The 277,506-nt window shown below is 40.4% G+C and overlaps 13 protein-coding genes and 2 long non-coding RNA genes across 26 annotated transcripts; 11 read left to right on the top strand and 4 right to left on the bottom strand.

Annotated features, from left to right (window-relative positions):
- Nucleotides 1-4,359: 4,359 nt before the first annotated feature.
- LOC145451622 (uncharacterized) lies at nucleotides 4,360-30,734 on the top strand. Of its 2 annotated transcripts, none has more exons than XM_080329829.1 (12): nucleotides 4,360-5,385; nucleotides 8,450-8,633; nucleotides 9,349-9,444; nucleotides 10,867-10,918; nucleotides 17,309-18,705; nucleotides 21,416-21,589; nucleotides 22,832-22,993; nucleotides 23,624-23,719; nucleotides 23,859-23,934; nucleotides 24,047-24,445; nucleotides 27,684-27,899; nucleotides 28,889-30,734. In XM_080329829.1, exons 2-12 carry the CDS (start codon nucleotides 8,496-8,498, stop codon nucleotides 29,011-29,013), a joined length of 2,931 nt encoding a protein of 976 aa, XP_080185955.1. In that variant the 5' UTR covers nucleotides 4,360-5,385; nucleotides 8,450-8,495; the 3' UTR covers nucleotides 29,014-30,734. The 2 variants fall into 2 exon arrangements, with proteins under 2 accessions (XP_080185955.1, XP_080185954.1); XM_080329828.1 differs by lacking the exon at nucleotides 4,360-5,385 and adding an exon at nucleotides 5,415-6,614.
- A 3,864-nt stretch (nucleotides 30,735-34,598) lies between these two features.
- Nucleotides 34,599-42,704, bottom strand: LOC145451634 (UDP-glucose 4-epimerase-like). The gene is made up of 7 exons (XM_080329845.1): nucleotides 42,391-42,704; nucleotides 41,697-41,871; nucleotides 40,566-40,716; nucleotides 40,158-40,323; nucleotides 39,136-39,261; nucleotides 38,556-38,671; nucleotides 34,599-36,591 (listed from the first exon to the last, which is right to left on the bottom strand). Exons 1-7 carry the CDS (start codon nucleotides 42,568-42,570, stop codon nucleotides 36,435-36,437), a joined length of 1,071 nt encoding a protein of 356 aa, XP_080185971.1. The 5' UTR covers nucleotides 42,571-42,704; the 3' UTR covers nucleotides 34,599-36,434.
- Nucleotides 42,705-51,506: 8,802 nt separating this feature from the next.
- LOC145451621 (uncharacterized) lies at nucleotides 51,507-95,850 on the top strand. The gene is made up of 26 exons (XM_080329827.1): nucleotides 51,507-52,786; nucleotides 53,556-53,719; nucleotides 56,256-56,461; nucleotides 57,624-57,711; nucleotides 57,810-57,880; nucleotides 58,679-58,812; nucleotides 61,144-61,226; nucleotides 62,875-63,017; nucleotides 63,663-63,884; nucleotides 65,752-66,120; nucleotides 67,241-67,339; nucleotides 67,764-67,919; nucleotides 68,653-68,820; nucleotides 71,361-71,594; nucleotides 72,013-72,108; nucleotides 73,049-73,159; nucleotides 74,363-74,889; nucleotides 76,175-76,247; nucleotides 86,943-86,988; nucleotides 88,021-88,062; nucleotides 88,129-88,168; nucleotides 88,653-88,770; nucleotides 89,594-89,676; nucleotides 90,759-90,923; nucleotides 92,467-92,884; nucleotides 95,715-95,850. The coding sequence occupies exons 1-26, from the start codon at nucleotides 52,726-52,728 to the stop codon at nucleotides 95,833-95,835; spliced, it is 4,038 nt and encodes a 1,345-aa protein (XP_080185953.1). The 5' UTR covers nucleotides 51,507-52,725; the 3' UTR covers nucleotides 95,836-95,850.
- On the top strand, nucleotides 76,255-78,708 carry LOC145451639 (uncharacterized). The gene is made up of 2 exons (XR_013918974.1): nucleotides 76,255-76,666; nucleotides 77,670-78,708. It is a non-coding gene; the product is annotated as an uncharacterized LOC145451639 (long non-coding RNA).
- A 1,150-nt stretch (nucleotides 95,851-97,000) lies between the features above and the next one.
- On the top strand, nucleotides 97,001-103,744 carry LOC145451635 (uncharacterized). Its single transcript, XM_080329846.1, has 4 exons — nucleotides 97,001-97,151; nucleotides 98,273-98,558; nucleotides 99,824-99,945; nucleotides 103,215-103,744. Exons 1-4 carry the CDS (start codon nucleotides 97,117-97,119, stop codon nucleotides 103,576-103,578), a joined length of 807 nt encoding a protein of 268 aa, XP_080185972.1. The 5' UTR covers nucleotides 97,001-97,116; the 3' UTR covers nucleotides 103,579-103,744.
- Nucleotides 103,745-105,153: 1,409 nt separating this feature from the next.
- LOC145451629 (uncharacterized) lies at nucleotides 105,154-123,459 on the top strand. 3 transcript variants are annotated; one of them, XM_080329839.1, is made up of 10 exons: nucleotides 105,154-105,298; nucleotides 105,371-105,535; nucleotides 105,605-105,717; nucleotides 108,842-109,229; nucleotides 112,258-112,335; nucleotides 114,028-114,173; nucleotides 115,303-115,506; nucleotides 117,003-117,086; nucleotides 118,683-118,860; nucleotides 123,227-123,459. In XM_080329839.1, exons 1-10 carry the CDS (start codon nucleotides 105,154-105,156, stop codon nucleotides 123,355-123,357), a joined length of 1,632 nt encoding a protein of 543 aa, XP_080185965.1. In that variant the 3' UTR covers nucleotides 123,358-123,459. The 3 variants fall into 3 exon arrangements, with proteins under 3 accessions (XP_080185965.1, XP_080185966.1, XP_080185967.1); XM_080329840.1 differs by lacking the exon at nucleotides 112,258-112,335; XM_080329841.1 differs by lacking the exon at nucleotides 115,303-115,506.
- Nucleotides 105,826-228,741, top strand: LOC145451633 (isocitrate dehydrogenase [NAD] subunit alpha, mitochondrial-like). Its single transcript, XM_080329844.1, has 2 exons — nucleotides 105,826-105,830; nucleotides 227,453-228,741. The coding sequence occupies exon 2, from the start codon at nucleotides 227,490-227,492 to the stop codon at nucleotides 228,585-228,587; it is 1,098 nt and encodes a 365-aa protein (XP_080185970.1). The 5' UTR covers nucleotides 105,826-105,830; nucleotides 227,453-227,489; the 3' UTR covers nucleotides 228,588-228,741.
- On the top strand, nucleotides 130,221-146,346 carry LOC145451638 (uncharacterized). 3 transcript variants are annotated; one of them, XR_013918971.1, is made up of 6 exons: nucleotides 130,221-130,544; nucleotides 138,482-138,558; nucleotides 140,671-140,772; nucleotides 140,834-140,887; nucleotides 141,357-141,459; nucleotides 146,300-146,346. It is a non-coding gene; the product is annotated as an uncharacterized LOC145451638 (long non-coding RNA). The 3 variants fall into 3 exon arrangements; XR_013918972.1 differs by having other exon boundaries at nucleotides 130,258-138,558; nucleotides 139,249-140,772; XR_013918970.1 differs by lacking the exons at nucleotides 140,834-140,887; nucleotides 141,357-141,459; nucleotides 146,300-146,346 and having other exon boundaries at nucleotides 139,249-140,673.
- LOC145451632 (glucocorticoid-induced transcript 1 protein-like) lies at nucleotides 146,295-162,614 on the top strand. The gene is made up of 10 exons (XM_080329843.1): nucleotides 146,295-146,426; nucleotides 147,327-147,486; nucleotides 151,045-151,205; nucleotides 153,598-153,699; nucleotides 155,326-155,418; nucleotides 155,487-155,618; nucleotides 157,165-157,339; nucleotides 158,055-158,176; nucleotides 158,889-158,972; nucleotides 161,137-162,614. Exons 1-10 carry the CDS (start codon nucleotides 146,343-146,345, stop codon nucleotides 161,251-161,253), a joined length of 1,230 nt encoding a protein of 409 aa, XP_080185969.1. The 5' UTR covers nucleotides 146,295-146,342; the 3' UTR covers nucleotides 161,254-162,614.
- LOC145451626 (uncharacterized) lies at nucleotides 164,755-181,530 on the bottom strand. Of its 3 annotated transcripts, none has more exons than XM_080329834.1 (16): nucleotides 181,346-181,530; nucleotides 180,254-180,470; nucleotides 179,117-179,384; nucleotides 177,717-177,872; nucleotides 177,063-177,304; nucleotides 176,316-176,444; nucleotides 175,617-175,754; nucleotides 175,067-175,185; nucleotides 173,751-173,875; nucleotides 171,953-172,052; nucleotides 171,800-171,895; nucleotides 169,593-169,676; nucleotides 168,221-168,319; nucleotides 167,996-168,152; nucleotides 166,574-166,782; nucleotides 164,755-166,498 (listed from the first exon to the last, which is right to left on the bottom strand). In XM_080329834.1, exons 1-16 carry the CDS (start codon nucleotides 181,462-181,464, stop codon nucleotides 166,357-166,359), a joined length of 2,400 nt encoding a protein of 799 aa, XP_080185960.1. In that variant the 5' UTR covers nucleotides 181,465-181,530; the 3' UTR covers nucleotides 164,755-166,356. The 3 variants fall into 3 exon arrangements, with proteins under 3 accessions (XP_080185960.1, XP_080185962.1, XP_080185961.1); XM_080329836.1 differs by lacking the exon at nucleotides 181,346-181,530 and adding an exon at nucleotides 181,183-181,319; XM_080329835.1 differs by lacking the exon at nucleotides 181,346-181,530 and adding an exon at nucleotides 180,921-181,167.
- On the bottom strand, nucleotides 183,900-211,478 carry LOC145451624 (uncharacterized). Of its 3 annotated transcripts, XM_080329831.1 has the most exons (22): nucleotides 211,304-211,476; nucleotides 209,437-209,515; nucleotides 208,943-209,058; nucleotides 208,755-208,877; nucleotides 207,645-207,800; nucleotides 207,221-207,299; nucleotides 206,965-207,017; nucleotides 206,827-206,880; nucleotides 203,102-203,210; nucleotides 202,533-202,661; nucleotides 200,211-200,277; nucleotides 199,634-199,681; nucleotides 199,489-199,563; nucleotides 199,008-199,134; nucleotides 198,268-198,413; nucleotides 196,519-196,703; nucleotides 196,276-196,401; nucleotides 196,073-196,183; nucleotides 194,943-195,164; nucleotides 190,125-190,267; nucleotides 189,845-190,060; nucleotides 183,900-184,170 (listed from the first exon to the last, which is right to left on the bottom strand). In XM_080329831.1, exons 1-22 carry the CDS (start codon nucleotides 211,398-211,400, stop codon nucleotides 184,091-184,093), a joined length of 2,541 nt encoding a protein of 846 aa, XP_080185957.1. In that variant the 5' UTR covers nucleotides 211,401-211,476; the 3' UTR covers nucleotides 183,900-184,090. The 3 variants fall into 3 exon arrangements, with proteins under 3 accessions (XP_080185957.1, XP_080185958.1, XP_080185959.1); XM_080329832.1 differs by lacking the exon at nucleotides 209,437-209,515 and having other exon boundaries at nucleotides 211,304-211,442; XM_080329833.1 differs by lacking the exon at nucleotides 183,900-184,170 and having other exon boundaries at nucleotides 189,852-190,060; nucleotides 190,114-190,267; nucleotides 211,304-211,478.
- LOC145451628 (uncharacterized) lies at nucleotides 215,858-225,354 on the top strand. The gene is made up of 11 exons (XM_080329838.1): nucleotides 215,858-216,704; nucleotides 217,058-217,147; nucleotides 217,225-217,305; nucleotides 218,612-218,697; nucleotides 219,515-220,011; nucleotides 221,764-221,919; nucleotides 221,982-222,040; nucleotides 222,495-222,562; nucleotides 223,118-223,239; nucleotides 223,901-223,973; nucleotides 224,887-225,354. The coding sequence occupies exons 1-11, from the start codon at nucleotides 216,351-216,353 to the stop codon at nucleotides 224,963-224,965; spliced, it is 1,665 nt and encodes a 554-aa protein (XP_080185964.1). The 5' UTR covers nucleotides 215,858-216,350; the 3' UTR covers nucleotides 224,966-225,354.
- Nucleotides 228,742-229,542: 801 nt separating the features above from the next.
- Nucleotides 229,543-231,779, bottom strand: LOC145451631 (alanine aminotransferase 2-like). The gene has a single exon (XM_080329842.1). The coding sequence runs from the start codon at nucleotides 231,424-231,426 to the stop codon at nucleotides 229,900-229,902; it is 1,527 nt and encodes a 508-aa protein (XP_080185968.1). The 5' UTR covers nucleotides 231,427-231,779; the 3' UTR covers nucleotides 229,543-229,899.
- Nucleotides 231,780-235,659: 3,880 nt separating this feature from the next.
- Nucleotides 235,660-241,661, top strand: LOC145452778 (uncharacterized). 2 transcript variants are annotated; one of them, XM_080330925.1, is made up of 6 exons: nucleotides 235,660-235,864; nucleotides 235,996-236,090; nucleotides 236,777-236,920; nucleotides 239,593-239,720; nucleotides 241,194-241,304; nucleotides 241,497-241,661. In XM_080330925.1, the coding sequence occupies exons 2-6, from the start codon at nucleotides 236,076-236,078 to the stop codon at nucleotides 241,579-241,581; spliced, it is 483 nt and encodes a 160-aa protein (XP_080187051.1). In that variant the 5' UTR covers nucleotides 235,660-235,864; nucleotides 235,996-236,075; the 3' UTR covers nucleotides 241,582-241,661. The 2 variants fall into 2 exon arrangements, with proteins under 2 accessions (XP_080187051.1, XP_080187050.1); XM_080330924.1 differs by having other exon boundaries at nucleotides 235,945-236,090.
- An 8,273-nt stretch (nucleotides 241,662-249,934) lies between these two features.
- Nucleotides 249,935-276,960, top strand: LOC145452777 (uncharacterized). Of its 2 annotated transcripts, none has more exons than XM_080330922.1 (13): nucleotides 249,935-251,651; nucleotides 258,021-258,259; nucleotides 258,939-259,100; nucleotides 262,522-262,784; nucleotides 266,012-266,656; nucleotides 268,109-268,135; nucleotides 268,207-268,380; nucleotides 270,298-270,420; nucleotides 270,963-271,160; nucleotides 273,993-274,161; nucleotides 274,719-274,825; nucleotides 274,891-274,961; nucleotides 275,648-276,960. In XM_080330922.1, the coding sequence occupies exons 1-13, from the start codon at nucleotides 251,406-251,408 to the stop codon at nucleotides 275,951-275,953; spliced, it is 2,730 nt and encodes a 909-aa protein (XP_080187048.1). In that variant the 5' UTR covers nucleotides 249,935-251,405; the 3' UTR covers nucleotides 275,954-276,960. The 2 variants fall into 2 exon arrangements, with proteins under 2 accessions (XP_080187048.1, XP_080187049.1); XM_080330923.1 differs by having other exon boundaries at nucleotides 251,490-251,651; nucleotides 262,513-262,784.
- Nucleotides 276,961-277,506: the final 546 nt, after the last annotated feature.

Genomic DNA, 277,506 nt, shown 5'->3' with positions numbered 1-277,506 from the left:
TGAAGAAGCCGCTGAATTTTTAGGTTAGACAATTGCCGCAATTGACCAAATTTCGGGTGACTTTTGAGTGGCCCGCGAGGTAAATCGAAATTTGTAATATTTTATGAAATAATTAATGTAATTTAATATGAGCTAGCAAGGTCTACTAAAACTTTGCCTAGCCTGACGTCGAAATGTGGGATGTTGATGACTAAAAAGGCAACAGGTATACGACGCATTTTTGTAGTCAGGGGCGGCGAAAGGGACCAAGGGTTGGCCATGATATTTCGGCCCAAAAGTATCGACCATTGATGGCCGAAAGCTGTCCAGGCGCCGAATTTTCCTATCATTGCAATATGATCTGAGCCCCGCGGTGAAATGGAACCCGCAATACATGCGGCATATGCAAGTACCGATATTATTGACCGAATTCAATATTTAACTTTGAAATATTTTCGCCACCCCTGTGATCAGTGACATGCGGTGATAGTTTCATGACTGGTGAGGTATTTGCCCCCTTCGAGTCAGATTTACAGATACATTGGGCCGAGATGGTAGCTGACTCGGCTGGCGACTTGTTTCTGATCTCATTAGCACTCTTCACATGCAGGCTATACGTAAAAATCTATAATATACACATCCACAATTAAAGGCATACCTATGGATCGAAAAAAACATCTATAGGCTACGTCAGTAATCGAAGGAATTTACTCTGCGCTACATAATGGCCGTCGCCGCTACACGACTCATGCTATACCGTCGGTTCGCGAAGTGGATATACCACATTGTACTGCACTGAGATCGTCAGATTATTGTTAGATAACAGTGAGTGAGGCAAATCGATCTGTGCCTCACCTAATCATTGTTTCTTTGCACTGTCAGTTTACGTGGGCTTACCATATTTTGGAAATGTAAAAAGAGGACACTTTTTCAGAAATTTCAGACATGCAAAACTGGAGAAGAATTCTTTAAAACCGGTCAATTTTTCCCACTTCGTGATCGGTTGACTAAAAAAAAAAAAAAAAAAAGGTCTTCTTTTCGCTCAGAGCTAAAATCACCGCTTTTCCCTCCGAAATACCCGCCGGAGCTTCACTTCTGCGCTAATTTGCGGCATATCACTCGGAATTTCCTCTGAATCTGACCTAAATCTCAAAAATGAGGACAAAAGGGCGTCCTCCGAGGACACTTTTAAAAAAGTCAAAAAAAGGACAAATCCTCTTAAAAGAGGACGTATGGTAAGCCTAAGTTTACGTAACAATGACGAATCTCTCATTTCTTGGCGATTTTGAGGGGGTTATGGTGCTCTGACGGTAATATTGTTTCGATTTTCGGAATCAGTGCGACAATAGCATTTGAATAATAACAGTTATTATAAATTCCGTTTATGATGAATTGCGCTATCACAGGTGAGGCCTGGCCCGTTTGCGCCTCACCTTTCCTTTCGCGTTATATTTTTGAACAATATATATGCAAATTCCAAATTTTTTATTTTAAAATGTTTAATATTGAGTCATTGATGAATATCGATAGAAAATGCTCATAAATATAGGTGTTATATTCATTGATGGTTTCGCAATTTTATTTCACTCATTCTGACGACAGGTGAGGCACCGGCTTACTTGCCTCCGCTGAACGCGCGTCACTGCCTGTGATAGATGAACCTCGTCTCATCCTCCTGTCCCTCGTTATCGACAGGAATGTTATTGCAATGCTGAATAAGTAGGCCTACATCATAGTAGGCTATACGATCGCCAGACAAGGAAGTTGGGCATGAATTACATGAAATCGTACAGAGACTTCAGCAAAATTCTTGAAAATCATCCACGATATAATACCAATAACTGTCGCAGAGACATTATCGAAACACCCGGCAGCGGAAGCCGCACACAAAATGACAAAAAAAAGAAGTTAATAACGAGAAAAATATAATATAACTGCCATAGGGGGCGGTACAGAGCAAGGTACCTAGCCTCTAACACGTTTGTCAAATTTTTGTCGGAGGATCCCATCAATTACATCAAATTAGTTAAGTGATCGTTTTCAGAACGATTCTTGCATTCACATCCGCCAGATGTAGAATGTTTCAAACAGCTAGGCACACAGCTGAGATACAAGCCGAATTACTCGGCTATTCGATTTGGCCCGACCCTTGTTTTTTGTTGTTTTTTGTGGTATTCATGGTGTTCGTCGACTACTATGGTCATTTACACCAGGCCAATGTGCTTCATTTTAATTCCGTAGCTGTAGTAGTTCGTGTAGACTTGTAGTTCGGCCCACTTCTAGGCTTTTTGTAAGATACCGCTTACTACACTGATGAGATGGCGAGGAGCCTAGACAAACCTCCAACACTTCCGGAGTCGATCTCGTTCGGACTCGAACCTGCAACCCATTGGTATTGCAGCAGTGGATTATACCACTTACGCTATCTCGCCACTTGCCTAACCCTTCTTGTAATTCTGATATGAAATGCGAGCCCAGTCAAATGCACATTACACACCACCCGCCAGTGGTTCTCAACCGACGGCCCGCGGCCACTGTCCTACCGGCCCGCCTGATATATTACAGTTTTATATCTCAATTGCATAATGAAAGGTGTCGAATGAAGGCTTTTGCATTGATTCAAGAAATGAATCATCAGATTTTACCTGATTTAGAACTTCGTCAAGTTCCATAATTTGCTAATTGGCTAATCAATAGCAATGCCATGGAGGCTTGATTTCAAAGTTGTGTCCAAATTGTAATATTTCAGATGCAAGCAAGCATCATTAATAAATCATACTTATTGCTTACCTCCAACGTCATAAAAGAAATATTTCTGTAGACATCTTAATTAAATATACAAATCCAACTTTCCGTGTTGAATTTACAAAATACAAATCACTGATCTTCACCTCTCGTATTTTAGATTGTGTTGAACATCCAATTAGGGATGAGTTTTACCCCACCACACATATCGTGAGCGAATATACCCACCACTGACACCAATATCTTGCTTTGACGTTAATTTTCAATCTAGAATCTCATCGTGAAGCGAGGTCGGAAATTTTCGTTTTCGTGTGTATTGGGATTGTTTAGTATTCGACGAAGTATCAGTATCAGTTAATTAATAATTTCATCAGGTCAAAACACCATAACATTGCGATGTAATGAAAATGATGAGAAGGTGTCGAAACGACGTGGACTAGTCCTTGACATCAGACAACCGCCTGGGCCTAGACCAAAGGTTCCCAACATTTTATCTTCATTACCCACCTCCAATATATTTGAGTCTTCATCCCCCATAACCTGAAATCCCGATCCACCCCTTGGGCAAGCCTTTTTACTTAAAGACTTGCTATTTGTGGAAGTTAAGACTCCCAGAATTGATAGTGACGACTCGCGTAAAGAAAACCAATGGCATTCAACAAATAAACCATTTCAACAAAAGATAAGAACACAAACACACCAGAGTTTACATCACAATCAATGTCTATGAACCTTTCACCTATGTGAAAGATGTTGCTTCGATCGATGTGGCCGCATTGATGCAATTGAAGCATTCAAGAGGATCAAAAAGCGCATCGCGGCAGTTGCTCATAATTTTTCTCCACAAACGCAAATCCGAGATCGAGATAAGTATGGTCGTACCTTCTTCAACTTTTGTCATTGCGTTTTATCAAATTTCGAAGTTTGCTAGTATGATAAGAAAGGTCTCACTGACCAGTGACCACTGAATGACCATAGCTATATTTTGAGCGCAAGCCACATAATGAATCACTGCAATTACAGACTATGCGTTGTTTTAAACAATATGAACAATATTAAGTAAGTTTAACCATTTCGTAATTGTAATTCGATTTCCACGCAATTTTATCAGTATTTATATTGTTTCTTGAATCTTTCACGGACCGCACCAAAAGTCGTCGTGGGTCGTAGTTTGCCCAACTTCGAATCCAAATCAAGACTTCCGAGTTACTTATGTTTATTTATATTCACTACCGGAGTTTTTAATAATGAAGTGGCCCGCGAGAATTGTCGTACGCAAAAATTATCCTGGGCTCTTCTCATGGTCGGATTTGTATCTATAGAGTCGCATGAATTCAGAGTAAGCCCATCATAGGCACGTATAACTCCGTATTTGAGAAGTGTAACAATAAAAAAACCTATCAATTAAAGTGTCAAGTGTTTTTATGACACCATATCTAAAGAACCGTTGCAATTTACCTAGATAGGTGTCCTACAAGCGAGAGTCATAGCCGAAAAATATTGCTTATCTCGGGAAGAAGGCCATAAACAAACACACTGAACAAAACGAACGCATTCGGGTTATCGATAGCCAATTGTCTTGAGCAAACCATCACGGCAGTTTGTTGTCTTGAGCAGACTCGATACCTCATTGAAAATGTCTCCGATTTGAATGGCTGGCTGTCCATATAAAACTTATGAAATATGAGATGTGTATGGATTTGTGAAAGGGGTGTTCCTGTTCTCAGTGCGAGGTTTAACAGGAATTTCTTCTCACCTTTTCGAGATAATTAGGCGAGAACCAAAAGCAAAACAGGATTCACGAGTAGTGAGTTTAATCGTACAGAAAGCTACAATAACCGATGGGTATGGGGAGAGCTTTGAATGGATGTTTTTATAACCTGATACGTAGACTGTTTCGGCATTGACTTACGAGGTGAATGATGTTGAATCGTTGGTTTAAGGTAGGATAAGCGGTAGGATCTTATGAATCACACAATGAACTATAAATCAGTACAGGAGAAAGGATTTGTTGCATGGCGTCTCCCGAAGTGTTCGATCGCAATCAATATACTAGTATGTTAGTATTCCCAATAATTTTGCCATGGCAAATATGGGTCTCCTTCCGTATGTCACTAACATAGGATTTGTGACATGGCAGCGCTATAGAATGGATGTTGTAGGCCAGAACGAATCGAAAGTAACATAAACTTCCGATAAACAATGCCGAGCGGCCTGGTATCATCATTACTGTACGTAGGCCTACAGTGTACGGCACGTACAGTACAAAATCCCATCAGAGCTTCATTAATATCAAATATTGTCGCCCTTTTCTCACCGTAAATCAGAAATTTGAGAGTAAAACGAGGAATTGCCTCCCGTCTGCTGGCAATTAAATCATTGGTATGCTGGTTGATATTTTTCATTAGTTACTTAGGGCTGTATAACAGGGTCAGGTATATTAGCTCTCGATTTGCCCCACAGAATCAAATATACACGACGCCGCGACTTCATATCGAATTTTGTTTAGGGACATTATATATTCAGATAAGAATTCTACATATTCTTGCAACGGACCAGTTTTTGATCACTTATTGTAAGAGACCCTTGCAACGGCGGAAAGCAGAGTGCTAATATGTTTGGAACGCAGAAGATTTGGTAGCGCCTGGAGAAAGTTCACATGTAACACATCAAACGCTGTGAAACACGGCTCCATATTTATTTTGCGCATGTCGTAAATAGCGGAACATTCAGTCAGAGTTATGAATAGGAATGATGGTATGCGGTAATCGACGGACATATTGAATTCACTGGTTGAAGTCTCTTGTATTTGCTATATGCCTGGTGAATGTATTCAGGAATAATATGGAATTGTCTTAGCCATGTTCGAATGTGTCCAGATGAAACCAGACACGTTTAAAGATAAATACAGCTGTCCGAATCATAGTTGAGGATCTTAAGGTTGACTATAGAAGGCTATTCCTTACATGTAGGCCTAAGTTGACGAATACCTAGCACTTGTGCCGTTTGTTTTACTGTTATTGAATCTAACAGCTTGTATTTATTGCATTGCTGTATGCGGTCCGTTAGTGCAATCTTAGCGAAACGATGCAAAAAAATTCGACGCAATTCCAACACGCAGAAGGGAAGTTACTTCAGTTCTTCATCAAAAATTCTGGGATTACCCACCATCAATGCTATTTTTGCAAATCCAAAACTTTCAAATGCAATAACTTCGCTTCTACATGTAGGAAGTTAGCAAAAATTGTCGTTAATCGTTTCTTTAGGAAACTCAACAATTTCACGGGGTTGACAGTAAAACTTGATTTTTTCAATAACTTTAAAATCTTCAATTGCCTCCGCCGCGTCTTCAGCTGGTTAGAATCGAGCGAAATTTGAGAATTTTTTAGGCAACCTAACTATTTAATCAGTGAATCCACGGAATCAAAAATAAATGTTATTTTTGAATAACCCTACTGTAAACACACCGTACGTACACAATTGCCATAGAATAAGCAGTGGCTTTAAGCGTTACCCATTCCTTATTCAGGATAATGCATTTACTTACATAGAAACGCCTCATCAAATTCACTGTGAATGACAGCTTCATTGCTATCTGCTATTGCTGATGCCGACATGAACCCCGACAACAGCGCACACTACGTATCGGATAAATCTGAAGTAGCTTTCTTGGACTATAATACTGATACGGGAGATCCGTCCCGATCTTCAGCGGACTCCGGTATCAACTCTTCTTACGATTTTCAACAAACATATCAGCCGTCCGCGGAGCACGTCATGCAAAGCGGCTACTCGCATATTCCTGAGCATACTATGGCATCACATGATAATGACATGTGCGACATAGATGGTCAAGGCTTCGTAGGTTATCACCAACGGAATGAGTGTAGGTAAGGATTATTCAGGATGCTCGACTCTATTGCATGATGCATACTCGGTATTGATGGTAGTAATGGTCATTTTACACGTTAAAATTCTCGTGATAATAACACGTGAATCTCTTATAGGGATTGTAGTAGTTATGGTTCTTCGCAAAGCTGGGTTAGGCTTTTTGCGATTAACGTGTTCGGCAAACTTAGCGCTCTTGTCCATCATTACGCATTCCAGTTTATCAGATTGTTTACTCTTAGGCAAGATGCGAAGTGAAAGGTATTTATCGAAAATGCAAACAATACTTATCAATGTGAAGGAGCGGTGCATACGACAAGCTATTCTCAATGCCTAATGTAATGATCCGATGATCCATGTATTAAAATCAATAAGACAGCCTCTCGAAGTTCGCCTAAATTCCAGTATGGCGTCAGTGGCCAATTGGTTAGAGAATCCCCACTTAACATCCTGAGTATAGTTTCAGTCTGCCACATTTGTGACTATACCTGTGACTATAGGAACACTTTTTTCAAATGCCTCTCTGCTAAATAAAAAATATTGGTCACTGATATTGAGAAGACCTGGAATTTAAAATATTTAAATGATGGGAGGCGTGTGTGGACTTCGTGAATACCAACCAGCACAATTGGGATCGCGGCGCGGATTCGATCGTTTTGATCGCTTGCGGGACGGACCGGTGAAATGATACCTATAAATTTTCGTTATTCAGTAGAATGCTTCATTATGAACCCTAAACATAATATTATATCATATTGTGGATCGTAGGGGCTCTGTTCTAGCAACATATTGATTGGCAAACAAAGGAATCGGCAAAAATAAGATGATTAACCGATTGAATACAGTTATAAACAGTGGTCGACGGTCGTATTCAAATCAATGGTAACCAATAATGCTAACCGGTTCCCAGATCTCATAAAATTTCGTGAGACGGATCTATACTCAGCTGAATCCGATCACTGGTTATAAAACACTAACACAGTGGCCCTAACCTGTGGTGTGGGTCACGGCGATATGTCTTTGCATATTTCTATGCTCACTTTGTATTAATCGCAATGCCGGTTTGGCACTGTGTTGTTGTTGCCAAAGATTTTCCTGTAACTCATTTCTTCGACGTGGTTTATGCTGTTTTCTGAATAGCATGGATAAAATTTGTTTAGCCAAAGTACGTCGGTATTACACCAGGCCGACTATACCGCATGAAACGGGCTTTCGTTCGAGGCTTTGAGGGAACGTAAATATCTCAATTTCATGCCGCCCTGCTGTCACGCCGTGGCAAGTGATCGATCGGCCAGCCCAACTGTGTATTGCATGATACGACAAGGTTAATCGAAAATACGGTACCACAAAGATGCGACACGATGTTTTGTAATACCGTGATAGTACTTTAAAAAAAATCCTGATTCGATTTACGATAAATCTTACCATATCTTAACGAATCCCTTTACTGGCACTTGCACGGGATGGTTATGGTTAGGTTTAGTCTATAGCCGGTTGTTGCAAGTTGTGGTATGACTGTGTCTTCAAGATTTTTCGCATCAAAATTAGGAACACTACTCGCGTAGTAAAATACGTAGCTCTCTGGAATAAAGGACAATATAGCAACGAATCGTTTGGTGTTGATTAACTTTGTTTATTTCGGTGTAGGGCAGCTTGCCTTCACATTGTGTGTTGGTGGAAGGATTATTCGTAGTCGTTCTTGACGTATAGCTGCGCAAACAGAGTTAATAACGTTCTTTGATGAAAAAACTTCGTAAGCAATATCAGCTTATGATTAATGCTCAACATGATATTCCATTTTCGTACTCCTCAAATTGAATATAAATTCTCTTCGCAGTTCGACGTGTACGACGAATGATAGTCCCGGCCAAACTCTGTTTGTGATGAGCCCGATGATGCAACAGCAGGGACAGTGCACGTTTGTGGCACCCAGCATTAGAGTTTTACCCGAAACACCGTGCCCGTCCTCTCAGGGTCCGACGCCTGTACCACCATGCTGCGCCAAATCGCCATTTGCATCCGTGAGTATATTTATTCAGAAAATTAATTTTTCCCACAAACATTTTCTTTGTTGGATGTTCTATCGACTCCACTTCAATTCAAGTCAGCATGCCGCAGTGTTATCGATTTCCACCATGTGATTTGTGATTTCTCTGCAGCATTGGTGAAGAATTGGGGCCAACATTCAGAAGATTTACAATCTATATTATATAGGCTTCATTGTTGCAACTGAAACGTCTGTCAATTGACATACATTAATTTAACTATGTATCAAGTGATTTAAATTATGGAAAACCAGGCCAATATATAGTCGAGTCATTTGTTAGTATTGAAATGTGGATGCTATATGTTGTTTGGTGTGAAACACGTGATTATTCTGGCCTCAAACCGTTCGCTATATTCGTCCAGGGTCCGCACGATGATCCATAGCGCATCGTGAATTGTATCCACGAATTCCCGATACTGCTTACGCAAATTGACTCGAAAATCTTACTCCAAACCCTGTCTATTTGTGTACTGTATAGCAATCGTTTGGGAGTAAATCGAAAAGTGACCGCATGTATAGTTATAATTTAGCCATATAACGAATCAGGTTGCTCAAAATTAGTACATCAGCATCGAAAACACTGTGTATAGGTGTACTACACTGACGCAACGCAAACATACAACGAATGAATGAGATGGTTGTTCCGCTATAATTAGATTCTCAGCGTGTTTTTACATTTTCTTTTCAAGGTCGCGTCGCCCCGAAATCAGCTTCAAGAGAGATTCTCAAAACTCCGCATGGAACAGAATCAAACGCCGAACGCCAATACTAACACACAGTACAAGGTGACTGTGAACTTTATGTTGAATTGTCTCGGGCAATTGCAACAAAACCATACTGTCCAACGACACGATTTATGACTTCAATTATGAGCTTACATATGTGCAAAGCAAACTGTTTGGCCAAACACCGTACTAGATGTACACTTTAAATTTTCAAAGTCATAGTAATATTTGTTTGGTCCGACAGGACGTTGTGGATATTAAAATAACATCTATTAATTCGTTCTGACAACTCCTGACATAAGTTTTGATGAACGGTCCGAATTCCATGGGTTAGATTATATCCATATGTAGATTCCTTCAATCGAAAATAGAATCCGAGGAATTACGGGGGATAATCTCCATTCGAATAATGCCAGGGACAACAGACGCCGACAATAAAAAGACATATTTTTCAAATGTGAAGGAGACAGAATTGCTCTTAACGAAGTGCTTAGGGTGCACAATCGAATGAAAACCCGAAATCTGGCTATTTGTGATGACAACAACGCAAACAGGAACGTGAATAGAAATTAATGAGCCAAAATGCAGTTTGCTGAACAATGAACACATTACCGACCAGAGTTCATCGGTCACAGGAGACTTGGACATCTAGTTCTATTCCTCTAATTATAGGAATTAGAGCTAAACGCCGGTAATCTAATTCTAATCTAATCCGTGAAACGTTTCTATGCTATAATTTTAATTCTAATCTAATTTCTGGTTTACCTGACAATGCTAGAGGAGAACTGCACAGTACAAAACGAGCCAAGCTTGCTGCGCAGACATTTACCATTGTCATACTCACGAGAATGATCTCTGATTGATTATGATTAAATTTTTAATTAAATTCATAATTCTAATATCGGATTAATTCTCTAACATGACCACTAACCAGCATACTTGGACAATAAGGTAATTCTAGTTGTGTAATTGACTAATTATAGCGAAATGACAGCAATCTAATTCTAATCTAATTGGTGACATGTTTCTTAGCTCTAATTCCAATCTAATTATTGGTTCTCCTGAAAATGCTACACAGGAGAAGTATATCGTGCGAAACGAGCAAAGCTTGCTGGTACAGATAATCGCCATTCTTATGCTTTTGAGAATCAACTCTACTAACTGAACTTGGTTCAATCTCCAAGTTTTCGTGAAATCAGTAATCTAATTCTAATCCTATTTGAAAAAACTGTGTAGCTATAATTCTAATTCTAATAGAATCTGGAAATATGTGTATCTACAATTCTTATTCTATTAAATCTGGGAAAAGGTGAGTTGCTATAATTCTAATTCTAATATAATTTGGAAAAATGTGTAGGTCCAATTCTAATTCTATTCTAATATGGGAAAAGCTGTGTAGCTATAATTCTAATTCTAATCTAATTGTGAAAGGCGGAGAATTTTTTAGTCTTCCTTCTCTGGGTCAAAGTATATTTTTTGCAGGCGAGCACATCTGAACAGCAAAACGAAGCTTCTCATATTGGAAATATACAAGGTATGCCTTACACTCGTTCTTCGTGTTTCAATATTTACAGAGTACAAGTAGTACATTGTATGATTCATGGACTCTCAACCGAATACTTGTCAAGCAGTTGACGAACCGCTAAAAGCATCGTACGGGTGCTCTCAACAGCCACATCTATTATTTGCGTAATATACAAGAGGTCTTTAGCAAAGTATTGTTGCAAAGAAGTTATTCAACCGGTAATTGAAACGCAAGACTGTGTCCCCAATAACGGGGTACGAGCGCGTATTTGTGGAGCGGAGAAACGGTGACGCTTAAAATATCCGCCGATAATGAAGCGCTTTCGGATGTGCGATTCGTTGAATTGCGTCACGAAAGAATGTGTCTAATTAATTATTGTTGGGATACGGTGACGCAATACATATCGTTTTGTGCCTTTGAGACTTTTCATCCGCAGACGCGACTTATTGGGTTATCAAATGACGGTGACATTTTAACAATTAATCGAAGAAACGCATTTACGAAAACGCCTGCATTGTGCATAATGATGTTGCTTTGATTTTGGTAAAGTAGCATGTATGGCAAGATGAGTTAATTACACGTATCTGAGCTATGGTATGATCGTATGAACTAATTTAATATACATGGTCGGTCAAAGTAGCCGTTACGCAAGTCTATAAATCCAGTACTCCTAAAACCACTGGTAATCTACTGTGAACTATACATCCTCCTTCACAAAACAACAACGAAATTAGAATAACTTCAAAGGCTTTTCAATGTTCATGTACAAGTGGGAGTAGATTAAAATTCGAAAAGAAAACCGCATGGTAATCTATTCAAAAATGCAGGAAACAGTTACAATATCTCTCCAACTATGGTCAAGGGATCAATTTTTCCACATCTTATTGACCGGAAGGCCACCTATCCTATTCATCGAAAATTGATACTATTTAATTTCGTTGCACCCGGTTCACGTAACAGGACCAGCAACATGATCCTCTGATATCCTCCGGCATTGTCCGAAACCAGATGATTACATTTATAGCCGTTAAATGACACAAGAACAATACACGGAAACATAACGATGCAATATGTCATTGTGTGGCTATTGATTGACTGACAATCGAGTATTTCTCTGCATTGGATATACGTGGCACGCACCCATTGTTTTCAATGTCCGCATCATACCCGCCTACTCGTGTGACTTCGTCCGTAAGGTTAGGGATCTTCTTACCCTTTTCTTGAAGCAATGTACATGATGTTTTAGCTATTGAACATATCGAAATGTGGGTGTGTGACTATATATCATTGAGAACTTATTTTCGGGTTATCCGTTCAGCTAGCTGTCGGCTGTGGTACATGTGTTCGATTATCATAACAGGAGTAGAAAATACTAGCTATGGACGTATACCTGCAATATGCATTGAAGTAGCTATGGCTTGAAGTGCTGCTGAAGCTATTTTCAAACCTGATAGACTCGTGAAAAGGACAACTTTTCAAACATTCAGGTTGAAGCAGTCGATACTTACACTTTGATAAAACATGCCTCGATGCAGCCTAGAGCCTATACCAGCTGCGCGCCGGTCAGTTCCGATGGCGACCGAATACCTTATGTTCAAATATACCAATGTACGTCAATTGCTCGTAGTTCAAGGCTGCAACCCACCTGCTCAAACATAAATCTATAGTGAATAAACTAAAATTTCTGAATTAATGAGCTTTATAAACACTCACGGCATCCTCTTGCAACTTCGTTAACTATACGAATCAATGGATTCAACACGACTTGTTTCCACGAGCCTTCGCTTGGAAATGTATGAGGACAAACATTTGAGGCTTCGATGAATGTAATGACATTGGTGAATGGGATTGTGACTTACATAGGGATGATGCAAACGTTCTGTTCACGTTTGTGTTCGGTACGCGAACTTATTTATTTCGGACGGCTCGCACCATCCCTAAACCGCCTCGTAAACGACCAAATCACATTTGAATCGGCAAATCTTACCGTTACTGATCATAGGGTGTATGAATATCTGAAATGTACCTCCAAATGTCACGGACTATATCGTGGTATTGGTCACATTTAGACATGTCATATGTTTTGGAATTAGGAAGCGGTATTAATATTAAATTTCGGAAAATAAACAGCCCATAGTCAGTGTTATAGGGAAATGCAATACCTACTGCTACTGCTCTTGTGCATCTTATGAACATTACACATTGCAAAATGCACATGTGCCCCCAATTTAACCCCAATATAAATTGCAGTCAGATAGATATGATCATTTTCGATGTTTCTGAAGTAAGCTTGAATATCACACATTTATATTTTCGAGAATAGATATTCTCTGGCAATATTCAACTTCAACTTGAGTTTAAAGAATTGGAATTCGTCTCGTACGGCACGTGCCACTGAAATGAATCCAGGATATCTTACTAATGCAATGGATGCACTGAATCTGTTTAACATTGTGTATAAAATGTACTTTACCGCGTTAGACAACTGTATCAAACTCTCATCAGACAGTAACTCTCACGTTGGATTACCATTGTGAAAGAAATCATCTGCGGTGTCTATTGCCGGCGACCTTCTGAAGTCCGCTAGATCTGGTAGTGTCAGAAGCGAAATTAAATATTTGCACACCGACTTGTGTATATTTTCAATTTAAATACCGCGCGATAACGAAACCGCACTGACATCGCTGCCTTTTGTAATCAGAAAGGGTAAACGACAGTACGGATTATACTGTATGATGGCTTGAATTCGTCTGAACTTGTCCACCGTGTCGTCGCCTATGACGCCACAAACGATACGAAACGCGATGAATATATGCGGTCGTCAAAGAATTTGTGGCACGACGATTATATCAACTCCCTTCGCATATTAAGCATACGTGAATGGAGCATTTGCATAGTAACTCGATTCTGAAACTGTACCGCGGGATCATAGATATTACCGATGCGCTGTATATGCCTCTCACTCCCCGTGAGTGTGGCGCTTTGTTTATAACGTTTCTTTGTCAATATACTCCGCCCAGTATCACAGAGAGTATACTTGGACAACGAGGTAATTCTAGTTATCTAATTAGAGCAACATGCCAGTAATGTAATTCTACCCTAATTTCTGAAATGTTTTCGTACTCTAATTCTAATTTTAATTTAGTTTGTGAAATGTCGTTACGCTCTAATTTTGTTTCAAATCCAATTACTGGTTTCCTGAAAATGCTACAAAACTGCATGGTGCGAAACGAGTCAAGCTTGCTGTACAATGCATTTGCAATCCTCACGTTTAAGAGAATTAACTCTGGTTTGACATGAACTGATAGATATTCAATTTTAAAGTTTCCGCGAATTCAGTAATTTTAATTCTAATATAATTTAAAAAAAACGGTGTAGCTATAATTTTAATCAAGCTCGAAAAAGATGAAAATTTTTGTAGTTGTTCAACTCTGACAGAGGGCATTACAATAAATCGATACTGTATATCTTGCAATTATTTTTTAAATCCAACCCCATCATTACTCGTTTTTGAGCGGTATTCTGAACCAAACACTATTTTATCAGAATCCACAGGAAACAAATTGTCATTACGTTACGTCACAGCCATAATTTAATAACTCAGATGCTCCATGAATCACGCGGTATCTTTGTGACAAATACACGTTGTCGCGGTTATTTTCGAAATATGAAACCAGCGTCTTTGTAGAAGGCGGAATTGGTTTGTTGATATCACTCTGGTTCCCTTATTTCCCGTCGATTAATCGATTTTAGATGTTAGGTAGCTTTCTATTAAATATTATAGATTCGCTTTATTTCGTAATGATGCGCAGAACAGTAAATGTTTATCTGCGACAATATCCTTTCTATTATGTTAATTGTTGCATTTTGGCAGAATAAAAACCAGCCATCTGTCACGCTGACACACAGAGTGATTTATTGCCCTCATACACACAATAGCTTGAATCAGAAAACACGAATAGAACGTTTGCCTTCGTGGATCAGGTCAAATTGAATTGTTGTCCGAGATTTTGTGAGAATTTTTATATAACATATAAAGTGCTCAGTGCAATCCGCGTATTTTTCTGATACTACCCCAACAAAACATCATCTCTTGGAGATCGTTCTGTCCGGCGCAGCGTGGTGTGAAGCGAGCGGCAAGAAAGTGTCCGAATTAGGCGGAGTCGAATGTATCGTCAAAATAAAACCAACGGTCTAATAATTTAAAGGCTTTTCAAATCATTACGTCATCCTTGTCTTTATATGACGTCGCGCTGTATAGTGGCGGGGTGTATGACGCGACAATGGTTGGTGAGATTAATCCATTGTTCCACGTTTCCAAGCATGCTGAGACGCAAAATAGTAATGAGGTCACGGCTGCCATTCTATATTGTACATGTCAAGATATACAATGAGCTTAATGCGAGGTAGGAAAACACACTGTAAGTCTTGAAAAAAATTCCATTCTCAAAAGAGATTTTACATTGTAAGAATGATTTTCAAAAATTATCATTATGAGGTTGTTAACGTTATTACAATCCCCATGGTAACCATTCAGCAAGGATTTATTTTCATAATCTGAAGATACTGCTCATGGAGGGTTATCTGACATATTTGCGTTTGATCAAACGTGATGTTGCAACATATCTTTACGTTTCAAGTACGAGATGACTTGCTCAAACGCGTGTCGCGACTTGCCTTACTATGTAAAGTGCTGTGTATCCATATTATTGACGAATCTTGACGCCTTTTAAAGTGCCCCGATACAATCTAGTCAAGTGATATATACTTTTCAGGTGCACAGTGTAATTCGATTCCGCATAAACACATCGAAAATCTGGAAATCAATCATTCTCAATTGATAAATCAGTGTTTAACGTAGGCGCACTTAATATTGAAGCTTTCTACAATATTGTCATACCACTTGAATATGTCTACACATCAAGAAGGGCGTGGTGTTAAACAGTCGATAGGAGCACGGGACTCTTAATAAGCAATTAAATTTCGATGGCTTATGTTCTGCAAGTAAACGATTCTCAAGTAGGAAGTGCGAATCCAATCTATCTAGTAGCGTCGAACCCTTGTTAACACGAAGGTGAAACAATGATAGCATAGCAGCAAAATAAAGTAGACTCTTTACATCCCTATTGCGTTAAAAGAATTCGTCGAGGGCTCTGACTATATAGTCCGTACGGCGTTTATGTATGTTTTAATACCCTTTTAGTTCACTGAGTAGGCTATATATGTCGCTGTAATGCAAATCGAATATACTTCAATGCTTCTAAACATTTCAATTCTTTGGTGAAGTTCAACTTCAATCGGCGAGTCGCCATACTTATTTATAGTTATAGTTCCCGACAAGGCCTATCTTCGAAATATACAATGCAGATCAAAGGCCACCTTTGAGACGCGTTTGCGTATTGCTATAAATATCGCAGTGACCTTTGGCACTATGCTCCATGATCTTACCAATCTGCATGTGAAGTTTACTCTTGCGAAGATTTCAAATGCTATTTCAGCTGAAGTAGAGGTTCTATCCCAATTTCTGATTCAGTTCACAGTCTTCACACTGTGAACCAGCAATTCCCTTTTACCCATACAATGTCTTTTTCTGAGTTGTTTTATTAATGATTTCATCTTTCCAAACAACTACAAACGATTGCGATAGAATGAAAAGATTGAATGGTGTCCATACGACTTGGAGTAATCTGTCGAACGGACACCCACATTGTCCCCACATGTACATTGTACACTGCATGAAAAGGAACAGAAGCTAACATAAAATGACATCGAGTGGCATTTATGTCTCGGTGAAGTAAACGTCTCAGACCAGCGTCCGGCAATCTTAAGTGCTGATGGCAATTGCGCAATATACAGCTTGAAGTCGAAAGGGTTGGTTTACGATATGTACGGGAGTTTTCATGCATTCGTATTTGCGCTTAACCAGGCGGGTGCAATTGTAATTAAATCATGTCAAATTCGCCAGCGATGATAAAATTGTATTATATATTCATAATGAATATTTTCGAATCTCTTCGGCTCACACTCCTCAGGGGTAATCGTCAGCAAGTAGCCTATAGAGAATCGAATAGGACATTGTGCATGATTTAATCTTACGTGCAGACTTGGACATCTAGAATTTTTTCAGCTTCTGTAAATGAGATTATAATTAGAATTATAGCTAAAAATGTTTTTCTCAATTAGATTATAATCAGAATTACTGAATTCGAGAAGACTTGGAAACTGGATCAAGTTCAGTTAATATCAAATCATTCTCATAAACACGAGATTGGCAAATGTCTGCACAGTAAGCTTGACTCGTTTCGCACTGTACAATTCTCCTGTGGCATTTTCAGGGAACTAGAAATAAGAATATATATCCGCGATACAAACAGCAGTTGAAACGAGTTCGCTTTTCAGAGGACTCAAAAGACGCCGGTATCGACTACAACACCGTCGACCCTCGCACCGCGACAGATCGCAACGGCGGCAACACGGTGTCGGTAAAATCGGAACACGCCGACCCATACCCGTTTCACCAGTCTGGAATGCGGCAACATCATTCCACCGATTTTACGCAACAAGACTACATTCCTGCGCCGACCGACAAGACGCCATCTTATTCCCGCACTAACTCTTGTAACAGCCTGTTCAGTCATCAATCGACATACGTACTGGGCGTGCCGCCTGCTTATTCCGCCCAGTCGAATTCTTTGAACCCGTACAGAGTACTCCCGCCTGTGACGCCACAGCAATCTTCAGACGACCATTTTCAGCCGCCCGGCAGCGCTATGTCCACGTTCAGTAACTTGAGCGGGTTGCTAAGCGGATATTCGCCGGGCGGGTCGGATTTCGCAGGCAGCCCGCGTAATTCGGGTAAATCCCGTGGACTCACGTCACAAGCAAGAAAAAGGACTTTGTCTGTGTCGCCATTTTCGATAGACGGCATCGAGATCACGACTCTGATACGAAATTCGCCGACATCGCTATTTTTAACATCGCGAGGTCCGTCCCCTGCAAACGGCGATTCATTGCCTTCATACGGCGGCACGTACGGGCATTTATCAGCGCGTAAAAGCATAAGTCCGTCGGCGGCTAGCACTTTTTCACAAAGATTGCTGTTAGCCACCCCCGTCAGCCCGAATATAACACAAAATACGAAACAGAACGATTCTTCAGGCAGGCATTATTTAAGCGTACACGAACTACATTCAAGGACGCATAATCCTTTCGTGGCGTCCACCGACGATTATTTATCAAACGCGTACGTGAATGTACCGCAACACCACGGGCATCGTAATCAGTACAGTCGGACTAATCGGTACGGCCCGCCAGAAACTCAGCAAACACACATCGTGTCGCAATCCCCGTCTATGCTGGTGGTGGCCAGTCATGAAGACAATATCGCGCACGAGAATTCCTTTTACGAGGAACAGTACCCCACTAATTATAATCCTAACATGGTAAAAACTGAGGTGAATACCTCAGGATATAACGAATTCCCAGTCCATTCTCACACAGTACCGCCGAGCTTCTTGCCGCGTCATCAACATTCACAGAGAGATTACAATTACCAAGCGAACTACCCCCCGACTAGCAACCCGCCTCCGTTTCCTTACAGTCCAGGCAAAATGGAACACACAGCAGTACAATTGTCAACGTCTCAACCGCACCAGATGACTCACATAACGATCCCTCACAATTCCGACGCGAGCGGGAGTTACCATGACGAGAAAGACGCACAGCACACGTCAGCGCTACTTAGCGAGACAGGAATACCGATATGTCGATGGGTGAATTGCAATCAAGCTTTCAAGGTACGTCGACGTCGTTATACCTTAAATACAATAAAGTACCGTAATAGGTGCTATGTGAGTGAGCATGAGCACTGGGCAGTGAGCAGTCATTGTTGGTACTTACGTAGAAGTAGAATTAGAAGTATAATGTCGAAAAGTTTTACTCAAGTACAAACAGCAGCAGTATCGATGCGAATATACTTATACACCCGTGTTACACGAAACCAGAACCTACCTCGGACTTACACCACGGTATAAATCAAACACAGCATTGTAATCCAAATTATACTTGCACGTAGGAAGGTATTCACGTATACGCACGTAGGATTTATAACCAATATATAGGCCGAACTCTGACTTAGGTTCAGTTTTCATGTGGAACACCTCTTTGGTATGAATACGCAATATTTTCGATTAAAGTGTAGTGCAACTAGTTACTCGAGTACTCTGGAAATGTAGAAGTTAGTTCATTACTGACCGCCTCTGAGTAAATATAGAACCTGCTCCAGCCATGTTGCGTCATCACATCCATTACGTAAAAGTAGAGAGTATAGCGTTTCAAGATTCAAGATTCAATTTATTGCTAACAACTTCATCATTTCAAAACAACACAAGACTACGATACGAGTAAAGATAGGAAGGTGTCGAAGCGACTTGGAGAACCTGAGCACCTGGCCTAGGCGCTGTAAAAAGAGAGTCATGTACAAGTACACTGAATGAAAAGTAAAAGAAGATGATATAAAATGACAGGTGACAAAAAGGGGTGGCATGTGTCGGAAGTCGAGATCGATATGTCACACCGTGGTCTGGTAAACTAGAAGGTTAATTAGTATTGATTCAATAGAATTGGTTTGTATTTTGACTTGAATGTGGACATGCTGGATGACTGTCGGATAGCCGGCGAGATAGGCCTACTGTTTCACAAATCAGGTCCAGCATATTTGATAGAGTGAAGATCACGTCACTTCATTACAAGGATAAAGTACAGAAATAATGCTGTGTAATTGACGGCTCTACCTGGATTCCTACTTGAATATTTTTCATGCAAATTCTCTATATTTTACTCTTTCGATTTGGAAAATTATTGAGTAATTTTGGGATCAGCTTACGTCATGCATTTTTATGATTGAAATTGTCTTAAGAACGGCGTGAAATAGTCCCTGCATCAAGATAACGGGATATGTTTTCGTGCATAGTGTCATCAGTCCCTTTTCATTAGTCCAGAAGATACATCCTCCAATTAAGCACTAAAAGTATGCGACCCCTCGACTGAATCTATCTACTGAAACAACATAGCCTACTTGAGTGCTTTTCAAGCTTTGATTTTAAGCATCCGCTTGAAGTAATTTGACTTGTCCTGCGAATCGCTACTTTCACATTGCGGGGTTATAGATATTCCCGGAGTAGAAGTAGAGCTAATTATTAAGATTAGCTGAATGGCTACATAACCTGGAAGTCCTCTGCTGTAATAATCGAGGATGTAATAATCGATTGCCAGACAACGGCATGATAGGCTACACGAGATATAAAAGCTTCATAGTTGAACGATCAGGTATCACTGCGACATGTAATCGGGTAGAAACTTATGGCGTTACTATTATACTTCTACTTGGGCAGCAGTGTTGACTATACTTTGACAATTTCTGATATTATCGAAGACATCTTAAGTTTCACCAAGCTCTCGTAGTTGTTGTTGTATGTGGGGTTGATAGCGCTAACTACTATGGTCTGTTCATCAAACGAAATCGAGCTTGACTACCAGCTAAATCAGATCAGTTTGGTGACTAATACGAATTCAATAATATTCCGAATAGTGTGTAGCCTACTCAGTAATAAGGTCTGTACGGTAGGGCTCTTCAAAAATGACTTTTTTTCTCAAATCATACTGGCTACTTGATAAAATTGTTAGGTTACCTAATTTAAGCCTACACACAAAATTTGGTTCAATTCCAACCAGTAGCCGCCATGCTACAGGAGACAAAAGTTTCTAGTTAATATATAAAAATAAATAATAAAAAATTTGAAAATTTTCAGTTCACCCCATGAAAGTGTTAGGCTGTCTATATAAACGATCCTCACCAAATTTGGTTCAATTCCAACAAGTGGAAGTGGAGTTATTTCCGTCGAAAAATTTTGATTTGAATAAAATAGTATTTACGGTGACCGATTCTTTGTTCATTTATTATAGTTGTGCTCACCGTAAATACTATTTTATTCAAATCAAAATTTTTCGACGGCAATAACTCCGCTTCCACTGGTTGGAATTGAACCAAATTTGGCGAGGATCGTTTATATAGACAGCCTAACACTTTCATGGCGTGAACAGAAAATTTTCAAATTTTTTATTATTTATTTTTATATAATAAATAGAAACTTTCTTCTCCTGTAGCAAAGCGGTTACTTGCTGGAATTGAACCAGATTTTGTGTGTAGGCTTAAATTAGGTAACCTAACAATTTTATCAAGTAGCCAGTACGATTTGAGAAAAAAAGTCATTTTTGAAGAGCCCTACTGTACGGGCATACCGACATAGTTCCGCCTGGTTACATTTTCCAAATACCTTCTGGAGGTGGATACTAGCCACACTATTAGGAAGTGTTCGATCATGTATACATGCGGAACAGATTATCTTCGTGGCACGTTATTCGATAAAGATTCATTAAGTGTTACATTGCGTAATCAGCCCTTCGTGCTTACACCGCGGCCTAATTCGCATCTCTGCACATGCGCAGACATTGGGAGATCTAGTGAAACACATCGAGAAGAATCACATCGACCAACGCAAGGGCGAAGAATTCATCTGCTACTGGAACGGATGCCCGCGGAAGTGCAAGCCGTTCAACGCGCGATACAAGCTCGTCATACATATGCGAGTTCATTCGGGTGAAAGGCCGAACAAGTGTTCGGTATGTTATTAGCATGTTTTCATTTCGTCAGCGATAAAATCGCTATTTTCATCCTCGTCTTTCAGCGGTATTAAATTTGTGATTTAGCTTATTCGAATATCGTGACGTATATCGTGGACGGGAGAAGTGTCGGCAGTCTGAAATGCGTAGTTGATTTCACTCCTTGTTAAATATGAATCAGGATGCGGTCGTTATCGTCATTCGTATACGTCACAGGGCCGACAGCACCTGTCGGCATATGCGGTCCCCGTAAAATCGTAACGAGATAATAAAAAACGATATTGGCATACTGTGGCAAAGATCGGTGTTGGAGTTGACACTGTCGAATTGGTTAAAATTCCATCACGACTGAAATTCGCTCCCATCCGACCTAGTGAACCTGCATGGTCTTTATACACATTTTCTGAGTATAATCTCCTTTGCGAGTATTCAAAAGTAGCTTCCTCAATATTATCGCTACCGTGAATTACAATTTGAACTGGGCGAAATCGAGTACCGCGGTAATTCGATTTCTAGTCAAGCATTCGAGTATATCATCTGCTATGACGTCAACAGTCACAATGACGTTAGGGCAATGGTCCTCAAACGCCGGTCCGCCAAATATACTTGAATGCAATATCTCAATTAAAAAATGCGAAAAGTTAGACGCTGAACCATTAATTGGAGAAATTGCTGTTTAGAAATTTAGAAATTAGGAACGTATTTTCTGCACAGCATTACTTGAAAAAACGAACAATCAAAATCAAGTTAGCGGTTTTCAGCTTGACTTCGCCTTGCAGAAATTTCAATTGAGCCAAGTATAACATCGTCTAATATCAGCACGGCAGCATCAAATGAAGTCTCCAGCATTGAGTTTTGAGTTGCATACATTTGTCGTAATTACATTTTGGGTTAAATTTTGTAGGTCCCTCGGTCCGCAACATTTATATTGAAGTTTACCAGTCCGCAAATTCAATAAGGTTGAGGATGACTGCATCAGGGTAAAAATACTCTCATCTATTGCGGAAAAAGGAATACAATTTCTGTATACCATGAATATTTCGTGCTAAATTTTTAGTTGATAAAATATTACTCTTGACGTGAAAGCGTATATTTTGCTACTCGTAAAAATCGACTCGACTTTATTCATTATAATTGATAAAACCACATGATTTCCACTCATAAAAATACAATTAATGATTGAAGCAAATTGAACCGATTTATCCGCCACTCAATCTCAATCGGGAAAATTGTATTTCTCAGTTCGAAGGATGTACAAAAGCTTTCTCGCGCCTGGAGAACCTGAAAATCCACATGAGGTCGCACACCGGCGAGAGGCCGTACGTTTGCGGCAAGGACGGATGCGAAAAGGCTTTCAGCAACTCTTCCGACCGGGCAAAGCATCAGCGCACCCATCAGGATCGAGTATGTTAAAAAATATATATGCAAGATGCGCCACATGTTATAGCCGCAATGCACAGAGAACTTCATAAAAATTGAATCGCAAAATGACAATTCCCCATACGCGGTTATTGTGTCCATATTGGATGACACGCGGCCTACGATGACATCATGACACTCGGGTTCTATCCGAGTTAGTCAAAGTATAGTCAGCGTTTCTGCAGGTCTGACAAACTCAAGTATGTAGTTCAAAATAGTATATTTGGTCGAGGGATCGCGTGATTTTTCCGGTTGATCATATATGTGGCTACTTACCATCAGCTTATGCTAGAATTACACTTTCAACTATTCAAAATCCATATTGTGAAAAGTAATTAGTTTCAAGTAGAAATATTTTAAAATGCCACTTGATTCAGTTGTGCATGTGCATGTGCATTGTGCATACTGTTCAAGTAGGCAAAAGCTACAAGAGGAATACGAAAAAGTAGAAGTAGTAACTATAAGAGTTCATATATATTTACGACGACGTCTATGGACTGTGACGCCACGTAAAGACGTCAACATATACTTGAGAATTGAGAATTTTTTCTCCACTCCGACTCATTTACATATTACATAAAATATAGCCTACGTAACAGAGTGTTGTATTTTTAGAAACCATACGCATGCGAAATTCCAGGCTGTAACAAACGCTACACCGATCCTTCATCGCTTCGGAAGCATATCAAGTCACACGCTCACATGAAAAAGGTTTGGATTACGATTTGTTGCATTTACGCTGCAGCTTTTGTTACTTATCAATGTTGGGTTATATTCATAATATGAACACACTACCGTATTCTACAATATAGGCTGATTCTATTGACAGTAACTGGGATGCATTTTTCAGAGAAAAAATGAACCGGATCTTGTATCTTGCATGACTATTCATCCGTTAACGGTACGTCAAGACGCCTATTCAACGGGTGAGTTTTTAAAATTAGCAAAGTATAATACGCTAAGAGTTAATATATTCGTGCATGACATTACGCTTTTAAACGCTTTGTAAATAAATAAAACGAACTTCTCCTCGCGCAGACCGCCACGTGAAGATGGAAAAATCCACGCTACCGCCCGCGCCGCAAAGCAACCACCTCACGCAACACCTAGGCGCTATGCCGCAAGCGATCCACAGATCCGCGCACGGTAACCACAACTCAGAACTGTCTCGCAATTACGACGCAGAGCAACACAGCAATCGTCACATGATGGAAACCAACAGGCAGGAACAGACGCTTCAACAGTTGATGCCGCCACCGACTGGTCCGCCGTTGGTGCGGAGACAAGTGAACGCGCGGTCGGGAATGCACCCGACCAGCGCTGGGAGGAGTGTGTCGTCGCAATCGCCTATGATGGTCGACTCCCGGATGGACTTGGGCTCGAGGCCTGAGTACTATTCCTTGTCCAGAGCTTCTAATAACAGAGACATGGTCGGAGGTGAGTCGAAATTGGAGGGTAGCGATAATATTGAACAGAAATAGCATTTGTATCTCGTATTTTAAGCTATATTTACAAAGCAATGTACATTCCCTGTGAATATTATTACTGGGGCTGGGAAGGATAGCGTTCCACACACATTAGATTCTGAATCAAGTATTAGGCTTCGAGTCGAATATTCGAGTATCACTGATTATGACGTGACAAGATTACGGGTGATATGGTAGGATTACCATATTTTTAGATCCTAAAATAAGGACAATTTTCATAACTTCTGAAAGCTCCAACACCAGGCAACAAAACTGATGATTTTGAAAATTTTTCGACCAATGTTACTGTCTTAACTAATAAAAGGGTCATCACTTTGACTCGACTCCCGATTTACCCGATATTTTACGAGCCTATGACGTTCGCTGCGTCGGAGTAGCAATTTTCGTGGTATTTTAATCTTTTTCAGAGTTGAAGTGGACAAATTCCCCAAAAAGAGGGCAGGGTTGTAACCAAGTCACAATGTTCCGAGTTACAAGTCATCTCACTTTTAGAGTTTATACTCGAGTCAAGTCGAGTCATTTTCGAGTCAATTCATCCACCGAGTCAAGCCAGTGAGTAGAGGGTCGAGTCCGAGTCATAGTGTTGTGACTCGGGTCCGAGTCCAAGTCATTGAGTTCACTGTTCAGTTTTGACTTCAATCAAGTTCAATCAACTTTTTTCAAGTCTGCTCGAGTGATATAGAATGCCTTGCATTCATAATATCGTAATTTGCCTCAGTCATAACAGTTTCGGGCCCTATTTTCCAATTATCAGGACTGATAGACGAAATACCAATATTGTGGTGACTTTACTATTCTTCGAAGTTACAATGAAATGTCTGTCTTCGTCGTCCTAGTCTCGAGTCGTATGACTTATTGGTTCGAGTCATGCACAATGACTCGAGCACAAGTTGAGTCAATACACAAATTTTACGCATTTGAGAAAATTATTCGAGTCAAGTCGAGTCACCAAAAATCGTGACTCGAGTCATTACAACCCTGAAAAGGACATTTAGGCGCCCTCCGAGGACACTTTCAATTTATTGAAAAAAGAGGACAAATCCTCTTAAAAGAGAACGTATGGTAACCCTATGGAAAGTTAAAACATCGACGTTTTATGCGACTACAAAGACAATCATGCCGGTTCTACATCAAAATGATCACATAAATATTATCGCTGTGATACGACCGATTCAGGTTGCAAGGGACAAGGACAAAGCATCGAAACTATAATTTTCATCAAAAATAAACACTTCGTGTATAATTTCAGTACTCGGAAATAACCTCTCTCGCTACCCGGTTCGAATTACAATTAACCAACTTTTTGACATGACTTGACTTGACTCGTGTCACTTCGCAAAAATGACTTGACTCGATGGTTCCGTGACTCGAAGGGAAATTTTGGAGTCAATTTCAAGTCATGTTCTAATCGGATTCATGTCGACTACATCCCTGCACCTGTACAATGTGTATGTAGCAGGGTTGTAACCAAGTCACAAGGCTCCGAGTCACAAGTCAATCTCAGTTTTATAGTTTTGACTCGAGTCAAGTCGAGTCATTTTCAATTCGCCACCGAGTCAAGTCCGAGTCCAAGTCACCAAGTAGGGGGTCGAGTCCGAGTCATGGTATTATGACTCGAGTCGAGTCCAAGTCATTGTGTTGACTACCCAGTTTCCAGTTAAAGGCTTGTTAAATCCACTTTTTATAACTTTGTTTGGTGATATGGAATGGTTCGCATTTATAATATACTAATTTTCGTCATTTTTAGCAGTTTCTGGACGCGTTTTCAAGTACCAGTACCAATAGACGAAATCTCAATAGTGTGATTATTTTACTATTCCTCGAAATTACAATGAAACGTCGGTCTTGGCCGTATCAGTCTCGAGTCATATGACTTGGTTCGAGTCATGCGCAATGACTCGAGTCCAAGTCGAGTCAATACACAAATTGACTCGAGTCGAGTCATTTCCGTATTTTGAGAAAATGACTCGAGTCAAGTCGAGTCATCTGAAAAACGTGACTCGAGTCAGACTCGAGTCGAGTCATGACTCGAGTCATTACAACCCTGGTATGTAGGTATACACTGTACAGTGGACATGTTCTCGACACACTGGACTGAACTGCGAGAGCGTCCAATCACTCAGCAATTGTGAAAACTGGTTTTACTGTTTTGTCGCAGATAGATTGAACGTAAATGAAGTGGATTGTAGCTTACGTGGTCGGTCGTAGACCATAGATCCGAAAAATTGGACACATTTTACAAATCACAAAAGATGAATTAAGCATTCATTAATATGCGGATTTGGTAATTTTACTAATTCTTTTCCGTTTCCACTCCCGAATGACCCGCCCACATATATTTATTTATTGATTTAGTCAACCTATGCCGTCCTAATCCAATTCCACGTGTATTATGGCGATTGTTTAATTTTCTCTTTGCGATCGCCTGGCTCTCAAGCTATAAAGAATGACAAATTGCGTAAGGCGGGCATCTGGGGGTCGTCGGAGGACATCTTAGGTTTCTTGAAAAAGGCGGACAAATCCTCCTAAAGGAAGACATATGGTAACCCGACCAGCATTAATCAGAGGTGGTCAAGTAGTCACCGTCGCTACTCAAGTAGAAGTAGAAGTAACGCCGTAATTTTTACTCAGGTAGAAGTAGTAGGGGTGGTTCACAAGTAAGTAAATAGAATAGGTATTCTACACCTATTTTTGCCTAAAACACTGAAAACTGTCAAGTAGAAGTAGAAGTAGTCTAAAATCATAACTACTTAATAAGTAGTGCAAGTGGGCAAAATCTACTTCAAGTACTTCAAAAAGTGGAAGTACTCCGTTACTGACCACCCGTAGTATTAATCTAGATATGACAATGTACTTCTATTCTATAGACTACTTAGAGCTCCCCATAACGCACCTCTTTTATGATTTGAATCCAGCGGATATACGTTACAGTATATTTAATCATCTTGCATAAGTCTTGAATCATGCGTCGTTTATTGAAAATTCGACTTGACTCGAATTAGACATGACTCGAGTCACCTCGAAAAATCGAGTGACTTAATTTGACGCAGTCGGAATGTGCAATGACTCGATATAAATCGTGACGTGAAGGCAGTGGCTTGCTCCCAACACTGCTTCCGCGATCAATCGGAACATGTTAGGGGATAGCTAATGCTAACCTATGCATTATTTACCCCGTTTCGTTACAGGTTTCGGGCAGGCGCCGATGGAGGGATTCCAGCCCCAACCCCCTCCAAGACCGCCAACTAGCGGAAGTTACAGGTACGAAAGAAACGCATCGATCACCCCCAATCGGCTCCTGCATCCCAACTATCAGATTGGACACAGTCATCTCGGCGGACATTACCAGCAGTCATACACCCCGAGGGCGTTGTCAGCGCGAAGCGACATGAGCGTTGATGCAGGTAAATACGCTGAGCGTTGTTTTCCCAACGTTATTCGGATTGTGGCACACTAGAAAAATTATAAAACTCTCGCGGCACACTTGGGCTGAGAAAAGATGCTTAATACATGAACAGAACATATAGGCTACAATACAAAGGAGGTTGAATTGTTCACAAACTTAGCCGCATTCCCAGCAGTGCCTTTCGTTTACAGCTTATAATTTCACTCAAATAAGGAAATGCCACGTCCACCTAGCAATGAAGATGCAAATTATAACACAATATTGATTGTTTTTGCACCAATTGTGGAATAGGATTCGCTAGCAGACAGCTAAAAATCATCCAATTTCTTTTGAAGAAATAGCTATAAATTTTAAATGGGCATTTTCGTAAATCATTCAGCTTCTCTTCTGAGATTGCTAGATTTATTATGATGCCATACCTGATTTTATTGGCACTTGTGCTAATATATCAGCTGTTGAAGAAGTCAAAGCGTCTGTAAGTCGCATTACACAGTCCCTTTCCAAAAGTCCAAAAATGTTCGCCGCACATCTGAAAATCTGTGGTGGGACACTAATGTGCCGCGGCACACCGTTTGAAAATCACTGCTCTAAGTATAAAAATCATCCGGAACGCTAAGGTAGGGTTGTAATGACTCGAGTCATGACTTTACTTGAGTCGCGATTTTTGGTGACTCGACTTGACTCGAGTCAATTTCTTGAAATACGGAAAATGACTCGACTCGAATCAATCTGTATATTGACTTCACTTGTACTCGAGTCATTGAACATGACCGGTAGAAGTACGTAGCGATTTCCATGCCATTCCATCGTGGTCAGCGGTACAGGTGCTACCTATCGGTATCGGCTCAAAAATCCGATATCGGTCAGGCTCTATTTACAATACCATAAACGATACTGCACTACGCAATTCAATATCCAAATCCAAAAGCGCTTTTCACGCGCCCGCCTAGGCCAGTACTGGATTAAAATGGCCTTATTGTATCGCAGTCAGCGACCACATGCTGCCAGGAACGCCGTACAGCATGACGCTGGATGTCGACAGGAAGGCTTACAACGTTGTTGACCGCAGTCCCAGTCAAATGTCTCTCATCTACGCCGACGGTCCGAGATGAAACTATCGATACCTGCAATCCTGCTGGACGGGCTTGGAAAAGGCATTCATGAGAAGAAAACGTTCCACGCATTGGGATTTTAGATCTTGACGACCAGCGTGTTTGTTACACGGTCGGCCATCCATGCTAATTCACTATTCGGTGCCGGGATAACTAGAGTCGTGTATCGTACACAGACGCACGATCATGTTGATCATTGATCAGTTATATCTGCCAAACTTTCATTGCGTCTGTACGCTATTATGACGATGACTTGAAGATCATTTTCGTCGGTAACAAAATATCGTAACTTGGGTCAACACGATATAAATGACGCACAGTCGCACACTTCGTGCACAGTCGCACAATGCACACCTCACCCTATAACAAGTTTCTATGATCCATGTATCGACGTAGTTTCATGAAAAGTAAAAATCATAGGTCTACTTTAGGACACATTTAGGGACACGCAATTCTAGTGTGAAGTCATAATATTCGATATTGGCATCGTGCCAAGGAATGATGCCGTTTAAGCCGAAACGGGTTTATTGCACCCGTTCCAAAATTCGTATCAATCCTTTTCGTAACGGTACCAGTTCATTCTAGCACATGTCATTCCTCAACAGTTCACATACCGCTTTTCTTGCAATCTGCTCGTGTTTTTTGCGTGCTTAGACGCTCGTTAGCGAGCTGTTTGTGTAAATATGTTTGCTATGAGCAACTCAGCGCGATTGTGTCCAAACAGGACGATCTTCTACCACGATAGGACCGCGAGGTATGTCTGCGCTTTCCTTTCCCCGTTGATTTCTAACTTTGAAGTATTTCTGGTAGAAGACTTACCATTTTCCGATTCGAAGAAATCGCTAACAGCATATTCCGTCACACAAACACTATCAATATAATCCCGCGGGAAAGTTTAGAAAATAGAAATTATATACGATCGAAAATGTTCAATGCCAACAGATACCACAAATTCAATGCTTTAATCTGTATTAATCAGTTTATTTTTTTCCGATTCTCAAAGAAAATGGTCGATGTCATCATGATGGCTCCAAGCCTTATATTTATCCGCCACTCGCTTTTCAAGCCTGGCCAACGCCGTTACCTATCCGAACGCCTTGCCTACATTTTCATAGCGACAGTATTACAAGGTCAACTGCTTGGTTGGGACTCACGGGAAGTGTAGTCCCATCCTTTGCAGTTATATGGTCCAAAGCAATTTTAGATGCAGTTTAAGTCTTGTAGGAATAGTGCTACGACCACTTACTCACTTTTAAGGATGGTGCGAACATTTTGTTCTCGTGCGTCAAAGATTATTGGCGTTTCTACACTGCTAATTTTTTTTGTAAAATACCAGAATTTTGCAGTTGTCGTTATATCGTGGCTCCAACTCGGCGTACCAGTACGTGTTCGTGTTTCAGACCATCCATATATACTCACTTTATGTAAAACGCCGATCAGCACATACTCCACGCTGTATACAATTATTTATTATCCGCCTCTTAATCGCCATGACATAAGTTTCACAACTCGAGTTCCAACACCTTCTAATTTAAGCTTATATGTATTCAAGTTTTCACTATTCGTACATTCCAATGTAGGTCTATCCACGTTTGAAGCATTCGTTTCCACATCATGATTGACGCACAAACCCTGTATATTTATTTATTGTAATTCTACACAAAAGCTTTCTGATAGGACTCGGACATTCAGTATTAAACTTTTCGAAAATTTTGTACATATTTACGCGTGTTACATGTTCAGACCAGGGTGATTTGCAGCAGATGTAGATTTAGAGCGGCCAAGAAACGAAGTAGGTTACAGCCTTCATGCAGCGTGACGTTTTGAGTTTTATGCCTTGCGCGATAGAGAGAGAGTCCGCGATATCACAACTCACTACAGATTTAAGCCGCATTTGATGAGTATCGTTGGCTGCGACTTATTTTCGCGGCAGACGAAACTCAACGTAAAATTTACCGCAGCGACAGCCGACCTACTAGAAGCAGTGGTACAGTACTGGCCTAGCGTATAATAGGCTGTCTCCACTCTCCATGAATGATGCGATCGGGCGTCAACCGTTGCCTGGATCCACGACAATCACAAGGCGATTTGTTTTACCTAAAAATCGTAAGATTTTGACCTAGAATTAAATTTTTGACATTTGTTTACCTTAAAAATTTAATTTTGACCTAACGTATGCAAATTAGGTGTTTCCCCACATAATGTTAGAATTGTACTACTTATCTTCATCTCTGGTTCGAACTGTCTATCCTTACGAAGTAGTTTGGCCTGAATGAACATTTTTGACTCAAAAACTGACAATTTTTATATGAAAAAACTTGATGTTAACGAAATCTGGCCCTATGAAGAATTCCAATAGTTACATCCCGTATCATGGTAGAAATAATTAAAATTTGTTGTAGTACAACGAAAGATACTTTCCTAAATTCACGGGTAGAAAGTGTCTGTCCTTACTAAGTAGCTTGCTAAGAATGGGGAAAGAACGTTCAACCAGTGTTGGGATCAAGTCACTACCTTCGAGTCACGAGTCATTGCACACTTTGAGTCAAGTCAAGTCAAGTCAATCGATTTTCGAAGGTGACTCGAGTCAAGTCAAGTCAGTCGATTTTTGGAGGTGACTCGAGTCAAGTTGCCTTTTCGAAGCATGAGGCATGATTACGTCATTGCATCTTGCTAGCTGTCTGAAATACAGATTGAGTGGTCATTGATTCCGAACAGATGGACGAAATTAGAGTAAACTATTCACGCAAGAAGGCGCTGTATTGCTCGCATGTAGGTTACGTAGAACTGTTATACTACGTAAGTAATTGCATAGCCTCAGTTTGTTGTTACCAGCCAAAATAGAGAATAGAGGAACGAAGTGATAAGATGCAATACATTACCCATTTACAAATTGAAATGATGCAATTCGAGCCTTCGCCATAATGGTTGAGAGCTATATAAACTATATTAGAATTCAATTTCAATAAAACATAATAGGTTCGGTTAGAACAGAGAACAGAAATACACATTTTGCAATTTTATTACTTTACTACTAGTTTACGACAACGTAAGCTGTTAAGCATGGATCACTTCGTACGCGGTCAATTTATTTGCGAGAGAACAATGGAGGCTCAGTGAAACTGCCGATCATTGATTGATTGGTCGCTCTCACGGGTTACATCGGCATTTCGTGAACAATCCGAACATATGCAAGATAAAGTGATTTTTATCGACACCGATTACTTGATGACTGGAAATTGACTCGTGAATTTTTCTCCGAGTCACGATTCAATTCACATTTCCGATACGCCGAGTCAGCCATTTTAGCAAGTGACTCGAGTCATCCCATCAACACTGCGTTCAACAGTAGCAGTTGTTGGTTGACGAAACTGAATTTGCACGACTGCACGTGCGTGCACTACTTGTGACACACCGAGTTGTTTCATTCTGACAATTACAATTTTTCATAATGCGCTTATTGATATAAGAACCATGCAATGCCCACGCAGTCTTGCTTCATTTAGGATATTGCGGCACGTTGAGCATAACACCATGTCAACCTATTTGTTTCATCTGATTCACAATGAGCAGACAATAGGCCGTCTACAACAGTAGGCTACAACCTGTAAATGTGGAACGACAAGTTCACCGACAGTACAAAATCTACGATACAAACGAAATGCAGGTTGCAAAATTTTTTTTGACTTTGTAAACAATTTTGACATTTTTTGACCTAACGCTACAATTTTGAATACACACGAGATTTTTCAGGGGACCGACATGCCTCTTATTAGATCACTTATACTCAATTCGCAAAAACTTGGAAATTGAACACATAGTTCCGAATCAGACAACTCATAAAAAAAATCAGTATCAGTACACATGGCGCGTTAAAACGGCTTATTGGAGTCAACTCGGAAAATCAACCTTTTTTTACTCAACTCACGAAAATTCGGCTGTATGTAATTTCGAGGTCGAGCCGAAAAGTTGACCTTTTTTTAGACAACTCACCGGTGATTACAGATTGTATGCCCATTTTTCGGTTCCCAGTATTTGTGGGGCGATGATCGGCGTGGAGCTTGGAAAGGGGGCGATGAGTCGAAGAAGGTTGGAAACCACTGGATTAGACAAAGTAGAATTATATGGATGTCCTAGTCGACAGTCAAGGGCTTCCGTTCGAATAGGCGACGCACAATTGGCGCCAGGACCGTAAGTGCCGCACCCCAAACCCCCCAATTGGGGGGGCCCGAGCTCGAAGGGGGCCCAAAATTATGTCATGAATTGACATAAATTATTTTTTGAAAAGTTGTGCAACTTTTTCAAAAAGTTTTCGCGCTTCGCGCGATTTCAAGTTGCAAAATTTCTTTATTATTGGGTACTCTTCCCCCCCAAAAAATACGCAACATTTATAGAAATGGGCATATCAGCGTTGGCCATCACCGCGCCACGACGAACCAAGACGTATAAAGTCTTAGACCATGCAATATGCGACTCCAAGTAGTGTGCCAGAACGATCGGCAGCGAGAAAGCCTTGGCCGTAAAGGACTGCTTTTATGCTGACCAAAAACTTCGAAATACCAAAAACTTCGTTATATATACGAAATACATATCGGTTAATTGTCCATATAGGCGCCTAAATGACTGGCGCCGAATGTTCTTGTCTTGGCAATCTGAACCTCACAAGACAAATACCATCCCGCAGAGAAAAATTATATGGCAATGAAGAAATGCCAATTTGAAATCGTGTGATCTTTTAGTTTAGTACGTTTGGGCGATTCTATATTTTTTGATATAGCAGACAGGTGGTCACGAAATAACATCATGTAACGAAGTCATACCAACGGGTACGCCGCCCGAATATGTTTAATTATTATTTACGGGCTCTACAGTTTCGAAGACACCTCGCTAAGCTATACCGGTAAATATGAGTAGAGTGGGCAAGAAATTCATAACAATATATATGCTATTCCCGATCTTATTGACCGATTTATCATGAAATATCGAAAATTTTCGCGCATGGCGCTGGCTCACGAAACGGTACCACTATAACTTCGTGGTAAAAGTGAACAACGTGATGGAGGACGGTTTATCACCTAATGGAAGCCCATGACTCAAGTTTTTTTGGGGCCTGACGAAGTGCTGTTTCGTTCCTGTCAACGGGCATACACCCGGAGATGTTTAACTATTATTGAGGGTTCGTACCTTTTCAAACTCACCTCACTCAGCTCTACGGGTAAATCAGATTACGTGAGCAGAGAGAGGGTAAAAATTAATAGCAATATATATGCATTTCCCGATCATATTGCCCGATTCAGTCATGAAGTATAAAAATTTCTTCGCGCTTCGCGCGTTCAGCCGAGAAAAGCTGACTCACTAAACGAAGCCCCCCAGAAGTTAGGTTAATCACCCTATGGGGGGCCCAAGACCAACGTTTTGGGGGGGGGGCCTGACGAAGTGCTGTTACGGCTCTGATTGGCGCCTATGCGATATAACCAAGCAGTGCCCGAAGACTTCTATTTCTTTCTTGCGCTAGCCTTTGAAATGTCATCAGAGTACAATTTAAACTTACACCTCAACCCACGCGGCACACAGCAAGACAAACATCCCAGCCTTCATTTAATTGCGTACAAACATACCAACGTAATCGAATGAATTGGATCTGATCAATTCGTCACATTGCGATAACACTCAAACGGAATGGATATAATGGAACCAATCCAAATTAGAAACAGCGAGAGCGGGTAATACAATTGAAGAACTTTTGTACCGTATGTGGGAGCAACTGGGCAAGACCGCGGACCATATTTCCCAAATACCCCCGAATTACGATAAATACTCAATACCCTCAACAGACATTTTTGCACAAATCACCATTCACCATGATTACAGTGGAGTGCACACTAGTCAGAGGTAAAACTGTTCTATGCTCTATATATCCGCCAACCGCATTTGTATTCCAGAATTAGTATCAAAACGCGCTTGATCTGACATTGGCTTATCTAAGTCGTAAGAAAGAGATGGATAAAATGAAAGTATCACGAAATATAAATCGATTTAACGATAAATATCAAGGCACTTAGCAGCATAACAGTTAATGAAACCCACATTTTGTTCTTTTAAACAGGCGACAGAAAATTATGCATCTGTATTCTACAGCACAGAAGCACATTATATAGGATGAATTCGAAAGACATGTCGCGAAAATACACGATCTTCGCGCACAGTGAAGGGTTGGAAAAGCCCGATATAGTTTACTGATTATTGCATGGTAGGGTAGTTGGGTATACCCGATTCCGTTTCATATGTGGCTTTTAGCTGTTGTGTGGACTGTGGATTGAGTTCTCTTTGTGCCTAATGATCGTCTTCTGCTATTTTTCCTATTTCAGAGATTCGTACTTCGGAATAACTGCCCGTTTTCAAAGATGGCCGATCGATCTTTGAAAACGGCCGGTTTTTCTGAAGTACGAATCTCCGAAATGGTAAAGACGGGCACTAAGGCACAAAGAGGAATCAATCCACAGTCCACTCAACAGCTAAAAGCCCCATATGAAACGGAATTGGGTACACAACTACCCTACCAAACATTAATCAGTAAACTATATCCGGCTTTTCCAACCCTTCACTGTGTACGAAGATCGTGTATTTTGTCGATTTCCGCCATAGCGCGAGGTGCAAATCGTATAAACCTGACTCTCTGGCACAAAATTTTGCTTCCACGTCCATTCCAGCGGGTAAAATCGAGTCAAACACACAAAATCTCATGGAGATATGTCCCACTGGGTTGGGTTGGTTCCGTTTTTCGGGCACCGCCGCCAAAAAGAATCACAAAAGCGCGGTACACAGAACCAACTACACCCCTAGGGATACAAATCTATAAGGATTGGTGTGTTTAATTCGTTCCTATTCATTGTAATGGATGTCGAAGCAAACTCTGGTAAAAGGGGTTCTACGCCATGGCAGCAATCTGGTAAACACACCTATTTTCCACCCATGTATTTATAATGTACAATGTTGAAAGGTAGTCTATATGGAAATTCTCAAAATTACGAAAACCGCGTCGTATAACAGCGACAACTAAAGGTGACACGTACATAAGTGACATTTGAAGAATCTAGAGAATTACGAAATGAAGCGACCGAGGTATCGCCAAATAACGCACGACAATACGCGTTTGAAGAAATCCGGGCAAACCAAGCATGGAACAGCATACAGCGTAATAACATATAAATTTCATGGAACAACACAAAGTTTGGAAGATTACAAAGCTTATAAAGTTGATAAAAGCGGATGATATTGAAGCCGTCGTAAGATGAAGAAATCGGGTGAAACAAAGCGATAAAACTCATGATTTTTATCACAAACAAATGCGCGATAATATCAAGATAATAAAATTCGACTAAATCTTTTTCATGCCTACGTATTGCGGGTTGGCGCGCGTTCTAACTGGCGTACCCGTTTGGATTCTTGGATTGAAAAGACCACAGGTCGCGGCACATGTCCGCGACGGTTTTAGTGGCTCGCCAATTCAGCTCTTTAGCCGCTAGAGACGGGTCGCAGTAGACCTCCGCCACGTCGCCCGGTCTACGGTCGCACATTCTAAACAATACGAAGCACTGCATGAAAGATAGTAAGCGGGTCTTACAGGATAGACAGAGCGGTACCTACTAAGTAAAAACTAGGTACTCTAGGTCTAGTTTGCCTAAAAGCAAAACGTTCAAGCAATCAGCGCCTCTGACACAGAGCTTGTGAAATACGGTGTGCCTGCTCTATTGTCCAACAATCAGATCCGTAACGTTCCAGGTAAGGTAGGGAACCAGCATAGGCGATCAATAATTGTCAGCATTGCTACTCGAATAGAAAGAGAAGTAATGACATAACGTTCAAAGTACAAAGTAGAAGCAGTTATTTCCAAGACAAGGAAAATGAAAGATCTGACAAGTTGTTGTTTGTAGTATTCCTGGTGTTAGTCGACCACTATAGTCATGTACACAGGGCCCAATTTAATCATTATCATTCTGGAACTGACGACTTGTAGCACGGCCCACTTCTAGGCATTTCATAAGACACCGCTTACACGGCGAGGAGGAGCCTAGATAAACCTCCAACACTTAGGCAGAATTTCTGTAGTCGACCGACTCGAACCCGCAATCCATTGGTGTTGCAGCTGTGGATTATACCACTCAAATAGTTGTGGCCGAGGGGTCGTATCATATTAGCAATTTATCGGAGGCACCACTTTTGAAATTCCAAGATGTATGCAAAACGACTAACACTGCATATAGATTCAATCTTCAAAAGTATATTAGTCATGGTGATAGAGGAGGCTATTTCGAGCGGTATGTGATGCAAACTTGTGCTAAAAGTACTTTCCAAATGCTTTTGAAAATCCGAATTGTAAATATTACGTAGTTTTTGTTAGTTCAAGTGAAAGTAGTTTGGAAACAATTGGGCAGTGGGTGAATTTGACCATTAGAACTGTAAAAATTATTAACACGATGAAAGCGCTTCATCAAGGTTGCAATAATCAATTCGAAAATGAATGAGTACGTGAATTGTGATATGTGACATTTGTTGTGTACGTGTTAATGTATTCGGGTTAAGGCGCTGGTATGATCAGGGGTCGCCGAGTGCCGAATTCAACATGCCAGATTCACTTGTAACCATTGGCATCACCAAGCTCAGTCGTATCAGCCCCAGACCGGCGAACGCCACAGCGCAGCTTGTTTGAACTGAGGGCGTCAAAATGTCAAAAACGCGCTTGCCTACAAGGCGTGGTAATTCAACTCTAAACAAATCGCGATTTCAGCATAACCGCGTCAAACGGACATCGTCTTGTTTAAATGTTAAGCGGCAGTATAAGGGCTCTATCGCGTTACCTATTCAACCCGTGACCAGAAAAGTATGGGCGTATAATTATACTGTAACGCGCAACCACATGACAGGCAGCAGCTAATGGCCGAATCTTAATTGGTAATGGCTACTATTCTCTGTTTCAACCGCCGTGAATTGAACAAGAAACAAACGCGGCTTAATGTAACGAAGTGCTACACGCCAATAAAAACAACGATCCTTACTCGAGAATGTAACACATAAAAGGAATTGTCTTACCCGCTACCGACATGCGATGAGTCGCTAAATTTACATCCGGGCAAATTCTACTTCGATTGTCACGCCGTAACGTAACAATAACGGCCCACTAGAGCGCAACACCAGTTATTGCTTCTTTACAGCTACGATCAACATAATTACGATACGATGACATGTTACCGTCCTATTGAATTCCAGTTTCAAACTGTGACGAAAATAACACGGCCCATACATATTACGATAATGTATTCCAAAGCCGCGCATAGGATGGCATACATAGTGTCAACACTTCGATTGATTCCAGACATGAGTAATTAAAAAATCAAGTATGCAGCGTAGCTGTTACAGAGCTTGGTAGTGCTTTCGTGTACAAAACGCTCTTCGAAAATAACACATAGTGAAGTTGACACATATATATAAAATATATTATTTGGGGTTTTCTTATTTTTACACGGCTAAAAAGACATACGTACTTGAAAGGCAACTCTCTGCCTACCGCCTCGCTGAAACATTTCAACATTTCTAACACTGAAGTGCCAACTCCCGTCCCGAGGTTATACGCCACGAAGCCTTTCTTTTGATCCAAAACCTACCAGAACACATTCACACATTGCGGAATAAAATTGGAGTAACATACTCATAGATTTCAAATTACATTTTCACATTTAACGAACCTACAGAAAATGCGACGGATATTAGATACTTTAAGAAAACTGCGTTATGCAGATATCAAAGGAAACCAGAACGTGACAATGAGACCTGAATTACCATATAATTATTGTTGCGCACGTCTAGACCCGTCAAGATTAGCATGAGAAACCTCTAAATTAGTAGCTAAGGAGGTTATGCTGTTACGTGTGTCGAAAGATACGCAGTGACTCACTCGGAGAAATAATTGACAGCATGAATAGAGTTTATGACACACAAATTTGATTATAAATTGTATTTCCATTCATAATCTAAAGAACGACGTTCTTCAAAACTTTGTTGAGCGATTTGAATTTGATTTGTAGCAACAGTCAAACAACTTCCTATATGTATAAGCGCACTTACGTCTAATGCTGCTGTGTGTCCTTTGGCGAGGTCTACGATATGCACATAGTCACGCACACCAGTGCCATCCTTAGTCGGGTAGTCGTTACCAAAAATATCAAGGTGTGACCTTCTTTTGACAGCAACCTGTTAAAATGAATGGTTCCGTTCCAGTGCAAAAGTTATAATAGTATAATTACATTGCCCGCATCTGAACAGAAGAGATATGCCACAGCAAGCAGCTATTGTACAGGCAAGTGACTTTAAGTGGGGAGAATGCCCCTGGAATTGGAAAATCAGTGAAACACAGTAAGTTAAAACTAATGTAGGATTGTGAAATTTGGATTCAAGGTGCTTCGGTGGACGTCCCAAATTCGATAAAAATGTGGTTGTAAATGACCAAGGTTTTTTCGAGTTCAGTTGGATTTTTCAAACTAATTTTTGGCAAAAATTTCCTTGATGCTCATTACACATTCAAATCATTCTGAAGAACAAAATGAAATGTTTGTAATCGCTACAAATGTTATCATGTGAAGGAAATTAATTTTTCTCTCAGGAAATTGGAAGAATTGTTCATGTTTGAATTTGACGAACCAATAGGGGTGAACCTCTTACCTATACGAAACAAAAACTTTTCATCTTGTTCACCACCTCAAGATATATGTTAACCTACAAATTTGCCGAGTTGATCGGACGATTTTTCCATCCCCAAAAATGATTGAGGAATGAAATATGACAATTCTGAGAAAACGTCACTTTGATTTCGTAACATATAAATGTAATAACAGTTGAGCTTAGAAAACTTCAATTCAAACACAGTTTGTAGCGAGTAATATTGTTAAAATTCATTTACAATCACACATTCTTTCTTGCGATCGTCAACTTGCGGAAATAAATTAATTTGATCGCGATGGGTCTGATAATTCAGTCTTAAATTGAACGTAGATATGTGCTACAAGTGTTGATTATATTCATTCCAGAATATGTCATTAACAAAGATACATGTCACCATGAAATGCCTCTAACACACGCCTCTTGTTTACCTGAGCAATATAGGGCATCAGATTATTTGGGATTCCCTTCGGGTCCTCCCCAATACTCCCGGATGGGTGCGCGCCGACAGGGTTGAAATAACGAAGCGATATAACTGTCCAGCTCGGGTCGGCGTGGCACAAATCCTTCAACATGTTTTCGATGAAGTACTTTGTACTGTAAATCAAACGCGACACCACCGATGCAGAGCATGCAAGAATGAAGTGCGCCGAGTCAACAATATTTGTGTTCTTAACAAGGTCATAAGAGTGAATTTGAACAGCGATAGCATTCAAGTAAATATTAAAGTGTGTTAAAAACTTCATGTATGAGAGATATTGTATTTCAAATTAATATTTACAGCACTTTCTAACACCAGCTAACACCTCATTCGTCATAACAGTCGGAAACCCATTTACCTGGCATACGGACACGTACAGTTTCCGGTCGGGCATTTTTCAGTCAGGGGCAGGTCCTCGGGTCCAGGTTCGGAGTATACGGTCGCGGAGCTGCTGAAAATCATCTTGGTCACTCCATGCTTTTGCATAACTTGAATGAGCTTCATGGAGCCTTGAAACGTGGAATAGTCTAGTTACCGTACTGGATATGACACCACTGTATTAGGCCACAATACGTAAATACTGCATACCAGTAGGATTATCTTTACCAGTAACTTCTAATAGGAATATATCATATTAATTCATGAAATGCTGATAATTTCGTAAGACGCAGTGTATGTCAACCTGTGGAATGGTACCCACTTGTGCGGATGGAAAATTACAATGCTGACGGGGTTTACGTTTTTTTTTTTTGCTTTTTCTGAGGTGTAGTAAATAATTCAAATAAACTTGATAGGTTATTAAGTACAGTTGCTCTCTAACTGTTGTCGTAGTGACGCATTTATATAATTTAAATAATTTTGTCTTGCACCAGCCGGAGTGAATCAATATTTATGCACTAATATTATGACACAATCAAAAGTCTAGTTCGAAAGCCGATATAAAGACCTGGTCAGTGGTTATCCAAACACGACACGTTCTTGTGAAATTTCCATAACTTATTAGGCCAAAAACGGTTTAAGTGAACTAGCTTACATCAAAACGAGAATAAGGGGTTATCTTGTTAATGAGACACTCGATGGCTTTATGTGGGGAGCTTTGGAGAAAGAATTTACACCTAAATGGTCTGAAATTGCCAGAAACTTTTATAAACGACCGTTTCAATGGTAAACCGGTAGTCTACATGCTGGAAATTTGAATAAAAAAGTGTTAACTCTCATTCATTTTCTTTCTGTGTAACAATTTTTGATCGGTTTGTGCTGAAGAAGTTTTCGCAGAATTGCAAGTCTAAAGTAAAACTGATTTGGTCATCCACAATAGTAATTTAGGAAATGCACTTCCACAACTCTCTTTACAAAACATCAGTTCATGAAAGTTTGATCATTGTCCTGACTTCAAGACTTCATTACCGATACTTCTAATGTGCAACAATATTTAAATGTCATGATACCACATAAAATAAAGATGTGTATGTTACTGCTTTTAAATTACCTCCAAGATTATTGCTGTAGTACATCATTGGAAGTTTTTTAGATTCGCCGACTGCTTTAAAGCCACCAAAATGCATGACGGAAGACACTTTGTACTTGGTGAATATTTTAGCGAGGATTTCTTCATCTCCGTAACTCCCTTTTATAAATACCATACGTTGGCTCTTTTCTGGGGGCTGTAGAATGAAGAGATTTAAAAAGCAAGGCATATATTTCACTGTTTCAAGCAACTAGACTCCAACAGATGTATAGAATTAGATTATAGCTACACAGTTTTTTCCAAATTAAATTAGAATTATAGCTACACATTTATTTCCAACTTATATTACATTTACAATTACTGAATTTGCGAAAATCAAAAAAATGGCATCAAGTTCAGATCAAATCCATGCAGCGATTTCATGAAAACCAGAAACAAGATTGGAATTAAAATTACAGCATAAAAAGTATTTCCAAAATTAGATTATCGTATCATCATTTCGCTCTAATTAGCTAGTTGTCCAAGTCTGCAAAATAGGTGTGTAGGCTAGTAGCCTATTTCAATTATCTTTTAACCTTACTAATTTCAATACTACGGAAATATCTTTATCAAAAATTATCATCTATGAGAAAATTAGGTACTTCATTCGCCTCATAATTGCAGATTAGATATTTATGGATTCAGATCTTAGATCTTCAATCGACGGAATCCTCACCACGATTGATTTAATCCGTTGCAGTACAGGCGGCAGCTCATCATCTTCCTTGCCACCAACTGCATTTGTCATATTATCCACCACAATTACGGGGATATCCTTTTCAAGTAATTCCACGATTGTGTGACTTCCAATAAAACCTGCTCCCCCCGTAACAAGAACATATTCCTCGGCAACCATACCGTAATTTCTATAAAACCAGCTCTGTAAACACAGATCATGATCATCAATGCTCTATACACACTCAAGAGGATGGAGGTTGCAACCAACTAGAATTGCAACCAACAATTGGTCATCAAGCTGATCCAATTCATACAGTTTTAAGCAGCAACAGAGACAAAATACCAATCAATCAGACTTGTAGAAACCATACAGGATTTTCAAGAAGCGCAACTAGAATTAGAAATACTCAATTTTCTAAATCTGCTACTATCACTAGAACTACTCCAAAAAGCGTTAGTTAGTTGCCCGTTAACTAGCTAAATAAGTATAGTTTGTATACTGTTGTCGTTATCAATATTTACCCAGTATGACTAATTAGTTCATGGTCCATGGATTGTTTTTCATGTGCTCTTTTCGAAATCATTCAAGCATTTCTCAGTATGGACTTGTACATGTACACTGTCCAGCAATATGCCTGCCTGGTCAGCGTGGAATAGTACAAAATTACCGATTGCTATAATACCTGGCCCTCTGGCTGGCCGGGACTGTTCAAGTCCAATGCCTTACTAGAGTCTCGGCACGTTTTGCCTGATATATCAGGTGAGCAGCGATGATTCTCCAAGTTGATGTGATTTAATAAAATAAAATAAAACGTATAGTGTGAGGTGTCAGCACAGGACACCGAGACCCAATGCTTGGTTTTACAGGAGTGAACGTACGTAAGACATAGAACACATGCTAATATGCTCTTTAATGTCCAACTGAATAACATCCGACTCTGCAAGGACATCCCTGAAACGCAGAAATGCGAAAAAACTCACCGTAAACGCGGAGACAACAGAAACGGCGAAAGTCTGCAATTGCGAACTAAACTAAACTAAACTAAACTAAACCGCTAAACGCGGAAGACGCAAATAGCAATGCACAACGTTCGGTCATTGACCTTTATAGGCAGCACAACGTAAGCAAGTCTAAAACGCGGAAACAGCGGAAAATAAACACTTGCGAAATACGAACCTAGGCGAAAACGATTTGTCGTCAATATTTCGGTGGAAAACTCTTCTTCTGTGAAAGGTGCGGATTAGAATAAATATCTGAATTATTGGGAAGTGAAACGCCGCCAAAAACGAGCTTGAAATGAAGAAATGGCGGAAAAGTCGACAAGTAGTTTTGATTCATTCCTATCGGGGCCCCAATCCTATTTTTTTCATGATATCGCATTGTTGTGGTGTTTTAAATCGATGAAAATAATAGCAAAACGAACGAACGAATGAAAAGTCATAGGTCTGTCTTCATTTTAGAGCATTCTTGTGGTGTTTTGAACTGAAAAAATTTATAAAAAGAAACGAACTATAGATTACAGCTATCGCTGTCCCATTCAGATACATTGATCGGATAAGCTACTTCAATAGCGTAGTAGGTAGAATGAGTCTCATCAGAGGCAGGGCCGTAACTGCCGCACCCCAAACCCCCCAATTGGGGGGACCCGAGCTCGAAGCAGGCCCCAATTTTTTTGGTGAATTAGCATAAATTATAAAGTATTTTTTGAGACTTTATGCAACTTTTTCAAAAATTTATCGCGCTGCGCGCGATTTTAAGTTGCTAAATTTTATTATTATTCGGTACTCTTCCCCTAAGAAAAATAGGTAAGATTTTTAAAAATGGGCATATCGGCGTTGGCCATTACCACGCCACGACGCACCAGACATATACAGTTTCAGGCCATGTAACACGCGACTCCAAGAAGTGTGCCAGAACGATCGGCAACGAGAAGCCTTGGCTGAAAAGGACTCCCCTTATGGTGACCGAAAGCTTCGTTGTATATACGAAATACACATAGGTTTATTCGTCCATAGGCGCCTAAATGACTGCCGCCGAATGTTTTCTGTCTTGGTAGTCTGAACCTCACCAGACAAATACCATCCCGAAGGGAATAATTAGATGCCAGTGAAGAAATACTAATTTGAAATCGTGTGATCTTTTATAGTTTATTACGGGTTTGGGCGATTCTATATTCTTTGATATAGCAGACAGGAGGTCACGAAATAACATCATGTAACGATGTCATACCAACGAGTCCGCCCGTAAGAAGATGTTTAATTATTATTTACGGACTCTACAGTTTCAAAGACACCTCACTCAGCTCTACCGGTAAATTTGACTACGTGAGTAGAGAGGACAAGACATTGATAGCAATATATATGCAATTCCCGATCTTATTGACCGATTGTATCAAGAATTATCAACAATTTTCGCGCTTAGCGCTGGCTAACTGAACAGTACAACAAGTAATTTCGTGGCAAAAGCGAACAACGTGATTGGGAGGCGGGGGTCGGTTTATCACCCTATGGGAGCCAAAGACTCAAGTTTTTTTGGGGGGCCTGACGAAGTGCTGTTTCGTTCCTGCCAACGGGTATACACCCGGAGATCTTCAATTATTATTGAGGGATCCTACCTTTTCAAGCACACCTTACTCAGCTCTACCGATAAATCAAATTACGGGTGCAGAGAGAGGATAAAAATTAGCAATATATAAGCAATACCGATCATATTGACCGATTCAGTCATGAATTATACAAATTTCTCGCGCTCCGCACGATTAGGCCAGCAAAGCAGAATCACTAAACGGACACCCAATAAAGAAACAGCGTGTACCGAATGTAAACAGCATATAGTAGGAGTGGGGTCTGGGGGGAAAAACCCCCAGAAGTTCGGTTTACCACCCTATGGGGGGCCCAAGACCAACGTTTTTTTTGGGGGGGGCTGACGAAGTGCTGTTACGGCTCTGATCAGAGGTAGGCTACAACTTTTGATAGTAATACGCTGTCCTTGTACTCCAATTGGGCCTACTCATGTAAGTCATGAGCGGATCTATCTGGACCGGTGTCGCAAAACCAAAGTCACAGGGTTTCGAGTCACAAGTAAATTTTAATTTTATAGTTATGACTCAAGTCAAGTGACCGACTAACCATCTTTCGTTGTATCGCAGTTTTTGTGATTTTTAAAATGATGAAATTTTATTAACAAACTTGAACTGGAACTCGAGTCAAGTCGAGTCATTTTCAATTCACCACCGAGTCAAGTCCGAGTCCAGTTTATATAGCCCAGTGGAGTCCAGTCTAGGGGTGCCATACGTCCGGAATTTCCCGGAAATGTCCGGAATTTCACTGTTCAGACTGGCGTCCGGGAGGAAATTCTAAAATATGCCAAAATGTCCGGAATTTTGAAGGCTTGAAATAGGATTAATTTTTTTCGTAAATCAGCATAAACAATATTGTTTTTTGGCAGATTTACGCGCGCGCGATTTAGTGTCACATTCGTCGATTTCAATACGTATACCACCCCCCTCGCAAAGCATGCAATCAAAAATTATTAAAAGTAACCCTCATTTACCGAAATAAGTCTAGTTGTAATCGCATTTATAGGAGGACGGTATATTCTTAGAGTCGGAAGGCCGTTTAGATGCTTTAGTCAAAGATAGAGGCTCTAAACCTTGGGGTCGTTTGCCTTTATTCTGGATTTCGCAAAGATATTGAACGTAATCAGTTTCCAAAATAGATCGTGATTCGTGAGTAAGTCTGGGCAAAGGTCTAGATATCCATGTCCGAAAGCTGCGGGTGCTATTTGTATGATAAACGACGAATGACATGTCATCAAGTTCGCTATATCCACACAATACGACCAGCTAACAGCAAATGACGAAAATAAATTTTAGCGACGGACTCCAGTAAAGCGATATATATATAATGTGGCACCAGCGCCGTAACAACACTTCGTCACCTCCCGCGCAAAAAAAATCGTTGGTCTTGGGCTCCCATATGATGATAAACCGAACTTCTGGGGGGGGGGGCGAAGCCTCCCAGACCCCCCTCAGGCTATACGCTGTTTACCGCTACTTATCAACTACATTAAGGCCCGTTTACCCAGTCAGTTTTTCTCGCCTAAACGCAGGAACGAAACAGAACTTCGTCAGCTCTACCCCCCCAAAAAAAAAAAAATGGCGCGAAAATTTTTGATAATTCATGATAAAATCGGTCAATAAGATCGGGAATTGCATATATATTGCCAGGGCCGTAACAGCACTTCGTCAGCCCCCCCCCCCCGCCAAAAAAAACGTTGGCCATGGGCCCCACATAGGGTGATAAAACGAACTTTGGCTATCCGCCTTTTGCCACTTTTTGACATCTGCATTGGGTGTCCGTTTAATGAGTCAGCTATAGACCTAGCCTAGTCGCGCCATGCGCGAAAAATTTCAGTAAAACATGATTCAATCGGTCAATATGATCGGAAATTGCATGTATATTGCTATCAATTTTGATCCTCTCTCTGCTCACGTAATCAGATTAACCGGTAGAGCTGAGCGAGGTGTGTTTGAAAACGTAGGACTGCCCGATAATAATTAAACATCGTCGGGCGTATATTCGTTGGCAGAAACGAAACAGCACTTCGTTAGCCCCGCCACCCCCACCACATAAACTTGGGGTTTGGGTTCTCATAGGATGATAAACCGACCCCCTCATCACAATGTTCGCTTTCGCCACGAAATTAGCTGCACCGTTTAGCTTTTCGCGCTCCCGATAGTTCTGGCACACTATACTTGGAGTCGCATGAAATATGTCCTAAATCGTTATATATCTTGATGCGTAGTGGCATGGTAATGGCCAACGCCGATATATCCATTTCTATAAATTTTTCGTGTTTTTTCTTGGGGGAAGAGTACCAAACAACCAAGATATTTGGCAACATTAAATCGCGCAAAGCGCGAAAAATTTTTGAAAAAGTTGAATAAATTTTTAAAAGACAATCTATAATTTATGCTAATATTCACGAAATAATTTTGGGCCCACTTCGACCTCGCCCCCCCCCCCCAATTGGGGGGTTTGGGGTGCTGCAGTTACGGTCCTGTATATTGCTATCAATTTTTTGTCCTCTCTGCTCACGTAATCAAATTTACCGGTAGAGCTGAGTGAGCTGGTGTCTTGGAAACTGTAGGCTCCGTTGGTATGACTCCGTAACATGATATTATTTCGTGACCTCCTGTCTGCTATATCAAAAAATATAGAATCGCCCAAACGTAGGCCATAGGCTACTAAACCAAAAGACGCACACGATTTCAAATTGGTATTTCTTCACTGGCATATATTTTTTCACTGATGGATTGTATTTAATTGTCTTGTGAGGTTCCGATTGCGAAGACAGGAACATTCGGCGCCAGTCATTTAAGCACATATGGACATTGGACAACGAAGTTTTCGGTCAGCATAAGGGCAGTCCTTTTCGCCCAAGGTTCTCTCGCTGCCGGTCGTTCTGGCACACTTCTTGGAGTCGCATGTTACATGACCTAAAACTTTATATGTCTTGGTGCATCATGGTGCGGTAATAGCCAACGCCGATATGCCCATTTCTATAAATCTTGCGTGTTTTTTCTTGGGGGAGGAGTACCCAAATATCAAAATATTTCGCCACTTGAAATCGCGACTAGCGCGAAAAAAATTTGAAAAAGTTGCATAAATTTTCAAAATATTATTCTACAATTTATGCTAATTTACAAAATATTTTGGGCCCCCTTCGAGTTCGCCTCCCACCAATTCGGGGGTTTGGGGTGCGGCAGTTACGGTTCTGTATGGCACTATAGTTACATAAGACACGAAAACCAAATCATTCCTTACCATTTGCTTAAACCACGAAGTCGGTGACATATCATGCCCACGAGAAAAGCTGCCCCGTACGAAATTGAAAAGAAAATCCCCAGCTTTTGAACACCAACTGTGCAAGACACAAAAGCTCTATTAAATTCAGACCGCACAAAACCTACAACCAATCCATCTTGGATATGTTTGGGATCATTAATATTCTATGATTCGAAGTTATGTGACGGATTATTTGATAAAAATGATATTCGGAATTTCGCTACAGCTTTTTTTGCCTACGTTTTTTGCCAACAATCGTTCATTTTCCGAACCGGGACTTCCCGGCAACAGTTTTTGTCATTCGGAAGAACAACCATGTGCACAAGAATCCCGATAATTTGAGCGACGCAGAACACTTCCAATAGAGTAGCCTATAAGAAAAAATTCAGTGGGAATCAACTTCCTGTACTGGTTCTTATTGTAAGCAAATGCGCCTTTTTTTCTCCCCGTCTGATGATCCGCACGAGGATATATTGGCAAAGAAATGATTCATGGATATATTTCCGATCTTGAACTTTATTTCGCTGTCTTTTAGATTCAACGTCGATATTACGCTGATTATTGCCTGTGCAAGAGCGCATATATGGATATAACCGTCGCAACTGCAGATGACTTGCTCATATTTCCCCTGTTTACGTTCACGTTTTAATACATAGAATTTGCTATTGATCCTATTGCACCCCTACGATACTCTCTCCAACTCCAATCAGCATCCTGGCCGTGTAACTGACTACAGACGCGGATAGAGCAGAGTCATATAGTGAAAATAGCTGACGTAATTTCGCCAACTATGACACACAGCTTACGGCCCAGTATACAGACCAGGGGAACATAGACCAGTATTGTTGCGACGCATAGTATTTCGTACGACAATACACCCGCGGTGGCAGTCCATGTTTCACGCCAATGCTCGTTTGTGTATTCAGTAAAATATTTTGCGTGCCGATTCTAATGCATATCCAACAGACAAAACATACAGTCTCCATTTCACATCCATCTCGACGTTGCCTCATTGTAAACACAGCTTTTGGTGTAAAATGTGATACCCACATCCTCATAGGCAACATACACCGGAACAATGTAATAGGCCTACTCGATCATATTCGGAAGACATCTGACAAGCGGTTTCCGATTCTTTAATTATTCTGTACCAATCGTGCCACTAAACTGCGTCAGCATAGCAATTAACAGATTATCTCTGTATATCTACGCTGCAAATTGCTATGAAAGATCCCAGGCAGACATTGGAAATATGACTATTTCGTATGTTGGTCGAAGCAAAAGAGATTTATGATATACGAAATGAAGATAGTTGATTACGGAGGACAGAAATGACGATGACAAAGTTCACAAAGCAAATTAATTTCACATGTCTATGTCCATGTCAAATGCCCAAGTTCATTGTTGATGCTCGCAGCACGCTGACACACAGTGCCTATTCCGTTTCTCTCGCCAACCAATTAATCAGATGCTCCGTCCAGTGGCAATTACGAATTCCACTATAGTTTCCGATATAATTTAGCAAGATAGCAAGATGCTAGTACAAAGCATAATCCGATTGATATCGGTGGCTCTGTGAGAAGTTGGCAATAATAGATGCGTACGGGGGACTGGGGGCGGATCCCCCAGAAGCTGCGACTACATACTTATGGGGGCCCCGGAAGTCTCGCCCAGGGTCCCCCAATCGTAGGGCCACCACTGGGTGCAGGGTCCGTTGAGTGTTCGATATGACCTGTCTAGAATCTGAATAGAGCAACGCAATGTCGCTCATCCATCTTATTCATTTCCTTGCTAACTATCATGGTAGAGGCTACCTTAATAAGGACAATACACATTACACATTTGTTGAAGGTGTTAAGTCAGGAACCAACGCGGAATCTTGTGTCTGATTACTGCCGAAATATAAGTTAGCCTGCATTATCAATTTAAAATGGATAAAAGGATTCGCGCACTAATATGGACAGGTCGCCCTCCGAAAAACATACGAGATTTTGGTTATGAAATACACAACACATCTAACAATTAATGGGAATTGTAACATGGACCTAAAAAGGTAGGATAGCGCTATATGGTTATATCATACGTCCTCCTTTTGAAAGATATCGAAAATATCCCCCGAGGACGTCCAAATGTCCTCTTTTTTGGCAATTCGTCCTCCTTTATAACTTTAAGAATCAGGCGATTGTAGAGGCACAACTTAGAAACGTCATAAATGTCGCGAAATCTGAATTTCAACGGCAGTGACCGCAAGGATGGCGAAACATTACATGTCTTACAAGAGTCGAGTTGGAAAAATGACCTTTTTATTTCGTCAACACAACATTATTTCTGGTAATTTTATTTAAAGTCAACGTTTTCTCGTCTGATTTTACAAGTTTTGTGATTTGTAAATGTGTCCTCTCTTGTCTCCTCCGAATCTCAAAATATGGTGATCCTACATAACTAGGGTTACCAGACGTTCTCCTTTAGGAGGATTTGTCCTCCTTTGTCAGGTTTTTGAAAATGTCCTACGAGGACGCCTAAATGTCCTCTTTTTTGAGATTTTGTCCTCTTTTTTGAGAAATGTAGGGCAAATTCGACTAATATACAGTAAATCAGCACTGAAGTAACGCTCCGACGGCTATTTCGGGAGTTGAGCCGCGAAAGTTTACCTAGTCAACCACCTAATAATGTAAAATAAAAACTGTAATTTGGCACTGCGCGAGAAAGTTGATTTTTTTAGTCAATCGGACACGAAGTGGGAAAAATTTATCATTTTTTCAAGATTATCCTCCGGTATTTTCAGTTTGAAAATTTTGAAAAAGTGTACTCCTTTCCCGATTCCAAAATATGGTAACCCTAACTATAATGAATACTTGACACCGTTTAGGAAATTACTCCAGTAATCAAAAATGATATTGAAACTTGGGACAATGCTAGATAGCATAATCAAGATATACCAACGAAAATCTACTCGTCCATTTCGGAATAGACCGCAATCCGGTTCCAACACGCTGGTTGCTAAATGTGGCGACGGGACGTCGATCGCTTTGTCGCAGACAGACACTCAGACAGGTACGATTCTCTCGTTTCGCGGTTGCCTGTGTGTATCGCGTTTTAGTCTGGTTTAGTCTTGTTGGGTATTGAAATGATGAAATTTTTAGCCATAAATTGTTTTGAATTGAACTATATTGTGGACGCGGTAGGAGACTTTAATAAAATGGTGGTATCAGTATGTGTTGTGTGATGGATATTTTCCGTGTAGGAAATTTGTTGCAACTGACTGCAAAATATGCTGGCAGTGTTTTGGTGTGCCGTTTTGAGGCTTGCAATCACTAACCACGGAGCGACTATTCCTATTGTGCCAGCCGGCGGAGGTATTTTTATTCAACTTGTACGTCTACCAGTGTTGGGATGACTCGAGTCAACTTTATCGTATGACTTGACTTGACTCACTTTGCAAAAATGACTTAGCTTGACCCCTCAGAAATGTGGAATGACTCGAGACTCGAAGCAAAATGTATACGAGTCAATTTCAAGTCATCAACTAATCGGTGTCGACTAAATCAATGTTTCTGGAATAAGTTCGGATTGTTAGCTACACGCTAATGTACTGTAACCTGTGATATTATCGAATCATCTAATGATTGGACGTTTCACTGCAAGACATGAGACTCCATTGTTACTTTGTTAGCCTATATCACAAATAGATTGGTCGCAAACGCAGCTTACGTTACGTTTTCGAACACTAGTAAAATAATCTAATCGCAATGTATCGCTTGTCTATAAACTGGGTACATTGTCGTGTGATCATATAAATAACCAGCCCACTTGAATAGGCCTATATGATTTGAATCGAACGAATATCGTATATTTTATACGATTATACCTATACGTTTATATTACCCGTCAACAATTACTGCAGGCTGAAATTGTACAGGTTTCGTTTTTACCCTCTATTTCGGGCTTGACTGATAAATTGATAAATATGGACTGGGGGCTCAGGCTATACTTACATAATTTAGGAGTTCTATGTATGATCTATATCGCAATGCAACGCCTTTTTGTGTGTTTATTCAACTCTGTATTCGTTCCTCGATTCAGAATATAAGGGGACTCAATCTGTATTTGAAACAGCTAGCAAATGCAATGACTCTAAATCATGTCTTGTACATCAAAATTCAAGTTGACTTGACTCGAGTCACCTCCAAAAATCGAGTGACTAAATGTGACTCGAGTCACCCTCGAAAATCGATTGAATCGACTTGACACGAGTCAAAATGTGCAATGACTCGAGATGATGAATGATTTTATCTGGGCAAAGCTGCTAACCCCATTAGCTATTGCTTTGGGATGTGTCACTTGACGCTTTTACTGTAGCATTTTATATCAGCAGTAATGCAGTATACTATCACTCAACTTTTGTCTCTTGCAACAGTAGATTACTTCCTAGTATTCACGTATTATCATAATTCGGGAATGAGTATTACGATTGTACGGTACAATGGCGGATATTGATGATGTAGTAAATTGGTGTCCTAGTCAGGTAATCGACTGGTTTCGAGGTGAGTATTTGTTATTACTAGGGCAAGTTTTTGCAACTTTCGCAACTTTGTTTGCAGCTTCCGAAAGCTTTCTAGATACTCGGAAGTTATGTAACATGATGTTTTAAGCTGCGTGTAGTAATTTCGTATTGCAGCTTTCTTCATTTTTCGTGAAAATTTTATCAAATATTGCGCAAAATGTAAAGGATTGATTTAGAGAACACACTACAAACTATTTCTAATAGGCCTATGGCTCCATCCTCTTTGATTTGCATAGCAAAGAGTTATCTGATGGATTAGGTGCATCTCAATGTTATCTATGACTCAACAAGCGCAACAACCCCACCTCAGCACGACCTTGTCTGAACTATAATATGTAAATAGATCGTTTGAATACTTCTCTGTCAGGTATAGTTTCCCATTTCACGGATACAAATCTTAAACTGTGAGGTTATACAACCAAACATTTCGAGCATCCTACCCTAATAACCCTAATATTCCTCTCCCACAACCCTAATACTAATATCCCCCTTCGCCAACCCTAATATCCCCCACCTCCAAACCTAATAGGCCTATCCCCCCACCTTAATAGCGCCCACCCAAACCCAACCCTAATATCCGTGTCTGCCAAGGCAAAAAAACAATTTATTTTGATGTGTTCATGGGAAACATTTACTGGTGTCATATGGGAACACTGGCTTGGTATGATCGTAAAACATAGAAGCCCCTAAATGTCTAATGATCTTTATTGTCATGTGAATTGCTTTCTAAAAAGATATCACTTGTTCAGGATTGGATGATAGTCTGCAACCCTATATTCCAAACTTCGAGGAAGCTAATATTACCGGAGCCCAGCTACTGACACTGAATTATGAAGATCTGGAAAATTTAGGAGTCGTAGCGATAGGACATCAAGTGCTTATACTGGACGCTGCTGACCTTCTGAAACAAATGGTAAGCATTTTTCTGCCGCATGAAATCTCATCTGTTGCCATCACAGTCAATATATTGAGCAAAAGGTACCTTAATTGCACACTGACATTCTGCCGAGATAGCATATACGGCATATAAATCCGTGGCCAAATACTTCAACAAAAAATTTGAAATTGGAATTGGAATTGAACCAAATTTGGTGAACATCGTTTCTATAGACAACCTAACACTTTCATGGGGTGTACAGAAAATTTTCAAAGTTTGTGGTATTTATTTTTATATAATAGATAGAAACTTTCTTCTGTAGCAATGCGGCTACTGGTTGGAATTGAACCAAATTTGGTGTGTAGGCTTAAATTAGGTAACCTAACAATTTTATCACGTAGCCAGCACGATTTGAGGAAAAAAGTAATTTTTGAAGACCCCTATTGTACAACTGGTATCGGCGGTTTCCCCGCTAGTTGCTCAGCATACCGTCATTAGTGGGAAAATGGTGGCACTGCTGACTCGATAACGCTCCGGTTTCTTCCTTCTGGACTTCTTGCAAGCTGTGTATGGTAAATGTCCATATGCAGATGGCACATATACTTTTATGCAGATTTGAGTTCCTATAAAGAGATGTAAGTTTCCATTTCAATTCACCTCATATTAAACTATTGTGTTCTGTAAACCCTTTGATTTTGTCACGTAGGCCTATATTGTAACACCCAGCCTGTGTCTAGTACGTGGTAGCATGTACAGGAGTAAACACTGGTGCTACCTTGTAAATATATGGTTCCATTTCTGTCCTATTTGAATGTCACTTAAGCGAAAAACTAGTTATTGACCTACTTTATTGATCATGCATTTTCACACTACAGTACAAAAAGTTGACATGCTGTGTGTTTCTGAATTTATCAATAATGATATTGACATGTCGTGATTGTATTGTATTGCGTTGCATTGCATAAATGACTGTGTCATTGTCATCTTCGATATTCCAATGGAGACGAGGAACAATATACAGTTAACTTTGTAGTAAGTATGGAAGTGTTTATTTTGCTGGATTAGCCGACATTATTTCATGAAATGGAAAGGGGTTTTGAGACCACTTCTGGTGTTACATCATCTAATATTTACTTTCTTACTTACTTACTTTCTTACTTACTTACTTTTCACAGTGTTGACTTTCTTTTCGATTAATACTATTTCGCTGTACTATATGTACATCCCGTTGAGATGACCCCAAATAGGGCACAGGGTGTCACTTCAATGTCATGTATGCTTCGGGCGGAAGTTTATACTTTCCGGTGACGCTGTGCTGATTGTATAGGAAATTGACTCGTTGGAAATTGCTACATGTTATTCTTTTGTGTGTGTGTGTATAGATCAAGAGTTCAAATGACTGGAAAGCTAGTTGTTAAAATTTGAGATTAAAGTAATCTTCATCAGGTTCAAGTTTATACAAGAAAATATTAAGCTTAATTTAGTTGTTTCGACGCCACTATATTGAGTCTGTATTTCTGTATCTCGATAACAATTTTGTCCCTCTCAAGGCAAATGATTGAGTGTGGCTTAGCTGGGTAGTGGGTAGTTGTTGGAATATGCAGTGTGGCATTGATAATGGTGCAGCAAATACTACAGAAAGGTTTTTCCTCGGTCACTCTGGGCTAGGATTGTTCAAACATTTTTTTCCTTCAAATTTTACTGGCCATTCCATGAAATGGTTGGGTTAGCTAAAAATGGTTAGGTTGGCTAAAAAATCGCTGCACACGCTGTAGATTTGGATTTGAAAAAATTGTGTGCACGGCGGCAAATTCTATAGTTATCAGTTGAATACTATTGTTTCAAATCCAAAATTCTGAACACAACTGAACTGTATAAATACTTTGAAAAAGGCCTGAAGACTAGTATACCCGACTTACAGACGCTTCAATCTTATCAACAGCTGATAAATAAGCACAATTGACGATGAAATCAGTCTAGGTATCCTAATAAATCGACCAATCTTTCCGCAAAATAGCAGCTACTTAAATTTAAAGCTATTTCTTCAGAAGAACTTCGGCGATCTTTAGCTGTCTGCTAGCAAAGGCTATTCCATAATCGGTGCAAAAACAATCAATATTGTGTTAAAATTTGTATCTTCCAGGATAGGTATACATGGCTTTTCGTTATTGAGTTGAATCAAAAGCAGCTTGGAATTAACGGCAAAACGCGGGTTGTTATTGTTGATTACGGTATGTTTGTCTGACGATTACAACGCAAGTGATTTCATTCGCCATATCCAAAAATGCTTTTAATATCTAGGGATGTGCATTACAAAATGCGGGTAAGTTTGTGAACAATACAACCTCCTTTCTATTGTATATGTTATGTTCATGTAATAAAAAGAACATCAATATTTTTTAAATCATTTTTTCTCGGCCCAAGTTTGCCGCGAGAGTTTTATAACTTTGCTAGTGTGCCACAAGCCGGAAAAGTTTGGGGACACTGATTTACATTCATGATCTACTGTGTTTAATTGCGAAGGTCTCGGTTCACTAACTAAAGTACAAATCAGTTTTTCTATCCTGTGCAGCACTACGATCTGGAAAGTGAGAATCTTCAATCGCGAGGTCTTGATTTGAATTGTCGATGTCGCGCTTTGCGGTCACACATATCGACGAGAGGACGCTCGGACACCACCGGGACGGAAGCATTTCGCCAGGGACCGAGCATATCTCTCCTGAAACTGTCATGCGACGTACTCGATAGCTCGAAGCTCCTAGTCATGTGGCTAGACAGGTTTGCATACCTTATACGGTTTCAATATATTAAATGAAATGATATTAATATTACAAACCAAGATTTTAAGTCACGCCAAAGTGGGGATTGGGTTCGAGGCACTACAAGTTATATAATATTCATTTGAATAATAAAATTCATAGAACGATTACCCTACCCCAAACGAATGTCTGTCGAAAATATTTGAGTTTATTTCAATATGAATATCATGTAACTGGTAGTACCAAATTTGTTCACATTGTTTTGTTGATATACAATGTTCTTGCCAATTCTCTGCTAGTTGCTGAGGGTTACCCCTGACGAGTGTCAGCCGGAAATATTCATTTAACGTTAATATATTGTTCAATAGTATATATTGAAGTTCTGTACCTCCGAGAAGCTCTTTATAATATCGATGGAAAGTATATACTATTTATTTATATTACCATTTTCATATTAGCTTAGCTTTATTGCGCTCATTGCGATTTGCGGAGGCAGTCGAAATATAATGGGATAAAGACTGAGTATATAGCAGATTACGTTGGTTATCTTATCGATACATCCTTCTTATGTGTATTTGGCACATCAATGAAATATCGATATTAGGAGGGCGGGTTTTGATGGTGGTCCTATTAATTTGATTGAGATCAGATTAGGTATGGCATGCTTGACTGACTGCTATTAGCAATGTGCAAGATCCTAAAGGCCATATATATACAATTAATATGCTTCACTGAATCAGGTTTCCATACTTCAAGGCATGTCAAAAGCCCAAATTACTTGACAGAGGTAATAAACATTAGAGGTACAGAACTTCAAGATACAATTGAATATTATATTCATATTGAAATATTCGGGTTTATTTCATTGTGAATGTATTTACGTAAGTAGTCAATTCCTGAAGGTATGCAGTGAATTCCTGCCAGGAACCTTCATTAGCTTTTATGATGCCGAATGGTTAATGTTGCTGCATAATGATGCAATTCGCACTCTTTCCCATGCTATACTGTCACTGCCAATATAGCTATGCAGAAATCTCATTAAGCAGATGTGGCATGCTATTAATGCTAAATTACGTTACTAATAACGGGTGCAGGTCAAGGCAAGATCATTCATACTAGCATTCGAGACACTCAATTACCGGTAGTGACAACCTCGGCTCAACCTATTCCATCTTTTTCAGACCACCGTTCTTCAGCAATACCGAATTAAGGAAGGTCCGTGCCGATATTGTGAGATTAAGTCATGAGCTTAGCACTACCGTACAGCAGGTTGGTATTATTCTGGATTCAATATGTTAGCCAAACGTTACATTGCGTGTGCACTTTTGCGTTTGTCTTTTAATTTCATGCTGTGATATTTTGTTCAGCCGATTTTTGCATGTGCCATTGAGGATGCAGTTTTGGCGATTTGCGCTGATATGGAAACCTTGTCTAATCAGTGAGTTGAATTATTATTTTGCTGTTTTTGCTCCACATGGAACTGCATATACTGGATTCTGTGTTACATTGTATACGATTTATAGCATGATTGGCTGTGTTGCATTTACAGTGAAGCGACGTGGTTTAGGAATTTGTATCGTAGTGACATTTCCTTGTAGCATATGTTTATACTGACGGTCATACTGTTATCCTTGCATTGCAGTATTGCACAGGGCACATTGGTGGGATTGCCTTATTTTTGCAATGTATCTAGTGTAATATGCTATTAATACTATACAGATACAGAATGGATATATGTTGCCATATGTTGCTATAAAAGTTAGCCTAACATGCGTTCAGGCTATTATGTACACTGTACAGTTGACTTGCATATTTCTGACGTTCTGATCCTTGAATTTTCCAAAATAACTCATTCAGAGTTATGTTCGACAACCCCAAACTATGTTTAGAAACAAAAAAATCATAATCTTCGCAGAAGGACATTCATGGATGTATTATCAAACCTTTTTCTGTGAGGATACCGTGTTTGAATTTGGTGAATGGCAAAACTTGGTTATGGGAGATGCGTTTAACTTACCATGGTGATAGTGAGTGGCCATAGAATGCAAATTATTAGTGCAAATGCCATTGTCCTACTTTTGTGATTCTCCTTGATGATTCACTGAGAAACTTTTTTCTGTTTTGCGGCTTGCGGTGGTCTGCCGATGCAGCTTTTGATACTTTCAATCACATAGACACCCACTCCATTTCAGCAATATGATGATATTGTTTCATGTATCCTTATCCTGGTTTATAGGATGATTGGCTCGAATGACGTGATGACAATACAGCCTGCGTTCTTGGAAGTGACGCATCTCGTCAACAGAGACCCTTCGTCGGGTCTGGGGCTTTTCATTAAAGCGACCTTCGAAGGACATCATGTTATTACCGGTGGGTGCCGCGATTTCAATAGGAAAATGTAAATTTGTCAACAATACCATAATACAGTGATTTTCAACCAATTTGAGGACCATCCGCACTTTAATTTTTGCAAAAATTTCATCCGCACAATCTAATCTATAACTATTACACCAGGGGCGGGCAACTTCTCCAAGTCGGCGGGCCGGATATAGGAAATTAAGTACTTGGCGGGCCGGATTGCTGAATTGATACATTATTCGCCCATTTATCGACGTATACAAGGAATAAATCGTATTTAATGAATGTATTTTAACGACAGCAATGCAACTTCAAAGCCATTTCTCGCCAATAAGGACGAAAACAATGTGGATTTAAGAACAGCACTGTCATACAGCAGGGGTGGCCAATCTTTTTGCTAGTCACGGCCGCATTTCGACTACTCATGTAGCCTACGACCGCATTCCAGGGAATAGTCGTAATGAACTAGCAGGACGCCAAATACTCATGTTGAAGTGTCTATGTCCATTTCCGGCGAACTCCGTACTAATCTATTAAATAATGTAGGCTGTTCAAGTGTTCATAGTCGCGCCAAGCGTGAAATATTTTTCAGATTCATTCATGAATTTCGTCATTAAAATTAGTAGTTCTACATATTATTTCTCATCCCATGTGATCAGATTCACCGGTAGAGTTGGTGGAGGGTCGGTCAGGGCAGGCCAGGCCAATTATTATTAGTCACTTTGTTGCATGCTGTTCTTTGCATGTCTTGACCTCCCGTCAGGATTGTCGATATAGTGAGGAGAACACGATTCCGAGTTGGTATTTCTATATCTGTCGCATCTGTTCGCAACTGTACGGTGGGGCTCTGATTACAAAGTGCGCAACTATATTAAAGTCGAAAAATAATGTTGCATTGAATCGCGCGCTGCGCGAAGAAACTTTCAAGAATAATTAATATCTTTCAAGAAATCGGGAGTCAATTCGTAAATTCAAATTATACGTCGACGGCCGCCAACACCTACTAATTAAATTACGTGTCCACGGCCGCACAAATTTGCTCCTACGGCCGCAGGTTGGCCACCCCTGTCATACAGGTACCACCATGTCTGCTTCTCTCTGATCAATCAACACACGGTGCAATCCTTCATTAAGATATCAAGGCGTTCAATAAGCCCGGTACCCCGAATTTACCAAGATATCAGTGCATTAGGGTTAAGTAGGTGACGAGATAGCGTGGTTGTTAAACTGTGTGGCCTGTCTATCTCGATATTCGATTCATGCGGGTCGCGGCCTCGAAATTTGAAATTGACCCGCGACCCGTTTTCAGTTGGCGACACCTGGCATAATCGGTGTCTTACAAAAGCGTAGAAGTGTGCGCCGTGCTACAAGTCGGCGGTTACCGAATCAAAAATAAGAAATATCGGCCTGGTGAAAATGACCATTGTCGTCGACAAACACCATTATTACCACAAATGACATTAGGGTTCAGTACATCGTAAATGCCGATAATGCAAGTCGTCTCGCTCTACGCGTAAGCTCCACCCTCGCTCGCTGTACATATGTATAAAAACATACAATCACTAAAATGTATGTGAGCAAGTAGTGGGGACTCTTGGAAGACTGGGGCCGGCGGGCCACATTATCATGTAAGACGAAAAACTGTCTGCGGGCTGGACAAAATCCCATCCGGCCCGCGGGCCGTATGTTGCCCACCCCTGTATTACACCAAAAGAAAATATTTCAGAACAGTTACGCGCAACTTCTTGCTCCAAGCCTCTCAGCGTTAGGCCATCTAGTATCTCGTCAATAAAAGCAGCGCATTTGCCTTGGTTTGATGTGAACTGGTGCACTAAAGCCCTTTTCGACCAAATAATTGTGGGGTTTTGTACGAGGACTTGCAGTTCCTGGATTACCAGGTCATTTTACACGCTTCGAAAAATGATTTTGTATGCGTAATAATAATGGGGCATGAATATTAATTGACTCCAGTTGGTTGGTGTGAGAGAAAATTGTTTCAAAAGCGTCGACTAGCGGTACATCGCAAATCCGACAAGTTCTTACAAATGCGTTGTAACGACAAAAGTTAGGGAACCAATGTATTTGACATCCTATACAGTTTATTTGATCTGTTTCATGTAAGAAAATGTAAGAAGTATGTACAATTTTGGTCCACACTGCTATTATTTTCATCTGCACAAAATGCGTACCATCCCACAGGTTGAAAAGCACTGCTATAAAAAAATGTAAACTTAATGTACCGGTATGCTTCTTTTATTATGGCCAATTAAAAGTTGTGAAGGTTTTAGGGCCTGTGCCGTGCATGATTGTATGCTGGCGCCTGAGGTTGTGCATCTCGTTCAGGCACAAAAGAAGGCTCGATTAGCTCCAGAATAAGGAGGATTACGTCGGGAGACGAAGTTGTGGCTGTCGGAAGCCGTAATGTCGTAAGTTGATTTGGTCTCGCCCTCGCGTATGATGGTAATAGAAGGCCTGTTATTGTGGTTGTTGAATGTGGATGACAGTATTTAGTTGGGGCCTTGAGGGTTACTCGCATATCCTTTAACGAATGTGATTCTTGCATATGTTGGCTCAGTTATAGGCGGTTTTGGGAGAGTCGATCTCATGAGTCATGATTTTGACTTAATTTTTGGGTTTGGACTAATGCTATTTTTCACATATTGGCCCGATGGTATATTTACAGAGTACAGACTAACTGAATCAACTTGCCCATCCTCCATTCACTTTTTTTCTGCTATCGAGTGTAAATGTGACCACCGACCGTGCATCTAATAGTGAGTGTGTAAAAGCGTGAGAAAAGCATGAAATTCAGCAAGCCTTATCTGCAAGTGACTTCAGTTTATGATTCGATGTCCTTATGAGACAGTTGCCTCGTCAAAACGCGTGTACTGTACTGTATCGCATGGGTACTTGGGACGTACGGGCAACTGCTCTCATAGTTATTAACTCTGTCCAAATAAGACTCATTTGAGCGGAATTGTAGACACTGCAGTGAAAAGACATGCAAAAACGGCCTTGGACACAATGATTCCAAATATATGTGGTAGGCTAAAAACTGTTTGACATGGGGTGGGCCTTGGATATATCTATTTTCTCTCCTGACCAATCCAGTCATATCGAAAACGTACCATGACTATCTTGTCACTTTACTCTGTATCATTTCAAATAATTGATAATAATTAAGTATGTCCTTTGTTGATGACTTTCCTCAATATTCCTCCTTCGGCTGGCCTGTCTGTGTGTGAAAATGCATCGTTACATTTTGTAGATTTTGAAATGTAATCAATACCACTCCTTAGCTGACATTCACGGCCATTAATGTCACAGTGTTGCCTTGGGAATGCAGCTGACAGGCTTCTCTCTTGGGAATTTTGAAGCGAATTTCTTCGTAATCCCTGGTATTCTTCTGCATTTCATACCGTGGATGTCAGGCAAATTATGCAGATTTAAACAGATCCACTCATATATTATAGATTGTATTATTTTTTGATCAATAGAATGAGATGTCTTTTTCATTTTGCCCCCTGTCACTATTTATGCTATGTTCAATGTCTATGGATATTAGGCCAAGATTGAATTCTTTTTATCAATCACTTCTGGTGATGTAGTTTACTGCAGCTTACAGTGCTCACATTGTCGGTTATTTTGTATCCGTTTTCTCATAGAATGTCACACTGAAGTGACTTGACACATTATAAGATTCAACAATTTGGTCGTGCTTGCAATGCAACATGTAACAAAAACTCAAATTAGCTCACTTTGTTGGCAACAAATGAATGTAGGCTATGTAATCAATGGTTCTTCGACACATGTAAATTAAATTCTTGTTTTGGCTGTATACTGTGATTACTGGCACCATAAGATTGGGCGCAGCTCAATTGCGACCCGGAATATTAACTAAGACTATGCAAATCTATAAAGAACTGTATTGTAATATTTGTTACGAGTGGAATGACATCGAAATTGAAAATTAACTGTTATTTACCGTTACTGCGTATAAAACATTATTCTTTTATGGGAATGAAGTTGATTATACAGTTATAGATGAAAAACTCGGTTTGTAATTGATGGCAGGTTGGATGGCAACTGGCAAAGCTTGTCGCCGCTCTCAAGGAATCCCAAAACGACATCAGCATCACGCTGAAAAAACGTCCGCAGTTGACTACAAATTCAAACTCTCTGGGCCCGTTATCTCGGAGAACTCCAAAGCAGGATAGGTATGGATCTGGCTTATGTCTCGTAACTCCGCACTTACGAGTGCTTTGTGGATTACCTGTCGTGAGTTGATCCTAGGCACGTGGTGTGCGACTAGTTTGTGGAATTTGAACTTAACAATGTGAACTTTTGCCGCCTGATGTTACCGGTTGAGGCAAATTCCGTTGCCCGTGGACGGTAATTGTGCAACATGTACCGATGTTTGTAGGTTAGGGCTCTTCAAAAATGACTTTTTTTTCTCAAATCGTACTGGCTACTTGATGAAATTGTTGGGTTACCTAATTTAAGTCTACACACCAAATTTGGTTCAATTCCAACCAGTAGCCGCATTGCTACAGGAGAAGAAAGTTTTTATTTATTATGTAAAAATAAATAGAAAAAAATTTAAATATTTTCTGTTCACCCCATGAAAGTGTTAGGTTGTGTATAGAAACGATGTTCACCAAATTTGGTTCAATTCCAACCAGTGGAAGCGGAGTTATTGTCGTCGAAAAATTTGGATTCGAATAAAATAGTATTTACGGTGGGCACACTTATAATAAATGATTAAAGAATTGGTCACTGTAAATACTATTTTACTGAATACACTATTCGATTTCTTAAATTTGTTCGAGATCTCGTCAATATTCTTCCATTTCGATTTGAAGAACGCTGACTGCCCCGCCGGTCGTCCAACCGATCCAGAAGGTGGTCGAGTCGCGGAAAAACAGCGAGGAGGGCTCGATCGACTCCAACCTGGACAAGACCCATTCGTCGAAGGAGAGTTTGAACTCGCTGAAAAAGGAATCCAAGAAAAAGAAGAAGCTCAAAAAGGCCAAGGCGCAATCGTCCAGCAACATTCTTGCCAACGCCGGCGACGGACTGAAAAAGTAAGAGCCTGATTTTTGAATTATGTAGAGATTGATCCGCGATTTTTCGCGTCGTTACCCATAGCTTTGTGAGCGAATCTGATGTCGAATATGCAAAATAGGGTTGTTCAGGAGTCCGGGGATTCACTGATTACATTGTTAGGTTCCCTAAAATACGATGCACACCAAATTTGGCTCAATTCCAGCCCGTAGAAGCCGACACCAGTTTAAAACGACTGATGATGACTCCATCAACTAGACGCAGTTTTCGGAAATAAAGTCAGTTACAGTGATGTAGGAACTGATTTCCATTGACGTGCGTAGCACTCTACATCAATTTTCATCGATAAATTAACTCTTAGGGTGGAGATAACAAAGTTGGATTGATTAAAGAGTGGATTATCTCGTAAACTAGGTTATGGCTTCACTCAGCAATCGGGCAATCGACGAATTATGCATGCGCCATTGCAGAGCAGAGCAATGTGCCTTATCTATATTTTATAATCGCCGCGTCGCTGAGCCGTACTAATTGGATTCATTTCGGGATGAGGATAGTTCTACCTGTTACAATCGCAGTGTCCTTTTACCAGCAGCCGCCCGTTTTGTTAAACAACATTACGACTGACAGCTCACAACTCGTTTTAGAAGAATAACATCGCACACACAACTTGTCGACAACTGGGGAAACCTAGGGTAATCATCGCGCATAACCTTAACCGACTTTATGCGTCCCGATTTACAGTTTTTAATCGGACGATTAGCGTTATCACGGACCAGCTAACTTGGTGATCTCTGCCCAAAATGCGCCACGATTAGCAGTTTTTAATCGGGGAATTAGCATTCTTCTGGATCAGTTAACTGTATCATCTCCGCTCCTAGTGGCGAGAAGTGTCTAATTTCAGCACTTGTAAAAATCATGTCGTTCTGCTGGTAGGCTACAAATTAATACTCGATTCAAATTTTGGATTAAGAAATAATCTGACATTACTCTATTTTACTACTTTTTAATAGGGCGATTTTCTTTTGACCTAAACACGGAAGATTTTGACTTCTTTCGACCTTGAAAAACTTAATTTTGACAAATTACGACCTCATGTATGCAAATCACGTGTTTTCGGTCATAATGTTAGAATTGTACTACTTATCTTCATTTCTGGTTGGAACTATCTGTCATTACGAAGTGGCTTGGCCTGAAAAAACATTTTTGACTTATAAACTGACAAATTTTTACATCAAAAAACTTCATGTTAACGAAATATGGACCTATGAAGAATTCCAGTAGTTGCATCACGCGTTTTGGTGGAAATGGTTAAAATTTGTTGTAGTACAACAAGCGATACTTTCCTACATTCTCGGGTAGAAAGTGTCTGTCCTTACTGAGTAGCTTGCCAAGAATGGAGAAAGAACGTTCAACAGCAGCAGTTGTTGGCTGGCAACACTGAAATTGTGCGTACACTTCTGGTGACAAACCATGTTGCTTCATTCTGACAATGTTGTCTACGTCACAATTTTTAATCATGCGCTTCTTGATATAAGAACCAATGCCCATGCAGTCTTGCTGCAGTTAGGATATTGCGGTTCGTTGAGCATAGCACCATGTCAACGTATTTGTTTCATTTGACCGTTTATGGTTCACAATGAGTAGACAATGGGCCGCCTACAACGGTAGGCCTATAAAGTAGGCTACAAGCTGTAAAATATCAAATGATTGTGCAAACATCTGTGATGCAAACGAAATGCAGGCTGCCAAGAAATTATGACATTGTAAACAATTTTGACAACTTTTTGACCTAACGCAGATATTTTGACAAAATTTTGACATATTTTAACATGTCATTAAAGGATTCATCTTGCCCGACCTTAATTAAAACCATGACCCGTACGGCAGGTATCCGCCTCACCACCGAGGTTCGCTGTCGCAAGAGTTTCCGCGCGACAAAAACAAACTCCGGGCCGCCTCGTCCACGGAAGCCATCCTCTCCTCCTCGACCACGAACCTGACGAAAAACTTTGACCTGCGGCGCAGCCTGGAGAAAGTCTGGAAGAGAGACCGGTACGAAGTGAACCCCAAGGCCGCCAAAAATAGCGAGACGCAATCGTCGAGACGCACAAAATCCGACGCGCACTCACACGCGAGAAAGGGGAAGGTGCCGCCCGAGAATATGATGCCGAACGTTAACGACGTCTTGGAGGAGTTGCGCATGAGACGCTTGAAGCAGTCCGAAGCACGGAACTCGGAGACGAAAAAATCACACTGGTATCGGTGCAGTCTTTTTTTGTTATGTTTACGGAAACGTGTCACCACAAGACTTATTTGATTTTTGCGAAGCAGATCAAGGGGTTGTTCAAAAATGAGATTTTTTCCCAGATTCCTGGGATTCACTGATTAAATTGTTAGGTTGCCTAAAAAAACGCCGCACAGCAAATTTGGCTCGATTTCAACTGGTAGATGTGAACGCACATGAGTTTGAAAATTTTGCATTTATTATAGAAAAAAAATTTAAAATAAGTTTTTTTAATTTTACTGTCAACCCCATGAAATTGTTGAGTTGTCTACAAAAACGATATAAGAAAAATCTGCCGCAGTTCCAATCCGTGGAAGCGCAGTTTTTTGAGTTTTTCATCAATAATTCTGGGATTACCCACAGTTCTGGCTATTTCTGCGAATCCAAATTTTTCAACTGCAATAATTTCGCGTCTACCGTTTGGAAGCGTGCAAAAATTGTTAAACATCATTATTTTACACAATTTCACAATCTCATGGGGTTAACAGTAAAATTTGAAAAAAAGTTCAAAACTTTGAAACCCCGATTGGAATCGAGCCGAATTTGGCGTGCAGCGTTTTTTAGGCAACCTGACAATTTAATCAGTGAATCCCCGGGATTGGGAAAAACAGATATTTTTGTACAACCCTACCGATCATGAGTGCTGCGTTTTCGGGCCGTCACTTTTCTGTAGGAAAATGAATAACCATTAATCTTATTAACTGATTTTAGCGAAATAGATCATCAGTAGCCGACTATGCAGGGCTGTAACCAAGCCGCAAGGTTCCCAGTCGCAAATTAATGTTGTTTTATAGTTTTGACTCGAGTCGAGTCATTTTCGAATCACTACGGAGTCAGGGAGCAGAATGGGCGAGACTCGAGTCGAGTCATAATCGTGGAGTTCACCGTTCATTATTGAGATCAAGACGGGTTCAACTCACTTCCGTGAAACTCTTGGTGATAATAAGGCCTCGCATTCATATTATACTTATTTTTGTCACTCTCGTCGTGTTTCTTGAATAGTTAAAATAGGGTTTATGCGCCTATTATTCCAGTATTTTGTTTCTTAGGAGACCGTCACTCTCACCCAGCTAAATTTTTTTTCGATTTTAGCAAAGCCGATCATCAGCGCTACGCTTCCGAGCCGTCGCAGGCTTCGCCGTTGGAATTCTTGGTGATTCCACCACCTCCAAGCGCGCCGTACCTGCCGAGGTAGGATATTGCAACCATCATTTTGTACTTGAATATATATTTACGGTATAACGTCTACTTCTGGAGTAGCGACGATAACTACTTTGTTCATATCTGGTGAATTACACATTGCATTTTACCAATAACTGCAGATTCTGTATGAGTGAAGTTCGGATTTTGAGCCCCGTTTTAAATAGAGACCAGGGTATTCGAATATATGCTAAGAGCTGACTACTTGATGATGTTCCACGTGTGTTTTAGCACTGCGGATAGGGGTATTGTGTTTTCCGGTTGTGCCTCGCAAATGTTATGGTATAAGGATTCCATTGAGTTGCATATCAAGCTCATCACTTTTAGTCGATCAAGAGGATGTCGATGATTAACCTTCGTAGCTGTTTTGGTATCGGTTCTGAAATGTATTTTCCTATTTCACACACAATTCCAGGGTGGAAAACGTCCTTCAGGAACTGGTCGACGAGGATATGGAGCCGGTCCGCGAGCGGAAACAAGAGAAACCCCCGGAATCGCCCAATTCTCTACTCGACATCGAGCACAGGAGACGATTCACCATCATCGGAAGCGAACAGATGGACGAAAAATGGTGAGGGATGATAGAATTCACTAAACAATCTACCATTAATTAGCATATTCATATTGAAATATGCCAGAATATTTTCGGCTGACACTCGTCAGGAATAATCGTCGGAAACTAGTAAAGAATTCTGTATCAACCTTGGTTTGTAATGACTCGAGTCAATTTATGTGTTGACTTGACCTGTACTTTGTACATTGTGCATGACTCGAACCAAGTCACATGACTCGACAGACATTTCATTGTAACTTCGAAGAATAGTAAAATCACCACCTTATTGGTATTTCGTCTATCAGTCCTGATACTTGGAAAATAGGGCCAGAAACTGTTAAGACTGAGGAAAATTACAACATTATGAATGCGAGCACTTGAGTAGAGTTGAAAACTCGACCCTCTACTTACTGACTTGGACTCGGACTTGACTCGGTGATGAATTGAAAATGACTCGATTTGACTCGAGTCAAAACTATCGTGACTTGGTTACAACCCTGATATCAACAATTGTGTCTGTGCCAGTAGAAGGAGTTGGTACATTGAACTTAAGCGATCTCTTCGCCCCTATTATTCGAGATTTCATGCCTGCGATGCTATATTTAATGATACGATTGCTCTACAATGTAGAAATTTAGAATTGAAACTTGTGCTGGAGTACCAAGGAACGCTCGTGACATTAGCCACCTCAATGTGTCCGCTAACTTTATGCCCCCCATCGTGTTGCATAAATTGATTTTTATTGTCCTAGGTACAACTCACTCTTGTCGGAAGTGAACTCGAAACGTGCCCAGATGATGTCGTCCGTGGCGTCGTCTAAAAAGCTCTTGGGTAGACTGGACGAAACCACAACCGCGTCGGAAGATAGCGTGTTTGCGAGCCAGAGTCTCGTTGGCGAGGAGATAACTGTCGTCAGAAGGTAAAGCGATGCTTCCATAATTTTTTTCTGTTCGTTTTAAAGGGGCACTGCGCTCTAAAAATGATGTGGTCTCAATTTGAAGGTAAAAACAAACAAAATTTTTTGGCCGCGGCCATTTCCTTCAGAACGCCACCGTGATGGAGCTGCAATTTATTGAAATTTCTACAAGACCAGCTGCCGCGGCTGCTTAACCCGTTACGTGGCACGATATCTTCACCGTCGCACTTGCTCGACGCGATTAGGCAGTCACGCAGGGAACGAATTTTAGATAGTTGTCAGCCGATGTTATGAAAGAAATGTGTCTAAGTTTTTCTTTCTCTGCGTGACTGCCTTATCGCGTCCAGCAAGTGCGACGATGAAGACATCGTGCCATGTAACGGGTTAAGCAGCCGCGGCAGCTGGTCTTGTAGAAATTTTAATAAATTGCAGCTCCATTACGGTGGCGTTCTGAAGGAAATGGCTGCGGCCAAAAAATTTTGTTTGTTTTTACCTTTAAATTGAGACCACATCATTTTTAGAGCGCAGTGCCCCTTTAAGACAAGTTCTATGGAATTGAGTTACATGTTACTTCTGTATCTTTAAGCGCAAAACTAGCTTTCTAGCGTGAGCACTGGGCAGTGATCAAGATATGGCAAAATTAGCTCTTTCGGTAAATTCCCATGTCCACTAGATGGTGCACAAACCCAAAATCGTGATGGAAGGATTTTATTTGATATTTGGCAGCAAATATCAAGACCACTTTTTGAAATTTTTTCCAAGTTACAAATTGCTGCTCCATCGCTATCTCGTTTTGCGAACCTGGGCATTTTACGGCCTAGCTAGGCTCTGACCGGATCAAGGAAAATTCCTTAGAATTATAAAATAAAACCTCATTTACTGTTAACTGTTTTGTGTTCATTCAATTATGCTGTGCACTGTGCAGTGTGCACATATCCTGCGTATTCAAAATACATCTGATATAGCAGAGCGTACCGTCACAAATAAAGTCACTGGCCATGTAATTTGCTATCTAACAATGGCAACAAATAAGGTTTGGATTATGCTACGCGAAAACTGTTACGCCAAAGACTCTGGGAGGTACTGAAGTTCAATATGCGATTGAATAATATATCCGTGTCAAGCTAAATCCAGGCATGCGATATTTTTCAGTTACCGGTACGCAAAAGATGAATGCATACAATACTGATGTCAAATTTGCAAGTTTTAGAGAAATTGTCGTAGTCTGCATAAATTTGAATTAGTCAACTTGAATAAACGTTGATGCCAACTACAGTACTACACCATTACTGTTTTCGTTAAACGTAGTTCGGACCTTGTTTGTTTCCATTGTTAGATTACAAATTGTATGGCCTGTGATTTTAAGTGCGATTTCAATTTCTTTTTTGTAAATAAACCCCTGCTTTCACGTTACCTTATATTCACACATGCACTTGGCAGCCTAGGTAGGAACAATATCGTTCGCTGCTTTCGATCTAGTATTAAAGTTCATGCGCCGCAGAATATAGTTCAAACTTTTGGTCTGGCCCGTCATAGTATTTTCTACTTCTAGTTTGGCCCCTTGGTAAAGTATAATTTCAGTCTTACGGTAATTAACAAGATCACATGTTTTGTTTGTGCGGGCTTGTCGGTAGTTTTTAGTACATTGAACGCTCTCGTATTTGACATTTGGTGACGTCATATTTTGTGATACGATTGTTGACACACAATGATTTTTTCCATTCTCTACTAGTTGCTGACGATTACCCCTGACGAGTGTCAGCCGAAAATATCCGGGTTCATTTCAATATGAATATTAGGGCTCTTCAAAAATGACTTTTTTTGTCAAATCGTTCTGGCTACTTGATAAAATTGTTAGGTTACCTAATTTAAGCCTACGCACAAAATTTGGTTCAATTCCAGCCAGTAACTGCTTTGCTACAGGAGAAGAAAGTTTCTATTTATTATATGAAAATGAATAATAAAAAATTAGAAAATTTTCTGTTCACCCCATGAAAGTGTTAGGCTGTCTATAGAAACGATGCTCACCAAATTTGGTTCAATTCCAACCAGTGGAAGCGGAGTTATTGCCGTCGAAAAATTTTGATTTGAATAAAATAGTATTTACGGTGACCGATTCTTTGTTTATTTATTATAGTTGTGCTCACCGTAAATTTTATTTTATTCAAATCAAAATTTTCGACGGCAATAACTCCGCTTCCACTGGTTGGAATTGAACCAAATTTGGTGAGCATCGTTTCTATAGACAGCCTAACACTTTCATGGGGTGAACAGAAAATTTTCTAATTTTTTATTATTCATTTTCATATAATAAATAGAAACTTTCTTCTCCTGTAGCAAAGCGGTTACTGGCTGGAATTGAACCAAATTTTGTGTGTAGGCTTAAATTAGGTAACCTAACAATTTTATGAAGTAGCCAGTACGATTTGACAAAAAAGGTCATTTTTGAAGAGCCCTAATGAATACACTGTTTAATTGCATATTAAAGTTCTGTACCTCCAAGAAGCTCTTCAAATAATAGTTTTTCTGTCAATTTTAAACAGGACACCGAGACCGATGGCGCGACACCGTCCGATGTCGATGCCGCCAAATTATTACAGCGCGGCTCAGCTGAATCAATACAGGACCGGGCAGGCCTCGGTAGACTCGGGACAGAAGGGCAGTCTGACAGAAGCGTCGGATAGATCTTCGCCTTTTATGGGTAACGTGGCGCCGATCGCGCATCAAGTGGACGCAAATGGAGTCAAGAAATTAGCGCCGTTGAATTGTTCGATAGAGTGAGTATGTAGGCCATTATGTTCACTGTTCACTGTTCAGTCGAGTCATTTTACGCATTTGAAAAAATGACTCGAGTCAGGTCGAGACACCAAAAAAATCGCGACTCTAGTCGTTACAAACCTGCTTTCATGTGAGCCACGTTTGCAGCCGAGACGGCTTATGAATCATGGCCCGTGATCCATTTCCTGAGCTGACCAGCGATAGTTGGCTTGGTATTCCCAGATTGCATACGCAGTATGTGCTGTCTGATCTGGAGTGCACTAACCTTTATGCGAGTACGCAATTGAGGGAATCGTGTTATATATTTTAACGTCAAGATAGATGGGTTAGAACAGATTATTATGTTACGCATCCAAGTATTGTGACGGTTTTATTGTATACCTTTTGAGGTGTTAATTTCGTCTTATATATTTGCAGAAATGTTAATCAGAGTAAAAGCGCGGATAACTCGTTGGACAACAGAGGATCGCAGCGCGTCAACTTGAATAATAACAACAGATCTTTGTCCGAGAGGTCAGTTTTCTTCACTGCACCCTTCTGGACATGCATGTTACGGGATATGAAGCTCTCTAGTTTATTGGAATTGGGATCTTCCGGTTTCTCTGATTATATTGTTTATACTTTGCAATCTTTGAGTCATTAATTCAGACCCGAATTTTTGAGAAGGCTAAAATGTTGAGAGGATATGTGTAACGTTTAGTGAAAATATGCCAATGTAGTTGTCATTATTAGGGCGCAGTGATTTGAGTATTCGAATTCGAAAAGAGCAGTAATTGTAATGATTCGAGTCTGGTAGTGTGAGACGGTATTTTTGAGTACTGAAATTATCGTTTCTTAAGTTTTTTCACACCGTGGAAACCTTGAAACCCTGATCAAACGTATTATACCATCCAAAGCATGCAGCTCAAAGTATAAATGATATCACTATAAATTAGCGACCAACCCGCAGCATTGCCTCAAAGGGCGTATTATGTCATCATGAGAGAAACTCGAATACTGTATTTGGAACCGAGTCACTTAACCGGCGGGTTTTTCCAAAAAATTTTGCTTCACTTTTCAAAACTGTAAAACACGACCTCGATGGCATGCGAAACCAACAAGTGATATACCGTTGGATTCAGCATTTCAACGCCTGAGAGGGTCCGACTGCATACGCATATCTATGGTGAAACGCTCTACCTTGTATTGATAGTATCGATCGAATTAGTTGAGCAAAAGCGGTCACTCATGGCTTGTTTGAAAGAAGACAGCTCTGTCGCAGTGAATAGCACAAAGTGTACTTATTCACACTAGGTATACGTTGTGGACTCTATAAGGAAGCAACCAAAACATGTACATTTTTACAACAAGGTTATTTCATCTCCTTGATCATATACAGAATCTGTCGCAACGCCGGTTCTAGTTATTATCAGTGAGTGATGTTTGAAGAAGAGTTGAATTAATCATGTTACAGGAAAATCTACCGGACACCGCCCAGGCCAGTACCGCGCGTCACCCCACCTTCTACAATGAATGACGGTTACGGACATAAAGAGAAATACTCATCACAGTCCAGGCAGGACGCGTAAGTGATTTCTAGTTGTTCAGGCGCCGTGGGTTGAGAGACTCCACGGCGGTTCCAATCTCAGCAGTGACGATTGAAATGCCAAATTTGCGTTTCCTTCGGGCCCGTGCACAGGGTTGGGCACAATCGAGTAGTAGGCTCACTTAGTATCACTCATTATGACTAGGGCTGGGCATAATGATTCGAGTACTCGAATCTGAATCGAGTATTAATTTTAATGATTCGAGTCGAGTAGTAATAGACGATTTTTTCGAGTACTGCAATTATACGCTTCTCGCCACTGAAAGGTAACGTATAAACGATATTTATAGTTTCGATACTAATTTTCACTGTTGATGCCTTGAAACCTTGATTGGCGGTATCGTAGGTTCGTAGCATGCGAAACATATAGTACAAAGCTACGAAGGTTAATGGGCAATGGACATAGCACATTTCTTTTCCGAAGTCATGATTATCTCAAGTCGAATGAAATCGGTATGGTCGGGGAAATACCATAACTATAATTTATGAGATGGATAAAAGGCATTATATTCTTTGTGGTGACATAAACGGTACATATTTGAGCTTTGACTATCACATTCCGTTATGACGTCATAATTGGCGATACTCGATTACTCGACTCGACTCGAAGCATATTACGTGATTCAGAATCGAATCACCCAGGTACTCGATTTTGCCCAGCCCTAATTATGACGTTATAAGCGTATGAATGATGTGGGGATTTGTACTGCACATTTTGTATGCTGGATCACGACCAATCGAGGTTTACAGCCTTTCACATTGAAAAATAGTATCGAAACTATAATTTTCAATGATTTATTAACTGCTAGTGATAAGGAACATGTAATTTGGCTACTGGAAGAAATCGTCTCACTACTCGACTCAAATCATTTGAATTAATACTACATTAGGGCTGTTCAAAAATAATTATTTTTCAAATTTTTGCGACTACTTGATAAAAATGTTAGGTTGGCCACAAAAACGTTGCACACCAAATTTGGCTCAATTCCAACTATAGCAGATGCAAGCGACTGGAGTTTGAAAATTTTGGATTTATTATAAATATAAAAAAATTTGCCAAAATTTGGTGCTGTGACACGACGAATTGAGGTGTAGAGGCTATGACGGTTGTTGACTGTGGAAAGGGGTGCATAATTTCAGAACTTGAAAAAAATCGTTTTCATTCCTGTGTTGTGTGTTCAGAAAATACGCCGCGCCGAAATCGCCGCAACCACACAGCAGAGCCAGATCGCCAAACAGTCCCGCCCCGGATCAAGCCGTGCCGCCATACGTCGAAAAGCAACGATTTGTAAAAGGCCGGGGCGCCCAAAATACGCGAGGAGCGAAAAACGAAACCCAACACTTTTTCGGAGAACCGGCGCCTTCCAAAGTGTTTTCTCCGTCTTGCGACTGTGACAATTTGGTGCCGCGGTCTGCCGGCATGCTACATCAGCGACAAACACCTGCCGCGGTCACCCCGCCAGTCGCGAAGCCCCGGCATAAAATCAAATCTGTGGACACGGTGCCCACGCATAGCCAAGGTCGGCAGAACAGAGTGAATTCGGTAGATACGTCGGTGCTATTGAAGTCGACCGCTAAGCCCGATCAAACGCGAAGAAGAAAAAGCGAAAGCGCGTCTGGCGATAAGAAGATGGCAGAGAAGATGTCGCTGTTGGGGCTCGCACACGCTCCTCCCGCTTCGAGGGGGTCTTACGTAGCCGCCATTAACGGTGAGTTTTTACATCATAGTTTTCATTGCGTCGCATAAGGGTTGATGTGGATGCCACTTCTCCAGTCGGCGGGCCTGATTTGGAATAATGGAATAATTGGCGGGCCGAATTCCTGAATCGCTACTTTAATCACATATTTATCCACCTATACCAGGAATAAAACATATTTAATGTAAGCTTTTTGAGTTGAAAGCATAGGGACTAAAAACAGTATTTAATGAAGATGTTAACGTGATGTACTTCAACGGCTGTTGAAATCAATGAGACATCTGTGTTCGATCAAAGTTGTCAGCAAGGTCTTTACACTCTGGCTGCATGTCCGACGTAGAAACCATTGGTAGAGACTGCACGTAAACATCAGTTAGATTGGAACTCAGCCTTGTCTTGCGATCGGTTGCAGACGTAGCCGGAATAAAAACTCCGGCTCTGCATAGCACTTGGTTAGCCGCTTTTCATGTTGGCTCGTTAGACGTGTTGATTCGTACTAGCGCCTCACCGCCTTTCTTGTATATTGTACCCTTGTTCATTATTTTGTAACTAGACGCACAAAACTTGTCAGATTGCCGCTTATATTTGTAAGTTATTGCCGTTTCCGAATGCATAACTATCGATTAGCATTCTTTTTGGTTTAATTTCTTGAAGGATAACGATCTTGTCACGGAATCTAAATCATGTGGAAAACGGCTATGCATGTTTTACGAAGTATTGATCAAGCAGTGCTCGCTGCGTGCAAAAGTTGTAAGAGTATTGGCGCTTGGATTGCCATTTATGCATAACTACCGATTAGCATCCTTTTTCGTTAATGTCTTCCATGATTATGATTTGTACCGATGATTCTTTCCCGTCACGGAATCCAAAACCTGCGGAAAAGGGCCACGCATGTTTATATATACGGCATTTCCTACAAGTATTGATCAACCAGCGGCATTGTCTCAGCACACGGTGTCATTATTATGGCAGACAGATACGGATAGATTAGTCGGACTGACAATGTCTTCTTTGTGGTTGAATGAAAGCTATGTATTTCAGCTTTTTAAATTTCACCGGAGTGTATAACCTTATAACGAATGATGTTTGAACACTACTCTTGAAATTGAGTCACGTGGCGCTCGATTTTGACCAGCTGTAGTCTTGGGACATGATCCATCGACAAGAAAATCTGGATATTTTTCCATATCTTTCCGACCTTCTTCACCATTAGTATATTTTCTTCACGAACGACTCTATGTTAATTTATAGTCGCTGATTCTGTCTCTTGTTATCATCGTTAATGCATCTCTTTCAGGCGGGTATTCGCTGAACGATCTCATCAAGGAAAGCTCGAGCAAAGGAAAGAGGACGGAAACCGATTCTGAAGGGTAAGAGTAGTGATATATTATACCGTGATCGAGCGCAATCCAATTGACCAGCGTGAGATATAAGAGAGGAGGATACAATTGTTGAATTGATACATGTTTTGGTATGCAGCAGTATCAAAATACTCAGGTTCTATTAGAAGTTTTTCCGTATATTTCCACTCGATCGCAAGTTGAAATAGCGATTTCAAAGATATGTCAAAACTACTTGGTAGAAAGTGAAGGTATGGAAAGTACTCCAAGTAGGTAGATTCAAAAAGCAGGCTTGGTTTGTTTGTCATACTTTCAGATGTTTATTGAGTGGGCTAAAATTGCAGGGAGAGTCGTCGCGACTAATACATAATATCTAAGGCCACTATAAATGGATGCAATTTTCGAAATTATATTCAGTGGCCGTGATATGCGGGCTATTTCGCCCAGCCGTTGTGACATTCACTCGTGAAAGTGACACAAGCATCCAGTGTTGGGATCAAGTCACTACCTTCGAGTCACGAGTCATTTCGAGTCATTGCACATTTTGACTCGAGTCAAGTCAAGTCAATCGATTTTCGAAGGTGACTCGAGTCAAGTCAAGTCACTCGATTTTTGGAGGTGACTCGAGTCAAGTCGAGTCAAGTCAAGTCAAGTCACGAGTCAAGTCACAATTCCAGTCAAGTTGCCTTTTCGAAGTATGAGGCATGATTACCTAATTGCGTTTTGCTGGCTGTCTGAAATACAGATTGAGTGATCATTGATTCTGAGCGAACGAACAAATATAGAGTTAAATATACACGCAAGAAGGCGCTGTATTGTTCACATATACGTAGAAATGCGAAGCTGCGTAAGTAATTACATAGTCTTAGTTTATAGTTACCAGCCAATATACAGAATAGAAAAACGAATTGATAAGATGCAATACATTACCCACTTACAAATTGACATGATACAATTCGAGCCTGCGCCAATGGTTGATGACTATAAACTATATTCGAATTCAATTTCAATAACACAAGAGGTTTGGTTAAGGTAAGAACAGAGGACAGAAATATGCATTTTGCTACTTTACTATACTAGTTTGCGACATCGTAAGCTATAAGCGTCGACCACTTCGTTTGCGGTCAATTTATTTGTGAAGGAACAATAGGGGCACAGTGAAACGCGCATTCGCGCAATCATTGGATGATTAGTAGCTCTCACGGGTTACACGAGCGTTGCGCGACCAATCCGACCATATGTAAGATACAATGATTTTTATCGACACCGATTACTTGATGACTTGAAATTGACTCGTGAATTTTGCTCCGAGTCACGAGTCAATCCACATTTTTGATACGCCAAGTCAAGTCATTTTAGCAAAGTGACTTGAGTCAAGTCAAGTCATACGAAAAAGGTGACTCGAGTCTGACTCGAATCAAGTAATGACTAGAGTCATCCCAACACTGCAAGCATCTCCCAAAGCGACTTCATGGAAATCCGAAACAGGAAGAAGTGCATGGACCCTTTAGGGGTCTGCGAACTAGTTTTAGTGGGTTTGTGAAACTTGGGCTTACCACACTGCCACCATCAGAAGGATTTGTCCTATTTTTCAACAAATGTTCTTCTGACGATTTGACCTCATTTTTAGCATAAATTGCCAAAATATTACACAAAATGGGAGCCGAATTGATGGGAGAGAGGTATTTCGGTAGTCAAGTTGGATAAATTACCTCTTTTTTTTCTAGTCATCCTAATGAAATTAGATGTATAAATTTAAGTATCACCCGTTTTCTCGTATACGCTATAGTAACTTTTGCAGCCTGTGAAAATTGTACTCCTTCCCCGATCTCAAAATATCGTAACCCTAGTGACAACGCAGTATGTCATCGGAAAACATTGTATCCCTTGAGAATTAGGCCGATCTGATCTCTCAAATATCGTGACAACGCAATATGTCATCAAAAATCATTGTATCCCATGAGAATTGTGCCGTGAGGGGGGCTGTGACTACCTAGTCTACTCGTAACTTATCTTATTTTAGGCATGGTATAGCCTAAACTGAGTTGAGATTGATGTGATGACCTTCCGATCGTTAGCTTCCAAAATTTTAAGGGTACCACTTGAGAAGTAGTGAAGTACGCAAGTCCATACTCTGGGAGGTAGAAGTACATCGTTACTGGCCACCTATGCTGGTATGTCATATTTGTCAGGTCTTGGAAGAAAAAGTATGGGACTTGTCCGCTTTGGAGGCGTAGGCGGTGAGGAGAATCTTCTAAAGTCAGAAACAAAGAGATGGTCCGAAATCAGAAGCCAGATTCTAGCACGCTGCTGGTGAAACCGAGCAGTAGTTTGAGCGGAAAAAAGTGCAGAAGATGATAGCTCGAGTTAGATACGCACTGTGTTTTTGCTGTGAACCAATTTGCTATCATGAAACGGTTTTATCACGTTAATTGAAAAGTGTTACGATCATGGTATATTCTATTTCTCAAAGAACTCAATGTACATTGCACACTCTTCATTGCCAGTGACTTAGCCAAGGGGGTGAGGAGGCAGTGGGTTATTCATTTTCCCAGAAATTTGGGTCAAGGTTTCAAGTTAATCTCTTTCCTCAGGCTATGAATATGTGTAGTCACTTAGCGACTGAGATTCTTTTGCCTTGTCACATTTCTCTTCTGGCTGCACTCCCGTCAATGGCTGCCAACATGGTGACAGTTTCAGCATTCCATATTATTTTGCGTTGCTAAAGGAAATTGGAGCGTTCGTGACTCGAAGACTATTGTATTACCTTCATCCAATGCTTTATTAGACTTGGAGGTAGAATTGAATATTCCTCACAATTCTTGGCTCAGATACGAGTGAAGCAGAGAGGAAACTATACTTTTTTTTCATTTACTTTGATTATGTTTGTTATATGTGCTACACTCACTTTATTCACGACACTATCAGTCTCAACTTCCTGGTAATTATCATGCATGCTCTGCTGGTCATTCCCTGTCACTCTTGATAGCTTGATTCTGTTCTTATCTTTAACACCACACTGAACTGTTGGAATTAGTGAAGTCTGTTTTGCTTCATGCCTCTGCAAGAATATGACAAGCAATTTCATTTTCAGTCCCCAAAAGGTTGTTTAGGTTTGAGAATTTCGACACACATTTGTGCAAGCTGTCTTGATAAAAACTGTTCTCGAAAGTACTGGCCGGCATTCGTCAACTAGAAGGATTTGGTAATGCACTGCGCTACGATTTTCCTGCGGAGTTGCTCAGAAATTATCATCAACATTGTCTGCAATATCAGTCATAATTACCCCGATTCGAGGACATGCGGTCGTCAGGAGACCTGAATGAAAGTAAAGAAAACGTTCTAAAATTTTTGGTGGCTGTCTCGTGATCTTCATGAATGACTAATTTCAATCGCCGTTCACAAATACGGCAACAGTGTTGTGACTATCCAAACTTCGCCCGTGATTGCGCAACGCATCAAACAAAGCTGATGCGACAGAGGAATGTCCCTGCTGCCGATATGTTTTCGGAATTCAGATGCGCTAGTGTCCCCGCTCAAAATCGAAAAATATGTGGAAATCGACTGTTACTTTCACGTACAATGGTAAGGCAGTGAATCAATTCGAGGGCAGGCACAAGGTAATTTGTAGGGATGGTGTGAACGCGAGGTTCACGTTCGCGTTCTGTGTGTGAACCTCGGAAATTTAGAGGTTCACGTTCACAACAGAACCTTGGTAGGTTCTGCACTGTGAACCTTTCGCGTATATTATAATTTTCACTTCATAATGACATTTTTGCATTGTTGCATGGCGCTGGCAGTATAAAAATCAACAGTAAACGACCAAACGACCATGCACCTTGACAATTTCAAAAGTTTTACTTGCTTAGTTACAAATGTTTGCTCGAAATATCCAGCTTTATTACCCTTTGTGAACATTTAGTGACTCTCTGCTGTGAGCTTGACCCGCAATCACACAACATCACGAGCGAAATGCGTAGTCAGCAATGATGCTTACTCCACCAATCAATGAGATTAATATCATTTTCTGATGTAAAAATTCTAGCAGGGGTTCAGGGTCAATCTTGACTGCATAGGTTCACTGTATCATTAAATTCAAATCCGTACGGTTGAGGTGTTGGCTACTGCTGTATAACTTGTTAATTGAGTAAAATCGGTAGCAAGTATGGAAACCACTTTTACACTCTGCTCGATATCAATGTAGCAATACTCAGACTCCGAATTGTCCGGTCTGGGCTAGACCGTTAAGGCGTAAGCTTTTATTCCCTGGTAAGTCGTCGTCGAAATTGTTGGCTAAGCGACGGAAAATATTGACTTATGGGATATTATATCATTTGATTGCCTCAGTTGATACATTCAGCGACGTTTAAAACGCCAATATGTACCTCAGCATTGTGGCATTATGTGGCCCGAGTCGTCGCTAGGTATTGTGTACAGTGTACACTGTACGATATAGGCTATCACTTCACTGAAAGATAGGATTGGAATTAGCAATATGACGTCACCTGACGTCATGAGGTTCACGTTCGTGTTCACACAGAACCTTTCAAAAAGGTTCGCGTTCACACGAACCTGAACCTTTCAGAGGTTCGCACCATCCCTAGTAATTTGCCGCACTAATTTTGGCCTAACAATCAGTACGATTGCAGCGCAGCGAAACAATACGAAGTAAAGCAATGCACTGTGGACTTCGCGTGCCGACGGCGTGGTATGAATTGTGAGCATATGCGACGGCCAGCAGACATGTAGTGCAGTGTAGGACACGATGTTACTGATGAAGCTGAATAGCTGATTTAGCTACGCCACCTTCAATAGTGCGTGAAGAGTACTAGTGTAAAAACGAGCCGTCAAGTGTAGAACCGACTCTATCACGAAGTGTGCCTCCACAATCACGAATCTCGCCGCCAATTTATTTTTGCATAAATAGTGATCGTAAGGCTGATGCGAAAACGGAGCAAAATTACTAGATTTGTTAATGCCAAAAGATGATGGTGATTCAGGCAAATTTACAATCAGTTGTGTATTTCAAGATACGTCTGAAATTTGCGAAGATATCAGACGCCACAGAGATTAGGCTCAAGAAAACCGCCTAGTACTTACGTGGATCGAAGGATGCGCGCTGCACAAATTAAGTGAAAGCAATCGACAAATCTCGACTGTTAGTGCGTTTATGCCCCGATCAATCTAACTCTGTTTGATGTTAACTTGATCAACGCGGCGTCAATGTTGGGTCAACTTCTGAATACTGTAGTGATAGTTGTGTCGATGACTAAGTTGATCACCTGCTACTTCTTAGCATCCTGTTATGCAAATCATGTAACTACGAAGCCGTCAGTAGACTATAAATACGCCTACCTACATGCCGCAAGTGGTATCGAAGCAACCTTGGCGCGATATGTTGATCGGTCTCTGTAGGACGAATCGGCTTCATTGCAGTTGCATATGCCACCGTAACGATTGGACAGGACAATGGACACGCTCGTTTTGAACGATATCGGGAAATGCCCATCGATTTCTGTTTTAGATTATGTTGGAAATTCCTTTAATAAACGCTGCTTTGCTATTGGGATCGATGCGTCACGATGTTTCCAAATTCCTGTAATGCGAGGTAGAAACGATCTTGCATAGGTTAAGTTCGTTAGCAATCGAAAAATAGCCAGTTCGTAACGCTTGTCATATCACGCATGTTTGCGAGTTCTATGCAGTAGGTCGATTGGTGATGCCGCTAAACGTGAAACGGGAAGACGTATGAGTAAATAGCGATCGAAGTTCTTTTTACAGCCGCGTCAGGTGCGAGTAGTCGAATAGACGAATACGCGTCGCGGTGCTGCTGGTTAGCCATTCTTCGAATATTTACTCGGACTGCTCGGGCGTGGAAAGACGAGACTGCCTCAGGCGAACTTACTAAACCACCACTCGCGCTTTGTATGGGGAATTCGTTAGTTTTCGGCTCAAAGTCAGTTGTAGCCGTTGTAGGTAGTTTGCGCTGTCGTCGTATTTAACGATGTAGCTTGGGAGTGTTGGAGTGTATTAAATATTAATGAGATTAGTATTATTCAGTTTCGGTGGGCGGTAGCATCATATAGTCTCTGGTATCACAACCAGTAACACAGTAATTACCAATGTCCTTAAAGATTTCGCCATTATTAGCCGCGGAAGATTCAATTTAATAGACACTCGATAAGTAGGTCCTCGATCACCGAATGCAACGCTCAAGTTGCTCTGGCACAGCCTACTTATTTACTGAAAAGATCAGTCTACGAGATTAGCAGTAGGACTTTATAGAAAGACCATTGAAATGACTAGAGATAGACTATTGCCATATAAGCCTATTGCGTACGTGGAGTACTTAAAATTCATGGTATTAAATGAATTCCCCAGTGTCTAGGTTACTGTGGAATCAGGTATCACTATCACACTGTGCTATTGGTACTATTGTTCCTTCAACAGCTTTAGTCAGTTGAAAGCCGGTGTGGATAGGTAGGGTTTGCTTTAAAACAGTTGGTTGGTTTATTAGCAATTTTATCAGTTCAATACACCACAAAAATGCGATAAAATGAAAAGATAGGAAAGTGCCGAAGCGACTTGAAGTAGTCTTTGGAATCAGACACCCACCTTGGCCTAGGCGACGTAAAAAGGAGGCATGCACACTGAATGAAAAGTAAACGATAGTATGGAAAAAAGCATGTCATGGAAGGCAAGATCGATAGGTCAGGTCATGGTCCGGTAATCTTGAGGATGGACTAGTATTTATTTAGTAGTAATTGCTTGTATTTCGACTTGAATGTGGGCATGCTCGTTGGATGGCAGGCGGTATACTGTTCCACAACGTCAGGTCTGGCATATTTGACAGCGGTAATCTTTTCGGTCGGTCATATGGTATTTGAACGACGTGGACGCACGTGTGTTGTACTTGTGCGCTTTTGATTACGAGGAAAAAAAGTCAATGAAATATTCGGAGAAATGACTGCAGTGGAATTGATACATAAACTTGGCTATTTCTAGTTTCCGCATATCTTCTATGTCTTCATAGGCATACTGTCATCTTTTCTTGTGTTAACACTGTGGATAAGTCTCATGAATAATGCAAAAACGTAATTCCAATGATCATTAGTATGTTAGAGAAATTTCTTTGTTGTCCCAAGGGAGCACATGCATGTTCTACGTCTTTGAAATTATTTGTCAATTGAGGGGGAGTCGCTATCAATCCTGTCACTAGGCTATGCTTAGGGTGTTGAAATCATTTCGGAGCATATGCTACGTAATTTACCAAATTTGGAGAAATTATAATATTCGCCATTATGTCAATTGAATGCAGTGAAATTAGCAACTGAGATGACATTGTTTGTTTAACAATGACATTGTCTCTTTTGGGGTTTTCAAGCAGGTTATTACTGTACTTTATTCATTAGTTGTTATATTTCTTTGTTTGGAGTGTGGTATTTGTGTGCCTCGAGAATCTTGCTCAGAACGGTTGTTTAGCAATTTCTGAAGTGCTCAATTGCTGTGCCGATTTGTGACATTGTTGAAAATAATCACTAGTGCTCTGTACTGTTGATTTTGATATGATCAATATCAAGCATATGCAGTGTGGAGAATCAGAGTTTTCTCAACTGTTTATTTTATGTTACTGTATACATCGTTACTCTCATGAGTGACACCGACATTAGCAAGAAGAGGCTAAGTGTAATATCCTGTATTTTGCATTTGTATAACATATACACCATCAAAACTTTGGCCAGTGCTGTGAAGATGTTTTATGGAGGCTTGGTAATATTGTGAATTGATGCTCATGTGAGTGGTATAGGCCTTTATATCAACAACTCGCAATGTGTTTGAAATCATGAATATGCAGATGATATTTACCCTGACAATCATCTAATGATTACAACATTTAGGGTTCGATATAATTTGAAATCATTTTCTCATGTTCACAGCTCCTGCTCATTGAAATATAAATATTTTGGGACAACATGACTAATTTTGACGGTGATGCACTGCACTATCAAGCTATTATCATGCGCTGATTTTGTGTAATGAGACGTTAATTGGTGACTTGGTATGTTAAGCCTTTAAAATGATTTTTGAACCCAAATTTATTGAATATCATCTGTATAACTCAGTGACATCAAGTGTTGTACCGTACCACCACACAACACAACTCTGTTATGTGTGGTAAGTCCTAAACTTTGAATCAGCATATTTTGGCCTAGGATCGAGAATGTTGTTTATGTGATTGAAGTGTTTTCCAGACTCCTCATATAGTGTCCAGTTTCGCCTGTTGTGTTCTTTCAGGTGTGACATGTTTCTTTGTTTATGGGATTGTAGTGAGAAAGTAATCTTGAGTGTGAATTCTAGCAGCTACAGGCTGTATGAAGTGTATGAGCCTTGTTCAGGGTTTTTGTTGGGCTTGACAGGGTTCATGGTATATTAACCGTTTGGCGCCGGCGTGGGTATTTTTACCCATTGCCGTTAGAGGGAAGAGTACTGTATCAGAGTCACTATATATCCCGTTCTAATCGTGCTAGGTCGTTGCTGTTTATTTCTACGGATAGATATTGTTTGTGCAAGTTCATTGATACCATAATATTTGATATATATTATATCTAAACGTCGAAATCGGATATCAAATACCGTAGATAAATATTTTGCAAAATACACTCTTTCGGCAACGCGCGCGTCATTGACCACTCTCACATAACGTACTGTATGTTTTGTTCTAGCCGTCTTAGAGCATAGTTGTTTCTTTCTGTGAAAAGCTAGTGTCCATACAAGTTCACACATATCTTCGTATCTGATATTAGTTACATATAAGGTGTTCAAAATCTATGTGATAGGCGCGTGACAAAGATATCCGCCGACCGCATCATTTCGCGGAAACGTGCGTTCCCGATACCCGTCATATACCCTGTCGTATATTTGGTTTTATTCGTCATAGCCAATTGTTGTAGTTTGTTTCTATGAATAGTGCTTGTCAGCTTCTGATTTTCTTGCTAAAACAACGATACTAGTTATGTCTGCATCGCTCAAGGTTGCATTTGAAAACCGGGAAGAGAATTCTCGCAGCCTACCGTACCAGCGTCAAGCAGATGGATGAATACTGGTCACATAACGGGATATGTATCGAGTTCTAATAGTGATATACCTTCATAGATTGTGTCTGTGAATAGTTGTTGCCTATACGATTCTAAATAATGTCTTATAGTCAAGTATAATTCGGGCTAAATACAATATTACTCAGCGCATATACCTACGCAAAAGTGTTCATCTGGATATACAAAGAGCTGTCGTGTAACGATATATATCTTTCGTTGTAGTAATGAAAGGCATTTACGGATTGTCTCTTGCAATAGAACTAGCCAATCTCCACCTTCAAGGCTAAAATAAACAACATTAGTTATGCCTATGTCACCCCAAGGCCGCTTCTAAAAATCGTGAAGAGAATTCCTGCAGACTAGCACACTAGTGTCAAACGCAGGGACGAATATCCGTAACATAATGTGTTATATCCTGAATTTTATCGGTAGTAGACATTCTTAGATTGTTTCTGTGGAGAGTACATGCCCATAACATTATATCTACATCAGACTAACAGCTAATAGTAATGTATATATCGCAACAAGACCAATTCTACACGCTGTGTATTCCCCGCAAACGTGTGTATCATGTTTGTATGAAGTGCTACCAACTAACGTCATAAACCTTACGTAGTAGTAAGATATGCGTTTGTGGTTTGTCCTTATGGTTAGGTCTTGACAATCTCCGTTTATCAATACTAAAGTGACCCATTTACGTGCTCTATAAGCTTTGTAAATGCCCCGGAAGGCTACGCTACCTAATAAATACATGCGCGTCACTCGCTCACTCGCCGATGACTCATTCACTCTGCGGTCTGGCGCGTGTTTATTGTGCAAACCCTCAGAACTGTATCTATTGGATAATGGCGATATTAGGGCGTATTAGATCGACTGAGCCATCTCCATGATCATGATTTCCTCGCCTATATGATTCACAAGAAGCCTATGTCACCAGATATCCATGTTAAGGTTTATAAACAGTACAGTAAATGTAATACGTTTCTCATCAACGAATTCTCGGCTTGCTCTGGATATAAGTGGCCAGACACAGTGCTCGAAATGATTTGAGTGGCGCAATCGGATCCGCGTTGAAGTTCTGAATCCAACGACACCTTGTTCAAGGTGTTCGAATCCCATTAAGGCACAGTTTTTCGATTTTGAAACTTGAAGTAAAATTTTTCGGAAATTGCAGCCGGCGCCAATCGGTTAAACAGGCTGGTATTGTATCCTTTTAGTTCTGTATACTTTATATTCTGTGTGGGTTTACGACCATTGAGCATCTTCGACCTGCTGTACCTATTCACATTGACATCAATGTAGACCTAATCCTTTTGTTAACAAGGCTCTCATAGTGTGAAATGAAAGAAAGTTCAATATGAGTTTACTTACAATATGCATCAGTTCCAAGAGGATGGATTTGTAGTCGTAAAGGGAAATCTGGTGTTGTTTTAATACAGGGATGAGAAATAGTGGTTAGCAAATAAACAGTGTTATTGGGCACTTTTATATTGAACTTTTCATTATTGATTTGTAACTGTAGCAAATATATTTATTAATCTCTTTACAGAAATGCTATTTAAGTGACCATAATCAAATTGATCATTGTATTCAAGCTGAATAATACTTCAGTCAATTATTTTCTTAACAGGAATGTTATAAAAGTGGTTGATGGAGTGAAAGTTAAATTACGAAAGGTAAGTCAATTTGGAAAGTTATCAGCAACCTACCTTAACAGATCTAATTGATATATATACTATTCCACAGACAAAGTTTATTGCCAATGTATTAATAGTCGGTTAGTCACCCATGTTACTGACACTGACCTGTGTCAAAAGAGATGCGATTTTGCACTGCAGTGAAGATATAATTATTAACTTCTGCAAATACTGCAGAGGTCATATTTGCTAAAACAACTATTAGCTGATCATGAGAGATTTTTGGAAATGGTAGGCCTAACTTACAATAAAATATACTTCAGGAATAGTCCAGAGTTACCTTGGCATTTTCGGTTTTGATACCCTGTAAGATAAATACTATTAAAAAGGAGTGAAGCTTTTCTTGCCTGATAAGTCTCACTACCACTGAAATGCAATTTCTATAAGGAGGCATATATTGTTTCCATGCTGACCAATGTATAAGCTCAATAACGGTTTGCTGGGGCGTGAAAATTTCTTGCTTACGTAGTCCTAAATAAGATTTTTTGAATTCACATGATTTCAATTGATGTAATCAGTATTCAATTTATTAGACAAATACCATTGTTCGGATGGGTTGGTGTCACATATTAATCAATATGTATAGTATGGACAGTTGGACACACTCATAGCTCACGCAGTTTACAATGGGCAGGCTAAATGCTAATATTTGAGTGAGATTAAACATGAATGAATAATTACATTATGTAGGGGAATCATCTTTGCCTGATCGTATATAGATTTTTAAAACTATTCGTTGATAAATATTAAAACACTATTAAAATTTGAGAAATTTCAATTGCATCTTCTGATGACACATTTTGGAGTCCTTGAATATGATTGGTTTATTCTTGACACGAGCACTGATAATGCTGTGACATATTTATTCTGCTAGATATTGACACAAGATTACAGTGTGTTTTGTGATGTTGATGAATTACGTACGGTATGTATTTTCTGATGTGCCATGTGCGTTACTATTTCGGCTTTGAAGTGCTGCCGTATTTTTGACGTGGGCATGTTTTTTTTCAGAGTCCAGCAATTGCAAGATCTAACAGCAGCAGCAGCAAAAAGGTACATGAGACTTGGATTCAAATCAAAATTGAGTGATATTTACAACCTATTTTCATTCATGTTCAGGCTCGTTTGAAAATTGTCGATCAACTGCGTGGTAGTCCAGGTGTGTATTGCTGACAGAATGTGTAAAAATTGCTACAATACTACTGTATACGCTTCGCACAAGACATGCTTTTTGTGGCAACTCCATTGATCCCAATGTGACGACTCATCTTATATCGAAACAATTAAATTGACCTATGTAAATTGATTTTAATTTACTCTAACTAGTATCAAAATATTTATGTCCACAGACAATGCCCTTGTATCTGAAATTTGGTGAGAAAAATCAAATGGTGATTATGTGATTATTCTTCAACTAATATTTAGTTATTTGTGTGGCCTTGGAAAATGCATTCCTGTTTGATTATAATCATCAATCAACCATATTCTTTGCTTGATAAGATATCAACGTGCTGATTGCTGATTTAATTATTATTATCTCATTGAATTTGACAACATTGAACAGTTGGTTAATAATCAGCAATAGCTTGCTTACCTCTTAATTCTCGCACATTTCCGTATTGCATCACACATTGTCTGTTCAGATATGAGGAGCCACCGGAGAGTTTCCTGTCGAGATTTGGGAGCTGGGGAATGTGACGGGTGGCTATGGAAGAAAAAAACAAATGCCACGTCACCTTTGTCTTCAAAATGGAGCAAAAGGTATGGTGGCGAGATCAGCTAATTTCGTGTCGTGAGATTAATTAGCTCTTGAAGGTTTGGAGGGTATATAGTGTTGACAATTAGATATATCCCATATATAGACAATGTAATGAATATGCACTGTAAAGTTTTGATCATTGCAGTGGCATCCCGTGTCACCATTGAACACACCTTAATTATTTCCCAGTAAGGTTTGATCTTAACAGCTGAAAATAGCTTGTCCACATTGTAGGAATAAAACCTTGTACTACGATAAATCGCTACCATGTTTGCCGGACTTGGTTCCGCATATTTGTGACCTGTAGATTTCAGTTGCAAGTTAAGATTTTCTATGTCCATAATAGGCTTGTTTAAAGACTCTAATCACGTCAGCCTGCTACTTAATTATGACCGTATTGCAGTCTTGTGTTCTGTCAAGTGTGACACTTCTCTTCCAATCATGTATGTTCTATGACTAAGAAGTGTCAAGTACATAATTAATGATGGTCTAAGTACTTTTAATTGTCGGTTATTATTCGAAATGTATCAAAGGTATTGGAGGTTGACTTCATGCGTTTTAGTTACCTTTTTATGGTATTGTTTTGGTTAGAGAGCTGGTTCTTTCACATTTGTGAACTCCTAGTGCTATCATTCAACCATGACTATTCAAAGCCATCATTTACGATGCCCAATATCTAAAATCATAGCTTGTGTATGTGTTGGGACCGATCTGCTTGGTTGCTCTCTTGGTAGGCAAGATCCCGAATAAAATAAACATTGTCACAAACACAACTTCGCTCCTGCAATGTTGCTCCCAATAGTTCATAAGTCTTTCCTTGTTTAGATGGGTGGTGCTGAAGGAGAATGCCTTATACACCTACCATACGGAGGAGGATGAAAAGGCAGAGAGCTACATATATTTGCCAGGTATGCTGAAGGTTTGATACTGTTTATATTGCTTCATACCATAGATAAACAAAATTTTGAATGGATTCATACCAGTTCTCATGCTACATGCAAGGAAATGTGTGTGATCTATAATTTTTCGTAATCCCTAATACAAGCATTGGATTGGAGTTAGTCACTTTCAGAATGCCCAGGAATTCCCCTGGGGCTGATAGGATGGTTTATATTTATCTGCTTTGAGGACGGAGATACCAAGACAGCATAAGGTCAGCAGGCAAGGTCATGTCTGCTCTGCCATTTTTTCTCTCCCAGCAGTAGCACCTGGTGGGCTAGCTGCACTACTATGTCAGTGGTGATAAGGCAACTTAAAATTTTCAAAACTGGATGTGATTCCGAGCTCTAGTTGCAATCTAGTTGCAATTCTTTGAAAGAATTCCTGCCATGCTCCTTGAAATTTCTGCCTTCAATGCAGATCTTGCCATTATAAAGGCTTTGATTTGTGTCGGATACTTGAGGAACTCGCGTTATGACATCATAAAGATTACGGATGACGTGAAAAGCTTGAATATTAGGGCTGTTCGACAATAACTTTTTTTCACGATTCCGGGGGATTCACTGTTGAAATTGCTAGTTTCCATAAAAAATAACGCTTCACACCAAATTTGGTTCAATTCCAACCAGTAGAAGCCGATGCAGAGCCATTTGATATTTCCGAATTTATTATTAAAAATTTTTTTTATCAAATTTTACTGTCAACCCCTCAAAATTGTTCAGCTGTCTAAAAAATAAAACGACGCGAAACAAATTCGACGCAATTCCAACCAGTAGAAGGGAATTTATTTGAGTTTTTCAAGTATAATTCTGGGATTTTCCACCGTCAATGTCATTCTTTCAAATCCTCAACCTTCAACTGTAATAACTCCGCTTCTACTGGTTGTAACTTGGCAAAGATTGTTACGTATCGTTCTTTTGGGCAACTTGAACAATTTCATGAGCCTGACAGCAAAATTTGAAACTGTGGAACCGTGGTATGGTGTTTTGTGTAAAATGCAGCTCCTTCTTTTGAATTTCAATCTCACCGTTTGTCTGTGTCTGACTTTTAGGATATAAAGTTACTCCGACAGTGGAGAGTAAAAAGAAGTTCGCCTTCCGTGTGGCACATCCCGAGCGGAAAACTTTCTATTTTGCATCCGACCGACAAATGGACATGACGAGATGGATGAATAAGTTGGGACTTGCTGCCATCGAATACACTTTTACAGAAACAGGTATTTTGTTATGAAAATATTATTGAATTGTACCTCCAACAGTCTCTTCAAAAACAGGTTTGTTCTATGAGACTCAATTCATTGAATAGCCTGCTATTCTGAAAACTGCCATTCATGTCGTATTCACAACCAGTCTATAGCAATTGTAAGATGTGGGCTCTGTATACAAAGCAAATGTGGTGGTGTCTTCATATTATCATTGAAGGGTAAACTGTTGCAACCTTAATATGTATCATGCGAGTGCACAGTCCACCTATGAATGATTTTGTGTATACCAACAAGTTCCTGATGACTCAATGCTAATTTATGTGAGTGTACTGCAAACTGATTCAGTTTTATGCTTGCCATGTTTTTAACAAGAAAAGATGATGTAGTGCCTCTTGCTGTCGCCATTACACCAAAACAACTTTACCATCCTATATAAACACCCTAGAATTATGGCGTCTATGCCTTCTTGTTAACAAAGCGTTCAACAGTGAGGTTAATTATCACTGCAGGATGCGAGAATTTCGTTTTGGCAGTAACTGGAGTGCTTTCATTGCTGGAAAGTATTGAAGAAAGTGTAGCTAATTGATAAAACGGATTGCTAGCACAGGCTGGGAGTAGCATTTTTGTCAATTACCGGCATACTCATGTGCTCTGATCAGAGCACAGTTTGTCTAATCATAGATATTTGAATTATAAATCAAGAACAGGATTTAGCGGGGTTGTGACCAAGTCGCAAGGCTCCGAGTCGCAAGTCAATCTCACTTGTATAGTTTTGACTCGAGTCAAGTCAAGTCATTTTCAATTCACCGCTGAGTCAAGTCCGAGTCATGATATTATTGTTGAGTCCAAGTTTGACTGCTCAGTTTTCAGTTTGAGTCTTGTTAAACCCACTTTTTATAACTCTGTTTGGTGGTATCGAATGGTTCGCATTCATAATATAGTGATTTTACTCGCACAGCCTCCGGTCGCATTTTCAAGTACCAGTACCACTAGACGAAATCCCAATAGTGTGGTTACTTTACTATTCTTTAAAATTACAATGAAATGTCGGTCTTGGCCGTCTGAGACTCGAGTTATATGACTTGGTTAGAGTTAAAGCATCACTAACAAGGCAAGATTTGATGTGATGGCTGCAATTGTTTCTTCTCCACAAGCTTATCTAGGCAGGGTGGAACTGAGTCGAATGACAAAAGAAGTACTTCCAGTTAAAGTCTTGTTAAACCCACTTTTTATAACCCTGTTTGGTGATATCGAATGGTTCGCATTTATAATATACCAATGTTCCTCACTTTTAGCAGTTTCTGGTGAAAATGCGCGATGACTCGAGTCCAAGTCGAGTCAATACACCGTTTGACTCGAGTCAAGTCATTTACGTATTTTGAGAAAATGACTCGAGTCAAGTCATTAGAAAATCGTGACTTGAATCGAGTCACGACTCGAGTCATTACAACCCTGGGATTTAGATTCGTAAATATCAGATTTGATCATCTCTCGTGGATATATCCGTCTTAGAGTCCCGTTCTAGTCAATTACGGTACTTTTTTCAATTTCGCAGTCAATCATACCCCGAAAGAGGAGAACTTTGTCAGCGAGAGCGATTCGGAAGACACGTCGGGCGCGGAATCGGCCAACAGCTCCCCGGAAAAGCCCCTGAAACCCCACGCGGACAACCTGGCCACTTCGACGCCGCCCAGAAGCCGCGGTCAGAGACACATGTCCACACTGCCGGATTTAAACCGCAGTGCCCGATATCCTAAGAATAAAGCAGAGCAGCTGAAATCGTCTGCGGCGACGCAAGTCGCTGACACGACGCCGGAGAAGGCTAGGAACCGGTCGAAGTCTGAGTCTAACCGTCCACGGTCATCAGCTGTGCATGAGTACCAGGGTGGTGGGGTCGATCCTAAGTTGGATGTTTCGCGGAATACGCCGACGCATGTTAAGAATGGAAGACAATGGAACGATGACATGAAACGGTATGTATTTTTTGATGGAGTTAAAGCAGTCAGTGGTGCTTCTTGTATGGAAGCAGAAAGAGATGATGGAAACTGTAGAAGTCAGAGCACAAGCCAAGTCAAGGTTCCGAGTCGGAAGTCAATCTCACTTATATAGTTTTGACTCGAGTCAAGTCCAGTCGAGTCATTTCTATTCACCACCAAGTCGAGTCCAAGTCACCGAGTAGATTGTCGAGTCCGAGTCATAGTGATTTGACTCGAGTCAAGAGTCCAAGTCATTGTGTTGACTGTTCAGTTCCGAGTTGATGTCATGTGAAACCTACTTTTTACAACTTTGCTCGGGGATATCGAATGCTTCGCATTCATAATATGCTAATTTTCCTCTCTTGAACAGTTTTTGGTCGCTTTTCTAAGTACCAGTACTGATAGACGAAATAAATACAGTGTGATAACTTCACTATTCTTTGAAACTGCAATGAAATGCCTGTCTTGGTAAACCCAGTCTCGAGTCGTATGACTTGGTCCGAGTCATGCACAATGACTAGAGCACAAGTCTAGTCAAGTCATTTTTTGTTTTCAAGAAAATGGCTCGAGTCTAGCCGAGTCACTAAAAATCACGACTTGTGTCGTGACTCGAGTCATTACAACCCTGGTAGAAGTAGCCATTTTCAAGACTTTTCAAAACGACGTCAAATTTAAGGAAAAATATTCAGGCGGCGTAGATTCGGTCGCATGCTTTTTATGACTATGTACATTTCATGTAGGCGTGATTTTCGCAAGAGATATGGAGTTGCCATTGTACGGGACATGTTTTGACAATTTCACTCAAGCATATCCGGAAACTACTTTTCTACCTCACCTAGAATCCAAATCACAAAACTAAGTAGTTATGCCTAAAAACTTTTTGAGTAAAAGTTCAGGTACGGTATCTAAAATCGTACATGTATAAGTTGTGCAAGTATGCAAAACGTGCCCGAGTGCCCTGAAAAAGTAAAAGTGCTCCTTATTGTGACCGCCTCTGCACTCGGAGTCACAGACTTGTAATCCTGTAGTTTCCGAGTCCAAGTGGAACGCGAACGGGTTAACTAAGAAATTCGTTATTACCAGAATGTATCCAAAGCATTGCATATACCATGATAATAATGATGTTAATTTAGCGTGGGCCTAGTAGATGCTGCATTGTTGAACTCAAAAGCCTGAAACGCCAGTATGTAATCAGATGCGGTTTGATTGTGACCTCCAGTGAATCGACCTATATTGTCACAAGTCCGGTAGGGTTTATCTGCTAGGCCTAGCTACGAAAATATCAAACATTGCTAGACACAGCGAAATTTAATCGTCAATATCGATATCATGTTGCATGTAAATCAGGCTCCACCCAAAGCCAAGATCGATATAAAAGTTGATTCACTTCACATTAAGGGGACCCCGTTTTTATAAAAGATTACTAAAGCTAGGAATAGCTCTGTAGCAATTGGTCACTGCGATACTCATACTGATCGTACGGAACTAAGTCCATGCCTCCATGACTCATGGTTTCGTGACAGCATAATCCTACACCGTTAAATGCTTGTTTAGTATTGACAGTACATTGAAAAAAACCAAGCGGTGCAAAATTTCACCGCATAATCCTACACCGTTAAATGCTTGTTTAGTATTGACAGTACATTGAAAAAAACCAAGCGGTGCAAAATTTCACCATGTCACAATCTCTCTTCAGGTTCTGAATTTAACTCAACTTTTCTGTATACTGCGCGGCAGCGGTACTCCGCCTTTTTAGTTTGGGGACTGGTCAAATTTCAAAACCAAATTTGGAGACAGGCGAACCATTCAGAAATCAAAATTGACTCCAAAATGTAATTACGATAATTGAATGCAACATCAAGCACTTCAATTCAAGAATTTTCTGTTGTCCTCTTGATAATATAATTTATAGACTACACTTCTTATGCGTGGTGCTATTTAGTTTCTGCGTGCACGGCCATGATTTTCATTCATCGATTTCTTTGAGAACTGCAACTTTGCTGTTGCTAGCCTCTATGTATAAATGTCGCTTAATTTAACGAATTTTGTTGAAAAACTCTACGTAGCTTCCCCGTGTAGCTGGTCTCAATAGGTTGTAGGCTACTTTTCGGTTGCTTGGTTTGGTGCAGCATTGCGACTTTAGGTAAGTCCCCAGCAGAACATAACTCACGATGTAGAAAAACACTTTCCAAATTTCCCAATCAGTTAAAGTTCACTGTTTCATTTCTCCAAGTAATGGATATTGGACAAGTGCCATACATCTTGCATTTACCCCCCCGACGAGTGTCAGCTGAAAATATTCAAGTTTATTTCAATATGATCATGAATATCCGCTCAAGATTGATGCGCAACAATCAAAGGCCATAAATTGTCAACAAAAAGAGTTTGTGTGTCATTTAAAAATAGTACACTGAATGCACTCGTATTCGACATTTCGTGCTGGTGACGTCATATTTTGTGATGCGATCATTGATATACGATGTTCTTTTTAATTCTCTACTAGTTGCTGATGATTACCCCTGACAAGTGTTAGCCGGGTTTATTTCAACACTATTTGTGAAAGCTAGTAACTTGAAGCTCTCTGTGCTTGCGATTTCAATTTCAACCAATTTCAAAATACTTCATATATATGCTGTGTGTTGTTGCAGGCTGTCTTCGTGTATTGTGACAAAACAAAAATACGTTGCTCGTACATAGTGCTTGTTTTTTTGATGCTTTGATTTGTTTTCCTTTCGCTTGCCTGCCTATTGTGATTGTCCGCAGAAATCACTGACTCAGGAAGATCAACGCTTCCTCCATCGTTTAATTCAATGGTGTTGCATTGCAGGAAGCAGCCTGTAAACGGCAGTTCGGATCCGAATGAGTTAGTGGCTGGTCGCACCGGGCCGGGGGACGTGATGGCAGCAGTGAAGCCTCAAGCCAACAAGGTTAGTTATTATTGGATTTGACGATGGTATATTTTGTTGCAGTGTTTCTCTGTATTTGGAAAATATGCTCTTTCAATGTAACTATTGCATCTATCTCGTTATTTCACATATCTTTTGGAATTTATCGACAATAGAGTAGTTTGATTAAGCGTTCCTGTATTCTGCAGTCTATATATCATTATTAGAAAAGCTTCTTGGAGGTACAGAACTTCAATATACAATTGAATACCGGTAGTATATTCATATTGAAATAACCTGGATATTTTCGGGTGACACTCGTCGAGGTAAAAGAACATCGTATATCAACAATCGTATAACAAAATATGCCGTCACCAGCATGAAAGTTCGAATATGAGAGCGTTCAATGTACTATTTTTAGACGGTACACGAACTCTTTTTGTTGACACAGCCTAGGCTGGTGTATTTTGATAAAAGTCGACTCCTTGTACCATCTTAAGTACATTTGAACGCTCTCGTATTCGAAATTTCATGCAGGAGACGTCATATTTTGTGCTACGATTGTTGATGTACTCTGTTCTTTTCCATTCTCTACTAGTTGCTGACGATTACCCCTGACGGGTGTCAGCCGAAAATATTCGGGCTCATTTCAATATGAATATACTATCCAATATCATTATTAGAATGCAAAATATTTGAACATTGGCCCTAAAACTCTAACTGCGGCAGTTGTACGTATTTTGAAGGGAAGTGTGATGTAGATATTGAACGTGTGCCAACCTTACACAACTGTATATGAACAGTCAATTTCACCAGGGCTGTATTGACTCTATATGACTTACTCAAGTTTCGTATATTAGGACTGGTTATTGAAAAATAGGCGCCGAAACCGTCTTTTATGTTTGAATAAACATGTTTAAAGACGTGAAAAACGAGTAGCCTACCGTATTATATGAATTCGAAACCTTCGATATCACCCAAGAGTTTCACATAAGTGCGTTGAACTCGATATTGAACAATAAACACCATGACTTGTACTCGAGTCTTAACACCATCACTTGGACTCGACTCATTGCAATTGCAAATGACTCGAGTGAAAACTATAAAAGTCAACTTGACTTGTGACTCGGAACCTTGTTACTTGGCTACAACCCTGCCATTTCATGACCAATGTAGTTTTCTGCAAAAGTTCGAATTTTGTAATGCTAGGAAGCCTTGCATTAATGGCGTGTTACTCTGCCTTATCAGGATGTAGATGAGCGTCAATCTACCACTGAACCTGAAACGTTATCGACAAATCGTAGACAGGAATCAAAGTCCATCACGGTATCGCCTGGCAAGGAAATGGAAAATTATGCCAAAAGCACTTCGCGACTACGGTATGGTTTACTTTGTATTACTATGATTAATCGTTGCAACCTACTATGCTGGATTAAAAGTCCCACCATGCAACTCAGTATAATCCTTGCCCGAAATCTAATCCAACTTTAAGCGCCAGGATTAACAGTTTTGATCAGGCGATTAGCCCTCTTCCGGATAAGCTAACTTTACGATCTCCGCCCTAATTGAAAAATAGGCAATTGTACTACAATTAGATGCAATTCAAAATTTATTATATCACTGCGGGTCATTGCGACCTACTCATGGATCAGGCCAGTAGGCCTAATCATCAATAGAATGCATAGCTCGTCGCGGAGAAATCAAAGTAGCTTTTTTCTAATTTGTTTATTTTTCTGGTCAAGTTATGGCCGAAAGAGAATGAAAACTTTGCATAAAGTTAATTTTCTCAAAGTGTGTAAATGATTCCACATTTTATTACTTGTTTTGCTTTTTCAAATGACATTAGAACCTGTATCGTCTAAATAAGTGGTTCTCAACCTGTGGTACGCGAAGTTATTTCAGGTGGTACGCAGTAAATGCGTTTCTATTTTAGTATTCTTATCTACTGTAAGAAATGTCTTCGTAGTTTGCACAGTGAAATACTTTTCGCGTCATTCGACTCAGTTTCACCCCGCCTAGATAAGCTTGTGGAGAAGAAACAGTTGTCCACCCCGGGAGGGACCGTTCACACTTTCATATGTGTGCCCTGGAGTAGACTTCTATCGAAATACTCCAGCCTATGCTGTGTCAACAAAAGGAGTTCGTGTACCATCTAAAATTAGTACATTGAACTCACGTTTGAAATTTCATGCTGGTGACGTCACATTTTGTGGTACGATTGTTGATTTGTATACAATGTTCTTTCCAATTCTCTACTAGTTGCTGACGATTACCACTGACAAGTGTCAGCCTAAAATATTTGAGCTCATTTCAATAACTAGTTTATTCCACCCATGTTAATAATCCTATACCTTTATACATTTGAAGTTTTAGTTTGTCGTAAATTTGATAGTGCACAACCATATCATAGAGACTTGAAGTAGAAAAAGGTTGAAAACCACTGATTTAAATGCACACATTTTCTTGTAAATCATTAATTTTTCTGTTGTTCCTTTGTTAGCGATTCAAACGACGGCCAATCGGTCGCTGCAACTGTGCGCCAAGACATCATCGTGCGACCCAAGGCAAAATCGGAGGCTGCGCAGCGCCCTCTGGTGGAGAAACCCATGTCTGCCAAGAAGGGAAGCTCGATCGGCGACCTGTACAAGGAATTGCAACACGCCGACGTGGACTTCCGCGGGGTTAATAGGAGAACGACGTTACGCCGGAAAATGACGATACTGTCGAGAGACCCAAAGAAGAACGATTTGATGCTCAGGAAGAGGGCGCTGCAGCGACAGATAAAGGTGAATTTATCTTGATTTCTCGTCCGACTTGATTTCACAAGATTTCACAATTTTTGGTAACTCGAGTCAATCTGAGTATTGACTCGACTTGTACTCAAATCATTGCGCGTGATTGGAACCAATTCACATGACTCGAGACTGGTATGGCCCAGACATACATTTCGTTATAACTTCGAATCATAGTAAAGTTACCACGTTATTTGGATTTCGTCTATCAGCCCTGATACTTGTAAATCTGGCCGGAAAGTGTTAAAACTGAGAAAATTCACTATATTATGAATGTTAGCCATTCTATATCACTCGAGCCGAGTTCAAAAAGTGGGTTGTCAAAAAGTGGGTTGAACTGAAAACTGAACAGTGAACATAGTGACTTGGACTCGAGTCAAAATACTTGACCTGGCGGTGACTTGAAAATGACTCGACTTGACTCGAGTCAAAACTATAAAAGTAAGATGGACTTGTGACTCGGAACCTTGTGACTTGGCTACAACCCTGGTAACAATGTATTCATTAGTCGAATTTGCTCGACTCGGGCGCACGTAGCTTTTCGACTGAATCTCATCAGGAGATAATTCAGTAATTGTGGTTAACCAAATTCGAATGAACTATAAAAAGAATTTGGCTAACTGCAATTACTGACGTACGCTCCTGATGAGAGTCAACGGAAAACATTTGTCAATATGATTACATTGTCTGTTGCGATTTCGAAGATCTGTACTTCTGAAATCCTATATAATTTGTAACGTCGATAGTGCCACACTCTCACACTTCTTGGATGTCCGAAATTTGAACTTAAAGAATCTTCGCAGCAGCGCCTCTGAGATCATTTGTCAAACGGTACATTTGCAGACTTGTGATGATTGCTCAATAGCTTAAATCCGGCGTCATGTACTTGATTAAGCAAGAATGAGTGCGCATTATTCTCCCATCACTAATTGCCTGACGCATTGAGCTGCGTGAAGGCTCCAAAAGAGTACTTTTGTCGGTTGCTTTGCTACGTAGGCTTTCTCCAGCTGCTAAGGTAAAACGATAAAAGCGTTCTTTTGGAACATTACCACAGCTCACTGTGACACGCAAGGATATTGGCAATAGTAAAAATTATGCAGAGTATATCTGTATGGAAACTGCTGAAGGTGTAATAATGACGTCCAATGTGTTTGTCGCGTTCACGTTACGTTGGTGTTGAATTGGGAACTCAGCAATTTATAACCACCGATTGTTCAGTATGTAGACTTTGTGTTTTTAATTCTGGTAAACTGTTCCAGGCCAAGGAAGGTGAATTGGAATATTTCAAACAGCTCGACGACAAGGTGATTACTTCCGACGTGATTCACGACTGGATCAACCAACATCAATCATATTTCACGGAACTCGGCACTATTCGAAGGTGTGTTATGCGCCATGACATCCGGTGTTCATATTGCGTAGTCATAGCTATATATCCACTCAAAACAAAGTACGCCACACGGGCTTTGTAGTTATTTGACATTTCATTTGAATACTTTTCATACACGCTGATCAGTAGGGCGGGTTTTTTTTTTCTGAAAAAAAGAAAATTTTGAACTAAAAAATCAAAATTTTGACTTTTTTTGACCTAAAAAAACTGAAGTTTGACCAAATTTTGACCTAACGTATGCAAATTAGGTGTTTTCCCACATAATGTTAAAATTGCACCACTTATCTTCATTTCTGGTTTGAACTGACTGTCCTGGTTTGAACTGACTGTCCTAACGAAGTAGTTTGGCCTGAAAAAAACGTTTTTGGATTAGAAACGGGCATGTTTTTACTGGAAAAAAACAATATTTTAACGAAATCTGGCCCTATGAAGAATTCCAGTGGTTACAATATGTATTATGGTAGAAATAATTGAAATATTTTGTAGTACGACGAGAGATGCCTTTCTACATTCTTGGGTAGAAAGTGTCTGTCCTTACTAAGAAGCTTGTCAAGGACGTTCGACAGCAGCAGTTGTTGGCCGACAACACTCAAGCTGTGCGTACACTGCTGGTGACACACCTTGTTGCTTGATTCTGACAACGTTGTCTACATCACAATTTTTTATCATGTGCTTCTTAATATAAGAATGATGCAATGCACAAGAAGTCTTTCTTCAGTTAGAATATTGCGGTACGTTCACCATAACACCATGTCTACCTATTATTTTTTTTTTACCGTTTATGATTCACAATGAGCAGACGATTAGCCGTTTACAACGGTAGGCCTATAAAATAGGCTAAAAGCGGTAAAATATCAAATTATAAGTTCACCAACAGTGCTAAATCTACGATACAAACAAAATGCAGACGTCAAAATTTTTTAAATTTTATGAATAATTTTGACAAATTTTGACCTAACGCTACAATTTTGTCAAAATTTTGACATGTCAAAAAAAAACCCGCCCTACTGATCAGTAATAATAATATGTAATTGTGTGTGTCGGCCGTGGATCTTGTTCTGTGGAAAATGATTCTTTCTATTTGAATAGATATTAATAGATTTTGGCGTTCGGGTAATCTTTTGTAAACCGTTTCATCACAGTTGGTATTGAATTTTCAGCTCGTCCAAATTAGAGCAGAATTCGAATTACAGCTACACAGTTTTTTCCAAATTAGATTTAGAATAAGAGTTACTGAATCCTCAAACTGGTTCATTGAAACAAATCATTGTTCGTTCCTATGAGCATGAGAATGGGAAATGTCTTTTCGCACTGTACAGGGAAGTCAGAAATTAGCAGTGTTGGGATCAAGTCACTGCCTTCGAGTCACGAGTCATTTTCGAGTCATTCCACATTTTGATTCAAGTCAAGTCAATCGATTTTTAAAGGTGACTCGAGTCAAGTCAAGTCACTCGATTTTCGGAGGTGACTCGAGTCAAGTCAAGTCACGAGTCAAGTCACAATTCAAGTCAAGTTGTATTTTCGAAGTATGAGGCATGATAACGTCATTGAATTTTGCTAGCTGTCTGAAATACAGACTGAGGGGTCATTGATTTTGAACCGATGAACGAATATAGAGTTAAATATAAACGCAAGAAGGCGCTGTATCGCTTTCATATAGGCCTACGTATAACTGCTAAACCTTAGTTTATATTTACCAGCCAAGATAGAGAATAGATACGAATCGATAAAATGCAATACCTTACGCATTTACAAATCGATATGATACAATTCAAGCCTGCGCCAATGGTTGAGGACTGTATAAACTATATTCGAATTCAATTTCAATAAAACAAGAAGTTTGGTTAAGGTGAAAACAGAGAACGGAAATTACTTTACTATACTAGTTTACGACAACTTAAGCTGTAAGCTTCGATCACTTCGTTTGCTGTAAATTTATATGTGAGAGAACAATGGAGGCTCAGTAAAACGCACGATTATTGAATGATCGGTTGCTCTCACGGGTTACAGGAGCGTTTCGCGAACAATCCGAACATATGCAAGATACAATGATTTTGATGGACACCGATTACTTGTGACTTGAAATTGACTCGTGAATTTTGCTCCGAGTCACGAGTCAATCCACATTTCTGATACGTCGAGTCAAGTCAAGTCATTTTAGCAAAGTGACTCGAGTCAAGTCAAGTCATACCAAAAAGGTGACTCGAGTCTAACTCGAGTCAAGTCATGACTCGAGTCATCCCAACACTGGAAATTAGAGTTGGATTAATATTAATTAGAGCATAGAAACATTTCACAAATTCTATTAGATTAGAATTAGAATCACTGAGTTCGCCAAAACTCATATATTCAATCAAGTTCTGCTTATGTGCATGAGAATAGCTAATGTATGTACATTAGGGCTGCTCAAAAATAACTTTTTTTTCCCGATTCAAGCCGGTCGCCTCTTAAATCGTCAGGTTGCAGTAGAAAACCTTGCTCACCAAATTTCACTCGATTCCAACCAGTAAAGGCCTCCGCAGATCCAATTAAAATTTTTAATTTATTATGGAAAATTAAAAAAAAAAAAATTCCAAATTTTTCTGCCAACCCCATGAAATTGTTGAGCTGTCTTCAAAGACGTTGCAAAACAAATTTGAGTTAATTCCGACCAGTAGAAGCGGAGTTATGTGAGTTTTTCGTTGATAAATCCCGGATTACCCACCGATCAAGGATAATCCCAGGAATATCATCGAAAAACTCACATAACTCCGCTTCTGCTGGTCGGAATTGACTCAAATTTGTTTTGCAACGTCTTTGAAGATAGCTCAACAATTTCATGGGGTTGGCAGAAAAATTTGGAAATTTTGTTTTTCAATTTTCCGTAATAAATTAATTTTAATTGGGTCTGCGGAGGCCTTTACTGGTTGGAATCGAGTGAAATTTGGTGAGCAAGGTTTTCTACTGCAACCTGACGATTTAAGAGGTGACCGGCTTGAATCGGGAAAAAAAGTTATTTTTGAACAGCCCTAATGTACATTGTACATGTACTGCAAGCTTGGCTCGTTTCACACTAGGCTATACAGTTGTCTGTAGATTTTACAGGAAAACCAGGTATTAGAATTGGAGCAAAGAAACATTTCACAAATTGAATTAGAATTAGATTACCTAGACTTACCTTATTGTCCAAGTCTGGTCGTGAGACGTTAATAATGTTCAGACTTCAGACCACTGTCCTAAAGAGAACGTTGATAAACATTGTGTTTTTCTCTCACTTTCAGGTTATCACAGAAAAGAAAAAACGCAAACAAACCGGCCAAGGTCGAAATGGAGTCGGAAGAGAATCGGAGTTGTGAAGAAGTGTTCACTCCAAGCACAACTACCAATGCCTCAATTGTAACCCCGCCGGTGCCGGCAAAGCGGACTTCATTATTATTAAGCGAATCGCCTCACGAAAACGAACTATCGCCGATCGATTCCTTACACAAGGAAGCAAGGGTACGCCCCAGGTCTTGGGCGATATCTGCTTCGGACAGCGACGCGGTGAAAGCGAGGTCGGCGCGGTCCACTTCTCCTCGTCCGCGGTCGTCGGCACAGAACGCACATTCAGAGTTAGATAAATCGTATTTAGAGACGGATCTATAGCCGTGAATTTCTGTAACTATATCTATGCAAGTTGATGTAACGGTATGGAAACGTTTGGTGTTTACCGAACAGTTTAGGCTTCCTGGATTTCTGTATCTTGCGCTTAACAAATTTTTTCTAATGGTACCTGTTTTTCGATAATAAATGCACTAAATCTAACCGTGAACGTAATGCGATTTGCTCTGCGGCTTTGGGTGTGGACCTACCCTTTAGAAGGCAAGTTAGTCAGCAATGTCAAGACAGTTTTATTGAAGAAAAACGATCATCAGGGTGTGTTGCAGATGTTTTAGTCGACTACATTGGTAGAATTCAAATGAAAGTTTTTGAGTGCAAGGCAAATGTATTTTGCTAATCAGCTGTAGTTATTCGCTTTTTATTATATTTTATGGAATATATGGATATAAGTTAAATGAGTAATGGACGATTTGCTCGTGTGGTTGCTTTGCCACTGTATCCTGTTTTTCGAAGTATGCCCTAGGTTTTGCCCAATTTTACCACCAAGTAGTTATCTTTTCAGTTTACTTCTACTTGAATGGAAATATTGCGTGCTTGACCAAGACCACCTTAGGCTACACACAGATGAGGTGAGGCTGATACAGACAGGCAATATTTCATCAGTAGGTGCTGGATGTCGCTGAGGCTTAACCTTAACCCTGTTCTCATAGGGTTTCGGAGTGGAGACGCACTAAATTAATTTAGTTGATTGCGTTTACAGACCAAACTCTATATGGGTACAGGGCATACTCTTTACAATATTATTCTTGTCGGCAATAACGTCATTACCGAAACCAGGTGTTATGAGCCGTGTAAAACATCATCCCCTGCCGGTTATATGTTTCCTTTCCTTGATATCTATAGATGCCAGACACCGACAGGTCGAATATAAATCAATGAATTTCCTTCTGAAGTCAGTAGCGAGCAACTTCTTAATCTCCTTGTAAAAGCATACACTCAATATTCGGGATGAGAGCGTTAGACGCATCTTTATTCTACCTCTCGTCAATTCCTCTGCGATCCAACCCTTCCGGAAGGATGCCGTAGAAATGTAGGTACCACGATATTGCGATATAGTTAAAAAATAGGTTGGTGCGAAACGAACAATGAAAGTCATTTAATCAGATTACCTAGCTAGAGCATGAGAGCTAGAACAAATTATCGACATCATGCACACAGGATGAAACTAATAGAAGGTAACAGAAATCGATCTAGTTCCAAATCTTCTTGTAGCCGTCATCGCCATGTTAAATGTTGGTTGTCCGCAACTACTGCCTGTTGTACCGTAAACGGAAGTATGTGAAGGGTACAGAACTTCCAATATACATTTAAATAATATACTCATAGCAAAATATATTAAAACCAGATGATTTTCGAGCCGACACATTCTCCAGCTTCAATCGTCAACAAATAAGGAGTAGGATACGTTGCATACAAACCAATTATGACGTGGACCAATCGGATTGCATGCTCATCCTTGACCCCCTGTATTGATAGAAATATCAGCAAGTTTCATGCTGTGCGCATTTCGTTGTAACATCCACAGGTCTTGTTTTACATTCTTTGGGTTGTGTTAACGCCATGCCGAAGAAGAAGAAGCTAAAGAAAGACGATGAAGAACTCCCTGACCCAAGACTGGCGGCACTTTCAAAGTTGATAAAATTCGAAGCATCGAGACGCGAAGAAAATGAAAAGATGGCGAAACAAACATTGCGTCCCCTGAAAAGTAAGCTGCAAGTGGTCGAGTGTCGTCATTATGCCTTCATGTGTACACCGATGGTGGTTTATTTTTTAACAGGGGTGAATAGCAATCCATATATTTATGAGTTCACTCCAATGACGAGGAACGTCTTCCCAGACTCGAAAAGTGTAGATTTCGGATTTGACGGTACTGTCGATATTCCTAACCAGATGGTATTTATGGAAGACGTGGAAGACGATGAGTTGAACCAGAATCTGCCTGGTTTGATAAGTTTTTTTATGGTTCGAAAACTGCATTCATCCTAAGCAAACTAAATGTTGACTGTTACAGACGACATGCCAAGTGTTCATTCGATGGGATTTCTGGACTTTGATGAAATTGAGGCAGAGGAACTTGAAAAGCTGGAGGATATGAAGAACCATGATGCTTGGCATTTTCTGAAAGTATGATCTACTAAGATATTTGTCTTAGGTGGCCGGAGTAATCTCTGATGCTACTCTCAACTCAAGTATTGATGTACCGGTAGGCTAATGAAATTTACCCAAGTTGTATTAATGTCACTTGCTTGCTACGCACAAGCTATAGACCTACTGTCTAGTTCAGAGGTCTCAAACTCAAATGTGCTCGCGGGCCAGTTTTCCCGTTTTGACGACGCCGCGGGCCGCATCACTAATAGGGGTGTTCTATGTCTTTCCAAATAAGCCTTATTTGGCGGGAATGAATTGTCGTATTGGAAGTGAGCCGATCCAGCAGACTGACAGTAAGCACACATCGTCAAAATGTGATTTACTCTTGTATCAATTTAGGCCTGGCACGAGAAGAATCATCACATTTATAACTATTTGAATAGAATTCTTGTTGTACTTGATATATAATAATTATAAAATATAGACACAATATGGGTGGACAAATGTATGATGCCATCATAAAAACTATCGGGTTATAATTTTTCAGCTACTATGAATATTTTGAATTCAACAGATTGATAATAGAGACTGATCTGATATCAAAACATTTTTAGGTTGAGCATTGTAATTCCAATCCAAGATTCGGGTGTACGTCTGATATGTAGGCTATTAATCACATGGCCAAATATCTTCAAATACAGGAGCAGAAAAGATATAAATATAATATAAATATATTAATGAAAGTGTCTGAGTGATTGCAATGTCGGAACGCCGAACGGCCAATGTTGTTACATCGTTGGAGCGTACCACTACGGTACTCGGTACCTTGAAGTGGCCTTAATAACATGGTTTAGCGACCAAAGATGTAACTAACAGATTGCCCATGGTTGCCATTAGGGATGGTGTGAACGTGAGGTTCACGTTCGCGTTCTGTGTGTGAACCTCGGAAAATTTGAGGTTCGCGTTCACAACAGAACCTTGGTAGGTTCTGCACTGTGAACCTTTTTCATATATTGCAATTTTCACTTCATTATAACATTCTTTGGTTCAAATTTATTGACTTTCAACTGCGGGCCACTCTATGCATGGAGCTGGCAGCATAAACATTCAACACTAAACGAGCATGCCCTTGACAATCTCAAATATTTACTTGTATTGTTACAAAAGTTTGCTCGAAATATCCAGCTTTCCGTTTGTGCATTTAGTGTCTCTGCTGTGAGCTTGACCCGCAATCACATGATATCAAGAGCGAAATACACGGTATTTTGTCAGCAAATGATCCTTATTCAACCAATCAATGAGATTGATATCGTCTTCTGATGTAAAAATCTAGCAGGCGTACGGGGTCAATCTTGACTTCATATGTATACTGTATCATAAAAACCAAATCCGTTCGACTGGGGTGTTGGCTATACTGCTGTATAACTTGTTAATCGGTAGCAAGTACAGAAACCGGTTTTACACTCTGCTCAATATCCATGTGGCAATACTCAGACGCCGAATACATTGTCCGATCAGGTCGAAATTGTTGGCAAAGCGACGCAAGATGCTGATTTTGTGGGATTATTATATCATTTGGATGCCCCAGTTGATACATTTGGCGACGTTTCAAACGTCAATATGTACTTAAGTACTGAGCTATTATGTGGCCCCGAGTCGTCGCTCGGTATCGTGTACAGTAGATTAATATGGGCAATCACCTCATTGAAATATGGGGTTGAAATTATCAATATGACGTCACGTGACGTCATGAGGTTCACGTTCGTGTTCACACAGAACCTCTCAAAAAGGTTCACGTTCACATGAACCTGAACCTTTCAGAGGTTCACACCATCCCTAGTTGCCATAACTATAGTTGCTTAGTTAGCGAAATAGCAAGCTCCGACCTTCTGATCTATTACTATTGCTCTGATACGCGATTAGTTTGTTGCGTCCATGGTTCTAACAAACTCACGGCATTCCGAGTCACTCCGAGTCAACTCGGGTCATTTTCACTTTGCCATCGAGTTAGCACGAGTCTGGGTAATTCTGAGAAAGGTCGCTTCCAATTCCAACTCACAAATTTCAGTCACGAATCGTCTAAGGGTCAGGTTTTGTCATCATGAATTGGAAATGTGGTGAAATAGTGAATCTTCCCCTGAATGGTAGCGTTTGCAATTGATGTGATGGTGAAGTTTGATGAAAATAGTTTCAGGCTTTCGGAGCAATTTAAGAGGGAATTTTGACTTCATAACCTGAAAAGATATATTTAACACTTATATATTGTCAAATTATTAAAAATCTAAAATGTCGTCGCGGGCCGCACAAAATGCTCTGGCGGGCCGCGTGTTTGAGACCTCTGGTCTAGTTGATGGAAATTTTGATCGCAAATTTATCAGTAACTGACTTGAACAATTTGCTTCTTGGAAAAATTTGTCATTTTCGAAAGTTGGCTCTTCGGCTATCAATATCTTCCAACATAGAGTTTTAACCAGACTGGAAACATCGGTCGTTTTTGGCAATAACTTGCACGTGACTGAATGGTTTCTTGCATAGAATAATTAAGATAATAAACGGAAAGTTGCATATGACGCTGCCACTAATTTCACTACCTGTAAGGGTTTTTAGCAGTCAAAAACTAGGGTTACCATACGTCCTCAAGGAGAATTTGTCGGCCTTTTTCAAGACATCGAAAATGTTCTCCATTTTGACAATTCGTTCTCCTTTATAGCTTTGACAGCTAGGCTATTGTAGGCCTATGAGCACAATAAAACTTTACTTCGTCGGCAAGGATGAACAAAATCTGCTGTTAGATCAGGTGTCCCGGGAGTCGATTTGAAAAAATGACCTTTTTTTAATGAACCAGTAAAACCTTTTTTCTCGATTTGTTATTTGTAAAAAGTGTCCTTTTCTGCATCTCGAAATATGGTAATCCTACTAAAACAAAGTGTCAAACAAAGAAATCGGTACTTGAGTAAATAACATGCCGTTTTAAATGTGTAAACGTGCATTATCCTTTATTGGTAGGCTCTTGTAACGCCTGATCCAGATGAGTAAATTTTAAGAGTTGAGTTCTAGCTTCAGTGAAAGTACGGTAGCCTACTTCGTTACGTGTCACTTCTGAATACTCTTCAGGAAATGAGCACAGTGTTTTAAGTTACCATTGTCAATCTCCATTTAGTCGAGAAGTGGGAAAAAAGAGGCTGAAGAATTGGATCAAGGCCAGCAATATCAGGCACTGCTCGGTGTGACGCCTGACGCAGATAAAGACATACAGGAAGATTCGTTCAATGACACTTTGAAAAACTTTTGGGACGGCCTCCGCCACCGTATGTACATCCCAAGTCTCTGGCGCGCCAACGCACGTCGTTTGTCAAATTCAACGAGTGAAGCGTTATCTGTTGACTCCGTTGAACAATTTGAAAGTGACGTTGATTGCATACCTGAGAAGGGTGGTGAAAAAATCGACGTTGAATCTCCGATCAAGATAGACGATGGGGTTGATGATACAGAAGCGAAACATGTCCCATCTATTCGAGTGTTTGGCTTTGGATCGTCCAGGCGTAGAAGTGAGTCACAGATCACAACTTTATTTAAACATTGAAAATCAGTATTCATTATCTCCTGACTTGAACTGACTTTTATCCGTTTGAATATATATATATTTGGAGTGAGAATAACGAGTATAACATGAATGTGAATCCTTTGTTATCATTAGGGCAAGTTTTTGCAACATTTTTTGACAGCTTCCCAAATACTCGAAAGTTATGTAGAATGCTGTTTTAAGCTGTTTGAAGGAATCTTATAGTGCAACTTTTCTCCAGTTGACCTTTTTTTTTCAGTCAACCAATGGAGAATGTGGTGCAACTTTCCACGGATTTAACTGCAACAAAAACTTGCCCTAGTTATCATTCAAGAGTTCAACAGCTAAGAGCAGTGGTTCCCAACCTTTTTCGATGGCAGGGCCAAATTTGGAATTTCAGAGTACGGTCGGGGCCGCACGAATACCAGGGCAATGAAAGGAACCCAAGATAGTCACCAAAATATGAAAATTGGCATTGTTCCGATCATTCGCTTGACGCCATTGGCCATTGTGTTGCCGCGCTCCCGTTGTTCAGAACAATCAACCTTTGCTGGCTATTTCGGAGTAGTTTTAATGCCCTGGCGAGATTTCAATTCGTATTTTTGCAATCAGTGCGACACTTGCTTTCGATAAACACCGACATATCAATAAATTATTCGGACGCTTGGGTCGCGAGCTATAGGACTACCAATTATGCTTCTTTTTGCCGGCTAATCAGTACGTATCTAGGCGTATTCAATCGTAAGTCACTTGTTGAACATCTATCCGTAAATTAGTTATCAATACCCAGAGCCGTAACAGCACTTCGTCAGCCCCCCCCCCCAAACGTTGCTCTTGGGCCCCCCCATTGGGCGATAAACCGAACTTCGAAGCCCCCCAGCCCCCCTCAGGCTAGATGGCTGTTTACCGCTATTTATCATCTAAATCGGGTGTCCGTTTTAGGCAGCTTCTCTCGACTGTTCGCGCAAAGCGCGAAATTTTTTTATAATTCATGATTGAATCGGTCAATATAATCGGCAATTGCATATATATTGGTATCAATTTTATCCTCTCTCTGCTCACGTAATCAGATTGACCGGTTGAGCCGAGTGAGTTGTGTTTGAATAGGTAAGACCACTCAATAATAATTAAACATCTTCGGGCGTATACCTGTTGTCAGGAACGAAACAGCACTTCGTCAGGCCCCCCAAAACACTTAGGTCTTGAGCTCCCATAGGGTGATAAACCGACCCCCCGTCCCGTTGTTCGCTTCTGCCACGAAATCAGGATCACCGTTTAGTGAGCCAGCGTGGAGTGCGAAAATTTTCGATAATTCAAAATAAAATAGGTCAATAAGATCGGGAATTACATATATATTGCTATCAATTACTTGTCCTCTCTGCTCACGTAATCAGATTTACCGGCAGAGCTGAGTGAGGTGTCTTGGAAACTGTAGGGCCCGTAAATAATAATTAAAGATATTCGGACGGGCGGACCCGTTGGTACGACTTCGTTACATGATGTTATTTCGTGACCTCCAGTCTGCTATATCAAAAAATATAGAATGGCCCAAACGTACTAAACTAAAAGATGCACACGATTTCAAATTGGTAGTTCTTCACGGGCATATAATTCTTCCTGCGGGATGGATCCTATTTGTCTCGTGAGGTTCAGATTGCCAAGACAGGAACATTCGGCGCCAGACATTTAGGTGCCTATGGTCAATTATAGGCCACCTATATGTATTTTGTATATACATAACGAAGTTTTCGGTCAGCGTAAGGGCAGCCCAATGTTTTCTCGCTGCCGATCGTTCTGGCACACTTCTTGGAGTCGCATGTTAGATGGCGTAAAACTTTATATGTCTTAGTACGTCGTGGCGCGGTAATGGCCGACGCCGATATGCCCACTTCTATAGATCTTGCGTATTTTATCTTGCTGGAAGAGTAGCCAATAATTAAGGTATTTTGAGATTTGAAATCGCGCGACAGGAAAGTTAGCGCACATTACATTGAAACAGCAGTGACGTAATCTTAGCAGTCTACTCACAACTTTCCTGCAATCCTAATTGAAAACTCCAGACTCCAAGCCAAGCAAAAGTCGATTTCTCAATATTTTTGTGGGGGCCGCAAGAAGGCTAGCTGGGGGCCGCATGCGGCCCTCATGGCCGCGGTTGGGAATCACTGGCTAAGAGAGTTGAACCTGACTTGAACTCGATAATGGACAGTTAACACTAAGACTTGGACTTGGACTCAAGTCTCTGCACTATAACTTGGACTCCGCCAGGGATATCTAGAACTCTAGATGTCCCTGACGCGGACTTGACCCGACGGTGAATTGAACATGACGCAAGTCAGGGTTCTCACCGAGTCACCAGGTTACGAGTCGCAAGTCAATCTCACTTTGATAGTTTTGACTCGAGTCATTTTCAATTCACCACCGAGTCAAGTCAAGAGGATATAGTGTTTTGACTCTAGTTCAAGTCAGTCCTTTCAGTTTGCAGTTCAATCCACGTTTTTCTACTCTGCACGGGTGATATGGAATGGCTCACATTCATAATATCGTAATTTTCCTCAGTCTTAACAGTTTCTGACCCTCTTTTCCAAGTATCAGGACTGATAGACGAAATACCAATAATTACTATTCTTCGAAGCTACAATAAAATGTCTGTCTTATCCGTCGTAGTCTCGAGTCATATAACTTGGTTAGAGTCATGGACAAATTGCACAATGACTGAAGTACAAGTCTAGTCGATACAAAAATTGACTCGAATCTAGTCATTTCTACCCTGACTCAAGTCTAAACTATAAGAGTAAAATTGGCTTGCGACTAGGAATTTACGACTTGGTTACAACCCTGCTTCAACAGAACAATATAGCAAAATGATTAACACTGTCTACACTTTTTGTACTAGATAGAGGACAATGGCATATTTTATGAACTTGAAGCAGCATTCTTCTGGGTTAGGCTGCACGAGCAGTCACTGCCGATATGTTTTTCTCTGAAAGTCACAACGAGTCCATTTTGTTTTTCAGGTTATCGACTTTTAATACTTGTACTTATTGTTATTTTATTGCTGGGCGTGCTCGGTGTGGTCGTAGCTGCGTTCCAAGGTTAGTGGCTCCGTAGAATAGATTTATTATTATCGATTACCTCGGATATTTATTTCCATGGTCATATGTCTTTGTTATTGTACTACCAAGCAGGGCTTTGGAGCAGCCGTAAATTTAAACTGCTCCAGCTCAGGCTCCGGAGCTTTCTTCTATCATACATTAGCTCCGGCTCCAGCTCCGGAGCCGCATTATTACCACTGCTCCGGCTCGGAAATTATCGAATGGGCCTGTCAATTTAAGGGTGGCCAACCCGCGGGCCAAATGTGGCCCGCGAGAGGGTTTTATGTAGCCCGCGAGGTAATTTCCTATTATATTATCGAAAATGAATTGCTCAGATTGTGAACTTGCAATGCCAACCAAAAATTACAAGTCTGGCTGCGACACTTGGGATGTTGATAACTAAAATGTCAGTTCCAACGCATTGGCAGATCCAGGGTCCAGTCACATTTTCAGTAAATCGTCGTACATCACAATAAACTAAAATAGTAGTGAAATTTTTCTTCACGCTTCGCGTGTTTAATTGTCTCACGATTTCTTGCTTCGTAGCCTACCGCCTACTGAAAATGAAAAAAACGCCTGGTTTAGCGGATTGAGTCTAACTGTATTCGCAATTATTGGAGAAAGTCTTTTCGCGTTTGCGCTCGCATAAAGATCGTCGACGGTGAAATGTAGGCACAAAATGATTGTCGCATATTATCGGAGACCTTCGATATCGATGTGACCAGGCGCCGAATAGTCGTGTCCTTGCAAACTGAGCCTAGCGGGCGGCATACAGTAGACCCGCAATATACTCATGTAATAATATTAGTGAACTAGTTTACTTATAAACTTTGAAAATTTTACCCGCTTGGCGCGCCTAGTGGACCGCGCACTCGTTCGTCACTTGCATGTGCCCCTTTAACCGAAAAGGTTGGCCATTCCTGGTCTATATAGATTACTAATCTACCCATAGGTTAGTTATCTATAGTAATCTAGAGTCGGTCAGCCGTCAGTGACATCCGATGTAGCAACGAAGACATAGGTGCCGCCGTGCCGGCTTGTGATGTCATAATGAATACTTGTCAATTGTCGATAACATCATAGTTGCACTAGAACGCACTTTACTCTATGCCATTGCTGTGCAGTGTGCACAGCATTAAAATTCAGGCCTGCTGTTCAATTATGATAAATCAGCAGATGTGGTTGTTGCATATATAATAGCATCTTATGAAATACGTCGGAGCCGGAGCTACTCCTCAAATAACAGGCTCCAGCTCCGGCTCCGGCTGAATTTTATGTAGAGCTCCGGTGAAAATACACGGCTCCGGGGCTCCGGCTCCAAAGCCCTGCTACCAGGTTTATGTGTTTCAGCAATAGTTTATACCGTGAAATTGTGCAACTTATCAGGAGGTTAAAATCAGAGCTCACTTATATCTTAATTATTCCGCACAGTCCAAGCGGAATTGAACTCGGAGTTATCATTACGGCTTTTATATTTATTCCCAGTTCCCAGACTTGACATTCGATTCGTACATTCATTTCTGCAGTTATCATTAATGACTTGCTGAAAGTCTCTTAAACGAACGACCATTTTACAAAGCATAAATCAATTTGATGTTATATTTCGTATCTAATACAATGAAGTTGATCATAATTCAGTATAGTGTAACATGGGCCAATAGTCGCTTAATTCCGTATACGTCACCTTTACAGGAATTCACATACCAATACTGTCCGATGCGATCAATCCCCAAACAGGAGATGAGGCTGACTCTGCAGTTTCCCAAAGTATCAACACGACTGCGTCAATCCTTTCAAACAACAACACAATATCTGTGACTGCAGCACCTTCTTTAGAGGTGAGCCCCCTACATATTGCTTATCGTACAATATGATATTCCAAAATTGGATAATATCATGTTTTCGGACGGCACAGATACAAAAAGTATAATATTGTTGGCTCTGATTGTAGTTGCGAATTTTGAAAAGCTGCTAGTCTGTACAAGTCAGAAGTAGGCAGAAAGACCAAAATGACTTGCTAAGGCTGAACCTGTTACGCCGAATACAATAAAAAATTATAGTTGTTGGACTAAATAAAATTGTTCTATTCTTTAGCACAGGGGTTTTGAAATTTTAAGTAGGAAGGTGGTGAAAATAACGATGGGTGAATTGTGTGGCGAAAATGTCGGAATGTTCAGTCAATTTTCAAAGCTTGACTCTTTCCAGCACGGGAATTGTGAAAATGAAGGATATGAACCAGTGATGAGCATCGGAGCGGAGTCGGAGAGGATTCGGAGCGGAGTTTTACCGATTTTGTGACAGTCGGAGTTGAGTCGGAGTTTACTACAGATATTTTTTCGGAGAATTTCGGAGTATTGTAACTTTTGTCTCCGATATCTCAGGATAGCTCTGACCAGAATACACGATTGATTATGATTACAAACCAAAACACAGACAGTTGACACCTTGTAAAGTTGTAATATTACGGGTAACGTGCAAAAATGATTGCCAAGTGCATATAAATCAGCCATCTGCACTGCAATTGGGGATTGGAGAGTAGACAATAGTATGTGGCCAACTCTATCATCACATTTATTTAGTAAAACACATTACCAAGTGTACCATGCTTGTCACTCTAATGATATGGTTAAAATGGTATGATTGGCCACGAGCTATCTTAACCTAGCAAGGCATTCGTAGAACATTGTCTGTGGTTAATTATGTTTCGGATACTTGACGAGATTCAACGGAGTATCTCGGAGTTTGGGATTGAGCTCTTCGGAGTCGGAGGGAGTTTTCCTCAGACACTAAAGTTGTCGGAGGGATTCGGAGTCTCGAAAAGAACTATCCGCTCATCACTGAATTATGAACCACTGTTTTGGCATTCCAATTGTCCGGTGGGTCAGACCCAGCGGATTGAGTATTTGACTTGCTCGATTGAAACGTTTTCAGTCACGGAGTGCAAACTTTCCGATTCCGTCTTTATAGTATGGAGATGAAGGGATAACAAGCTTGGATGACATTGTGTCTGAGCCTGGACTGGGACCAATGGAGTTTGTGAATTTTTATCCGACTCTCTTTGCCACGCTGGCCGGCGATTTGATGCGAGTCAACGGCGTCCCGTTCGATGTGGAGAATTACAATGACTCAACGGCACCACCGAAACATATAAAAGATGCAGTCGGTCTTGGAGTAGGTATATGCTAGTAATTTTTTGATTAAAGCGCATTTCAAGGGACTAGCAACCTCCAATCTTTTTATTATATGGTACTAAATTTTTGTCGTGAATTACTCTCTTGTGATTTTTCGAAAAACCGTTATCCAGATCTATGTTTTGCTAATAGTTGTTTGGCCTAGGTCGGGGGTGGCCAACCTGCGGCTGTCTTCATGCAATTCAATTAGTGTGTGTAAGCGGCAATCGACATGCAAATTGAATTGACGGATTGACTCCCATATTTTTGAGAGATTTTTATTTAATTGTGAAATTTTCTCTCCGCTGCGCTCGAAGTAGCGCCCTTTGCAATCTGTGCTGTACTGACGCTTGGGTTTGATCCCCAGCTGAGTCAGACCGAAGAGCTTATTAGTAACACTGGCATCCATGACTTCCCCGCTTGACGCTCAGCATTACTAGGATAGCATGGACAGTTGATGCAATGCTTAAAACGTCTATTTCTGCACCTTCCTTGTCCAGCTACATATGCACATTAGGGATGGACGTATTATGGACATCAGGGATTTCATTCAGTGTCCATGCCTCTTCTTTACTTCGCCTAGGCTAAGGTGGGTGTCTGATCTTAAAGGCTACTCCGAGTTGTTTCGCCACCTTCCTACCTTTTCATTGTATCGCAGTCTTGTGATGTTTTGAAACGATGAAAATATTAATAAACCTGATCGATTGATTGATGTTCAAAAATGATTTTTTTTCTCAAATTGTACTGGCTACTTGATAAAATTGTTAGGTTACCTAATTTAAGCCTACACACCAGTTCCAGCCAGTAACTGCATTGCTACCGGAGAAGAAAGTTTCTATTTAATATATAAAAATAAATTACCAAAAATTTCAAAATTTTCTGTTCACCCCATGAAGGCGTTAGGTTGTCTATGGAAACGATGTTCACCAAATTCGGCTCAATTCCAACCAGTGGAAGCGGAGTTATTGCCGTCGAAAAATTTGAATTTGAATAAAATAGTATTTACGGTGGGCACACCTATAACATATATAATTAAAGAATTGGTCACCGTAAATACTATTTTATTGATAATCCAAATTTTTCAACGCCAATAACTCCGCTTCTACTGGCTGGAATTGAGCTAAATTTGGTGAACATCGTTTCCATAGACAGACAACCTAACACTCTCATGAGGTGAACAGAAAATTTTGAAATTTTTGTTCATCATTTTTGTATAATAAATAGAAACTTTCTTCTCATGTAGCAATGTGGCTACTGGCTGGAATTGAACCAAATTTGGTGTGTAGGGTTAAATTTGTTAACCTAACAATTTTATCAAGTAGCCAGTACAATTTGATGAGAAAAAAAGTCATTTTTGAACACCCCTAATGCACATCATGCACCCATGTTATGCATTGCAGTATGCGTTGATCGTGTGTATGTATATATGGCCGGTGTATATGCTGCAAAAAAACATCAAGGACAAAAATATACAACGTCCTATTCCTGACTTTGCAGTTCTATGAAGCGTTGCAGTTCCTCGGGTTCAAGGTTGGTGCGGTTGTGGTCACTGATATCGTCAAACTTCAAAATGTTGCTCATGTGAGTGCCTTGGCATTGTGCTAAAAAGTTGAAAAAGTTCCGACGAATCATGCAATGCAATTTGTCTGATTTTGTAAAGGGTCCAGCAGGGTTGTAACCAAGTCACACGGTTCCGAGTCACGAGTCGATCTCACTTTTATAGTTCTGACTCGAGTCATTTTCAATTCACCACCGATTCAAGTCCAAGTCAGCGAATAGAAGGTTGAGTCTGAGTCATAGTGTTGTGACACGAGTCCAAGTCATTGTGTTCAGTTTTGAGCTCAATCCAGTTCAATCAGCCTTTACAGCCCTGCTCGAGTGATATCGAATGGCCCGCATTCATAATATCGTAATTTTCCTCAGTTTCAACAGTTTCTGGCCCTATTTTCCAAGTATCAGGAGCAGGACTGATAGACGAAATACCAGTAATGTGGTGACTTCACTATTCTACGAAGTTAAAATGAAATATCTGTCTTTGCCGTCCTAGTCTCGAGTCATATGACTTGGTTCGAGTCATGCTCAATGACTCGAATACAAGCCGAGTCGATACACAAATTGACTCGAGTCATTTTACGAATTTGAATAAATAGCTCGAGTCAAGCCGAGTCACCAAAAAACTGTGAGTCGAGTCATCACAACCTTGGAGTCCAGCCACGTATCGTACAGTTATCACGGAATTAATCCAACCCAAGACCTGTTCAAAAGACTCGGAAATTGAAACCTGATTTGGTTGTTGAATGACATCTTTCAAAAAGTACCACGGTATGATGAAACAAGCATTTTGTAGGCTGGTTGTAGACATATATGGATCATAGTAACCGTGTAGCCAAAGGACGAAAGCTGTACCATTAAATATGAGGCTTAGACTTTGTCACCTCATTGATGTTAGTTATGTGCTGTATTCGTGATGTCCCATTGAAATTTTAAGTATGGAATGAGGTAAGTATAAACATGTGTGAATCCATGCACTATTCTGATCAACATAAGTATTTTGAATCCAATTACAGCCATGTGTCTTCAAAACCTCAATATTCACGTCTATCTGATCCAGGATTGTAATGACTCAATTCGCAATTTTTTGTTGACTCGAGTCATTTTCTTGAAAATTTCTCGACTCGATTTGTGTATTGACCAGTGTTGAGATGACTCGAGTCACCTTTTTCGTATGACTTGACTCGAGGTATCAGAAATATGAATTGACTCGAGTCAATTTTTCAAATGTGTTCAATGACTCGACTCGAGTCAATTTTTGTATTGACTCGACATGTACTCGAGTCATTGTGCATGACTCGAACCAAGTCATACGACTTGAGACCAGGACGGCCAAGACAGACATTTCAGTGTAACTTCGAAGAATAGCGAGCGAGCCATTCAATATCACTCGAGCATGGGCTGAACTCAAAACGGAACAGTGAAAGCAATGACTTGCATTCAGGTCACAACACTATGACTCGGACTCAACCTTCTATTCACTGACTTGGACTTGACTCGGTGGTAAAGTGAAAATGACTCGAGTCAAAACTATAAAAGTAAAATTGACTTGTGACTTGGTTACAGCCCTGGTCTGATCAAGTGTTGGTTCAAGCCTGGTGACCGTCATTCTAATATTTGTTGCAGGTAAACATATGGGCGTATGGCCGTCCCGAAAAGAACCTCGGTGTGATGAAGTGGTACGGTTACACTAAGGCTGGCGCTCTTAAATACGAATGTGCTTTCACCAGAAGACTGGACATACTGATGCCAAGGGTTTTGCTGGAACGCCGTAACACCGTGATTGAGAGGTTTAAACTACGTGGTAATAAATTGATGCAGTATACTGCAGTTTTTCCCAACCTTCTACTAGTCACAGACCCCTTTCATTGTAGTCTGGCTTTCGGACACCTAGATTTTTTTCACGAGAATATTAAGAATACATGTATTAATACTCTATTTCAGTGGTTCTCAAGTGGGTTCCGCGAAACCTCCAAATTTGCAGTATGGTTGACAATCTAATTTGTTGTATTTTTGGTAACCAAGGAAATGAAGAGTTTCGCTTCATGACTGATCATCTAGGCAGAGGTCTCAAACACGTGGCCCGCCAGACATTCTGTGCGGCCCGCGAAAACATTTTAGATTGTCAAGTGACAGATATGTATCTTTTTATGTTTAAAAGTTATAATTCCTTCTCAAATTGCTCCGAGAGCCTGAAACTATTCATGAAACTTCACTATCACATCAATTGCAAACGCTACCATGCTGTAAAAGATTCACTATTTCGCCACATTTCCAATTCATGATGATAAATCCTGACCCTTAGATGATTCATGACTGAAATTTGTATGTTATTGTGACTTGGACGTGAACTTTCGTAGAATTACTCGGCCTCGGGCAGACTCGATGACAAAATTAGAATGACTCAAGCGGACTCGGAACGCCGTAACTTGGTCACAATTATATGGACGCAACAAACTATTCACGTGTCATGGGGAATAGTAATAGATCAGAAGGTAGTAACTTGGTATTCCGCTATCTAAGCAAGTTGTTATGGCAACAATTGGCAATCTGTTAGTTACATCTTGGGTCCCTATATCCATGTTATTAAGGCCACTTAAAGGTACCGACTACTGAATACCGCAGTGGTACGCTCCAACGATGTTCGGCGTTCCGACATTTTTGTTACTTTGACACATTCATTAATCAGAGGTGGTCGAAGTAGTCAAGAAAGCTACTCAAGTAGAAGTAGAAGTAGCGACGAACAATTCTACTCAAGTACGAGTAGAAGTACTTCCTCCATAACCAACCTAAAACTACTTGAAGTAGAAGTAGAATTGGCTGACTTTAAAAGTACTCAAGTAAGTAAGTAGTTGTGAAAACGATCCTAATTCGTTCACATGGATTGTAAAAAGGTGTGAATTGAGGTAGGCGCAAGGTGACGAGCTTGATTCATATTGATGCATACCAGCAGGTATCCAATTTTCGATAGCATAAACATTCGTCCCCATCATGGGATGAAAATGATAGTATTGATATGACAATGCGATACTAATCCCCTTTTTTCTCGAACATCGCGTTTTAGAAAATAGCATGGTATGGCGTCATTCCCCATATTATAAGGCCCGTAGTTTAGTCGAAGAGCAATACAGAGAAGTTGTATAGCATACGGTGTAGACACTTTGCACGAATAGTAAACATTAATAAAAAATATGGTGGACCGTAAAAAGGCCATATTGTGTAGCTTTATTTCCTGAAATTAAACGCATTACTACACTTGCGTTTATACTTCAACATGTATGTTATGTAGACAAATGAACTGACATTAATTATAACTCGAAAGTATACGATACTGGGAATTGAAAGTGAAACACAAATACTACTTCTAAAAGCGGAACATGTATTTCATGCCTTTAATCCAGAAAGTTTCAATGGTGGCATGCTAAAACAGCTCTAAAATTAACGAAAAAAGTTAGAGTCCACTTTTCCGGGTTAGGACACGCCATGGACATGCTAGATTACGATATGACAAGTAAATGCTAGATTGCGAAACATCAGATTCAAACGTTATGATGAGTCATATATACTGTGATGAATTATTTCATAAGGGCGAAGGGCGACAATGTGATGTGAACGGAACCACGCCTACCCGCTACCTAAATTATATTCATCGATACTTACGTGAAATCATACTGAACACGCCGTATCCACTGCGCACGAAGCGCGACGAAAATTCTGGGCTTTACCCAACTTTTATGAAAATTAAATGTTTATACTTCGTGAAAATAGCCCCGAAATTCCTAAGGCTATCATCCTGATTAGAATATTGAACTACTTCTACTTGACAAACTGAAAATAGCGAAAAGTAAGTAAGTAGATCACAAAATATTACGAAGTAGAAGTACCAAAAATCATATCTACTTGAGTAAGTACCACAAGTAGAGGGAAGCTACTTGAGTACTTCGAAAAAGTAGAAGTACTTCGTTACTGGCCACCTCTGTCATTAATATATTTATATTGTTGTTTATGTGCCCCAATATTCCACGGTAATTGACCAAGGACAATCATGAGATTAATAGCCCAGTTATCAGAAGTGTACCATTGGGCTACACTGCTCAACCCTAAATGCTGTGATATCAGATCAATATCTTTTATCAATCTGTTCAATTCAAAATATTCATAGTAGCTTCAAAATTATAACGCGATAGCTTTTATGATGACATCATGCATTTGTCCATCCGCATGGTGTCTATATCTTATAATTATTATCTATCGAGTACAACGGCAATCCTATTCCAATAGTTATGAATGCGATTATCTTTTTCGCGCCAGGTCCAAATTGCTACAAAAGTAAATCACATTTTTGCGATGTGTGTTGAATGTCAGTCTGTTAGGTCAACTGCTTTTGAATAGGACAATTTCATCACGTCAAATAAGGCCTACTTGGAAAGACATAGAATACCCCCATTGATGCTGCGGCCCGCGGCGTCGTGAAAAACTGGAAAATTGGCCCGCGAGCACATTTGAGTTAAAGACCTCTGATCTAGGGTGATTTTTGACATGTCAAAAAAAGTAAAAATTGTAGCGTCAGGTCAAAAAATGTTGAAATTTTTTGCAAAGTTGAAACTTTTGCAACCTGCATTTCGTTTGTATCGTAGATTTTGCACTGGGTTACCATATTTTGGAAATCTGAAAATAGGACACTTTTCAGACTTGCAAAACCGGCGGAAAATCCTGAAAAAATGGTAAATTTTTCTCGCTTCGCGCTCGGCGCCCAAAATACAGTTTTTCCCTTCACATTTTCAGATGGTTGACTGTATCTCAGTCCAATTTCCACGTACATTTAACCAAAATTCTCAAAAAATTGGACATTTATAGTCCTCCGAGGACTCTTTCAAAATAGTCCAAAAAGAGGACAACAACAACAATCATTGGGTTATAATTTTCATCTGAACAAGTTACACACAATGTACAATGCGATGTAATGAACAGATAGGAGGATGTCGAACGACACGCATCAGTAGTGATCCTTTATTCTAACATCCACCTCGGCCTAGAGTGCCCCGATGTCACAGTTCTTTTCAATGTTGATCTTTTTTTTGAAGCCGTGGTCCTTTCTTACTAGTTCTTTCCATTCCTTGTGAGTGCTTTCTTTCTTCGGGTATTTTTTCTGGGCTTTTTTGTCGCCGTAAGAACGGCGACAGCGGGGGAAGAGGAGCCCAGATGAACCTCCAATGGGAATCGAACCCGGTCCACCGTCTTAGTAGGCACTTATCGTTACCACTACGCTATCTCCCCCGCAAATCCTCTTAAAGACGATTTATGGTCACCAGGGCTCTTCAAAAATGACTTTTTTTCTCAAATCGCACTGGCTACTTGATAAAATTGTTGGGTTACCTAGCTTAAGCCTACACACCAAATTTGTATTTGAATAAAATAGTAGCCTATTTACGGTGGGCAGTGGGCACCACTATAATAAATAATTGAAGAATTGGTCACTGTAAATACTATTTTATTCATAATCCGAATTTTCCGACGGCAATAACTCCGTTTCCACTGGTTGGAATTGAACCAAATTTGGTGAACGTCATTTCTATAGACAACCTAACGCTTTCATGGGGTGATCAGAAAATTTTCAAATTTTTGGTAATTTATTTCTATATAATAAATAGAAACTTCTCCTGTAGCAATGCGGCTACTGGTTGGAATTGAACCAAATTTGGTGTGTAGGCTTGAATTAGGTAACCTAACAATTTTATCATGTAGCCAGTACAATTTGGGGGAAAAAGTCATTTTTGAAGACCCCTAGTGGTCACCCTAGTTTATGCTGATATTACCATGCGTACTGGGCGTAAGAGCTGCTTTATGACGGCAATCGAATATAATTTTGTAAAATTGCACCAATTAGCAATGTCATTGACCATTTCACTTCCACGTCTAAGTGATGCAAGGTGGAAAAAGGCACTTTTGTACTACATCGATACAGCTGACTGGGTGATCGGTAGGAGTCCCGAAGGATCGTATTGCTGCGGCATGTATTTTATTTTTGAATGCAATTCTCAATAAAACTGTCTTTCTCTCTACTCCGAGAAAGTAGAACTTTGTTTGCTTTCGTTACATTCGAACTATGTCAATGGTTCATTGTTGCACTTATATGACTTCTGAAACCTATTCAAAGACTCTTTATTCAGTTGGTTATGGGTTTGGTCACATGTCTGCTGAAACGATCGACTCGACACGGATCAGGAGAGCCCCGCTACGTGTTCCCGACAAGTGGGGGAATTGTGATGGGATCTCGTTGTGCGAATTGACGGCGTTGTAACTTCCGAGGCAAAAGAAACGTCTACACTTCTCTTCCTATCCTTTATAACAAATTATATTTTGTTGATATTTCTGTTGAATACATGATACTTTTACATTTTGATATGTGTGCGTAATTCATCCGCGCAGGATGTAGAATTCTCGTGCGAAAGAGTTTGTCGCGAGTGAAAAATGCCTGCTGGCAGAAATCGTGTTTGAGAGCTGACACAAAGGTCCCGGAGGCTCCAGTTTGTCGAAAAAGTTAAAAACCCACATGTTTGTTTTGGGGCTTTTGCCTTATGTCTTGGAACATAAGATGCAAAAACGATCAAGGAGAGTAGGCACAGTGGAGCAACGGATCATAAGGTATAGCGAGCTCTAACTTTTGTCTCGCGATTATATGAGACGAGCAAATCACGATACTGTGTGTTCTGCTCTTTAGCTCAATCTAACTTGAGAATTCATAACAGTTTAACAACAGTAAAGCAGCTTTTAGACTACCACCAAAATCTGAGTTTTTGTGGCATCTTGCGACCCGAGCCTCACCCATGAAAAGGAATTCATTTTGAATATTACAGTTGTAAGCTACGATTTTGAGGACATGTATGACATACAGAACGCGCACACCACAATTCTACCCACCACAGCTCTACAAAACATGTCTGACGCACGCGATTTCAAATTAGAGCAAATTAAATTCCTCTGCGTGTCGCAGTTGCACTACTTGTCTACTCCGATTGCAAGAACGGGACTATTCCGTGCCGACAACGGAGCATATCCATATCGAAAAGTTTAGCCATCCAGCCCTCGGTTATTTTTAGACCAAGGTTTGTGTCGCCGCTTATGATTTTGGCACCGCATCATCTCAGCGGTTTGTTGGCCAAAACTTTACGTCTTCATGTGCCCCTACGCAGAAGGGATTGGCTCGAAATAAATGAGTCTCATAGGCCTGAACTCGCTCGTTGTTTTCCAGAAAAATTAGTCGGACAGATCTTATCGAGAATTCTCACGATGTAGCCGTATTTTCTGCATGTCTAGCTGATTGGCTACAGTACCCAACGCAGTGCCTTGGATATGTAGAAACTATTGCAGGATTTTTTGCAATAAATTCAACAAATATTACATACATATTAACAGATAGCTCTGGAACCGTGTCGACCCAAAATTATATACCCATTGCGGTCCATACTTCAATACCTTGAAGGGATAAAAAATTGCGTTACAGTAACTTGCAAATGCGAGTCTGTAATGATGGTATGTAGGGGAGATGTGGTACCGATGGATCACTGGGACCGAAAATACTTTGAAAATTCTCAATGATAATTCCATGATTACACTCCGTGAACTTGTCTACAGTTGCATGCTGCCAGAATCTTTCCTCACATACAAAAAAATCGACGTGCGCGAGCTATGGGGTCTCTCACAGATGTTTTTTGTTTTGGGGGGTGTAAACTAAATTTAACTCGACATAAACATTTTTCTTTGTAACCTTCAACAGGAACAAACCAGCAATCATTTTTATTGTGAAGTGTAGGGCCTGTATCAGGCTATATAATGGCACCTATGATTTTTTTCGGTACCTTCCTTGGGTGGAATTTTTTCGCTTCATGTATAAAATTCGTAGGGTGGGGACCGATGATACAATAGCCAAATCAAGCAAAATAATCAAGCATACTAATCATGAAACAAGTGAAACATGCCTACGTACAGAAAATCTTTATGTAATAATTGCATATGACGTTTTATCGCTATAACGAGGTATTTGGAAGTCACACTGTCGATTTTCGGGCAATATGTATGTACCCTCAAATTTATAAGTTCGAGCCTAAATCGAAACGTGATTTTATGACAAGATTTGAGTTAATATTCATTCTATTTTTTGACGGTTGCGACCAAACATTCTTCTTTGACTTGCTGTAGCTTAGATTATAATACTGAGCAAGAAAAGTTGTCAAGTTTGAGTTTTTTAGGGTATATGTGTCATAGGTCCCCGGGTCGTGTGCCATTGGACCCACCGGGTGGGGACCGATGATACGTTCGAGCATCAAATTTTGAACGTCCATAAATATTTTTTGAAAAGACGGATATTCATGTATATGTGCGCGATAGTTAGAGCTTGTATCAAAGTGCTGAGCCAGCAAAAGATCTGATGTTTTCGGCTGAACATTTTGGGGCCAGCGATCATTTTCCAATTTTTGATCCATCGGTACCACATCTCCCCTACTACTATCCTCTTGCCTCGCGCTAGTCGAACAGTTATTACGAAAATATGATGATTGTTTAGCGAAAGAAAACAGAAAGTCAACTTGATGTCATTCACTACAGCTTGTGCATGAGAGCTACGATTAGCGGTGCGTCGTAAGTTGAACAAGTTTTTACAATTGCGTCTCCACTACAAAAGTTACACTAACCTTAAATTTCTTATTAGGTTTATTTGAATTATTCCAAGTCAGAAAAATGAACAATTATTCACGATTTTCATTCGCACTTGATCCGGATTTTCATTCGCACTGTTCGCACCACCTTCGCCATTCGCACTGCAAATTTTTTCATTCGCACAAGTGCGAACCGTCACACAGGTTGAAAAGCACTGGTCTAGAGCAATGGTTCTCAACCGCCGGTCCGCGACGACTTTTCTGCCGGTCCGCCAGATATTTTTAAATTTTATACCTTAATCTCAAGATGCAAAATGTTGATGGCTTGCCAATTGATGCCATAAATAAAACATCAACATCAGTATATTCAGAACTTCGTAGGGTATTATTTTGTCTAGAAGCATATTCGATTTGACATGAAGTTCGAGTCGTCACCTTTAACGACATGCGAGCGATAAGTACGAGCTGACTTGCTAAACCGCGCGGCTTGCACGATCATTCGTTTTCGATTCATTCATTTTGTGGATAAACTCGTATCGCTGTTGCCTGGTGTTTTCGTGTTGCGTATTGCCTTCATACTACGTCTGGTGGCAATTGAAAATGAGCAAGGTAGCACGACAATGTGCTTGTTCCAGTGTTGGGATCAAGTCACTATACATTCGAGTCACAAATCAATTCGAGTCCAGTCACAAAGTCATGTCGAATTTTCGAGGTTCGAGGCATGATTCATGCCATTGCATTTCACAAGATGATTAAACAATAATACATCGGTCCTATTCAAATTATGCAATAGGCAGAAAGACACTGCCACGACAACATTAGCTTTAATCACTACGTTTGCGGTCAATTTATTTGTGACTTGCCGACGGAGGTGGAGTAAAACCAGGTTGGGCAATCGTTGAACGATTTGTTGCTCACATGCAGTGGTGGCTTTTGGGGTGGGCGAGGTGGGCGGTCGCCCAGCCCCCCCCCCCCCTGGTCGAAGGGCCCACCTCTTTGGTTTAGCGTTTTTATTTTTCAAGGATTTTAATGAATAGAAGTGGAAATCCGTGTACCAATCAAGAAGATGATTCCGTACATATCGGTATATTATCAAATCTCTGCACTTGTTAGAAAAGTCCCATATCCCGACAATCATCAATGTCTCTGCATGCGATAGAGGTACTTTAGTTAGGTATATTTGGTCTGTCCTTGCAACCATGCAATATTAGATATGATCTGATCCAGCGCCTGGCTCAAACCTTGACGTGGTGTGCTGGCTTATTTACTAATGTCAGCCGATAGATTTTCAGATTACTGTGGTCTGTTTAGCCTGCACCTGCAGCAGTTGTATCGCTATTCTATTTAGGCCTGAGTCAAAGCAGTGTTTCAGTGTCATATACACATCACGTAATTCCGTTCCATATGGCTCACTGATATTTAGTTAGCAATAACAGATGCGAAAGGGGGGTCTGGGGGCCGAGCCCCCGCAAGCTCACGCGACTACATACTTATAGACCCCCCTCCCCCGGAAGTTTCGCCCGTAGGGCCACCACTGCTCACATATCATATCAGTGTGACAAGAGCATGTAGCCTACGTACAGGTACAGCGAGTTATAGTGGCGACCGAATATTTGATGACTTGAATTTGACTTGAAGAATTTTGCTTCGAGTTACGAGTAAATCCGCATTTCCGAGACGCCGAGTCAAGTCAAGTCATCCGAACACTAGCCTGGTCCGATTTCGGAACGCTTTTTCTATTGATATTGTCGAGCAGGAAATATTTTTCGAGTTGGTGAGGTCGGTTAATCCACGGTCTTCATCGTGAAAGACTGTGATCGACTTTCGGCGCTAGCACGTTTATCTGGGCAAAAGAATTTTACCTCGACTCAGTAGACTATAACTACAGACTATAACAGTTATAACCACCGTAAAATCACATGAATAGTACTATGAACAAAACTCTCTGTAGTATCATACGCGAAAAAAACGATTGCATACTTTACATTTTGGGTTAATTTCAATTTTTAAAGGTTTACCGGTCCGCCAAAGATTTTTTGAACTTTTACCGGTCCGCGAGGTGAAAAATGTTGAGAACCACTTGTCTAGAGGACCGTTTGCAAGGTGAAAATGTGATGTTAATTGCTACAGAGCGTGGACATCTCTTGCCTTGTAATCAAGATATACTGCCCCCCGAAGGGTAGTATAGTGCATTGGCCCGAAGAAAGGGGGTCGTTGGTGTTGCAACTCTGCACTGATTACGAAAATATGAATTTTATTCCGCTCGTGGCCCTGGAACTCCCACAATCAGCCTCGAATTTTTCACTGTATTGGAGATTGGCATTGGGACGCAACAATGCTGTCTGGCGAAACGAGAGAGTAACTCGGAGCAAAAGAGCTTGACAGCATTGTTGCGCCCCAATGCCAATCTCCATAACGATGAAAAATTCGGGGCTGATTGTGGGAGTTCCAGGGCCGCGAGCGGAACGAAATTTATATTTTCGTAATCAGTGCAGAGTTCCAACACCGATTGCCTCAATTTCCGATTTACCAGATTCCTGCGGAACTCTGACGTTAGCTGCGTCGGAGTTGCATTTTTCATCATCATCATCATTGGTTTATTAGCAATTTTATCAGTTCAATACACCACAAAAATGCGATACAATGAATAGACAGGAAGATGTCGAAGCGACTTGGATTTGTCAATGGAATCGGACACCCACCTTGGCCTAGGCGTAGTAAAGAGGAGGCATGCACACTGAATGAAAGTAAAGAATACAGTATAGAAAAAGAAAGCGACAAGAAATAGGGCGGCATGTCATTGGAAGCGAGATCGATAGGTCAGTCGTGGTCCGGTAATCTTGAGGATGGACTGTATTTATTTAGTAGTAATTGCTTGTATTTCGACTTGAATGTGGACATGCTCGTCGACTGTCGGATGGCCGGCGGGATACTGTTCATGGCATTTTATTTCTTTTCATTGAAAAAGAGGACAAATTCCCAAAAAAGAGGACATTTAGCCTAGGTGTTTTCCGAGGACACTATCTTCCAATTTATTGAAAAAAGATGACGTATGGTAACCCTAGATTTGTAGGGAATAATGTCTAACTGGATGATGTCTAATTGCGACAAGGGTTTATTGCAACCAAAAAGGTGATTCTCCAGTCCTGCTCCCGAAATGCCCCGCCCGAACAACCGCATTGCTGATTTTGCGTCAATTATGGCGTTTTTTAGATCTGCCTGTCTATTAGCCTGGCTGTCAAAGCTATAAAGGAGGACGTATTCCCGAAAAGGATGCGTCCTCGGAGGACATTCTCGATTTCCCGAAAAAGAAGGGCAAATCGTCCTAAAGGAGCTAGGACTCATAGGCTATGGTAACCACAGGTTCAAGTAGGCCTACTTCGAAAGTACCTGGGCCTAGGCGATGAAATAATGCACAGTGTGCAATGTTGAATTGGACACTGTATGGAAATATATTTAAGGGGTAACATAAAAGAGACGGTCTATGTCCTCTTTTTTTACTTTCTTGAAAGTGTCCTGGGAGGACGCCTAAATTTCCTCTTCAAAAAAATTTGGTTAAATTTACGTGGAGATTAGACTCAGATAGCCTATTCTATAGGAAATCAGTTCTAAAATAACGGGCTCGCGGGTTTTTCGGGACTTTGGCCGGAAAAAAAGATTTAGAATACCGGAGGTAAATTTTTCCCAGTTCGTGGTCGCTTGACTAAAAAAAAAGATAAAATGGTCAACTTTCCGGCGCAGCTCCCGAAATAGCCGCCGGGGCGTTACTTCAGTGCTGTTTTACTGTATCTCAGTCGAACTTGGCACTACATTTAACAGGCCTCTGATGTGCTTTGATAACGACCACGAGTGCCTTCAAGAACCAGGCTAGCGAGACGAATCTTGATGTATAGTGAGTTCGGTTATCGTGGCGTTCGATATTTCCTGTAAGTAACCCGATGACGGTAAACCTCGCTTGGTAATAGATATCGACCGTTATCTACATTCGAAAGTTTAATGACTAACTAAGAGGTCGTTTAAGTAGACCAATCTCATAATGTCCCGATGGATCGACTTGGTAGATCGACTTGATAGATCGACCACACAATCAGTTATAGGTGAGTATTTGATTTAAAACTTGACCATCACCGGATTAGATTTTACCCTAGCTAATATGCCTTATGCCTATTGATTTAGTACGGAACTTCAAATTTGCAGCAAACGATATTGTTTTAGGAAGCGACTAGGGTAAGGCAATGTGAATGAAATTCTATATTATAGGAAATTTTATGTCTTTGTGATTGAATCGGGTCTTTCTCTTGTAAACAATGCACAATACGGAGCTTCTCGTATATCATTCATTACATCATACGTTTCCGTCACACTACTACCATAGAAATTTACAACGTAGCTACACTGTAAATTGCTATGCTACTATATTATGGTCATTGGTCACAAGGTCGCCTTTCAATTCTCGTCCGTGTGGTGGCAGTATGGGATCTCAAATCTACTGGCAACTCCACAGCAAGACCCTTCGGTGCGGGACCTAGGTCGTACCCCAAGGGGTTCAAGTGTATTCATGTTAAAATGCTTGGTATCATCAGTTGTAATCTCGTTGCTCGAATGGTATTTGCGCGAGGAACCTCTGTTTTTAAATGTCCACCAAAACATTGCATAAGGTAGCGTATGTAATATTTATAAACATTGGAATCGGTTCACTGGTTTCATATATAGAAGAAAGTAACAGTTTTGTGACGTTTGGCTGTAGTATTATTATAGTTGTTCGCGATGTCGCTCGCTCAGTGCCCCGGTGTGAGTCCTGGAGGAGGGATACTGCGCTACAGATGGCGACTGGGTGAGTTAATAAAGAAATTAGCGCCCGTGTACCGCGCACGAGTAATACATCAATCCCCAAAGATACGAACGTAGCAATAATAATGGAATTTTTCACATTGGAAAACGCTCCATGAATAATGTTGTTTTGGTTCTGTCCGGCGGGGATGCGGTCTCCCAATCAATTTATGCAATCGTACATGTCCTCTGTGATGTGGTGGATCGTAACTTTCCAGGTAATCTTGGCGTCTGCTTGCACCTTACAATATTTATGCTGAGGAACCCATTACAATCACATAGTTATCTATGCAAGTTGACTGTATACTTATACTCCTGAACCAGGATCGTGTACTGTACAATAGGAGTAAGTTACGTTCCAAATTTATTATTAGAGTTGATAACTGGCTCCTTTTTCCGTAGTACCCTGACTGGAAACGGTGTTTTTTTCGGCAATAAGTTACGCGTGACAAAAGCTTCTTGTATAGAATAATTAGGTATTGAACGGAAATTTGCGAGTGATGATGCCACCAATTCCACTCTGGCATCGTACCTTAGTAGTTACAATATCTGAATGGTTCACCCTACCTGTTCGTGTATGTCTGGAAATGATCAGGAGGAGATAGTACAAAGCTGACTTGAAGTTGAAAACCTAGGACCTAAGCCTTGCCGCTTGTTATATTGTCACATGCTATTATGTTGCATGCTCATACTGCCCACGGGCCATCTGAATATGCCCATTGCATAGCATAGATACTACGTTTTTGACTGTTAGGTGAGATTGTGTCGAATCTGCAGTTGATCAAAACTGAAACAAGGAGATCCAACACATCAATTACTGTCGTTCAATTCGTTGAGATGGATGATCAAATTTCAGGACTGGTTACAAACTTGGGTGATGGTAATCTTATGTCATCTTGAAGATACTTCAGTGTACAATTGAATAGTACACTCGTATTGAAATGAACTAGAATATTTTTGGCTGACACTCGTCAGGGGTAATTGTCAGCAACTAGTAGAGAATTCAGAAGAACTCTATGTATCAACAGTTGTATATTGTGATCTTACATAGTTGAATCTTGGTACATTTTCAATCCCAGCAAAGGCCATCGTCCAGTTTTTGTGATATATATCATTCCTCCATCAAATGGCATTGCTCAAGGATTTTGTTTGTTCAAGTTTACGCATTCCAAATTCGATCATTTTGTAACATTTGTGTTGATTTCTTTTTATTTAATCGAAATGTTTTACTGTCGCAAACAGTCGTTGTCTAATTATTGATTCTTACAGCTTGTTCAAGCATTTGCACCAGGGTTGCGTTGGTAATTGATTTGTTGAAATTGATTGTCTTTCTTTGTGTCCTTTCTATTGTCATCAATAGCAAGGAACGGATGTGCACATGGAATTTTACTTAACATAATTCCCGAAGAGATTCACAGATGACTGTTCAGTGTTCACTGTGTTCATTACAGTTAGTTGCAATGTATTTACAGAATGTCACGACATACTTACAGTTAACAGTTTGCAACGCTACATGTTCTACATCATTTTCTCATCAGTTTATGAACAGACACAGACACAGAAACGCTTTTCTCCTGGGAGCGGTATGAATCGTCATAACTGTATCTTTGAGTTGTGTAATTATTGATAACTTTCTGTGGTGTAGCAATTATTTCATTTATGTGCCTCTATTCTCCAAGGGATGGTGGGAAATCGGTGTCTCATACTTGTAACGATGTTAATTTACCTTGGAACTGATCTATATTGCCATGTTATATTGTGAAGGATAAAGTAGTTGTTTGGTAGTAAATCACCAAACTAAATGTTTTGGCTCCGAAATAGAATTCGGAAGTAGTACTGGTGTACTTAAAATCATTTTCAAATAGAAGTAGCCTACGTAACTTATCAATTTGGGAGATGTATGTTGGGTGGAATATTCAGATTCAATCCTATATCATAACCATAAAATGATAGACAATATAATATTCATTGATATAGTAATTTTAAAAGCTGATTTGTAATAATTTTTTCACTGAAGCACTCTTAAATCTTTTACTTTCACATATATTTGCACTTTGAGAAAGGTGTTCCATATCCTCACCTCCCGTCTTATGTTATTTGAAGTCCTGGTGATATTTAATAGTATTACATGTGCACGAAGCCTCATGGCATTATTTGATCGTGTTGAGCGTAAATCAAACAATGTTTGCCGATATCTTGTCCTTTGATCCCGTGTCAAGATAACTTGCTAATCGCCACTCTTGCTCATTGCTGGAGGAATATTGGGCGCCGTGAATATGAGATTTTGGTGTTTGTACACAAGTTTTGACAAGGCTTCATGCCACATTGAGTTGTAGAGGACTTTGATATTGGTGTTTTCACTGGATTGCCTGGGTACCTTTATTTGTCGTGTAGTAGTTGAGGAGATGTCCGGAATAGAACTCTTGTTTGTATATTTATGACGGGCGCTGTATGTCATGCCGAAAATTATCTGCAGTTCAAGACTTGAATGTACTTGATGAACAGTTGTTTTATCGGGTGTGCTTATGACTAGGGGTGAGCACAATGATTTGAGTACTATAATCTGAATCGTATATTATTTCTAATGATGTGAGTCGATGATAGATGATTTTTTTGAGTATTGAAATTATATACGCATTCACACTAAAAAAGCTTCTTGGAGGTACAGAGCTTCAATGTACAATTGAATAGTATATTCATATTGAAATAAACCCAAACATTTTAGGCTGACACTCGTCAGGGGTAATCGTCTACTAGTTGCTGACGATTACCCCTGACGAGTGTCAGTCGAAAATATTCGGGTTTATTTCAATATGAATATACTATTCAAATCACACTAGAAGGTAATGAAGGTAATTTATTAGAGAGAATTATTGTGTCGATACTACATTGATCGTGGAAGGCTGTAAACCTTGAATTGTAGTATCGCAGCATACGAAACAGTTAGCAAATAGTGCATCTGTGAAGTAGTAATCAACCCATAGCACTGTCACAGAGTGCAATGAAATAGGTATGGTCGAGAGTAGTCCTACTTGCGACGTTAAAGACATGGAACTAATTATCACCTACCGAGACTTGATTGGGTCTGTTGTGACTGAGCGGTCTTCACTGTTCATTTACTTGGTGTGGTTATTAAGATTCTTTGAATAATTCCTGTATGCTCAATCAGACTTTCATCTCTTATCTTACGTATGCTAAAATTTCCACTGCAGACTTATTGTTCAAAATCCAATTCGGCAACGTTTCATCGACATAAAAATCATGTCACGTTAGTTTCCTTGCAGTATTTTTCATGGACAACGCAAAGACGCACAAAGCCAGAGTAATAGCATACAGGAAGTCTAGCATTTAAAATTGATTGTGTAAATTGTCCGCTGTCGGGAGATGTCTCCCATGCACGCTACTATCAGAAAAACCAAGACTGTTGGCCAGTCAAACTCGTGAAACGGGCCCATGGTTAGAATGCCTTGATGAAACTACGACATTATGGCGAGTCTGATGGCTGTAGGGTTTTTAGAGCAAACCCGGACAATTCTCATAAGGTCTCCTGGTTCAGATTTACTCATTTAGACAGTTAGTCAAAGTAATCGTCACTTGTACTCAAGTTGAAGTAACGTCATCAGAAGTATAAGTAGCGATTCCCAAGTAAGTATTCTAGGCTTGACTTCGCCAATCAAACTGAAAAGTAGAAGTGGAAAAATGCGACACACCAAATTTGTCTCGGTTCTAACTTGTCAATGTGAACGAACAGGTGTTTGAAAATTCTGAATTTATTGTGAAACAATTTGAAATTTTTTTACTGTCAACGGCATGAAATTGTTGAGTTCTCCACAAAAACGATGCAATACAAATTTGACGCGATTCCAACCCGTAGAAGCGAAGTTATTTGAGTTTATCGTTGATAATTTTGGGATTACCCACCGTCCAGGCTATTTCTGCGAATCCAAAATTTTCAACTGCAATAATTGTTAAGCATCCTTCTTTCAGACAACATAACATGAAACAGTAAAATTCAAATGCCGAATTTTCAAACTCCTGTGCGTTCACATCTACCAGCTGTAATCGAGCCTGATTTGCTGTGCAGCGTTTTTTAGGCAATCTAACAATTTAATCAGTGAAAAGTTATTTTTGAACAACCCTAATGACCACTTCTGGATGCAGATAGTTGGTCCATGACTGAGCAGGCCAACATTGTGCGCTAGAATATTTTCGCTGGCATACCATGACTTCTTATTGCCCTTCAGCTTGCGATGATTAAGGTGTCCAACATGGGTCTCTACCTACGGGCTGGCTGTATGCATCTGCAACAACCAAATGATGCAAATTGTTGGTATATTACCTTGACGTTTTAGTTTGCCCAGTGATTAGCATCTAATTGAGACTTCATGATGACGTGCGGGACATGTGGTCTTGGGCAATAGACACTGGGACACCAATGAACAAACATCTCTATTAATAATAATACTGCCGTATATATTCATTGAATGTCTTTCAATGGATACAATAGAATTTCTGCTTTCAAAAATACAGTGATGTTAATGATACTCTTTCACATCTCCTTCCTGTAAGCTACTTGCGAGCATTGTTATGGGATTGTAATGATATATTACATCCAACGCTGTTCATTCATGGTCGGTGTAGGAGCTTTGTACGTAATTACTCTGAGACAACTCCTTCGCCGCAGCTAGCATATCTGGAAGGGGGACTACTTGTCTTATGGTTTGGAATAGTCCTGCGAATCAACTTCTGTACAGCCTATGCTAGGAACTAAGTAGGGTTGTAGTGATATAAAATACCTTATGTTTTTTAATATTTAGACGCTACTGTATGATGTTGCATAGTGATAATCAATTAGGCTATTTCTTGCATGCGTTGTGGATGTGTGTGTCCATTTTGCATTTTGATTTTTGTGTACAGGGTTACACGATCTACTGGTACCTATACTACCGATTAGTGTGTCCAAGTGTCCATCCAGCAATGGTGGATTTGATTCATAAATTTATGACTGTACCGCTGAAACCTTTGTTACCATAATCCAAAAGAAGCTCGTGTTAACCAGCAATGCTGATTTGGCATATTTATATAGTAAAGTCATTTGTTATGTTTATGGTTCTGCTTGGAAAGAATAGTTCATTGAAGCTTGTGACAACTATACTGCGTCCTTCTTATTTTTTAAATGACTTTATGATTGCAGATTCTGATATTTTTGTGCAGACCGGATGTTCCTTTTTCCATGTCCAATTGTCCGTGAATCAATGAAGCAGAATTCTGAACCGACTTCAGTTATTATTTTATTGTTGGATATATTTTTTTTTACCCTTATGATTATTTGCAACATAACAATCGTAAATGATAATTTCAGTGGGCCTACTATACTATCAGTAAATTGTGATGCAATCCAATTTGAAGTTGCAGTGTCAATATATATGACTGTGTGATAGATAACACAGGCTCAATGTAGGTACATTACTACTGGTCATTAATCAATGGAATGGGTGAATGACAGCTATATAACTTCTTGTGCTAACATACTCATGCTCATTGAAATATAACCTTTCAGTACTTATCAGACAGCCCTCGTGTGTTAACTTTTGTGGCGTAATTTTCGATAAATTTGCACCGATGGCACTTGCTAATTTCTATCGAGATCAGCCAAGTTCATTTACCTTTGAGTTTCACGTAATATTGTACATATGCAGTTTATGGTAGATCTTCTGAAATTTGTGTTGTAAAATTGGAGGCTTTGTGATAAAGATCTTGTGTCAGTTGACTGTTTTCTTAATGTGATGTGACTTCCTCGGCTGTTATATCTGTCAGTGTGAGGCGTTTTTTGACCTAATGTGACCTGTTTCTGTTGTGCGTTTTTGCTATTTTTGTACCATGGATTTTACACCTGAAAGCGATGGGTTGAGTGCTCAAGGTTTGGGTGTTATTTTACCTTTAGCTCCAATTTATCTGTCGGGAATATCTTCTTGAAATGCAAAACCTGTAGGTGTGGCCAAGTTTGAATAACCACGTTTGAACTGAATTGGCAATTTTGATGTCCTAGCATGATTTCCCTGTGTATATCTAAGTAATTTCGATATTCCCAAAATCACAAGGCAGTGAAGGCACTGGGTCAAAAGGGAGTGAAAATTATGCTGTTGGAGATCAGCAGGATACTTTCTGAAAAGGGCAAGGGATTTTGCAGCTAGAGCCATAATATCTTAATACATTTTGGCTATAACTCTTTGCTCCTATTAGTCCAGTTTGCTAATGCTGTCAAGCTGGATAAGGGGGGGGGGGGGGGGATCTTTTCATACTAACCAATCAATGCCACCCCATCATAAAGCACACTAAATTGCTCTCAAATAATATCCTTTGCAAGTCTTCTCCAAACATGCCTATCAAATTTGTTCTCTCGTCGAATCTGTTACCTGTCTTCTAAATCAAACTTGCATGCAAATATCCATTCCCATGGCACTAACTATCAAGGGGCCTGTGAGCATATTTACTTTTTGTGTTATAATGCCATGTCGCACATTTGGATTAAAGATTACCCCAATATTGTGTTGTTTCTAGTTCTCCGTTTTACATAAGAAATGTGCTGCTATCGTGTTCCTGTTACCTGTTCATGAAAATTTATGTCACTGTCCACACAATTTACCACTCTATTAGAGGTACATGTAATAATGCTTGTTGTTCTCCACGTTCTCTTTTTCAAATATTGAAATGCTATGAGAACAGTAGTACTAGTGCTTTGCATAACATCTTCGAAGACCAAGTTGCTAGTCCATCACTATTAAGCTGCTCAATGCACATCATTATTATGTGCGTGGTGAGTATATCTGAAAATACCGCTCACTGTACTGAGGTCGAGCGGGCTCTGATGCGTTTATTTACTTACTGATAACTGAAGCTTATTATGGCAAAATGCTCTTTATCTTGATATAATTTGCATGGGCGTCTGAAGCTCAAAGAGGTTATGTTAAAATTATTTGATAATAATCAAATTTATTTTCAATTTTACCCTTGATACCTCTCTTCTTAATGCCAACCCTTCGGATGTAGGTATGTTCACTGTTCAGCTTAGTTTGCATTGATAAAGTCTCAAGATAATACATCAATGAATAATTATAGTTTGCAACTTGCGTTATAGTAACGCCAATCAAAGTGAGAGTTCCCATTATGTCCTAAAATCCAGCTAATTCTCTGTACGCTTTATTGGATTTATAACATTTGAGCAATTCAGCAAGTCAATAGCCAACTGTTCCTCTGTCATATTGGAGTTTATTTTGTGGGGCTGTCATGCAGTAACTCATGCAGCGCCATTTTAGTATTAACTAGACCATTGCATTGTTGATAACTTTTGGGTAACAGGCAATAACCGTTAAATTGTAAATTCTATGCATGTGTAATTTAATATAATTTGCATAACATGATGGGTTGGTACTTACTACTTATGTGTTAGCAAGCATTAGCAGATTATCATTCTAAACCGATGTACTTGTATGTCTTATATATAGATTCGCTCTTGTGAAAGCATGGGAATCAGAATTTATTCATATAGAAATACTTGATATAACGGATTTATAATGACATGAGGACCTTGCTTATATATCTCATAGGTCATAGCACTTGATGATTTTATAATTGTTGCAATTTCACCAAAAAGTAGTGAACATTCCAAATTACTGGGTCTTATCAACTAGCTGTACATTATGCTGTGAAGGAGAAAGGGAAAATGGCATATGTCCTTTGATTATGTTGTCCGCATTGGTCACAATGTGCTGATATTGAAGCTAGTTCGAAAGATACACTATTCGTAATAACAAATATCAGCGAGTCAATGGTGCAAAGGTTCAAGCTATGTTGCGGGGCTCGCTATTTTTAGTTGCAGCTACCTCATCGATTTAGAACCTTGAATAATTGGCCCTTTTAACACTGTCTTGTACGTTGCAGATCCAGAGCTGTGGCAGCATAATCGTGTGATGATTGAATGCGTCCTGTTATGGAGAGGAAGGAAGGCACTGATGCAAGTATGATTTTTCTATCAGCCGTTTAGTGAATGCAAATCGAACATGATCACCGACTTAGCGGCATCATCGAATAACTGCGGTGATAAAAGGCTCATTACCCGATACTTAAAAAATTATTTTACGCCGTCGACTTCCCGATTGCAGAGATTTCGGCTGTATCTTGTACTAAGTTCTACATGGTTGTGCGTTTCCTCCGGCGGATCAATTTTCAAATGGAACTGTAGGAGTAATTGATAGCACTATCAATGTGCAGTGCTTAAGAATCATTGAGATATCCTTCATTATTATCAAATCAGATTCTAAACTTATAATCCTGATATTCTGTGCTGATAATTATGTTTCTGTTACTTGTATTGGTGTGAAACTTAGAAACCAAAAATGGACATTGAAGTGCCCTATGTATCAACAGTGCGGAGCCATTTTCTGAATTGCCACACTGCATTTCCGGCATTGCAATCCCCATAAAGGAGGATATTGGCGATAATTTCTATTCAACTGTAAAGCACTTAACATACCTTGAGTTCTGACACTCGACAAATAATGTAATAATACACCGAGCGATGGAATTATGCTGCGTCGATTGCGTTTATACACGGCTATGACTTGGCGCGTTGAGCCTTCCGACCTTTCATTTATCTTTTCCTATAGTTATAATCTGAGGTATCTGATGGTGTGTGAGTGTGACCTTAGGTTTCATCCGGGTTGACTACGTGTTGCGTTGGCAACATTTTTGTTGGAGATTATGGTCTTACGAAATGTGAGTAACTTGTTGATATGTTTCTTTTTTTGTTTATTCCCAAGTTGCAATCCAAATTAACTGGCTCTCATTTGGACTGTCTTGGTTTCAATTCTTGAAATTTACAATCAAGGTACGAGATTGTAGGCCGTCTTAATCTTTGCTAGAACTGTTAACTTTCCCATAGACTTTTTTGTTATTGAAACTGGTTTCCAGGGGAAGCGATCCATTTGTTGTGTGGTGAAACTCATTATGCATGAAATGATGGACTCGTTTGCACCGTTGTGGGTGCTACAGTGAAAGAGCACTTTATATTTCCGTTAATGGGTGTATTGCCTTGGTAAGAATAGCTCTAGCGTCAGCGATTCAAGCCTTGTTCAAATAAATAGTAATAAGAATGATTGATATGTTATGATGGAATTTCAAGGAGCTTCCTTACCTTGTATGTATGTTCGATCTTGATTTTTTGGCTCTCAACCTAACTTTAGTATTGGATTGTCAAGCCATGTGATGTGTTTAATAATATAAAAATCTTCCCTGCCACATACACATCTGTAAATGTTAATTTCTTGTTATGACTCAAGAACCAGTGAAGATACACCCTCATTGACCTTTGAAATAAGATTATTTTATTCCGGAAAGATTTCATCCCCATTGGTATTCTTTGAGACTTGTGTATTCATGTATGAATTTTTTATTTCTGAAATTTAATATTGAAGCTTGTGAAAATACAACTGTCTGTACATTTCTTTTGTTCCGCGAGGGCAAAATGGTTCCCTCCTACAGAGAGAAATCCTAGTTAATGGACATTATTCATGACTGGTGTGTTTTCAAAGATTTTTTCCCCTTTTCAAGTGTGAAGTTATTGTTTTTCTAACTACAGGATTTAAAGAGGAATCTGCCAACAATGAAATCCGTACTCATCCTTTCAATGCTCTCGCATACTGCTGATTAGTGCCATTGCACCAACCTTAATGGTGAAGGTCTATTTATTGTTAATACGCTTGGCATCCCTGGAAGTCATGAATTTTGATGTTGATAACTTTTATCAATAAATACATTTATTCTAGGATTATGTATTATGGCAATATTACTGATTCATCTCTTAATATACCAGTTGAGATGAATGGGACCTTGCTAGAAATAACTTAAGTGCCTGATAAATAGCTATACTTTGGCAATAGTGTTCCTTCTCTTAGTTTATGCATCTTTTGCGATTAGAAGGCCTGCTTGAGTTACAATCTCTTTTTTGTAATTATGGCACACCAACTATCACATTAATCTGTATGGCACAATATTCAAGTCTGCTTAGTATTTAGGATTGTTGCATAAGCTTAGTGCTAAGATTTCATATTCACATTCATATATTCATCAAGATATGCATCCAAACGATTTGTTTGTGTATACTTATGCAAGATCATTTCGTAAAATATGCAGAGAATCTGTGAAATAGAATGGACCTGAATGGTAATAGCCAGGTAATATAATTGTGCTATAATTATTTCAACATTTTAAAATCTTTGTTTGTCTTGATCTCAGCCACAAGGACAAGGGCACAACGCCTATCCATTTTGCTGTGTTCCCCTGCGAAAGGTATTTATGCATCCATTTGTCCATCGTTACGGCAGATTTGCTCTAACGGTGGATATTTGATCAACATATGTTTTTAATGATTAGACAAAAGTGCATGGTATGAATTTTTTTATCTTGATTAAACCATCGTGGTTGTAAGTAGATAAGTTGGTATTCAATATACAGAGTGCAAAGACCTATACTTGTGAACACACTTGTCACCCATCACCTCGTTTTTGTCAATATGGTAACAAAATGGGTTGTCACTGTGCAAAACGCATGGAATTTTGTGACGTATGTCATGCATTTGGAATGTGATAGGCATATACTACATAGTAAATAGTACAATACTGTACTATGAAATGATGCAAAAAATGGCATGCTGCCATACTTGGTTTCGTAAATGCTACAGCAAGACTGAATTGATTTAACGTTTGATGTTGTCTCAACACACTTTTTATGTAGTAATGATGCAATTTGGTATTTACAGGAAGGCAAGTCACGACGTGGCCTTTCAGAAATTTACAGTATCAATCGGTCTTTGCCAAGTGATGGACTTTCTGCTGTTGATAGTATGGCATTTGTTGTCGACGGTAACTAATAGGATTTCGTTTACTGGGCTGTGAATATGTCGATTACTTACAGAAGAGAAAATAACCTTAGTCCCTTGGGCCTACTGTATACTGTGGTAGTGAATATTAGGTGTTTGATGCCCTTTTCTGATCTATGGAAAGATACAATTTCTTAGTCAACCTTTTTTTGAGTTGTACGTCTTAATTTAAACATTTGTGCAGGTCTGGGTGGTTGCTTTTGCTTCCATCCCAACTGAAAAATTTATAGATTCCTACCGCAAATTTATAGAATTCTTTGCTGGCGCTCCAGAAATGTATAATTATTCCAATGTGTTATTAGGCACCGCCCCGATTAAAGACTTAGTGAAAACCCTCGCAGGATCAGTGCCTTTTGACAAAACCCTTTGAAAAGCAACTTTGACTAGGAGTGGCTCTTTACTGTTTGACTCCGCTGTGTTAGCTCTTGTGTGTTTTTGAAAGTGATTTAACTCGCATACATCATGCCCTGAATGAGACTTGAGCAGCCATTCATACCCAGGGTTCAATAATTGGTTTTCTCTGTTGCCACTCGCGATAACAAGTTTGCTCAAGCCGAATTGTAGTCGGTGAGTGATTTCTTGACTACATCTTTGAGATTACTGGGCTACTTGAATTTATGTTGCTTGCGAGCTCCTGATATTAAGTCAAAATTCAGGTTGGGTAGATTGCAACACCCGAGCCCATGTCAGATGCTAGCAATACCGAAAAGCGAGGCAACTTTGCATGATGTGTTTATTGATTTATCCAAGTATTCATATTTTAGCTCATTTACTAACTTAACAATCTTTATTCCCGTCAATGTTTTTCATCTAAACGTCATCCAATCAATCATGCCATTTCATCTTGCATGGTTCAAAAGATTTTCGAGCAGGCTTGGTTTTGTTTCCGACCCCGATAGCACCAGTGGTGTCTTGGTCTGTTGAGAGTCGATTGTAAATTTTGCCTTTGCTTTGCATTCGAGTATGTTAGGTCCTGCTGCTAGACGTTATCATAATCCATTAAGGTCTCCACGGATTTGATTATGTGCAGGGGACAAAATTCCACACGTTCAGACCTGTAAAATTTCAGCTCTACTTAATATCCTCCGTACACATGCACAGAGAGTTGGTTGTCGACATATAATGTTCTTTTACAATTCTCTACTAGTTGCTGATGATTACCCCCAGACGAGTTTCACCCAAAAATATTCGGGTTCCTTTCAGCAACAATATATAATTCAATTGTATATTGAAGAAGCTCTAAAGAGAGTAAAAAATATCATCAGTAGTAGGGCTGTTCAAAAATAACTTTTTTTCCTGAATCTTGTTGGCTACTTGATTAAATCGTTAGGTTGCCTTAAAAAAACGACGCACACCAAAGCAGTAGTGCTGCCTTTTACTATCAATTCAAACATGCTTCGTAATATGTGAACTAAATCTACTCGTGTAATTTATTAAGGTATGTATCTTTTGAAACACTCATTTATGACTTCACTTGATATTCGTATGCCTTTTCTTTTCAAACACATCTCATTTATATTGATGAGTGCAGCTGTTTTAAACGAAGCATCTATGACTTGATGTAATTTTCACTGTTCCCATGATGCCTAACAAAACAATTTGCTGTTAGAAATTCCTGAGTGTTAGGGACAGAAACTGGCATCCACGGTATATTGCTGAATTCTTCATTATGAGTGTATTTCACCGCTACACTGTTATTTATGTCTTGAAACTGCAGCATGATTTCTGATATCACGCTACCGATGTAAGGTGACATATGTGTCATGACGAATCGATGATTTTGAAGGGTTTGCCGTTACATAATCTTGCTAGGAATTTCTCACACGCCCGCTTCTGCTGAGATTTTATCACAAATTGTGTTTGCCATGTGATTACCCAAAGTCTGTCACGGTGGTATATTGTTACGCCGAACAGCTCCCCCTCGAGTTACTATTATGTTTGCTTTGTCTGTTCAGAAAATGTGCTCGCAGTGTGTGTAGCAGCTGGTGAATAGATCTTCCTTTAAACAGTTTTGTGTGCAGTAACCTCCATCCACCTTTCTGTGCAAACCGATGAGCGTGACATGTCTACAGATTTTAACTTATTGTGATCCTAACTGTTGTGTTGAAGCGCTACAATGTCATCACATATTCATTTTATTGCCCCACTAATGGCGGGTGACAGCGACAACGCCCCATGCATTGATGAAGGGGTAATATTTTGCAACATGTCTAATGTCCGTTGGGAATTTGAATTCAACAACAATACGGCATGATCTATCCTAGTAAAGGTATCGGAGATGTGTGGAAATATAACTTGATTCTGGTTTCAAACCAGTTTTTATGTTCTTGTCACCAAGGCTGTGAGGTCGGAGTCGTAGTTTCCTTAAATTTCTTCTTGATCGAGTCGGAGAAATAATTTTTTGATTTACAGGAGTTTTGAGTCGGAATTCTGTGAAGAAAATATCAGGAGTCAGAGTTGGAGTCGGTAGTAAAGTGAACTGAGTCCACTCCACAACCCTGTTCGTCACGCCGATACAAGATCTTTTTCGATACATCCCTTTACAAGCTCTTTCTTGCATCCTTGGGGAGTTGTCTAGAGCAGTGGTTCTCAACCTTTTTCGCCTCGCGGACCGGTAAAATTTCAAAAAATGTCTGGCGGACCGGTGAACTGTCAAAATTGAAATGAAGCCAAAATGTAAAGAATGCAACCGTTTTTGGCAATTATATGATGCTAGAGAGTGACATTTGGAGGGTTTTTATCATATATAATAATATTCATGATGGCATCCATGTGATTTTATGGTAGTGAGTCTGCCAAGTCGACGTAAAATTGCCTTGTCCAGATAAACGTGCTACCGCTGAGAGTCGTTTACAGTCTTTCGCGCCAAAGGCCGTGGGTTTAAACGGCCACGCCAACTCAATACCGACCGACAATATCAAGAGAAGAAGCGTATCGGAGTTGAACCAAGCACCTTGTCGTGCTACCTTGCTCATTGCCCACTGCCACCAGACGCAGGCTACTCCGGCAACTGCGAATACAGTGCGTGCCGCAAGAAAACACATTACAGCAGCTATACCGGCCATCCGCAAATCCGGGCCGAAAAAGCACTTCGTCAGCCCACCCCCAAAGACGTTGATCTTGGGGCCCCACAGGGCGATAAGCCTAACTTTCGGGGGCTTCGCCCCAAGTCCCTACACTTGGGTGGATGTTTTCACCTGCACTTGTAATCACATCCATTCTACTCAGCGTAAGCAGAGAGTTAACGTAGCTTATCGCGACAATGTTCGATCATTCACGCCTGAAGCGCTTTTCTCGCGGTCGAATTTTAGGCCCAAATTTCGGAGTCCCATATGTTAACCTAAACTTCAGTATGTGTGGATACGTCGTGGTGCGGCAATGGCTGACGCCGAAATGCCTATAAATCATGCGTATTTCTCGGAGAAGGGCACCTAATAAGCAAGACATTTAGGGACACTAAATCGTGCAAAGCCCGAAAAGAAATTGAAAAATGTTGGAAAAAGTTTCAAATAAAACGCTATGATTTATATTCATTTGCGAAATAATTTTGGGCCCTTTTCAAGCTCGGCCCCTCTCCAAATGGGCGGTTTGGGGTGCCCCAGTTACGGTCCTGCACAAAATAAATGAATCGAAAACCAATGATCAAACTGCGCTGTTTAGCGATGAGTGAACGTATCTGTTCTGTATTTGTCGCTCGCATGTCGTCAATGAAACTTCTTGTACTTCAAGTCAAATCGAACATGTTTCTAGGCCTAATGTAACCTCACGAAGTTTTAAATCAGTTTAAAATTAGATGTTTTATTTATTTTATCAAAGGATAAGCCTTCAACATTGCATCTTGAAATTAAAGTATAAAATTGTAATATTCCTCGCGAACCGGCAGGAATGTCGTCGCGGACCGGCGGTTGAGAACCACTGGTCTAGAGTGTCTACTGTCTATACTTGCTTCCACTCATTCAATAGACTACTCGCTACTGTAATTTTACTGAAGCTCAGCAGCATCCGGTAAACCCCAATGCCATTGGAATTACTTTATTTATTCAGGACATTTTTGTCATGTAGGATAAAGATAAACAACCAGCAATTTTAGTTCACACGAAACCTTGAGTGCTCTTGATATCTGGCCCATTTCCGTTTCTGAAAATTTGTTATTTGTGTTCCCTCCACACTTCTCCAAAGCTCCCAACCAGACTTCGACAACTGGATAATTCTAATTGTCCAATTAAAGCGAAATATCGGTGGTCTAATTCTAATCTGATTTGTGTAACGCTTCTATACCCTGATTTTAATTGTAATCTAATTTATGCTTTTCCTGACAATGATACAGAACTGTATAGTGCGAAATGGGCCGAGCTTGGTGCACAGACATTTGTCATTCTCATTCTTATGAGTATGAAGTCTGATTTAATAGGAACTGAACTTTATTCAATTATAAGCTTTCATGAATTCAGTAATTTTAGTTTTAACCTAGTTGTGGGAAAATACTGTATGGTTATAATTCTAATTCTAGTCTAATTTTGAAAGAAATGTGTACTGGTTGGTGGCTCTAACTCTCTATTTTGGAGAACTGAAATTTTTTGAGTTGTCCAACTCTGCTCCCAACCATCATACAGAGACTGTGCTGTCACAGATCAGATTAGATTAGGTAGTTGAGCAGTTGAGACTATACGGCAAGTTGCGGTTTGATGACCAGTTTTATTTGCTCCAAATTTTCTGGAGCATAATCATTGTCTTGAGACTAGGTAGGTCGAGGGCAGAATGATATCTAGTATCACAAGGTAGACCCGTACTTATATTCGTCTAAAATCTATATTGTTTTCCAGATTTCTCTGTGTATGTAGTCGTAGGTTAGTCATATGAATCAAAATGTCAAGCAAGCCAAAGCCCACGTTGAAAGCAAGCGTTTCTACTCCAAGGCTGCAACCGATCAGAGCCACAAAACCGTTTCAGGTATGAATTTTCTTTCTGGCTGGCTCTGTCGAGTTACAGCAGTGGTTCTTAACTTTTTATCCTGCAACGCCCCTTTTGTAAAATTGCTCAGGTCTGGTGCGGGTGCCCTACCCCCCCCCCATATTTTAGGGACCGTAGTAAATAACAAAAGGTAAGAGTTCCGAAGTGCGGTCGGCCTTTTCGGGTTGGGACTTCACCATTGGAAATAGTTTGAATCGCGCCCAACGACCACTCGACTAATTAATGCAATTATAATTGTAAGTGCTATAATCACGATCAAATCAAGGTTGTTATATAATATATTATTATGTAACGTTCATTTGAGGTGGCTGGTCACAACAATAAACAGTATTATACTATGAAGAAATGCTCTGAAGATTTTATTTTTATAGCTCTGAAGTACAAATATAATTATGGTAGTAAATCATTTTGACGAAAAAATTCAAAGCAAATTTAATGTACCACTCAAGTCTCAAAAGTGGTACAGTGCCTCTTTCTTCAACATGCTGTGTGCTGTGGTATAAAATACCTAGCTCGAAGCATTTTGTTTAAAATATCCCGAGCTAGCGTGAAAGGTGTATTTTAACGGGGAATTAGCGATCTAAAAGTATTCACAATTAATTTTAAATGAATTATAATAAACCACTGCATTCAAGGAAACATGTTGCAAACATTGACGGCATATAAAAATTTCGAGATTGGACACATTTTGTCGAATGGTTATTTGAAATGAGAACTCGTGGATACATAGAACTGTTGTTCTACTATATAATCATGTATCCTTACTGCACCCTCTACGGCGACGCCATTTTTCTTCACCGTCCCCCTGAGTGTTTCCGCCCCCATCAAAATCCAGGTTAAGAAACACTGGGCTGCAGCCATACCATTCTATTCTTTCAGCTGCGGCAGGGGAGCCCCGCCAGGAAGTCTCCTTCGTCGTCTCCGACCTCAATGCTACCGAGACCCGGGTCGGATCCACGTCGCAACAAATGGTCGTCAGATCACAGGAATTCTCCGGACCGGGCCGAAAGGAAAAGTCCCAGCTCGCCTGGAATCAAAGGTTTGATGTTTGTTGAGACTTGAAACTAATATAAGATTGTTATAAGACTAAAATTTTATGGTGTCGTATAATACATATACGCAGCATGCTGTTGAGAGTAATACTACTGTAAATTATCAGCAGTTAGTACCAGTCTGCTAATCTGCCACTGTATTCGTGGTATTAGAAAAATGAAATCTATATTGCAATTCGCATTCACATCTTGCTTGAAAAACACAGCCTGCACAACTAGTTCAAATCTATTTCTTGAATTGATCAAATCCTTCTCATGAGTTGTGCTAGCTAGCATTTCCTCTTTTAAACCTGGTAAGGCAAAACTTTGTGATTGACTGATTGTCTCACTGTGTTCTAATGTCACAAGGCAGAATAGATCCAAGATTAGTTCCATGCACCCGTCCAATGTTACAATTTCCGCTCTACACACTTCATATTGGACAGAATTACTCCCAGCTTTTATAAGGTCAAACCTCACCCTTGGAATTAAATTTCTCACTGATATTACTCATCCCACTTTTCCCCATTTCACACCATGTGTGTAATAGCTCGGTAGGTTAATAGCAGGAAAGAAAATCTGTCAGTCGTTTACTAGCGAAATGTAATTGACCGTGACTTTGTGGATTACTCTGCGTGGCATGACTAGCTACAATACTGGGAATTTATTGATGTCGCAGCATGCAAAGTCTAGCATGCAAGAATTTTCTTTCCCTATCGAGCTCTTTGCACCTTTCTGGAAAATTAGGTATGTTTGTAATGTCTCAGCTGCCGTATTCCATTCCGATGTACCGCACATTGTGTATTGTTAACAATGATGGGGTCATTTCACTTACAAGTAGAATTTTAAGCCCCTACTCTAGTTGATTTTTGAAGCTAATCAATAACACTTACTCCATGACATGATTGCATGCTTATTCCTGGGAAGCAATTTCAACCTCACTCTATTGAAATGACACGTTCATTCTCGTTTCTGCAGTTTGGCTGTGCAACTTTGTTCTCTTTCTTTGATAATTTCCTAATGTAGCCAATGCACAGCATGTTTTGGAAGAATCTGTGTCTATAATCAACTGCACACTATGCTTCCTTGTCTCAAAATAAAAGCTTTACTTCTCCCATGATATGGTATTTTCTACGTAATTGTGATTCTTGAAAGAACGTGACCTTCTATTATCTCAGTACTTTACTTCAAAGGGATTTCTGTACTCCTCATAAATATTGTAATTCTGTGAAGTACGGTGAATTTTCAATAAGGGGATGCGCCAAATATACTATATCGCTCCACAACTTAAAGTCTAAAGCACAAGGATTCACATCTGGGACAGCCCAATTTTGCAAGGTTATCATATTGGCCCGTCCTATAATGCTGTGTATCAGATGAACGGTATTTTGTTTGGCTCAATTCTTTGGTCAAACCCTGTGTTTTATAGGGCGCTAAGTTTGGGAATTCAAATATATCTTTCGTGCCATCTATACATTTTCAATTTACCACCCTCGTGTTTTCTGAAAAATACATAGTCTCAAAAGTGCTTGTGTAAAGTATTTTGGACCCATTAGAATCAGTTGATAGAACATGTCCCCATTTAATCCAACTTTCAAATGATGTGTTGATTCCAATTTGGGCATAGACAATTATGATAGGAATATTTGAACTGTTATGCATGGCTGATTTTGAAAACTATTCAGACGACTCCATTTGTGTCTTGTCCTGATATAGAAAGTCAATATCGATTGACAAAAATCAGAAATTTATTCGAAGCCTTCAAAGTAAACAACCAGTTGTAGAGTTGGAAATTTAGAATCTTGTGATGATACAAATGTAGCATTTTTGGAAAAAATCTTAGTCTGAGATCCAATCCTGTTTCCGAGAATCTCGCATATGTATAATGCCACAACCACACCACTCCTACTCTATATTGACATTAGAAATGGCAGGGTGCTTCATAGCATTTTGGTTGTTTAGTTAGCCTTTTGTTTTGTGGTTTCCACTAAATCTAAACATAGCCTATGACGCTCCTGGATTATTATTATACAGTCTACATGTAGTTGATAAACATTCTCGTAAAGTATTGCCCGTAACCATCGCAAAAATCGAATCTCTGAAATCAGGATAAGGTTTCAGTAACCAGACTCTGCCGAGAAATCCAATCTCGTGAGTGTAGGCCTTTCTGGAATGTGTTTCTGTCTTGTGAGATATTGTCTGCTGTTGATAATGCGGCCACACGCGCTTTATGTCTGTTTTTAATTGATAGTGTTGTGTAATAGAGGACCTATCAACGGAGTTTGTTATTTTCATTGGGTATCGCCATTGTGGGTGATTGAATACAGGTCCACAGTTCTATTAAGGCTTTTTGTTCTATTGTTCAAATGGTGGACCTTGATTATTCATCCAATCTGGACAACTAACTAACCTTGACTACTGACATACAGTTTCCAGTTACTGAATTTTCACACACACAATCAGCCTGTTTCTTCCTCAAGTTTATTGTGTTTGAAACAGTAAGCTGTCTGACACCTGTTGTATTACTGAGTGTTATAGGTGCAAATAGTCATTTTGTAGTGGCTGAATCTTAACCTATGTTCGGCAATGCGCAAATCAACCTCGCACTTCCAGTTTCAAGCAGTGCCTGGGATTTCATTCAGTTGGCACATTTATAACCCAGCTAATCTATGAACTGCGTGGCGCCAGTAAAATGGTAATAGAAAAAGGGACATATTGATTCCCAACAGCTTACAAAATCCTGTTAATATCAGCTTCCCTGGATTAGAAAAAGAGCACTTGTGTTGGCAACACTTCTACTGCTGTGTAAACTCTGTGGTGACGCCAGGTTATGCGCTCTCAAATTGAAGCATTTTCACTTTTGTTTCATGTGTATGAAGTACTATGTACTTAGAGCAGCACTTCTCAGCCTTATAACAGAATTAAGTGATAATCACGGCATTTTTCTGCTTCTTATAATCTACTTGTTCATAAATTTCTTATCTCTACCCCTGGTTAGTTTTCGTACAAACACAGTGTGTGGGAGACTGGTTTGTATCTGTTCTCGGGTAGCTTGCGTGAATTCTTGTAACCTCGTTTGACTTGAGCTTTCAAAATTTGTCGTCGTGCACAGATCATGACTTCTTGGAACGTGTGTTATGCCCCGTTGCACGGGGTTATGAAATCTTGCAATAATACCGGTGGGAAGTCGATGCAAACGTTTTCTTGGTAATATGATTCTCGCGGTTCCATTTCGCGAGCCTATAGCCTGCTGATACTGTACAGTTGCTTGGCGAGCGTAATTTCATGGTGTATCGCTCGTGTGAATCGGCTACTATGCCATGGTTTTGTTATCAATACTAATGACATGGTTTCCATTGGATCCTATGGTGACCATGGCACATACAATACTATATATATTACAGGTATACAATACATTACTGTATTCTGTTCTCAACAACCATTCATCCACACCATTTCAATAATTACCTGCTTTTTATCCAAATCTTCAAACTTTTCCTTCATTTATGCCAATAATATCAAAATCCCAAACAATTGCATTCAAATTTGAATTTTTTTTAAAGTAGCCAATCGAAGAAGCCCTTCGCCGCGAGTATGTCGCAGCTCTTCGCACGATCCATCCCCGGCGCTGACCGGTTCCTACCTCACTGGACAATGGCCTAGAGATATTACTTCAAGCACGTTTTTTCCACTTGGTAACTCAGGAACGAGCAACAAGTCAACCCAGGTAAGGTTATGCATACATTTTCGATGGAGATGACTTTCCATTGCTGGTATCGTTGCTGTTTTCCTTCCATGTATTTGTAGAATTCGATTGCGGACAGAAAAGCGGTCATAAAATGGGCCTATCAAATCCCATAAACTATAACACTAATCAAGTCATGGATTGGTTGTGACCAATGAAGTCGTGAAGTGCTCTTGCAAGTTTTTGTCAAGGTTATCAAATTATCGATAGTCCTATTGCTTGTACCCCACGGTGGTACATATAGAAGTTGTAAACTGTTTAACATTAGTCTTTTAATGGTATGTGGAATAGTATTCTCCTATTGAAATAAGCCCGAATATTTTCGGCTGACGATCGTAAGGGTTTATTATCAGCAATTAGAAGAGAATGTATGTATGATTGTTGATATACAATGTTCTTTCAAATTCTCTACGAGTTGGTGATGATTGCCCCTGACCAGCGTTGTATCTACAAATGGTGTGTTGATATGGCTCAGTCTAGCACAATAAACTTAACTAGGCTTTGAAAACGGATTTGGTAGTCACACAAAACTTTTCTAGTCACACAAAACTGAGATATAACCGTCAACACTGTGGCTCAGGGCATTACAGGTTATTGGCAATAAAGCATGATCTAAAACTTGAGAATTATTGCAATATTCCCCTTGATTCAACCCACCCTTTGTAAGGTTGAACTAATCCGACTGGGTGGCATGAACGCATAATTAACATCCCGAGTGTTTGTGTCGTTCTTCCGAGCCTTGTCACTTGAATTCGCGAAACTTATCTCGGTAATAAAATTTCACTGAAGGGTTTGTAAATAATTCAATTCTGTCTGCTTGAATTAAAACCTTCAAGACAGACTGCGCATAGTTAATGAAGCTTCGTTATCTAAGAAAAGTCGCTCGAACCTCGCCAATTGATTTCTGTTGGAAATGAAGCAGATCCGCTCCCAAGCCAATAGTGATTTTTAATCCCGGTGAATATATTTTTGCGAATACAATCAAATATACGGTATATGATCAGAGTTGTTAATTAATGCTGAACTTTTCGTAAATATGTAGGCTATCTGTTATATGAAATTCATAAGTCTGAGGTGTAAAATACACCTGTATGAAACCGATATACCATCAATGTAAGCTAGCAAAAGTATGGAGATATCATGGCTGCAAGTTTTCCCACAGGCTGCATTTTTATTACAGTCGTAAAATATTTTTAATGGAAAGATATCAATCATTGAATTCTTATCGAGACTTCGCCAACCCACCATACTGTTCCTTACTCCGTTCAGTAAACATTTCCATGTTTAAACGTATGCAGATTATGTTTTAGGCTTTGAAGGGTTAGCACGTTGAGTCATGCCGTTTTCATGTCACACCCATTTTTATTCCAGTAATATAGCTCTTCTGAGAGCTGTGGTATGCTTTTAACGGAATGTAATAACAAGCTCCATATGTGCGCCAGGCGTGAGTAGTTGGTTGGTCAAATTGTCATCGCCAATCTCAATGACCATTCAATGGAGTTATGGTGTTGATAATGCCTTTCAATACGGGCTTAATGAATTGTTGAATTGAATGTATCGGAAGTTCATTTCATGACGGCACTTGACTTGACCACGCTGTAAATTTTTAACAGCATAATTATACCGGCCTCCTAAAATATTTATTTAGATTCAGCGCGACTAAGCTTATGAAAAATCAGACATCACATTCTCCCTGTATACCAGGGCGACCAAATAGGCCACACTGTTTAGCAACCACATTTTTAAGACTTCACATCAGTAAAACACTGCTCCTTAGCATGGGCAGAAGGCATAGGTACCACAGAATAAATGATAATTTATTGTGGAAATACAATACAAATACAACAAAAAGTTTGTTTTTTTTCAACTTGAGCTGCACACGATACCTGACAAGTGACAAAGCCTTTCAGCATCGAACGAATCAATATTTTGGCTAGCGAGACACTGTACTTGCTGAATGCCTATCACCTCGCAATGCTTGATCTTGTCGGGAAGCTTCAAGCCGTTTTCTAAGCGTCTCGGTCTTGGCAGTGTCTGGGCCATTGCACGTCAAGGCAATATGCTCATTCAAATCAGCGAGTTAGGAATACCAATGTTGGACACGAAAGAATAACTTATTTTGAATCTGAAATTAATTTTATCACTATAAAATACTTTACTAATCGTTTTTTTGAAAACTCAAATCAGATCGCGGGCCGTGTGTTGGTGACCCCGACTATGTACGAATTGCTCATGTTCATTTAATGAAATTGAGCCGCAGCTACTACATACTACGTTCTGTAATAAAGCGACATTGTTGTACATGTGCAATCTGCGATGATGGCGAAAATTTTTGGCGTCATTTTTGTTCATTGTTGAATTTCAACACCTTCAGACCCCGGACTGGAACTCCGAGTCACTGAACACGCAAGCAAAAAGCAACAAGATCCTTTCAAACAGAACTGTCGGTTATCAAGATCATGTGGAGTTTAAACAGGTGCAACGCTGCAGTGTTCGGATTTATGTAATATAGGCTACTTCACATCACTCAATAGGATCGTTAAATAGGTCTTCCATGCGAATTTCCCAGCATTTAAGTCAAAGTTATTCAACTTATAATTGATGACGTAATGTGTACTTTAGCTCGTCAAGTTCAGGGTTATTGAATGCATGCGAAGTGTACCATAAAAACAGCGTTGATACATTGGCTTCTGTGGTGGCTTCTGTGGATTTGTGTCGCAATGAAGCGTACATTTCCGTGAAATATCTGGAATCGGATTCCCAAAATGCGATCGACTCCTCTTGTTGGAGTTACGAAGTCTGACGCTGACAGTGGGATTGTGTGTGCGGAATCATGCACCTGAAATAAGAAATTTGCATTGATCGCATTTGTAAATTTGCATTGATCGCATTTGTAATTAGAAGCCTTGTTATACTAACAAACTGAAAATGACTACGTATGCATAATCCTTTCATGAATCATTAGTTCTTAAGTGAAGTTGAAAATTCAACAAGGCTGGTTATTAATGGAACGATGTATTCATATTGAAATAAACCCGAGTATGAATAGGTTATTCAATTGTATTTTGATGTTCTGTACATCCAAGATCTGAATTTTACTACATCGATTGCCAGCCTTTTGACAGGCCCCTGACATAGAGACGAAACCATGAAGATAGTTGATTTAGCAGAATTTCACATCATTCCATCAATACTATTACTATTACTATTACTGGCATCAGGGAAAATGGAACATCTTTCTCAGATCTTAACCTTAAGAATATCCAAGATCTCCGTGTTACAACCTTGTGCAGTGCCTATGCTACGTTGTTGTCGCACGGTGATGTTCCACCAAATTTTCCAGGCGTTGGTTTGGGTAGGGCAAAATGGAGTACCTTAGTGATTCGGCTCTGAAATGAGTATTAGACTTTAGTCTAGTATCATGCAGCATGGCGGCATAAAGAGTATGAATGATATGGAAAGCAGGGTTGTGTAAACAAGTCGCAAGATTCCGAGTCACAAGTCAATTTCACTTTGAGTTTTGACTCGAGTCGTGTCGAGTCATTTTCAATTCACCACCGAGTCAAGTCCTAGTCGGCTAGTAGAGGGTCGAGTCCGAGTTCAATCCACTCTTTTCAACTCTGCTCGAGTGCTATAGATTATAGAAATGCCGTAGTTTTCGTCAGTCTTACTCAGTTTTCTGGCCCTATTTACCAAGTATCAGGACTGATAGACGAAATACCAATAATGTTGTGACTTTACTATATTCTTCAAAGTGTCTGTCTTGGCCGTCCTAGTCTCGAGGCATATGACATGGTTCGAGTCATGCAGAACGACTCGAGTTCAAATCGAGTCAATACAAAAATTGACTCAAGTCAAGTCATTTTACTCATTTGAAAAAATCACTCGAGTCACGACTCGAGGCATTACAATTACAACCCTGATAAAAAGTTAAGAAATATTTATGTACCTTTTGGGCGACCACAAATAAAATGATGCCGGCCGTGAAACGCGTGAAGAGAAAAGCTTTGTAGCCTACTATATTTTTTAATGCTATGATACGATTAATAGAGGTTTCAATGCTTTCTCGTTGCGAATAATTCCCTCACTCACAAATTTTCAGATGCGACAGCAAATGAGACGTCTCGCGAAAAGCTCTCGGCAGGAGAAGAAATCGCCGGTTCACGCAAATCATTCCGCACTACCTCAGTCACAGGTGAGGAACCGGGGTTGCGGATTCTAGCAGGGCCGGGCGTGTTTACAGTGCCCCGTCGTGCCTTACAGACTACTCAACAGCGTTCCATTTCGAACCCCGTGCCTATCTACGGAAGAATACCGCGCCGGCAGAACAGCTGGGAAGGGCTCAATAAGGAAATCGAGAATATCACGATCATAGATTCCAACGAGTCGAACAAGGTGAGTCCAGGCGGGTATTTTTAGTCCATTTTGCACAGTCACGAAATTTTTTACTGCGAGTTGCTAAAAATCTGCGTTTTTACGGTGAAAGAATTTGTTTTCCAAATTATACTTATACTTGAGGTTGAGTTGAAAAGTTCGGACGTTGCGTGAACTAATATGGTGCTTAGAGTTCTTCTAAAATAAATTTTTTTACGGATTCCGGGGATTCACTGATCATGTTGTTGAAATTTTTGAATTTCGCGGTTAACCCCATAAATTTGTTCGGTTGTCTACAAAAGACGGTGCGGAACAAATTTGACGCAATTCGAACCCGTAGAGGCGAAGTTATTTGAGTTTTTCATTAAGATGGGTTTTTCCCGCTGTCGACGCTATTTTTTCAAATCCAAAACTTTCAGCTTGAATAACTACGCCTCTACCTGTTGGAATTTAGCCAAATTTTTTGTGCACAGTTTATTTGGACAACTTAACAATGTCATGGGGTGGCCAGTTAAATTTGAGAAAACATTTTTAGGTGTTTTGTAATAAATTCAAAATTTCCAAACTGTAGAAGCTTTCGCGATTACTGGTTGGTTGGAATGTATTCAAATTTGGTGCTCAGCGTTTTTTCAGGCAACCTGACAGTTTAATCGCCTAGCAAGCAAGATTTTGGAAAATAAATTTCTTGAAGCCCTACTGCACAGTCATCAAATATTTTACTGCGATCTGCTGAAAATCCGCGTTTTACGGTGAACGAATCTATCTTCACCAAATTATGTTACGTTGATCATGTTAGGCCGTAAGCCTGATCCCGGAGCGTAAGAGCCATCATAATCGAATTCTCTGTGGAATATCACTGGGAACGGTTTGTAAGCCGACACTTCTCCCCCGGCTTGGTATTTGCGCTGAAACCGCTAATTCTCCGTATTGCCGGTAATTTCTCAATTTCTTTCATGGACCGCTCGCTTCCTGTCGCCTAAGCCATCTACGAGCAGTGTGCCGTGCAATTGATTTCCTTGTGTCATATAGTGTGTTGCCATAGTGGCAACGATCGATATTAACGGAGGTTGTCGCGATGGTAGAGTCTAGAGCTGCATCCTGACAAGTGTTGTCGCATATTGCGTCGAGATGACTGGGTTTTTCAAAAATAACTTTATTTCCTGATTCTGTGGATTGATTCACTGATTAAATTGTTACGTTGCCTAAAAAAATGCCGCGCACCAAATTTGGCTCAACTCAGACTGGTAGATGTGAACGCATGACAGGAGTTTGAAAATTTTAAATTTATGATAAAAATTTTGAAAAAAAATTGAAAATTTTACCGTCAACCCCATGAAATTGTTGAGCTGTCTACAAAAACGGTGCAAAACAAATTTGGCGCTATTCCAACCAGTAGAAGCGAAGTTATTTGCGTTTTTCATAGATATTTCTGGGATTACCCACCGTCCAGGCGATTTTCGACTGAAATAATTGCGAATCGTCCTCGAATTCCTTGGGACTCGGTTTTGCACAGCCCGACTCTGATATTCCGGACGAGTCGGATTACCCACGCGCGTCTTTGTTTCAGTTTACAACTCACGGCGTGACACCGCCTGACGGTCGCCGAGCACCATTGCCGAGGAGCGCGACACGCAGTATGGAGACGCAAACTCCGCAGGGCTTCGCGCGGGACAACACGCCCGCCAGCGCCGAGAGTCACACGCCCTCTCCCAGCTACGACCACACTCTTCATATCGGCAAGAGTGAGTGCGGCTGCTCCTTTGCGTTGTAACTTAGCATTAGGGATTGCCATTTGTGTCGAAGCTAGTAGGCCGTAAGAAATACAGCTGTTGTTATAATGAATTGTGATACACGAAACTTGATATAAGTGACATTTGAAATGTAATAACTATTATTAATAATATTATGGAAGTGATGCATCAATATTGTATTATCAAATTGGAAAATGAATGTTTCACTGAGTACGAGCTTGAATTGTGATGTACGGCACTTCGTGGATTTGGTATTAGAAATGCAAGAGAAGAGCTATTATTATTGTTTAAGCAATGCGTCAATATTGTATTAATAGATTAGAAACTGAGGGTTTCACTGGGTATCACCGTGAATTGTGATATATAGCATTTGACATGTATGTTTTTAATATGTTAGCGTTAGATTAGGGTTAGGGGCCGTCACTAGTCAATAGTCATATAGGCTACATTCCGTGTAAGTCTCGTTCGTATGTCAATTACCAGGACTGATATTTCAAAACCCTCGATTGATAGCGAGAGTATGTCGTCGACTTTGATGTTTCAAATGAAAATAACCGCCATCCCTTAACTATGTATATGTTTCTGAATGATTTTGCTCAGGTAGTAGGCAAGGCATGAATACTCTCACCCCCCCCCCCCCCCCCTACTCCCGCTATAATAGTAGTTTTCCTTTTTCAGTTTCAATAATGCCAGTGTTTGTATTTAGTGAGCGAACCAGGCCATAGCCCGTACCCAAAGTATGCATCAAGCCCGCGACCAAATAACAGCTATATGTTCAAACGCGAGCCGCCAGAGGGAGCCGAGAGCGTCAAGCCTTTCAAGGAACAGGTGAGCTGTAATGAAATATCGGCGTTACATGGTATTTATGGGCTATAGCTTGCTTTTTACGACATTGGGTACTATTGATTTCATTGCTGTAGCGAAAGTAACTTTTAACGCGCGCTTAAAGACAAATGTAGTTGGTGAACCAATGCAAAGTAAATCAGTCAATCTCTATGATTGTCCTCCGCAATACAGCTCCATACAATGAGCTTGAGCTGTGGATGAATAAGCAACTGTGTTTTAGTTGCTGAATGCCGGGTCTTTGGAGACTTCAATTCCGCTTAGATACTATTTCTATGGGTCTGACTTACTCAATACTGGTTCATAATTCATAGTCCATTTATGTCGGTAATCCATTCATGTTACGCTATTCTTGTGTTATGATGCATTGAATACTTGTTCAGTGTAAATACTGCTTAGTATATGTGGTCATCGTTTTAGGATATTCTATTCAGCGAGCATTGTGGGATAGCGTTGAATTACCTTGAATTTTCATGCGATGATTTGAGAGGCGGAATTTAAGTGTGCGCAACGAGGATGTTCTAAAAGCGAGTAATGCGCGTATGCTTCGCGTTTACTGAGAAAAATAGCGCCGCCATCTTGTTTACGTTGGTGTATTGAATATGTCAGCGAAACTTAAATTGTCGACTGCAAACGATTCTTGACCTAGCCGTCCGTTCATTGTGTTTGTAAGCTTCACGGGGCAATTTTGTTGCAGGACACGCAGAATCCTATCGGACCCAGTTGCCCGGACAAGCAGAAAATAAATTTTCAAATATCTCAAAATGGTAGCTTTAAAAAGGTAAGTGCTCTGCGTTTGACGGAATTTTTAAAACGGATTTCTGATGATAGGCCGTAACCTGCTCTGGGTCGTGTAGTTGCCTTTTTGTGACCAGTTTACAACGGTAATTAAATAGGAAGACATGTTCAAAATCAAAGCGATACACACAATTGAATAATATATTCATATTGAAATGTACCCGAATATTTCCGGCTGACACTCGTCAGGGGTAATCGTCAGCAACTAGTAGAGAATTGGAAGGAACATTGTATATCAACAATCGTATCGCAAAGTATGGCGTCACCGGCTTGAAATTTTCGATTAATCGAAGTTGTCGGTCAAGGTCATTGAATTTTGAGAACTTGATCTGAAGTTGATTCATGGAGAGATTTTCGTTCAGGAAGCTGTGACTTGCTGCTTTCTGTTCTATTGTTTCGTTTGTCGACGAGAAATTGTATGGTTGTATGGCGGTTTTGTGTTGGCCTGCAATTCAATATAGGCGGTACTAGCTGTTCCTGTATAACGTGGGCATGCCGTTAACGTTAGTCGCGTAAATTTTGCAGATATCAAAATGTCGGATTTCTGAATGTGGCTAATAATAATAAAAATAATAAAAAACATTGTAGCGGTAAGGCCGATGCTATAATCTACTCTGATAAGATTTTGCGACACTGTTGTCCGATCTTGAAGAAATTAGTCTATTTGCTGGAATATTGACGTTTAAGGCATGCGAAAAATTGTCACTTATCGCTAGGCGTTGTGGGGATGAGTTGTTCGTACTAAGACGGTAAAGGTAGCATGTAGCAAAGGTCTCAGACTTAACTTTGCTCGCAGGCCAATTTCGTGCTTTTTGATGACGCCGTGGGCCCGCAATTCAATGTCTTTCCAAGTAGGCCTTATTTCAAGGAACCTTTCAGAATGACGTTACACCCCCCATGGGGTGTGATTTATCATGCAGCAATTCACTGGTGGCACGAAAAAAATCGCATCTGTAAATATACAAATGTATAGTATATTCATATCGAAATGAACCCGAACAGTCTCGGCTGACACTCGACAGAGGTAATCGTCAGCAACTAGTAGAGAATTGAAAAGAACATCGTATATCAACAATCGTGTCACAAAATATGACGTCACCAGCGAGAAATTTCGATTACGAGAGCGTTCGATGTACTATTTTTAGATGGTACACGAACTCTTTTTGTTGGCACTGCCTTGGCCGGTGTATTTTGATAAAAGTCGACTCTGAGGCACGCAAAGGAAAAGTGTGAACATGCCCTCCCAACAACACGAAATCTGTCGTCTCGATAATTTTTCACACAATCGGGATTATCCGACAGATGTTTGCCAACGGCAGAATTTACGGCCTTTGATTGCTGAGCATCATGCTCGAGCCTGTAAATATTTGAATAAAATTTCTACTTTGTTTCAGACTTATAACTTATAGCCTCGATGTAGAATTTTTAGAAAATGCATGGGCTGTACAAAGTTTTTCTGAAATCCATGCTATTGGATATAATATATTCATATTGAAGTAAATCCGAATATTTTTGGCTGACACTCGTCAGGGGTAATCGCCGGTAACTAGTAGAGATATTTCAGGAGAACTTTGTATAACAACAGCCGTATCAGCAAATATGGCGTCCAACGCATTCGAAATTCCTAAGTACCGAGACGAACAGATGTAGCATTTTGAGATCATACACAAACTGCTAAGTTCTACTGAAATCTCTACTATTGAATAATACATTCATATTGAGATGAAGCCGAATATTATCGGCCGACACTGTCAGGGGTAATTTTCACTGCCTAGTAGAGAATTGTAAAAAAACTTCGTGCACCAACAGTCATATCATGTGTATGATATTAAGTACAAACCTATCTGGTCACGAATACCCCTGACCAGGGACTGATGAGTGTCAACCAGAAAGATTAGTTTATATTTGAATATGAATAAATTATTGATATATATTGATAATATATTGACGTTCTGTGCCTTAAGAGAGTCTCTTTAAATATCTCCTAGTTGCTGACGATTACCCCTGACCGGTCTCAAATATGATAGCATTGCTTTATTTCAAACGTAGACGTACTTTGTCAGTGACGCTGACCGCCTCCACATACCCATACCCGAGTAGTCAAGATTGCAAACTCGTAAAGCTAACATGTCGCAATTTCTTCACAGTGGAGCAGACAAGGCTGCGTCGACGAGGGCAAAAACTGCGACGCACTGATACCGTTGATCCCGACGATGTCCATCAAGTCCGACGGCGACGGTTCGTGCGCGCCCGCTCGTATTTAGAGACGCGGCCGGCGAACGACCGCCCCGCGAAGGGCAACGGCGTTGAATGTGTTCCAATTTCTTATCGCACCACTCGAGACTTCAAGCGAACACCTTTAGTACACAGTAAGGGACGGGTCGGTTGCGGGAGGCGTGTGGCGACTCCGACACAGCTTTTTACGTTCATTTTTTTCCAACTCCCTAAAAGCTTCATTTTGTTCTTGCACACAGACCCGTTGCCAGGCGTTTTTTTTCTCTCTCGCAGGCCTTACCCGTTTCCTCAGTCATGATTTTTACAGGGATCCGAGCACTAAACAAGGTCCGGTGTCGTTATACGTTTCGATTTTGTGTTATTATTGATATCCCGGCGAATCTTTGTGCTTTTTATCTTTTTATTGTCCGGATTTAGTACGTAGAAGGTGTTGCTAATCTGTCAAGAATGCCATGTGCCCCCCCCCCCCCCCCGGTCAAGTGTTTTGCACAGTAACGGATGTGTGATTGTGTATTGATTCTAATCAGGCGTTTACTGTCTTTGTCGTGTTGAGATTATAAAAGCCTGGTTCAACTTACGCGCTAGCAGTGAACTCTAAAGAAGACGATTCTGACTGAATTTTCATCAGTTTTCTCATTTAAGTTACTCGTAGACTATGGTATCACTAGATTGTAGTCTTTGTAGGCCCTCTTTTGCCGTGAGCTTAACGTAGCTTGCTAGTTGAATATCGTTATGTTGATCATTGATGTCTTGTACCAGGGGTTGGTGTCGTTGGTTACCGGCATTCATCAGCCTAATTTGGCTAGTAGTCTACTTCATTCTTGATCATAAATGAGCTATGCTGGTAATAGTACTCATCCCGATTTTATATGACATTCTGCCAGTGAGCACTTGTTGAATTGTAAGTATGGAGGGTTGAAAGTTAATGACGCTGATGTCGATTGAATATTACGAGTTCTTATTGAGTAGATTATATGAAAGGAATCCCTCACAAATACCCGTTCGGTCATAGTCCCGTAAAGGTTATCTGCGTGTCCAATTTAGGAGTTTTGAAATCCTTGATTTTGCGCGATGATTATTGAAGCGATATCACTTTGAAGTTAATTAGCCTTCTGTGGACAGCGCTCACCCTTTCCGACTTGCTAATCATCCGCTTATGCCCAGCTTAGGCCAAAACATGAAAGTTTCCGATTCCGATCAGAACTAGTGGGATGTCTCCGTTATTGAGGTGTTGAATTGACCCTCGCTCGTTGCGTTACGTTTATTTTCTACTCTTCGATTCGTGTTTTTGTGTTTTCTCACTTTATTTTTCCAAGTTGATTTTGCTACATCACTATGTGGTAAAATATTTTCTCCACATTCCTTTGCATTACATGTAGTATTAGCGAAATCTTTGTGGTCGTTTGTGTGTTGGTCTTGGGTACGGCGGGGTATGTTGCGAGGCGATTACGGCTGTTGTAGAGTTTCAACTGAAATGATTTTCAAGTCATGTAGTTGAAGGCTTTTCCGGTAGGGATATGATATGCATTTTACACCGATTATTCGGTCGACGAGGAATATAGTTTCGATAATGCCTTGCCTACATCGGAGCCTTGAAACTTCGGTTGTAACTAGGGCTGGGCAAAATCGAGTACCCGAGTGATTCGATTCTGAATCACGTAATATGCTTCGAGTCGAGTCGAGTAATCGAGTATCACACATTATGACGTCATAACAAAATGTAATATGACAAAGTTCAAATATGTACCTTTTATGCGACCACAAATAATAGAATGCCTGTTTTCCATCGAATTAAAGATACTTTAGTATTTTTTCGACCATACTGATTTCATTGCACTTGGTGAGAATAATGTGGGATGATCATGTCTTCGGAAATGTGCTATTTCCAGTAATGTTCGTAGCTTTGTACTATACGTTTCGTATGCTATGATACGGCCAATCAACGTTTCAAGGCTTCAACAGGGATAATTAGTATCGAAACTATAATTGTCGTTGATAAATTATAACTTTCAGAGGCGAGGAGCATATAATTTCAGTACTCGAAAAAATCATCTTTTACTACTCGACTCGAATCATTAAAATTAATACTCGATTCTGATTCGAGTACTCGAATCATTGTGCCCAGCCCTAGTTGTAACACGGCACTCATGATGTTGCACGAGGCTAGAAAAATTCTGAGAAGCGACAGTACTATGAACTAGTCATAGGCACGCCACAAGACAGCAGAAAGATCAAGATCAAACTCTTACAGTGGGCATTATATCGATGAAGAACTAATTATGAACATTATGGAGTCCGGAAATGCGCAAAGTTACTTTTGCCGACGTGTAACTATAGATTACTAACCTACGGGTTAGTAGTATGTTAGATAACTAATCTGTAGTGAAACAGATGAGATTAATGAAGATTAGGTGGTAAAGTGAATCGATCGTGCTAAAAGTGCTTCATCATTTCAGGGGAAAAAATCAGAAATTTCGGGTTTTGGGTCGTCGACAGTTGAGCAAATTATTATACAATATACAATTCCTGTAGCAAGCAATATCCAACAGCTCCTCGCGATGTCTTTGTGTATTACCCATATTTAGCATAGCCTAGGCGGCTGAGTATCGCAAGTGAAATTGATTGCTTTGGTCTACCTGTTGATTAGAGTATAGGCCAGGGGTTCTCAACCCGCATGCGGCCCGCAGACGTTTATGTTGCGGCCCCCGACACCTTTCATTACGGAAGCAATTACTAGCCTACAGTCACAGATTTGTTACATTTTAATTTAGCTACTTAGCTTTCTTATCGCACTGTCTCTGTTTCGTTTGATTACTCATTTTTTGATGTGTTCTGGTTTCTTGATATAGACCTATGCTGAAGTTTAGATTGTTATTGTTTTGAATCGGGATTCGGCTGCACTCTGCTTCAAGAGAATCCCGCTGCGTAGAACACTTTTAAAAAGTGTTTCTCACACCGTGAATGGTTTGAGCAGAAACAAGGAAACGAGAACGTCGAAAGCTGGGTTTGAAACTCTGCGTCGAGCAATGAATTTGCTTTCCCAGATATAAATGGAAAACCGATGTGTCATATTTGTCAAAGAACAATGTCGTAACGAAGCGTCGAAGCTCAAAATGATACCACGCCTGTTTCTTGGAGCTTCACATATCGCCTGATCTTAGAAAAACGATGCTAGCTTGGTGGCAAGCCCAGCAATCCATATTTCGGGCATTGTTAAAATTAGAAGCGACGTTACAGACGCATCGTTCAAAATTGCTTAGAATATCGCTAAACCCAAGAAATCTGCTAGAGAAGGTGTGATTTCAATAAGACATCAACATACTGTGCGAATATTTGCTGTTTCCAAAGCTTAGCAGCGAGGCCAACATGACCTGACAAGTTTCGAAGCTACAGTTGTCTGATTCAGCAGTGACCAGAAGAGTAACAGCAATGCCTGTCGATCTATCGCATTTTCTGAACCACGTAGCCGCGTAGACTACTTTAGCCTATTGCATTGGATGAATCCACCGATTCCACATACATGGCATGGCTAATTATCTGGGTGCATTTTATTAGAGCAGACATATTTGCAGAGGAAATGAGAAAAACAACAAATTTACAAAGCTGACTCCTGTAACTATTGGTGCAGGGCTCAATCAGCCATGGAAGGAAAAAAGAAGGGTTGATTGGTTTGCTCAGAAATGACCCCGAACACCAGACTTCTCATATCACTGAGAGCTGAGAGTCTTGATAATGGCCTCTGTAACGAAAGCGTGACCGTAATTTCATACTTGCTCACTCACGCATTGAAACAGGTTGAGCAAGTGAGTTCAGTTCTCTGTTGGAAGGGTTTGGGGTGCATACTGCACTGCATATACCTACTTGGAAACGAATGCAACGCAGGCTCCATATGGGGATTTAGCCTACTTGCGCCGCTGGAAGATACATATTCTCACCCAAAAAACAGCCACTGTAAACTTACGAACGCTGTCCATTAATGCTCTAGAATGCATGAAAATGTAGTAAATGCCAGTATACAACTGGTAAATAGGCTATAGTAGCCCACAATTTAATAGTAGCCCACAAATACATGATAATAATATGCGGCCCGCAGCGTCTTTATTTGTAAAAATGCGGCCCGTTATACAAGGGAAGTTGAGAACCCCTGGTTTAGGCTGATGTACGTGTACAATTGGCCGGCAGAACGCTTGTGACAGAGGAGAGGGAGGTCGACTTTTGTTGTGCCCTTGTTGTTTTAATCATTGTAATAAACTTCGCATATCCGCGGCTGGTTTATTGACTCATGCGCGAAGGATTTCAAGTCAAGCTAGTGAGGCCGAGAGAGACAGGAAAACGGAAAGTGCTGCTAGTGGGCGATAACTAGTGTATTCGTGTTGAAAGTAAGCAGTCCTGGTCCTGACTGATGAGTGACCTTTTTCGGTAAACAAATGTATTCGTAGGACGGAAAATTGATCTCTCTGCAGCAATATCGTCGGGGTCACAGAAAGGTGGCTCGCTGCGGAAATTCGCCTGAAACACCAAGGCTAAAAGTTTCCGCGAAGTAAATAATGTCTTCTTTCTCTTTTATTACAAAACATATGCATTTTAACAGTCTTTTATCATCACAACTTCCGCAAATGATTTTTCCACTTTCTAGTAGGCATTGTCGATCGTTGACCAGCAGCAACCAACAATGTGGCATTGTGGCCACATTACGCCGTGCCACGTGTCAGCAACGGGCTAATGATCTTCGCATTCAACCGGAACGCGTTACGTCGCAGCCGCCTGGCTTCCAATCCACCACAGAGATGGCCACAGTCCGGTTCAGGAGCCGGAGCCGGAGCAGGATTTCATTGATTTTTTACCTGGCCGGACTGGATCCGGATTTTGAATTTGCGGTGATGGTCGGATTTTAGCCGGATTTTTTTGCTGCAATATGATTAATTAGCATTGTTCTGGTAGGATTTTTTCGGATTCCGAACTGGACCTTCACCAGCCGGATTTTTTCGGACTCTGAATTTCCAATTGCAAGCCGAATCCGGATAGATTCGGATCCCGAAATTTGGGAATCCGCCCATCTCTGATCCACCATCACATAATAGAAAAAATACCTGCAAAGAAATTAAGTTGTTGAATGCAAGCTAGCAAGAGGCCTACGCACGCGTCTTGCCTAGTCCCCAGAACAGTGCCAGAACCACCAATGTCGATATCACAGCTGTCGGCACGAATGTCAGCACGACACTGCTCCATAATGATTTGGTCTCACAGAAAAATATTGAGCAGCATTTCGGGCAGCTGTTAACAAATAGAATTATGATTCTCTTATGCTGTTTCTGTATAATTTTTTTTACAAAGCAATTGTATACGTACCAGTCACAATAGCATAATGGTGGTAAAATATGGTGTCCTGTTGTCACCTCGTGTCTTAATTGCGACTTCGTCTTGGTTTTCTTCATTTTCATGCGAGGGCGTTTTTTCCGCTTAAATTTCCTCCCGAATCGTTTCAAAATTCCCGGTTTTCTGAATCTCTTTCGTTGCTCCACTTGTTTACGCCTTCCCGCGTTCGCCGTTGCAAAAAACTAAACAGAGAATGCAAATTTGCGTTCAATGGTATCAGATGCGTGGCGAATAAATACATGACAATATGAAGCCAATATAATAATATTTTCGCGCAGATGAAAATTTCGCGACTGGTGCTTCTATATTGCCGCGGTCGAATCAAAAGTCTTATCTCCATTTTTTAAATATTGAGATCCATTTACAAATTTAGAGAAAATCAAGTTTTTGTAAAATTGTCATTTTTTCGGCCGTATCATCATCATTGGTATATTAGCAATTTTTATCAGTTCATTACATCACATATAAAAGCGATCCAATGAAAAGGTAGGAAGGTGTCGAAGCGACTTGGAGTCGTCTATGGAATCAGGCACCCACCTTGGCCTAGGCGATGTAATGAGGAGGCATGCACAGTTGCACACTGAATGAAAAGTAAATAAGATAGTATAGAAAAGGCAAGCGACAAGAAAGAGGGTGCCATATCATGGAAGGCGATATCGATAGGTCAGGTCGTGGTCTGGTAATCTTGACGAGGATGAACTAGTATCTTGACCTGGTGTCTGCTTATCACATTGTTTAATGTTGATCATGGCCAAGATATCGCCGAAAGAAGATGAATACTTAGCAGAAAATTAATTTTCTCAAATTGTGTAAAATGGACATATGCTATTTATGATTCCACAGCACCGATCTTTTTGTTTTCTTGTTTTTATTCACAACATTGGCGCTTATCGCCTATATGGTTATTTGCGCCCAGCACATTAATTGCATTAATACAAGGTCTCTTGCGTTCTTGCTTCGCTTTTCTGGTCTTTAGCTGCCATCTTTCCAGAGTTCGGCTCTCTCTTCTTTTGAGCTTTTCAAGACGCTGTATTTACAGCGGGATCGGCGATGAGGAGCCCAGATAAACCTCCGACACATATAATCATGGCAGAGCCGAGACTCGAACCAGCAACCATTGGTGTCGTGACTGCAGTGTTTAATGAACTGCGCCACTCGCTTCCCCACAGCACCGATATAATCCACGCCGAACGTGTGACCTTATTTCAATTACGAATTACCAGTCACACTAAACACGCACCGCCAGTGTAGTAGAGATGAGTAGAGATTTGGATTAAAAAAAGTATTTTACGACTTTCATCGAATTTGGTTCAAACAGTATCTGGATCCAGGATTTATCCCAAAATCGCATATTTCAAATGATTTTCAATTGATATTCAACGCATTTGTATGTACCTTTTGCGCTCTGTCAACCCACTCTTTTTCCGAAATTCTTCCCGCCACATCATCGTCGTGCGGTAGAGGGACTAGATTTGGTCCGAAAGCAACGGCCCCGTTTGGAAAAGGATTTCGTTGACTCTGCCTACTGTCATTATTGCTGCGCCTGCTTTCTCTGAAAGTAATATGGTTATTGGTGGTTACTTGGGAGTATGGCAACCTAACTTGACCATCGGATATTACCGGGATGGCAGCCTTTTCTCTCGGCTGCTGGTTTGTCTTTTTAATTTCCTCGCGCTGTCTCGCGATGCTCCCCTCGGTTTCGCAGTCTCGTTGGCGTACCTGGTATAGTTACGTCACAGGGTATAATTGCTACATTGGCTTATACTATAGATAACTAACCTACGGATAGATATACAACACCGTCGTCACGCTTGCTTGCCCGGAGCAAAATACTGCTCAACAATCTGAACGCAACGTAATTGCCAATCCCATTGCTGACGACCCGAGCGCTCAAATTAAATAAAGTTGGTCTTATTTGAAAGCTACTGTCGCACTGATTCTGAATATGTACATTACAGTCTCATCAGGACGATGGAACCGCCTCAAAATACACCGCAAAGTTTGAAAATCGGCATTGTTCTGAACAATCGCAACCATGCAAGGGGCATTGTTATGACCATTGTGGTGCGTCGCTGCGATTGTTTAGAACAATGCCGATTTTCAGACTTTGCGGTGTATTTCGAGGCGGTTCCATCGTCCTGATCTGATTTTAATGTATATTTTCAGAATCAGTACGACAGTAGCTTTCAAATAAGACCAACTTTATTTGATTTGAGCGCTCGGGTCGTCAGCTGTAGGATTGGCAATTACGTTGCGTTCAGATTGTTGAGCAGTATTTTCCTCCGAGCAAGCAAGCGTGACGACAGGTGTTGTATATCTATCCGTAGGTTAGTTATCTATACTTATACATAACTAACTATAGATAACTAACCTACGGATAGATATACAACACCTGTCGTCACGCTTGCTTGCTCGGAGGAAAATACTGCTCAACAATCTGAACGCAACGTAATTGCCAATCCTACAGCTGACGACCCGAGCGCTCAAATCAAATAAAGTTGGTCTTATTTGAAAGCTACTGTCGTACTGATTCTGAAAATATACATTAAAATCAGATCAGGACGATGGAACCGCCTCGAAATACACCGCAAAGTCTGAAAATCGGCATTGTTCTAAACAATCGCAGCGACGCACCACAATGGTCATAACAATGCCCCTTGCATGGTTGCGATTGTTCAGAACAATGCCGATTTTCAAACTTTGCGGTGTATTTTGAGGCGGTTCCATCGTCCTGATGAGACTGTAATGTACATATTCAGAATCAGTGCGACAGTAGCTTTCAAATAAGACCAACTTTATTTAATTTGAGCGCTCGGGTCGTCAGCAATGGGATTGGCAATTACGTTGCGTTCAGATTGTTGAGCAGTATTTTGCTCCGGGCAAGCAAGCGTGACGACGGTGTTGTATATCTATCCGTAGGTTAGTTATCTATAAACTAACCTACCGAGGTTAGTAATCTATAATCGGCGAGTTAGCAACTAAGGGTATTCACCTCATAGCGTCGAACAACTGAAGTGGTTTGTCCTCGTACGCGCGAACTGCTGAGTTTCTCCGTGATGGCCTTTGACTTTGGCGACTGTTGGTAAGTGAAGTTTTACTGATAGTACATTTCTACGGTTTTCTTGCTGATAAAATCGTTGTGGGGCAGAGCTTTGAGGTATTCACAGAATGGGATGCAAATAAATGGAAGTGCCTATTGGCGCTGTAGTAGCCTATAGTGCAGGGTGCGCCAACCCGTGGCCCGCGAGAAGGTTTTGAGTGGCCCGCGAGGTAATTTCCGAAATTAGTAATATTATCAAAAATGGATTGCACAGATTGCGAACTTGCAGGGCCAACCAAAAATTCGATTAGTCCGGCCGCAACACTTGAGATGTGATGACTAAAATATCAGTTCCGACGCATTAGCATACGTCGACAGTATCCTAAAAGTGGGACGCGGATCACTGCTGTATTGCATAATGCATATCATGTTTGCGTAATGCGCATCATATGGGAATAGGACCAGGGCCGTAACAGCACTTCGTCAGGCCCCCCAAAAAAACTTTGGTCTTGGGCCCCCCATAGGGTTAAAGACCGAACTTCTGGGGGGCTTCGCCCCCCACACCCCCCCTCCGGTCATACACTTTTACCGCTATTCATCATATTCATTGGAAGTTTGTTTAGTGAACCAGCTTTTGTCGTCTAAACGCGCGAAGCGCGGAGGAATTTCTAGAATTCATGATTTCATCAATCAGTATGATCGGGATATATTGCTTATATTGTTATCAATTTTTATCTTCTCTCCGCTCACGTAATCAAATTTGCCGGTAGAGCTGAGTGAGGTGTGTTTGAAAAGGTAGGACCACTCAATAATAATTGAACATCTTCGGACGTATACCCGTTGGCAGGAACGAAACAGCACCTCGTCAGGCTCGAAAAAACGTGGGTCTTGGGCTCCCATAGGGTGATAAAACGACCCCCCCCATCACGTTGTTCGTGTTTGTCACGAAATTATCTGTACTGTATCGTGAGCCAGCGCGAAGCGCGAAAATTTTCGACAATTTATGATAAAATCGGTCAATCAGATAGGCGATTGCATATATATTATGCTATCAATTTATTGTCCTCTCTACTCACGTAATTAGTTTTACCGGTAGAGCTGAGTCAAGTGTCTTGAAAACGGGTGGGCCCGTAAATAATGATTAAACATCTTCGGGCGGGCGGACCCGTTGATATGACTTCGTTACATGATGTTATTTCGTGACTTCCAGTCTGCTATATCAAAAAATATAGAATCGTCCAAACGTAGGCTTCTAAACTAAGAGACGCACACGATTTCAAATTGGTATTTCTTCACTGGCATGAAATTTTTCCCAGCGGGATGGTATTTGTCTTGTGAGGTTCAGGTTGCAAAGACAGGAACATTCGGCGTCAGTCATTTAGGCGCCTATGGACAATTAAACCTATATGTATTTTGTATAAAACGAAGTCTTCGGTCTGCATAAGGGCATAGACCTTTTCGGCCAAGCCTTTCTCGCTGCCGATCGTTCTGGCACACTTCTTGGAGTCGCATGTTATATGGCCTAAAACTTGATTGTATGTCTTGGTGGGTCGTGGTGCGGTAACGGCCCAATACCCAATGATATAGGTAAATGGCAACTTGAATTCGCGCGCAGCGCGAAAAAATTTTGAAAAAATTGCATAAATTTTCAAAAAATTCTTCATGATTGATGTTAATTCACGAAATAATTTTGGGCCCTCTTCGAGCTCGGGCCCCCCCAATTGGGGGGTTTGGGGTGCGGCAGTTACGGTGCTGAATAGGACGCAGTATATATTCGTCCTTGGAGTTTTTGCGAGATATGCACCCACTTATGATATGTACAATATACATACACGTGATCTCTGCATATGCATACCATGAGTGTCTGAGTTGCAAGTAGGGAAGTCATGGACACCAATGTTACTAATCAGGTCTTCGGCCTAACAATGACACTGCACCATTACGCTATCTTGTCGGCATATATCAGCACTTCAGCAGTCAATGACCCTTGCGGGCCGAGCAAGTAGCAATATGATAACTAAGCGTCTGAAATTTCGCTTACGGTTAACTATCGGTTTTGCTCGCCGAGAGGATAGAGCCTAATCCATGGCATTAGCCCTAATTCATTATGAGTGGTGCTGCTGGTTGAATCGACCGCTATATACTAAACGCAAATCCACCTGGTGCCTCTCAGTATGTGAAGGCTTGACCTGTCGACGTACGAGTTGTCAGCTGAAGCAACGCGGCGGTTTTCGTATACATCAGTCGAAGAAAACCTGAAAATTGCGCTCGTACACTGAATTGCGCCACAAGTGCCAGTTGACAAGTCTTACCGGACATTCGTCAATCTAGACGGGTTGAGACGATCGATGTCGTCGTAGATATCGTGCACAGTTCTGCCCTGAACGGATGATCTGTAGAATGCGTCTTCGTCTGAACATAGTTACGGAGGTGTTTGTGATCAAAGACACTAAGCACAGTATGCTGTGAATCAGAAGTTGTGTAATCGCCATTTTGTAAGTCGTGGGATAATAGTCATGCGTCATGAATATTTTGAAGTTCTACGCAAATGCGTTGCTGCTATCATACAAAAATTTCAAGACCGAAGATGTTTAGTATTACTACTAGGGATGGTGTGAACGCGAGGTTCACGTTCGCGTTCTGTGTGTGAACCTCGGGAATTTGGAGGTTCGCGTTCACAACAGAACCTTGGTAGGATCTGCGCTGTGAACCTTTATCATAACAATTTTCACTTCATAATGACATCTTTGGTTCGAATTTATTGCATTTCAACTGCAGGCCACTCTATGAATGACGCCGGCAGCATATAAAAAAACTCAAAACGAGCATGCACTTTGACAATCTCAAAGATTTTACTTGCTTTGTTACAAAAATTCTGCTCTAAATATCCAACTTTCCGTTTGTGAATATATAGTGACTCTCTGCTGTGAGCTGACCCGCAATCACATAACATCACGAGCGACATACATAACATGTAGAGAGCGATTCAACCAATCAATGAGATTGATATCGTTTTTTGATGTAACAAATCTAGCTAGCGTACGGGGTCCATCTTCACTTCATATGTTTACTGTATCATTAAAACCAAATCCGTGCGATTGAGGTGTTGGTTACAGCTGTATTACTTTTGGGGCAGCCTAATATCGTTAGCAAGTATGAAAACCTGTATTACACTCTGCCCAATACCAATGTAGCAATACTCACACACCGAATACATTGCCCGGTCTGGTCAAGATCGTTAAGGCGTAAGCTTATATTCCCTGGCAACACCTCTTCGAAATTATTGGCAAAACGACGGATGATATTGATTTTATGGGAGTAATATATCATATGATTGCCCCAGTTGATACATTTAGTGACGTTTAAATCGCCAAAATGTACTTCAGCATTATGGCATTATGTGGCCCGAGTCGTCGCTAGGTATCGTGTGCATTAATATAGGCTATCACTTCATTGAAAGATAGGGTTGGAATTAACAATATGACGTCACGTGACGTCACGAGGTTCACGTTCGTGTTCACACAGAACCTTTCAAAAAGGTTCGCGTTCACACGAACCTGAACCTTTCAGAGGTTCACACCATCCCTAATTACTACCCAATTTAATGCATAGATGTATGCTATATGTTTGCCGCAGGTGTCTCAGTGTACTAGTTTCCTAACTCAAGTCATGAAGCAATGAATTTAACAGTTTTAGTGTCTCAAAATGAAAAATGTACAATGGACTGGATATCTTTACTCTTGCCACTTCTATGATACCAGCTGCTCCCATGTATATTTGTATGAAACGCTAATACACACTCCATTCATAGGCGTAGCAAAAGTGAATATTTTGGAGGGACATGACGAATTTTGGGGACGCGAACTTATTTAGCAACAGTGCAACGTCAAACATCCATTTTGTCGTCGCGTTGTCCGTGTCGAGATTTTTTGTGAGAAGCAAAGAGCCCGGTCGCCTGCCCCCGGGTACTCCGTGAAACATACTTTGTGACTACACAGGGGATGGAAATCATCAACATATCAACTTCGTTATATGACATGGAGCGTTATTCTTATACTGATCGCTAAACATTGTTGGTTTGCCTTATTCGCTTGTATTCAAACACCTCACCATCTAAATCCTGCATCGCTTCCGAATCGAGACTTCCATCATCGGCGAATGAGATCGAACTTTCGCTGGACAATGAAGTTTCGCTGTTCGGCCGGTATCCGAATACCGACGAGGATTGACTGATGCTGTGAGCAGTGTCAATTTGTCACATCTCCGGCATCAAATAGGCAAGTATATACAGATGAACACCACATTTTCGAATTCAAATGCTGCTCCGGATATTGATTAATATTGTGATCCACGTCCAGAATATATTTCTTATGATTTGCAAGTCGCCCTCGCGCTATAGGCCCTATGTCATTTTGCAAATATGGAGACAATTTTTACATATTATACCGGCTTTCAATAAATAAAAAATACTTATCTAAGGCTTAGTTTAAAACTATGTTTAAAACATATTTTAAAATCCGTCTTGTTTCAAAATTCAAGCCTATGGATATATCGAAATTACGGTCGAATCGTATTAATTTGGACATCGTATAACCCAGACAAGCGCCTTATTCGGCCAAAAGGCTCGGGAACCGAACAAAAGTAAAAACTGCTCGAAAAACTCCAGTTAACTCGGACAATTCGTCGCCTAATTCAGACACAGGTTCGCAATTCCTATCGTTACGTTATGCCACAATAAACATTACTAGTTAGTTTTACCCCAAGATGAATGAAGATGGTGAGAGAATGACGTTCCATGCAGCATCGACAATGAACACATACAAAGCCGTGCCAACTTCGGGTATAGTCGCTTTTACTTCGGTGCAATTGCGTCTCGTGACGCCTTCGTTCAGCCACGGCCGTATAAGCGCAGGCGTATGGGCCCACCTGAGCATTGCATTTTGTCGATTTAGCCTTCAGTTAGCGTAAATGATTTTATTACCTCAAAAAGCTTTTTGCGCTTACTTCCTACTGCTATGTGGTGTGCTAGTGAAAATAGAGTTTCAGTCCTTGCTACGTGACTTAGTACCGTATTCGAAGAATTACTGTACTATTTTAACCCTACATTTGTGTGTTACAAAGCATACAGTATTTGCAGTTTAGTATCGAAATACTGTTCAATGCAACTGACCCGATGGTATAATTCTCGATCAGTGTAAATTACCGCAGTATAGCGCTGCTACAATTCATTTATTACGCAAGAGTAGGCCTAATAATGCGTCGTCTGCCTATACGTATGACCAATGACCATAAAACAAATGATGGATTTTCGCTTCATTCGGACATATCCGTTTCTCTCCTTAATTCGGCCAAGAGTGAGAGGAACCAAAGTGTCCGTAGTAAGCGGACACGACTGATTAGAATTTGAATTATCACTGCTTACATACATGCTATCGGTTGATTCTTCACTATCAGCTGCTGAATAGACATTGTAATCGCCATATCCCGGCTCACGAATTCGTACAGTGGCACTTTTTCGTTTTTCGTTCTGCTTCTTCTTCCATTCCTGCCCAACACATTCGGTTGGTTATAGTGATAACATGAATCTCAAAAGTTGATGTCACTATGAACGAGGGGAGAAATATATTTAAGTATGGCCGCACCATGTTGATTCTATACTAACTCTTGCTGTGAAGTCAAACTTCAATTTACTTGAGGTATAATTCACTTTCTCCGCTGATTTCGCATAAAAAACTACTCTCTCCCCTTCGTCTCACCTTCGGGGAACGGTTTCATGTATAAACCAATTAAACCATTCTCGAGCTCAACAATGATTATTAGCGGCCAGATTTGACAGTATTACCATAGCATATGCGGTGATGAACGTCCCAGTGGCACTCATCGAAATATTATATAGTAGTAAGATGTAGTAAGTAGTAAGATGTTTTTTCCCCAAATTTCATGAAAAATAATTTTTCAAAATTTTGTCTTTCTCACCCTTGAACCTTCGCTCGTTCTTGGCTTTAGAATGCTCTTTGGCTTTTTCCGAATCCAGTTCTTCCTGTGTTCGTCATATCTGGTATCGGTCTCCTCATTTTTGACCACTCCCGCAGCTGCTTTAATGCCCCTCAAAAACTATGGCAAGTGTTGATAAAATGACTCTGACAAACTTGTACAATGTGGAATGGTATATGTTAGTACGATCGTAAACTCACAATTAGCGCCCCATGATAATGGCTACTATATACCATAAGTCGGAGCAAAATGATTCAAAGTTAACTCCTCTTCGGTATATCGAGATTCAACATTATAATTTCAAGAACTTTTGGCATACCATCGCTTATAACTCACCATATATAGGGTTTCTATGCACCCGCCTGCAGCACATCCGCCACCTTAACAGTTATTCAGTGCTATACTTCGATACATCATACACGCTTTCACTTTATATATTGAGCGTATTTCCTATCGTAATCTTGTTGCGCCATAAATCATATTAGACAACCTGATTATTATATCGCATCATCAGAAATATTGATTTTGCACGGCATCCAATATTGACACACGAATAATTGATAGGAATTTCTGAAATATGTCCGGATTCCGCTGCAGTTCACACCGCTGCGATACGTGCTATTACTTTTGCAAGGATTGAATTATAAATTAGATGTTTCTAACATTACTCTTTCTATTTACCTTGGGTTTCGAGAATATGGATCCCTTGTCTTCCCGTTCTCTTTCGGCTTTGGCCTGCAGTCGCCGAATTTCGAATGATTTATTGGTCTTAAATCCGTCCCTCACATCTTCTTTCGTTTTATCTTCGTCCTGACGCATAACAGAAGACTGACTGAATGAAGCATAGCTTGTGTCGCATGAAAATCACGTGAATTTAAACTGTCCCACCCATTATTGGCAGATACTATAGTTAAGTCATCGCAAAATTTCATTGACAGTTAACCAGCAGTCGCGATCAAGTCGTTTCGAAACCTTCCTATATGTTTGCATTAACATCCAAGAAGGCATGGCTGGTAGGGAAATTTATTAGAACACTCTTTTATAACCGGTAATTCTGCATGCTTCATGGCTACAGTAGCTTTTTTTGTTGAAATAAATACCACGTATATCGCCTAAAAGTCTGGTTGAAAGTGCGAAAAAGAGGATGTTTGGCCATTTTGAGCTTCCTCGACGTACCATTCACTTTTCTTGGGAAAAAGAGGTTATACCCTCCTAAATGAGGACATTTTGGCAAGCCTATTATGATAGAGATATCTTTAAATTGTGACTTCTCCCAGTCTTTATTGTAGACTATACATTAATGGCCAGAAAGCTAATATATTTAATGAAAGACAGTTGGATTTGAAGTCGTAATCGTAAACGCAATTTCCCCACCATAGTCTTGTGATGGTGCCTTTTTTGCGTTTAATAATGCGGAGCTATGGTCACCTGGATTTCATCACTGCCATTTTTCTCAGTCTGCTGCTCAGTCGGGGTGTCTTTCGTCACTGGCTCGGCCACGTCAAGGTCAGGTTTCGACACATCGGCGGCGTCAGCATTTTGCGGGTCGGATATATCGACGTCTTCGTAGTTTCGAATGATTCCTTTCCTAGCCAATTCGCGCCTGAGGTTGACGATCGCATCCGGGTGTAAAACGTCCGGCCCTTCTTCGACAGGCGTGCCCATATTTTCTACACGTCAATAATACCGCTGTAATAGGATCCTATAATCACATATTACAGCATGCGTGGATTTGATTATACGATTCTCGCGAAAGGCATGCGAACTTATACATGGGACTTAGAAAGATTCTTGATTTTGGTTGTTGCTCATTTATACGAGTATATCGCCGCTGCATGAGGATAGGACAAGATGATGTTCAAGTCGAGGATTTTGTATTAGTATTTGAAAACCATGTCAGAAATGGAATGGAAATTTGGAAATGTTTAACCTCACCATCCCCGTGTCATGCAGATATGCAGTTGGAAGCAAATATGCCCATTTCACTGCGATGGAAACTGGATTTGTGCTACTTTTACTAACATATACTTTGAACTTAGAGAAGTATTTATATATGAATAGCAACGGTAATGGTATGCTCACGCTCTGCAGATTTAGTGGACTTGATAGTTTTGATGATGACCGGTTTCTTAACATTTGTGACCTTCTTCTTGGCATCTTCGGATTCGCTCTCTGACATATCTTCGTCCGCTTCCTCAACAACAGTTTCCAGCAATTTACGAGACGGCTCTTCAGAATCTGTTCAATTGTTGACGGTGATTAATTTCGTATTTCAACGTATTTCATGTTCCAACGATCACGGGCATAGGTTTACCGATATCTCCAAGTCGATGATGTCTTAAAAGTTTTTACGTTATGACATCTGCAGCAGTGTTTCCTCACGTTCAACAGCCCGGGGAACCATTACGCTAATCTGCAAGCATTCGGGGAGTTCCACATTTTCGCCGAGTCACAAAAACGAAAATCTACCGCATTACACATATCTAATACATATATTATAGATCAGGGGTGGCCAACCTTTTTTGCTATTCTCGGCCGCATTTCGAGTAATCATGTAGCCTACGGCTGGATTCCAGGATATAGTTCGTAATGAACAAACTGGACGCCAAGGCCAAATACCCATTTTGAACTGTCCAGTGTCCATTTTCGGTGAGCTCCGGACTAACTTATTTATTCATATCGGCTTGAAATCGAGTGGTCATGTTATGAATATATACTTGTATTCGACATGGTCGGGCGAAGCGCGAAAATTTTTCAGATTAACGAATGAATTTTGTCATTAATATTCATAGTTTCCCATATTGCCATCAAACATTTATCCTTTCTCAGCCAATGTGATCAGATTCCCCGGTACAGTTGATAAAGGAAAATTTGGGTAAAGTTGTAAATGATGATGTATCTTCGGGTGGACCAATTGCAATAAGTCATTTTGTTGCATGCTGTTATTTCTTGACCTCCCACCAGGATTGGCGGTATATTGGAAAGGTATCGAAGTCATCCAAACGCACCATAGAAACAAATTTCTTCCGTGAGGTGGACACGATTCCAAGTTGGTATTTGTATATAGGGCGCATCATTTTTCGTTGCTGTATACATCTGTACTGTGGTGCTCAGGTTACATTAAAATCGAAAAATTAAGTCGCGTTAAATCGCGCGCAGCGCGAAGAAAATTTCGAAGCCAATCAAAATTTCCTAAAATTTGGGAGTAAATTCGTAAATTCAATTTTCATGTCGACGGCCGCACACACATACTAATTGAAATACGTGTCCACGGCCGCAGGTCGGCCACCCCTGCTATAGACAGATCACTGGTAGGCCTACACAAAATGAACTGTGTACCAGCAGAAATAAACCACCAAAGTATGAGTTTTACACAAAAGAAAACATTATATGAAGAATATATATTGCAAATCGGTGTGACTTCTCGTATTCCCTTCCAGAGACCAGCTCATCATATATTTATTGAGCTTTGTTCATCTCACCGGTTACGTCAAGCGACGTATCTTCCGCGTCCGACTCGTCCCCAGATTTATCGCCGGACAACTCCTCATTATGTTTCCTCTCTGTATGATATTCGTCCACCTTTTTCGCGACTTCATCTTTTGTGTCTTTCGCTGTAGTCTTCACAGGCCCCTTTGTCCCGGTTCGTACCGACTGGTTCTTGACGGGATACGAAATTCTCGCCCTGTGGGGTTGTGGCGGTGGCTTTCGTTTCGTTCTCTTGTCGGCAGATTCAGCGGCCGATGATTCCTTTAAAAGTTAATAAGGTTCCCGCAAATACATATCATATTCCACTGCCTCGGACCCTAGCGATAATTAAATTATTGTAGTAAGATTTCATTGATACGGAGTCATTCGACATGCACTCGTTATTTCGCAATCGATATCTTGGTGTTAAATGTCGGTGTCAGGAATGGGCAAATGTAATATTCCCGAAAACTGATGATCGGACTGCTGAATGAGCAATTTTCAGCAGGCTATGTTTTACAGTTATTCGGGATCATGCTGATTTTCACAATTGGGCGACTACTTCAGGGTGATTCCATCGTTCTGACCAGATTATAATTTGTATTATTGGAATCAATGCGGCACTAGCTTTGGATTAATACGAGTTTGAGACCTCGGGTTTCCAGATTTAGGACTACCAATTATACTGCTTTAAGCCGTCTCAGCAGTAGAACTCTCCACAGCAGATCAGTGCTCAACTGCTCATGCTCATAGATATATGTAATAATGTTTTGACTGGACTTCTACCAGTGATAGATATGTAGATATCCCAGACTTCTACGCCGGATTACTCTATGACGAACCATCTGAGTTAGTGACGTGCGTGAATGGATTAACCGGTTCCTGTTCCTGCTTGACCTCTACCTATATACCAGGGCTAGTTTTGCTCATCAGATACTGCGGGTCTGTTGGAGAAAGCCAGCGTGTATCGAACCCATGGTTTTCGAGACCGGAGCCTATCCCCTGAGATGAGCCATGTGATTAGCTGATTACTTAACTTAAGTGATTGTAGATAAATACCAATTTCGTTATCTTCCACGTGAAATGTCATCTTGTGAACACTATTTGCATAGAACCACCGACACGCGAGTGGCTGATGCACCTCTTCTCACCTTCTCCGTCTCCACGTCGGGCTCTCCACTTTCGTCCTTTGGCGTAAAGAAATCTTTCGACGGTCTTTTTGACTTTCCACCAGCACTTCTCCATGACGATTTCGTCTCGCCTGCCGCACTTGGGTCCCTCGCAGAAAGCATTTCCTTACTGGCTTGGTTACTCGCCTGCTCCTGCAGGTCTCTGGAAGCGGCTTGCTCTACCTCGCCACTTGCTGTCCTGCGGAAGGGTATCTTTAATGTATTGATGCACAATAAGAGAGTATTATGATATATCCGAATCTTAATATTACCTAACCCATTCAGGTATTGTTCAGTGCTCAACTGTCCGTGTCTTTTTCAGGCTGCCGTAAAGCCAGCATGTTTTAATAATATTGTAGGCTGTTTAATTACCTATACGTCTCCCCATTTCGACAGTGTTGCGAACCTGGTATGTTTTGAATTAAATACTTTTTTTAGGCGACTCCGTAATCTCATTTGGTGTCCGACTTGAATTCGTCTCAGTTCGGTGCACCAATAGTGGAACATAACCGGAATAACCAAATCTCTCAAGTTTATCGACACTTGTATGGTCTCCTCTATGTGAACAGTGAACACTCACACATATTTTGGTAGTCATAGATATCATTCTAACTTGCAACTATAGTAACCATGTCTCATTCCTACTCACCAAAGTGGTTTCACGCGTCACCCTTACAGGCCTGCTTGACGTAGTTTCTCGCAGACCTGACATACAACTTCGGGGATGCCCTCCGTATATCATCTAATTTTTTAAATGGAGCCGTACATCTTATAACTGTTATATTGCTTCTACTGTGATTTATAATATTAACGACGTATTTGCATGAGCTTTTCCGATTTGCGATTAACTCATCAGGTCAAGACGTATGCATGATTCACTTTTTAACGATGCTGCGGCACGACCGACTTACCGTGACTAATACGGAAACCAATACCACCGTTATTGACATTCTTATTATGATAATTAAATTCTCAATCTTCAAATCTTTCATATATGTGAAAAACTGTTAATTCGCCAGCAAAACACCGTAATTGGCGCCACGTTATGTCCCATAACCGTTTGCGATCACTTACTTCTTCACAGTCGCATCTGCTTTGTCATCTACACTTCCACCAGCTGCTTGTACCAAATCTCCGAAAATTGTTTTTCCATACGTTTTCTTTGTGTACAGTGTACCCGTTAACAAGGCCATTTCCCTCGTATCCTATAGCCGTGGGCTGGTCGAACATTATGTATACAGGACGCGAGTGCGCATTCTTGTTGTTATATTACTCAGGCCGTGGTATGAAGCCTTTTGTTTCAATTCGCTTTCATAATATCCCTGATTACTTGGTGTCATGTGATCGCCTTTCTACCTCCGAATGAGAGGCATATCGCATGTCTCTCTTCGTCTATCCTAGTGGTTCTCAAACGCGGGGTGCTATTTGAAATGCTAACGGGTGCCGTGGATAATGCGGTATTGGACTACTACGACCTAAAAGCTGTGTTAGCTTGCACCCGGATTTTATGCATAGTCGACTCCGCTTAATTCGGACACTTTAGTTCCGCTCACTTTTGGCCGGAGAAATGGCATTGTTCGAATTAAGGGGGAAATACATTGTTCGTTACATGATCAGTTGGTCATGCGTAAAGGCGACAGCGCGTTGTTGAGCTATATCTTCAGGTTAGCTGTATTGTACGGTGCCACATTTCGATACCAAACGATTCAAGAATTGCTATATTTACTATAATACTGTGTAAAACACAGGGTTTAAATCAGTGTGCTCAAACATGCGGCGCGCCAGACTATTTTTTGTGGCCCGGGTCGATATTTTGGATTTTCAATTGGGTGACAATATTTAGGTGCCACATATCGTTTTCGGATTTGAAAAGTTATAATTCACTATAAAATTGCTTCAAAACCGAAAGACTACTCAAACTCATTAAACTTCACGAACTCATCAATTTCAAAAGCGGATTCGGTGGACGATCGGATACGTCATATTGACTATTTATGATGATAACATGACCAGCAGGAGATTCGAGACTGAAAATTGTGACGTGGACTTGGACTCGACAAAATGAAGAAGAAGAAGATGATTCGACTTAACTCCGAGTGACCTGGCTACAAACAACGAACGCAACAAACTATCAGCGTGTCATGGGTAGTTCAGAAAGTCGTGGCTGGGTGTATCGCTAAGCCGTTATGGCAATGATTGACATTCTGTAGCACGCTTTATGTATAGTTTAATAATTATTTACATCTTGGTACCGTTTAGTCATGTTATTAAAGCCATTTAATGGTGTCGAGCAACGCAAGTGCAGTGGTTCGCTCCAACGCTGTAGCATCAATGGGCTGTTCGGTGATTGGACATTTCTTTTTCTATGACACATTGATTATCATATTTATGTTGTTATTTATCTGTTCCAACATATGACAGGAAATCTAACGCTGTTGTGATTTGACTTAATAGGCAATGACATGATCAATAAATTGACCCGCTAGCACATTTGAGTTTGAGACCCCGGAATTAGAATATACCGTATCTTGGAATATAATTTTACATCGCTACAATCTTTAGGGATTTCGCGACAGCGTATCAAATAACCGATTCCCTGCTAATGTGTAAGTCATACAATACTCATTAGCTTCATTAGCCAAAACATCAGGATGTCGATTCTTTTATCAGAGACCCGACAGTGTATGGTGTGGCGTGAAGCGAAATTTTGGTATGGAATATGGAATGCCGGATGTATGGTATATGGTATGGAAATTTCTAAGTATGTATGGATTTTTTTCCATGCTTCCATACTGTGGCAGTTTTGCCAGAACGATAACAACGATCCTATACTTTCGATTTGTCAAATTGATTGCATACCTCAGAAAATCGTTCACTGACAGGTCTATCTCAAATTGCGAAACAGACTCACCCAACCTGGTCACGGGTCAGCATCTATTTGAAGACAAAAAGCTGTGCAACGCGTATATGAAGGAGAATAATATTAATGGTAATTATTCCAATCTGAATATCATAAAAACGTTTCGTAACGTCCGAGCTGTAGCACTGTGGTCTGCGGATACTGCGGTTATTAAACTTTCCACACTGATAGGTAAAGTTTTATGAATTTCATTCGGTATCACGGCATTTATGCGATGCCAACCGCGATCTAGATATACGTTACCTCACATAAGTGTAGCTCCCTCCATAGCACAGCTTATGCAACGAAAAATGACATCTCGTTTGCATACCTTCACTGGGTGATACAATATGAACCGCTTCGCGTGAAAAGCTGTCCGGTCTGCATTGGCTTTATTTTATGCTGTTAAATGGATAGACGATTCACATGAAGCCTATGGTATAACAACTGTGGCCAATCTCAACACATGGTAAAAATAATGTATAACAGTATCAAAAGCTCAGGACTTCGTAAAGCCGCTTGAAGACTATTCTGTTTGACCAAAATCGTCAGTGATGTAGCCTACATTTTATGCACTGTATCACTCAATAGCAATGCGCATTTACTTTGTTATCCCGACTCCAGGAGATAGGCCTACAATAAACTTGCGATTCATATCTGATATAGAAGTCCTTCACCATTGCACGCGCCTTGTAGAGACTTTTCATATGAAATGACGATTCATGATAATAATTTTCTATCGTTTATGGATAAGACGGTGATGACTGCCAGATCTCTATATAATAGAAACAACCACCATCGTTTCTGAAATTATCAACATTTGCACATTGCCATCGTCGGACGTCGATCATCACGTCGCTGTTGATAGATTGTAAATACCGAATATATAGGATTTGCGTGCCATTCGACCGCTGACAATGTCATTTAACCGACGACTTTAATTGAGAGTGTAGTGTTTCCTCGGCTGTAGCTGCGGACCTGGTGTTGTATCCATCAGACCCTGTATAGTATAAAGTGATGGTCAAAATGTAAAGCATAGCTCCATAAAAGTGGAAGACGGAGTATTGAAGGGTCGTCACAACTATGGAATGTTTTGAGATTTCAAAAACTAGTTGGTATTATCGTTGCGGATAGAAGTATTACTAGTAACTTTCAACAATGATGCATTTCCACGACTCATCAATAATAATACATAATAATAGGGGTTCCCAACCATTTTTACACCTTGGCCCCCTTTGACAATTTCTCAAAATCAATGCCATTGTAAAACCTTTGAGAAAATTAATAAGCGCTATAAAATTGGTGTTTAAACAGTAACCGGTAGTTAATATGAAAAATGATATAAATACAAGGCACAATAAATATGATAGCGAATTAATTAGATATTACATCGTCAGTATAATGTGATGGTTGCGTTTTTTTGCTCTGAAAGTGTCCTAATTGCTGATTTGGTGATGGAAAGGGCCAGTCGTACGTCATATTTAATATCCAAGATACCTCAATGTTTTGTATTCACTAGTAAAGACATGCAATTTATTTTATTATGGTAAAGTAGTCTTATGATTTCCTAATTATTCCGTGGCCCCTCTTTAAAAGGCTCAACCCCATAGGGAAATAGATTGTGGTATATTCGCTTATGGCAGATAATGATATACAACAGTATCATATCAAATCAACAATGGGCATCTATAGGCCTATCTGATCCGCGTGCTATTGCGTCGTTGCTTACCGTTGGGCTGCACTTGAAACAGAAGTCCCTTTGTTTAAAACATTGCCCTTTCTTAAAACATGACGTCGCGATTTTCTATTGCGAATACACATTTTATTGACATTGTTCTATGGCAGTGCTCTTCAACCTTTTTCGACATGGTACACCCTTTTAACGTTTGCTCAAAACTCGTACACCCCTGTTCATTAGGGGTCTTCAAAAATGACTATTTTTCTCAAATCGTACTGGCTACTTGATAAAATTGTTAGGTTATCTAACTTAAACCTACACACCAAATTTGGTTCAATTCCAACTAGTAGCCGCCTTGCTACGGGAGAAGAAAGTTTCTATTTATTATACAAAAAGAAATAACGAAAAATTTGAAGTTTTTCTGTTCACCCCATGAAAGTATTAGGTTGTCTATAAAAACTATGTTCTAGAAATTTGGTTCAATTCCGACCAGTAGAAGCGGAGTTATTGCCGTCAAAAAATTTGGATTGAATAAAATAGTATTTGGTCACAGAGTCTATTCGCAGTCAGTTAGGCAGCCCACCACGCAAATTGGAATTTATTTCGTGTCAGATCAAAAACAGCATGACATTACGAACGATAATCAACCTAAATGTAACAGTATTGGGGAGAGAGTAGGTAAAGCTACTGCGGCAAAAGCGGTAATTCAGAACAGCAATGATAGATGGCGCACCAGCCTACTGCGTATCAGGCCTGCCCTACACCCAACACAGTCGATAGTAGCACATGGGCTGCAAGAGATGTCAGTAACTTCAGATCGTATGCCGTTATACACAGTCTATTGTCGCTAATTTACATCACTAATAACAAAATACTAAATTGCAAATGTATGGAAAAGATTGGACACACAATCGGCATTTTAAAACAAAAGGGTTTCGATTTCAACATGGAAGCTGTTTCGACCCTGGCTGGCTACGTCACTTCATTTATGTGCATTGCGGTATTTATTAACGTCAAGTAGGAAGTACAGATTCAAAAAGTCTGAGCTATCGTGGCGGTTTCCTCAAAAATCACTAAAATACAAATGACTAGCTGAACACATGTTTGTTAACTGCATACTTTCCAACACCAAACGGAACCATTGGTCTATTGCCGACGGCTAAATGAATAGAAGAAATATTTGCACACAAATTACACTTGAGATAACATTGTACCATATTGCTTATTAGCCTGTGCGTCAACCTGTACTGACCTATAAACTAGGGTTGCCACAGGGTTGTAACCAAGTCACATGGTTCCGAGTCACGAGTCAATCATACTTTTGTGGTTTTGACTCGAGTCGAGTCGAGTCATTTTCAATTCATCACAGACTCGAGTCCGAGTCCAAGTCACCGTTTAAAGGGTCAAGTCCGAGTCATGGTGTTATGACTCGAGTCGAGTCCAAGTCACAGTATTGAAGTCATGTTCAACTCATGTTTTCAATCCTGCTTGGGTGATATCGAATTCCCTGTTTGCGAAACATGCTCATTTTGTCCCTATCAGAGTCTTGGCACGTGTTTATTTAGGCAGATAACGGACAGGTCCTGGCCTCATTTACCGATGCTAAAGATAACTTTACTAATCTTAGAACTTAAAATCAAATAGCCTATCTCTCTTGTCAGTCTGATACATCACCAATACAAGCATTCAGTTTTTATTATGAACACATCGACGATAGCTCACGAATAGCTGATAGAGAACCAACGAATTCACGTCTACATACTATCTGATAGAGAACCAACAAATTCACGTCAAGATACTAGTTGATAGAGAATCAATAGATGCATGTTTATGTAGAGGTATTTACAACACGCCAGCATGCTGTAAAAGCTTGTATGCAACTATGTGCATTGTGCAGTGACAACAGAACAGATACCTTTTGATTATACTAAAGGTTTTCCCAATTGCATTACAGACTACATCGCAGTTACAGCATTGGAGAAATAATTGTACAATGGGGCTGTTCAAAAACATTTTTTCAAATTTTCGGGCTACTTTTTAAAATTGCTAGATTGCCTAAAAAATCAAATTTGGCTCAATTCCAACCAGTAGAAAGCAATGCTATGAAAGAAAATTTTAGACTAATTACAAATTGAGATTTTCGAATTTTACCGGGTATCTCATGATATTGTTACATTGTGTAAAAATATGATTCGTAGCAAATTTGACTCAATTCCAACTAGAAAAAGTGAAGTTATTAGAGTAGAATGTTTTAGATATGAAAAAATAGTCGGCTTACTTCTATGTAATTATATTATATGAAAGAATTTCTCACTAAAATACTCCATTTATGTTCAAATCCAAAATATTCTCCTCTCACATCATTGATTCCACTTTTTTCAAATTAAGCCAGATTCAGTGTTCCTTTTATGCAACATAACAATTTTATCAAGTAACCACCCAGTAAAACAAAAAAGAAGTTATTTTAGAACAGCCATAGTGTACAAACATCACACAACATTAGCCATTCATTATTACTCACATGCACAATGCACATACCTAACAAAACGTCAAATGGACGAGGGGCATTGTGTGTTTTCACGGACAGCAGATCAAATCAATGAGTTACACCTCAAAAATACTGATGTGGAAAGGAGATCCTCAAATATGTTGAAGCGGCATGGCTATAGAATGAATCCACATCTACTGAATACACGTTCCACTCGTGCACTAGATGCAGAAATTGACAAGCATTTTTGAACCACACTGAAGAGCATTGAATACTTATTCTTTCTATAGTCGCCCAAAAATGCAAAGAATCATCGCCTTCAAATCTACACATGAGCTTATCAGTCCCTTCACCATCTGAGTCATTTCATTGGCTGTAATTGAACTTTGATTCAATTTGCTTGTCTAATTGAAGAGTCTTGAGTACTTTATTTGCGTAGGATCTATTACCTCTTCGTCACTGGACGATTTTGTACAATGCATTGCTAATGTATCATTTTCTGTTGTTTTTACGGCGGCATATCTGATATCAGACAAGTGCAACGAAAGCAGGTGATAAATAGCGATGTCAGCAGAATTCGTCGGATGCGTTGATCTAGCCATTATGATTCGCAAATTTCTTCATCTTCAAGTCATATAGAATAAGCCGAGTCAATGACTTGGGTCGAGTCATGCGTAATGACTCGAGTACAAGTCGAGTCAATCCAAATATTGACTCGAGTCGAGTCGAGTCATTTTCCCATTTCAAGAAAATGACTCGAGTCAAGTCGAGTCATAAAAAAATCGTGACTCGAGTCTGACTCGAGTCGAGTCATGACTCGAGTCATTACAACCCTGGGTTGCCATACGTCCGGAATTTCCCGGACGTGTCCAGAATTTCACTGTTCGAACTATAGTGTCCGGGAGGAATTTCTAAAATATGCCAAATGTCCGGAATTTTGAAGACTTGACTCAGGCTCATAATTTTTTCGTAAATTAACATGAAAACATTATTTTCGGGAGTATCTGTGCTGATGCATGATATTTTCTTCGCGCTGCGCGCGATTTATTATCACATTTATTGATTTTAATATGGGGACTACCGCCCTCGCAAAAACTGCAATAAAATATAAATAAAAACCACAGTCATTTACTGGAAGAAGCCTAATTGTAATCGCCTTTATAGGAGAACGGTATATTCCTAGAGATCGTTAAGGCCGTTTAAATGCTTTATTCAATAATATATAATGGCTCCACACTTGGCGGTCGTTTGCCTTCATTCTGGGGTTCCCGAATATGTTGAACGAAATCAGCTTCCAAAATAGCCCGTGATTAAGTCTGGGCAATAGTGCTGACATCTTTTAGTATTCAGCTCGTCAAATTTTGATCCGGCCAGGGAACATTTTCTAATTGGAGATGGAGTCGGGATCATATACAAGGTTGGATACCACTGGATGTGGGGTGTTAATAACGCTCCGTGGTGCGCACCGGCATAAGGCTTATAAACAATCTTGGCGGTGGGACATGAACATGACTTAACGTCTAACGATGTACAATTACGCTCCCTGTATTTTCGAACTCATCATCTTCAACCAGCTCTACCGCTAACTCTGATCACGTGGGCGGAGAGTATAGTAATATATGGAACAACCAATATTATTGACAGAATTTATTCAAAAAATTTAACGACCAAACGCATATAGAAACCAAATTAATATAGCAACCCCCACCCCAGAAGTTGCATCGATTACCCTATGGTGGGCTAAAAATTACTGTTTATTTGGGTGGGGGCTGAAAATTGTGGTTTCGGTCCCGGTTGCTCAACACACAGCCACATACCCTGAACCGGATCGTAATTCGTGACCATGACCACCTCTGGTCTATGAGCAAAGCTTTGCTAATGTGACGTCATAACTCATTTTGAAATCCTCTAGTGGGCGCTAAGGAGTGTCCGGAATTTGTGTCACAGAAATATGGTAACCCTACTATAAACCTACCTTTGTGATGGCTAGCCATCGGCTCATTGTTACTCGGATCTGGTACACCCCTGTACACCCCATCCGAGTGGTACACCCTTTGCAAATTCTGGTACACCCTAGGGTGTACGACAACCCCGGTTGAAGAGCACTGTATGGGTCCTTGTGGATTACAATTCAAAATATCGGGTCGAGATGACTCCTTTGACGAAAAAGGTTTCCGATACGTCTTAACCGGACCAAATTGACCAAGACAACATCATCATGCAGGATTTTACGGTGGATGGTCATTTCAATATCAATTCATTGCTAACAACTTCATCACCATAAGAACATTCATTTCCAATGATGTATAACTACGAGCTGTAACGATTTGAGGGTTCCAACCATTCATATACGTCCATCCTAATGCCGGTCGTCCGAAGGCTCATATATACTGCATTTTTTTGGAAATATTTACACAATTATAACGAAACATATTCTTTGACAAAGTTTTTTTTGAAATGGCTTTTGTGCTTCAAAACACTTCTTGTTTTAAATGCAGCCCCACTTACCGGATGTCTGACCGCTACCAGCTGCCACGCGATTCATTTCAACCGAATCTTGTGGGCGAGATCCCGATCTCTTTGGGCAGATATGTTTTCGGATTGGAAGTAATTTCTTTCTCAACCAGTCCGGGAGTTCCGAGTAGAGAAATGGGTTAAGCATGCTGTTTATGGGAAGTATAATTGTCCCCACCGGGACGTAGACCTCGTCGGAGAATCGCACACCTGAAATGGCGATTTTGATCGATGCAGGCGAGTTTGTGTGTTTCGCCTCTTACAATGAGCATACCACCGAGTCTAAGGAACGCGATGATGCAAATCGGGATCCAGCACAAGAAGTCTGTTACCACCATGCGAGTTATCCTGGTCTGTAATCGTACGCTACGCTTCGCCTGTTCGTCTGTGCGTAATACCTTCGAGCCCATTGCTTTCCTGAATGTAATAACGGTTACGTGTCTGCATGATGTATATATAGTTATTCAAATAATATGGTTTACTAGAGCATACGCTCAGTTCACGGATCGCGACCTACGGTGGGATGGGTATTGGGTAGATCGCGTGGCTAAAAAAATCAGCCAACGATCTATCGCATCTTTTGATTGGCATATATGGGACGCAGCCATCTAGGCGAGAAGACGTCTAGAATATGTGTTTTGTCTTAATCTCGTCAACAATGGACTCCACTAAATGCCATTTCTAGCAATTGCTTGTCGGCGAGGTGCTAGCTTTCAAGCTGGTTTTCTACAGTAGGGCTGGGTACATGATTCGAGTATACCAGGGGTTGGCAACCTTCCGTACGCAGCGTGCCAAAATGTCAAAAACTGTCAAAATATTAACAACCGGCGTGCCAAACATTTTTAATTTTGTCATATTAAGCGTTTCAATCAATGAATTCCACCAACCGCTAATCTGCAGCTGGCAACGGCATCGGTGACGCCAGTTATTCTTAAAGAATTGGTCTCGTAATGTATAAATTTTGGTCGCTGCCGCACTGGACCTATCGCTAGATGTATGTAATATTTGCATCATTTATTTTTAGTCGCGCTATGATCGATCATCTGTGGTTGCTTTGGTCGTTGCCAAGTTCACTGTGTTCGGTACCATAGCCAATTGACAGAGCTATCAATGTTATTACGATGATATGACGTGGTGATGAAAAATGTGCCGATCACACAAGTCGGTTTGATGTCACATTAAGGTTGGTCTGACACTAGATTTGTCTGCAATTGGAATCGCTTACCAGACGAAACTAAAAGAATATCTCGTTTCGTGAGACGAACACGATTCCATATTCGCATTTCGACACGGGGCTCATTACTATACTCGGCGGGTCGCATTTGATACGTGCAGCTCAAGCTGCGGGCGCTGGACTAATCGGCGCTGGTCATTTCGGCGCCTGGACAGTGTAGACTACATACATATCAATGTCGAACATTCTGGCCATCATGTAGCGGCTATTTTATTTCAAGGTTTTATATCGCCGCCAACGATTTTGGCAGCGCACACACTGTACGGAGTCGCATGTTTACCGAGACGTTATGTTTCGGTCGTGTCTCTTTTCTCTTAGCGTGAAAATGCCCAGCGCCGAAATGCCGGATCATATAATAGTCGCGATCCCGCAGGCTGCACAGTGCACACTCCCAGACTAAAGAATCCAAACGGCTGCATACGTAGGCTTACCACATTTTGGAAATCTAAAAAGAGGACACTTTTTCAGAAATTTGAGACTTGCAAAACCGGAGAAGAATTCTCAAAAACCGGTGAATTTTTCCCACTTTGTGATCGGTTGACTAAAAAAAGGTCATCTTTTCCGCTCAGAGCTCAAAATACCGTTTTTCTTTCCGCATTGCTAGGTGGATGACTAAAAAAAAAAAAATAAAGGTCATATTTCCGCCCAGAGCTGAAATCACCGTTTTTCACTCCGAAATACCCGCCGGAGCGTCACTTCTGTGCTTATTTACGGCATATCACTCGCAATTTGCTCTAAATCTGACCTAAATTTTCAAAAAAGAGGACAAAATCTCAAAAAAGAGGACAAAAGGGCGTCCTCCGAGGACACTTTCAAAAAAGTCAAAAAAGAGGACAAATCCTCTTAAAAGACGACGTATGGTAACCCTATGCATACGACATTAGTTTGCCGTTCTTTCACAATTGATAATACGGTTGGACTCATTCCTGTACATTATGCATATTTAAAAATAAATAATATATGTATATTTTGGAAGTTCCTACGCTGTAATCAAGAAATCAGTTCCAGGAAATCGCACGGAAAAAACTTCAAGGTAAAGGAAATCTGCTCCAAAAGACTCTATTTATGTTGATTTACGAAATAATTTTGGGTCGGCTACGAGCTTTGTACATTTCAAGAACTCATGTTTCACTTTTTGCAAAAACTTGGTTATAATATGTCGTGTGCGTCAAATCATTTGGCGTTCTATGAAAAATCATCTCGCGTGCCACAGATGGCACGCGTGCCGGGGGTTGCCGACCCCTGGAGTATATACTGACATACGAATGGAGCTGTCGAGTCAAGTAGTGAGAGATTATTATTCGAGTATTGCAATTATACGGTCCTTTACACTTAGAGTTAAATTATCAACTAGAATTGTATACTGTCAATATTTGGAATCCTCGAAACCTCCATTGATCGTATCACAGCATCCAAAACAACAGTATAGTATAGGCTACGCACGTTAGTGGAATTGATTTTTCTGTGACGTCGGGATCAACTATAACAGCATTTCACTATCGAATGTTGTCAAAAGCTACTGTCGCACCAATTCCGAAAATATAAATTAAAATATGATCAGGCACTGAACCACCCGGAGTTCGCCCTCCAAGTCTGAAATATCGGCATCGTCCGAACAATCGAAGAGCCGCAATAGGTCATTGTTATGGTCATTGTTTTGCGGTCATCCGATAGTTCTGAACGATGCAGATTTTAGATGTTGAGGGTGATTTTTCGTCAAATTCCGAAGCCTGACCATATTTTAATTTGTATTTTCGGAATCAGTGCGACTGTAGCTTTCGATCAAGACCAGATTCAGAAAGTTCTCCGCTCTGGAAGGTAACTTATGGATTGCCAGAAATCCTACAGTCGCTGCCGCAAAACAATTCCGACTGCAGCCTCACCGACGCGGAACGAAGTTTGCAAAATCAGTCGTTACCATTACATGTTTACATTCGATAATTTCACGGATTATAATGACGCGGCATGGTCGCAAAAATACCAAGTTATCTGATATATGGTGTAGAACTGGCAACACTTTCTTTGTGTTCGTATAAAAGGTACCAATTTGAACATTCTATGGTGGTGTCATCACTGTCATCATAGTGTCCTATATGGTGTTGTGGACACAGCGAGACTGAACGGCTCACCGCATTAATTTTAAGCCTGATTTTAGAGGGGTTCCAGGACCATGAACAGAATAAAATTTATATTTACGTAATCCCTACAGCGGCAGCTTTCCATTGATACCCGTTTTATTAAATTTAGCGCTAGGCAAGCCGGTCAAAAATTGCCGTAAAATCGCCTTTGGTCAAAAGGAAAGTATGACATAACCCAAATGCAGTGAGCCGTTCAGTCTCGCCGTGTCCACACCATATAGCAGTGGTCGGGAACCTATGGCTCGCGAGCCATATATGACTCTTTTGGGTATAAGATATGGCTCTTTGCCAAATATTTATTCTTGACTGAATTGATCAATATTGTAGCGACTTGTTAGTAAATTTTCATCACCACCAGAATAATTATTGCCGTGGCAGTATAAACATGTCTTTGAGAGGTAAAGGCAATGCCGTCTTCAGGTTTATGGGCTCGAACTCTTTTAAAAATCCTCAAATTTAAGTTGATGTCGCGCCGGCGACCAATATCCATCGCGAATTCGATGTGGCCTACCCGACTCGAAATCTTGGATTGCGCGATACCTTTGTTGATTAACGAGAATAACAGACATAACGACACCAATATGACAACGCAGTTTTCAAATACACATTGTCTTCCTGATCTACGGCGCGAAATGAACTGCCGTGAACGTGACATTCACAATTACATACTCGAATTACAAAAAAACGCCATAGCTATCCACGTTCTTGATTGGCAAGTAGCTCTACCGGCGATAAAATAGGCGTGTAGACGTGTAGCGCAACGTTATATGTTACGGCCGAATACTTTGAGTATTGAGAAGTCGATCAGTATTTAGAAGTCGATCAGTATTTAGATTTTCGGAATCAGTGCGACAGTTACATTGGCTTAATATCAGTTGTAATAAATTCTTAGCTATTTACGATGAATTGTGTTATTAATGGTGAGACTTGATCCGTCTGTGCCTTACCTCTCGTTTCGCGCTTTTTTTTCGAACAATAAAATGCAAATTGTGTGAATTTTGGAGAAAAATGTTCAATATCTAGTCATCTATGAACATCAATAGAAAATACCAATAATAATTCAAGGTTTCAAAATTTTCGTTAACAGCTTATAGTGGACAGGCCATTGCTGTAGTGACCATGTTTGGCTCCGCCTAATACGCATGTGATCATATGGGTTCTCACAGTTAAAAGGGTCATCACGGCGAACCTACGTTCTCGTAACTCAAGTTTCGCACGCTCAAGTATGCCAACCAGCATGATTAGTTCGAGTTTTTACAGAGAAAATGGGGCGCACACGACGAATCCCGTATAGTCGAGTTCGAATTGGTGCTACCATGACGTCAGGACTTTTCAATTGTGACGTAACAGCGGATTGACATGTATGGCTCTTTGGGAGGTAAAATGTTAAAAAATAAGGCCAATATGGCTCTTCGGACAAAAAAGGTTCCCGACCACTGCCATATAGGACACTATGGTGTCAAAATTAGTGATAATCAAATACTTGAATCCGAATCGAATCACTCTGGTATTCGATCTCACCCAACCGTAGTCTGTAGTTCTACCACTGTATTCGCAAAGGGAGAGAACGCAACAGGGAAGTTGCATTGCGGCCAGATCAGGGATATCTAGAACAGGAGTTTTAGATATCCCTGGACCAGACTAATGAAGCAATCCGTTAAAATGTTCTGGAGCGACTTCTCTTGTCATTAGTATTTTTATGCTATATCCTTGTTCTCACTTGTAAATGAAGAAGTATGATATACAAATGTGTAGGAACATCAGAAAGTTGATGAACAGGACAAAGAACGAATATCCCCACGCCGCGTCTTCTTGGGGGTACGGAAATAGCTTGGGCAAGCACACACCATGCGCAGAGTAATATCCGAATTCCCGTTGAGCTGTATAATCTGGATTCAAGGTCTGCAACAGCCTCTCAAACAGTCTCCAGCTTCCGATCCCTCTGTAATGCGAGAATAGCTACCGTTAAAATGCCTTCACGCTGGCTGCGGCTTTGAAATCGAGTCACGGTTGCATGTATATTGTTTATTGGATACTGATGGCTATGTAATTCATGTTTCTATACTACTTTTTTCATCAGTGTGTAGCTAGATAGGCCAATCTCCTGTTTCAACTTCTCTGTATTTTATTGTTGTTGTTGTTGTAGAACCGGGGTGTGTTATTATCTATGGAATTCCACGAGTAATTTCAGGTCCTGATCTTCCTTTCCCGGTGTTTCGTACAAATCAGCGAATAATGTGAATAGTGACAATGTGGAGGCGGCACGAATTAAACTTATTCTTGGCAAGTCGTATTGGTTACCAAACACGTTATTGCAGGAAACTCATCGGTTAAGCTCTTCTGATATAACGTGGACAACGCGTCTGGCTGTCCCCAACATCGATTCCTTATTCGCTGAAGCGTTGTCATGTATCGTGCGCAGCTCGTTCAAGATAAAATGAAGTTGATGATCATGATATTTTTTGTTCTATTTATACTTCTTTATTGAAATACTACTTCATTTGTGGTAACTATGCATCGCTCATGATAGAGAGCGCAGCGTTGCACTGACGCAAAGTTTTAAAAACATGGTTGCTCAATGCTCATTTGCTCAACTATGGCCATTTTGTCTCTATATTGCATTCTTGCGGCGTCCACGAAAATTGAAAATCGGCCCGCGACCCGTTTTGAGTTATAGACCCCTGGCCTATATAGATGTACAATAGCCTAGATGTGAGCCGGGCAACAAGTCGGCAGATACGGAATCATTATAAACCATACCTGGGCTGGTGTAAATGACCATGACCATTGTATAGTCGAAAAACATTTTGAATACCACAAACAATTCAACGACTTATGTTAAAATCTAACCCGTGTTTGGCCACAAAGTCGCTGTCCAGATTTTTCATTGCGACAAGTCTAGTCGTGAAATCAGACAGCTCCTCTCTGGTCGCGGTTCGCACGATGGGATTGTTTCCGAACCTGAAATTGCGAATCGGGAGTTCACCTCGATTTTTCGAGCGCATTCGAGGACGAATTTTGACGTCATAGGATCAAAAGCGAAGTCCACGTACCATTTGCTCTCTACGAAATAATCCTCTGCCGACTTAGTGAGAGGAATGGTGGCTATAATAAGTGCAATAACCCAGGATATGGTAGCTATCAGTACCACGTGCCGGGTAGAAGTTTTCGAGTATGGCCTGAAAAAGACAACGTAAACGTATGTCTGAAATTTCACAGAATGTTAGCTACAGCTATCTTTCGGTTCGAGAGAAATAAATTTTGTATTATGATGTTGGCTGATTCTTAATCCTTACCGGTACACGGAGTTCAAGCGGTATACTGTGATAATCGCAAGTATGAAGACGGACGCTTCGCAGCCGGTAGTCAGAATAACACCGAGTGCATTACATGTTGCACTGCTTCTCCATTCGTGGTCGTGTTGGCAATATTTGTCATTGCCGAAATTCAAGTTTTGAATGCATATCGACAGGGTATAGATCTAAACAACATGGTAAATATGCAGAATAAACAGTTCGAAAGGTTGTGTAACCTTCCTGTTCCAGAGGAATAATGACCAGGGACGCCACTGGGATATTTCGGAAAAACCTAGATGTGGAGGCCAAATAAACCCAGATCCTATATTTCAACCAAATTTATTTAAGATAGCTGTGAAATTGGAACATGACAGTCATCACAGTCATGGAAGCCTTTGATATTCAATTTCCAGCAGTTCGTACTATACATTTAGCTTGGTTAACACTGCAAATCGTACAAAAATATGTTGTTTTCCTCTCAGCATTGCTATGAAATAATTGGTGTGCGGCGTCAATACTTTTAATAGTGTATAAATTATAAATCATCATCGCGCTTCGAATGTTCGTAACGATGCCATCCATTCCCTATTTCTGAGGGTGATTTTCGTGTATTTTCAGTGACCTCGCCAGATTGAAAGTAGCTATCGATTGATTAACATTGGGACAATCAGTTTTTATCGGGGATAATGACACAGACCCTTGTTTAGTCGAAAAAATAACCGTCAAGCAATGTTCACTCTAATTTTTGACGACTCTGCGCGGTCCCTTGGACAACAGTGCCTAACGACTAAAAAAAGGTCATCACTTCGGATTTTTTGTGCGCAGCTTCGATTTTCTGTGCGCAAAGACCGTGTCAGCACTGCGCAATTGCGCACGTGCGCACTGCGCAGCTTAGAGGGAACATTGCCGCCAAGTGATGTAATTCAGGGTGTATTCGAATGTGCTGATTACCAACGCCTCTGACTAACTAGCCGGGGGTGTCCAACTCTCTCTCTCTCTCTCTCTCTCTCTCTCTCTCTCTGTGAGTGTCCCTGTTGGAACTAAATATACTCAGATAACAATATATGATATATTAGTCGGATGATCAACTGGTCTATACCCATGTGCAATTGTGCGTTATTTATTTATCGATACACATCGAATTTGTTAGAGTGATACTATGGCATTCAAGTCTTAAATTGTGAGACGTTTCCAATGAGTTGCCCTATGAACATGACTTTCTGCGACCTGGAAGTTACGATTCAATGAAGCTCCGCCGCATCACGCCGAGACCTCACATTTTAGGAGTGAAAGTCTCTCAAGACTCTGATGTTAAGTTAGAAATTAGAGAAACAGCGAAATCCATCGACAATGGGAAACTGAAGTAGCCTTCGTGCACCTTACGATATTATGATCTTACTGATCTAATATTAATTTTCGAGCGTAAAACTGACTTGACTGAACGGCTTCAGCTGTTCTCGCCACCAACTGACTGACAAGCCAAATCCCTCATATATAATTTCTTTCATCTTACATCAACTCGATTTAGAAATGGGGCTTGAATCTGAGCCCAGCTAAAACATTAACAATGAATCCATTTTAACCTTCCGGCTGTTCAGGGGCTACTAGGACTGAAAACGGCGTTACGATTTTGGGCAATGGATTGCATAGTATATACATATTGAAATCGAAACAATTATGTAAAGATATATTGTGACTTTTATACAAGGACATAAACGCCTCATATGCAGACGGAAAACACCAACATACCCCAACTAACAAATCAGCTGCAGCTAAATTCAATATCAGCGTTCTTTGGCATTTCTGGACGTGGTTTCGATTCTTCCTTAATTCCAGAACGACCCACTCTATATTTTTCCCGATCACGAGTACATTGCCAATGGTAGCGACGAGACCTATCGAGCATACTTTCTCATAATCAGGCGAATATATTCGATAGCTGAATATTCCTAATGTTACCAGTAAAATATGTCCTAACATTATTGCCAGTCTGGACTTAGAGTTAACTGTGAGCCCGGAGATTACCGACAACCAACCCGATCCAAGTTTAAGTAAACTCATCGTAATCATGACCCCGCCCCATGTCCCAAACTCATGAATATATATAGTATAGTAGGGTTACCATACGTCCTCACGCTAAATAGGAAATTCGTGGTCCGAACGAATATGACGACCTTTTTTAGTCAACCGACGTAAAGCGTGAAAGAAAAACTTTTTTTTTCTGGAGTTGAGCCGGAAAGTTGACCTTCTTATTTTTTAGTCGACCAACCAAAAAGTCGGGAAAAATTCACCAGTTTTTCCGAATTTTACTGCACAATTTTAAATCTGATTTTTCTTTAAAGTGTCCTCCTTTCCCGATTCCAAAATATGGTAACCCTATAATATAGGCCTACTCATGGAGTGTTAATGTCAACTTCAGATGTGAATTTCGCTTGCCGTTAGCCAGCACCAAAGCAGTACTCCCAGAAATACTGTTCAAACTTTTTCACCTATTATCCACATAAAAGGCAATGCGGAAGCAGCAGCAATCATTCTGTCATCGTCAGAAAATGTCCCGACGGTACAACTCTGACATTCATCGGCACCGTTCGCGCAATCTTTGGATCCGTCGCAGACCTAAAACGGCGGAAATTCGTATGATATATTATACAGTATCAACTTATTGTTAAATGCATTATACTTTCACTTTATAATCAGGAGTAGTTTGCGATAAAAATATCATTATAATTTAGTCAGACAAAGAGTACTTTTTCATGTGCGGTGGACACGGAGAGTTTTCATTATTAGCGTCATAATCATTGACAAAGGTACAATACAAATGAAATGTTGTTATTTTATCACATATAGTTTGTCGATTAAGCTGATACATGATACATATTAATTATATCCGAGATATGTGACCTTGCATTATACAAAAGACTTTATTATCAGACTCTTTCAGGGTGTGCTGCATTATTTCAGACATTGTACCTGTCTCCTGCAATCAACGTACTCCTTTCCTCCTGCTTCGCAATAGAAGTGCCTGGTCTTGCATTTGCTACAGTTCTTTACATGAAAGGATATCGCAAAACTGTAAATTTCACTGCTAGATACTTAAGTCATGATTCTATCTCACCTTGCAATCTACTTGACAGTTCATTTCGTCGTTCGCATTGTCACAGTCCTGCATAGAGAGTAAGATTTTAATGCGCATTATTAGATTACAGTCAATATCTAACAAGGCATGAATATTAATTCACTGGGACATGATATTAGTTATAGCCAAAGTCGCTTGGACCTATCTATCTTCATTTGAATATCGTATAGGCTATTATAGGTGCTGTTCTCTGCATAAGTGTTGGAGATATAGGCTCCTTCAATGTCTACTAAAATGTACGCCATGGCTCCTCCGGGGCCTACGATACTTAAGTACTTAAGTATCGTAGGCCCCGGCTCCTCGCGGTCCGGTGGCTGACTAAAGCCCAGCGGGTCGCGCTAAACATCGGCAGCGCAGGAATCCTGTATTAAAGAACACCAGCAGTCTGGTTTAAAATGGTCAATATAGTCGAGAGAGTATATTCTAACAACGACGACGACAAACGACAATATCTGTCATCTACCAAATGAATAGCGCTTTCATGGTAATGACATTGATGTCGCAATCAATAGTAAGGTTAAAAAGACAGGATAATTGCACATGAGAACGTACATACATTTTTCAAATCGCACACATTGTCTCTGGGAATGTTCTTCGTAGTGGCGGTCTTGTTGCAGTAAAACCTAAACGGATGAATATGGATATGTTTTCTTGGCAGAGGTGGTCAAAGTAGTCAAGAAAGCTACTCAAGTAGAAGTAGAAGTAGGGACGGAAAAAATCTACTCAAGTACGAGTAGAAGTACTTTTTTCATAAGCAATCTAAAACTACTTGAAGTAGAAATAGAATTGACTGACTTTAAATCTACTCAAGTAAGTAAGTAGTTGTGAAAACGATCGTAATTTGTTCGCATTGATTGTCAAAAGCTGCAAATTGAGCTATGCGAAAGGTGCAGAGCTTGATTCATATTGATTATATTGATGCATACCAGGAGGTATCCAATTTTCGACAGCATGAGCATGCGTCGGCATGATGGGATGAAAATGAAAGAATTGATATGGAAATGTGATACTAATCCTCTGTTTACTCGAACAGCACGTTTTAGAAAATATTATGGTATGGCATCCTGCCCTCATATTATAGGGTCCGTGGTTTAGTGGAAGAGCAATAAGGAGAAGTTGTGTAGGATACGGTGTAAACACTCAGCGTGATCAGTAAACGTTTATAGAAAATACGGTGGACCGTAAAAATGCCATATTGTGTAGCTTTATTTCCAGAAATTAAAGGCATTACTACACTTTCTTTTATACTTAAACGTGTATGTTATCCAGACAAAATAACTGATACTAATTAAAACTCAAAATATGATACTGGGAATTGAGACTACTCCTACTTGATAGACTGAAAATAGCGAAAAGTAAGTAAGTAGATCACAAAATATTATGAAGTAGAAGTAGCAGAAATTAGTTCTACCTGAGTAAGTACCAGGAGTAGAGGAAAACTACTTGCGTACTTTAAAAAAGTAGAAGAACTTTGTTACTGACCACCTCTGTTTCTTAGACGTTAAGAGATATTGAGCCTTACAGTACCGTACTATGCGATGGACTTGATACAGATACTCAACTTTATGAGTGAAAATCTGATGTTAGAATTGCGTGAATGAAATAGTCTGGTTCTGCTTGTCAACTATACCATAAAATCCTAGTTTTGTTCTCAAAACCGAAGTATATTGATTTCATTTTATGTAACATAGCGCTGGAAGTTCTATAGTTGCGTGACTAACAAAGCGAGTACCCATATTTTGAGACTTCGGTACCGCTATATAGCTATAGCTCGGTATGGTGGGTACTAGCAATACACCGAAGTCTCCAAATAGCATATATGCTATACACTTCACGATATGCAATAGGTCTTTATGCATGTACGTTAGGGTTGCATTTAAAACAAAAATATATTTTTAACAAACATGTTGAAAACATAACCCTTGTTTAAAACATATTTTGTTTGTTGTTCTTATTTTAATGATGACGTCACGAATATGTAATTGTGACGTCACATTGGATTGGCATTGGCAATTTAAAACAAACATGATTGAACCAAGACCCTTGTTTAAAACATGTATTTTATTGTGTTTTTTAAAGCCATGACGTTACGAATGTTCAATTGTGACGTCATAGTGATTGACATTAACAATTGAAAATATAGGGTAAATATAGCTCTTTTGACGAAATATCCGTACTATTGCTGTTGAACCGACTATTTTGATGGTTCCAAACATCCAAGATCGATATACGTCGGCTATATCCGGTGGTAATTGTCCGTAGGCTTATACAACATGAAGTGTTTACACAGTTATGGCATAATTTTACAACTTGAAAAAAACAATTTTTTTGAAAGGCCTTTGTTTAAAACATGTTTAAACAAAGTTTTTTAAAACACCGTTTGTTTTAAATGTGACCCGAACCACATCGTTATGCATCGTTTTTATGGTCGGCCGTCTTCATCATCAGAACACCCATTCCGTACCAATGATCTATCTACACATGCTATAACTGTTAAAGTGACGAAGATTTCGAGGGTTCCAGTCAACCAACATCGTATACATCGACTATATTATATTGGGTTCAAATCGTCCGTAGGTTCATTCTATAGATGTTTTTTCGAAAGTAGTATTTACACAATTATGGCATAAATTGACAACGTTTGAAAAAATGTGTTGTTAGAAAGGCATTTGTTTAAAACACTTATTACAACATGTTATGAACAAAGTGTTTTAAAACACCATTTGTGCTCAAGGCAACCCTAATGTACGTACCGTACACGTACAGATTTGCAGGCACACAGTTTCACATATAAACACTTCTGTATTTTTGCGTCATCGCGTTTCCACAAGGATATAGGCCTATCTATGTATCGAGAAGACTTGAAGCAGATAAGAACCTTGTTGAGTTAGGACAAAACATCTCGTCTCTTCCAGTTCTTCCACATTCTTCGACGCCGTCACACACCTGTTCGCCACTGATCATACTTCCGACTCTATCTTCACTGCAATAAAATCCACTTCTGTCACTGTACAAAAGAACAGTTACTGTTATAAAATATGTCATCGATTACATATAGGTGGTACTAAAATGCAATATGTTTCGGTGACAAGTTGGGAATAAAGCGGCGTTGCATGTGGGGTGCGGTTTAGATCTATATCTTGGGCCCTTCAATAAACAGTGACAGGATTTGATCCCGTTGCTATCAACGGTGGGTTGTCATGTGCCTTTCATCGCAAATCTTTAAGTATGGGCCTACTTTGAATTCGGCTCAACGCAATTTACTGACGTTCACTCTTCACTCCTGAGTCACTTGTAAAGTGAAATATATTTGGAATTATGTATAGGTTATTTCTGGAATGATAGCTCGAAGAAATTCTATCAACTCCAAACCAACTTCATAATCTTTCAAAATTGCTCTATATGGTCCACGTTAAGCAAGACCACGGATCTAACACATATACTCACCGATACCGGCAATATTCTGGAGTGTTTTCGCACCCCATGCATTCGTCAGCCAGGTTGGTGCATGTGGGAATTCCATCGCACTTCACCGCAATTCCTACTGAAATATCACCTACAAAAGAAGTTATTTCAGCGTTAAAATCTGGCATATAGCGCAATCGAGTAATAAGTTACGCGAGATTTCATCGCCCCGTTTACTATATGCTAGGCCGCAGGGGTTCTCAACTTCCGTTGTATAACGGGCCGCATTTCAACAGTAAATGACGCTGCGGGCCGCAGAACATTATCACCATGTATTTTAAGGCTACTATTAAATTTGGGCTTCTGTATAGCCTATCTACCAATCGTATACGGGCATTTAGAACATTTTTATGAATTCTAAAGCATTGATGGACGGCGTTCGTAAGATTGCAGTTGCTGTATTTTTGTGAGAATAAGTATCTTCCAGCGGCGCAAGTAACTCCCTTCATGGAGCGTGCATTGCATTCGTTACATGCACCTTCGAATTCTTCCACCAGAAAACCGAACTCTCTGTTTCAATGCGTGAGCGAGCAAGCATTAAATTACTGTCACTTTTCGGTACTGAGGCAATTATCACTTTAAGCTCGCAAATATATGAGAAGAAGTCTGGCGTTCGGGGTCATTTCTGAGCAAACCAATCAACCCTTCTCCTTTTATTCCATAGTTACAAAAGTCAGCTTTATCAAGTTGATGTTTTTCGCTGGTCCCTCCCCACTTTTGCCCCGCCAGCATTTCGTCTGCAAATATGCCCACTCTGATAAATGTACCCTGCTAATTAGCTCTGCAATGTATGTGGAGTAGGGCTGTTCAAAAATAACTTTTTTTTCACGATTCAAGCCGGTCACCTCTTAAATCGTCAGGTTGCAGTAGAAAACCTTGCTCACCAAATTTCACTCGATTCCAACCAGTAAAGGCCTCCGCAGATCTAATTAAAATTTTTAATTTATTATGGAAAATTGAAAAAAAAAATTCCGAATTTTTCTGCCAACCCCATGAAATTGTTGAGCTGTCTTCAAAGACGTTGCAAAACAAATTTGAGTCAATTCCGACCAGTAGAAGCGGAGTTATGTGAGTTTTTCGATGATATTCCTCGGATTATCCTTGATCGGTGGATAATCCGCGATTTATCAACGAAAAACTCACATAACTCCGCTTCTACTGGTCGGAATTGACTCAAATTTGTTTTGCAACGTCTTTGAAGACAGCTCAACAATTTCATGGGGTTGACAGAAAAATTTGGAAATTTTTTTTTTTTAATTTTCCATAATAAATTAAAAATTTTAATTGGATCTACGGAGTCCTATACTTGTTAGAATCGAACCAAATTTGGTGTGCAGCGTTTTTTAGGGTAACCTGACAATTTAATCAGTGAATGGCTGGAATCCGAAGAAAAAAGTTATTTTTGAACAGCCCTAATGTGGAGCCAATGGATTAGTCCAATGCGAGGCTAGAGTAGTCTTCGCGGCAACGTGTTTCAGAACATGCGGTAAAAGATCGACTGACATTGCTGTAACTTATCTGGTCACGGTTGAATCAGACAACTGTAGCGTCGAAATTTGTCAGGTGATGTTGTCCTTAGTGCTAAGCGCCGGAAACAGCGAATATTCCCACAGTATGTTAAAGTTTAATTGAAATACACCTCCTCTAGCAGATTTCTTTGATTTAGCGATATTCCAGTCAATTTTGAACGATGTGTCTGTAACGTCGTCGGCAATTTTAACAATGTCTCGAAATTTGAATTGCTTGGTGTGACACCTAGGTAGCAGCGTTTTTTCTAAGATCTGGTGATATGCATAACTCCAGAAGAAACTGTCGTGGTACCATTGTAAGCTGCAACCCTTCTTCTTCGACAAATATGACACATTGGTTTTCCGTTTATATCCGAGAAAGCAAATTCATTGTTGCGAGCAGAGTTACAAACCCAGTTTTCGACGTTTAATGTCCTGTTCCTTGTTCTTGTTTCTGTTCAAATCATTCGGGGTGAGTACACTCTTTAAAAGTGTACTACGAAGCGGGGTCCCATTTAACCAGAGTCCAGCCGAATAGCGATTCAAAACAATAACAATCTAAACTCGAGCGTATATCAAGAATCCACAACACATCACAGAATGACTAATCAAATGAAACAGAGACGGTGCGATAAGAGAGCCAAGTAGCTAAATTGATATGAAACAATACCGTGCCACTAATAATTGCGTTCATAATGAAAGATGTCGCGGGCCACAAAATGAACGTATGCGGGCCGCATGCGGGTCGCGGGTTGAGTACCCCTGGGCTAGGGGGTAAGTGATAAGTTTAGGGTTGCATTTAAAACGAACGGTGTTTTTAAACACTTTGTTTAAAACATGTTTTAAACAGTGTTTTGAACAAAGGCCTTTTAAAAAAAATATGTTTTTTTAAGTTGTAAAATTATGCCATAATTGTGTAAATACTTTCCAAAAATCATGTTGTATGAGCCTACGGACAATTACCACCCGATATAGCCGACGTATATCGACATGGGATGGTTGGAACCCTCAAAATAGTCGGTTCGACATTATTAGTACAGATATTTCGTCAAAGGAGCTATATTTACCCTATATTTTCAATTGTCAATGTCAGTCCACTATGACGTCACAATTGAATATTCGTGACGTCATTGCTTTAAAAAAACAAAAAAAATAAAAAACATGTTTTAAATTAGGGCCTTTTTTTTAAACATGTTTGTTTTAAATTGATTTTTGTTTTAAATGCAACCCGAAGTAAGATGCAATCGAGAAGTGTAAAAAGTTAATAGTTTTACCAAAATATCAAAAACACTGTTGATTAGAAATGTAAGTATATAGTCTACTTCAGGGGTGGGCAAACTTTTTAGCTCTTGGGCCACATTAAACATCGGAATTCATTCGCGGGCTGCACTATTGTAAAATCCGCATTGGATTCCGAAACGTTATCTTTTCTTTAATTATATTGTAGCCGGAGACATGGAGCTACATATATACTCGAAAGAAACCACATATTGCTTTGATGAAAACACACACGCACCAGAAATATGAGCGAGATTTTATATGCTGGACCTTATCAACCAATTTTTTCAATGTAGAGATGAAAGTTTATGCTGTGCCAAGTCTTAGAACACGATGGAAATATGGATCTATGAACAGCGATTGCTGCTTTTGGTTTAGCTTCAAAACACACAGTGTGTTATAAACACGCTTAATTGAAATGCGTTTCACTAAATGGCTTACCGTGTTAAACTTGCCTTTTTCGAATTTTTTGGGTGAAGACGACAGCAAAATAATTTACTATTGTCTCGAACATTATATTTATTCTGTTGATTTATATTGCATTTCACCACCGCTATAACTTAGCAATATCTTGACGAAATATACCAAGAAAAAGTTTATTCAAGTCATTGCGTTAATTCTTATTTTACTACTAACACTATCACTATTTTTATAACGTTACTCGAGGCTTTCGCGGTTCGCACAAAATGTTGTTGCGGGCCGTAGTTTTCCCACTCCTGGTTCAACTCTAAAACATATAACCACTTGACTCGAGCACGAAATGAAAGCAGGAGCAGGTATGATCTACTTGAGTATTCAATAAAGTAAAGGTACTTCGTTACTGAACACGTGCGATTGTATGTACGCGATAAAAATAGGTCTATTGCAAAAGTAGATAGGAACCATGCATGGCGATATGCGAATTGATTCTTGGTGACTTACTTAAGCCCACTTTTTCCGTACAACTATAAGCTTCGGGGTCATCCGTAGTTACTTCTTCAGTGTCATTCGATTGCATAAATGATCAAGAAAAAATCAGTGGGTCTGTTCCAAAGCTATAACCTCACGTGGAATACTTACGCGACGCCTTTTTGGCGCAGTTTGCTTCGTCAATTCCAGAATCGCAGTCTGTCCTGATAACAGAGTCCATGCGTTATAAGGTAGCCGCAATGCCATCAAAGGGGAAAAAGAAGTAATCATTTTACGGTTGTGTTGTGGATTGTGTGTGACGCCGCAGCCAAATCATTGTGCAGACAACTGAGCATGGACTTGGGCACTGATCCGCTGCTGTAATCCGAGAAAGCCGAAATACTCTCTCCCTCGGTGTAATTCTTACCTCTTATCACATATGCGATTTATCGCCAATATTTCTTCACTCCCATTCTTGGTGCAAACGAATTTCATATTGGGACCGTCTGAAAATATTCTCAAGGTAGATTGATTGCTTTAATTACCCCCTTCTGCAATAGAGAATCAATAACCACAAGCATGCTGCTAGTGATTTGATGCATTATCGTTAAGATCGAAGATCAGAATTGGAATTGAAGATCACGCGTGGGATTCCCAATGTTACACACAATTTCGCCGAGGCATGATCAAATATATATGAGTAAAGAGACCCATCTCGAGATGGAAATGCTGAATTTGGGGCTGAAATATAAGCCGCGAAGTATGATTGAAATTGTAACTATGACATCCGTCCGGTTCGTTCTGGCCTATTCGGTGCGGTCCTACATTGTCAGTAGACACACAGAACTCACCCCACTCAATTTGATTACATATAGGCAGGTTCAAGTTTTCCCCACAGAGACATTCATCCGAAAGATCTTTGCAATGCACGGTACCGTCGCAGAAATCTGATGTAGGTATCGTTTTCGAGTCGTCAAGACACCGGAAGCATTTATCATCAGAATATACTGCAAACAAGATAAGATAATCTTGGAGCGTCAGTCGCTAAACTGACCTGTGTAGTAGGTAGACCTTGTCACGAATAACAAAATCATAAATAGCAAAGGATGTGCCCATTGAGCCATCGTAGTCTTTGAACAGTAATAGAAGTAGTGGTTTCGGAGTCAATCTACAGGCCCTTATTTGAGCCACTCAGACGACGCAGTTGCTTAATGACCCCAATATGGTTGCTGGTTCCAGTCTCGACTATAGCACATTATCAATTGTTAGAGGTTTATCTAATCTTGCGGGGTCTTTATAAATCCAGAGAAAGAACCGTCAAAGCACGCATATATTAAATTCAATTTATTGCTAAAAATCTCATCATTTCAATACACCACATGACTACGATACCATGAAAGATAGGAAGGAGTCGAAACGACTTGGCTTGGAGTAGTCTACGGAATCAGACACCTACTTGACACGATGTAAAAAAGGAGGAATATTGCACATTGAATAAAAATTGAAAAAAGATAATACAAAAGGACAGCAGGCGACAAAAAAGGTGGCAAGTGTCGGAAGGCGAGATCGATAAGTCAGGTCGTGGTCTGGTAAACTAGAGGGCGGAGTCGTATTTATTCAGTATGAATTGGTTGTATCTTATAAAAGTATGAATAGAGAATGCGCCAAGACCACAGCTATCATGGACAATGTCACTGTTACCTGGGATAATAGTAGCCTAATACTAGCGATATCAGTAAGCAGGAGGAGGTCGTTTGATCATTAGACCGCTCTGATGTGTAACAGAAAGTCACATGACCGTACCTTATCTATTGATCAGGATTACCTATAATACTTCAAACCGAAGTCTCATAATTCAACGCTTTTCCTAATTGTAGTCATATTTTCTTGACAGTAACGGCCAATGTCGATCTTATCCTTGACTGGCATGGTAAATCAGCATGTATATTTAATGTATGCACCAGAATCATCCCTTCCCTGTTTTCCGCATAAGCACTCGTCGATTCCGTCTTCGCATTGCTCAATACCGTTGCAGAAAAAGCCATACGCTTTTCCGGCGCACTGATTACCGCATTCGTCGGCATCTGAATTAGGTGCGTACAAAACATCCAAAACTTGCAAATCAGCAATTGTGATCCGGAATTGTTACCATTTCGACAAAAGATAGAACTGTCACAAGCGTAAGCTTCGGGTAGTACACACATTCTGCCGAGATCGGAGAGGCACATAATTCCAGGCCCAGTGGTATTTTCGTCCGACCCGTCACTGAAATGTTTTCAGATTAGTTACAGGTACAGCGTATGACCAGATTTAGGCAGGGTTGATGGCAAAAATGACTTGTAGATATATGGTAATGACTAATGAGCACGCGACACTTCACCTAGTTGATTAGGGTTATCCAGTCACAAGCTCAAATGTTTGCAGCGTCACGGATATATATTGTGACACAGCTGTGGTGTTACGGCACCATGCCTTGCCTATGAGTTCTTGATTCTATTGTCCAGTGGTTCTCAACCGGGGTGCCATTCGGAATGCTCTAATCCTATCACACTAGTCGATGCGTCAATGAATACCAGGCTAATACATATAGTAAATGCAACGCTAACCTGCGAAGCGTTGGGCAATTCTATTGGCTTTACATACCTGCAATCTATAATTCCGTCACAAAATTGGGATTTATCAATACAAAGCTCGCCGCATCCAAATTGGTAATCGCAGCATCCTAAAGTAAAATAGATCGAAATATAATATAGTATATATAGTATATATATATAGTATAGATCGAATTATAATATACGTATAGTATTTACTTAATTTATATTCTTACTCTCATTCGGATAGTTCAACCGGTGTATGTGAGGTAGGCCAATCCTCGGCATTTAAGCTTGAAATACGGATATTCCTGGATATCGCCATCGCATATTGACACACAATGGCTATACTAGGGTTGCATTTAAAACAAAAATCAATTTAAAACAAACATTTTTGTTTAAGACATGTTTTTTATTGTTTTTTGTTTTGTTCCAGCCATGAACTCACGAATATTTAATTGTGACGTCACAGTGGATTGGTATTGACAATCGAAAATATAGGGAATATCTATGGCTCCTTCGACAATAAGGGCTTCCGACCACTGTCATAAACAGACCAAAAATATCTTCAACCAGCCAGGACTACATCGTTATGCAACATTGCTACCAATGATCTATCTATCTTCTTGCTATAACCGCTGAAGTGACGACGATTTCGAGGATTCCAGCCACTTCATATCGTAGGCCTATACGCCGACTATATTGGGTGCAAATCATCCGTAGGCTCATACTGCTTGTATTTCGAAAGTATTTAAACAATTGGCATAATTGTACAACGTTTGAAAAAAAAACATTTTTTAAAAAGGCATTTGTTTAAAACACTGTTTGTTTTAAATGCAACCATAGACTATACCAGGGGCGGGCAACTTCTCAGGTCGGCGGGCCTGATATTGGATAATAAAGTACACGGCGGGCCGGATTGCAGAAATGATACATTAATCAGGTAATTATCCTCCTATTCAAGAAATAAATCGTATTAAATGTAAACTTTTAGTTTAAGCGAATAGCGCAAAACCAGTATTTAATGGGGGCTGTTAAACTAGTTGAAGTCATTCAGACATCCTCAGTCAATCAAAATTGTCAACGAGTTCTTTGAACTCGAAAATCGTAGTGATGACGATAAGCGTCTGCCGTCCGGGCGGCCCGGGCTCGATTCCGCGACGGAGGTTTTTCTGGGCTGTTCTGACGGCGACAAAAAAAAGCCCAGAAAAAAGACCCGATGAAAGAGCGCACTTACAAGGAATGGAAAGAGCTACAAAGAGCCGTGGCATAGAGACAACACATCGAAGAAAGAACTGTGACATCGGGCACTAGGTCGAGCTGGATGGCAGTTAAAACGCAGCTGCAACCGCTACTGGTCGTTCGACATCCTCCTATCTGTTCATTACATCGCATTGTGTCTTATCGCATTGTACATTGTGTGTGTCTTGTTCAGATAAAAGATATAATCTGAAGATTATTACGATTATTAGCTCTGGCTGCATGTCGGACGTAGAAACCCTTAGTAAAGACTGCACGTGAATTATATTGGAACGCAGCCTTGTCTTGGTAATGTTCATAGTCGAAAATGTTTGCTCGCAAATGTATGTATTGTATACCCGAAGAGCACATAAGTAGATTCATGACCATCACTCTTGGGTTGGTCAACTTGGATTCATTCTGTGACGCATAAAATTTGTCAATACTTTCAGATTTGAATTTTACATTCAGGGTAGGAACTCTCCGCAGGCCGCTCAAAATCCCGTCGCGGACCGGATCCGGCCCGCGGGCCGTATGTTGCCCGCCCCTGGACTATGGTACCGTAGACATAGGACAACCGATCTATATGTCCGTTATATCCCGAAATTTGTTTTATAATGGGAGACCTATACAATACCGAAACGTAGGCCTATGTCATATTCGGCTTAAAACTTACACACCATTCACGCAATTCTCCGTCTCGCAGCTACATGATGTCCCTGAGTTCAACAATCCAGCGAATATTATCAATTTGAAACATGATACTTGACAATACATAGTCCATTAACGTAAACTTACTTAATATGCCCCTAAATACCTGCATTGTTTATCATTTTAGGAGAAGGAGCTTTAATTATAAGGTGTACAGTACAATGTGCACAGTACATGTACGTACACTCGTACAGCCTATAGCCAGATCATCATCTTACTCCCGTAAACATCTTGCTTCGAAGTATTAAAGTTGTGCACAAATCTGTTTCCCTCGTATGTTTACTGTCTTTTCATACCCGCGAAAGATTTTCACTGCCGTAATGCAAGATTCTCGTAAAATGGAGGATCCGCATACCTAAATAGCAACCTTACTAAGAGATCTATCGACTACTCAGGACTATCATGTGGAATTCATTACCACAACATGTCCGTGAATTGCCGTATGATACATTCACAAAAATACTTACTTGCAGACTATAGGACAACTAGATACTTTTAGTTGTCCATTCTGAGTAATATGGGCTAGATGCCGACAATCTAATTCTAATCTAATTTGTGAACTGATTCCAATGCAATCTAATTCCTGGTTTTTCTGAAAATACTTGGAGATCTGTATAGTGCAAAACGAGCCAATCTGCTTGTGAGAATGAACTCTGATTTGATACGAACCGAACTTGATTCGATTTTCAAGGTTTTCTACACATTGCTGCATTTATTTGCTACTGTCATTTAATTTTTCTTCCTCGTATTTTCCTTAAACTAACATTCGTTACAGCCATATCACGATTAGGCAGTGTACCTGCTTGATGCGGGTGTGATCACTGAATACACTGATTGGACTAGTTGACCTCTCTTGTCTCTCTTGACTCTCTCTTTGTTTATACATATACCTCAAACGTATAGAACGGAACTCAAATCCACACCACACGGTGCACATTTCTCGCACACGTTTCAAAATGTCAAATCGGTAGTCTGATTATAGTGTTTGTCTCGGGAATAGCTGCAATATTCTCCATTACGCAGTTTGATATTGCTTCAAATCAGGTGGCTTGGCGAAAACATTAATTATTTATCTATCTATATCAAAACTGGAAATTCGATCCAGTGGATTGGAAATAATACATGCGATAGGCCTATTTGTAATTTATGATATACGTCCAAAACAATCGAGGTATTTTCCACGATAGCACCATTCCATGGAAGTTACATTCGCGTGTTTCCTGTTACATCATCGTGTGTTCATGTTTTGATTGATCAACTGCAAATAACACGGCGCCTGGAACCGTGTTAGTACTTGGAGAGTTACAGTAGCATATCTAATCTGTGAACTAAAGAATGCATGACATTGATATTATATAGGGTTACCATACGTCCTCTTTCAAGAGGATCACTCTTTTTCGAGATTTTGAGATATAGGAAATCAGTACTCAAGTAACGGTCCTGCGGGTCTTTCAGGAGTTGAGTCAAAAAGTTGACCTTTTTTAGTCAACCAGCTTCAAATTCGAATTAAATTTACCAATTTTTCTGGATTTCACTACGGTATTGTAAGTCTGGAAATTTTCAAAACGTATCCTCTTTTCAGATTCCCAAAACACGATAACCCCAATAATATTTGTTTATAGGCGTCACTGGGTTTCAAACTGGTGTCCATGTTCCAGAGGGGGTCAGTAACGAAGTAGGCCACTTGAAGTAGATTTTGCCTACTCGCACTACGTAGTTTTGACTTCAGACTATTTCTACTTTTACTTTCAGTTTTTAGGCAAAAATAGGCGTAGAATACTTACTTACTTGTGAACTGCCACTTTACTTGAGTAGAAATTCCGGCATTACTTCTACTTCTACTTGAGTAGCGACGGTGACTACTTTGACTACCTCTGCCATGTCCACGCCAGTTTTTGCTCAGGCAGTAGGCTAATGATGCTAATCTTCCGACCCGATGAGTGGAAGATCTGCTAATAATAATAATCGTTGGGTTATATTTTTCATCTGAACAATAAGTCACACACAATGGACGATGCGATAAGACATAATGCGATGTCATGAACTGATAGGAGGATATCGAACGACACGCAGTTGCGATCCTTTAATACCAGAGGTGGTCAAAGTAGTCAAGAAAGCTACTCAAGTAGAAGTAGAAGTAGCGACGAAAAAATCTACTCAAGTACGAGTAGAAGTACTTCTTACATAAGCAACCTGAAACTACCAGAAGTAAGTACCAGAAGTAGAGGAAAACTACTTGAGTACTTCAAAAAAGTAGAAGTACTTCGTTACTGACCACCTCTGTTTAATACTGACATCCACCTCGACCTAGAGTGCCCGATGTAACAGTTCTTTTTTCGATGTTGACCTTTTTGAAGCCGCTGATGACAGGAGTCCTCTAAAGATATATGCCCGAGGAATTGCCTCCGAAATCAGTACCAGTTAGCCCTCTAGTTCACCGGACCACGACCTGACATATCGATCTCGCCTTCGGACACATGTCACTTTTGTCACCTGTCCTTGTATGTTATATTCTTTTACTTTTCATTCAGCGTGCATTTGTGCATGCCTCGTTTTTTACATCGTCTAGGCCAGGTGGGTGTCTGATTTCGAAAACTACTCCAAGTCCTTTTGACACCTTCCTATCTTTCATTGTCTTGCAGTCTTGTGGTGTATTGAAATGATGAAATTGTTAGCAATAAATTGAATTGAATTGAAGTCACAATCTCCGACGGGATTCGTGAAAATAAAGTATCAGAATGTACCTAGAATGAAAAGCTTCGTTCTCATTTCGTGGAATCTACCTTGGTACGAGAGATGGATATTGAGTTGAGATAATAGCACGAACCTATATACTCTCCGTCCAGACATGTCGCGATTTTTGTTAAGGTGTAGTGACGAAATTTTCCACTGCAGGCCTTTCTAGGCTATTAGGCCACTTGACCAATTAGTAATTCGAAATTTGTTCTGCTTTTCGGTGTCAATTATCGTAGGAATATATTTTCATCTGAACAGGACACACACAACGTACAATAATGCGATGAAACACAATGCGATGAAATGAACAGATAGGAGGATGCCGAACGACCAGTTGCGGATGCAGTTGCGGCCTAGTGCCCGATATCACAGTTCCTTTTCCGATGTTTGTCTCTATTCCGCGGCTATTTCCGCGTCAAATCTGACTCGAATCATGCTGCAATCAACCTCGGGTATGCACCCAAGTAGGCTACACGTCCTCATTGAAAATAGGAACATCTTCAGTATGATTCACTATAGATAACTATAACTAACCTACCGTAGGTTAGTTATCTATAGATTCACACCCCGGAAAGAAAGCATCCCCTGCAGCCTCCTAGCTCCTACCCGTGCGTGTGTCGCGTGGGTTTTTATACGGAATTTGAACATTAAAATGATAATATGAGAATATAGGCAGTGAATGATAAAAGTGAGCAGAAAGACATAGGACAGATCAAGGTCGAATAGAGCTATATCGGCGAAATCAGTGATTACTAGGGCAATTTTTTTTTGACATGTCAAAAAAAGTCAAAATTAGGTCAAAATTGTAGCGTTAGGTCAAAATTTGTCAAAATTGCTTACAAAGTCCAACAATTTTTGACCTCTGCATTTCGTTTGTATCGTAGATTTTGCGCTGTCGGTGAACTTATCATTTGATATTTTACAGCTTGTAGCCTACTTTATAGGCCTACCGTAGTAAACGAACCATCGTCTGCTCATTGTGAATCATAAATGGTCAAATGAAACAAATAGTGACATGGTTTTATGGTCAACGTACTGCAATATCCTAGCTGAAGCAAGTCTGCTTGGACATTGCATGGTTCTTATATCAAGAAGCGCAAGCTGAAAAATTGTGATATAGACAACATTGTCAGAATGAAGCAACACGGTTTGTCACCAGCAGTGTGCACACAGCTTGAGTGTTGTCAGCCAACAAATGCTGCTGTTGAACGTTCTTTCTCCGTTCTTGGCAAGCTACGTAGTAAGGACAGACACTTTCTACCCGAGAATGTAGGAAAGGATCTTTCGTTGTACTACAACAAATTTTAATTATTTCCACCAGAATACGTAATGTAACTACTGGAATTCTTCATAGGGCCAGATTTCGTTAAAATACTAGTTTTTCATGTAAAAATCTGTCAGTTTTTGAGCCAAAAACGTTTTTTCAGGCCAATCTACTTTGTAAGGACAGACAGTTCCAACCAGAAATGAAGATAAGTAGTACAATTTTAACATTATATGCGAAAACACCTAATTTGCATACGTGAGGTCAAAATTTGGTCAAATTTCAGTTTTTTTAGGTCAAAAAAGGTCAAAATTTAGATTTTTTAGGTCAAAATCTTCCGTTTTTTAGGTCAAAAAAAAATTGCCCTAGTGATTACTTTTTGAAAACACAAATTTGTTTGAATTTAATCTGGAAATCCATTACAGCGAGTACTTTCTAGACTCCTAGTGGTGGTGATGTACCTGAAAGTGAACACCTCTCACCAATATCTGGTAAAAAATATGTGATATCATAACAACTGCTCCATGCTTTGGCATGTGAACATATTATATCCACTCTATCATAATTGATGTCATGATAGTTTTTAATTCATTCAAGTAGAAATACGAATTGCCCAGGATATCATGCTGTACACGGGGAACACTGTAGTCGTATCGATCGATTTCAGATGTGCGTCATTACGAAAGACCTTTCTAAACACATTCGAATCGCGAATGGGTAATATTTGATATACATCGTATACACGACATACGCGTCTCCCACACCCATTTTTATTATGCATATTGTGTTGCATTAACACTTTTCGCCGCGCCAACCTTGTGCAATGAAATATGGTTTGTTGAAATGAATGCGAATCCCTGAAACTTCATATCGCTGCTGTCTGGTCGATGCGTGAATTGTTTTTATACCCATATTGCTTCAAAACTACGGCTTTTGTGGTAGCTTGGCTGCGAATGTGTTAACTTTGATTGCATGTACCACAGTTTAAATCATGTTATCGTAGAAACTTGGAAAACATGGTGTCCAATGCTTCGGAAGATTTTCGTGAAACAGACCAAGCGCCGAATATCCGAAGTAAACAACGGAAAACCACGCCGTCGGCCCGCAAAACCAAAAACGTGCATTCGAACATTTCTCCATCAAAGGACGACCCTTCGTCCAAAGCATCCCCGAAGAACCCGAACGATATTGTTCTGAATGAAGTCGATATGGGCAAAATTGCTGGCAAAGGATCTGGCGACGAAGTGGAAGACGGGAGTACAATGTCAAAGTCTCGCGCACACAATCCGAATCATGCTGGTGATAAGCAGACTGCCAGCTCAGGCACCAATAATGGTTCAGCCCTTGAACTACATGAGACAGATATACAGGTAAGGTTTATATTCGCACCTGTTAAATGAGTTAGAACAATCATTTCTGTATGATTTGAAAAGCTTTGCCAGATTACATTACTATAAAATGAATGGAAATGAGTCTTGGAAGACTTTTATGACTAAAACAATCATGTTGGTGTCAGCAAAAGTTGTCATCTGTATATGTTAACAATCTAATACAGCCCACATGTTGAACCAGAACTGCATTCTGGGTGGCTATTATGGTTTACTACTAGGATCTGGCGTTTGAGATAAGTGTTGTGTGTGTTGAATCTTGTGGTATTTAGAAAGGAAATTATTAACGATAAACTGAAACTGAACTGTGTAACAAACTTTCTGTGTGTGTTCAGCATGCGTTAGAAGAACTGAACCGCGAAAGTGATATGATACAGAGCTCAAACGCGGAAATTTCGAGATTGAAACAGCTCCTATTATTACAGGTATCCTATCTATTATATAGAGGCCGAATAATCGCGCGGTATCAAAATGTCATGGCCTGCTTTTCAAAATTTTCCAGGTGTCTTTAATAAGCAGACAGCAAGACCTTCTGCGACTGCGAGATCGAGAAATCATGCAGCTAAAAGCATCCAATTCAAACGTAAGTGAACCGAAAATTGACCTGTTTCTAAAATAATAATTTTCTGAAATGATAATTTTCGCAATCCAGATTTGGCTTACGGCAATGGCTATACACTAAATTGCATTGGCACCTTCAATAGCTGAATTAGCATTATATGTACTCTGGTCATACTAATCGGCTTTGCCAAATGTCCAAAGAGCATGCTGCTTTTGTAAAGGGTACTAATTGACGTTTGCTTCCTGTACGTATGATGTCATTAATGGAATATTTGAGTCGTTCTAAAATCGAATACTTGACTCGACAAAATAAATGCCTTGGATCAGTGGTTCTGAAACTGGGGAGGGCACTGAGGGGAGGCGATTTTTTCTGGACTCGGAATGAGCTCAACAAGGACAATAACCCTAATTATATTTCGAATTTAAATGTTGAACCTTGCACTAATCAGAAAATGTCCGTGAATGAAGCGTATCTGGTAAATGCGTGTAGCTGTGCCATTGGTTTTAGATTTAGCTTATGGTCAGGTACGTTTGAGCTAAGCTCAAGTGGGATAACAAAGGGATTAGGCAGCAATATCGCCAAAATGTACTATATGCGGCCATTGCACATGATTATGTTTAACAAATTATTCAACTTGACATTTTATTGTATTCCGCACCATTTACCTCCAGCTCATGATTATAATTATTGCCTGTGTATAGTCAGAATTCCATATTCGACAAGTGACGCAACAGCCATGACACATTCCATGCCACCAAACAATGCGTTAGCATTGCAAGCATTCTGGTTACTCTTTTTAATATTTTTTGATATGAGGATAAGGGGTCGCGAAAATTTCGCTATCATCAAGGCGTGCTGGTTGAAAAGTTCGAGAACCACTAGATTAGATCGTCTAACAATAAGTCGCGATAATTACACAGCCGTGCCTTACATTTACGTTTCAATAGCTCAAATGCTAAAACTATCCATCTCAATTTGTTTACATTAATATCAATTACACTTGCATGTGTATGATTCCGGTACAGATGCTCATTGCTTAAACGTGGGCCATGTACCCTCTCCCCCCCCAACAAAAATACCTTTGTCATTCATAGTTTTCTACACTTTGTTCAACATTACATCGGGGATCTTAGTTTTGACCACCCTGTTGCTGTCTGCTTGGTTCCTGATAGCATGCTAAGGACTATGTGTGTACGTTTCGATATCACAATGCAATAGTTCGAATGGAATACTGGTATCCCAGTTTAAGGAAGATCTGACTATGTAATTGGCATTGTATGATAGTATTTGACAGTTTTTCGAACTCCACGTCGAATTCTTATTACAGTATAAGTGCCAGTTGAATAGAGTGCGAAGAAGAATGTCTAAACGAAAGAGTGATGGCCAGGAGGAATCTCCCAAGTCTAATAAAAGGTAGGCATACTAAAGCATCACACTTCGGTCGCATGGAATGGTAATTCTATGACCATACCAGCCCGACTGCGTTTAAACTATTGTTATGAGTAAGGCAAGACAAAATAGAGTACCTGATTCTTGTTCTGAATCAAGTATTAGGCGGCGAGTCGGGTATTCGAGTATCACTGATTATGCCGTCATAAGAGCGTGGATGATGCGGAAATTTCAAATATGTACTATTTATGCGACCACAAAAATACAATGCCAGCTCTACATCACAATCAAGATAATTTAGTATTTTTTTGACCATACCTATTTCATTGCATTTTGTGACAATGCTGTGGGTTGGGTTGATCACAACTTTATAGAAATGTCATTTTGTCTAACGAGTGTAGCTTTGGACTGTCATATGCTGCAGTACGGGGCTTCCACATTAAAAAATAATGTTGAAAAGCTTTAATTTTCGTCATCAAATTCTAGAGTCGGACAACTAGAAAATTTTCATATTTTTCAAAGTAGACAAGAATTACAATTTCTGAATTAAGAAACCTCGAAATTGAATTGAATTCAGAATAGAAAGAAACACAACAAAATTGAGTTCAGCTCGTATCAAATACGAGATCATTCTCATCAGTATGAGAACGTCAAATGTCTGTAGAGCAAACTTGACTCGTTTGGCACGATGCAGATATCCTGCAGCTTTTCCGGGAAGGCCAGAAATCAGATTAGAATTGAAAGTAAATCATAGAAACATTTCGCAAATTAGATTAGAATTGGATTACCATAATTCCGTTTCCGAGTCTGATGGTAACGTCTGGTCGTCCTCGTTTGTCAGAAAATCACCGGAAAACCAAGAAGTCGCCGTTAAAGCAAAGGAAGTAACATTGGTCAGCAGCCAGACCCAGACTCCGACGACGTCAGACGTAAAAGAGGAAACGCGACCCAAAACGAAAAAGCGGCGCCTCGAATATGAGATGTCCAACGCGGAAACGCCGGGACCCTCGCACATGTCCAGTACGCCCGAAAAAAACAGCATACCTGTGCCAGTGTCGTTTATCGACCAAGTCCAAAGCGAACTGATCCACGCCATGATGATCTCGCCACCCGACAAGGCGGTGGACACCTTCTACGACGTAACGGCGGCGGCCACTTCGTTGGACGGGGTGCCGTTGAAAATTTGCGATCGTTGCCCGCACTGTGTCGCCTTTGCGCAGGAGATACGGCGCTTGCTGAAGTCCGTTGAGAATTGCAAGTCGCAGGACTCGCTCGGAGATGTGAGATGTGATGATGATGAGAAGGAGATTATTCGGATGACAGGGATCACTTCTCGAGGTAGGTTGGGTTTGGATTGCATTATAATTTACGACGGAGGTTGGGCAAAATCGAGTATTAGGCGTCGAATACAGGGTTGTAATGACTCGAGTCGCGATTTTTTGGTGACTCGAATCAAGTCGAGTCGTTTTCTTAAAAAGGGAAAATGACTCGACTCAATTTGTGTATTGACTCGATTTGTACTCGAGTCATTGCGCATGAATCGAGTTCGGGTCCACCAAGACATGCATTTCGTTGTAGTTTCGAAGAATAGTAAAGTTTCACACTATCATTATTTCGTCTATCAGTACTGGTACTTGAAAATGCTGCCAGAAACTGTTAAAAGCGAGGAAAATGAGTATATTATCAATGCGAAGCGTTCGATATCTCCGGACAGAATTGTAAAAAGTGTGTTTCGCATGACATCAACTCGGAACTGAACAATGAACACAATGACTTGGACTCGGACATGAGTCAAAACACTATGACTCGAACTCGACACTCTATTCCCTGACTTGGACTCGGACTTGACTCGGTGGTGAATTGAAAATGACTCGACTTGACTCGAGTCAAAACTATAAAAGTGAGATTGACTTGTGACTTAGTTACAACCCTGGTCGAGTATTTGAGTATCACACATTGCGACATCATAATGAGTATATTATATGGAAAGATCAAATATGTATATTTTATGCGACAACAAAGATTCTGCACCAGTTCTGCATCATATAAACATAATTTGGTATTTTTTCAACCATACCCACTTCATCAGACTTTGTGACAATGCTGCAGCTTCACGGACATGTCATTTCCACTAACGTGCGTATGCTCAGCTTGTTACTCCATGTTTTCGATGCTGTGATGCAGGGTTGTAACCAAGTCACAAGGTTCCGAGTCGCAGGTCAATCTCACTTTTCTAGTTCTGACTCGAGTCCAAGTCATTGTGTCCACTGTTCAGTTTTGAGTTCAGTCCGGTTCAACCCACTTTTTTTCAACTCTGTGGTCGAGTGATATCGAATGGCTCGCATTCATATTGAACTTCACCTCGGTCATAACAGTTTCTGGCCTTATTTTCCAAGTATCAGTGCTGACAGACGAAACACCAACAATGGGGTGACTTCAGTCTTCTTCGCAGTTACAATAATGTCTGTCTTGGCCGTCCTAAGTCTCGAGTCATGCACAATGAGTCGAGTCGATACAAAAATTTACTCAAGTCGAGTGATAACAACCCTGATCCTTCATAATGATGTCATAGGAGTATGAATGATATGGAAAGTTCCAAAATATCTGAATCGAGAATTCATTCCAATGATTTGAGCAGTGTGAGATGATTTTTTTCAGTAATGAAATTACACACTCCTCGCGGCTAAGTGTTGAATACATCAACGGAAATTATAGTTTTGATACTTACTTTCACTGTGGACGCCTTGAAACCTGGATTGGTCGTACCGCCGCGTACGGGACATGAAGTACAAAATGAGACACCTGTGAAGTAACGATCAACCTACAATAAAACGAGTATGGTCGAAACAATGCCAATAACTGGTATTGCTGTCCTGTATAGGCTATTCCTTGTGGTCGCATAAAGGGCGCATCATTTCAATGTACTACATCATTCATACTGTCATGGCGTCATAATGAACGAAGCCTAATACTCGGGTGCTTGATTTTGCCCAGGATTAGTGACAGGTAGGCCACCAGAGATGTTTTGCCACATTAACATCGTCGAAAAAAATTAATTACAAAGTTACAAATGACTTCCTCATTCGACAGGTTGCGAAGACGATCTGAACGAAACGGACCAGCCGAAAAAAATCCCAATCATGAAAACTACGACGTCGTACCACCGCGTCGCACCCACCTTCGATCAGAATCACTGGTGGTGGGACCTGAAGTGCGGAAACATTATTCCGGACAAGAATTTAAAAAGTTAGCGAGCTAGTGGTGTAAAATTTTCGTACGGCCGCGCTGACTTTGATTTGTTTCGCCAGTTCCGACGTGGAAAGTTCAGGAAATGGAGCCTTTGGAGGATAGCGGAGAATTGTCGGAAGTAAGTTCGTCAATGCTTTACAGCAGACTTGTGAAAAGGCGTTAGGCACAATGTGATTAGAAGGCATTATGTATCTTTCGAGTATTAATCGTAGTGATTAGTGACAAACGCTTTTACCGAGTATTCAAGTTATATGTCCCTTTCCAGAAAGGCATATATCATCGAGAATTTTAGTTCCGATACGATACGCCCAATCTGGAAGCTGTAAAGACTCGATTGGTCATATCACAGCACACAAAATAATCCACAGCAGGTTTGGTCGAAAAAAATACCGAATCATCCTTATGTGGGGCGGAACTGGGGGTTAGTTTCTTTTTGGTCGCATAAAAGGTTCATATTTTAACTTCCTGCATCATCCATCGAGTGATAGTCGAATTGAGTGTGAATTGAAACACATGCGTACAGTACACGCATTTCTAACTTGGATTAATGGCAGCAATTGTGTCGCTTCCAGGCCACCGATGATCAGGCATACCTCAAAAGACACTCAAAGTTGGAATTGGATGAAAAACGACGGAAAAAGTGAGTTGTTGTTGCCGGTCTCGAAAGCTAATTTTTGCAATTGCTCGAGAATTAAAGCAACGTGGGATTATTTTGAATTTGGTCGATGTGGTAACGTTTCTTTCCGCTGACCGAATCTTTGTAAGATTTGACTTGCGGAAGGATAGGTTCACCCGCGATTGCACATTTTGCGGTATCTGCTGATAATAAGAACGGAGAACCAACTGATTCAGTAGTAAATAACATTTTTGTCGCTATTTATCATGCGGTGCGAGGATTTATTGCGATAAAGAGCTCGGCTGTGATACGTGGATTTGCTCATCTCAATATTGAGAATCTGTGGTGAGAAACTGGAGTTTTTGTGAACGGCTGAAGACAAATTGACATCCAGACTCCTTAAATTCCATTTTGAGGCTTCACGTCTGAAATAGTTTTCTTGGCTACGTTTGTAATCTTTAAACGTAAAAAGCGTGGAAATTTTTAAGTCTATGCCAGAGTTAAATGTATGTTGCTATTTATGGTTTATTGTTAGTAGTAGTACTGGTTCGAATAGAACTCTATCATTCTTTTGCTCAGGTGGGACATCCAAAGGATTCGAGAATACCGTTACAACGAGAAGTTGCGACAGAAATTGCTGAAGCAAGGAACGATGAACGATGCTCCTGTGATCGAGTCCTTTTCCGGACAGTTGCACGATGGTACGTCTCGGACAGCGGTGGTCAAAGCAGTCGAAGGTTTTGCTCGAGTGGAAATGAGTGTAACGCTGTAAATTTCTAGTGATTTCTACCAGGAGACTAATGACACTGCAAATTAGTGCAATAAGTATAGGAATTAGCACATTTCTGTACTTGATGTTTTTTGCGGCATATACACCGACTCATGATATACATACACACGATCTGTGCATATGCATACCATGAGTGCATGATGTGCATATGCCGCTGGACAAGGAAGGTGCAGATATAGCCTTGTAAGGATTTCTAAGTCTTGCGTCACCCCTCCGTGCTATCCTGTTAATGCTGAGCGCCAAGCTGGGAAGTCATGGATACCAGTGTTACTAATCAGGTCTTTGGTATGACCCGGCCGGGCGTCCAACCCACGACCTACCGATCAAGAGGACGCTCCGCCATTACGCTATCTTGTCGCGATCTACCGTGATAAAGAGGTTATTTCGGTCACTTGTTACGACAATTTCACTCATTAAGGTGATGCCAGCATCCCCTAAAACTTTGTTCTACATTACTAAATCAAAATAGTAAAAACTGGGTTTTGCCTGAAAAATGGAGAACGAGATGTAGTGCCGAAACATAGTCGCTCGAGTACGTTATGCAACGCTTGACGATTGCTTTTCCTCTACAGCCGAATACGTGGAAGTCAACGACAGCTTGCCGGTTAATGTATTCGGATACCCAATTCCTCATCTGGATTTCGAGTGAGTACATTGGGCTGACGATCGGAACTGCCGCAAATGGAGGGTGGTTCCTTAAGAATTAGAGAACCATCTACCCCCTTTGCAAGCGCACTCCTTCTTTGGAGAGAGTAATCTGCTTATTCCATGCTTTATGGATAAGTCATTATTCATATACCCATACTAAATTGAATATAATCTATGTTTTAATATACCGTAACTGGCATATGTTTATGTGTATAGAGACATGAACATGAGCAAGATTTACTGATCCTTGTTGCAATGGCATATGTACAAGTGTACATAGATTTAACAGAATTAATGTATTAGAATTTAAAACATTGTCTGTTTTCAAGATGTCCCTCTCCTATTTTGTTTTACCTCTCCCTCGTTACTCTCAGTTGGATACACGGCTGGTTTCTAGTATTGGTAAATATATATGCAAAGTAACATTATTATATCATCAAATCGTTTGAGTCTGTGTTACCAAGATGGATTCGGCCACTATATGTGATACAAGGACTGGTTCTCAACTTTGCGGACTCTCAGTCTCCCAAAAATTATGCTTATTCAGTAAATTTCTGCATGATTGTAGTGATATTATATTGTTAGTCAAGGCCGTTACGACAGCAGTTCTCATAGGTCGAGTCTCGAGTCAAGTGAAGTTATTATAGGGTAATGACTCGAGTCGTATCAAGTCCTTCAAGAACGTTACTCTAGTCATCCTAACACTGGGTTTTGCCAAAGTGTAGAGGCGTAGTGCTGGGCACTAAGTGGTTTGTGGGAAATGATGATTCTCGTGGAATGTGGCAATTAAATCGACGTAACTTGACGAGAAGGAAATGACTATTCATCATATGCAGGGGCATGATTACTTCTGTAAAAAAAATTTTGTTTTATAGTTTGATTGCTTATTTTATCGAAATCCTTTTTGCAGAGAATTCAGCCTGTCACCAATGTGGGACGCCTCGAAAAGTTCAAGCAGCAGTTGTAGAAGACGCGTCAAAAAGCCGTGATGTTATGTCACCTTGTAACTTTATAAAGCGTTTCACTGAACACCTTGCGGAACCGGCGACAATAATGAATACAAATACAGAACTTAGACATGGCACATTCCAAATCGACGAAAGTAACTAGATATGAAGTATTACAACCCTTTCGTTGGTATCATGTTGAACTACCAATTCAGAATCATAAGTCCTTTCTTTGTTGGCTTCCTTGGCATCCTTGTGGATTATGTTCCACTGCCGCTTACCCCAGCATGAGTGATAGTGGAAGAAATCATTAGTTTTCAGTGAGCTGCTGTTACCATAATACTGGTACTCTATTTTTTCTCCTATTTTTTCATGCACTCTTTTTGTATTACCCATTTGTTTCCACTTTCAGTAAATTCTAATTCACTGTATGTTCGTGGTTTATTTTGCGTTCAGTGGATATGTAGCGAAGTGACGTTCATTGAATACAGGGATATCTAGAAGTTCTAGATATCCCTGATGGAATATATGTACAACGGGACTAGAACTGCGAGAGCGAGTGATGTTAATAATCAATATCAATAATCGTCAGATCACGACGCACACAATGTACAATGCGATGTATTCAGCAAAATATGGATAACCTTAACCACACAATTCTTATACGGAGAAGCGTGTGAATATGGTTAAATTAGCAGAAAGATATATTTTGCCCCGAAATGCGAACATAAATGTGGTGAAATTTAACGGTGTAACAGTTACGTCGATTTTGTTTCTGATTAGGACAGTTCTGTCTTCGTCTTCCTACTATCCCGATCATCCTATGCGTATACCGTAGGCGTGATTAGGTTGTGTCAATGATATACAATAAATCGTTTGATTGTGTGGTCCATGATAAGTAAGAACTTGCTGTTACGTCAATATTTTCAATTCAATTTATTGCTGATAATTTCATCATTCCAATACACCACAACCACTGAGCTATATAAACACACAACACTGCGATACAATGAAAGATAGGAAGGTGTCAAAACGATTTGGAGTTGTCTTCGAAATCAGACACCCACCTGGGCCCATTCGAACGAACATACCTCCTTGGAACTGGTAGTTATTTTTTATAGCTTTTTGGTGGCCATTCTCCTAATCTGTGGCGGACTACGTTGTGAATCATGATGTGATACTTATTGATGAGCCATAAGGTGAGAAGTTTCGATCAAATCGGATTAGTGATCATTGATCAATCTGATCAAGATCATTTCTGGAGACTGGACTCAGATTCCCAAGATGAGCTTGGATTTGAAGATTTTGGTCGGATTGGCATCGGATTTGCAATGCGTTTGAAGCTATATTGGAACATGCAATTTCTGAAGACTAGCCATTTTCACGCGGCCTCTGAAAAAATGACAGTCAATACCAAGGTGGGGGTCTGATCTTAAGACTACTCCTAGTCGTTTCGGCATCTTCCTATCATCCATTGTATTGCAGTCTTGTGATGTTTTATAGTGTTGAAATTTTATGAATAAACTTGAAAAGATACCGGATCTGGACATGAAGAATTCATGATTTGGACTTGAATCTGAAATCCAGAACGGGATTTGGATTCGAAAATATTGGTGTCTCCGGCCAACCTCAACTCAAAATAAACACGGGTGCGTATCTATCATTTCTCGACTAATAGTCCGAAATTGTGGTTGATATAACTTTATAGTTTTGATATTACAGCGGAAATTAGACAGGCTTATAAGTTTTATCACGCTACTTCGGTTTGGAAGTGATACACCTTGTAGAAATCGTCCTTTATTGACCGCGATGACAAGGTGACACCATGTGTTAACGATCAATATCATAATCGTACGCCATTCATTTGACTATATTTCTAAGTACGGTCGGCAGAGCAAGCAGGAGTAAATGGAAATTTATTGTCCACTAGTAGAAACCGGTCGTTAAAGCGTCAGGTAACATACACCAGTATCTAATTATCTATATCGTTTCCGAACCTAATTTTTTTATTTATGGATTCAAATTCAAAGCACTTAATACGGTAATACCAGACTTAGACAAATAGATAATTGTACTTGAAGCAAAATGCCGATAAACTAATTCTGATGTAATTTGTGAGATGTTTGTTTGTTCTAATTCTAATCGGATTAGTGAAATGTTTCTATGCCCCGGTTTTATTTCTTATCGAATTTTTGCTTTTCCGGAAAATGCTTCAGGAGAACTGTATTTGTGCAAAACGAGCCAAGCCTGGTGTACAGACATTTGCTATTCTCATGTTTATTAGAGTGAACTCTGATTTGATAGAAACGGAACTTAACGTAATTCAATTTCAAAGTTTAAGGGTAAAGCCCTAATCCAATTAGAAAAAAAACTATAGTTAGAATTTTAATCCAATTCGGACAAAATGTTTAGCTGTATATGTAGTCTAATTTGGAGAAACTGTGTTGCTGTAATTCTAATCTAATATGGAAAGGCTGAATATTTTCTAGTTGTCCATCTCTGGCTAACTAACTGTATTTCATCTCTCAGATATTCTGTATATACAAATTTATTTTGGATTTGCGACATGGCTTTATTAGGCTTCAGTAGACGCGTCCTCCTCCAATCAACCAGTCGCATATCTTCCGCATTACGTCCATACTCTGCATCCGAAGAACCTGTAGTGTGCACATTGATTCCTGGAGATGGCATCGGACCTGAGATATCCGCGGCAGTGCAACAAATAGTGGATGCGTCCGGGGCACCGATCAAATGGGAAGAAAGAAATGTCACAGCTATAAAAGGACCTGGAGGGAAATGGGTTATACCAGCTGATGCGGAAGAATCTATCAAGAAAAATAAAGTCGGATTGAAAGGACCTTTAGCAACTCCAATCGCGAAAGGTCACCCGTCTATGAATCTTCTTCTGAGGAAAACATTTGGATTGTACGCAAATGTCAGACCGTGTGTATCAGTCGAAGGCTTCGAAACACCCTATGACGATGTTGATATTGTCACGATTAGGGAGAACACCGAAGGAGAATACTCTGGTATCGAGCACACTGTTGTCGATGGTGTTGTACAAAGTATTAAATTGATAACGGAAACTGCGTCAAGAAATGTCGCCGAATTTGCATTCGATTACGCTCGTCAAAATGGCAGAAAAAATGTAACTGCCGTACATAAAGCTAATATTATGAGAATGTCAGATGGGCTGTTTTTACGCTGCTGCCGAGAAACTGCAGAAGCAAACAGGGATATCAAGTTCAACGAAATGTACCTTGATACAGTCTGCCTGAATATTGTCCAAGATCCCAATCAGTTTGATGTATTGGTCATGCCGAATTTATATGGAGATATATTGAGTGATCTTTGCGCTGGACTTATCGGCGGTCTTGGTGTAACACCGAGCGGAAATATTGGCGATAATGGTGTAGCATTATTCGAATCTGTGCATGGCACTGCTCCTGATATCGCCGGAAAGGACCTAGCTAACCCGACTGCCCTGCTGTTATCCTGTGTGATGATGTTGAAGCATCTCGGACAAATGAGCTACGGAAAACGTATCGAACAAGCGTGCTACGATGCAATAAAGGATAAGAAATCTAGAACCAAGGATCTTGGAGGGGACGCCACCTGCTCTGTATTTACAAACGAAGTGTGCAACCGCGTTAGAGATTTGTAACTGACATTCATATATTACGTTTGCAATTTTACACAAGTAATATGTTTCACTGTTCACAATGCAGTTACGTTTATCGGTTTATATAGCTTTGGATTGATCTTTTAAGCTGCTTCATGCTTCAGGAAATGTATCAATACATTGTTGTACTAATGGATTTACTGTTAGTATCATTTGACTTACGAACTAGGCCACATTTGCACTAGCTGCAATAGTTGGTGTGTTAGTATCAAGGTTCTACCAAATTCATAACTTCAGTGGTGGTTCTCAACTAGGGTTGCCATTTGTCCTCTTAAAAGTATCCTCGAGGACGCCCAAATGTCCTCATTTTTTTGAGAATTTTGTTAAAATATGGGGTAAAATTGGAGCGAGATAGAGTAAATCAGCACTGAAGTAACGATCTGGCGGGTGGGTATTTTGGGAGCTGGGCCAGATGTGCAGGTTTAGACATTTTGAAAAAAGTGTCCTCTTTACAGGTTTCCAAATTATGGTAACCCTATTCTTAATCGGTGTTCCCAGGAGGTTGAGACACCACTCAACTCATACACCGGATTTGTGATTACTAGGGTGATTATTTTTGACATGACAAAAATCGGTCAAAATTGTTCATGAAGTCAAAAATTTTTTGACCCCTGCATTTCGTTTGTATGGTAAAATTTGCACCTTCGGTGAACTTATCATTCGATATTTTACAGCTTAAACCTACCATCGTAGACGGCCCATTGCTCATTGTGAATCATAAACTGTGAAATGAAACAAATAGGATGACATGGTGTTCTGGTAAAGGTATGCCTCAGTTAGAATTTAAGGTTCTCGAAGGCTTGGAGATAAGAGTTAGTGTTAGCCAGGTTAGTAAATTTTGAGAACCACTGCTCCAGAATATCAGCACTAAGTAAAAAAGCTACATCACAAGCAATGGCTAAGAAGTAGTTGCTATGGTAGCAAACTGAACATTCGATTCTATTTTTTTCACAGAATCTGTAATATTGTTAAAATGCTGAGACATCAACTTGCTATCTTAACTGGTATCAACTGAAACAAGTGTGTCGCTCAGCATTATTCATGGTTTTGAACAACATCAAATGGCGATGAACAATAAAACAGTGGTGTGTCAAGCATACTGTTCACGTTCAGTGTTCATGCAAGCAACATATTGCTGAAATCAGACGGTGAAGGAAATTGCTAGAAGCTGTTATATTGGAACATAAGAATCATGGTCGATGTGGGTGTAATTCAGGCAATGGTGAAACTTGCAAATATATTCATTGGTGCAAATATTGCACCAGAGTAAGATAAGTGCATTTTAAGCTGGAGATTATCCCGAATATTCTTGGGTAAACTTGATATGGAAATCCCGGAACAGCTTGAAGAGCGATTCCATCTTTTCTTTCGGTGGCAGTATCGTCATGCGGAAGTGATATGTGCCGGGCTTTTGTCTGAAGCCGCTACCCGGCACAATACAAATGCCAGTTTCTTCCAACAGTTTCATTGCGTAAAATGAATCCGGTTCCTCCCCCATCTTCCTTGCTTCTTCGACAGCTTTTGCCGGAATTTCAATTTTCGGGAAAGAATACATAGCGCCTTGAACGTCGTTGCACTTTATACCGGGGATTTTGTTGAACATTTCTGCGGTTAAACGGGCTTTTTCTGCCAGATCCGTCAAGTTTCGGGTTTTTTCTTGCAAGAAAAGGTCGTACGACGGATCACCTGGGGATGGTGGGTTCACAACAATATCCAACGCGACTTGTCCAGTTACTGGAGGGCAAAGTCGACATGACACCAATTTTCTCAATTGCTCCTTCACTTCAGATTGGATATTAATAGCTTCCATGTATCCACCACGGAATCCACATTCACCCATATATCCTTTAGATATAGAATGAAACGAAGCCAGTTCGACATTCGAGCTGTAGTCAGAGCCAAGTTCAAACATAACTTTCTTGAATGAATGGAATTTACATCCCTCTGCATATACGTTATCTTGATACACTTCATCCGCCATCAAAAACAAGCCCTTTTCTACAGCAAATTTAATCACTTTTTCAATGTTATCGCGACTCAGTACTTGTCCCGTTGGATTACCAGGGTTGATAACACACAGCACTTTCGGATTGCAAGTTTTCTTTGCTTCCGAATATGATCTCTCAAGTTCTTGCATGTCAAGAGACCAGTTGTTATCTTCATCCAAGTAATAAGGAACCAAGTGTGCGTTCAGCTCGGATATTGTTGCCGAATAAAGTGGATACTGAGGTATTGGTATCATCACCCCTGTTCTATCACTTCCTTCACCCGCAACAAGTAACTTTAGCATTGCAACCACACCATCGCTCGCACCGGTACATAAAAATATGTTGTTCGGATCAGATGGAATGCCGCCATCACGAGCCTCGATGTATTTTGCAGCATCCTCACGGATAACTTCAATGCCTTGACTAGCAGAATAAGCACCAATGCTCATGCCACCACAGCCCCCAAGAAGACGTCTCGCTCTTTCTTTGGCATCCACTGGGAAGTGATCAGTTTTCAACAGCTCTGGATAGGCGCAAAGAGCAACAACTTGTCGTAAAAACGTGATGGGTTGCTGTCCCATTGCATGCGCATCACCGATGTTTGCCGAGATAACCTCATCGAACGGCTTTTTCACGCCTTTCCCAAGTTCTTTTTTGACCTCGCCAGCTCTGACGACAATAGGTCCTCTCACTGCATATTCAACTTTTTTGATGTGAGGGTTCATGTTATCCACAGTAAGGACTTTGTTGTAAGACCCATTGCTAGTAAATATTGGCCTTTGACTAGCCATAGTGCCGATTATTCTCAAAGCTCTTTTCTGAATAGGAATCATCGCGATTACTTAACAGTGCTGGTCCGTCACGCAGCGCTTCGCCTCGGGATGAAATATTATCCACAAGCTCGTGAAGCTGCGGAATCGATAAACTCTTTTGCACTCTCGCCGCGCCTGAATAAATCAACTGCTACGACGATAACACATCGTCCCCCTAGTATAAAGATGTTTTAGCTCTTTAGGCTCTCGCTAAGTTGGAATGCTATAGGAGTTGTTATGAGAAAATTGCGACCTTATTCCTACCGCGAGGGTGTGCGACAAAACGACGTAGCGATTGGATAACGTTCTGCTGGCGTGAGGACTTTCATACCACGTAGCCCAATACACACACAAACTCGATAACACCAGCTAATGAAATCCGTCTGAATTGCGATAGCTATAAATAGAAGGGTTTTGCTCGATTCGATACAGCATTGGTAATCCAATCGCGGCAGCAGTATTTATTATAGCGACACCTCTTTCAAGTCCGGGATCTTTTTAACGGATAGGCCCACACAAAATCGTAGTCAAAAATATACAACGCGTGCTTTTCTTGGTACCTGAACCTTTCTAACTCGACGCCAGAGTTCTTTGTTTCATAATACGTACAGATTGCATTGGCATCGCATCGCGACCACAACTGCTTTATCGCTGCCGCTGTTGAATAACAGCCAATTCACAGTGAATTGTCAATTTCGTGAATTCGACAACTCGTGCACAAGTCGCTGACAATGCGATGATAGTCACGTCGGGTCAGCGTTTGTCAAAAACACACGCCTGCGCTGTATTTGGCAGTTTGGATTTTACACACCACCTAGTAATGATTGACCTGGAAGTCCACTTGCATAAGCGGTCTTGGAATCAATTAAATCGCCGACGGTTACTATCTAGTACCTACTACGAAGGTTCCCGGCTAACTTACGGTCGATGATTGCTGAATGCTGATGCGTCTCCAAGATTGGCATTGTATGTGTCTGCTGTCTGGGAGTCGTCCATTATAATATCTCATAACCTGGGCTGGGGGTTTGTCGTATAATTGGTTAAAGACGTGATAGGTGACTTTTACTCCTGGTGTGGGTGGTGACGAAAAGCAACCAGCAATAAAATGAAGCCACTGTTTTAGTGTTGACTGTTTTACTGAGATCACGCCGATAAAATACAAATGGGGAGGCCAATCCTTCTGGATTGGTTGTACGATTGTGAAATCGTGGCGGCTCCTACTCAGTTTTCCAGTAAGTTATTTTATAAACTAACAGAAAGTGCTTGGTGTATATATTGTTGTTAGCTCCCGGAATGATGATATTCTCTATGCAGAAATTGCGGTTCGTTTCAGCGGGGCTTCATCGCTGATAGGTTCAGCTTGAAAGCGCGATTCTGCGTAGCAGTTGAGCCTCCGGTTCAATTATCCTCTCTGACTCATGCACTTTCAAACCAACATCGATTCTACTAATACCTGAGGCGACAATCGTCATCGTTTCTATTTAGTAGATAAAGCAGCAGGGAGTTTGTTTCTCACTGCCATGACCGAACTGTATGCCCGACTGCTAGATGAAAGTATATTAACGCCCATTGCCGCAAACGCTCTTATATTGAGTGCACATTGTAAACAATTCGTACCAGCAAATAATTGCGTAATCCATTCTGTACTAAAGACAATGTATGTATTCTATACACAATACGTACAACATTACAGTTTTGTCGAACTGATATCCTTGATTCACACTCTTAGGGTCACGTATATCTATAAGTCGGTCTCATATACAACCAGGCCATATTTCGCATCTCAAATCTCAATTAAATGTAATGAGGCGGGTTATTAGAAAGAGATTTTTCAATGTTCAGTTCATGCGTCAAATTAGAGAATCGCCACTCTTACATTTGTAGTACAAGATGAAACTTTGGTTGATCAACTTCATCAAGCCGTTTCGAGGTTTCGACTACTCTTTTTGTATTTATTGTATTGCAGTGTTGGGATGACTCGAGTCATGACTTGACTCGAGTCAACTTTTTCGTATGACTTGACTTGACTCGAGTCACTTCGAAAGAATGACTTGACTTGACTTGACTCGGCGCTTCAAAAATGTAGATTGACTCGTGACTCGGAGCAAAATTTACGAGTCAATTTCAAGTCATCAAGTGAACGGAGTCGATTAAATCTCTGTATCTTGTTTATGTTCGGATTATTCGTGATACGCCCGTGTGACTTGTGAGAGCAACCAGTCATTCACTGTTTGTACCCTTCACTGACCCCCCTTGCTACATCACAAACAAATTGGCCGAAAACGAGCTGATGACAGCTTACGTTTATGTGCTATCAGTATCATAATCTAATAGCAACGTATCTCTGTTTCTTTGACGGCTCAGTGCTTACATCGCGCAGTGCCCCTCTTAGCCAACCCACTTGTATGATTTGAATCGAACGAATATAGTTTATGCGTTTATATTCTCACGGATGAGTAGATGGATAGTGTATTATATAGGCTTACCATTTGTCCTCTTTTTTGACTTTTTTGAAAGTGTCCTCGGAGGACGCCCTTTTGTCCTCTTTTTTGAGATTTTGTCCTCTTTTTTGAAAATTTAGGTCAGATTGAGATCAAATTGCGAGCGATATGCCGCAAATTAGCCGAGAAGTGACGCTCCGGCGGGTATTTCGGAGGGAAAAGCAGTCATCCACCTGGCAATGTGGAGAGCAAAACGTTATTTTGAGCTGTGAGCGAAAGTGATGACCTTTTTTTTTTTTTTTTTTTTTTAGTCAACCGTTCACGAAGTGGGAAAAATTTACCGGTTTTTGAGAATTCTTCTCCAGTTTTGCATGTCTGAAATTTCTGAAAAAGTGTCCTCTTTTTACATTTCCAAAATATGGTAAGCCTAGTATTATACCATATCAATTCGTTTCAATTTGTCGACGCTTCGTATTCGACCCTCTATTTTGGCTCACGTATTTTATTAGCTGCTCCACGTCTGCTCAAGCGATAAAACGCCTTTTTGCATTATTTATATTGAATTTATGTTCGTTTGCATGTATATTTGACTTTATACTCGTTATTTGATTCAAGATACATGACCAATACATCTGTTATTCACACATATAGCAAAATGTAATGACTTTGAATGATCACTCATACTTCATAAAACCAATTTGACTTGACTTGACTCGACTTGACTGGAGTCACCTCCAAAAAACGAGTGACTTGACTTAACTCGAGTCACTTTCGAAAATCGATTGACTTGACTTGACTCGAGTCAAAATGTGCAATGACTCGAAATGACTCGTGACTCGAAGGTAGTGACTTGATCCCAACACTGTTGTATTGCAGTTCCCGGTGGAATCTTCAGTCGATGAATATCGTGATCGAGTAACACTGCTGATACTCATAGCGATGAATAAATCGCTCAAAAATGACGTGCGATTTTGACGGCATTTGAACATTTATGATTTGACTATAGTGTTCACTGTTCATATGTAGTACATAGTACATTTATATAGTGTGTACTATATATATAGGTTATCGTTATTGAATTCATCAAATCTCACCGGGATCAGACGCTTAATAATGACACACACCACCATTCGCATCATCGGCACCCAGAAGCCTGTAGCAGTAGGCCTATCAGTTTATAAATATTTTCATCATTTCAAAACACCACAAAACTGCGATAAAATGAAAAGATAGGGAGGTGTCGAAAGGACTTGGAGTAGTCTTCGAGATCAGACACCCACCTTGGCCCATCAATTCGGTTTCGGTTTATTGGGCCTTGGCGGAGTAGAAAAGAGGCATGCACACTGAATGAAAAGTAAAGCAGAGAATATGAATTCAAATCCAAATTAGATGACAAGCAGAATAGTTTAAGTGAGCTTCATAGTGTTTTGTTAATTACCATATAATTAGAATTAATGAATTCGTAGTAATTAAATGTTCGAATTATATAGAAAAATAAAAAAAAAATCGAGTTCAGCGTTTATTCTCATAACCAAGCATGACAATGGAAAATATCTGTGCACTGAGCTTGGGTTGTTTCGCACTATACAGCTCTCTTCGTACCATCTTCCGGAAAACCAGAAATTAGATTAGAATTAAAATGATTATAATTAGATTATCGGCATTTCGCCCTAATTAGTCAAATTAGACAATTAGAAATATCTAGTTATTCAAGTATGATCGCAGGAGCCGAATTCTTTGAGCCAATGCATTGAAGGCATTCGTTACTTTGTGACATCACTATGCATTTCATTTCATAGGGAAAAAACTAATTCGTTGATATGGAAATAAGTTCAGATTGTCGCTACATCGACGCAAAATGTGCTGGTTATTTGTCGACGATTATGGGTGCTTGGTGCGCTAAAGACTGCCGGGAAAGATCTACAGCTCCAGCACCTAAGAGGCAACGCAATATCTCACGAATCAGTGTCGATCCGGTAGTCATAAAAGTAACACCACCCACGCCGCCGGAACATCAGGTATTCGCAAGTTTTCAACAGATATACATTAAAAAAAAAGTATTCTGAGTGTTATCGTTTGTTTCGTGTTACTGTTACAGACTCGCAATCAGGACAGTAACACCGGATCAACTAACATCCTACTTTCACAGGAGTCTATCGGCAACAGCCTTGAATCTTAGCCGAGTACCGTGGATATTCGTGATACTACAATCAGTAAAGCGAAAAGAGTATGGATAATCCCGGAGTACGTATGCTATATTCCGAATTGTAAATCCTAAATAAATAAGAACTGTCTCAGTATTTCATAGGTCTACATCGTAATCGTAAACATCCACACTTTTTAGTGAATCAATTTCGCGAAATCGTGATGTCCGTGAAAGTTACAAAACTAACCATTGATTTCCGTCCAGTTGTTTGGTGATTCACCCGAGAAGGTCAAAATATAACTTAACTACCACTAGAAGTGTATTTCTTTGCCAAGATTGTCCGTAAGTCCAAATTTTGAACACTGTCTGATATCTAGGACCAGATATATCCTTGATTAAAATGACAAATAGACCATATTATCATCAGGGCTGGGCGCAATGATTCGAGTACTCGAGAATCTGAATCGCGGATTATTTCTGATGATTCGAGTAGAGTAGTGAGATAATATTTTCTAGAGCACTGAAATTATGCACTCTTTGTCAGCACAAAGAGTTATTTCATAATAGAAAATTATAGTTGTGATAGGATTTTCCACCGATTGGTCAGAGCAATTTGACACACACCGACTCCGGCCAGTACGTGTTTTCCCAGCTCTGTGACTCCGATTCCAAAGGGTGTTACGAAATTTATGTGGCTCCACCATAAGTAAATTCCACGAAACTCCGATCCAAGGCCGCAAGGTCTGGCGTAACCTGAATCGATGAAATAATTCTTGTTTCCCAGTCCTCGACGCCGTCATCTCGACTGGAAGAAAGAATCGCGTCACTAGCTGGTCTCGGTACCGAAGACAGTATGCGTAGAGCGAGTCACGCTGGCTTTGCAGCACATCGTATGGTGGATTTATCGACAAGGCGAGCGTCCATGCCCGTAAGACTACACTACACTTAGGCTACTCAGCGGCGGTCAAAGTTGTCAGCATTGGCTCTCAAGTATTGTAGTCAGAACTAATACAAACATATCCTAAAAGTTCTCTGTACTTTGCAAAGATAACCAGTAAAAAGTAAGTAGTTTTCTGTCCAAAATTGAAACTATAGAAGTGGAAGTGGTCTAAAAAGATAACCACATGATTAAGAAGTACAATTAGGCAAAAACTACTTGAGTAGCCTTCTACTTTGTAGTAAGCATGCATATCTGGTCGATAGATTCGTCTAGAAATGTCTCGCAGGTGCTGGTCTGCATGCAGCCTTGATATAATGAGAGTTGATTGTCATGTCCAATGTTATGTCGTGAGAGCTAGACGCTCAGCCTTGTGATCCTACAGAGCATGGGGAATAGCATTGCTCAAAATAACTTTTTTCGGGATCCCAGGGATTCACTGATTAAATTGTTAGGTTATTTAAAAAACGCTGCTCACCAAATTTGGCTCAATTCCAACCATGCAGTATACGCCAACGCAGAGCCAATTGAAATTTTTGAATCTATTTTAAAAACTAATAAAATAAAATGATCAAATTGTACTGTCAACCCCGTGAAATTGTTTAGCTGTCTACAAAAACGATGCAAAATAAGTTTCACGCAATCCCAACCCGTAGAAGCGAAATTATTTGAGTTTTCCATTCATAATTCTGAGATTTTCCACCGTCTATGCTATTTTTGCAAATCCAAAACTTTCAGCTGCAATAACTTTGCTTCGGCGGGTTGGAATTGCGTCAAATTTGTTTTGCATCGTTTTTGTTGACAGCTCAACAATTTCACGGGGTTGACAGAAAAATTTGAAATTTTTTTGTAGGGATGGTGTGAACCTCTGAAAGGTTCAGGTTCGTGTGAACGCGAACCTTTTTGAAAGGTTCTGTGTGAACGCGAACGTGAACCTCATGACGTTACGTGACGTCACATTGCTAATTCCAACTCTACATTTCAATGAAGTGATAGCCTATATTAATGCCCCGTTGTACATGTACAGTGTACACGATAGGCCTACACATAAAATGCCATAATGCTGAAGTGCATATTGACGCTTTAAACGTCACCAAACGTATAAACTGGGGCAATCAAATGATATAATAATCACATAAAATCATTTTTTTCCGTCGCTTTGCCAACAATTTCGACGAGGACTTACCAGGGAGTATAAGCTTTCGCCGTAACGGTCTAGGCCAGACCGGACAATGTATTTGCCGCCTGAGTATTGATATTGAGCTGAGTGCCAAACGAGTTTCTATACTTGCTACCGATGTTACCCCATTAACAAATTATGCAGCAGTAGCCAACACACCAATCGCACGGATTTGGTTTTTATGATACCTGCACATATGAAATGAAGATTGACCCCGTATGCCAGCTAGATTTTTTAAATCAGAGAACGATAGGTTCATCGATAGGCTGAATAAGCATCATTCGCTGACTACCTACATGTACCGTATTTCGCTCTTGATGCTGTGTGATTGCGGGTCAAGCTCAAAGCAAAGAGTCACTAAATATTTGAGCAAAACTTTGTAAAGCAAGTAATATTTTTGATATTTTCAAGGTGCATGCTCGTTTCGTGTTAATTTTTATGCTGCCAGCACCATGCATATAGTGGCCCGCAGTTGAAATGTAATAAATTTCAACCAAAGATGTTATAATGAATCGTAATATATGACAAATTTTCACAGTACAGAACCTACCAAGGATCGTTTGTGAACGTGAACCTGTAAATTTATGAGGTTCACACACAGAACGCGAACGTGAACCTCACGTTCACACCATCCCTATTTGTTTGTATATTTTTTATAGCATATTCAAAAATTTCAATTGGCTTTGCATCTGCGTATACTGGTTGGAATTGAGTCAAATGTGGCGTGCAGCGTTTTTTAGGCTACCTAACAATTTAGTCAGTGAATCCCTAGGATCCGGTAAAAATAGTTATTTTTGCACAACCCTATGGGGAGCGACAGAGATGTGAAGCCTACGCCTATTCTATCAATAGATTGTATTACTTCATAAGAGATAGCGTAATGTTGATGCATACGGCTTCTTGATCGGTAGGTCGTGGGTTCGATACCATGCCAGGTTAGACGAAAGACTAAAAAACTGGTTACCCCTGGTATCCGCGGCTATCCTGCTATAGGCGCTCAGCATCCACTTATAGCATGGAGAAAAAGACGGGGTGCAGTGCAGACTAGAAGACCTTACGGTCGTATCACATCTCCGTCGTCAAAAGCATCTCGATGGTGCAGACGAAAATGAATATCATCCCTCTCTCTCTCTCTCTCTCTTATTAGAATTGGCAGACGTATTGCAATAACAATATAAATTAAATATATTTCCATAATAAGCACTTATTCTATTATTATAAAATCGAGTGACCACTGGTGAACACTACAATGTAAATGCATGGGTGAAAAATAGGCGTAATTGTAGCAGATATTCACTATAGCGCAGAGCACAAATCGGGGCATCGACTATGTCTGGTACCATATTTTACTTTCAAACCCATTCCAATTGGTAAAAACGAGTTAACTACACCAATCCACGCTAGGAGTGCATTGGGTTCTGTTGCCGTGTATTGTCTTTTTGTGCATTATCGGGGAGTTGTATCTTACCTTTACATCTTCAAGGCCTACCTCATCACTCGCGACGAAGAAGCGAGAAAAATTCACACGAGTTCGGCTTGCGTCAACTTGATGCAAGACTTAACTTGCGCGAAGGTCATCGGTCAAGATGGCACGCAGCATTACATGCATGAGTAAGTCAGGTTTAATGCATTATTTGTGTGTACTATATGCATCAGCGGCCGATTTGGTCAATTTATCATGGGTGTTGGGGTTTTGATGAATAACGATAAATCTTTCGCCATCTGACAGTGTTTCCCGATAATATTATGAAACAAGTTCGCATCAGCAAAACAGTATTTTCTCGACGTGCGTTTTAACGGCGTATCAGTACACAATTCAAGTACACAACGTGATAAAAGTGTTAGGTTACTTAATTTAAGCCTACTCACCGAATTTGGTTCAATTCCAGCCAGTAGCCGCATTGCTACAGGAGAACAAAGTTTCTATTTATTATATAAAAATAGATTAACAGAAATTTCAAAATTTTCTGTTCACCCCATGAAAGTGTTAGGATGTCTATAGAAACGATGTTCGCCAAACTTGGCTCAATTCCAAACCGTGGAAGCGGAATTATCGCCGTCGAAAAATTTGCATTATCAATAGAATAGTATTTACGGTGACGAATTCTTCAATTATTAATTATATGTGTGCCCACCGTAACTACTATTTCATTCAAATCCAAATTTTTCTACGGCAATAACTCCGCTTCCACTGGTTGGAATTGAACCATATTTGGTGGACATCGTTTCTATAGACAACCTAACACTTTCAGGGAGTGAACAGAAAATTTTGAAATGTTTGTTAATTTATTTTTATAAATATAACTAGAAACTGGAATTGAACCAAATTTGGTGTGTAGGCTTAAATTAGGTAGCCTAACAATTTAACAAGTAGCCAGTACAATTTGAGAAAAAAAGTCATTTTTGAAGAGCCCTGTACACCTAATTAGTCACAGAGGCTAAAAAATCCTCGATATCTGCCATAGTCCACCACTATTGGTCGTTCATAGTGCATTAACGAAATAGTTTACAACGTGAAACAGTGTACAGTATACATGCGGTGATACGCCATACACCATTTCCACATTAGTAGGTAAATTGTATAATGTACTTTGCACATGTATGGCTGCAAACCGCTGTTATGAATACTACACTAATGCAAAAGTAGTTTATTTGCTACATTACAGTAATCAACAAGTTATATGGATCGTGTCTATTTGCGGAAGCTACGCGTCCTTCCCGTGACGTATCCGCCCCATTATCATTAATGATTCGATTGATAAACACTTTTAAAATATCACCTGCCACGTATATGTGATTATTTTACTAATTCGATTTCACGCTAGGCAAACGTACATCGCACTTTATAGCTACACGGGTGACGGTGTGTAAGAATCGATATTCCTGATCATAAGTAACACTACATCTTGCTTTTTTTGGCTTCAGCAAGATTCTCTCTGTTCCTATTCGGAGTGTTGCACTTACAGTTGTTTCAGTTGTTAAATTATCCACTATACCTCTTATGGAAATGCCGTAGATGCGTCAATTAACGCAGTTCCTTACGATAAACTCACATAACATACATATGCTACTGTTCTGTCCCAGAGACATTCAGAAAGTCCGTCGTAAGTTGCAGAAGACCTCCAGTTCCGAATCTACTGATGATAGCGACCGTGAAATTGATGTGAAGAAATCGTCATCCACAAGTGATTTCGGGTAAGCTGAGTTTTACTGCAGTAGGCCACTCAGTAGATTTGGAGATGTCATTTTCTCTGGAATGACCTCGATATTTACACTCTGCAATTGCGGACTGCGTGATAATATTGATTTCATGTGGTAATATTACGATCTGTTTACACATTGATGGAGATTTTAATAAGATAATGATGTATTTATGTAAACGTTCAGGCTGAATGGCAAGATTGAAGTCAGGAAAACGAATTCGGAGACGAGGATGGGTGAAATGGACATTGTTGACCCAGCAGAAGACTGAATTTTGGTCACATATAATCAACCTTTGCATTAATATAATTATACGCTGGTGAATCTTCACGAAAAGGCGTATTTAATTGACATTTGCTTATCTATAGAACCGCTATTGCCCATCGACAGATTTTTCCATAAGGAGGCGCTCAAGAGTCAAACTTTTCTTATGGCATTAGGTATTCTGCGACCCAATCTGCTGATTGTTCGATTTTCTGTTCACCTCATATTCAACTTGTTCCGAATAGCGATTGGTAAGGAACATTAGTATCACCTGAAAACCACAAACAAGACGTATTTTGAGTAGGATCCCATTGATCGGAGACATCAATTTTATTAGGAAGCTACGCAATATGCATTCAAACGCGAACGACGGAAGGACGGAAGCGCGATACGAGTCTAGTCCAGGTGCTGCCCTTCCAGACTACGAGTTCTCAGCCGTTAACTAGTAATTGTTTCGTATTCAGAGATAAGTGCTGAAACTTTCAGCTTTTTGGATACAACATAACGCATCAGTGTAAATCAATCAGACACGCCCCACTTATGTAATTTTGTTTATCTATTCATTCTATAGCGGCCTATCTATAGCATCAAAGGTCTTATTATAAAACGTATCTTCTCTTCTACCGTCGCTTTAATGTGCGCCACTGCGCTTCTCCGTCAGAGCGATAAGCAACTGAATAAATCCAGTAAGTAACGCTGGAAATTTGCTTTGTTCGCATACATGATCTGCGTTTCTGAATTAGGTCAGTAATTAAGAGACGTCGCAATATCCCCCACTCTTAGCAAGGATAGGCGTGAAACGCGCCGGCAATCTGGCGCTGCTCGCAGTGCTCACTCAATTTGATGACAGCGCAGTAGATATTGCAGGCAACGAAATGAGGCTTTGTGTTGCACGTGCTAACCGTTATAACGTGATGTGATACGGTTTACGAGAATGTATTGTGAATGCGCGAAATTGCAGGATCTTGAAGATACTGTGCCACGGATGGTAACAATCGCTAATAACCTGATAGAGACGTATACTGTGAGATATTGACTTCGTATCAACGTGATAAAGCCGGAGAGATTAGATGAGATATTTGGTTAAAAGTGACCCACGCAGTGAATAATTTGAATACTATTCCCATGCATTAAATGACTGGAAAGCAATATCGAACATCCTATCTTCAATTCTCATCAGTGTCATTTGAAACATCTATATCCAATATATACGTATTACGTGTGTGTATAAATGTATAATTGACAGAGTCAACGTTACTGAATCACCGTCTCTGACTTTTTGAATTTAGAGCTATCTATAATCTCATGTCGTCGTAAACTAGAGTCGTTCCATTTTTACAAAGTAACAAATTATAATAGGTTACAAGCCTCTGAGTGTATAGAAGTGCGCGCATTGTCCGAGTTGTAAGAACGCACGCTACGTTGTTGGTACTATTGTTACCTCGTTATCATAAATATTATTGTTATCATTGTAAATCAAGTGCGTTGAATGGATTCGCGATTGTAACAGTCTTGGAGTCGCGCGAATTTTACCAACAGTGCGTGTTTCACATAAGTAGCCTAAGCCAACATAATGTATCTTCAGAGATGACAGGTTTCGTAGCAATCCATTAGGTTGGTAGTGAATTGAGGAGGAGGCGACGGGCATATCTGCGAGTTGAATAATATATTCAAATTGAAATAAACGCGAATACTTTCGGCTGACAATCTTCAGGGGTAATCGTCAGCACAGTAGTGAATGCGAAAGATCTTTGTATATCTACAGTCGTATCACCAAATACAACGTAGAATAATCAGGTAGAACAGATGGCTTAGGCTAAATGTACTATTTTTAGATTATACACGATACACGAACTCCTTCTGTTGGCACAAACTGGTTTGGCGGATTTTGGTAAAATAAAATGAAATATCTATGAGTACGAGTCTGTATACTCGTCACGTGTCCATTTGGTGACAACATAACGACTTCAAGACAGAGGTGATAGGCTACGCATTGTCAATGGCATATATTGATGATTGTTAGTATGTGCTCGTTATACATAATATGAATGAACTGTATGTTACTTAACTTACAGGCCACGTTAGCGCCGCCACACCGTAGGCCTGGCGTAGGGTATACATAAATATGAGAACGCATAACCGTGTATAATATGAATATATGAGAAAGGGTATCTTAAAGGCGCTTTTCTTTTTAACTTTTGGATTTTACAATTGATGACATTTTCACGACGACATATACCACGTCTGTGGTTCATGGCTGAGAATTTATTTCTCTCACAAGACACGTCTCTGTTGTATATACCCGAAAGTTTATACCCATAACTTCGTCGTTGTGACCGGTTCTTATTATTATTGTTCGATGGCAATCGACTAAATTGCGCTATTGTGGACCATCATAGCTTGTAGTACTGTATATCTACCTGACACCGCCTGAATAAATACACGTCTCTACCACAGTGTGCATTTTACACTGAAAGATTATGTTGTTCAATGAACATGTTCATGACATTTACTTCGTCGTGCTACCAAGTTTTCTACATTATAGTAATTATCAACAGACCGTTTGGGCAACGCTTGCAATCTGCTTCGCATTCCAACATCCAGAAATCCTTACGTATTGTATCCGTTGGGCCCCTCGTCTATGGTGGTCAAACAAGCTCACGTCATGACATTAGCATAATAACCCTGTTTGATCTAGTGAGCAATCAACCGACTTGTTTCATTGAGTCATCAGCGCTTAAACAAATTTGAGTGGCGGAGAAATGCCAACACTAACGTAAAGATGCGAGTATAGTGCCTGCCAAATCATCTCTCTACGTGTCCCCATTTCGCGACTCGTAGGGTTGTAGTAGTGTTTGCTGACTGCGACTGTAGTGTTTGCCAATGGGGGCCTGCTGCATGGATTTAGACTGCAGGATTCAGACTAGTTATTCATAGTATGTTTCGACAAATTATGTACGATGGAACAGAAGAATTGTCTTATCCGTAAGAATACTCATAAAACCTACATTCGTGTAGTGTCATTTGATAGCTTATGATAAGGAACTTCTGTATCTCGTTCAGTGATCGTGATGTATATGGATTATGGATACATTGGCGTAGAAAATCAGACGAGAAATTTCCACAGAAGTTGTCAGGAAGCACGTTAGGATACGTTTCATGCGGTATGTATTTGTGGGATTGATTTATTCATTGATAGGAGTAACCGAACTAACCATATAGCACCTCTTTATCCACATCAATTTTAAACAGCAGTGTAAAGCCTGCGGGCATATACCTTTCCTCATATATAATGTTCACGTGCCGTAGAATTCGCCGCCATAATCGCCAGCATAATCTTGTAGTATCAGAAAGCTTTGTATTCCAATATGGGACTGTCTGCCGCCTTGAGGTAAGGTAGAGTTGTTACCACGCTGAGCGCGAGATCGTTGCTGGGTTTCCGCGTAATAACGTAACAACGGGAGGCCGTCAGCGGTTTAGTGTGATAATGAGCACATTATAATCGCTCCAACACATACCAGAAAATTATTGTACTTCCGTGAAAGGCTTGAACTATGAGATAAGTAGAATATAGGAAGTACTATTACCATTGGCAATGTATGTCGTGTGCTTAATGAATAGCAAAAGTTGGTTAGTGGTGGATCGCTATGCGTGTAGCTCAGGCTGAGGTTTATGTGAGGATGATAAAGGCTCTACTATCGATTCAAATGCCGGATAGCGTACTTTGAAGCTGAACTGTAATGTAATTTTCTGATACAAATACCGAAATACATATGATCTAACCATAACTCAGGAGAGGGGTTCTTGCTATCATTGCTGCATCGTGAACTTTAGCTAGATCTTACATCATCGATTTTGTGTGTGTCGCAGTGGGATGGCTTCAAGTTTGTTATGGCTCAGTCGCAAACAGTCAAGTGTACTTAGGTCGCTGTTGACTGGGTGAAGAGATATTGTGAAGTGAAGAGTTTTGTATTAAACTTTATGCTGTCCGAAGTATTGTTAAAGCGTATCGCGAATCGCAGCGATAATTGAAACATCCGATAGGCGCAGAATTTCCACCGCAACGATTTTTGATAGTATCAGGTTCGGAGGTAGAATCGTCATGGCGCCGAGGGTCACACGAGATTTACCGATTTGCGTCGTCTGAAACAAAGACGAACGAACTTGACGGAGTAGGCAGGCATTGGTTGTATACTTCAGAGCCTAACTAACATCAGGTCGAATTTGACTTCTCAGCTGTAGTGCACGATGCAGCGCGGTGTTGCGAAGTGTATAACACAGTGTTTCAGATTTCCATTTACAAATTTTGTCTACATGAAGCAGACTTGTAGAAACTAACAGACTTGTAGAAACTAACAATCTAGTTAGTTAACGGTAACCAACTACTGTATTTTTAGTAGTTCTAGTTCTAGTTGCGAATTTTGAAAAGAGAGAGTAGTTCCTGTTGTAGTTATAGTTGCGGATTTTGAAAAGTAAGTAGTTCAAGTTGTAGTTTCGCGTTACAAAAATAATTTAGTTGTACAACTGGAAACGCGTGTCTCAGTTCAGTGTCATCACTACTAACAGTGGCGTAGCCAGGGGTTGGGTTTTTGCGGTCAGGAACCCTTCCAATGCCGACTCGCAACCAACCCCCCGTCCCTTTGAAATACCGATTATATCGCCAATTTTTCTTAGCTCATTTGAAATTCAGTAATTCCTATTTTCAGTTATTAGTTAGTTGAGTTCGGTTTATTAGCAATTTTTATCAGTTCAGTACACCACAAAAATTGCGATACAATGAAAAGATAGGATGGTGTCGAAACGACTTGGAGTAGTCTTTGAAATCAGACACCCACCTTAGCCTCCCTATGCGATGTAACTAGTTGCGGATTTTCACAGGTAGTCAAGTTCTAGTTCTAGTTGCTAGTTTTAAAAAGTAATAGTCCTAGTTGCGAATTTTGAAACATGAGGACGAGGAGTTTGTACAAGTCTGACATCCAGGCTATACACACTATGTAGTTCTTGAAACATATGCCACGGTCTATTCGTATTACTACAGCCACCCCAACTGCTCAATGCTCATACGACACTTGCGAAGTCGTTTAGAATGTTCGCAATATATTATGACGCAATTACGCAAATTGATTTAATCTGTTTCATCACAAATCTATGGAGATCTCTGATTCGATGGGTCCGTTTTGTAAACTTTTGTCAGCTGGGATCCCCATATTAGTCAATACTATAGTATTCAGGGAGCTAGCAGCCGTCTCGTGCGTTGTGGAAGTTTATAGGTCGATATAAATTCTAGTGTTCTAAACAGATGATAGACGTCCGTCAAGTTCTTTGTGCGTATCATCAGCAGTTTAATTTTGTTGTAATGTATTACCGCTACATCATGTCTCCCACCGCGAGGAAAGATTTACGACACGTTGGAAGTCAGCTGTTTGTCGGCCTATAGTAGGTGACCCATTTTTCAAGAATGCGGCGAACTATAACAATGATTGTACGACTTTCGTGCGTTGAAAACGTAAGGAGAATCGACTTGCTGCTAGCGAAACTGCTACGCTTTTTCGACGTTATATTATGACTTGAAACGCGAGACTATATTCGTTCTTGACGCGCTAGAAAAAGTGACGTGATGTCCGTATTTATGCCCGAAGCTCCCTTTCAAGATGCTTTTGCTGACATGATTTAACCTTAATCCGGCCCTGCGATACGTTGTTATCGGTGTTCGAGTATCTTGCTAATGTAATGACGCGTAGAGCCATTCTGAGAATAAACAGGCATTCGCTTCTTGACGATGTGACGTCACATTGACACCGCGACCTCTTTCCTATTCAGAATATCGGTTCCAGACCATAACTATTCACTTTTTAAAACTCGCAACAAAACTAAAGACCTTCAAAGTACGCAACAAACTCTACTAAAACACAACTAAATGATTCAATTCTGAAGCAACTTGTTAACATTTATTGTATCGGACTCGGATCGGCCTTCTGCATGAACATCAGTGCAAGTTCAAAAAAATTGAGAGATTTGGACCCCCCAAACCCACCCCTGGCTACGAAATTAATAGTAGTGATGACTCCGAGCAATGGCTGCAACCGCAATATCATCGCTCAACATTATGCCGGTATCAAACGACGACAAGTATTTTCTAGTTATTACGCAACTGAAACTAAAACTACTAAAAGATTCAGTCGCTAACTAGATTGATAGTTTGTAGAAGTCTGGCCCGCTCGTGTTCTTTTGCTTATTTGTGGCCGGCGCTGATTTGAACAGGTAGAGTACTAAGGGTAGCTATATATCTTTTGAGCTCAACTCGAAATTGAAATGAGACCAATTCAAGCTCAAGCTCGGGCAGTTGATTTTCCTGATAACTCCATATTTACGATACGCAGCTCCATATTTCCAAAATAATGTATTCGAATATTATCCATTGCGTTCGCATGTAAATTTTATCGGGTTTATGTTGTGCTTTAGCTGATGCATTTCGCTCACAGTATGCACGACTTGGCCTACTTTCTGTTCAATTTAACGGGCATGTCAGTTTGACCCGTGAGGAATTGATTAAAGTGCGTGAAAATAGGTTACTTCCGAGTTCCTAGGCTGTGCCTGTGTCTTAGCGCTAATAAATCGCTTCACGATTTCATAGTCCTGAGTGTCAAACATCTTGCCGCGCGATATCGTAGTTAAATCCATCACTTGCATTACCACCTAAATCCGCAATGTGTGACTTTTCATAATCAGAATTCCAACATGTGCCACACAGGTCACTTGGTTTACAGCACGTTAAGTAATATTGCAAATGCATCGTGTTGTGATTGTGATACTACGAAATGAGCAATGTTATCATTACAGCCATACATCGTGGGATAAATTGAATGTCGTTTAAAATCGCGCGAAGTTATTAACGTTGTTGCGCTTACCCAGATTACAGCCCGGGCTAACGGGAATTAATATAAGCCGATAAACTTAGAGCTTTTATAATCCACGCAACGGGTTAAATCAGCCTTCACATTGCCCGTGAATGTTGCGCTTCGCAATAACATCATACGCACGTGATTAGGACAGGCTATTAGCGATATTGTATTGCCTAGTTTATCTTGCGCCGCAAGCTACTAGTTACGCATTGTATGAGAATCGACGCTTTCGCGTACCCAACTGTTGGTATTGTGGACTGCTGGCATTGAACATCTCAGTTCAAGCTTTTATCGTGCATTACCAGCATATAGCTAAGTTATGTGTGGTAGAGTAGAGTCACTCGAAATTCTGAATTAGCGAAGTGGAAATTGTGCATTATGACATCACTTCGAACTATGATGTCTCCAGTCGCTGAATTATATACGGTACTCGTACTCTCTTGACAAGGTTGGTAAACTAGAAAATTTATAACTTTTCCAAATTAGATTACAATTAGAATTCACGAAAACTTGGAAATTTAATTGAATTCCGAATCAAAATGAGAGCGGAGAAACATTTCAGAAATGAGATTAGTCTAGAGCAGGGGTGGGCAAACTACGGCCCGCGGGCCGCATGCGGCCCGTAACACCGTTCTGTGCGGCCCGCGAAAGTCTAAAGAAACTCAATAAAAATATTGATAAAATGCGTACTAAAAATCGAATTAATGCAGGGACTTGATTAAACTTTTTCTTAGTATATTTCACCATGATAATTCTAAGGCAGTGGGTCTCAACCTGGGGGACGCGCGCCCCTTGGGACTATGAAAGCATCTGAAGGGGATCGCGAAGCTGAGCTCAACTGAATTTTTCTTCGCGCTTCGCGCGATTTACTTCCAAATCATAATTATTGCTCTGTATTTAGTATGAATTTCATATTGAAAAATCTCTCATCAATAGTCGTAACTTCCCATGCCACCAAACTATCCGTTAGGTTTGCTATAGCATCCTGGTTGTGTTTTGTGATATGACGATAAGGAGGCGCGAAATCTACACATATAGTAGAAGCGTGTTTGAAGCTAACATGGTTATGATGCTGTCAGCATTGTGTGTCCTGGAACTGAACCCTAAGCAGAATTGATAAATCTATGAACAGATCACTGCTCAGTGTGCTCACAGATTTAAATTTCAATCCTGTTCTAAGAATCGGGACAACAGACTTTCATCTCTATAGTTTTGACAAATTGGTTATTGAGGTCGACCAGCCTATGAAATCTCGCCATTGTTTCTGGCGCGTGTACGATATCATCATAGCAATGTTTGGTTTGTTTCAAATAAGCATATATATTTTCTCCATGTCCTTACTATATAATCGAATACCAGCAATATTGCGTTTTGGGTTATGATCCCAATTTTATATAGTGCGGCCCGCGAATGGATTCAGATGTTGAATGCGGCCCGCGAGCTCAAAAGTTTGCCCACCCCTGGTCTAGAGTTAGATTACCGGCATTTCTAGAATTATCTAGTTGCCTTTGTTGACTACTTGCATGGCTACTGGTTGACTAGAAACTAGATTCATGTAACTTGAACAAAACACTAATTGTAGCGATCGATTTTGCCATCCTTAACCAGGAATGCTAGAATTTGTTCGGGGGCTCTTATTACGTGAAAAAGTAGTAAGATAGCCAGCTGTATTGGCGTAGTGCAAATGTGTTGGAGCGGTCAAATTGCAATCAAAGTGTTAGTTGCCATCTCGTGACGCGACGCGAAAGGCTGAATTCCAGGCTAAAACATACCGAAGACACGCGATACTGCGATCTCTTTTTGTGAAGCGTCCGGCCTTGATGTTGTCGTGCTTCGAGTTTTGTGGGAAACTCTCGAGGCTATTGTGTTGGTCGGTGTTAATTACAATTGCGTTGCCAGCGTTGAAGCTGTCGACTGAAGTGTTTGAAAACTTCCAGAACAACAGTCCTCAGCCACCATATATCAGGATATGAACTCGTAATTGAGCCATACGAATGAATCTCGGATCGATTTGCTCACTAACAGACTTGAACGGCTAGACAATTCTAGTTATCTGATTAGACTAGTTAAAGCGAAATGACAGTAATCTAATTCAAATATAATTTCAGATGTTTCTATGTTCCAATTCTAATTTATTGTGGTTTTCCTGAAAATGCAACAGGAGCACAGTATCGTGCGAAACGGACCAAGCTTGGTGTACAGAAAACCTGAAAATTTTATGTCCAACTCTGCTTACTAGCATGTCCGCTCATAACCCCGTTTCCTGTGACGCCACACATGTCTTCCGTTGTTACGAGCGCACTTTTTCCGATATAACTTTCGTAATACAAACATACTTTATGTAACAACAATGAATATTTTTCCCACCACATGTGGTATCGTATTGTCCTGGCTTGTACAAACTACAAACTATCCATCTGGTTAGTTAACGGTAAATTACGATTACTTGAGTACAGCTAGTTCTAGTTCTATTGGGGATTTTGAAAAGGGTGTAGTTCTAGTTCTAGTCGCGCATTAAAAAATAGCTGCAGAACAACAACAACAACAACTACTACTACTACTAGAAAACACGTGTCGTAATTTGCCGTGAATCGTTATACCGGTGTTCTGTTGTGTGATGTTTTTGTCGCCATTGCTAGCTCAGAGTCATCACTACTAACAGTGGCGTGGGATGGGTTTGGGGGGTCGAAACCCTCATCATTTCAAACTCTGAACCCCATCCTTTCGAAATGCCGATTCTATCTCCAATATTTCTTGGCTCGTTTGGGATTTAGTAATTTGTGTTGTCAGTTATTAGTTTGCTCATCATTGGTTCGTTAGTTCGGATTTTTAAAGGTCGTTAGTGCCAGTTTTAGTTGCACATTTTGAAAATCCAGTACTTTGTGTACAATGTACAGTACATGTCTGGTCTTGCTTGGAGAATATAGTGATGTTACTGTTGACAGACTATCAACTTTTTATGGAGTTGTCGCACGATGATCTTGATCGCCATGTTCGAAATTTATGTTTACAGTTTTATTCATACGCGAGATTACCTAGAAATCTTATTTCTTGTATATTCGGTGCGATGGCCACCAGAGCGTGCGACTTCAGCTCTTTCAAGCGGCCTCCCAAGCCTTCCAATGCAAATTCCACGACGTCGTCCGAAAAAACTTCTTCCCTACGCTCGAACGAGGTAAGGCCCACTTGAGAGGCTCTTGGCTATCTGGTTTCAACCTCGCGTTTCTAAACACGATCCCCAACTGCAACAGTTGGTCAGCCGAATGCCAGAGCATTGACAAAGCGCGTGAGTTGCGACAGGTCCAAGTCTCATGAGATGTTTGCTAGCTCGATTGATGTGTTTCCGCGTGTAAAGCGATTGAATAGTTATGAAGTGACAGTTTGAAATATACAATTGAATAATATATTGCTGACGAGTGTCAGTCGGAAATATTCTGATTTATTTCAATCTTATAGTGAATATATTTTAATCAATTAGTAGTGACAGTTGTAAGAGAAACTAATGTAAAAATTTCGGCAGCATGTCACTACCGGTATGTTTACCGATCAAGAGTTGATGAATCACGCTGGACTCCTTTAGAATTTCGAGTGGATATTCCGTACATCGATATTCCGTTCACTGGATACCGTGATATGGGGGCTCATTAGCGTTAAAGTCATTTCTGCTAAAGGATTTAGAGTCGATCAGGCGCCTTCTATTACCTGCGCTGTAGAAAATAATTGAATAATTATCGACTTGCCGTCCCAAAGAGACGTGACGAGTTGTCGTTGCATGGCGATGGATCCAATTATTTTTCTTAACTATACCCCGGCTGGTCGGTAGTAAGTGACTCACTCGTGGGGGAATGAGATAGTCTTGTTCCGAGTCATTAGATAACAATTAGCCTCGGATTGAGGTGCCTACGCGCAGGCTTGATACGGGTTGGTTAGCAGACAGTGCAGATTGCTCGGCCGTATAGAAACAGGGTAGTAGGAGTAGTGTATAAGTAGTTACCTCCTTACGAATAGACTATTGAAGAAACAGAACTTCAATATACAATTGAATAATGTTTCAATACTGAAATAAAGCTGAATATTTTCGGCTGACACTACTCAGGGTTAATCGCCAGTAACTAGTAGAGAATCGAAAAGTACATTATATCAACAATCGTATCACCGGTGATTTCATATTTTGTGATACCGGGCCTACGGTATGTTAATATGCAATTTCTTTTCAATCCACTACGAGTTGCTGACGATTAGCCCCGGTGAGTGCCAGTCGAAAATATGCGGGTTTATTTCAATACGAATAGATTAAAAATTGGACACTTCCTTTTCTGAGATTGCTTCTAGAATACCGTTAGGTTTCATACCCATAAAATTATTTTGCAAACCAACAAGTGGAATATTTTCTGTGTCAGTTTCTTTGTTTTTGAGGTATTCATGGTGTTTGTCGAATGGTCATTTACACCAGGCCGATATTCGTCATTTTTATTCCTTAACTGCCGACTTATAGCACGGCCCACTTCTAGGCTTTTTGTAAGACACCGCTCACGCGGATGAGGCGACGATGACGATGAGGAGTCTAGATAAACCTTCAACACTTGGGCATAGGAATTCTGAAGTCGACTTCTGTGTCAGTTTATTTAACTCGAAAATCTTTTTCGCCGCGTTACGCGCAATTTCATGGCAATCGTCGTTTTGATTTCAATATATAGGTACCACCAAATGTTGTATTGAAAATGATGAGAAACGAGAAATTCGATCGAAAGCCCGAGGGGTACGAGCAATAATAGGGTTAAAACACGGTATCAGACTTTAGACCAGTGATTCTCAACCCTTTTGTCTTCACGGACCCCTCTCATTCCGTCACGGACCACCGCGGACCCCCACGAAGTTTTAGTTCAAACTTGACTCAATTATCGTGCAATCGTCATCTGTCTTGTGCAAATGATAACTGTAGCTTAGTGATAACCATCAACAAAATGACTCTTCTTGAAAGTAAGATCATACTAATCGTGTAGAAATTGGGTTGACTTCTATTATTTCAAAGCGAATTCCGCAACTGCATTTCTTGGAGTAAGTGGTCGTGTCTTGAGAATACGCGCCTTCGATTTGACATGAACGAGTGCCGAAAAACCATTTCCACAAATATATGTATAGATGTGGCGAATATCATAATAACGCGGAAGGCTTCCGACGACACATTTGGGTATGATCGCAACAAATATGGCACCAACATTGACAAACAGATTTCTTTAATGAACATACAACGTCAAGCCTGGGCATTTTTATCTAGCAGCATATCTTCAAGTTATTATTGAAAAATGGTTATGTATCACAGGAGAAAATGGATTTTTGAACATTTCGAAGTCACCGTGATTGACCTACTCGTCCAACTTTTTATATCCACAATCCCCAACAAAACATCTCGAAACAGCAAAATGTTTGTACCAGTGGGCTATGGGCAATTTAGCAATCAAAATGAGTCTGCACGGTAGGATATTTCATCTCAGACGGCCATATGCTGTTGAGGTTAGCTCCGGAGTTTTACTAGTAACGAAGCGAAACCGCCTCATTATTTTCCGAATTCAAAAAAATACAAATTATGTCATCAAATATTTTGAGGCTTCACGGACCCTCTGAAAGTGCTTCGCGGACTCCCTGAAATGCTTCGCGGACACCCGGTCGAGAACCGCTGCTTTAGACTATACATACATTCACGGAAAATTCTCAAACGTTGCGGAGGCCGTGTCAAATTAGCTGAAGTCAACGAATGAACGTTACATTGTTTTCTCATAGATGTGCGGTAAGGGTCGTCCGAAATTTACACTGTACTGTACGGCTGTTGTTATTTTGATGAAATTTTTGTTGGTTCTTTCACCCATGCGGTCGTGGAATATGAAATAAATTATGAAATATAGCATTGGAATTTTGCACACAGAGTGGTACCCGATATCTTTTCCCGGTGTTTAACTACGCCAAGTCTGGTAGAATCGATTTTATGTCGAATCAAATCGCATAGCACTTCAAATCGCGCCCTAAAATACACGTATATAGCAGTATTCCTATCTACACATGCATTTCCTTTTGCACGCATTGCATTTCGCCGTGATTTATGGCCAGTTCGAAGGTAAACATATACAAACCGAATTCCGTGAGTTTTGACGAGCCAGCATTGCGATTCGGTAATCCTCTTAAAGACAGATGTCTGAGATGTATTTATTTCTTCCTCGCAAATCTGCTGCCCCCGCTGCATAATTTGTCACGCCGTCCTAATCCGTCAAAATCAACGGTTTATAGAGTGTTTGGCTTAGTTTGTCAACTGTTTGACTATGCGATCATACCCCGCGTCGCTAATTGTTATGTAGTAACCGGTGATCGAGTTTCGAATCGTAAATTGCCCGGACGGAAACGCAGCGTTTTACTGCGAAGTGCGTTCACAATTGGGGCTGCGCACAATGATTCGAGTACTTGGTTCTGAATCGATTATTATTCTAATGATTCGGTGAAAGATGGTTTTTTCGATCACTGAGACTATACGCCACTCGCGACTGAGAGGTCATTTATCATCACGAATTAAAGTTTCGATACTATTTACCACTGTGGAAGCCTTGAAACCTCGGTTAGTCGCATCGCACCATACGAAACCACGCTGTGCACAATAGTGGAAATGTCATACATTGTGAAGTCGTGACCAACTCGCAGCATTGTCACAAAGTGGAACAAAATACCAATATAATTTCCGAGTTGCCCCATTCTTCATTTTAAAACAAGGTTTCGCAATCGGTATCAGTGACATTAACTAATATAAGGTTTGCGTGGCCGGGGCCTAGGATATCCCAGTATTGCTGCAGGTCATGGCATGACTGAGTGGAACAATCTGTCCGTTCAAAATTATTGTGCTCCACATCATTCATGTTCCATCAGTGATGATATGGATATATACTGGAATAACATAATCGAAGTAAAAGAGTGAAAAAGTTTGGATGGATATGTATGTGAACGGTAGGATCAAAGCACACAATACTTTACACTGATGAACCAATTTGACTAATTTCTCCCCGGTGCTATTATCTTTGTTATCCTGTTCACGCTTATTGGCAAGATAATTGCGGGCCTTTCGGATTGACTTCCCGATTGTAAGGGGCAGAGATCAAACATTATTTTTACGGTTCTTGCCTTTGCGCGCGTGATTAGTATTCGAAATTCACGCCACGCAAGACAAATATTACGAAGTTATCGATCGAAATCCGGGAAAAAGTATCAAGTTTGCGCTATTTTGACAGCGTTCCATTAGCCACGATGTAAACGCGCGACTGTTTTATGAAAATGTACTGTCGTGGAAGATGTTTATCGATCAATGCACATTTGGGGTGCGGTAATGTAAAGGTCATTTGTAGTGACGTGATGAGGCAGTGATAAAAACAGGGTCGGGCCTAGCCCGGGTTCGAAGCTCCAAAAATATAGTCTTATTGAAAGAAGGCCACCGTTTTTCAACAATTTCAGTAAATTCAAAGACACTGCGTTCTGCGTATGAATCGCTGAAGAACTGTCATAGAAAGGCTTTTCTGGTCGCAGTCTTGCGAAAATATTGAACCCCTTTTATCTCAGTTCGTGAAAGTGGCGGTTTCTTTATGGGGGGCACTCGGTAAACGAGCGATTAATTGGAGATGTCAATTTTTAGTATTTGAAGGGCCCGTCAAAATCGATTTCGGTTCATATTAAATACGAGTTGATACTCATAAGCACCATACGCTAAGCTTGGCTCGTTTCGCGCTATACAGTACTCCTGTACCATTTTCAGGGAAATGAGAAATTATATTCGAATTAGAATCAGAGCGTAGAAACATTTCACAAATTTGATCACAATTGTATTACCCGTATTTCGAGTTTAATTATACAACCAAATGGAATCAGAATAATATATTTGTCCAATCCGTTCGTCCTAGTTTCTGTACGCCTGCCGATGCTGTTGCCTCCACGCCCTGCTTACCTAATAGGAAACGCGCGCTTGGCGGTTTATTTTCTGAAAAAATTCGTCACATGCCCTGCGCGACTAGAACATTTAGTCGTTGTCGTCTCAACACGACCACCTCCTCCCTCCAGTTAATGTTTATTTGTGATAAATAGTTTATTGATAAATGTTATATGACGATGGAAATATATTTAGTGTTCGTTACCATGATTGCTACCTCAAATGGATTTAGAGCTGAAGCAATTGTACAACGTACATGCGAATTCCATGTAATTTCAACGGAAATTCACCATTATTGCTCGCTAAGATATCCGCTCACACCCAAATTGAATCGTTACGATCTGCCATACGCCCGAAACCAGATCAATTTGTGTGTACGACACTAACTAAAACGGCCTTCTTAAAACACTTTTCCGGTAACCGCAAATCTCATTGATCTCATACGCGCTCTGTCATCTGGATCTTATCGGGTTACCCAAGTACGTTGAGATAACGCCGACGTTTTTAAGTTATCACACACGTCACGCGCCCGGCACCAGCACCAAATATAATTACAAGGCTATGTGTCTGTGTCGTTGTTTTAACTTGGGAAAAATCGCCGTCTAAATGTGTGCGATGCTACCACTATTACTGGGGGAAGCAATAAAAACTTATTCATATCTCGCGAATCGGTTGAGCTGTAGTAGTAGTTGTTGCAAGGGTTGCAAGTTTATTCTATTGAAATCCCCGTAGGCCTATATGCTTGCGATCGTATGGTTCCCAAATATGACCGTTGTATTTTATAATGGTATGTAGACGTTCCTTTGCGCACCAAGGGTATTATTTTCTGGGATCCGGCAAATAACTTCGAGAAGTAGTCGCGTGATATTTTGGTCCCAGTACGCAACTCGACAACTAGAAAATTTTCGTTTTTCCAAATTCGATTACAATTAGAATTATAGCTACACAGTTCTCTCCAAAGTTGACTAGAATTAGAATTATATCTGCACAGTGGTTTTCAAATCAGATTAGATAGAAATTCAATTACTAAATTTTCTAGAACTTGAACACTGAATCAAGTTCAGTTCGTATCAAACCCGAGTTCATTCATGTCTGTCCAGTGTCCACCAAGCTTGGCTCGTTTCACACTATACAGTTCCTTTAGTAAGTTCAGGAAAACCACAATTAGAATTAAAACTACAACACAGAAATATTTCGCGTATTAGATTAGAATCAGAATTACAAGAAAGAAACATTTAACAAAATAGATTAGAATTAGTTTACCTGCATTTCGCCCTAATCAGTTGAATGAAACTATAATTATTATCTAATTGTCCAATTCAAGTCTACCACAGCGATCCATGCTTATACAGTACACAAGGTAAAGACGTCGGTGATTTGATTGAATGCATATTTAAATGCCAACATTATCGTGCATGACAGCACGTGCATTGTACACTTGTTAGGCGTTCTAGCATTTCCATTGTTCCACGTTTTCACCGTTTCGTCAAAATGGAAACGGTCTATTTTTCTGTTGTTGATAGTAAATGCTCCCGTCTTCACGAACCAACTTCACAATTAACCTCTCTGTTTACATATAATTCACAGCTTGACCGTAGCAAAGAGGAGCCCGGGGAAATAGCGCATCGAAAACTAGGCACTTCCTTATCAGTCGACCCCAGTATGACGCAGCGTTCGAATTACGATTACTTCGGCGGCAGCACATCCACGTTCAAAGACGTGACGTCACCGACCATAGCACCGCTTTATAGCTTTTCATCGCAAAACGTCGACGGCTATACGAGCTTTCAAAGGCCTCACGCTGGGAGCCATTCGACCATCGACAGGTTGGTTTATCTCGATCATGTCGTGTAGAGATAACATTGTTGCCTCGCGGTGTTGGCCGCTTCCTTTTTGGAAAAGTTATCTGGACTGCTGCTGTGATGTGTTGATACGAATATATCTGAACTAGAATTGTAGACGGACGAAATGGATATTAGCATTTAGCATGATCTTTTATTATAGGAGTTCTCACATTACTTTTAGCGTGGACTTCTAAATTTTGTTTTGTTTTTAACTGCATTAATTGGGCACACATCGTTAACATTGCAACGAATTCCATATATAATATAATATAATCTAGTTTAAGGGAGTTCATCTATATATTTTCATTGGCCTTTCACGGACTACTTACAATTATTACTGACTCCTGACATCATTTCCTGTTCACCTGTCAGACGATGATATCTATTTTTTTAACCCCAAATATTATTTCGGTGTTTGCGGGGACCCCATAACCGTGGGTTAATAACCTTGGATTATATGATATTATATTAGATGAGATTCGATTGAATAGGTATAATTGTAATGTCAGCGTTGGGATACGGGTTCGTTTTGGCGATAAAATGTCCCATTATCTATCGTCAGCAGTTGTTTTTCACTGTGTCGCAATGTGTGGCATCTGGCATGCTCAAATGTCGGGCACCGTGTATCAGATATTGCCTGATCTCTACCCAACTACTCCAGGACCACACTGCCGTACGATCGCCGTAATAAAGCTCCCAGCTTCTCACCGTCTCTTCCTGGCAACAGGGAGGACCATCAGTCGCGGTTGGTCTTTCTCGATGGAGGCAAACGCGGCGTAATGAACGCAGCGAACTCGCAGCACTGTCTTAACGAATCTTTAAGGTGAGTTTAGGCATGATTTATTGAGTTTTTCAGCGTCTTTGCTCATCGCCGAGCGTATGTAGCTGATTAAGGACTGTGTGCTGATAATTACTTACAGTACTTTCCATCCACTGCAGTGAAGTTTATGGTTATCTTCACCTGAGCTATCCATGGTTGTGGAATATCTCCCATAATATGCAATTTCAGACTTCTTATAAATACGAACCTCGATCGCAATGAGCTTGATTGGATACATAATGAGGGTCGCATGACGTAATCGTCATACAGCAGCCTCTGGGGCACCGCATATCTTCACACGTTGACAAATCAATGGATTGATGCATCTAAAACCAGTACCATAGAGACTCTCTCGCTGTTGTTGAATTCAATCTAGATTTATTGGATGGCGTAATTATATTTCAAACAATACCTCAAAAGATGTACAGATGTACACGTGCACACCTACACCCCACGGATTTCGATAGTTGTATCGTACAGATTGTACACTCTACAGAAATAGTATGTGGTCGTTGGGAACCGTGTAGCTAATAGAATCGGTTATTTCGTGGTAAAATTTAGAATTTAGATAATCTCATCGGATCAGATAGGATACTCACATGAACCCGCCCTCGCATAGCTGTTATGAATCTATGTTGGCAAACGCAGCGACGTATTTACTGACGTGTCACCACTTATCCGTCTTGAACTTGGGGTGATCTTATAATTTTCCCCAGCTGGAAGTTATCATTTTTAATCCCTTAAGTGCCCCACACGTGAATGCCAATACTATCCATATCGCTATCGCCAATTCAACGGTCAGACAATCCTTGTCACCTGTACGCGGTATATTACCTCCGTGAAATCACATATATGAACCGAAGCGTACACCGGGAGCGGTTTGGAGTGGTCTTGAAGGGTTAATAAACGGTGTAATGGGATCGTAGTGGCCTCTCGAGAAGTGACTATACAAATAAACACAGCGAGACATTGGTACGCTATGCAGCGCCCTCGTGAAGTCACCTATTGGAGATTTCAAGAGTATAGGCGACACAGTAATAAATGTATGTCTGTCAGGGTTGTAACCAAGTCACGAGGTTCCGAGTCACAAGTCAATTCAACTTTTATAGTTTTGACTCGAGTCATATTCAATTCACCACCGAGTCAAGTCCAAGGGAGCAACGGGGCGAGCCTGATTCATACTGTTAAGACTCGAGTCCGAGTCCAAGTCATATAGTTCCATGTTCGTTATCGAGTTAGAAACCTGACTTCAACTCACTTCTATGAAACTCTTTAGTGATATCGCTGGCCTCGAATTCATATTATAGTTAATTTTCTCACTATTAACATGTTTATTCAAACTGATGACATAGGGTTTATGGGCCTATTTTTCTAGTATCGGTTCTGATACACGACTTTCATATGACTCTGCCGAGTCGAGTCATGACTCGAGTCATTACAACCCTGATATCCGTCTGCAGGTAACTACTATTTGGCAAAAGTCGGCTCACATACGCTTACGTGATCAGTTCCCCTTATTTCTTTCCAACCAATGTCTGGTTTCGAAGGGTACTTCAAGTCATTTCGACACCTTCCTGTCTTTTCATGGTATCGCAGTCTTGTGGTGTTTTAAAATAATGAAATTATCTATCAAATAATACTGACCATTGGTGATTCGTTATGTCTTGGTGTCACACAAGTAAACTTTAAATTTGGTTTACTGTCAAGTTTTAACAGAGTTGGCATTGCAAGCAAGTACTCGTTCGCGTGCAATCCTGTTGAACCTTACTGCGCATGCAATTCGATGTGAATTCCTATGTGAATTCGCGTTAATCTGCGGGAGTGCTGTTTACAAAACGCGTAGAAGGTCGATCATCGAAATGATTGTGAGGTGATATCATGCAGATGGCGCGTCGATTTAGTATGCCCCAGCCCCCACGATACGTACCGCCATCGTAAAGCGTCAGCTTCAAAAATACCATACAGTGACACATCCAAACCTTCTATTCGTAATGCTGGCGCGCGCGCGGTTAACTTGTGTATCAGTTTTCGATGTACCTTATATTCGTGCTTCGATAGGAATGAAATCGTATGTACGCTAAACAGCGATTCGTGGAACGCTTCTTCGTAATTTGTTTTGCGAGATGAGTGCGCGATGTTGTGATTCCGGGGAAAACTTTGCACCTTACGTTATCGAATTGATTCAAACCTCCCCTCATTGCAACCAAGGAACCGCTCTAGACACAATGTATCTACGGACACGGTGGCTTCGTGTCAGATAATACTTTTATTTCACCTGCATGTAAACCGTCAACGTATAATTATCTCCTAATTTGATAAGTTCAGCGAACGATGTATTCGTAATTTTAAATTTCGTTTCGCAATACAACCTGGCCCATCGATAATAATTATACACTAAAATAGCAGAATGATTTCATAATATGTGTAGTGCAATTCCAACTACGCGTTTGTGATTTACTGCTTGCGCAGTCGATTTTCGCGATGACAAATCAACCGTGTCACGTTGCTACTACAAGCAACAAGTTGAATCTACTCAATTTGGGGGTCTTCGATCTGTAATTTTTGGCTGTTCTCGATAAACTCTTCCCGATGTCATACGCCAGTGAAGTCTTGTTGAGCCTCATCTCGACAGTGATGAGTTTGTATTTTGACTACGCCAAGAGTTGGAGCTCCGACAAGATAGCGTAATGGTGGAGCGCCCGGTAGGTCGTGGGTTCAATCCCTGGCCAGGTCAGACCAAAGACCAAATACGTTAAACTAGTACCTGTGGCTTCCCCTCTTGGTGTTAACATATCTGGGATAACATGGAACGGTGGTGCAAGACTTAGAAAGGCTTAAAATGCTATATCTGCAACTTCGTTGTCCAGCGGCATATATGCAAAATTGCACATGCACAATGCACATTATTGACTCATGGTATGCATATGCACAGATCGTGTGTGTCTATGTCATGAGTTGGTTTATATGCCGCAAAACATCAAGTACAAAAATAAATATCGGCCTATTCCTATTCCTTATAAGTCGTGTTATAATCTAAAAATATGTTACATGGCGCTTTAGCCATCTGTTCGCATCGTTTGTTCGTGTTTGCATAACGTCATATTTGGTGATACGATTGCTGGTATACAATGTTATTTTTCGAGTGTCGGCCGAAAACATTCTGGTTTATTTAAATATGAATATACAGTATTTTTCAATTTTAAAACTAACTACAATCTGCAGTACTTTTCTGCTACTTGTAATGAGTAAAAATTTGAGATATTATTTTTACTTCTACTGGAGTAGCAATGCTGACGATTTTGGCTACCTCTCGTTGATTCCCGGTCTAGTGCCGGAATAGTGTGCAATTGTGCAATTGTGCAATGTGCATGCATCAACTGTCTTTCACCAATTTCTAACATGTTGCGCCTTGCAGCGGTCGCAGAATGGATCGCTCATTAGCGAAAGGAAAAATCGACAGCGCCGAGAACTACCACGCGCCTCCGTACGAAGCGTCCGATTTCTCGCATCAAGGCTACAACCAGCCTGGCTATCTGCAAAACAGCGGCGGCAGCCAACAGTACGGATACTACACGCAGGACAGAAAGAACATGGACGACGAGCCTCTGCCGCCCAACACAGGCACTTATCGAGGGTATCCCGGGAATCTGGGTACGAACGTGTCTTCCGGGGAGAGTGGGATTGCGGGTATGTGTCATCAATCATTTCATCAGTCGCTATGGGTGTGAACTGTGAAGTTCGTTTAATATTTTAAGTTGTATTATTGCGCACTTACTGAGTCGCTGTGCTGTGGTTGTGACGCAACGGTGCCAGGAAGATGACAATTATTTGGTAAACACCGAATTCTCCGTTATCGGCAGTCTACAAACCTCTGACACGGTTATGCGGTGCGGTAATGGTGCCGAAAGCTTGATCTATATTAGGGATAGGCATGCTAAAACATGCAGTATGCTAATTGCTACGTAAGTTATCGTACTGTTGTTCAAATCGTTTATCTTCATTACGTAGTTAACACAGCGACAGCGTAGTGGCCGTCGTCGTACGACTTACAATTGAATAATATATTCAATTTATTCATATTAAAATAAAGCCGACTATTTTCGACTGAGGCTCGTCAGTGGTAATCGTCTGCAACTTGTAGAGATTTCAAAAGAACTTCGTACATATCAACTCAACAGTCATATCACCAGACTCGAATAATAAGAGATGGCTTACGCTCAACGTACTATTTTTGATTATACACGAACTCACTCTATTGGCATAACCTGGATTGGAATATTTCGATATGTCTTACCAGCCAGACCTGGACAGCTAGATAATTGTAATTGTCAGATTGGCCTAGTTGGAGCGAAATGCCGGTAATGTAATTCCGTTGTAATTCATTAATGTTTCTTTGCTCCAATTCTAATTTATGGTTTTTCTGAAAATACTGCATGAGAACTGTATAGTGCGAAATGAGGCAAGCTTGCTGTACGGACATTGATAATTCTCGTGCTCGTGACATGCGAGTTATTACGAACTGCTCGTGATTCAATTTCCAAGTTTTCGTGAATTCACTAATTCTAATTCTAATATAATTTGGAAAATTGTATACCTGTAATTCTAATTCTAGTCTAATTCGGAAACAAATGTATCGCTATAATTCAAAATTCTAATCTAGCTTACAAAAGCTGAAAATTTTCCAGCTGTGCAAGTCCGTTGCCAGCTTTTCGATGTGGTGAACTTGAATCGCATTTTCGTAGTGTCTTTGCGCGGTAGAGCGTGATATTAATTGGTTTGAAGTAGCCGCAGTTTTTGTTACGATGATGTAACATAGCGTCTTAAAGCGTACGCTCATCTGGACTATAATCATCTTGTTTTGAGCCAAATATGGCCGTGAACTTCGAGCGTGCCTCGCCCTGATTAGATTGATGATACACATTTTCGGAAGGTGTATCACGCAGCTGGTTTGATTTTGCGTCCGTCAAATCGTCGAAATTGTGTTCACGAGATACGTTTTTGAATATCTAACGCGAAGGAAATCCGTTGACAGCGCTGTTTTCGCGGAACAAGTATTATCTGATTTGGGAGGACTTGAGCTATCTCTTGCTTGTCGCCAAGTCATATCCTCATGGGAAGAATACTAAAAAATAGGCTAGCAGTGCCAGATTAGTTGTGGGCTACACTGTACCAGCGAGTTTAGCCTCATAGTAACCGGTGCGTATCGCGTTCTCAGATAGCTACTAGTGAATTGGGCACTTGATGAATTTGTCGTTACAATATAGTCAATATCTATTACTATATTAAAGCAATGCATCAAAATTGTATTGTTGAATGCAAAAATGAATGTTCGACCGACTAATATGGGCGTGAATTTTGATATTTTGCCTGGGAATTCGGTACTTAGATTAATGTATTCGTGATTACGGCGTCGCCTAGCGCAGAATTCACCAAGTGCCAAATTGACTGGTAACCCCTCAGATAGATACTGAAGTAAAGTGTTGTCTCAGTGTAGCTTGAAAAATTCGATGATTACATTTGCAGGCAGAATGTCTTTGTCGCTTTAGGAATGCGAAATCGTATTTACGAGGATCGCGGATTAATCTCTGTTTTAATCTGTCTCGCGAATCTAACTCGAAAACAGTCGAAATTGCTTTTTTGGTCTATTTTTCATGTGATTCACCTTGTAAATATGATGTGTCGCAATTTGTATACGCGCGTCAAAAAGTTCGCTTGATAGAGGTTATTGCGTGAGTTGCATATGAGGTATCGCATAGCTGAGGTGCGTAACTAGGCAGCTTCCACGCCTTGAGTGCATTGAATTGTGGATTTTGAAGGTTGCGTGTCGTGATGTCGTGTTGATTGAAGTTACATTAGGTTCCTTATATACATTATACAATCGCGTTTTCGGTATAATATTGAAGCCTTAATGTTGCATCGGGGCCTACGATTTGCGTCTTATTCCTAAATGTTCTTCTGACCGCATCGCCTGTGCGTATTGCGTACCATTACATAATCCGCAAATAGCAGTATTACTAATTCCGATAGAAAACATTGCCTTCTTTACCTACGGTCAATCTCAGTTTTTCCTCGTAGAATTTCGACTTAGTTTGAAATTGTTGGGCGCGAGGGCGAGTGCATGAGTGGACAAATCACTTTCAAACCTGATACTCCAGATGTGAGCTGGAAAGACCAACATCTCTCTATTAGTAATTCGGTATTATGCGAAACTCCGTATCCAATTCAGAGTATGGATATAGTATCCAATACACAACATCGATATTGGCCAATTATTAGAATTCGTTTAATATTCAAACCCATGCTTATTGCTTATGGGCTCAACATACGCCACAACATACATAGTGCGGTATGGTGTGGAAAGTTTCCACATTCGTTACATATAATCATATACCATGCTTGCAACTTTACATGCTACATCAACTTTCTTCCTGACAATATGTATTGTTGAATGCAATGTTCATTGTTCAGTGTCGCAGCAAACAATTTATTGTTACTGCCAAATCTTTTTAGACTTAGCTTTCCGACTGACTCGCGCCAGGAGCGAATGTCGGTAAATGCGGTTAACCAAATTCGAAATGCAGTTTTATATAATATATATATTCTTTCTGTATTTCGAATCTGGTTGAATGCATTTACTGACGTACGCTCCAGATGCGAGTCAGTCGTAAGACTTAAAAAGATGAACATGAACATTGGACATGTTTGTTGAAATTGTTGCTATATTGTATTTTTGTACTTTTCAAAACCATCGAGAAACCATTGTTCTGGTGCCTATCTCAAATGCAGCTCGATTAATAAGGGCGCGATTTAATAATAATTCCACCAATCCGCTTACGCCACGTTTGATATTCACGCCCCAAGTGTATTCCACCATTCCAAGCGCCTTCAACAGTATCGAATTTCCCACCATTTAGGATGCGACTATAACACCACAACAGTACCGTACGAAGCCAACGCAGGGGACGCCTATTCCAGCTACCGTTACAACAGAAGCACATCCGTAAACCCGCAATCGCCCAGGCCCGTATTTCAGCCCGAGCCTGACCAAGGCTCGGAAACCGCCGACGAAGAATACTGTGAGAACGACGCTGAATTGAAACGTCACAGTGGAGAAGAAATCACGCAACAAACACTGCTGTTACGCAGCGACTCCGCAGTACACTTTGAACCCGATTTAACAGACGCGACGCACAATTTCGATCCTAGCGCGAGCTACACGCTAGGCTCCGCGTTTAACGTATCTCAAAAACAAGCATCCCGCATAGCTTCAAAGTCAAAAAACAAATGCAACCCGTTCAGAAAGAAGTCCACAGACGCTATTTATAAACGTAACAACCTGTACGGTACCAAAAATCGAAAATCCTCGAAGCAGAATATGCAAGTGACTCTGGGCCCTGGCGGTATGGCGAACACGGGGTTGAATTTCGATAAGCCTTATTCTTCAAAGAAGCCGTTTTGCCCGCGGTGGCAATGCGTGGCGCTTACTGTGGGCATCGCGCTTACGCTGTTCGTGCTGGCGGCGCTGGTGATGTTTTTTTACGTATGGCCGTCAGTGTTGGGTGAGTAAAGCTGTCATAAACGTGAATTCATCTCGCAAGATTGTGCATGCTTGTAGAGTATTATTATTCATTTTGCATGAATCACGACGGTCTTGCTATTTCAAAATTAGTCGCCTCAGATTAGGGTTACGATATTTTGAGACTCGGAAAAGAGTACGCTTTTTCGAAATCACATACTTATGAAATCGGACGAGGAAAGGGGTAATCTGAAAATTTTTACTACAAATACTGTTGTGTTGACGTAAAAAGTTAATTTTTTCAACTCGACTACTGGAAGACCCGCGCTAACGTTGATGTTTCGTCATCGTTGCCGTATAAATCCTGATTTGTCGTCATTTATATGGCGTTTTTTTGTTGTCCGTGTACATTGTACAATCGTCTGACTGTTAAAGCTATGAAAGAGGACGAATTGCCAAAAAAAGGGGGGATATTTGGGCGTCCTCGGAGGACAGTTTCGATTTCTTAAAAAATGAAGACAAATCCTCGTAAAGACGAACGGACGTATGGTAGCCCACAAAAACAATGCAAAAGAAATTTGACGCATTTCCAACCCGTAGAATTAGTAAGTTATTTTGAGTTTTTCATCGATAATTCTGGGATTACCACACCATTCAACGTTATTTTTGCAAATACAGAACTTTCAACTGCTATAACTTCGCTTTTACCGGTTAGAAATGAACAAAAATTGTTATGCTGCGTTCCTTCAGGCAACTTGACTATTTAATGGTTCTATACCAATACCGAGAAAACCATTACCGAGAATGGACATTACCGAGAATGGACATTACCGAGAATGCCATTACCGAGAATGGACATTACCGAGAATGGACATTACCGAGAATGCCATTACCGAGAATGGACATTACCGAGACCGGACATTACCGAGAATGGTCATTACCGAGAATGGACACCACCGAGAATGGACATTACCGAGAATGGCCAATGTCAAGAATATAGCTTACTGGGACTGACGTTGTCGAGAAATTTATACCTGAGCATCGATACCGAATGTGGCAACGCCGTGATGCACTCACGACCTGTGCATATGCATAACATGCCTGCATTGCATATATTGCATTCTCGGTTATGTCCATTCTCGGTGGTGTCCATTCTAGGTAATGTCCATTCTTGGTGGTGTCCATTCTCGGTAATGGCATTCTCGGTAATGGTTTTCTCGGTATTGTCCGGACACCCTATTTAATGTGGTTGAGTGTAAAATTTGAATTTTTTAAAAATGAATTTGAAAATTAAAAGTGGCTCTGCCGTGCTTTGGACTGGTTGGAATTGAGCCAAATTTGGTATGCAGCGTGTTTTTAGGCAACCTAACAATTTAATCAATGAATCCCCGAAATCCGAAAAAAGAGTTATTTTTGAACAACCCTACTGACCAATGACCACCCTTCCTTGACTTATTGATCTGTTTGTTTATCGAATCATTTTTGTTCCATTCAGAACCACTTGTGGAATCATCAAAACCTAGTAAGTATTAAAATAAGATATCTTTCATTCCGTATAACGTGAGCCATACAACGTTGCTTTTTCTATTCAAGTCGACGGAGAATGGGGTAACTGGAGGCCGTGGTTCGAATGCAGCGCTACGTGCGGGCGCGGTCTGCAAAACAGAACTCGCGAATGCGACTCGCCCAGCCCGGAAGACGGCGGTAATGTTTGCGCGGGGCCGAAATACGAAACCAGAATGTGCGACGCCCCGGCTCAATGTCCAGGTTCGGTTAACCTATTTCGATCGCGCACTGTAAACGAAAAACGTGTATTTTTCCGATTCCCACCATAGAGCGCAGGTTGAAGTCGGGTAAGCGGCACTATATGATACGTAATTTTGTTTCGCGTCGTTTCCAATAGGTGAAAACGAGATACACAATTCTTTATGGTAATATACCCCAAGGGTGGGTTCTGCGTGAGCGCACCATTTCACAAATTAAACTATAACTAAAATTATCTAGTGGTCTAAGTCTGGTATATACGGTAGGTTTTTCGGATTCCAGCCATTCACTGATCAAATTGTCAGGTTACCCTAAAAACGCTGCACACCAAATCTGGTCCAATTCTAACAAGTATAAGCCAATTGAAATTTTTAATTTAATAAAAATTTAAAAAAAAATCAAATTTTTCTTTCAACCCCATGAAACTGTCGAGTTGTCTTCAAAAACGATGCAATACAAATTTGACTCAATTCCAACTAGGAGAAGCGGAGTTGTTTGAGTTTTTCGTTGATAATTCTCGGATTATCCTTGATTATGAAGGCAACTCAACAATTTCACGGGGTTGACAGAAAAATCTGATTTTTTTTATCAATTTTTCGTAATAAATTTAACTGCGGCGGCTTCTACTTGTTTGAATTGAACCGGATTTGGTGTGCAGCGTTTTTAGGGTAACCTGACAGTGTAATCAGTGACTGGCTGGAATCCGGGAAAAGAGTTATCTTTGAACAATCCTAACATACGGCCGACTGCGTGAGTTGTTGTTTGATCGTACCATGGTCGGTTTTAATCTGCTCGCGTTAGACGCTGGCGAACTTGTTAACTGCACGGCACCCGTGTTTGATTAGAGGGCCCGTTGGTTTACTCAGGCGCGTTAGTCTGAAAATCCCAGACATATCGCCCTTGATCCCGTATTTTAGCTGTCACTTCTGGTGTAGGCGCTCTGGTGTTCTGATTTTGTTATAGTTTGTAAAAATTGAGACGTCGCAACTCGCAATTGTGTCTGTGCTCAGTAAATGTATACATTGCGGCCCGGTGGCGGTCATTTATTGTGCGCTTCAGTCGCTATTTTTGCGGGATTCCAACTGTTGAAATTGGTATTTGTCACGATGGTGTTATATGTAGCGAGTGCGTGCGGAAACAAGCTGCTAAGAGGTATGGAACTTGTCTGCCGAATAGGGTCGTGCACATTGTGCACTGCACAATGATTCGACATTCGACTAACAGAGTCCGAATCGAATATTGATTTGATTGTCATGATTTGAGCCGAGTTGTGAGAAACTATTAATTCGAGTACTGGAATTATACGGCCCATGCCACTAAGAGTTAACATTGTGATTAATATTTGATTCCTAGTTTGCCAAATTACTTTACACAAAACCTTTGAAATTTGGCATTTTTCAAAAAAATAAGTGGGGGGGGGGGGATGATAGATTGAAAAGTATCGATGGCACGTAAAAAAACTTCGAACTTAGCGCACCATAAAACATAAACGTTGGACTTTCTTGGAATCCTTGAAATCTTGATCAGTCGTAACACAGAATCCAAAACATTCAGCACGAAACTGCGGGCGTTGGTGGAAACGACACTTCTGTGAAGTCGTGATAGACCCGCGGTATTATCACAAAGCGTGTTGACATGGTCGAAAATATAACAAATATCTTAAGCACGGTGTGTAACTGGATCATTTCCTTTGTGGTCTCTAAAAGGTGCATATATTACGGTAACTCTTAAAACCATCCATACTGTGAGTAATCATCCGATCGAAGCCTAATGAATGAATGGAATCACTCAGCTCTCCGATTTTGTCAAACGGGTTAGATATTTTATGCCATGTTAATGCCTCGGGCAATATAGCACGTGCGCTTGTGGACTGTCTGAGCTTGATCGCAAGAAATCAACGAATCATAACTGTGTTTTCAGACTGCACGCGCGTGTGCGAAGTGGGAACTCTGAGCGCCGACTGCCGGACATGCAGCTGCGAAGGTCACGTGGTCAAGGGCAGAATAACGGACGAACTTAATCGGCCGCTGTCAGGAGTCAAAGGTAACGAGATTCGCTTATAGGCTTATTGTAGACTTCTATCAATTCTGCTTGGAGAGTTGCACGTAATCTGGCATCAGTCGATAAGTAGCCTTGACGCGAAAAAGTGACCCCGCGACTCGGGGCGTCGCTCATCGATTGTGACGTCTTAAATACACCGTGGTTTTATTATTCTTATACGCAGAGGTGGTCAGAAACGAATAACGGGTACTTTTTCGGAGTATAGTCGAGTGGGTTTCAATGCCTAACTGTATTACTTACTCTTGAACAGTATATTCATGTTGAAATGAGCCCGAATATTTTCGGCTGACACTCGTCAGGGTTAATCGTCAGCAACTAGTAGAGAATTGGAAAGGTCATCGTATCGTATATCAACAATCGTATCACAAAATATAACTTCACTGGCATGAAATTACGAATAATCGGGGCGAAGAGATCGCTTAAGCTCAATGTACTATTTTTAGATTTCCGTTGGCGCAAACTAGGTTATCATATTTTGTTAAAGTCGAATATATCCTCTATGCATAATGCCAAATATCTTCCAGTGTACAAAGCGTCTGGCGCCACCTTGCTGCTGGCCGGCACTGACATAGAGGGGGAGTTCGAAATAGCCGGGGTCTGCTCTAACGGTGACAACGAGCTGCGGCTCGAGAAGAAGATGTACCGCGTGAGCCGCGTGCTGCCAGTGCAGTCTCAGTTCGATAACAAAAGGGGTCGCGTCGAATACGCTATGACCAAGTTGTGTGAGTATCGCAGAAAAGTTGCGTATTCGTGGTTATGTTACGTATCGATACAACTGGACGGATGTGAATTGGGGTGATGGCATACTGCGGCGTAGCCCAGGGTCTTAGAACAACCATTCGTTCAGAGAACTTTCTGGATTCTGAACAATCGGACCACGATGCGAAAATAGTCTGTATTCACACCCAAAGGGCCGAAAAGGGCGGTACATGAAAACAGAACTTTACCAGAATTACATCGTGGCTATGAGTCCTGCGTGCCTACGTGCATGCATGATTTGGATTGAAATGTTGTAAACGATTTATACCGCGGTATACGTCTGAGCTAGAGGTTCTGATTTCGTGTGTCATGGGTGTATACTGTATATTCACACCCCTATATCAGGGGTGGTACGCGGGTGGAGAAACACCAACTTATCATTAATGTGATGTGGAATTGGCGTTCTCTGTATTGTCGCATAAAAGGTACCTCCGTCCGTTTTTCAACTTTCCGCATCAGCATGTGATGTCATAATAAGTGATATTCGACTTGATTCGAAGTCTGATATTCGATCGAATCACTCGCGTATACAATTATTCCCAGCCTTGGGAGCTCATCAAAGTCTGTGTGAGTTCTGGGTTGGGGCGAACGCCTGCAATGCTGCGTCTACTTTGTGACGATGCCGCGGGTCAATCAGCTCGATGAAATATCGTTTCTGCGAACATGCGCAACCTTGTGCAACATGTTTTGAATGCTGATTCACTGCCAACCAATAGGGATTACTCTTAACCCTTTTGAAATCTGCATCCTCTGGTGGCTTCGGCCAACTTCTTCTGGTCATATCTTGCCTCGTATACGTCTTAGAGGCCTCATATTGGTCTGTACGAAAAGCTGGCAATCTTCTAATTTATATGATACCTAATTCGAAGGTAGAGGACATGACAATTTTCGAGTACCGACGATCTTACATGAGAAGTTCGGCCGAAAATACGCATGCCTAAAAAGTGGTTATCACTCAAAATTTCCAGATATTTTCTGAGTGGGAAATATAGTCAGAAATTCTGCGAGAACATCATAAGTGGACTTGTACGGTATTCTGTGTAATTTTTCACTGTTTCAAACATCTAACCTTGTTATGGGGTGTATTCTGAGGGGGTTTGTTAATTGTGGTCACGCTTCAGTGATTTTCAAGAACATAGTCAAGTTAAAATCCAAGTTCGTGGCCGAATTTGAGTCCTGAACTGGTTTACTATGCCTGCAAATGGTTGGATACGACTATACAAAGTATACCACGTAGTTTCATGCCATTAACTGAGAGGTAGGGATCCGATTCGGTATTGATCTTGAACTTGACCATTATGACCACGCCCATATGTAAATTTTTATATATTTTTGATTTTTTAATATCTGGAGACCCGCACGGCTTACGGCCATGGTGGACGGCTTGTTCGAAACCAGGCAACGGTGGCTACGCAATGATGCATCATTTTTGACTCTCTGACGCCATCCTGGGGGTCGGCATAGAAAAATGAAAGAGAGAAAGAGGTTTTTCAGAAAAAAAATTTGTTTGTTAAGTCTCGTAAAAAACCCTAGACATGTCTTGGGGTGTCGATCGAGGGCGGAAACGGTAGAGGAATATAGTCCGCCCACTTTTAAACTGAAACAGCCCAGATTTAAGTCTTGCTGAGGTCACGGTATGAATTTGAAAAGACTATATTCCTCTCGGCTCTACCGTTTCCGCCCTCGATCGACTCCCCAAGACATGTCTAGGGTTTTTTACGAGACTTAACAAACAAACTTTTTTTCTGAAAAATCTCTTTCTCTCTTTCATTTTTCTATGCCGACCCCCAGGATGGCGTCAGAGAGTCAAAAATGATGCATCATTGCGTAGCCACCGTTGCCTGGTTTCGAACAAGCCGTCAACCATGGCCGTAAGCCGTGCGGGTCTCCAGATATTAAAAAATCAAAAATATATAAAAATTTACATATGGGCGTGGTCATAATGGTCAAGTTCAAGATCAATACCGAATCGGATCCCTACCTCTCAGTTAATGGCATGAAACTACGTGGTATACTTTGTATAGTTGTATCCAACCATTTGCAGGCATAGTAAACCAGTTTAGGACTCAAATTCGGCCACGAACTTGGATTTTAACTTGACTATGTTCTTGAAAATCACTGAAGCGTGACCACAATTAACAAACCCCCTCAGAATACACCCCATAACAAGGTTAGATGTTTGAAACAGTGAAAAATTACACAGAATACCGTACAAGTCTACTTATGATGTTCTGGCATAATTTCTGACTATATTTCCCACTCGGAAAATATCTGGAAATTTTGAGTGATAACCACTTTTTAGGCATGCGTATTTTCGGCCGAACTCCTCATGTAAGATCGTCGGTACTCGGAAATTGTCATGTCTTCTACCTTCGAATTAGGTATCATATAAATCAGAAGATTGTCAGCTTTTCGTACAGACCAATATGAGGCCTCTAGGACGTATACGAGGCAAGATATGACCTGAAGAAGTTGGCCGAAGCCACCAGAGGATGCAGATTTCAAAGGGGTTAAGGCTCTCGCGGCGAGAAGAAAGTATCAAAACATTAATTTTCGTTGATAAACTAACTCCTGTGTGTTGTGTATATTTTTGTAACTCGAAATAAAAAGTCGACTCTTATTACAGTTGATATTGGACTTGCATTTGAATACGCAAATCGTGATGCTCAGCCCAAGTTACGATGTAGCAACGCAGTACGGTCACCTCCGGATCGCTATTATCATCACATGCCACTGTCGATTGTATAGAATGTATAACGAACTTCAAAACTAAATACATTACTGCACATGTTCAGATCTACCAGTTTTTATTACGCCGCCCGAGAACGAAGTGCGTCTGATCGACCAGAAAGTTGTGTTCTGTTGCGAGGCCGAGTACGAGCAACCGCCCACAAAGTACGTCTGGTACAAGGACGCCTCGGTTCTGGACCCGAGGATATTTCGTTACAGTGTGCAGAATCCCAGGTAAAGCAAAGATATTGGTGAAACGCCATAATTACACTCTAAATTCAAGGCGTGCAGTTAGACACCACATGTCAACATTTTATGTGTTTTCAATATTGTGTGTAACAATGCATAATGTGGTGTATAATTCTGGATTATAGATGTTGCGGTAGATACCACATTATGCATTGGTACACACAACATTGGCTAACACGAAAATATGTTTGGATGTGATATCTAACCGCACGCCTTGAAATTACAGTAGTTGGTTACGCAATACGAATCTCGTTAAGATAACTGAAAGCGAGTGATAATAAATGTGCTCTGGCTTTAGAAGAGCTTCTTAGAGGTGGAGAACAATTGAATAATATATTATATATCCATATTGAAATAAACCCGAATATTTTCGGCGGACACTCGTCAAGAGCATTCGCCATTAACTTGTAGAGAATTCAAAACAACATATCACCAATATGGTATCACTAATATGTAGTAACAATCGCTTTCGTCGTGATGTCACACTGGAACCGCTGGTGGATATGGCCCGTTAAATATTCCCTTAATCTTGATCTTTTCAGCCTGATATTACCGACTCTGATGGAATGGGACAGCGGCGAATACTCTTGCGAGGTTCAAAACGAAGCCGGGACTGTCAGGTCCGAGCCTGCCACCCTGACCGTGCACAGTGAGTTCTCAAAAGCGGGGAATTAACGAATTTTGGATACGTAACCCCGATTCTATTTGTTTCAGAGAATTGGACTGAGCTTTGCGACCCCACGCCCAAGGACAATTTCATCGCGCTGCCAGAAGGATGCGAACGGGTTAGTGACGTAACAACGATAGCGTACAACTCAGGGAATGGCGAAAAATTCGAGCGAATCAACTGAAACCTTTTTGCAACTGCGGTTTCAAATGATTTTTTTTTGCATGACGGTCTTCAAAAACACAGATGTTCAGACAACCATGGGGTAGCCTATAAAATCTATAAAACTTTTATGTAAATTTTTACCAGATAAATCCAAAACTGTTTTGACTCATAGCAATGCCTCTATAGGTTGGAATTGAGCCATAAATGGCGCGCAGCGTTTTAGGGAACCTAACCTAACCTAACAATTTTATCAAGTAGCCAGTATGATTTGAAACAAAATATCATTTTTGAACAGCCCTTCTGTGCAGGTGCGTCGTTTCGTGGATATCAATATTTCAAGACGTTCGATATGGATTAATCGACCTGTTTTGCATCGGCTGTGATATCTCACTGTTCACCGCATCGTTCACAGCGGTGTGGAGTTATGTTCGCTCCTAAAAGGGCCATAATTAGACCGAATATAGGTCTGATTTGGGCATGTCATTTGCGGGTATGAGCGTCTCTGTGGAGAGAACGGCAGACAACACTTCAATTACAGGCCTAGAATACTTTTTTCTTTCTCAGAAATCGTTATTATATTTGAGTACCAACGATGAATACTTTACCGCCCCTGTCACTCATCATCTCCATACATTTCAGGGCACATTCAACACCGGCTCATGCGGCACCGGAACCCGTCAAGGCGATTCCGAATCGGCCCTACCCACAGACCCAAGCGAAGTACCGACCCACTCCACCTGCATAACACCAGACCAATACCCGGACGACGCCCCCGAAGACGTGTGTCACGTCAACGCAGACACTGCGGCCGTGCGGAACAAATACTGCTGCAAACCAATCGCAGAGGAAGAGGTGAAGATACACTGCGAGCTGGCTAGCAACGTGCAATATGACATGTCGTTTAAGAGGACTCTGACTTGTGGGTGTGTGCTTTGTAACCCGTAGATTGGGGCTAGATGATGTCTTCGAAGCAAAGGCATAAATTAGACCAATGTTGCCAGAATAAAGACTGAAATCGATTTTTGAGCCGGTAAATCGATAACTAGCACATTCCCCGATAACTACGATCTCTTCAGCCGATAAAAAGACATGGCATACAGCTTAATGCGCGTTTCCAAATCTTCACAGCATATATTTGAACACTTGAACAGCTTTACAGTCATCACTTGGAAAATAAATAAACTGCGAAGGCTGCATCTGAACGCCTGTAAGCTACATGGAAATATATCTATATTCCCAGTCTAGCAGTGGTAGATTCTGGTTCCTCTGTGTCCCTATACTACCATGCTGTGAAGTCACGAAGATTGATGATATGGCAAAACTTTGTTCTTTCGCCGGTTTTTATCACTGAGGCAAAGCGTGCTTAGTTTATACCTTCATTGTGACCCGTATAACGCGCGGACTACAGTAAAGTTTCAATATGCGAAAAAAACGCGTAGACGGGCTACATCCAGGTGCTGAGTGAGTAGGCAATTCCACTTTTTCGGAGTAGGCTACCACTTTCATTACGCAAGCGGTTATGATTTTAGACTGTTACTTTTAAAGTGTAGAACTAGGCCCAGAATGCGTACTGGAAAACCTTACTTCTACGGTGCAGAAATTGAATACCTTACTTGGACCGCCTCTGGCTGCATCGTGTCTTTACCAAAATATGAATTCCTAGGGATATCCTAACCTTCTGCTGTTGATTTGAAACTTTTGCGTCGCTAATATCGCGTAGCTGCGTACGCTATTTCACGCTGGCTGGACTCTATCCAACTTCTACTTCAATCATGTGACACGTCGCTGTATCCGTCAATCATTGTCGATTTTTTATGCGTTACATTATGCGTTTGAGCAATGGAGCAAATCTTGTTGGCCGAACGCCGCCCGGGCGTACTGCTGTTTATCGTTTTCTTTTTATCCTTGTTACGTGAGCTTTGAATCGCAAGTAAATTATTACTATTCGTGAATTCGAGTTTGCTGGATACGCTATGAGGGTGAGTAGCGCGGGGCTGTCCCAAAATATCAGGTTTCATGTAACTACAGTCAGAATGCGCAGGATACGGGACCTCGCGTCAAGTATTGCGTAATGGTATAATCTACGGCTGCAACCCCAGTGGGTTGTGGATTCGAGTCCGTTCAAGGTCGACTGCAGAATTACCTAAGTGTAGGTTTATCTAGGCTCCTTCCCGCCGTATCATCCGTGTAAGGCGGGGGTTCTCAACCCACGGGCCGCATGCGGCCCGCGACATCTTTTATTATGAACGCAATTACCACTGGTACTATATTGTTACATATTAATCTAGCTCAGTGGTTCCCAACCTTTTTGTCTTCATTCCCCACTTCAGATTTATTCCTAGTCTTCATTCCCCGCTACCCATGACTATTTGCTTGTCTGAGTACACAAGACACACAACCACACCGGTACGCAAGATAATCGCTTATAACTGCAACATAAAACGTATTGTAAACCGATTCCAGTAACGCTCAAAATTTAGCGAGAGCGTTATTTCACG

This window comes from Botryllus schlosseri, chromosome 12 (assembly GCF_051294905.1).
Source record: "Botryllus schlosseri isolate E-star chromosome 12, Bs_hap1, whole genome shotgun sequence".
Taxonomy (NCBI): domain Eukaryota; kingdom Metazoa; phylum Chordata; class Ascidiacea; order Stolidobranchia; family Styelidae; genus Botryllus; species Botryllus schlosseri.
The sequence above is the reverse complement of the archived record's forward strand: the minus strand, read 5'-3'. Positions and strand labels throughout refer to the sequence as shown.

What these genes read in the sequence shown, in the direction of transcription:
- LOC145451622 (XM_080329828.1), top strand. Translation starts at nt 6,301, where the DNA reads ATGACAGCTTCATTGCTATCTGCTATTGCTGATGCCGACATGAACCCC. An exon ending in TCATATTGGAAATATACAAG is followed by an intron (nt 10,919 to 17,308) that starts GTATGCCTTACA and finishes TTCGCTTTTCAG; the next exon opens with AGGACTCAAAAGACGCCGGT. An exon ending in ATTGCAATCAAGCTTTCAAG is followed by an intron (nt 18,706 to 21,415) that starts GTACGTCGACGT and finishes GCACATGCGCAG; the next exon opens with ACATTGGGAGATCTAGTGAA.
- LOC145451634 (XM_080329845.1), bottom strand. Translation starts at nt 42,570, where the DNA reads ATGGTTGCCGAGGAATATGTTCTTGTTACGGGGGGAGCAGGTTTTATT. An exon ending in AACGGATTAAATCAATCGTG is followed by an intron (nt 41,872 to 42,390) that starts GTGAGGATTCCG and finishes TTCATTCTACAG; the next exon opens with CCCCCAGAAAAGAGCCAACG. An exon ending in GACACACAGCAGCATTAGAC is followed by an intron (nt 38,672 to 39,135) that starts GTAAGTGCGCTT and finishes GTGTTCTGGTAG; the next exon opens with GTTTTGGATCAAAAGAAAGG.
- LOC145451621 (XM_080329827.1), top strand. Translation starts at nt 52,726, where the DNA reads ATGGCGGATATTGATGATGTAGTAAATTGGTGTCCTAGTCAGGTAATC. An exon ending in TTAGCACTACCGTACAGCAG is followed by an intron (nt 57,712 to 57,809) that starts GTTGGTATTATT and finishes TATTTTGTTCAG; the next exon opens with CCGATTTTTGCATGTGCCAT. An exon ending in ACGGAAACCGATTCTGAAGG is followed by an intron (nt 76,248 to 86,942) that starts GTAAGAGTAGTG and finishes TTTTCTTAACAG; the next exon opens with GAATGTTATAAAAGTGGTTG.
- LOC145451635 (XM_080329846.1), top strand. Translation starts at nt 97,117, where the DNA reads ATGGAAAATTATGCCAAAAGCACTTCGCGACTACG. An exon ending in CGCTGCAGCGACAGATAAAG is followed by an intron (nt 98,559 to 99,823) that starts GTGAATTTATCT and finishes AAACTGTTCCAG; the next exon opens with GCCAAGGAAGGTGAATTGGA. An exon ending in GAACTCGGCACTATTCGAAG is followed by an intron (nt 99,946 to 103,214) that starts GTGTGTTATGCG and finishes TCTCACTTTCAG; the next exon opens with GTTATCACAGAAAAGAAAAA.
- LOC145451629 (XM_080329839.1), top strand. Translation starts at nt 105,154, where the DNA reads ATGCCGAAGAAGAAGAAGCTAAAGAAAGACGATGAAGAACTCCCTGAC. An exon ending in ATGCTTGGCATTTTCTGAAA is followed by an intron (nt 105,718 to 108,841) that starts GTATGATCTACT and finishes ATCTCCATTTAG; the next exon opens with TCGAGAAGTGGGAAAAAAGA. An exon ending in GGTCGTAGCTGCGTTCCAAG is followed by an intron (nt 112,336 to 114,027) that starts GTTAGTGGCTCC and finishes TCACCTTTACAG; the next exon opens with GAATTCACATACCAATACTG.
- LOC145451632 (XM_080329843.1), top strand. Translation starts at nt 146,343, where the DNA reads ATGTCAAGCAAGCCAAAGCCCACGTTGAAAGCAAGCGTTTCTACTCCA. An exon ending in TCAAGCCTTTCAAGGAACAG is followed by an intron (nt 158,177 to 158,888) that starts GTGAGCTGTAAT and finishes ATTTTGTTGCAG; the next exon opens with GACACGCAGAATCCTATCGG. An exon ending in AAAATGGTAGCTTTAAAAAG is followed by an intron (nt 158,973 to 161,136) that starts GTAAGTGCTCTG and finishes ATTTCTTCACAG; the next exon opens with TGGAGCAGACAAGGCTGCGT.
- LOC145451626 (XM_080329834.1), bottom strand. Translation starts at nt 181,464, where the DNA reads ATGGCCTTGTTAACGGGTACACTGTACACAAAGAAAACGTATGGAAAA. An exon ending in GAGAAAAGGCTGCCATCCCG is followed by an intron (nt 168,153 to 168,220) that starts GTAATATCCGAT and finishes TATTACTTTCAG; the next exon opens with AGAAAGCAGGCGCAGCAATA. An exon ending in GGGTTGACAGAGCGCAAAAG is followed by an intron (nt 166,783 to 167,995) that starts GTACATACAAAT and finishes TTCTCTGTTTAG; the next exon opens with TTTTTTGCAACGGCGAACGC.
- LOC145451624 (XM_080329831.1), bottom strand. Translation starts at nt 211,400, where the DNA reads ATGTATTGTCAAGTATCATGTTTCAAATTGATAATATTCGCTGGATTG. An exon ending in AATCGCATATGTGATAAGAG is followed by an intron (nt 207,018 to 207,220) that starts GTAAGAATTACA and finishes CTCTGTTATCAG; the next exon opens with GACAGACTGCGATTCTGGAA. An exon ending in CGCGTTCCTTAGACTCGGTG is followed by an intron (nt 190,061 to 190,124) that starts GTATGCTCATTG and finishes TCGCCATTTCAG; the next exon opens with GTGTGCGATTCTCCGACGAG.
- LOC145451628 (XM_080329838.1), top strand. Translation starts at nt 216,351, where the DNA reads ATGGTGTCCAATGCTTCGGAAGATTTTCGTGAAACAGACCAAGCGCCG. An exon ending in TCTCCCAAGTCTAATAAAAG is followed by an intron (nt 218,698 to 219,514) that starts GTAGGCATACTA and finishes CTCGTTTGTCAG; the next exon opens with AAAATCACCGGAAAACCAAG. An exon ending in ATTCCTCATCTGGATTTCGA is followed by an intron (nt 223,974 to 224,886) that starts GTGAGTACATTG and finishes TCCTTTTTGCAG; the next exon opens with AGAATTCAGCCTGTCACCAA.
- LOC145451633 (XM_080329844.1), top strand. Translation starts at nt 227,490, where the DNA reads ATGGCTTTATTAGGCTTCAGTAGACGCGTCCTCCTCCAATCAACCAGT.
- LOC145451631 (XM_080329842.1), bottom strand. Translation starts at nt 231,426, where the DNA reads ATGATTCCTATTCAGAAAAGAGCTTTGAGAATAATCGGCACTATGGCT.
- LOC145452778 (XM_080330925.1), top strand. An exon ending in CAAGGCGAGCGTCCATGCCC is followed by an intron (nt 236,921 to 239,592) that starts GTAAGACTACAC and finishes TACATCTTCAAG; the next exon opens with GCCTACCTCATCACTCGCGA. An exon ending in ACGCAGCATTACATGCATGA is followed by an intron (nt 239,721 to 241,193) that starts GTAAGTCAGGTT and finishes GTTCTGTCCCAG; the next exon opens with AGACATTCAGAAAGTCCGTC.
- LOC145452777 (XM_080330922.1), top strand. Translation starts at nt 251,406, where the DNA reads ATGTTACTGTTGACAGACTATCAACTTTTTATGGAGTTGTCGCACGAT. An exon ending in CGGGGAGAGTGGGATTGCGG is followed by an intron (nt 262,785 to 266,011) that starts GTATGTGTCATC and finishes CCCACCATTTAG; the next exon opens with GATGCGACTATAACACCACA. An exon ending in CGTATGGCCGTCAGTGTTGG is followed by an intron (nt 266,657 to 268,108) that starts GTGAGTAAAGCT and finishes TGTTCCATTCAG; the next exon opens with AACCACTTGTGGAATCATCA.